At 39.7% G+C, this 240,985-nt stretch overlaps 3 protein-coding genes across 9 annotated transcripts; 1 reads left to right on the top strand and 2 right to left on the bottom strand.

The window, feature by feature from the left end:
- Nucleotides 1-13,581: 13,581 nt before the first annotated feature.
- Nucleotides 13,582-26,654, bottom strand: LOC116965173 (translation initiation factor IF-2-like). The gene is made up of 5 exons (XM_042807851.1): nt 26,634-26,654; nt 22,668-23,400; nt 22,210-22,319; nt 16,033-16,134; nt 13,582-13,686 (listed from the first exon to the last, which is right to left on the bottom strand). The coding sequence occupies exons 1-5, from the start codon at nt 26,652-26,654 to the stop codon at nt 13,582-13,584; spliced, it is 1,071 nt and encodes a 356-aa protein (XP_042663785.1).
- Nucleotides 22,882-122,533, top strand: FHIP1A (FHF complex subunit HOOK interacting protein 1A). Of its 5 annotated transcripts, none has more exons than XR_006166991.1 (15): nt 22,882-22,991; nt 23,292-23,380; nt 24,327-24,385; nt 76,230-76,462; nt 77,850-78,476; nt 83,269-83,427; nt 85,494-85,580; nt 98,177-98,344; nt 102,003-102,082; nt 103,583-103,770; nt 104,280-105,320; nt 108,873-109,051; nt 109,339-109,477; nt 113,281-117,608; nt 121,335-122,533. XR_006166991.1 is itself a non-coding variant. In XM_042807572.1 (14 exons), the coding sequence occupies exons 4-14, from the start codon at nt 76,361-76,363 to the stop codon at nt 113,529-113,531; spliced, it is 3,021 nt and encodes a 1,006-aa protein (XP_042663506.1). In that variant the 5' UTR covers nt 22,882-22,991; nt 23,292-23,380; nt 24,327-24,385; nt 76,230-76,360; the 3' UTR covers nt 113,532-122,533. The 5 variants fall into 5 exon arrangements, 2 of the variants coding, with proteins under 2 accessions (XP_042663506.1, XP_042663507.1); XR_006166990.1 differs by having other exon boundaries at nt 118,971-122,533; XR_006166989.1 differs by having other exon boundaries at nt 113,281-119,094.
- A 3,006-nt stretch (nt 122,534-125,539) lies between these two features.
- On the bottom strand, nt 125,540-168,749 carry GATB (glutamyl-tRNA amidotransferase subunit B). 3 transcript variants are annotated; one of them, XM_042808216.1, is made up of 13 exons: nt 168,661-168,749; nt 166,325-166,475; nt 152,763-152,876; nt 149,333-149,531; nt 148,222-148,344; nt 145,060-145,173; nt 143,896-143,980; nt 143,483-143,527; nt 141,258-141,447; nt 134,629-134,762; nt 134,119-134,197; nt 128,580-128,714; nt 125,540-125,983 (listed from the first exon to the last, which is right to left on the bottom strand). In XM_042808216.1, the coding sequence occupies exons 1-13, from the start codon at nt 168,681-168,683 to the stop codon at nt 125,855-125,857; spliced, it is 1,521 nt and encodes a 506-aa protein (XP_042664150.1). In that variant the 5' UTR covers nt 168,684-168,749; the 3' UTR covers nt 125,540-125,854. The 3 variants fall into 3 exon arrangements, with proteins under 3 accessions (XP_042664150.1, XP_042664148.1, XP_042664149.1); XM_042808214.1 differs by having other exon boundaries at nt 168,538-168,698; XM_042808215.1 differs by having other exon boundaries at nt 149,333-149,510; nt 168,538-168,698.
- Between the last annotated feature and the right edge of the window lie 72,236 nt (nt 168,750-240,985).

The raw sequence follows: 240,985 nt of genomic DNA, 5'->3' as shown, positions 1-240,985 counted from the left end.
GATGTGCTAAGTGAGCTGGCAACAGCATGGTTTAAGAAGTGTTATCACACTGGACACATGTGAGTATAATACCTAAGAATATACAATGCTAGCCCCAGGATGAGAGTCCAGGTTTTCTGCTGCAGTTCGCACTTCAGTGCAAAGAGATGACAAGGGAAGAACTTCTGGAAGATGGCAGAGTCCTAAATAATTTTCAAAAGGCAAAGCAGGGTTTCCAGGGATTGAGTGAGTGGAGGGGGTTTTGGTAGCAGAGAAGGGGGCTACAATGGTGGTCCCCTGTAAGAAGGTTCTCAAAGCTCCCCCAGCTCCAAGTCAGAACCACCTCTGCACAAAGGCTGAGCCAATTAGCTGCACCTCTGTGATAATGTATTTAAGAAGGGACATAGGAGGAGAAGAGGGAGTTGTGACACCTTCATGAACACCAAGGTCAGTGGAGGAACGGAGGAAGAAAGGAGGGGGGAGGTGTGCCGGAGCAGAGACCCCCCTGTATCCTGTGGTGAGACGGCAGGGCGGCCCCCCCTGCCACCCATGAAGATCTGCGGTGGAGCAGACACTGATTTATGGCCTGGGAGGGGCTTCACATGACCGACTAAGGTGACTGTGATCAAAGAAGGCCGGAGCCTTGTGGGAAAAGGTAGTCCCTCCTGTTGTAGTTCAGTGCTGGGAGGATTGCAGCATGCGGGGGGGTCCCACGCTGGAGCGGCTCGGGAAGGGCTGCAGCCGTGGGAGGGAATCCAGTCGGAGAAGGTTGGTGTCCCATGCCAGAGCAGCTAGCGAAACGATGCAGCCTGTGGGAGGGGCTGAAATTGGAGAAGAGTTGTGGAGGACTGTCTCCTGTGAGAGGGGAACCACGCTGGAGCAGGGGGAAAAAGTTCCGCCCCCACCAAAGATGGAAGAAGCGGCAGCACTGACTGCACCGCCCCCCCACCCCCACCCCATTCCCTGCCCCTGCACCACTGGGGGAAAGAGGTAGAGATAATGGGAGCAGAGCTGAGTCCGGGAAGAAGGGAGGGGTGGGGGGAAGGTGTTCTCAAGATATGGTAATGGGTGAGTCATCCCTCCCTGTCCTATCTCAAATCCCAAGCCTTTGCTTATTTTCTCCTTCTCAGTGCTGGCGGGGAAGGGGAAGTGAGCAGCTGCGTGGTGCTCAGTGGCGCTCTGAGCTGAAACCACAACACAGGGTCATAACTTTGTCCACTGCAGTAAATTTAAAAGTTTCTCCCAGTACTGAAAGTGGTTACAGATATGAGTAGCCCTGATTTTGTTTTCTTCTTTTTTTCTGCCATGAAATCCATGTAAACTGCCCTTCACTGAAAATATATATGACATATAGGTGTATAATCTTCACAGTTCGATATAGAAATTTGCAGTCTCCTGGGTTGGTTGGGTTTTTTTGTTTGTTTGTTTTGTTGTATTTTTCTTTTTTTTTTCTGTGATACCACCTGTGAGCAGTCAGGCATTCTGGAATGTTTTTCTCGTGCTGAACACTGACACAGTTCACACTTACCAGAAGTGTTCACAATGGCACATTAATATTCAGCAACAGGATAATTCTGCAATTAAATAATTGTATGATAATTACCAATTTGTGAGTTTGGTGCTGAAAAGTTTAGTATTAATGAGGTTCTAACAGTCTAGTTACATTAATGTTTGTTTGCTAATGGAAAAAAAAAATTCTAATGTGAAAGTTTTTCAAAAATTCAAACCAGTCTATCACAAACAGAATATTATGGGTTTCCAACATAAAAAAAAATAATATTTTGATCTGTTACAGACATTATCTTTCAGTCATACATTCAACAACATACAGCTTCTTAAAGCAATTTGTTTTTTTACAAAAGCTGAAGAATGGAAAAACAGTTTGATAGCTTTGATTGAGAACTTGGCTAGGACCCTTGACAAGTTTTGGATGACACCTACTTATTTTAAGCCAGTAAGCCAAACATAGCACAGGATATAGCAGTGCTTCTCAGACATTTGTTTTTCAATTTATCTGATAAGAAGGAAGGACCTGCATACCTCAGTATCAGTTAAGGGAAAAGTATAAATAATCCCTACATGATAGTATCAATCCTGTCTTTTTCAATATTATACCACAACCCTTACTCTAATCACCAAATGTCAATAGAGGAATAGGTAATGACAACCATCAACATCAGCAGGGCCTCCATACTGGCTTTAAAGAGGCTTAAGCCTTAACATCAACTAGGGGATTTATGTGTTTCACACTCATGCTTGCAAGAATCTAATTTGCTAGGCTTTTAGGAGTCCTGCACTTGACTTATACATACGTATTTAAACAACTGTAGATTTTGAGTTGACAACTTCTGAGTAATCAGGGAGTTACCTACACTATTTAGATAGATGAAAAAGTGAGCTACAGAACTATTCCTTTTTCTGACACCCAGAAATAGTTTCATGTTATTCAAACATCGCTACTACAAAGCAATCTGCAGTTTTTAGTGTCAATGACCTCTTGCCAAACACTTTGATATTCAGTTTTGTTAGCAGTATAGTCAAACAACAGAGGCCTTATCCTATTTTTTTTACCTCCTTATTACTTTTGATATACACACGCAGTCACTGGCTTCAGAATTTTTTTCCATATTCACCAATTATAATCAAAGAACTGCATCATTCAAAAGAAAAGGATTCATGTGATTAAAAAACCACAGTTAAAGTGTATAATGTGATGGCATGACAGTAACCAAATTTCCTCTGTTTTAGTTACATAAGTGAAAACCAAATGTCTGCCAAATGTCTGGAGCTCCCAGAGAGGTCTAGACTGATGAAGGTTAGCAGCATTTTTGCAAGATACTGTTGGCAAAATCCTGAGTTGCATGGACAGTTTCTCATAGAAAACTCACACCTTACATCAGAGCTTTACGCTAGCCAGTTTCTGAGTATCTGTACACAACAGTTCTCAGCTGAAAACTGAAGCAACTCAGCTTTTCCCCAAGGCATGATTTTCAAACCTTTTTAGACTTCCCTCACATCTTCTTTTCTGTAGCATTTTATGTCACCGTAGTCTCTCCTACTCTTCCCCAACATGTATATATTGTTAACTCCTCTAGCCTGCCCCAAACCTCTGCCTTCCTCAGACTGCAGCTACTCATACTTTTTTATTCTTCATAATGTTTACTCCTTTACCCAGAAAGGAACTGTGCTCTTTTCTCACAGAGAAACAGCCAGTTCAGTCAAAATCTTCCAGCTGCTTTTTGCAACTTCATTAGCACAAAGGAAATGCCACATTCTTCAAGGGGCTGCTGAGCAGAAAGCTTTAGGAGTGTGGAAAGCATGAAAAGCGGAGAAAAGACTGAGTAGAATTTCCTGGGGGTTTACAGCATGGGAGGAGGTATGGGCTATTCCTCCTCTCTCCAAAAAGGCCCTCGCTCTGATTTATATGGGTTTTTGTTGTTTCCGAGGACAGGAAGTGGCATCCAGGAATTAGGAGGGCAAAAAGGATTCCAGACACACTCACCTGTGCTTTCTACACTCTTCCTGACTGTTCCCACTGACTAACTAAATTGCCTTTACGGACAAAATCTCCTAAATGCTTATCTCAGGTTAACTTTATCAGTTTGGGAACTGCTTCACAGAAAGACATATTTTATATCTGCTGTGAACTCCCCTCCTCCCAATGATGTCTAAATGCCAGAAGTTGTTTAAAGGATCTCTACAGTGTTCAATTCCCGATCAGTAAGAGTTCAATGGTCTGGAAAATAAGGAAGAGAGTGTCAGAGTCCGTTTCTGGGATGCTTTCACAGAAGCCGTGTGTTCAGCAGTGTGCTGGAGCCAAGAACAACCTATCAGTCCTGAAGCAGCTCTCTTAGAGACGACTTTATTCCACAAAACCTTCAGGGTCGTAACACAGCCTTTATATTCTGAAAATCTATGGATGTGGTCATGCCCCGAATTTGTATCTGGATAACAATTTCACACTTACTTCGAGTTGAGAGAAAACAAGTGATGTGTTCTGATCTAATGGAAAACATTATTAAAACACAGTTTTTGACCTAAAATTCAGCTATGAAATCTACAGTACACGCCCCTTTTGCCCAGCTTGGAGGGGTGCATATAAAGGAGGTAGGTTTGAGTTACTCACTTCTCTGCCTTTCATCTGTGCAGCAATATAGGGAATTTTCTAATGTTGATTGCTCTGGAGTGCACCATTATTATTGGCAAAGCAGTGACTTAAGACTGAGAAAGGAATGCAAAAATTTGCAGAAGAATGTAAAATATGCAGAGAAAACCTTGGTCCCATCTCACACAATTACAGGAAATACAGCCTTCCAAGGGGATTAATATGGGTTTATCATCCAGTCCCAGGGTAAGATATTAGAAACGTTTATAGCAAAAGGAAAACACCTATTGAGAATTTCTGGAGTAAATTGTCTTTTGTTTTATTCTGATGCTTACACTGGCTGAATGTTGATATACTGCTGCAGCAGTAGGGCTCATCCTTCTTTGGGTTAGCACTAAAGAAAATGCAGTAGTTTGACAGTTGTAGTAAATGAGCCTTGAGCTTTTTCTTTTTTTATTCACGGCTGGTTAGGTGTGCAGGTCATGTTCCAGCCTCATTAGTGAATGGTGGAAACTTAAGTCTGGTTATTAATTCTCCAGCTTGCAAGTTGTTAGCAACTGAAGCCCAATAGTATTGACATAATGTTGGCTGAACCAAAGATTTCTTAGTCAAGCAGGGCTTTTATTTTTTTTTCTTGATGAAAAATGTCTTGTTGAAAAAAAAAAAAAAAAAGAAGTCACTGCTTAGTTCTAGACAGGTTCACATGTGCTAACATTACACCTGGTGCGTTAACAACTGGAAAAGTGACATGATTGAATGTTTCCATTCTGATTCTTATTTTGGTATTTGTTCAAGACTTCTGAAAATTCACAGGCCTGATTTTTCTCCATAGAGTTTAAAAACAGATTTAGTGAATGCAAACACTTAAATTACACTTCCTGTTCTCCCCAGGAAGTGAATTTTTGCCTGAGCGCAATGGTTCTTGCTACCTTAAAATACCAAAATATCTTGTATTTCCAAGACGTAATCTCCATCTTATTTAGTCTGAAATACTTTGACATTCTTAGTCTTCTACTAGCAGAAGTATCATATTCATTCTGCATCATTACCAGGACAAAACTTTCAGGGGACTACTGTAAGTTTTCATGATTTCCTAATGTATGACAAAAATTACATTCAAAGGGGGCATGAGAGATGGAGAATCATCATTGTTAAGATATTTCTAATGTGCTCATGATCACAGTATCCTGGCATGTTAATGAAATTAACTGAAGCCTAATTCAATTCATACACTTTTTTCATCTAATTACAACAGCACAACTTTTACTTGTCACACATTTGTGTGCATTTGTGTATACATGATCATTCCTGTTTCTGTCAGTAACAAAGACAATTCACAGAGATAAGCTAAGATTGACTTTTGGCCCTAGTTATACAATTAAAGCGCAGAACTAGGTAAAGTAAAACGTTATGTTGCATGACAGGACAGCATCTGTTGTTTCCTGTGATTACTACTGAAATGTAAAGGGAATTTTAAATGCTATTTTCCAGTCACTTCATTATCTTATGAATGCTACTCATACATCTTTTTTTTTTTTTTTTTTAATCCTAAAATTTAACCTCTCCTTTTCAAAACTCCTGTCAAACTAGCATTGTGGCTTACCTTCCAATTTAAAATTTAATTCTTGGAAAATCCAGTGAAATGAATCTCAGGCTATTCACGGTTTCACATGTTGCTTTTCTTGCTGTGACTGTACTCTGAACTGTTGAGCTGAAGGAATATTGAAATGTCAGCATGCTTCTTGCCTATAAATAAAGAACAGGCATGTAGAGTGAGTGGTGTCAAGAGCGGAATGACAAATCATGTCCACATATAACCCTATATTTCTTGTGTATATCCCCCATATGGCTCTATCCAATATTGACATGTAATTTCTGCAGTTTAATCCAAATCACGTTCAAAGGATGGACAATTTTTATTATCATTCATCCTTGTCAGGATCACTTGAATAGTGTGTGCAGCTGAACTCTTCAAGAGTCAACCTTCTTCTGTGTGAAGTCATATCAGAATACAAACAGTGAGCCAAGAAGAAATAGGAAAAACAGAAGTTCATGGCACTCCTGAGAAAGAGAACCAAACTGATTCTACTGAACCAAGTAAAAACATTTAAAAATTAAGCCCATTGGACTTAATTTTTGATTTCTCTAATGTCTTATTTCCAGAGTCCTATCCAATGAATCTTTTTATATTGAAAATATTCATCAAAGGGCCTCCCAGTTCTCATACTACCCTGTCTTCAGTCAGCCCAGCTAATACACACATGGTACCTGAAAGCTTATTTCAAGCAGGAAATTCTGAGGCTACCAGAAGTATCACTTTTATTAAAGGCTAGTGAGGAATCAGAAGAAATGATAGAATCATAAATCAGGAGAAATGGTAGAACCAGAGATCATCTAGAGGGACTATGTTTTAAGACTTCTCATTGGTGAAGGACTGTGACATGATCACTAATGAGGCTAGGCAATTTTAAGGAACACGAGGTGGAAGCAAGAGAGCCAGGAAGCCTGGGGTAGCAGTAGAAAAGGGACGGTCAGGACAAACTTGCTATACATTCTAGTTTATTTCTGGCTTTTAAACACCCCAAACACCTCCCAGTCATAAATACCTCAATCCAGGAAATAAACAGAATGAAAAGACGCACTGAGATGTTTGCTATTTTACAGAAATTCTGGCCTTACAGTTCTTATGTTTGTGCTATCAACTACACATTTGATTAATTCCTCACTTTTCTCCCAGTTACACTACTCTTTCAATGGCTACAATAAAAAGTTGTGTTTATATATTTATTCTTTGTTTACTAAATACTCTAGCACATTTATGATGACTCCATATGGTCCACACTGATTCAGACTGTGATCACAAGGAAATTTTGCATAGGTTTCACCACAGCCTCAGGTGTCATGTCTTCTTCACCCCTCCTGTTATTTTTGGAAGCAAGTTCAGTGATGAACTGGAACAGTGATGACAGAGCTGTATCAGCACAGCACTTCCTGGTAAGTGAACCTCATAAAAATTACTCAGGGCATCTCACTAAAGTGAAGTAGTTTTTGTGCACTTTAAATGTCTTCAAATGTCCTCTATCCACTCTGTGCCCACTAAGATATTTGGAGTGTTCTGCAATTGGTGGAATGTTTGTTGGTGAGAGTATAAAGGTACAAAGAGTATAAAGGCTGTTTATTCAAAGGCCTCTTGGAAAACCTGGCAAATGGGAGCTGTCAGAGCCAGAATTTCAGCACCAGTCAGAAGCCAGTTCAGATCACTGAACAACTCAGAATCAGAGGAGTACAAAGAGAGTTTAAAGCTAGTCTTGCTTATCTTCCCCTAAGGGTGTGAATTCAGTCCTCCTGCTTCTAGACATGCAGTATAAATATTCTCCAGTAGTCCTGCTGCATTGTTTCTTAATTTGGCAGGCTCCCTTCTACATCAGGATTGGGCTTTCTCGTTTAAAAAACCAGCAGAAATATGAATGCTTTCTCCGTGTTGTAAGCAGGCACAGGAGGTTAGCACAGGTATTTCTGTATGCCTATTTTAATCTGTGTCAGTAGATGAGGCTACATACTCCAAAAAGTTAGCATCAAAACAATGGAGTCTTTCTGCCAACTTCAGCTGGTTTTGGATTGGGCAAGTAAGTCCTTACATTATCCACAAAACACTGTTGAAGAAATCCAATGGAACAACTATGAATTTTCCAGACCTGCAGATTGATTTGATGAGATCATATTTATGGGTCAATAATGCCATTCCATTTCAGTCCTTTTCCTCTCTTCTAACAAACAACAGCACTGCCAATTTCTGCCAGCTGCGGGAAGTTCTGAGATGTGCATATTTATCCATTAGGATGTGAACAGAAAATATTAAAGAGTGAAGTTTCAAAAAGCTGTGTTTTGAAGAGAAAGAAAAGAACGTAATTTCACAGCAATTTGTTAAATATAAGACCGAAGGGAAATCAAGCCAGCTTCCTGGAGCTGGTACTGTGAAAGTGGCTAGCTTTTTGAGCCTTAGATTTAATATACTGCTCACAGAATTTATCACATTCAATTCTTTTATGACAGACAGTATAACTTCATGTTTGTGTGTGATTGAGAGCTATTCCAAAATGTGTTTCTGAAGTGTTGCATTGTATTGAGCAATTTTTCTCTTTACACTTCAATAAATTTACTACCGTGTATATAGTGTCCACAAATATCTTTTATAAATAACAGTATTGGAGATTCACCACTGCCCGAAGGTTGTACTAGATTCCATGCATATTCAGGACTTCTGCAGTCAAGCCAACAAGAAAAGAAATAGTAGCTTAATAGACATAACATGAAAAGAAATAGTACAAACAGTACAGATAATTAAACAAAGCAGGAAAATGAAGACAGGAGATTATTTCAATGCAAAACTTAATCCGAGTTGAGAGAGGACAGAGCAGTTGAAGGGGATACTAATTTTGGTATATCTTAAATTCTTGCTCTTAATTGGATCTGATCATGACTTCCACTGTTTTGCAAGGGTAGTAGTGGGTGTCCTGCTCCTTCTAATCTGCTTGTTCCTACTAAAACAGAGTATTAGATGGGGAAGAAGTGCTGTGAGGAACTATGTCTAGCGAAATAAAATGATAAAGGGAGCTACAGTACCTGGGATAAAGAATTTATTAGCGTGATTATACCAAAACAAAGAGCTTCCAACTCAGATTTGGCCCTATAGATGTACTGTTCCTACACTGAAGAGCTTACTGTCAAAACAAACATGGAAAAAAACCCCAACAAACAACACAACACACACAAAAAAAAAAAAAAGACAAGAGGAAGAAAATACAATGCATCTAGAAACTGAAATACAGAAAAGTGAAATGGCATTTCACCAGGGATGGCAGAAGCAGGTAATTAACTCTGCCTCTTGAGGGCTCTAACCTTGCTAGTTCAATGATGCTACCCAAGATCTTTAGTGGTAAGGGACAGGAAAACTGGGAAAACTATATTTGGGTCCTCTAGGCACTTTCTGTTTTGGCACAGCAGGATTCTGGGTATAAGTAAATTACCTGGGCACTATGAGAAAATAAATACACAGATTTTGTTTGACTAATTTATAGTAAACAGAACAAGAGGAAAGGAAGATAAGGTAAAACCAATTATTTATATTTCTATGTCTGGACACTAAGGTTTATTTGGTTTTATAAGCCTTTTCCCCTTGTGAATAATTTAGATGCACAAGGAAGAAAAGGTCCCTTTCTCGGGATTAGGATCACTCAGTAATATTAAGACATTTTTACATTTCTAAAACATTGAAGGCATGTTATTTTGTTTTAAAAAAACATATCAGTTTTGGACACCTACTGACTCAGAAGCGGAGCCAGACTAGACAGGTGAAAACTATGCAACTAAACAGAGGCCTGTTATGTAATACCACTGTAAAAACAAAGAAACAGTGTCATTTTGAGAATAGCCATGGATCATATTTGGAATTCAGCAGGATAAATAATCTTCTATACAGCCCTGTTGCAGCCATATTGCAGCCATATCTGGAATACAGTGCACTGGTATTTCCAACCATTTAGGAAGAATGCAGGAGAAAAACAATGGTAAATGGCAACAAAGTCATACAAAAGTTTCAGGGAAAAAAATGCAACACTTTGTACAAGATGGACATTTTTATTATCTCCATGTGAAGGAAATCAATTCAGTTTATTACAGCAGCTCAAAAACTGTGTTGACTGTTACAGGATCGGGTTTGGTTGGCAGTTCAATTCACCATCTTAAATCAACAGTTAAATTAATTCTTGTAAACTACAGCTGACCTAGCTTTTGTTAGCTGTGTGCCTCTGCATACATAGTCTGCTTGTGCATACACCTGACACATTGCCACCCAGCAGAAAATTTGTTGATATTTTTTCATCATCTACTGCTCTAAATCTCAGTCTTTGGCCTTGCTGCTAGATTTGAGTGTTTCAGCTGCGTGTGTTAGGTGTCAAAGACTGCTGCACTGCACCACTTGCTAGGTTTGTACACAGCAGCGATCGGTACTCTGGGGACCCTGGTGCTTCTGCTACAACAAATAAGCTACAGAGGAGGATCCAGCGCTGCCGCATCATGCTTCAGGCAACCTCGCTTTCTTTTGCATTCCAGCCTCTAGCTATTTGGTCAGCATCCCTGTTCCTTAAAATTACTTTAATTGTCTTTCAGTATTGTCACTCGCAACTTCAGCGTATGGTTTTAGGCCACACCTATTATGTTACTCTTGCTTGCACTGACTGCTGTAGAAATACTTTAGAAAATGAGGTAATTTTTTATCTAATTTTATACTGGTTTAGTTCCCATACCCAAGCTGCTACTCCTCCAACTTCTTTCTGAGCTCCTGCTTTATGTTGTTTTATGATCTCCCGTTCTTTCTCAATCTCCTGATCATAGTAAATTTTACTTGTAATATTCCTAAATGGGGGAATATAACTGCAGCATTCAGAACCTCCTAATATATATTACAGTTTGGTTTATAGGTCATAGCCACTGTTACCTTCTTGGCAGAACTAATTAGCCCTTTTAACAGCAGGTTCTGTTTAGAAACCAAAGGTGCTTTATGGCCAAGCATCCTGAAAAATACTATTCTTATTATAATATTAATCTACATTAACACAAAATATTAAAAATGCTGTAGATATTATCTGGAACAATGTTATTAACAAGGCCAAAGGTCAGGACCTGTTTTAGTTTAAATCAATGATGACTGTACAATGGATTTTTATTTTAGTAAGAGCAAGCTGTTCAATTTTTAACAATCGTCCTTCCTCCCTGCTCTCCAGCGAACCCAGGAGTGCTTACAGGAGCAAATTCAAAGGAAAAACACATATTAAAAATTTTGAGCTTGTTTTCAAGCTACCGGACTTCTCTGGCCAATAAGACATCTTTTATTCATCTGAATGAATGAATTTCCTTTGCTTTGGACTTTCGTTTTTCAGATTGCTTTCAAACAGCAGGTACTGTTTATACAGAAAATAGTATCATTTTGAAGCCCTTACAATATTTTATGTGGCCATTGACAGGACATCAACCAGGGACTCTGTTCTTTAAAAGTTAACATCTACAAGAAATTAGATCTCCATTGACCTTGGAGTTTTCCTCTTAGCTTGGGTGTCCTAAAAACGAAGGTAGGAGCACATCTCAAGCTTGCTCTTACTCCACTTCCTGAATGGAAACATGCAAAATTGCCTGAGGATGAGGAATAACACTATACATACATACAGTGCCATTCCCACCCTCTTCAACATGAGTTTTTCTGTGAAAGGTCTTCACACTGTAGAACTCGAGCAGAAGTGCTTACAGGCAGACAAATCTACAGCTTGCTCATGGTACTCCAGAAGGCAGATCTGCTAAATTTCAGTCATCTCCATTTTCAGGAGCAGATGTGAAAATAGTGACTTAAATAACAACAATTTACTAGGCAGTGTATTGCAATCTTGCATAAGTGAAAAAATTATTAATGAAAGTTTAGATGCCCCTTTAACCCATTTGTAAACAACTGTGTATGGCTACATATAAGCATCTGCATTTAAAACACAGTTTGATTCACTTCCATGACTTAGTTATTGCACAGATTCAAAAGCATCAAAACTTCATCTTTATGAAGGACACCAGGCATGTATTAGTCTAAGCATCTGCCTGATTTCCTAGCAAAGGTATTTTGAAAGCATATCTTTTGGCTTTCTGGCATAAACGACTGAATATTCTCTCATTTGAAAATCCAGTTCAAAATAGCATTATTTTGGACAGCCAGGGGAAGCAGCATAGTGGTAAATTACATGTGCAGGTACTACAATATGCACAGTATTAATGATCAAAAAGATAGTCTGCAATGTATTTAAGATATCAGGCTGGTAGGTGCCTACAGGGGAAATGCTAGTCCTCTCCTTTGTCCTCTTTAAGGTAATCATACTCTCATTGTAGAACATGAAGCCCAGATGATCTATCACACATCCCCAGAAACTCCAATACAGTTTACTTCAGTGGAACTAAAACTGTAGTTTATGCATACGGCCATAGAGTGGCAGCCTAGTAACAAAAAAAACCAGGTGTATTTGATGTTCCAGGAAGTGGGTATTTCCTAATGGTTTAACATTGCAGCGGGGTTTCTACAGACCAGGGAGAAAAATGAATGAGGCACGACTAGTCCCTGGAGAGAAAAAAAAAAAAAAAAAAATTCTGGCCTTGATAAAAGCTCAATACTATGGGGTTGGAGAGGGAAGAGGTGGAAAATTAGATGGCAAAGGGGGTCAGATTATGTGCCTGCATAAGCAAAGCTGATCAAAGAGTAAGAAACGAAGGACTTGATTTATGTCTTAAAAATCAAATGCTTTTTCTTCCCTTTGATACAGGCAGTTAGTACTTCCATCATCTATGGAAGCTAGTGGACAGGATTACATTAATACAAGCTAATTTTTAGTTAAATGGTTTCACAGACTTTTCATTGATAAAAATACATCTCAAAAAGACTCTGAATGTTCAACCAGTATTGCAAATTCAAATGTCAAAGAACAGTGTATCATTGTTCTGTTGTTTGCCACAGAGGTTTATGTGTGAAATAAGAACAATTAGATCTCTCTAAATTAAGCTTTATTTTTATGTGGAATTATGCGGGTTTAGCAGTTTCAAGCACACTTGAAACAGCATGTAAAAAATCACTGAGGCTGAGCTTTCTTTGCATTTATGTAAATGAAAATCAGGATTAACTCCATTAATGCTGGTGGAGTTTTAACAGCATGAAATTAGTATGAAAAAAGCATTAGCCACAGCAACTTTTAAAAAAGTTAGTTCCCAGTGCTACTATACTATATAGCTAATTCTCCTTAAAACCAGAATTATTTTATATGAACCATTTATAGTTTTACTTCCAATAGCTGCAATTATCAAATTTAGTTATTACACAATAAATAGTTTCATGCTGCAATCCTGATTTCTGTATCTGTGACGTACACATATTACTGATGTTCTTTGCAGACCAGAGGTAATGCAATATTGAGAAAAGTGGAGAGATAAATGCCAACCAATTAGTAATCAAATATAGGCTTTCAAAATATTTCAAATATATACTTTCATGTGAACAAGTTTCACTGCAGCAAGCCTGAAAATTACCTATCAGACTGAAATACAATTTGAAAACTGAAAAGCACCCTCACACAAAGTTGAATAAGCCTTTGCTGGCATACTCATGTTCCTTCAAATTACCACATATCCCTTTTACCCACATATACCCATCTGACTTACTTGGCTGACATCCAGTGCTTAAAGCAGAGAGAACTGGTAAATATAATTCTTCCCAGAGCTGTAACAATTACTCCAAATAGCCCATACTCTGTTCCTTTCTCTTCTGCACCTGCTGCTTGCAATAAATTGTTGTTTCTAGAGGATGAAAAAGTGGGAACTTCCAACCTTCTCAGCCTCCTCCTAGATATCAAAGTCACCTTCTTATTTCCTTCAACTTCTACCTCACTACCACTTAGCTTGTTGATACTTTCATGTTTTTAGTGTGAAGAGACAGAAGTCAAGTATTCTATAATGGCTCGCACAGATGGCTCTGTCCAGCCTGATATCCCATCTTCCACAATAGCTAATAGTACATTGTTACACTAAGAGGATGAAAATAGCTTAATTAACCTCTCTCCAGCAATAAGCAGTTCAGAAACTTTCTCAGCCAAAGAAAGCACCAGGAGTACCTTTTTTTTCCAATATAAATTACCATCAATGGGACTTGTCTTCCATTTGTTTATTCCCCTTTGAACCCATTTTAACTGTTACCTTACAACCACCGTGTTGCAATGACCAGTGATCTAGCAAGGCATTCTGACACCTCTTCCTAGGCTTCAGTTACTACCTCTTACACTACCACTACCTCCTGCTTACTCACCGCTTTAAACCTGCAACAAGATGACTTCACTGACAGCTCTCTAGTGCTTATATTATGAGAATAATAATGCCACAACCATCTTCAGAAGAAGTCCATAAACTTCAGTTGTGTTTTCTTCCAATTTTAGTATGTATTTATTAGTATCTATTTCTGGCTATGGTTGCAACCCCTATAAAGCAACTTCCATTTGAGTTTCTGGATTCCAATAATGGCAGTGAAACATTCTGGTTCATGTTGCAACTATTTCCTACAGCTTTCCCAGATTATTTTAATGGAATTGGCAAATTATATCTGTCTGGTTGATTAAGAATTTGTTTTGCATCTTTCTAAATATTGTAGCAGAGCATTCATTAACTAATCAGGTAGGAATACCAGCATAGGAATACCTACTTTGTGACTACTCTCTCAGGTTTATGGAGGAATTCATGGATTGAATCCTGAGGCACGATTAGATCACCCTGTCTTACTTTCTGTGCATCACAGCTATCCACTAAGTGTATTGCTTAGTTTATCAAAACAAGACAGGGAGGTGGCTTGACTACAGCATACAAGATCATCCATGTGTTGTCCAGTCCCACTCACACACCCAAACACACATGCAGAATTTTGTGTATATTCATAAATATGTATATATACACACACACACATTTATACTATTCAAATATATAGAGGGAGTAAGGTATCCTGAAACCAAGAATAATGAACTAAAAGGAAAAACCTACAGGCTTAGGTTCTCAACTACACCACAGATTTTCTTTTTAATAAGATACATACTGATACCGTATTAGCTCTTTGAATATGAGATTCCTACTCATATGAATAATGCAGAATAGATGCTAGAGGACTTCAGACTTTAATACTAGTTACCATCATCATTTGGCAGGTGAGATATTTCCCACAGGTCACACAGTTCTACATATTTATTCTTAGTGATTCCACTAATCTCTGCAAAGCTGAGCTCCTCTACTAGATCCTCTCCTCCCATCCAATGCAGATAACTCCAGCAATAAACCTCTAGTGACTGGAACAGATGTTGCTGTTTATTTAATTTATTTATTTTACTAATGCACAGCTGCCAGGGCAAACAAATGAAAAACATTGAATTCCATCAGGATTGCAATTTCCTACATACTAAAGGACAGAGTCCCTAAAAATTTTATTTTTTAATCACGAGTGTCAAACTTGAACTTTCTTATTGAACGTAATTTCTTATGATAAAGAATCTCAAGACACTAGTACCTGGTAGCTTATATTCTGTAAATATACAAGTTCTTACGTGTTTATAACTGATTTCTCAGAGATAAGTGTGTACAACTCATGCTGTACAGTTTAGGCTATATTTCTTGAAATGTAACAGTCCAAGTTAAAAATTAATAATGTTTCATTATATAATCCAATCCATTTAGGATACTAACTATGCATTGTTTTCTTTTCCTTTGTATAGGTAGATGGCAACCATATGCAAGTTTCCCCTAACACAAGTAAAATATTACAGAATCTCATTCTGGGGAGATAAATACAAGGTAAAATAGGAAAAGCAAAACAACTCAACAGAAATACACTAAAAAAGGCAGCTGAAAGATAGATTCCCTTGAATTATAATTCTGACTATTTCTGGTTCTCTGTTTTGCCTTCAGGAAGCCAGATAATGGCCAGATTTCCAACAGTGGTAGCACTGCCTGACTTCCAGATGCTAGAGCGAAATTCATACCTGCGTTACAGGTCCTTCATGGAGCACATGGGGAGAACTAATACTCTTATAGAGGCTGTCCAAAAAGTCTCCAATGAGCTGGGAGCTACTGACAGCTAGTTAAAGGGCTATGCAATGCAGAAAAGTATAATTGCAATCATGTCCTCTCTGGAGATTCGGTGTATGAATTAGGTCTACAAATGAAAATTTTTGTAGTTAGCACTCAAAGTCTAGAAACTGCTCTTAGAAAGAACTAAAGGTTGCTGTCTTCAAGAGGAGCTGCTGTTGGCCCTAGAAGTAGTTCATTAATAGATCATTTGCCTACAAAATAAGAGAGCATGAATTAATTTTAACTCAGACGAAGAAATTCAAACTCACCTCGCCTTCCCTGCATCGATGTTTTTTACCCATCAATTTATACGAAGTGGGAAGCCGGAGAGTCTTTTGAAGATGGGGTACTATGCTGCAAAGAGTACAAGCCTGGGAAGAGCAAGTCAGAGAAGCACTGTACCAGCTGGCAGCTAAGAACTAGTTCTCAAAGGGAGACAGTGACTTGAAGCCTGGTCTTTGATCCTAATGCTGTCTATGCATTTTAGCTAATGATTTTTAAATGCAAAGGGTTACGAGCACTTCTCACCTGCCACATGCTTTTCAAAAAATCCCAACAGGATTTTATTTCAAAGAAGTTAGGCACCTACTAATGCTGTTATTTGATGCCAAATCTCCTAAACAGCCACTGACTTCCCATTCAGCAAATTGCTGAGGATTTCAGTAAACTTCCTGTTGAATACCTTGCAGAACAAGGAGGGACCTTAAAATAGGGGGCCTTATGTCTGTCATACTGGAGGATTTGTCTTGACTGTTCTCAGTCTCTGAGAACCTCTCTCCAGCTGCCCACTCTGAGAGTTTTAAATCATTAATCTCACGCAAAGATAGGTGCCCAGCTTTTCTCTTGCATCAAGTATTTATTCGACATGAGTAAAGTCCTTACTGGCAAAAAAATGAAAAACATTTTCTCAAAAGATTAAGTAAAGACTTCTTTCAATTAACTACTTTATACTTATGACTCTTAGCAGTTAGCCATAAACTCTGAAGTTAAGCTGCAATGTAAACCATTAAAACTGAGTTTCCAGAAGAAAAAATAATTTCTCTACATCGGCTGCAAGAAATGCAAAGCAAAGCTCTCCTCCTTTGCAATCCTATTTCTGTCTCTTATTTTCTCTGTAGAAAGTAACACCTACTGACTTCACAAAGTATCTGACAGTGGTGAAGAATCACTTTATCCCAGACCTAAGTAAGCAACAAAAAAGAACATGCAGAGGAACAAAACACCACTAAGAATTACTCTCTGATTCACTATAGATTTTTTTTGCCTAGCAGCAGAATGGTTCATTTCCTGACTAGTACTGGTCCATTCATAGAGGAAATCAGTATTCATATACTCACACAAGAATGGTACTTATTAATATTTCATTGTCTTTTAAGTGGTGTAAGAGACATGCAGACTTACATGAACTTTTGTTGCCTGGTTTGTCTCTATCTTCCCAAGCTGGACAGTACTACTATGCAGAGACCTGTGGGCTGATATGGTATGACATTTTCTTTTTCCTTTCTCAGTAACAATTACCAGCAGGTGTAAATTCATGTTAGTTCAGGAAAAAAAAAAAAATCCAGTATGTCTGATTTCACATCTGAAAGATAGGATTTGTGCAACAAAGACTGCAGGATTTCCCCCTATCTCAGGTAACCTATTTCCCTTTGTCAGTAGCTCGGTGATTAGAGAATCTACCAAAAATGTAGTCTATCAGAAGGAAAAAGTGGAAGGTTTTATGAAAGCAGACAGAAATGTGACTTTATGAGGGCAATATAATGGTGAAAACTACGACCGATATTATGAAAACAGGGAGCATACTGTGTAATTACTAATAAGCGAGTGCTTTGCTAAGAAATTTACATAGATCACACTGTAATTAGCTGGGAGGAAGCCTTGTACCTGAGCCAGTGTTCAATAGTGTTATTGCAGTCCACTAAAATTTTCCCTACTGACAAACTGTCAATGTTCTGGTTTTTTTTTTAAACCTGAGATAATGAAATTATTAAATCCAGATTGTCAGAGGTGACTTTTGAGGGGGGAAGGATAGAAAATATGGATGTTTTACCACTATTGACTATGATGTGACATGTGTGCAGGTTATAGGTTATGGAAGAGCAGCTTTGGCTCTGTTTGCTTAAATACCATGTTCACTATAATCATAGTCTGTATAACCAGAAAAGCAGAATAATGCTGATAACCTAATTTTCATTAAAAAATGTGTTATGTAGTTCTTGGCCAAAGCTCCCACTGGACCTTGGAGTATAACTTGTAATTAGAAAAGGAGGATGAGCCTTTAAAGAGTCTACTGCTTATTGTCCTCTAGGGATATATTTTTGTTAAATATCCTTCAGCTGGATTCTTAAGGTAAGCAATTTGCTAGGGTCCAGACATAAATCTTTGCTGGCAGGGATGGTTTAGCAAATCCAAAAGAAATCTATGGGAGACTGAAAAAATTTTCTACCCCGCAACTATCCTGCAACAGTAACTGCCAGTAGAGAGGGAAGGAGGTTTTGTCTTGTGAGAAGGGAGGCTTTTTTTTTCAGTTTAATTTTTTTTAAAAAAGTATCAGTTGCCCTCCTCTTCCCCAAGTACACAGCTTGAAGGATTTACAGCACAAGTCCAGGGTTCAGCCTTGTGTTTTCAAAGCATAAAAAGGGTATCTGAAGAGGATAAAGGCAAGTTCTCAGATAATGCAGAGGATGTATTATAGCACGTGCTTCAGACACATACTCTCAAGCAAAAGAACTCACAAACAATAGGATAGAGCACAATTGTTTCTAGGTGCCTATCTGTTAAAAGACATTTTTGGAATCATACTTTCAGCTTCACATATTCTTTATGCTAATTTATGGTGCCCCAGTTCATTCCTGCCCTTATGCTGCTCCCTCTCTTGTGCCAGGGTAAGGATTTATGTGGTAGCAGGTGAACCAGATCAAAGAACTGATCCATGTTAAAGTTAACCTTACAAAAGGGGTGGGGGTAATTTTCATCTGGATCAGGGAACTGACCTCATTTATTAAACAGCTGCATAGATTTTCTTTGACTGCATCAGAGAAGATAGAAGTGGAGGGAGAGACAGAATGGGTGGAGGAAGGTAAGATTACTTCTTTTGATAGCAGTGCTGACCTGTGCCATTTTACAGCATATGAGAAATTACAGACTATGAGTGAACTGACTTTTGGAGCAGAGTGAATTAAATTATTCTCAAAATTAGTGTCAGGCCCTTACAATGTATCATAGATAACCAAATCTGGTTTTAAAGAGGAAAAATAATTTTGTTAAAGGGGCAGTGAACTTATTTTGATTTGTCTCGTAAGTTGCTAATTTATAATAGTCAAAGGTGAGTCTTTTTTTGTGTTATATAACTTCTTTAACAAACTTTCTTTTGCTTAAAGATTTGTCTTGAAACAAGTAAATCAACAAATACCAGTTAAAATAGATTACAAATTCTTTTATGTTGTTTGGGTTTGTCAAAGTACAGATATTTCAGAATCCATTATCTTTTTTCTTAGCAATCTTAGATTTCTTGTATTTATTGTATTGCTTAAGCACTCAAAGGAAACATATTAATTTCCAATCTTACAAATTTTTTTATTAGTTACCACTCCAGCCAAGTGTTTGGATTCTATCCACCTAAATATAATATTTATCTTTTGCATACTAATGATTTTAAAATGGTACTACATTGTAAATTGTGTGTTGAAGCAAAAGATCTGCAAAACCGTATCTCAAAAAAGCTTTGGGACATCTTTGTACATTAAGGGATAAGTGTGCTTTACACTGTTCAGATGAAATATGATATATGTAGAAATAATCAATGATTTTTCATAAGCATTTAAAACACTTTTATTTCCTAATATGAAGGTTCTAGAGTATGTACACAGAAAATTCTTAGAGGACCTTTCTGAAGATTTAAAGCAGATTTTCTTTCTTCCTATTGCTCACAGAAGGTATGGAAGAAAGGCTATGACATAGCATATAACATGACTCAGAACACATTCACTTATTTCTCTTCATTCTTAAACAGGACATTTTTATCCTGTGACACCTCTCCTGGAAATCAGATCTCTTGCTAAGGAGCACATGTAGTACAGTTTTGTTTTACTGAGATGATATCTAAATCATATCTAAGAAATATCTGTCTTAAATGGGGTAGCTCAAGGGTCACTTAATTTATAGCGAGCATTCTGGCTTGTTGACAGTGACTTTTTTTTTAAATTAAACTATTTCTATCTTATGGATTTTCTATTTGTAGTTAAATTCTTTGCATAAAGCACACTTCTAAATGGACAAATGCTTATACACTTTTAAAATATGTAACATGAAAAAAGGGTATAGAAATTTACAGTAAAAGAGCTCTTTTAAAAGCTGTTTTACATATGTAGATACACTTAGTCATTTTTATCTGCAACAGTAGTGTTTTTTCTGATGCTGCAGGCACACCCCTGGGTCAGAGAAAGCAGAAGTTTTCTGTGGAATTTCTTTAGAAAGTCTGAGCTTTCTGTGGAGTAAAACTGGTGACCAAAAGTATGAGTATACATGTTGTTATATTTTCTAACTCCTCTAAGTACAAACTTAGTTGTAATGACAGCTTAAACTTCACTAGAGGCACTGCACAATTGTACTGATGATACAACATTCAAGACTGGCAAATGCTGTTTGTTAAATCTCGTGTTACTTTTGCTACTTGCAACTATCCTGTCAGTCAACTGTATTTGGGTTCAGGCATTATGCCTCTTATACCTGGGTGAAGTATTTCTTAGTAGCTAAGAACGCCTTCAGAACAAAGAGGGCCAGTAGGAGGATTAGTGGGAGCTTGTGGTAAGTCATCTTTACACTTCCATCTCTTCTAATTCTGTGTGATAGAACAGCTTATCTAATGATTAAGAGATACTGATGTAAAGGGACAGCTATCTTGGATTCAACCTAATTATCACAGGAAAAATAATTATGGAGTGTTTCTAAAATGCTTAGAGCAGCAATAGAAAGAAGTGAAATAGATTATATCAGCATCTGTAACAGACGCTGTTTCAGAGGCTCACTCCTTAATGATCCTTATGATGAGATGTTTCATACAAAGGGCATCTTTCATCTGTGTGCTAGCTGACAGTTCCCGTGCTTCTGAGGTGAAACAATTTAAACAGAACTATCCTTTTGGCTTCTGCTGAAGTCCTCTAGACAATTTTACTAAATTTCCAAGCTGGCTTCTGCTCTGCCATCCTAGGCAGCCACCAAATGCCACCCACCCTCATACCCAGGCTCTAAAGAAGCACACAGAAGCTGCTTCCTGGACGAATGGTAAGAAATACCAGATCTAATGCAGGAATTCACATCTCTAATAAGAGATGTGCACACCCAGATGTCTAGGCAACAGATTCTGGATTCAGATTATGAGGGAGATGACATTAGTAGCTCTGCTGAGCACTTCGACCACAGCATTTGCAATGAAGAATTATGTTTAGCTAGTATTTTGCCTTGCCATTCTGAAAACCATAAATAGCGTAAGAGGGAGGAATTACAGTCTCTGAGAATGGCAGCTCACCCCCTCCTTGCAACTTAAATTTACATTCAGTGTGTGTCAAGATATTTTACAAGAACCAATGATTCTTCTAGTCTTTCTAAGTGGAGGAACCTGTTATTTCTGACTGGATTTTTGGATGATGGTTTTGTCCTGGGTTGGGAAATCTTAACTCTGGTATACCTAGGTGTAAGTTAGTTTGTGTGGACCTAGTTAGTTAGTATTCTTAGTAAATTATTCTTTAATTACACAAAGCATTTGGAGAGAACACTTCCAGAGCTTCTACAGAACACCAATACACTTGGTAAACTGTATTATTTAAATGAGCTTTTACCCTAATAGGCCAGCATCTATTCCTATTTTGAGTCATTAGCAAAATCAAAATCAGTTCCCTGACAGACTAATTAATTTACCTGAAGGCGTTTTAAAAAAAAAAAAAAAAGACACAATAGCATAGCAAACCATGCTTAACTATTCACTACAGCAATCTATCACAGTTCTAGTGAGGTATTTAAAACTAAGAACTATATCGTTTGTATCATTAGGGAATTATCTCCAATTCTAATTTGTAAGTAATATAGAACGGCTTGGAACTTAAAGACCATCTAGTTCCAACCCCCCTGCCATGAGCAGGGACACCTTCCACTAGATCAGGTTGCTCAAAGCCCCGTCCAACCTGGCCTTGAACCCTTCCAGGGAGGGGGGCAGCCACAGATTCTCTGGGCAGCCTGTTCCTGTGCTATAGGCTCGATTTAAAATGGTACTTCTGGTCTGCAGGTTTTCCCTGCAGGAGAAATTGATAGCAGGAAGCATTCTTAGTTATTCACAGGGGCTATGGGTGTAACCCTCCAACAGGGTCCGAACAAATGGCAGGCAGGTGGTTCCCCCCACCTTTACAGCTTCAGCAAAGCAAACAGGCCACGAAGGCCAGTGCATGGCTCACCAAGGAAAGAGGACTTGAAATTCTCCTGCTTGCAGAGAAACACGCCCCAAGGAGCACTTGGGTGGCATCTTCCGCTGAGAGGGAGCAACGCTCACGTGCCGTGGCATCACCTAAAGAAAAAAAAAAAAATAGTAATAAGAACTAAAAATTAAAAAGGGGGGTGTATAACAGTGCCACCTAGTGACTCGTAATAACAAGGGCCACCTTCCTCTTGTGGCATCGCTTCTAAAATAATACGGGGTTTAAAATTTTTCTTTTTTTTTTTTTTTTTTCCTCTCCAGAACCGTGTTTCTTTTCGGGCCGAGACCTCCTCACCTGCTAACCACAACGTATCACCTCAAACGGCGGCACCGCCCGACGCCCTCCCCTTCCGCGGCCGCTCTCGCCTGGGAGGGGCGGCGAGGCCGAGCGCGGCCCCACCGGGCCCCCTCCGGGGGCCGGGCCGGGCCTCGCCTCACCCCGCTGGGTCGCGGCTCCTCCCCGCTTCTCTGACTCAGCGGCCCGGCACCCGGTTAACCAAACTCCGCGGCCGGTGCCGAGTCGGGGCCGGGGAGATGCCCGCCCTGAAGGGACGGAGCCTCCGGGACGTTCGGTGAGGGCGGGCTTGAGGGGGATCCCTCCCTCCTGAGGGAGTAACGCTGGCCCCGGCTGCCCCGTCGCTGACGGCGACTTACCTGGGCAGTCGCCTCCTTCTCTCCCTCCCTCCCTCCCGGAGCCGGTCGCTTCGGCAGAGAGGGAGCGGAGCTCGCCTTGCCCTTCCCCAGGGAAACTTTCCGTGCCAGGTAGGGGCTGGGCCCCCCGGGGCGGGAGGCGTGAGGGGGGTGGCGGCGGTTGGGGACGGGCCTCAGACCTGGCGGCGGGGCCTCCGCGGCGGGCGCGCAGACGCTCCCGCCCCGGTGTGGGAGCCGTCTTGCCGCCGTTTCGCCTCGGCGGCTGTGTGGGGCGGCGGGCCGGGGTGCCCCGTAGTCCAGCAGCTGCTGTCAGCCTGCGGGCGGCTGCGGGGAATATATAGGTCACTGGAAGTAATGCCTGCCTAATCCCCTTTATCTTTTTGGCTCGGCTTTTCCGTTGCTGGCTTGTAGGGCGACCTGGGCAACGTTGGTCGCAAACTTGTGGGAGAGGACCCAGGCTTCGCGCAGGGCTGTCAGCCGGGGAGCGGGCGAGTGCCAAGGTGAGAGCATGGGACGTGTGCTTTTGTTCCAAAGAAGGCTTTTTCCTCACAAGTGTGACGCTTTACTTAGTGTATTTGTATTTAGCTGTGTGACTCTGTCCGTGGGTTGTCAGTTTGGGTTCGGGCTTCTGGTTTAACAGGCTAGTAACATTGATTTTTTTTTTTTTCATTTTTTTTTCCCCCTCATTAAACTGATTGCGTCACTCACCAAATCACTGAGGGCTATTTTGAAATTTTTTGGGGATGCCAAAGGAAAGTAGAGGCCTCAGCAACTTCAGGGTCCTGATAGTCAGAGAAGACAGTGTGTTCTGATGAAGTGATTGCTCTGTTGCTCTTTCTGATCTTTGAGGCAATGAGGAGCTATTAGCAAGGTCATGTGAACATGTTTTGTCACCCAAGATTGTTGGTAGTAACTCGGCATGATTTTGAGTTACTCCATACAGACAAATCTGTAGGTGCAGGCAGATACACACTGTCTGTTAAGAAGTTGCATGTAGGGCCAGCCTGCCAGTATAGGACAGTTTGCTAGGCTGGGGCACGTGGTTTCTTATAACAGAGAAATGCTGAGGCACAGTTGGATTATTTGGAGATTTTTCCTTCACTCCGATTTCCTCCCTGGGGCGTGCGGCTGATTTTCTGATTAGCATTAACTCATCTCATATGATGATAGGAAGAAAAATGCCTCAAAGTGAGTGTGCTATCTCATATGCCACCATACTACTTCTGGTTGAACTGAGAAAGACTTCAGAATCTGCTAGTGCCTCTCTTTCTGCCTAGGTGTTTTCTGTTGAACAATATGAAACTCTGATGCTGTGCAAGAGTTTGTAGTTGCATTTTTCATCTGCACACATGCTGTTTTTATTCCTCCTCGTAGCTGTAAGAAAGATTCAGGGCCCCATCTCATTAGTGGTGAAGCATGATGCTTTTATCTTGTTTTTGTTTTCAGAGAGAAGAGGGAGTGATAACAAACCGTCCGTTCAAAAAGATTTCTTACACACCAATATGGTAATTAATGTTAGGTCATACAGTACAGACCTGTGTTTGTGTCCTGTGCTGCTGTTATATCAAAATTTCTAGAAGTAAACCTTTTAGAAAAAATGGTAATTGGGAGGGTTTATAATACCCAAAGGAGTAAAGTTGGATTAGGGTTTTCACATTTTGTGTTGCCTTACTTCTGCTGGGCTGTGTATAAAGAGTATACCTGATCTGAAACTAATCTAAGAACTAGGACCTAATGCTGTAGTTTGTTTCTTCCTCTATGGCTCTGCTTTAATGAACATGGAAGGTCAAATGGAGAAGGAAAAGACAGAAAAACTTACAAACTACTCCATAAAGTATAAATAACGGCAAAGGGCAAGACTGTGCCAATGAGATACTGGTGTGAGGATGACAGTTGTGAAGCTGCTGGAACATCCAGATGCCTTTTTCTGTTATCCATATCAATCAACACAAATGTTTTGAATTGATTTCTGATAACAGCTATTTTAATCTATTTATTGAGCCATGGTGATTGATGATATATGCTTTGAAAAAATAAGTGAATTCTTTTAAAATGATGAAGAATGTGTTGCCAGAGTCCATGGAAGAAACGTAACTTTATTTACATCTTTTTTTCTTTGATTTTGTTATTGTTTTTATTTTTAAACTTTACTGTATTCACATTGTGTTGGAACTATATGGTGGTGATGGTAAAACTCGGTCATCTTCTGTGAGGGTTGTTTTGGGGTTTTGTTTTTGTTTTTCTCCACCTCCCACATGGGATACAAAACTTCATAGAATCTAAAACTAAGGTAACTAGATTTGTAGAAGCTGCTGCTGGCATGAAACTGAATTTTAGAAATCTATAGATGTTGTTATTTTTTCAAAAGATTATACTAATGAATTGATGCCTGTTAAATTTCAGTCTTCAGATTTACAGACTCGATACTATCTGAAGCATCAGTTTCTCTGTTAAACTCTTAATTGAAGGGTTATCAAGATTACTTTGATGTACATAAAGTTTTCAGGCTTTTTATAAAAGAACTCACAAATGCTGCTGTTCCACCCTTGCCATATATTTACTTATTAGTATACAAATGCTGCTTTTTGATGCTTGCAGAAGGTTTCATTGCAAGGGCTTTTCAAATTTTAATTGGGCTTATGGAAATCTTGTTTAGTTCCTTAATGTTTGAGTTGCATACTCAAGTTTTTAAAAATGCTGGTCTCCACATTCTGGTATAATCTTATTGTGACTGGTAGTTTCTCTCAGATTTTTGAGTGGTGTTGTCTCTCTCTGTGCTCTACTGTATGTCTAGAGTAGTTGGTATGTTTGTGGTGTTCTTTGTGTGCTACCGAGAACAGGGCTTTTGTGACCTCTTGTTCAAGTCATCCTTTTTTGTAACAGTTTTATAACTGTATTTTGGTTTACAGGCACTTAAACTCTAAGACTTTTGTACGCAGACGTGCTGACTTGGCATTGTTCACTTGCTTATGGTCTCTTAGCGTTATCAAATAGTTATTTAGTGTAAGACTGACCTACAACCCAGGAAAAATCGTATTCTGTATCATCATCAGGGGAAGCCTCCAGAAAAGGGGGCATCAAGGGAGGCTGTTGGCCAACTGGTTCTTTTTTTGTCCTGCTTTTGGGTGTGTTTCAGGTAATGTATTACACAACAGTGGATGCCTATACTTTAGGTATGCTATGGATGCACTTTTAATGCTCTGATTGTGTTGAGTCAAGACAGGCAACCTCAGGGTGCTTCCAAAAGAGGCCACAAAGGCCTGCACTGATCAAAAGCTGGGGCACTAGTGATCTGCAAGTTCTGATTTTTTTTTTTTTTAGTCCTTCTTGCAGTACAGCATAGTGTCCAAATAAAGGCTTGTAAGTAGCTGGTGCTATGGCTGTTCTGTAAGAATTGCTATACCTTTAAAAACTCATGCAAATTGCCTCCAAGAAGCGGACCCTTTTCCTGATGGGATTAATCCATTTGGAAAGTAGAGCTAGGACTTCACTGTGTTACGGGGAGTAGGTCAGTTAGATCTGGATCAAATCTGAAGACCGACTGGGCTGAATTGAAAGAACAGTTTTGAATGTACTTGTGAATGCATACAGCAATAAATGTTTCTGGCTTAATTACTCCTGTGTAATATATATACACACACCAGTACATTTTAAAGTGTCAACTTAAGTTTGGAGGTGCTGTGATGGTAGCAAAGCATTCACAACTAAAGTTAGTGTTATGAAGACTGAGGAGCTTTTGGAAACACCTCTTACCTTACTTTCTGTCTTAGGCATTGATCATAAGACTTCCTATTATTATATGTAGGTATCTTTTAGTAAATGATTCGTGGATGGTATGATAAGAATGCTTTCCATTTTAAACCATGTGGCCAGAAAATTCTTGGCAAAGGTGATCCTGAAGGGCATGTTCAGGTGAGGCAATTCTGTGTGGAATGGAAGCAGAGCAAGTAAGGTAAGAGCTGGTATCAGGGGTGGTAGAGGCTCAAGGTATGTGAAGACACGATCTAAGAACGTGTTACCTCTGATATCTAGTGGGATTACCTTTAAGAAAGGAAAGTTTGGAAATGTGACAGAAATATAGCCATCTGCATGCAGGAGGCCTGAAACCTTAGTTCCATGTATATGCATAACAGTATTTTTTCTCCAGAATTAACTGCCACCTGAAAAGGAGGAAGGAGATCCTGAGCTGGTTTGTGTAAAATGTTCTTGAGGCTTTGACTCATGTTATCTTTGAACTAAATGCAATGCATTTTCATAGCAGTTGCAGAACTTGTCCTGAAATGTACTCTGTTTCAAACTGTGGTGGCTCCCCATGGGTAATAAGTTATTGGGAAATCAACTACTTGTTTTTCTTTTTTACCTTAAAAAAAAAAAAGGTCAAATTTGAGGTAATACTGAAGACCATGACAGTTAATTCTGGTCTAGCCATAATTAGCATTGTAGAGGGCATGTTATCTGCTTCTATGTATTTCCCCACAGAGCTAGATTAGTGCTAAAAGTATTAGGCAAATTATTATTATGTAACTTTTGCCATTTAACTGTAGAAGCATAGTCAAATATCTTCTCCCCTTGTACCTCTAGTGTAGTCACCAAACAGTATGACACTTTTGTCTGTTTAAACGGTTGCATGATTTAGAAGAGCTTGTCTGGTTTGGTAAAAAACAAAAAAGTGAGGGGGAGGGGGCAAGAAATAAAAACACGTGTTAGGTTCTTTGTGTAAATAACTGTCGCTGAAAGACACTTGTGCCCTTTATCCTTCTAATTCTAGCTTATTTTTACAAGTTGCCAGTATTGTATATTGGTGGAAGGTAGGATTTATTTTTGTGAAAATTTTTATATAAGTAGACCTAAGGTAGTGACTATTCTAGTAGTAATTTAGTTTGCCTGGGGAACTGATGAAGTGATGCAAGGAGCTCACAGCTAGAAGGATTTCTTAATGTACATAAAACAAAAAAAAAAAAAAAAACAACAAAACCGTGTATGCTATTGGCAAGACCTAAAGGCCACTAAACTTTTGAATTGTAACTTGAATTTAACAGTTGGCTGCTTCTGTTGCACTGTGCTGATGGTTGAAGAGTTGCACTGCTGAAGAATTAATCCCATTTGCCTTCACAAAATCTTTTGTAAGATCAGGTACCCCTGAGCAGTAGGGAAGATAATCCTGTATTTTTGAGTTAGTCTTACTAACATTTAACAGTTAATATATTTGTAATAACTAAACATTTTTCAGATGTTTGTTTTCTGACACACAAGTCAAAGAGCAATGAATGAAAAATTACTGCTGTGCAGCCAGCTCTGAAAAGTAGTGTGGGTTTTACTAAATTGTGTTAACTCATTTTCATGTGGCAGGCTCCTGCCCTAATGCAGCAGACCTGAGAGGGAGAAATAATTTGGCTTGATACTTCACCACTGTACTGGCATTATATTAAGGGTAGTGTTTCTGCAAGCATGTATCTTGAACATATAAGGGAAGAAGGGAGCCTGAGTAGGGAGGTACTATCTTTGCAATTACAAGTTGAAGTTGAAACATCTGTGGCTTGTTACACTGGACCCATGTGCTTTATTAAACATAGCTGTGCTGTCTCCTTCTTGCACATTTCTGACACTTTTAAACTTTGTCGGTTCCATAAATGTGTTTTCATACAACATCATAAATTCAGTATTCCTGTAAGAAAACCTATGGAGGACAAAAGCTTATCCCCCCTTTTGAGAAACTCCCTTGACTTCCAGTGCCGGACTTTGCAGAAAGTGCATGCTCCCAGCCACAGCGAGATGTGGGTTGTTCCAGAGGTCTGTTCTTCTCTGTGACTTAGAATGATGCTGGGTTCTCTCTTCTCTGTGCCTGACCAAGGTACAGCAATGGCAGGTGCTAAGCAGCCACAGATTTTTCTGCAAACCATTAATGTTTTCAAAAAAGGGTGTGTTGCTCCTTGTTTTGCTCTGATATTGTTATTGAACCACCTATATGTCCTTGGAATGCCTGTGGCATGGATTGGTAATATCAGTCTATTGTGACTTGTCATTTTGACTTTCAGAGAAACAGTGAATTTGGCTAATCTGTTACTTTGAGGTGATTTTGCCTTTTTTCTTTAAATTTGCCATTTTGCCATTCAGTACAGGGAAGCATAGAACACAGAGTCAGCAATAGGTGTAACAGGATAATTTCCTTTCTGAATTGCTGACTTGTGTTAAGATTAATTATGCTTGCCTGCTTGGAGTGGTTTCAGGTAAACAATTAGAAAGTTCTTTATCAGCTCCTTGAAACATTTTCATAGGATAAGGAGCATGTGAAATGGAAGTACATTTTCTTAAAAGCAGAAAAAAAAAAAAAAAGAATAATGGAATAAACATGGAGGGCAAAACCTGCTTTGCCCTCACAATGATTTCCATTCTTAATGTTTTGGTCCTAGCAATGTGAACAACAGTGGGAGACTGTAGTGTGAGCGGGCTGCCACGTAACACGGACATTTTATGAATGTCGGTGGTTACATCTGCCTTTAGCAGTATTTCACTGGCATAATTTTTACAGTGGTGATGCCTGCCCAATGCTTAGGGTCCCTGACTTGCTAGTGTTGGTACAGCAGAACACACATTTGAGTGTATTGGGATGATTTTGCAGAATTTCCTTGGGCTAGATAGAACTAGATTTGTTTTGCTTGGATGCCAGCAGAGTCCTTGGGCTTGGGAAACTTTTTTCTTTTCACTAGAATCTTTATTGCTGAAAAAAAAAATTCAGAGAGAAACAGCTAAGGCAGTTTAGCCAACACTGCCTTTATGATGCATGGTATTTGAAAGTTACATGTTTTGTTAGTAGTGTTGTTTTAGCAACTTACTTGTTAGTGAAATGGTGGGGTGGTGGATGGGACTTACATTAAGCACATAGGGACAAAGATCAAAGGAAGTGATAATGCTCTTCATTAGACTGACTTCTGTAGCCGAGGGAATAGACAATGTTCTGGGCACACAGACCTTGGTTCTGTTGACATTCAAGTCAGCTTGGCGAAAATGACTGAATTACTTGACTTTTGGTATATATAGAAGCTATCTGAAGACTTTTCCAGGTATTTAATGTTTCTTTTAGTCTTTGCCTATAAGGACAAAAGTTGTTAGCAGAATTTGTGGCTTGTATTTGCATGAACTTTTCCCATTGGCCTTCAGTGAAATTCAACAGCATTTGAATTAGTTTGTGAGCAGATACATTTTAAAAAGTTGAATGAATTAAAGATGAATGAAATGTTATCTGATTCTTCCTCTTGACAATTTAAAATTCTAATGTGATAGTAACTCCTCCCACTTCATGGATGTTGTATTAGTTTAGGAATTGATAAACTATGCATAGCTAAAATTCGGTGCTTGCTGTGCGTTATATATAGCATTACCACAGCAGGTACATGTGCAATGTTTCGATAGGTGGAAAGTTACTGTTTGATTTTTAGAGTAGCAGCAAGTGTGGGGGATAAAATTTTGTTGTATTTGCAGCAAGACATATTCCATTACTAGTGGTAATATTTGTACAGTTTTGGCAAACATTTAATGTAACAACAGTTTAGGCTTAAAAGAGGCATCAACTCAACAAACAGCGTTTCAGGAGCACTCGGCATTGGGCTCAGTGACAAGAGATAATGTGATCTAAGCAGTTATCCAAAGTACATTCAAATATTCCAAGATAAAAATATTATTTATTCAGGTACTAGAATGTTGGGGTCTGTGGCATAAAGAGTTGAAAAAGCAGTTGGTGGCAGAATAAATAAACTTTTCCACCCTAAACAATTCTACTAAAAGTCTGTGTGAATAAAAAGGAAAAAATATTGGCGCTGTCTTTCTAGAGGTGACTGAGGGCTGGCAAATCAGGGAGATTTTCTGGATGAGGGTGGTTGTGAACACCTTGCAGAAATCATCCAGATCACAGAATTTTAATTACCTGTAAATGTTGGTTAGAGTGTAAAGTGGAAAGCCTAGCAATTTCTTGGAGGATCTTGGTGAAGCTTTCTCATGCTAAATATAAAGAAAGCAACTAGAGGATAGGCTCTTGCAAGCTTTACTATAACCAGAATATAAGTAATGTGTGTGAGCAAATCAGAGTCTGTGATGGAGGACTTGTGTTAAAATAAAACAATGCATTTTTTTAGAAAGGCAGACTTCAGGTAGGTCTAGTTAACGTGAATTTTATCCACTGGGGCTGTGTGTTAAGAGGAAAAAAAAAAAAAAAAACCCAAACCAAAAAACAAACGGAAAAGGAGAGGTGTTCCTTCAGGAAATTATGTTAATAACAGAAATTGAAACTATTCTTCTGCAGAGGAAAATATGAAAAGTAGTGAGAGGCTAGCTTGGCTGCTAGTGAGCTCTTCAACATCAAAAACAAGGGAAAGGGAATCCAGGCTGGGTTGCCAAGGGTGAGTGTAAAAATAAAGCACAAGCACATATAATTAAAATGCGATGTTCAGAATGGCCAACTCAAAAAGAGTAACAATCATTATAGGAATGTAATGTTAATAAAAAGAAAGAGAAGGTTTGCTGCTGCTTGAAGACTGGAGCTGTGGAGAGCTAATACAAGGCAGACTGGGGTCTCTTTTTTTTTTTTCCTCATATTTAGAGAGACTGGGACTTGGAGGTGAATGTGGTGTTCAAGGTAAGTGCTAAAATCTTAAACTGGTGTGAGGAAGGAACAAGTTATAGAGCATTTAGATAACTTTAAATTTGAAGTGTTTAGAAAACACTATTGAAAGGGGAAGAGCTGGCTGATGTAATCCCTGAGCTGCTGCAGTTACTTAACTCGGGGAGAATGCCTGTAATACTGTGACACTGAGAAGAGTGATTCTGGTGTCTGTCATTACAGGTGTAGGGGGGAAATGGAACTGAGCAGTTGTAGACCCAGTTGTTTAACTTCAGTTATTTGTTCCAGTATTTTTCCTGGGAATTAAACCATCCTAAAGCAGTAGAAGATGACAAAGAAATGAGCAGTAGTCTATATGATTTTATTTTTAAGGTTAAACCACCTTAGGTTAATGCAATTTCTTTCTCCAGAATGCTAGCAGGAGAGGAGCAGCTGATCTCTGAAAGCTTGACTCTATGATGGAAAATGTCAAAACGTCACTCTTGTTAAAGAACATCTGGAGGAACTGACTGTGGGTGAATGCTAAACTGCTTGAAAAACATTGTTTTCTCTAGAAATGGACTCATGAGATAGTGATTTTGTTTGGGGGTGGATTTATTTTTGTTTTTTATATACATGGAGGATTTGCGTATTATAGTGGACGACAAGGGTAATGAATCAACATTGTTATGTAATTGTAAAATTAGAAACTATCATACCAAGATACCGTCACAGAATGATTGATTTCTGCCCTTAGAAAAGGTTTTTTTTGATAGGGCTGGTTCTCAGGTCAGGGCTGAGGTTTGCAAAGCAAAAGCATGAGCCCCACAGCCCAGTTCCTTACTTCAAACACAGTGAGGCTTCTTTAAAGTAATTACTACCTCCTGGTTGATGGGAGCAATCAGAGAAGGTCAGAAGGACTAAATGCTTCTCCCTGAGTCTTGCTTCAGTAAACCTTTAGGACCTTTCTGATTCTTACTGTGAGGTCCTGTGACTGCATCATTCTGCAAGTTAAATGAAGTAATCTTTCTAGCCAGTGCTGAGGTAGTATCCAGTTTTGAATATACAATTTATTAAAAAGGAAAAAGAAGGTAGTATGAATCCTTTGGAGGGAGTCTGGAGAGGAGAAGTAAGAATATCTGGGTATCTGGAGGAATGACTGAATGAATCAGGAGCTGTTATTTTAGCTTTAAAGGAGAGAAAGAGGTAGTGGAGATAGGAGAGAGTGAGGGTTAGTCTAAGCATGTGAAATACATATTTCTCACAATGTTTTCTTCCCTGGGTTGGTAAGACACTGTTGCATTGGAATATATTATCAGGAAGAGTTGTGAATAATTTTAAGAATGGGTGATGCAAGCATCAGTGAGTTGTGACAGAAACAATGGGTATTACGGTGGCACAGGGGGAAGGATTAGATGACTTTGAGGTGATTTTTTTTTTTTTTTTTTTTTTTTTCTCCTTTGTCTGGTAAATAGTAGGTGGTTACTGTGGTGCAGAAAAATCCAGGGAGAACGCAGTACTGAGAATTCGATTTCTTGCTACCTCTTGTGTCTCATTTGATGGGGAGGATGCAGAAGATACTAAAACATAAAATGTTATACCTATTTTTTATTTTTTTTTTTCTTTCACCTGCATAGAGTAGGTGAGCAAGATGTAGAAATTCACATTACTGTGGCTGTTGAAACATAGCTAGAACTCCTTATTATAAGACAAAAACATGAAAAAAGGGCTGAGGGCATGCCTGTACCCACACCAGCTTTGCAGGAGCAAATCCTGGAAGAGGGAGTGCTAGGAAACGTGTGAAGATGCCTAGATTAGCTTCAAAAGCAGTTTTGTCATATTTGTGTGGCGTTGTATCCAAGCCACTGTGGCTTTACTGCTTCCAGACCTGTGCTAATGTCTGCTGTCTGCCATGCAGACTTAATCAGCTTGAGTTAGTGTCAATTTGGCAAACTCCTTCGTGTAATCCACTGTATGTTGTAAACAACCCTCTGTTGAGCTGCCCTCGTAGCCTCTGTTTGTTTGGGTGCCCTAACTCTTTTCCTTTAATTAATTGTACAGTAACAGCACAAAACAGAGATGGCTCTTCGCTGTGTGAGATTTCTTGTCTGAATGCTAGGGATAACAACAATGACATTAAACAAAGGTTTTAATTTCAGTTGGATGCTGCTGGGCAAAGATGTGAATAGCAGAAGAAAAACAAAGATTTGAGGAAGTCCTGCAGTGTCAACTGATCTTTAAATCAAAAGCAAATAGGCACAGTTTTATGTAAAATAAGCATTTTAGGAGACTTTTTTTTTTTTAACTCAGAGGGAATTTTCCCAGGATGTATTGCTTCTACAATATATTCTTTCTCTTTATTATCATCATGCATGTATGAAAGAGAGGTAATTTTTAACATACTTCCCTTTTAATATTTTAAAGTCCATCTGTTGTTTTTGTGATATTTTGAATGGCATGTATTGCAACTGGGAGTGTTTGTATTGATTCATAAATCTGTGGATGGTAGTTTTTGGGGTTATTTTCTTGGGATTTCATGTGAAGGGGAAAGATAAGGAAAGCAATTTAAATTTCCCAAACCACAAGGCTATGCATCTTTCATAATATCTAGGCTGGATAGCGGTATAGGTTATGATACATGGGATGTGATACAGTCTCTAAGGACAACTTTAATCTCAAATAAAATGCAGTATAATCCTGAGCTCAAAATTAATTGTGTAAAAGAGGATGGCTAGTTCTTGGCTATTCACTTACAGATCCTTGAAAAGGCTTTTGCTGTTCTGAGGATGTCATGTAACCTGCCTATTAAACGAAGATTTGACAGGCTGCTCTGCTGTGGGTTAAAGAAACACTGAAAACTGCCTTCTGTTATGATGATGATATCAAAATATAGAGCATCTTAATTCATAAAGGTGACTACTGTGAATTGACTATTTTTATGTTTTAAAACTTTTTAATATACTTATCACACTCATATTAGGACAGAGTTTCAGGCTATCCAAGCAATGTAAGCTGATACATATCTCTCTTATGAATATCAGAAAATATATATATCACTATGTATATAGAGATATATATATATAATATTTCTTTTATCTGGTTTCAATTTTTTTGAGTAGCTTCTCTACCATTTCATCTTTCTCTTCATTTGTCTCCGTTTTCAGAAAAGAGAAGGCAGAAACTTTTTGTGTTCTTTCTATCCTCTCCTCCTGCCTCCTCCCTTATTTGGGATAGAGAATGCAGATATTATTCTTTACCTGGTTTGTGGTGTTGCTTGCTTGATTTTACAAAGATGTGTATTTGACGCAAAAGCAAAATACTTCCAAAAATGTTACATAAAGCAAGACTGTACCTGGCAGTAATGGTTTATCAGCGCCTTGAAAGAGATCCAAGTGTCAGTGTCTCTGGAGATAAGGATGTATTATTTTCTATGTTGCAGTACTGAATTTTGTCTGGAGGTGAATGAGAGCTGGTAGCAAGTACACACTGGCAACACTGTGTGATTAATATGACTCTCCTGGGCCACAAATACAAGAAGCTCTCTGTTTAATTATAACTGCTTTTTTTTTTTTTTTTTTTTTTTGGTCATTAAAAAAGCTGTAATTAAATTAAAAAGCTGATTGAAAATTGGAATTTCTTTAGATTATTCAAATTCCTGTGATGTTCGTGTACTAGACTGAGTTTTCTTTTGCTCTGTAACCTAAGGTGTATGTTTGTTTCATTGTTTTTTTTGTTTTGTGTATTTGTTTTTAAATGAGTTGGGAAGCTAAAGGTACTTAGGTTCTAGAAAGTCACCATAGCTTGATGTTGAGGTTTCAGATCCAGATTTTTTTTTTACACATGTATAATTAGAGAATCTTTCTGTGTTCTGAAAGCCTTCTCTTTAAAACCTGCACATTAACTGTGTATCATAGAAATCATGCTTTTGTAGATGACAAAAGAACAGACCTTTGTGTTTTTCTTTACTGCCTCAGTAGTAGTAACAAAGATTCACTGAGTCAGTCTTGCAGTACTTTGAAGCTGAAACACTGAATATGTTAGGATAATATGACACCACTCTTAAATATGTGTAATTTTTTATTAAGCATAGAAAGGGAAACGTGCACTAGCCAGCTCAGAAATGAGATTGTTCTTCATTGGCTATGGGTTTCAGTTTCTTGTACCAATTTTCAGTTTCAGGCTTCTGATGCTAGATAAATGTTCTTCAGGTTGAAGCATGCTGGAATCTTTAAAACAAAGGTGCTAAGAGGCTAATTCTCCACCCACCCTCACTTAATTCTGATTACTTGAGGCCCTTCCATGGGTTCTTCTTGCATACTTCTTTCCCACATCTGCTGGAAGCAATGATTTCTAGACAGGCTTGGGGTCATCTTCTGTGTTAGACTTTAGTTCTGACTGACTATGAGTGGGGGCTATTTCTCTTCCTTTTTTTTGCTCCTCTTCTGTTCCCTGTGATGGGCTATTTCACGTGTAGCTAAAAGGAAAAAAAAAAAATGCTGGGTTGATGAACTTGTAAACCTCAGTCATGACTATACCTTTTTTTTTATGTGTACAACAGTAGTTTTTAAACTATGCTGTAAATTAAAGAAGATAAATTCAAGGGAGAAAATAATTATTTCAGCTAAAGGACAGCTTGGTCAAGAATACAATTATAGGCTCCACTTACAAATTCACTTATCTAAGTGATACAGCAAAACAAAAATAGGAAGACTGTATTTAACAGATCAAATTTATAATCTTATTTCTATGACCAGACATAACGGATGTATGAAGCAGACAGGTGGGGAGGTAGTGTTAATTACAAATTATGGAGAAATCTCTTTCCTTTAGAGCTCCCACTCAGAATTATTTTAAGTAATAAGAAAATATATTAAACATATCATGGTTTAGTGAGATAGCATTTTGTGAACAGTATTTTACTGTTTCAGTGATGCTGCACACATCCTCAAATCGTGGAAGCCAGCTAGTAGTAACAAAGGCCGTGTGGGATGTCAGCAGATAAAAGCATGCAGAGAAGTTGTTGTGAGTCTCTTAAGGATTTTTATCTCTAGTGAGCTATGCAGAGTAATACCTTTCTGAACTGGGGTCAAAGAAATAAAAACCCAACAAACTTTTTTCCTCATGTAGAATTAAAAAAAAAAAAAGTCCCCACATACTCTTTAAAGAGTAGTGTAACAAAAAACCCCCAACCCTTAACTCATAACATTTTCTGGATTATTCTGGTTCTATGTTTGTGTTAGGCATATATTTTCTGTTATTTAGAGGCACAGGCTGGAGTAGGATTGTGTTAAAGGCACTGGCAGGAAATGTTTTAGAGATGATCTGGAGGATAGAATATTCACCCTGGTATCATTTTACTTCAGAAAATTAGCTAGTTTTTAGGACTACCTCTTTGTTTTAATAGAGGGGAAAAATGATGCTAAAAGACTATTATGAGATTTCTAGTTACCTCTGTGGAGGAACCTGGTATAATCATCCCTAAAATTCAGGAGCATAAGAGGTCTCTTGGATCATTTTGTCTAGGCTGTACTGAAACAATGTTATATTTGTGATATATAAACTGATGGTGTCTTCCCATAAGGTCTTAATTTTGGAGTGTTTTTGTTCATGCTGCTTTGATGGGAAAGCTGTTTAAGAACCCAGTTTAAACTATGACTTTTTGGACAAAAAATATGGTTATGCAAAATAATTATTTTTCCCTTGATGTATATACTATTTTAACTTTTGCATGATTACTTTCAGCATGCTGAAAACTATTTAATAGTTTTACCTCCTTGCTTATAAAACAGAAAATCTGACAGGCTCCCTATTTTGAATTCATTTGTGTAGTCTGGAGGAATTTCTGCTAGACAGGTTAGCAGGATGTCTGTAAAATCAATTTTGAATGCTAAGCACTGTGTAAATGAATAGACACCCTTTTCATACTTGCAATTTTTTGTGTGTGTGCGGCCTTGTTACATGTCAAATATAAATTTAATATAAATTACTCCACTGTTGACAGAAAGGTGTGGATTTCTCCTTTACCTTTGCATGTGTTTAGCTTGTTTAACAAGATGTTGTTATGATGCATTTCCTGGTTGAAAACTGAGGTTTGTAATCAGCTTGTTGGCAGCATAGCCAGCTTTACCATTTAGTGTCACACCAGTTTTTTCTACTTTTGCATTTCCACCCCTCCTCCCAGTGGTTACTTTTTGGCCAGAACAGTTTCTTAATTGCCCTAGACATACTCAGTGTGTGATGTACAAGCGTTTTTTAAGGTGCAACATGAATGCAAATGTTTTGGGGTTGTAGCTGTGAACAGAAGGTAGCAAGGAAGGGAAATGTGGATTGCTTCTGCAGTGGTGTGGGCTCATAGCTGATGATAGTCTTGGTGTTTTCAAGGGCTTCTCATGAAGGTAATGGTGGAAGGCCTGAAAGCGCTGATCTTGTCTGTGCAGACCTGTCTCATGCTTTTGAATACACTTAGTTACTGCTTCTCTTGTATACTTGAGATTTTACTGTTTTGTTCTCTTTAAGGTGATTTGGCTTTTTCCCCCCAGCTGTTAAACTGCCAAATTTCATTCAAGTGTTGGGCAGTTACTTTCTGTTAATGGAGAATTATTTTTACTTTTCTGCCTTTCCTTGTCTGTAGTGGAAAGCTGAATGCTTCTGAAAGGTGTCAACTGAAGAAACTTTAGATATAGATTGTCCACCAAATGGAACATCTGCCAAGAGCAAGTTTTTCCTTGCTGACTTGTTGACATGCTTTAACTGCAGGTAAAGCGAGTGTGTGTGTAATAGATAATTCATAATAGAAGTCTGTTTGCTGAACCATGAGCTCTCTATTTGGAAAGCTGGGTGTCATGATTGGTTTTTGTAGTATGGACAGCTGTCCTCTGAAAAGTGGGTTTGAGACTTCAGTCTTATTTAAAATTTCACATAGAAGCTCTAGTAGCACTGAGCTGCGTTTGGATAGTGTGGGCTTTGGAGCATCTTGTCAATGTTTGGTGTTTCAGTTCTCTTTGTTCGCACCTATACAATATACTCCACAGAGGATGACAGTTGCCTAATATTCTTGTGGCAACCACAGTAACTGCTTACATGTAAAATGAATATATGGCAATAATCAAATGCACGTTAGCTGCCTCTTAGTGCCCTGTGACTTCTGGAGAACAATAGTATGTGACCTACATACCCTGTAACACTCAGTGATAGATTATCAGTGGCACACTGATGAGGACCCAACAGATTGTATGCCAGGATTTTCTTAAATTGGCAAGACTCCTCTTTTTTGTTTCAGAATATCTCCATGTTGTTTGGACTATGGGATATGAAATAGTTGAAGAGCCTGTCGTGTGAAGAATGAAAGTTTTCTTTTTTTCCTCTGACAGGTACATTGTAGGATACAGAAAGAGGTGAAGGAGAAAAGACTCCTTTGTGCTTAAAAATTGGGCCCAGAAACTTCAGAAATCCTTTTACAACAAAAACTGAATAAGGGGTAGAAGCTCCTAGACTTTGGTTTGTCATTGGATTATTTTACTGCATCTTACTCTGCAGTGAAACTAATCAGCTGACAGATGAAAATTCAGATAAATTTCTTCCCTGACCTGATCTACAAGCATGAGTATCATTTGGTTCTTGATGCAACATTGTGCATGTGCCTTTTTTTATTAGATAAGCTGCTTTACAAGGTGAAAAGGGCTGCACACTTAGGAGTTGCCTTCCCAAGAGAAGCGTACTCTCAGGTTGCAAAAGGGGCTGATGAAAGAGCATTAAGGGGGGTGTGGTCTTCATAACTTGAATGTTTCATAGAAGAGTTGGCATTGTTTGGGGAGGAGATGTGGATGTTAATTGCACGATTGACATAAGGAAGTTGTGTCTATAAGAGAAGCCCAAGCTAGCTAGTGGGAGGGAGCCTGATGTGTGGGTGTGAAATGAGACTGGAATTAGTTCAGACAAGTTTGAAATCTGACAGTATGTTTGGTTTCCAGAGTTGTGTTGGTTACATCAGATGAGCCATTTGTACTAGTCAAATAACGTTAGAAAGGGGAACAAATGTGAAATGATACTTTGCAATAATCACTAGTTCCTGTTTTTTATATACCTAGGATTTATTTGAAACTGATAAGAAAAAATATGAATAGCTGGTAGATGTTAACTAAGTGTTAGCTATTTGGTAAACTGCTGTGCCTTGTTTGTTATTGTTAGAACTCCAAACACTTGCTTTATGAAAATGAACACCATCTTTTGGTGGCCTTTCATGTAGCATCTGTCTGGTCTTATCCTCCCCTATAATGCTACATATTCATTCTTCCACATCTTTTTTGATGCGGTTTGTTTCAGTTCTTGATGCTGACCTGTGAATGGGAGACTTCTGTTTTGTTGAGTTGGAAGTGAGGATATTCTATTCATACTAACCTGTGCTGCTCTGTAACGGTTGGGGAGGCATCTGGTTTCTCTGTAATATATTGTACAAGTTCCCATAGTACCATATCAGAGTATCTTTAGGAAACTAAGGGTCTGGAGATAGACTGTACTTGACAAGTTAAGTATTTAATATGTTATTGTTTCCACTGTCTGAAGGAATCAACTGGCAGCTCTAACAGTGTTGTAAACGTGTTTCATTAAATGCAGTTTATTAAAATGTTTCTGAATTCAAGCCTTGTCTGGAAGCTCAGCTAGCAGGGTGTTCATCCAGAAGAACTACCTGTTCCCAAGACAGATGGCACTATATCCCAAACTGAATGAGTATCAGCATTTGCATGTACTGAGCTACAGCTAATCCATGGTTCTGTGGCTGTATGGAAGCAGCTTTGATTGCCAAAGTGACTGTTTCTCAGTTTCTGTAGGTAAGAATTGTTCTTCAGATGATTTGTAGTGTTGGAGATTAATATCTTTTGCAATGAAAGCAAGTGTATTTCTTCCTCCTGATATCAAACTGTAGTCGGGTCTGATTCTTTAACTTTGTTTATAGCAGTGCACAGCTTTCAGTTAGTTGTTTCTTCTGTCCTTGACTCAAAATCTAGTTATGTTAATGGAAAGGTAATACAGGCACTGATGGTGGGAAGTGACATGAGGTAACAGTGATGTGAAGTCTTTCTCTAGTTCCCACTAGTTCCTATTCCCTGTTAGTTCAAGCCATCAATTATACTAGTATGTTAGTTTCCCTTGGTTTAGCTAACAACAGTAATGAAAAAAAATTCAGATTCCTTAATATAAGAGCTTGAGTGTCTAGTTTAAGTTTATTAAGTTTATCTGTGATTGAGGCTTTAATACCAGTTGGGACTAGAGTTGATAATGTTTTTTATCAGAAAATATTAACACATTCAAAACAACTATATTCCCATATGTTTTTGTTTTCAATTAAACTTTTTGAAGGAAAACTTTCCTAGATTCAGGTTGGAATTTCAGAATGAAAAAAGACACAAAATGGATAAAGGTCCTTTTGTTAAGTTACTTAGTTTGTACACAGCGCCTTAGGATCATGCTTCCTTTCAGCCATATTCTTCCTGTGTATGTGGGTTTTTTCTTTTGTTTTTGGTGGGTTTTGTTCTGGGGTTTTGGTTGTTCTTGTCTGTTTGGTTTTGTTTGTTTTTTTCCCTAGTGAAAGGTCTGTAGGGTTTTGGGTTTGTTCTGATTAAAAAAAAAAAAAAAAAGGTAGAAAAATTATGAGGACTCAGACCTGTGGGGAAAGAAGTGTCTTTTTCATTCAGCAGTGAATTTGATCTTAGGAGCAATCCAGTAAAAACTTGGTTACTATCAGTTATCAGAAGTTAATATTACAGAGGAAGATCCTGTTCTACTGAAGGTAATTTTTAAACTGCTTTGAGCTTCACAAAATGTTAATAGAAAAGAGTTTTGATTTTACTCTTTCATAGGCTTGAAAGAATAAAATCTGAACAATTTCCTATTCTAAACTCTCTTCTAAACTAAAATCTGAACCCTTTTCAATAGAAAATGTTTTAGATTCCACTCTTTCATATAATTCTTTGGGTCAGTTGCAGGTACTTGACATGGCCTTCTTTAGGAGCCAACGATGTTCTAGAAATAATTTAAGTAGTTCATCTCTAATCTTCATCAATATATACTCGCATATGAATTTGCTCTCAGTATGATGCTGAGGGAGAGGTCCATAAAGGACACATCTGCCTGGCAGTTTGGAGAAGTGTAAAGGTGTATACACTGCTTTAGTAATGTGTAAATCACCTGCTCTTTCTTGGCTCAAGACAAACAAGGTAAAACTTCTGTATATATTATATAATGTGAGTTATTCATTGCAGAGCTTCAAAGTATGTCATAAAGAATGTTTTGTTCAACCATCTTGACTTATTTGTCACTGCCTGTGTCTTGAGTCTAACTGGATAAGTGTATATTTTTGCCCTGAAGATTTAAGCACAGTTCAGGGAAGTTAGCAGTGTGTAATGGTAGATAGAAGCGGCCACTGGCATGATGAAACAAAAGGAACACTAGTTTTCTGATAATAGTGAGAGCTGCTTTTCTCAACTTTGGTCCCATTGAAATAAAAATAGTAAGTAGCTATCTTTTTAGAATTGGCTTCACCTTGTACTAAGTTAGTGTAAATTGTGCTTCGTAGCAGCCTTATGAAACCTAAAGGAATTTGTGACCATTCTGAATAAAGAAGATTTGGTAAGTTCCGTGTTAGAAATTAAGACGTTTTATGATAGTCTTAAAAAAAAAAGGGGTAAACCAGAAGAAAAAGAACTTTTGGTTTTCACGATGAAAGTGTTACTGCCATGCTAAAAGTGTTACTTTTCATGATAAAAGTGAAAAACTGTCAAGACAGTGCTTTTATGCGTATTTTGGAGGAATAAACACCTTTGTGATGGCAGCGAACTTACAAGGAAAAAGTCTTGGCAATACAAAATAATACTGCAGAACAAAATCTCCTAAGGATCAAATTCTCAGTTGACGGGATATTTTCCTCTGCATCATTGCTCTTTACATACCAATAGTTTTCAAAACAAAGAGGGTTTTCAGGTAAGGCTAACTTAATTTTTCCAAGTGTGGATTCATTAAATTGTTTTAAAGTGTGCATTACTATTTCAAAATATAAACTTGGAATAAATGAAAGAGAGGACCAAGATATACTGTTACTATATAGGCCTGCAAGAACTGATTGAATTGGAAGGCTAAATGTAAAGGCATTCCTTAGATTTTGGTTTTGTTTCTGCAGTCTTAGAATCTGTTGGGCTGAACAGAAGAACACCAGAGAAACCTTTCTGTAGCCATTGCCAGACAAGCTTCTTGTTAATCAAGCAAATAATAGATAATGATGTTTGATTCATTTGTTGTATATGAAGCAGTGGAGACTGGTGAGGATTTGTAAGTTGGACTGTCCTTACAGCAGGAGCTGAGTGTTTTTTTTCTTTCATGAATTTGACTAGTTGCTTTTAAAAATCATGTATACCTTTGGTACCTTCTGTGGCCTGTAACAATGAGTTCCATAATTTGTCACAATTAATACTTGTGTGGGAACAGAGACAGGAAAAGGAGATATCTAAAGGGAGGAGAATGCAGGATCAAATTTGTAGGTGTTTAAATCATGTATCAACCACAACATTTAATTTTTTTAAAGGATTCTGTCTCTGCGTTAGTGTGTATTTCAGGGCTATGAATGCATGATGTCCTTTATGTCCCTGGATTCTGGAGAAATTTTTCAAACTCTGGTTTGCTGGAAATAGAATTGGATTAATGAAAAAGTAATGTCACTTACTTCAAGTGTACTGTTGGGCTTTTTAAAGCAGTGTTTGTGGCCTTAGTTTCATATTAAGTTGAATGTTGTAGAGGTTACACTGAGTATTATTTTTCTTGTAAGTCTTTTAAAACAAAGTTTTGGACACTATAACATTACTGAGAAAGCATTTCAGAGGAAATTTTTTACTACCCAGATTAGATTAATGAGATTTGCTGGCAGTGCTTGAGGTTCAAAGTGAAGACATTGACTGGGTAGTAAATTAATTAATTCCATTGCCACATGTGTGCTCAAGTTTACAAAATGCAAGCTAAGCAGAATACTTCTTTCATCCTACTTTTGTGGGTCTATTAACTAAAATGAACTGTGGCTTATCTTCACCAAGAGAAGGTGGAAGTGATTAGATAAATACAATACATTCCTGGAGGGCATTGGTTGCTGGAACTAGCATGTAGTTTGCATAATGATTTACTGTAATTTTATGTCCATTCAATTTGAAAGATTCCTCTTCCTACCAGTAAAGTGCAACGGTGTATCTTACACACAGGCTGTTTTGTTATAGGCCATTTCCATGTATTAAAGGTGTGCAGCTGACTACTTCAGTTCCATGTTTTGAAGCTTTTTTTTGAAGTTTGCACGGAAACTGTTTTATGAAACATGGAGTTTTTTGCCTCTCATAGTAGGAACATTGTAATCAAGAAGAAGATAAAGTCTTTCACTTCATTCTAGCTGTGGCACAGAGGCAGTGTGTGACAATATGTGAATGTCTGTCTTGGTTGAATCTTTTGCTAATGGGGAAGTCTTTGATTATCCTACCACAGAAGGAGGCTAACCTGAAACACTATTGAGACTTTGGCCCAAAGTCTGTGTTCTTGTAGGTAAAATTACTGTCACTTGTTGACTGGGTTGGTACTACTCTGGGATTTACTCTACCAACATCTGAAGTTAAAGTGTGAGAAATGTATATTTTGTTTCAATGCAGAACAGTTGGAGTTTGTGAGTTTAATCACTGTACAATTAGGATTTGATTGCTTTCTAAAGCTGTTTGGGATCCTTCAGATATAAAAAGGGATACTAGAAAATAACTTGGTAAGTACCACTTAATATTGATTTTCTTCAGTAGCATTTCTCTCGCTCCATAGCTGTTCTTCACTCTTAATGGCTACCCAGTTATACTGAGAAGACATATAACAACATTATTAAAAAACCAAACCCTATAACTCTATCTCAGGATGTTGATATTTAATCATTCCTAGTTTTGCTGGTTGTTTGTCAGTCTTAATGAGCTTTGCTTGAGAGTTTGTTCTCCCTGTGTGCTGAAATTACATTACTGATGTGTAAAATGTTGTAGATTCTCAAGTGGCCTATGCAGAATACACTTTTTACACACCAGCAGCAGAGTATTATTGGTGTAGCATGTGCTGTAGAGGACCCTTCATTTTAGCCTCATAAAATAATTGTTTAGGTATACCCTTGGGCAACCAGCTGCAACTGAAAAAATGAATCTTTTGAAGATGCTGTGGTAATGAAGCTTTTACATGTGGATTCAGTAACTTTAAAATTTATTTTACAGTACAGTCTTTAAAGATCTAATTACTTATCTTCTCATTTAAAAAACAGACTCACAAAACACTCTGACAGTTATGTGATTCTATGGGCGATTCAAGTGAGTAAGTAGGCTACAGTATGATACTGGGAAAAAGATGTGTGGACTGATATTTCACTGCTTTGGAAATGTCATGGTATCTTCATTGAATGTAAGAGAACGTTAAAAAGCTGGAGCTTGAACAATTTATGAAGTATTATAAGTTATGATGGCAGATATGGGGGACTTGATAACCAAGAAAAGCTTTCAGTTCTAAGCCCTACAAAGATCATGACATGGGGAAAAATCTTTCAGAAGCCAAAGTAACTGAAATACTTCTCTTCTTAAAACAGCTTAGAAACTTTAGCATAACTTTTTGCTATTCAAGAACGGTGAGGCAGAAACTTGTATTTTGCTGCAATGAAGGAGGTAATGGTAGGTGTCATCCCAGGAGCAGTTCAAAAAAGTATTCTGCCTGAGAAGAACAACTTACTATCCTGCTTCTCCCGTTATTTTAAGGATGTAATGTTATCAGTCCGTTTCCCTTTTCAAAATGGTGTCAGCTGCACAGCGAAGTGTGTTTTAAGGTGGGAACTAAAGTCTTGTTACTGGAGTCATGGTAGATACATTCTGGAATCGGTTCCCTCCATACCAAGGATCATTGAGAATGGGAGAGAATAGATGAAAAAGTTGCTGTATCCACTATTACTTTTCTTTGGCCAGGTAGGGAGAGGCACAGTCCTACTCTTAGTTGCTGAGGTGGATGAGATGCAAAGGAATCTGATGGCCTCCAAGGGTCATGTTCAGCTTGGAATGGCCGTTGGACAAATATGGATTTGGAAAAATAACATAGGAAAGCAATCTTTGAGAAACCAGAATTCTTGAAGTTCCAGAGGAGCAAAGGATGTGAAAAGCTTATTTTAAGAAAATAAGGATTTTTTAATTAGTTTATTTGCAAAAAGAGATTAATTTCTGGGAATATTTTGACTAGTAAACATGTTCAGTATATCTAATGAGTTTTTGTCCACTTCTGCTAGCGTTTTATGTCATGTTTCCATACATTTCCTTAACCAGTTTGTATCCCTTACGAGGGGCACAGTGGCTGTCAGTCCAGGAAATATTTCTCTTGCATTTGGTCAGTTTGGAATAAGGTGAGACTGGGGATCCAGTGTTTCCTGACATTTTGAACGTTTTGAAATGTTTACTGCTAATAAGTTTGAATTCTTGTACCTTTATTTCAGAAGAACTAACATATCATTAATTACTGGCTCAGTATCAAGGGACTAGCTGTAAATCTTCAGAATTTAACATGCTGGCTCTAAATATACAGCTGTGGTAATAAAAATTGGGGAGTAATTCTGGGAGGGGCAGAGCTGATACAGTCTGTCAAAGATGGAAGCTGTGCAGTGCTCCCCTCTGCCTGCTCCCCTCTGCCCTTGGCTTCTCAGGTCGCAGTGATGTGGGCTTACTCTCCTCTGTTCTGACTCTTGTTAGAGCTGTTGTTAAACTGACTTGCTTTGTGAACAGAGCAGGAAGCACAAAATAAATGTGCTAGGAATGTGAGGCAAGGGACAGGATCTCGTTCTCTTGGGATCTATGAACTGCTCTAATGACTCACCGCATCTTTTGGAGATACGCTTTTAGTAAAAACCATATCAGGAACTCTCTAAATAACTGTCCTAAAACAATAGAACTGAGATAAAGATGAATGGCTTTAAAATTTTAAAATTCATAGCCTAGAAAGGTTTGTTGTGTCTTAAATCTTAAGACTATGCAATTAGATTCCGTTTTCCTTTCATTGGTGTAAATCTACCTTAATTTCACTGGAAGTCAACCTAGCATGCACCTGGAAAGAAAAATTCAGATTGTTTAATGAGACACAGTTGAAGAAACCCAGTAAGACAAACTAAGATGAATGAGCATGTGGGAAGCAGCTACAGTTGAAGAGAATAATGCTGCATTTTGAGAAATATATACAAGTAGGAGGGTAGTAATAAAGTGCTTGCACAGAGTAAGCCAATTGCCTAGAGCTGGGTGCCCAACAATAGTTAATTTGGGAGATGATGCTATTGTCCCATTACATTGCTTTCTTAAAAGAAACAAGAAAAACTGGTCTGGCACTTTTGAAAGGCAAGGCAGCAGCTGAATCAGTATCATGAATGACCTGTTCAGAACTTCTCACTTTTCCTGAAACTGGAAGCAGGGAGAAAAAAAACAATCAGAAAAATAACCTGACAAACTCTGAGCAGAGTTACTGATCCTCTTTTATGAATGCTTTGTTTTTTCTCTTATAATGGAGACTTTTTGTTTGCATGGCTATCTTACAAACATGTAATCTAGAAAAATCACCTGAACTGGTATAGAGTAATATATCTGTGTCTTCCAAAATACAAACTGGGGAGGTCATGTAAGTTCATCTGTTCTACATTTTTAAAAGCATATGTTACTCTTTTTTTTCAGAATGTATTGACTAGCATGTTACTAATAAGACAACTGAGCATGTAGGTACTCTATCAGCATGTTTTATTGACCATGTCACTATTAGCTTCCAGAAAAGTTCTTAAATGTTCTGAAACAATGTGGGCTTTGAATCTAATTGAGACAAGCCCAGTGCTGGATACTTCTGGAGGAGGACATAGCCCCCCAGACCCCTTCTTTGATCAAACTATAGAACGTATGTATTGTATGATCTTTGGTTTACTTTTTTAAAAAACAAACAAAAAACAAACCCAAACCTGTGTGGCATACCCTCTTTCTTGAGCCTCTTAATAAAGAGTGCTATAGTAGCGTACAAAAGCAGTAAGCATTTCATGATGTAGAATCACCGTTTTAAAATTATCTGTGGGGGCTTAGCTGGAACAACTGAGCCCTGTGAGTGGGATTCCTACTTAGCTAAGTCAGGAGTGAGATGAGATCACAATCTCTCAGCAGGCTCACAGACTGAGCCAAGTGTGTAAAGATAGGATGCTGTTTGTGCAAGTGACCAGGTAACAACTTCTGTGCCTCCAAATTGTTGCCCGGGTGAATGTTTAGCATTTTATGCAGAGAGTAGCCCAATTTGTGATCTTCTAATAACCCCCTTTTTACAGAAGATCACTGTGCACATTTCCCATCTCCTAGGCTGTTTAAGCAAGCATCAATTACAGACCTACTGTTAAGAAGTTTTGAAAGACCTCTTCTGTGTGAGTTGGGAGAACAGTGGTTAGGTAAACACACATCTATTGTGGTTAAAATTTTGATTTACCACAAGTTTGACTCAACATCCTTCCCCAACCCTGACTCCTGCACAGTTATTAGCAGGAGGGTGTTCACAGAAAAAGAATGTCTGTGGGGAATGTGCTGTGCTTGTCTGCTGGCATACAGAAAATTATTTTGTTGCTTAAACACTTATGTTCATACTCAAAGTACTCTTTAAGGCTTCTTGTACTCCTAAATGTCACTATTTTTAATCTATCGCCGTTCTATTGCTGTTCATCTATCACCGTCTATCTTCATGATGCATAGCATGGAGACAGAATAAAAAGACTGAAAATATATCTTGGGCTTACAGAAAGAAGAAATTTTGTTTGCAGTATGATAAAAATAACTTCTGACTTACTATGCTTATAGTAACTTCTCTGTATATTTAGGTTTTATTTATTTTTTTTTTTTTTTGTCAGTCATGGTAAGAAAAATCACAGCACATCCCATCTGTATCTGAGATTCAAGGACTTGTGCACTTTTCATTAAACTGCATATATGATTCTGACTTGTGGATGATGTGAAATGAAATGGCTACAGATTTTTTAGAACTGAATAATTCCCCAACCAAGCTATGCAGTTACTTCAAGTGAAAAATTAACAACCTACTGTGCTTGGCATTTTAATAATGCATAGTAAGGTGGGCCCATGTCTGGGTGTGTGGTGTTTTTTTTTTTTTTTTTTTTTTTTTTCATGTTTTGGCACATAAAATATCAAGGAAATAAATGACATAAGGTTTATCTAATGCATATGTAATTGTTCAGATTTCTTTTAGTAACAAGATATCTGCATCTCAAACTGTCATTTTTATGTTCAAGGCATAGATATTGAGGGCTTCATACTCTCTGGGCATGGCACTTGAACATGGATTTAGAAATACCTGTTCAGTAAATATTAAGTAGGCAGCAGCTCGACTGCTAACAGCAACATGTAGTGGCTTGTATATGTACTGGTATGTATGTGCATGGGTGGTAGGGATTTTTAACACTACTGTACAGTACAGAAGAGGCTGATTAGTGTTTTAATCAATAAAAATCATATAAATGTTTTGTTTTCCATTTTTGTTTTTCTTTATTTCTTCCCATCCCCTTTTTTGTCTGGAAGAAAAAAAAAAAAAAAGCTTGGTTTTGTTTCCTTCAGTTCTGCTATTTCCATCTCCCTCCATTTACTCTGTTCTGATAAACCAAATGCTGTTCTGCAGTGATATTAGTGGAACTGGAGGGAGAGATGACAGTCTAGTCTGTTGAGTGGCCATGCTTATCTGCATCTAACCTTTTCTTCTGCACTTCTAATATTTTCTTCCCTCTTACTTTGTTGTCACATTTATTTCTGTAGCTCTTCTTCCTCTGTCAGCTGTGGGAGACTGTGCTTTGTATTTCTAATTCTTTTGAACTGGGCAGTGACAAAAACTAAAAGCAATAGGATGGTAGCAATTGTTTCACTATCTTAATTCTTCACTGCCTGGAGCACCTGTGGGAAAGTATCAGCGAGAGCACAGCAGGCATCCAAACTGAGCAGCTTGACACAGAACAGTAATTACAATTTTTGCTTTTCTGATGTTGGGAGGGAGAGAGAAATTATAACTCTGTGTGATCAGAAGATGGGAGGCTGAAAGCTTAAAACTTTTTTTAATAATTGTAAGTGGTAAAGTCAACTTTACTTTGAACTATGGAATGGCAGCAAAAAGCTTGTCCTGTTTCAGACCTGCCCTGGATATGCATCTTCTTTGGATATTTAAGTTCATTAGAAAATTACTTTACGAGAACAAATAAAGCTTTAAGGACTAGGGTTAGCAAAGAAGGAAGCTGATAGGAGTTGTGCACTATATAAGTACTGACTGAGAAAATGATGTGGTAAACTTGATAAAACTGTGTTTAAAATAGTCATCTTAGTAACCTAGTGTTGAAGAGCAATTTCGTGTGTGTCTGCCTCCCTACTTGGAAAGGCTTGTTCTACTCTTACCTCAGGTTAAGTAGATGAAGCTGAAGGGAGTTTGAGGTGAATGGCACCGATATTTTTTTTTTTATAAGCAGGATTAAGAGGTAGGGTCTAGGTAAAGGCTATGTTAGTCAATCTGTTCAGGTCCTTCTGGATTTGTCTACAGGATTTCTACAGGTTTTTGCAGGAGGATGATGGTGGTGCAGGCAGGAGGAGCTGAAAAAAACTTTGTTTACTTCTGCCTGGTCTGTTCCTTAACACACGTCTTTTGATTTTACTCTTTTTATCACTCACACAATACTTTCAGCACTATGGCAGGTCACTGCTGGGAGATCAGCTGACACCAAATGATTGACCAATTAAAACCATTATTCTAGATAAATGGGAATTACTATAAGAAAATTGCCCTGATCATTGTTGTAGGTAGTTTTGAAAGAGTGGGAGAAATGCATAGATACAAGTAAATCATGACTTAAAAAGAGGATGTCTGCTATGTGCAGAGTATATCTGCATTGATCCTGTTTGAGTCTGGACTGGAAGTTTCTGCTGGTTAGAAAACATAGTAAAGATACTTTTCTGTTGTGGGGGGCAGGATGGAAGGGGGAAAGGGCATACTTCATTGTGCCGGGGAGTTGTTTGAGTTGTTGTGGGATGCCAAGTGGGAAAGACTTTATTCCTTTTAAAGTCCTGGGCTTGAGCTGATAACCTCTCTACCTCTTCAGTCTCCCTGCTATGTATAAAAGCAGCTGCCAGTGTGAGAGAGGCTGCTTGCTGCCTAAGCTAACCCTGACAGAGGGCTCTGTTCCCATCCTGGCTGAGCAGGAGAGCAGAATGTGGAAGGAGATTTTCTGCATTAGTAAAAATAAAAGCAGCTCCCACTCACCAGCTATAACTACAGATTCTTTGCTCTGTTTGTTTCCTGTGGATTTTGATGAGTCATTTGAACACTTAGGATGTTCTTGCAAGTTGCCTTTAGCCAGATACTGCAACACCTCAAAAACAAACAAAAAAGTCAGTATCAGCTCTTAACTCTGTTTTGTCTGAAGTTACTTGGTTCTTAGGCAAAATGCTCGGCAGAGCTAGGATTTTGATACTTCCATTAAAATTAAGTAGCTGGAGAACTAAAATGTAGAAATGAGGATGAGAGATACTTGAATTTTAGAGTCTTACCTGCTCACTGACTCTTCACCTTTTGGATTCTGAACCACTAAGCAAAATGTCTCTGGAGCTCCTCATGTTCAGACACCTTTTTGAGCCTGCTTTGGCTCAAACAAATTACAATTTGACCAAATACAGGCTGACCCTGTGTCGGTTAATGCTCTTTTATACCATATGGGAGGCCTGGGTTTAATTCTTCTTTCCAGACTTTTTGCTCTTTTGGGGCCTAGTTCTGCAAAGGGCTGAGTTGGCCTTGGTCCAGCAAGGCATTTAAACATGTTCACTTCTGCAAGTGTGGAAGTTGTATATCAGTTAGGTGACTCTGTTAACCATGTGGTGGTGGTTTCTTTGTTGGCTTGTGAGGTTGCAGGGCTTTGAAGCAGTTACTGTTAGAGTGTGTCCCTTGGAAAAACTACTTTTAAAGGGGGAGCCTGGAAGGAAGGTCAATAATAATAAAAATTAACCTTTTACAGTTTTTCTGTTTTGCTTGAAGAAAGGGGTATCAAGTTGCCATTAAACTGAACAGGACATGTCACAAGAGACATGAGACCAAGTTTGCCTCGTATCAGAATAATGCATGACGAAGTAACAAAATGCATCACAGGATTTTTTAATACGTTAAAAGTAAAAACACTGATGTAAGATACTCTGTTTGTACAGTCACTGATACTTCAGTGTTAACAAAGCACCCCTGAGATAGTGACTGTAGCAGTGGAAGTTAGATGTGCTGCCGTTGCCTTTAATGCCAATTATGTCCTTGTCAGCTAGCCTACTTGCTGCTTGTTAACCTTAATATGTGAAACTGCAATAGAGCTGCTATTCAGTTCCTATACCTGCTTTAATCTGACTTCTAAATTTAACTGAGCTAGCAAAATAGTGTATTTTGATTTTTTTTTTTTTTTTAATTTATTTTTTTGTTCTTGTTCTCAGGATACTTTCTGTGCTGTCCAAATGTGCTGCAGTTATCATATGTGCGCACAGGCATGCATATACAACTGCACCAGAGGACTACCCAGTCATGTACTGCAGGTTTAAATTTGCCTTGCTGACACAGAACAGAAATTTCTGGTCATCCAGAAATGAAAATTGGGTACGTGTACAAGTTTTTAGTTATCCGGCTTAATTTACCTCTGGATGCGAATGATAGGTCGGTCTATTCACAATCTGGATGCATAACCCTTTATAGTGAGTCAGATTTTGTTGTGTATACAGAGTAAAAAAAGATTCTGATTTGAGTCATCTTTTACACAATAAAAGCATTTTGCTATAAAGTCATCTTTTAAAGGTAAGTGATACTGAAATTTCATACTTTTGCTTTTCTTCTGAACCTGATACTCGGTGTACTGGTTAAGGGAGTTTAAGCAACAGTTACATTTGATCACAGGGATCTAAAAGAAATCTTCACTAAAGAAAACATCACTAAAAGAAAACTTGCTTATTGTGCTTCATGTCTGGTTATATAACTTCATAATTTATAATGTGCAAAATTTTTGTAATCCATATTGACCATACGTTCTTAATGTCAGCTCACAATTACGTGTCACCAGATTATCTGGACTGTGGCCTAACCATGCTGTAGATCCAAAAAGAGTTTAGGTGTGTTGGAGTTGGCATGTCGTGGCACAGCCATACAGAAAATCTGGCTTTAATGTTTCTGAAGTCAGTGTGTCTCTAGTAATGGTGCAACCAGTTTTGCCTGACACGGAACCAAAATTAATAAACAGTTGCTGTACAGAACCAGCTTGGGTGTGTGTTCCTGGAATGGGAAGCACTGTGAGGCTCAGCATAGAGGCGTCCATTCTGCCAGAAGTCAGCTCAGCTTTATCTGCAGTATTATTAGTTCTTGTTCTGCTGTATGTAACTTGGTGTGTAAATCTTGCTCAGTATTAAGTTTTGGGAAGATTTGTTGTAGCATTATATAGCACCATGAAAAAATGTGGACTTGGTTTGGGAATAGTACCACATGTGATGTGTAAAGCACTCCTGTTGGAGCAGTGTTTCGCATTGCTGTTACTTGAGTTGTTCTGCAGGAGGCAGTTTGGATCCAGCAGTAGTGGTGCTGAGCCAAATCTACTAAAATTAAGCCAGTATTCCTGTGGACTGTTGTTACTTTTTGGGTTCATCTACTTACTGTTGGCTTGAAAATAAAATACAGATTTTTGTGTTTACAGTTAATTGTGATTTATATAGCAGGACTGACTTTTCTGGTGCTTTCAGCTTTAAGCTTGGAAGATAAAAGTTGCAGTAGAAAATTCAACCGAAGTAGAATTTAAGGTTAGTGTTTAGATACCTTAATTGCTTAGTATTTCTTATCTAGAATTATCAAAGGCTTATCTCAGCCACTTTAGCTGGGTGCTCAATTGTCATAGAAACATTTCAAGTATTAGTGCGCATTTTAAATTATTCCAGTGAATGGAGCAGATATCCACACTGGCTCCATTGCAAATGTGCTAGAAGATGCTGAGTACTTGAAGGTGATTTCCCATTTCCAGCTTGAACTTTATCAGAAAGTGATTTGTAACATGTAAATGTAATTGATACTTCTGCCTAGAATTTTGGAGGCTTTGCATAATTCTGTTCCTTGCTGCTAATTAGTTCACTAGTCAGTTGCTTCTCATCCAATCAATTTATATTTAGACAGTCCAATGAGCAGTATTCATCTTTCATAGACTAAGATATTTCTCTAAGACCAGCAGACTGTTAAACACATGATCTCAAGTTGGATTCTGAGTGGAAACTCTGTTTAAGAGGTTCACTGCTGAAATACTTTTTGGAAGATGACCTGACCTCTGTAAGTGGTCAACTTCTTGGAATTCTTCACCACACCTGTGCTCTCCAGTACCAGTGTTGGAGGCACCCCTCTAGACTGAATACTAGGAAGCTGTCTGCATAGTCATGGCTAAGTATGGCTTTTTATGGATGCTTTTGTCTTTCTGTAGTTGTGCTGTATGTAGCTATCAGAACTGTTTGGATCCTACATTACATGTCTATAGTACTGCTTCGGAGGAATGGACAGAACATAGTTGAAAAGATCGGCAATTCCTGCGTTGTTTCCATAGCAGAGAACTGTCAGCTCATGCCTGTGGGGTTTTTTTCTTTTTTAAAAAAATACTCAATTTCTCTTACTTAAAATTATTCAACCCCACTGATACCGCTTGTCCAATTATGGCAATCTTGCAAATTAAGTTCCTGCAATAAATTTAGGATAGCAAGAAACTTGGCTAAAACTACTAGTAACAACGATGCTGATGTTCTACTCAGCACTGGAAGGTGTTTTAGTTAATTCAAAGTGCTAAATCTTATGTTCTCAGCTGAAAGAACTGTCACAATGTCAGGAAAGTTGTAAACACAGGTTGGTTCAGTATGATATGCCACTAGCTATAGTTCTCTCTACTTCTTGGATACAACAAACCACTAAATAACTACATTAATTGTTTATATTGCCTATGGAAAAAATGTCCATTTTTAGAAGTGGTTCCTATAGCAGATTCTAGTAGGAGAGGGGATCTTTGAGATGGCAAGCAGAATGAAGCTGATTGTCAACAGCATGTTTCAAAATAATGGTTTTATTAGTGTCACCTTCTAAAGACAATGGATTGAAAATTTTGTGTGGTTGTGTTGTAGTGAGTTTTTCTGGATCCATTATCTGGCAAAGCGGAAGTCTCAGTATTACTTTGGTTTGAGTATCTTTTGTTTTATCTCGGAATTAAGATTCAGCTGGTGAATGGAGGGTAAGGTTGAGGCTGTACAAATGGAGGATTTCATTCATGTGACAGTGAGGTATGCGATATCACTCATTGTTTGAATGAGTTAAAACCAATAATTTATGAATGTCACACTGTCTTCCAGTATGGGGAATACATTCGAAGGATCTAAAATACTTAGTAGGGAGTGGAAAGTAATCTGGATTTTATCACTAGATCCCATGAGATTACCTTCTAAAACTGCTTTCAGACCATGGTGCTATTCTCCATACTTTCCTGACATTCTCCTGTGGAGGATCAAGTCAATTCTTGAATAATTCTTAATTAAAATAACTTGCTTAGGAAAAGCAGACTCTTGTTGTTTAAACAGTATTCTCTGGAGAACAGCATAGCCCAAACGCTTCAATATTTTGAAAAGCTTGTGTATCAAGATCAAATTCTACATGAGTCTCTGTTATGGTAATCTACTGTTTTGAGGTTGGATTTGATTATTGCTAGTACTATAAAAATGTCTTTAAGTAAGACTTTGTGGCATTTCCATGCAAGTGAATAGTAATACAAGCGTGACAGTGAAGAAGAGTATATGCCAGATGTATTTTCCATAGAAATTTAATAGAAGAAATTGTTTAAAACTTTCTCTTGCATTGAAATTCTGTAAATTGAGCCTATAAAGAATTAAAAAGATTAGAGAGAACTGGAGTTGGTTAGAGCTGGGCTGGGTTAGTTTTGTGCCTGGATCTTTGTTCTATGACAGCTAGGTTTCCTCTTCATTGATTGAGTTCAAAGAGAGAAGTTAAAAAACATGATTTGTGCCCAACAACAGAAGGGGATACAGCTGCCAAAAATTAGGAGGAAATCCATCTGGTTGCAAGAGCTGACCTGAGCTGTCCCTTCATTTATTTTTTTTTTTTTTTTTTGACCTGTCATTGATTCTGCTGTTGTACATGATGAGGGGAAAATATCTATAGTGCAGGAAGCGCTTGAGGTTTCCAAACTGCTTTAAGTCAGGTTGAGGATAGCGACTTTACTCAAACCACTCGGATCCCTGCCATCATCTACCACTTGGAGGACGTGACAGTCACCCAGAGTATTGCACCTCTCTCCTAACTGTAAATATGTTGACTGTTGAAGAACTACAGATTTCTGAGAGTGTGTCATAGTTACTTCTGAATATTTCGCATGCACCAGCTCTTACAATCTCACAATGTAAAATACTATTTTGAGAACATAAGATGCATGTTAAACAAATTTAACTACTATCCCAAAAGTGTAACATGGGAAGATAACTAATAGCTTCGTTTGTTCTGGCCACAACAGGTCAACCTTATGTCCTGTGAGTGGGATTCCAGGTTGTGCTGCTTTGCCCAGGGATGGGGATGTAGACATGTTTTTTAAATTAAACTTTTCAAGGTGCATTGTTCTGCTACAGACTATAGCAGTCTTCTGAGCTTCTCTGCTTATTTTTCTATACTGGTGCTGTTTTTTTTCATGGCAATAAATATAGCTGTCTAATGTTCAGTTTTTCAGCACATACTCTGCTCTTAATGAATGTGATCATTTACACAGTGTCACTGTAGTATTGGCATGCTAAATAATTTAGTGAGCTGTGGCAGGTAGATAGCTCTGCGATGTCTATGTTACTATGGCAATACATTTGCTTAATGTAAATATTAGTCATTCTGACCATATGAATCTCAGGGCTTCTGACATTATTAGCTGTGTTTGGGAGGTGGGAATCTGCGTATCTGAAAGAGAAGTTGTTCTGAAAATATTAATAGTTTAAAGATTACTTTATTTGTTCGTAATTCCTTCTGCTTTCTGACTGAGCTACATAATCTATTGATTGTAATGAACAAAGCAGAACATTTCCCCCATTTCTTTATCATGGTTGTAATGCAGCTCTATTATAAAGAAATATATAACTGTATTCTGATCCTCTGCAAATTTAGCTGACTGAAATTAAAGGAAATAGGATCTTGAGGTCCAGCAACTTTGCTCTCAGTTACAGAGTCAAGGCAGTTCTAGAAGCACAATAAATAAAATCACACTTGGAAGAAAAATTCCTGGGGTATTAGATCTAATTTCATGGCTTGAAAATGAAGCAAAGTGTGAGAGGCTCTTCTGTCCTGTTTATGCGTACCACCAGGTATAGAATTACTTAAGAAACCCCTCATTTGTTAGAAAATTAATGCATAAGCAATATGTTAATAAAGTTTGTTTCATAAATGCTAATGCAGATGGTTTTCTAGTCAATTTTTGTGGATCATTTTCAGGAAAAAGCAACCACCTTCTGCAAAGTCTTGTCTCAAAGGCCAGCTTATTGATGATTAGATGAACTATTTTTTGCCTGTTATGATCTACCAGCACTTTTGAGGCAACAAATAGAAGTGGCAAAAGAGTTAGATCATTCTCCTTTTCTAAGTATGATATGGCATCGCAATTCATCAGTTGATAGTCTGTATAAAACTTCAGTCACTTCAAACCACAAATACTTAATGTACACCAGTACTGTTTGTAACATTTTATGTACGATTTTAAACCTTTACTTGTTAAACTGCTAAACTTAAGATCAATGTTGAAAAGAAGATTTTCAGCATAGGGGATGGAATGTGCTCCCCCACCTCGTGTTTAGAATTGTCCCCAACCTTCCTGCTAAACATCTGTAACTCCGGAGAAAAAAAGCATAGTGAGCAGTGAATGATGTCTTTAATTATTTGTAGGGTAGATGATACTGGAGGGCTCTGTGTACTGCACTCTGGCATCAGTGCTTAGCACCTACCTGTGTTTGGCCCATTAACTATCAAAAAGGGAAATAATGAAAAAAATACAGTAGTAGCCAAGCACAGACTTCCAAAGTTTTTGTATTTCACAGAACAGTCTTTGCTGCACTTGTGTAAGTGTTCTTCATTTTTCTTGTCTCTAAGATGATAAAATTTTTTGCTGTCAGTGCTTGCATATAAGGTAAAGCTCCTTACTGAACAGGAATACAAACTAGAGTTGTTAGTTGCCTTTCCATGGCACTGTTGCTCACAAATACTAGTCTGGAATTCAAGTTAACCTAGGAAAATTAATTATTTACCACTTACATCTTTTCCTGACAAGGTTGCCTGTGGGAATACTGTGCTGCTGGCTGTCTCTCTTTAAAATATAATATGCTTTAGAAGCATCTGTTGTTCCTAGATTCAGGGAAGTATTGAAACATTTAGATTCAGAATACCTGCCAAGTATTAGCATAGTTGGAAGAGTAATTGGAGCAGCTTCTCTGATTATTCTTTTAGTAAACAAACCATACTCATAAAATGGCTTGGGAAAAGCCACATCTACTGCAATATATTGAAGGAAAAAGACTGCAGAGCCACCTTCTTCTCTGTGGGAAGAATCTGTGTAGAGAGAGGAGCTCTTGTGGGATCAGACTGGCAGGATGTTCCCTTTGGGGTAAGGGCTTAATGGTTCTGCTTTTTTCCGAAGTCACAAGTATCCATTTTCAAGCCAGATTGTTGGGAGGGATCCTCTGAGCACTCAACAAACACTCCTTTCCAGGTTTGGCTTCAGGATCTGATGTGTGCCACAGGAACTATGTGGAGGGCACAGGAGGTTCTTTTGATATAACTCATGCTACCAGTGGCTGAAAAGGGTCTGGTGGAGTTCAACCAGCTTGGTGGTTTTGTGGCACTAGAACCTACCACTGAAGTGGACTGCTGTCATTTTTGGGGGGCCTGGCTACATTGTGGACTTGGGGATACCCACGGATTCCTACAGCTGGAGATGCAGTGGAATGCTTCACTTCAAGCCATATACCAAGTCTTCTGTTTCTGAGCTCCACTGCATTTCTTTGCTTCTACTGCTGAAATATGGCATGCCTGTATTTTAAAACTGGGCTGAAGAAAGTGGATTGTATTACAAGCTGAATGTTTAAATCGGGTGATAAATTGAAAGGAACAAAAGCACATTCTAAAAAGTGGTTGCATTTAATGCTTCACACATGATTTGCTCAGCTGGTTTCCTTCATTGTCATACTGTAAGTGCCTTTTCACTTTTCCCTACAGAAGAAGAAATTCTGGTACTTTTGCAATGCCTTTTTTATGTGCATAATTAATGTTTGCTTTTGAGTATTTCCTTAGAAATAAGAAGTGGAGTTGTTTTACCTGTAGTGGTTTTATGCTTTTGTTGTCGTTCTTTGTATATGTTTTACATTGAAAATGTGATAATGGCTGCTGTGCAGTCCTGTACCTTCCATGGCTCTCTGCATGGAAGGAGAGCTGGTGCCGCTCTTGTATTGGGGTGGGGAGCTACCAGAGGAGCATCTTAAGCTTGTGCTTACCAGAATATTTTTTTTGGACTGGGACATGTGAGTCGTGACACTGGTTACTGTTGATCCACGGGTAGCTGGCACTTAATTGTCTAGTCTTGCCTTCTTTCCATCACTGTCACAAGACAGATACATTGCAGAGGTTGAAACGGGAAGAATTTTATGGCCCTTGTTCTCTCTTGTTATCCTTAAAAATTATCATTGTCCATTTAAGTGCTCGCAATTAGATACATGTGGCATAAAAATATATAGGATAGGGTAAGTCTGAAATTGTCTTTCAGTGTCCTTCTCAGTAAATGATGTGTGTTTTATAGTAATATGTGTAGCTTTGACAGAGGATGGTGAAAAACATGAGTAAAACCAAACAAATATGGTCTCTAGGCTTTTGTTGTTAATTTTGTCAGTACCTCAGTGCTTTTTTTGCTAGGGATTAGAGAGTATGTGCCAAGTGTAATGTGTTATAAACACAAAAATACTTGTCATTTAATCCTTACTGTTACTGCAATAAGACAGACAGACACTTGCTATCATAATAACAAGCAATGTTTACCTGCCTGTTGCACTGTTAGAACATGGCTTTGGGCTTTCAGAAGGGTCAGGGAAAAGGTGCAGGTGGCTAGTGCTTGAGTGTGAACTTGACAGGTGTTTATTTCCAGGTGCAGAACACTTAACTTCAGAGCTACAGTAACACCAAAGGATGTGATTCTAACATGCTGCTTGGTTATTATAGTTTAATGCTACTCAGCATTATAATTAGCTTTACTAGACATTAATAAGTGGGTTTAATATTCAAACCATGATGTTGGAGTTAAATGTGCCAATGAACCTTATCAGTGGAGCAAAATGTAAATTTTAACTCGTTTATCTCATTAGTCTTTAATAAGGCTGTGCTTAGCAAATCATGGCTGCATCATCTGCTGATTATATCCTCTGATCTGCTAAGCAAAATAGCACTCTAAGCCATACATTGCATTAAATCCTCCCATTGGTGTTCTGAAATGCTTCATGTATTTTTTTTCTTCATTTAGAGGGCCTTGATTACATCTTATCTTTTCTGTGTAATGCCAAAATATAGAAATGAAGGTAAGATGAGACTTCATTACTTGTAGGCCCTGGGTTTAGAAACGTTTTGCCAAGTAGGAGTTTCTGATGGGGGCCATAAGTCTGTTATTTGACTGTAGTGCATAGGGACTGAGTTTTCTGAGCAGTTAAAACAGCCAGACTGTCAACTGAATAATGATGACTTGCTGCTTTAATAATAACCAGAGCTCTCAAAAAGTTTGTTGCGCTCATCATACAGGAGAAACTGAGCCGAGTGTTTTGCCTTAGGCTCACATAAAAGGGAGGAGAATTGGAGGAGAACGTTAAGTCTCCTGGCTTTGAACTATTGCATGTAGGCAGTTACCACTGTGGCTCATGATGACTGTGTCATCAGAGCATTTAAGAGATTCAAGGGAATTCTTCTGACAAGTCCAGCTAATACTTTTTTTCCCAGCAAATTGCTAATACAGTCTTGTCTAAGTCCAAAGAAACTTGTTCAATCCATCTACGACTTTCAAGTTTTGAAGGTTTCCTGGTAAATATTTGTAAGATTCAGTGATTGTGAGTGAACATGGTTCGTTCCAGTGCCTGAAGCAACAAAACTCAATCACTCCCCCTGTAAGCTGATTTGGTTCATGTTTGCTTCCATGTGGTCTTTATTTTGAAAAATTTACACTAATCTTCTCAGGTGGAATTCTTTAATGACTACACCGCTTTCTAGAGCAATGTTAAAATAGTACTTCAGATATCTCTGAAACAGACTATCATGAGAGAACCTGTTGTTTAAATGGTTGCTAGAGGTGCAAGGTAAATCTCTCTTCTCACCATCCTGTGTTAAATTGATACTTAAAACCCTTTGTAGTACTCCGAGTGATGTGAGATGAGACAGCTGCTCTAGCACTGTATTTTAATAGCAGTAGCTACAGCCCTCGTGGGCCCGAAGAGCCCATTGACTGCTTCTGATGGTAGATTTACTATGCTAATAGTCATCCATCACAGTACTGTGTTTTATTTTTCGTATTGATCTTACTGGTGGTCGAGTTGGTAGATAGATACACTGTCACAGGGAAAACTCAGTTTTTTCCTTGTCGGAGAAAACCATGGATCTTGGCTCCCAGTCCTGCTGAGACAGAGGTTGGAGGGGCATTGCCACAACCCCATCTATACATGTTGAATCTAGTGGGTTTGAATTTTCAAGTGTTGGCAACTTTGGGGACTGGTTTTTCCGATTAGGTTGATTGTTATGGTATGTGTAGTTGCAGGTGAGTGTTTTTGGTACTGTCACTCCTGAAGAGAGGTTTTCTACTGTCCTTCATTAACTTGGCATTAGTCATATATGTTTGGTGTAGTGCTGACTTACTAGTAACAGCATTTATTTTCAGTTAGTTTTTCAGCGCAGATTCTTGGTTCTATGCAAATTCTCCCATAAAGTCAGTGAAGGGCCTCCTGAGACATTCTGTGACTCTCAGCACTGGAGGTTAATGTCCTTCAGAGTATAAGTATGCTTGAGAACAGCAGGAATATCTGAACACTGAGTACCAGAGACACGATGTATTCTGAAACAGCATTGAAGTGCTTTATTATTGGAGTGCCCCTAGCCTGAATTATGATGCAAGTAAAATGGTGTCTGTGGGGAGAGGTGGACTTGAAGATAAAACAGAGTAAAATGTGGAAAAGCATTTAACGAAGTACAGAGATGGCCATGTATGTGGTGACAGTAGATACACCGTAAGTTTTGTTTCAGTAGAGGGATAACTGGTAAACGATGCAATAGTTTTGCATGTACTAAAGTACTTTCATACCTGATATAGCAAAACAAAAAATTGATTTGGCATATGTTTTCTAATTCTCATAGCCTATTTCCCCCTTTAATTGAGAGTTTGGAAAAAAATCATCATTTTGTAATTCAGTGTCAAGAGCCATGTCTTCAGGAACAAAGTTGGAGGTCTTACTTCCAACCATGCCATGGTTACAGCTGACTAAAGTTCAAGGCCTGTGCATACAGACAGACTTTCTTGTGCTTCTTCAAGCTGTTCCTGCCTTCGGCTCATGCTTCTCCTTTGGGGCTCTGTGAGGACCGGGTTGTCATATGTGACTGTGTAAGGCTCAGTTTGCTATTTTGGATAGCACATCTGTTGCCAATTTTCAAGAAAATCGTAAAGGTGAATTGAAAAATTTGGGATAAGGGAAATGGGAGAGGAGAAGTTCTGGACTTCAGGCATGGGTGATAAGAGTATGCCCCAACTACTGTTGTTGTGGTTTGGGGTTGGGTTTTTTTGTTTGTTTGTTTTGGTGTTTTGTTTTGTTTTTTTAAGTATTGGTATACTGTAGCTTCTGCAGCTTGGACAGCCTCAAAGAGAAGGACTGAGGTGAGCAGCAGCAGCAGCAGGGTTCCCAAAGACATACACACTCCCCATTTTTAGGGGTGTTCAGGCAGGAATAAGAACAACCTATTGATGGGTGGAACTTGTGCTTTCCCACGCCTGTAGAAGTCTCCTTAGGTGTTAGAAAATTACATGGGAGAGGTTGTGGTTTAACTTTTGGTTATCTGTACTGGGAAGCATTCCTGCTAGGGCTGACATCCAACTGTCTGCTTTACTAGACTTTCAGTATTGATCATTCCAGTGGTGAAACGTTTAAACAGTAATTAAATTTTATTTTTACTAGCTTCTGATATTTACCCCACCTTCTAGTAGATACTGTTCTCCCACAACATTTGTGAGGATCTGTGTTTTTCAGAGCACTCCCTTTATAAGATGAATAGTCTTCATTTGCAATTCAAAAAGGGCTATTATTTACCTTCTTTTACCTTCCAGGGTGTGACAGTTGCTAGTTTATCTTCATTCCTCCCTGGACTAGAAAGACACCTGTATTTCTATTCATGTTTTCCAAAAGGTTCAAAGGCAAGACTGAAAAAAGGTATACAGAATTGTTATGAAAGTGTCAGATTACCTGGATATTTTTTTTTTAATTATTCCCTCGACTCTTTAGCAGTTTTTTTGCATGCTGGAAACATGTCTGAGACAAGTGTTGTATAGACTATATATGTTTCTTTTTTGCTAGTGCACTCATATGTCTTACCATCCACGCACAGGTAGTCACAAGAGTGGAAAATGCTGTAATGTCATTCAGTTTCCAGTTGCAGAAGACTAGGCGGTATAAGAGTGTAACACATTTTCATAGTAGAGTAAACTTGTCTTACGAGATCAGAGATGAAGAATTAATTTCTACCCTGCATAATGGACAACCTAACACTGTTTACATGACAAATAATTTTATTCCTAGAAAAGCTGGAGATGTTTAGAGGGAAAAACATCTATCACCTTTATAAAATGCAATCAAACTAAATAGAAATGGAAATACAACTGTCATGTAGATTTCTCTTTGATTTGGCTTTTTATGCACGAAACATCAAAAAAGTGCCAACAATCCACTTTGGATTTTGCTGTTTACTACCATATGTATTAAAAGCAAAAAATTCAATGTGCATATAGAAAGTCATAATCTGTCAAAGGCCACTCAACTTCCAAATCTGTACTAATAATTTTAAATATGGGTGTCACTGCAGGAGGAGAGGTTGGTTTTTCATGGATCTGTGCTCACAGATTGGGGAAGTGTTATTTTATTAAAATTCTTGACTTTGCAATAGGAATTAAGATAAAATGAATCTTCAACTTCTGCTTGTCTTCTCTGAGTTGGAATAGAAAGGGAGGAGAGCGGCGTTTCTGCACAGTTTCCTGTGAGACCAAATACCTGGGGTTTTGTGCATTATGGGAATGGGCAACTAAAGGGATGGGATAGGATTTTATAAGGAGTGCTTGTTTTGCCTTTTTTCTTTTCTTCTCTCTCATCCTTGTTCTTCAGTGAACAGTGTGCTGTAGAGATTCATGGGTCTCATCTTAAGCAGTTCAGGGGTTTTCCCCAAATTTGGCAGTTGATAGTCGTAAAAAGGAAATGGAAAATGATTTTGCAAGTACTTTTCTCTTTGCCATGCCTGTAACATAATTTAGTTCACTAACTTCTAGAGCTTTCTCCAAGCTAAATTGCAAATGTTTGATGCAAACAGTGTTGGGTCACAGGGTGGTCTGTTCTTTCTGTCCTTCTTTTTATTTTATAAAAGAAGGAAAAAAAGACTGCAAATGTTAATTTATATTCAGAAGTGTCAATCCACTAAATATAACATTTTATCACAACCTCCTACTTAATGTCAAGCAATACATAGTACATAAGGTGAGATATGAAAACGACCTTTTAGGTTTTACTAGCTCATTAAGTTTACTAGATTTGAGAAGTAATTTGTGATGAACTTCTGCCACCCTACAGTGCAATGAAACAGTTGTCCTGAAGCTGTGTAACGATATGCTTTTGCTCATTCCCTTCGTTCATAAGTTCATCACATCACTAACAGATTATCACTTCAGAGTGTAGGGGATAATGGTGACTTACTGGATAAGTATCTTGGGGTGGCGATTCTCTCTAAAATGAGTTGTTTGTTAACTGTGTACAAAAAGATAAATGACAGATTCAAGTCATCTAATCAATTATTATAGTCCATGTACTATAATGAACATATTGAGAAGTATGAGAGGATTTTATTGTGTGATTTAGGTAGCTACCTAAATTTAGATACAGTTATAAAACCATTTTTTTCCCAAGAAAAAAATAACTTTATGAATTAAGCCCTGGAAGGAGAAATAAGTATGCTTCTAGAGTAAGTATTATGTTAACAAATATGCAATATCTGTTTATACCTAACAGTTTTGATTTTACGGCATTTTCTGTCCTTTTCCAGAGATTTTCATTTGAAAGAGACAGATAAAGAGAAGTAAATTAGCACGTGAACAAGAGAGATGAATTCCATCTGCAAAGTGGAATTTCTATTCTCAGTGTAAACTTGGTGACAATCCTCTGGGGAAACTTGCTGGTTGGTTTGTTGGTTTACTGATCAAGTAATCAGGTTAAACTTAATGGTGCTTTACTACTGATTCTTGTGCTTGAACTACGTTTAGAACCTCTAGAATCATCTGAGAGTTTGGAAATAATAAAAAACCATGTTTATGGCTGGTTTATTATGAAACGTAGAATCTTTAGAATGTATGTGTATTAGCATTTTATTGTGGATTAGTGCTGAAAGCATACACGTCATTTTTAATGTCACTTTGTGGACTTGAGAACATTATTCTTGGACTTCTTGGGCTTATTATAATGATTAGTTTGACATGTTATACCAGTCACTTGAAAAACTGTTCTATATATTTTTGCTGTAGCCATAAAATATATAGCTTAATCTTGTATTCTGTAATCTAAATATGATAATTACAGGTATATTGATAACTTTTTTTCTAGACCATCGTTCTCTTGGGAAGGTAGTATTTCCTATTCTGTATGCTACCGTTCTGAAAATAGTTTTAAATCTTCACAGTATAGAGTCTTCTACTGCTTTCCTGGTCTCATTCATCTTCCTGTCAGGAAGGTTTTCTAGGCAGGCAACTTAATAATTTCCTATGAATTTATTTTATACTTTTAGCTATAGACACTGGTTTACCTTTCTCAAAAGAAAGCTTTAAAGAAAAGAAGTTCCATTCACTTCAGCATGACAACTTCAAGAAGATGTAGTTTTCCTAAATTATGAGCATGTTGGGGCCAAGTTTGTATGTCACACAGTTGTCAGAATTATCTTGGAAAGCAAAATTGATGTTGCAGATTGCATGGAACATTTTGATTTCTTACTTCCACTAGCATAACCAGAACATAAAGCAGGTTTTGTTAAATGTATACTGATGATGTGCTACTTCCTCCCACTCCTGGGGAGTGATGAATTTTGAAATAAACCACGTACAAATTCTCAGTAGACATGGGGAGGCTGGCAACAACTATTTTTTCCCAATAATTCACTTCAATTATGACTAAAGAAAATTATTTGTGTAGACACAGCAGCTGACATCTGCAACTTGCCTATAAATCAAGGAATGGAAGGTAACTTTCATTCAGTGACATGTGCTATGCCCTTTCGTGTTGTTCTATTTCTCTCTTGAAACTTAAATGTGAAAGCATATTCATAGACTCACCGAACGGTTTGGGTTGGAAGGGACCTTAAAGACCATCTAGTTCCACCCCCCCTGCCCCGGGCAGGGCCCCCTTCCCCCAGCCCAGGGGGCTCCCAGCCCCGTCCAGCCTGGCCTTGAACCCTTCCAGGGAGGGGGCAGCCACAGCTTCCATGGGCAGCCTGTTCCAGCGCCTCACCCCCCGCACAGGGGAGAATTTCTTCCTTATAGCTAATCTAAATATATCTAATCTGAATCTACCCTCTTTCAGTTTAAAACTGCTACTGCTGCAAGTGCCCATTGCTGGCTCACAGTCAGTTTTCCGTCCACCAACACCCCCAGGTCCCTTCTCCTTGGGGCTGCTCTCCACCCACTCCTCTCCCAGCCTGGATTTGTGCTTGGGATTGCCCCCACCCCCGGGCAGGACTTTGCACTTGGCCTCACGTTGAACTTCATGAGGTTCACACAGGCCTACCGATCAAGCCTGTTAAGGTCCCTCTGGATGCCATCCCTGCCCTCCAGCGTGTTGACTGCACCACACAGCTTGGTGTTGTTGGCAAACTTGCTGAGGGAGCGCCCGATCCCACTGTCCATGTCACCAAGAAAGATGGTAAACAGCATCGGTCCCGATGCCAACCCTTGAGGAACACCGCTCGTCCCTGCTCTCCACTCGGACATCGAGCTGGTGACTGCAACTCTTTGGGTGCAACCACCCAGTCACTTCCTTATCTGCTGAGTGGTCCATCTGTCAAATCCATGTCTTTCCACATTAGAAACAAGGACGTCATGTGGGACAGTGTCAAATGCTTTGCCCAAGTCCAGCTAGATTATGTCAGTTGCTCTTCCCTTTATCCACCAGTGCTGTAGCCCCATCATAGAAGGCCACCAAATTTGTCAGGCCATTAATGAGGCCAAGTTGGCTGTCACCAATCACCTTCTTGTTTTCCATGTGCCCTAGCATCGTTTCCAGGGGGATCTGTTCTATGATCTTGCCAAACACAGAGGTGAGACTGACTGGCCTGCAGTGCCCAAGGTCTTCCTTTTTTCAAAACAGGGGTTATGTTTCCCCTTTTCCAGTCAGTGGGAGCTTCACTGGATTGCCGTGACTTCTCAGATACGATGGATAGTGCCTTAGCCACTTCAGCCGCCAGTTCCCTCAGGACTTATGGATGTATCTCATCTCATATTCACAGTACACTGAGTTTTGTTTTTCTTCTGATGCCTGTCTCACAGTATAACACCGAACACTTTGGTCTCTGGGTCTTCGTTTTCTGCAGAAACATGCTTTCCTTGGGTCAGCAATTTTGGTGGTGATATGGGAATGAACTAGCAGAGTTAAAGCCTTTGGATTGGTTTCAGTTTGATGACATCTGATTTCTTCAGTATATAGGTAGAAATGAACTTTTCTGAGCCACTTTTTTTTTTTTTTTTTTTTTTTCCCAGCTCAGTTTAAAGTTTTAATATCTCTTTTGCAGCAGTTGTCTGCCAGTAGCAGACAAGGTACCTCAGTCATACTGTGCCTGAGTGTTCCTAAGAATAGAGAGATATCTATCTTGGATTTTAAGAACCCTAGTTGCTATTTTGTTCTTAAGTTTTTAACCAATGTGTTCTGTGTTTTGAACTACTAATTGTTACGGAGTTGTTGCCTTTCTGTAGTAGGCCAAATGTGAGGAGATAAAATACAACAGAGAAACAAGTTTATTATATTCTTATCGCTCTAAAAGGAATGAGTCATACCACTAGAATTACAGCCTTATTTTTTCCCTCCCTAGCTTCAGATTTATGACCTAGGGATATGAACGTGTAGTTCATTCCTCTTGGGACTTTGCAAGAGTAACTTCAGTGATTGTATGCTCTTGAGTTCCAGTGAAATTGCCCATGTTCAAATGCATGCAGCAGATGAGCATCCCCTATGGTGTATCAGGTAAATAGAGCCCTCCTTGAGGCAATCAAGGTCTCTGTCAAGTATTCTGCTTTGTTTAATTACTGTTTTCTTGAGCAATCACTGCCATTTCTCTAGCTTTGGTAACATGCTCTTTGAATTGTCTGCTGGTTAGCTGTATGCCTTCCTAGACCCACTGTGTATAATTTTAGCCTAACTCATGAATGCCATTTGGACCATACTGCCTAACTGGTTCTTTCATTTTGGCTGACCCTTGCAGCAGAAGGCTCTGAAGGCTTGGGATTTGGCTCAGCCCGTGTTCCAGTGCGTAGGCTGCCAGTGTGAGTTGATCCCACTGCTTGCCCTTAAAGCATGCACCTTTATGCCATTGCAGCACTGCTGAACCAGGGCTGGCAGGTGGGCCTCTTACCTGTCGTTGGTGCTGTACCCACTGTGGGGGAACTGCCCATTCATGTGTCTGGAGAACCATGTATTTATTTAATGCTGTAACCCGGATCCCCTAACATATGATACCATAGGATTACATAGATCCCATTGAGAGGTTAGTGGTACCCCAATTAGTTGTCTGAGCTAATGAGAATCTACAAGAAATGTGAGTCGTGTAGCTCCCTGGAGATTTGAGAAAAGATGTACTGTGTTTTTTTAACTACAGAAGTCTGACTGTAGATGGGACAGTAAGATTTTTGTCTCATTATAAAACATACTGTGTGTAGTTTCTCTCATGAGATAGATCTTGTTAGGCAGTCTCTGTGGGGACAAGTCACAAGACATTCTTACTTTCATGTTAGCAGGTTGGATTAAATTGTGCTTGATGAGAACAGATTGATACTTTGATTAACTACATTGCTTTACAATTTGTGGTGACTTTTTCCTCTGTTAGGCTTTTAAGCAGATAGCTTTATCAGTGTAAAACATATCTTCTCCCACCCACACACAGAAGGCACAGTGCCTTTGCAGATACTGGGTAGAAAAGATAGATTGGAGAAAACTGACTAAATATGAAATGTTTGCTTGAGGTAGACAAAGGACAGGACAATTGGTGGACTGCAGCATTGAAACATGAAAGAACAATTGAAGGAGGATCACTGCTCGTGTAGTTTAAACTGTTCCTCTGGTAATCTGCTGCAGCTTTCTTGCTAGTAGAGCTTCTGAAAGTGAGTAGTACTTAACGAAAAAGAGGCCTTCCTGACGCAGTGGCTTTTAACCACTGGCATTTTCTCAGTTGCTTACCACAGACCTACTATTCTCCAGGGAGTAAGCTGTAATCCTTCTGCATTCTGGTGGTGAAGTGTATAGGGTCGTTATGGGTGGGGAAGTGGCTGTTCTTTACAGGCTTTGCTTTTGTAGCAAAACATACCACAAGCGGGATGAATCCTTTCCTTTCAAATGATTGATGTCTTCCTTTGAAACGCTCTTGTTAATAAAATTTAAACCCTCTCCCTGATCACAGTCCCTAAAGAAAAGCTGACAAATTTATGCAGAAGGCTTTCTTTTCAGTCAAAAATAAACAAACCCTGAACAAGGTTCCTTTTAAGCTGGAACAAAGTTGAGGCATGCTAAAATTTGCCACTCATTTTTTCTCCAACCCTCCCTCATCCACTTATCAGAGACTGCAGGGACATGATTGCATAGCTATGCATAAGACCATATAATTTCCCTCTGCTTCTTTGAAGTTGTCTAATTTCAAGCCCCTTTATGCTACACTGATCCATGAAAATGTTTTGATATATGCTGTTTTGTTCAGTGCCATCAAGGCTTCTTATCCATCTCTCCGTTGTCTCTTACGTACCTGGACTGACAGGGTGGAAAACTCTGGCCGTCAGAGCAAACACATACAGTATCTGATAACAGAGGTACACTTGTGTTCAAGAACTGTTGGAGAACACAGCATCTTAAAGTTTCTATCATCTGATAATTAAATTTCAGAGCCTTGCAGTCTATTCTGTGTCTGCCTTACTGTATTAGGCAGTGGATCTTTTGCCTGTATGTTGTGCATTGCCTGGAAAGCCCTAATCCTGCAAACTTCTGTACTATTTTTTTAATTCAAAAGTGAAACTTCTGAGAAGAGACACTCCAATGGGAGCAGACTTCACAAGGGATTCTCTGCTAGGCTGTTCTTCCAGTGTACTTTGCAGTAAAATGAGTACTTCTGTTGATTGGGGAGTTCAGCCCTGCAATCACCTGTGTAGAAATGGTTGATGATTTACAGAATTCCGAAGGAAAAGTGAAAGCAGACATCCTCCATGAGTCGGATGACTGGGTCTCAATCTCATCATTTATCTAAAGCTACCCAGCACAGTTGTGGACTGCTGATTTTTTTAAAACTGGAAATAGGCTGAGTTGTGCTGAAGCTTTCTGTGCTCTTCCTCCCATCCTCTTCACTTACCAGAGACTGCACAGACATAGCCTGTGTAGACTTATGTATGTGACTATATAACTTTCTCTGCTGCTGCTTAGAGAGAGACAGGTTCTTGTTAGCACATAATATGCAACGATTGACCAGATTTGCAGGAAAAAACCCCCTAACTAGCTAACCAAGCCCATATTGAAAGGTATTTAATATGAAACCAGCAGAGTTTATGTAGGTGCATATTAATTGCCTGATTTCCAAAGCTGCTGTCCAGTTAGAGAATACAGGAAGATCTTAGGGGAGATAATGACTTGCCTCTTTGAACCTCGGTTCCTCATGTGTACGATGTGTACGTTGGTGATTCTTGTTCCATGTGGGGATTGTTAAATATGTAAACCCTTGGGGGTAGGGGCGGGTACCTCGTGTAGGAGAGGAGGGATTTGAGACAGAAATGTTGTCAGTATAGACAACTGAAATAGCTCTAGAAGGTATATGTAAGTGGACTTGGCCTTGTAACAGGGTTAAATGACTGATAGGTAAGATATAGTTGTATCGTGGAAAGATTTACCTGCTAAGAAGGTTCTGTTATTGTGTAGCAGGATCAAAGTATTAAACTGAGCAATGGTTTTTGGAAGTAGAATTTTGAATGGACTGGAGGAGATGTGTATTTGCGCTTGTCAGGACTATCAAATGGTAGAGTAACACCTTGATCAAGATTTAGCAGACAGGAAAGGCTAAATTATTGTAAAATTTTAACCATGAACTGATTAAAATAAATGGTTACTTTTGTTCTTAGTGTCCCCCGAGTTCACTTCTATGCCTTCCTCCACGAATCAGTGTTTTATAAATTAATTTATTTTCTCACCTTTGGACTCAATATAGTCAGGTTATTTGTCCTGTTTAATTGGAGTTAGTTTTACTTCACAGGGAATAATGTGATGTTGCAATTACTGTGGTACATTTGGTCTTGCAAAACAATCAAGAAAACCTACTAATTAGTAATAAAATCTGCGTACCGCAAATATAATGAATGTATTCTTTGTACTACTGCTATAACTAGAGCACACTAACTTTAGATTGATATGTATCTTAAAAGATAGTAACTCTTCCAATTAAATTACTTTCCTTTTTTAAATAGGTATGCTGTTTTTAGGATCTACTCTGTGACCACTTAAGTTGTCAAAAGCTTTGTATGCTTTTTGATACACTATTACAGAGTTTGAAGTCTTTGAAGCCTACACAGTCTATTAGTGTTTTGTATTACTAAGGAAATCCCAGCATCCCAAGATGCCTTCCAAATTGGAAATTCTTGTTTCCTTAAGGGAATTGATTTGATCTTGGAAATATTATTGCACATTGCAGTCTGCTTGTTGCTGTCTTGTTACTTCTAAATTAGAGATGATTAAAAAGCCATAGTATTGAACACTGTGAGGATAATGTCTGTGTTCTCTGACTACTCTTAGATTTCTGATCCGATAGCTGGACTAGATGCAAGTGAATGTAGCCCTCATCAGCTTAATGTTCGCTACAAGCAAGTTGTTTTCATCTAATAATTTAAATTTGGTATTTTTGCTCTTCATGTGATGATTTGTACAGTGTGTTTATGATGACTTTGCAGTAGGAGTGAACATTCAGAATGAACTGTTAGACTGAATTTTACTGAGATGTTATTGTCTGTCACCAAGGGACAAAAGATCTTTTTTGTGATTGTGATTTGTGTTTTTGGGATGTAAATGGCTTTAATCTTCTCATTGTTTGTATGTGCAGTATACTGTTAGGTGCAGATTTTAGTTAGAGTACGTAAATGCTGGAGATGAATTTCTTATTTCACAGTTTGTCAATCACACACTCCCAAAGATTTTTATCAAGAAATGGGGTTATGTTTGTGCCTGTAATAACAAATATAGTAAATGGACCAGACAGGATGCATGCAGTATCAGCTCGAGGGAACCTTCCCAAAAGTTTTCTGTGGCTGGTAGTGTAGACATTTCTAGAGTTAGCAACGCTGAAAGCCCTTTCTCTTCTGATCTGGTATTACCTAACTCTGAAAAAGATCTGATTTGAATCAAAAAGCTGGCAGTTGGTAATGACGTGTTTATCTGAGAACTCCCAGTGTTGTAATTCGAGTGTGCCCAAATCAGGACTTGGAGAGAACAAGCAGCTCTTAAATATCTTGGATGAATAGAACCTTAGAGGACCTTAAGCAGGAGATGATGGGACACGTTTGTCTTGCAGACTTCTTTCACAGGGGCTGTATCTGTTCTTTGTATATGGTGGCTAGACTGAGGATATCCTTGTGTAGAAAAACATGTCCGCAATACCAGTGCAGCATCTAGCAGTTGTCTGTTCAGGCGGGTGAGATGTTAACAGAGGCAGGGCTTGAGAGTTCAGTAACACTGCTCTTACACAAATGTCAGTAACTAAGTAACACTTCTGTGGAAAGTGAGCTTTCCTACCGGACACACAAACTTAACAATGGCTCTGTCACTGGATCTGTTGGCATCTTGATATATTTTGAATGTGGGCTGAGAGATCTATTTTTGTTCACTTTAGGTCTTCTCATAGCTGCAGAGAAGTAGGGCAATATTTCAGGAATCCATAATGACCGAAGCACCAATATGGAACCTCTAATCCAGAAAAGTATGTTTAGAGAGCTACCAGATAGAAGTAGTTATTTAAAGGAGGGTCTGTCTGATGCAGAGGGCGTGAGTACTGTCTTGAAGTTTGTGGAGCAGAGTCTGAGGCTGGGATAGGAAAGACACATGAGGAAAAAAGGAAATTGCGAAAGCTAAGGAGGACAGAGAATTAGAACAGATTAAAGGAGAAGAGAGGGTAAAGGGTTAAATAGTTTTGGATTGCCTGTGTGTGATACATCCTAGAGTTTTGCATGCATCTCAAGAGTCTTACATCACTGATCTTTGATTTTTTTATCAGCATTATTGAAGAAAGCCGTAATCTTCCTTACTGTTGTTTACTCACTTAAATAGTGGAGGCTGATCTGCAGTTTCTGCTTCTACTCTTGGTATCTTACTGCTGTACTGCTGACAGAATTTGTCATGTGATATCTAGATGTGCAATATCAGTTTCTTTTATTTAAATTCTTAAATAACATGTAAAGTCTACATTGGAACAACCTCTAAGTTGTAAAGTCAAGCAATGTGTGAATTCCAGAATTGAGCTTGCCTCTGCTTTGTGTTAATTAAGTTCTCTTGCTGCACCTTATGATACCATCTTTAATTACACAATCACATTAGTTTTTCCAAAGCTGCTTGCTTCACTTCATGCATAGGACAGATCTGCTCAAAGGGTGAATCAGGGCTGTGCAGTGAAGGACACTTTTGCCTGGAGGAGACTGCTGAACTTTTACTGAAATTGGAAGATTCTTGTTTGAGGGAGAGGGCTGGGAAAGAGGGAACTGGAAGGAAGTAGATGGGTGATCTGAAGAATAGGTCAATTAAATATTCCTTTGGATTATTAGTTATGGTATTAGGCAAACTACTTACAGCAAGCTGCTTCTAAATAGTCTCTAAGCATGTATCTTGTTTTCTGAGTGGTTTTGGGTAGAAATGTTGAGTTCTCAGAAAGCAAACAAAAGTCACCAGACGCTGTGCATTGAACATATACTGGTAACTACTGAAGTCAGTAATGATTAGAAAACCAGATCCTAGGCCTCTGAAGTTGGATTCTTAAATCCACTTGCTACTTTGATCTGTGATATTTTTATTTTTATTTTTTTTTTCTTGTGCAGGAACATCAGTAGTATAGAAATAGTACTATCCATTTTTACAGGACTGTTTAAGTAGCAGCAGTATACCGGTAGGTGCCCTCAAGCACATGAGCGTATGAACTGAATTGCTGGGAGAGAGAGTGCTTGGCAAGTGTAAGGCCAGTGTAAGCACGGAAGAGATAGGCAGGTGAGAAGTGTGGGTGGAGTAGGGAAGCAAGGAATAGGGACTTTGATATTTTATAAGGGATTACTTCTGTTCCCAGCGTCGGCTGGCTCTCCTGAGCTGATTCTCACTGGTTTTGCACAGTGCTCTCCAATGCATCTGATTCAAGGTGGTTTATTATCTGGAGGGTAGTTTGTATGCCAGCTTCATTCTGGAAGTAGTGTTACCCAATCAGATATAAACTGTCCAGGATTTATGCTGGCTTTTCCACCCATGGAATATTTTATCTGCAAAAAGAATGAACTAGATTGTGTTAATTGTATTGCATGAGAGTGTTTAGAAAATGCATCCGAAATGCATCTTATGTGCTGTAAGAAGCAGCGGTTGGGATGGAGGGGGGAAACTCTGATCATGCAGCTGAATCTTGAACATGTGAATATACACATATAGATACAGGGGAATGCATAACTATCTTTTGCTTTTTGCTTACCTCAGATCTCAAAGTTGCATGCTGTATATTTTTGGATATTTTGAAAATGGCAAAAGTTGTTGCTACTTTTGAGACAGGCTGTATGTTTTCCTGTGCTAACAGTTTCAAGAATACAAATGGAGCACGCATGCAGGGAGCAGAGATGTCTACCGTAGAGAAAAGATTTTTATCTTTTAAGATATATGCAAAGAAATACCTACTATACTGGTGAAGAATTGCTGTGTGTGCTGTGGCAACTTATGGTACAAAAATTTCCTTGTGTATTTCACTAAGGCAACGAATGTTCAGAGGCTCTGGGATCCTGATGAAGACTGGAGAGGTGGAGGGCACTTCTAATGCAAATAAAAATCTGCTATGATTTACATGAGCTGTAGGAACTTGTAGTATATTATTTGTCTTCTTAACTCTTTGTATATTGGTGTTGTGGGAGTCTTGGGGGGTTTTTTGCAGGGTGGAGGGGTTTTGTGGTGTTTTGTTTTGGCCCAAAACAAAATGAAATTAAAAGCCTACTTGGTTTGCAAAAGCAAGAATAAAAATGTAAAGGTTGGGAGGGGGTTGGAAGAAGAAAAAAAAAAAAAAAAAAAGAGGGGACTGTGTGATTTACATACTGGTGCTTGAGGGAATCATACGTTCTCTTAAGCCTCTCAACTATCTGGAAGATATCTGCCTTTGTTTCATTTTAACTTTCCCCTGGAGGTGTGCAACTATTTTGATACTCACATATCTAGGATATTAAATAATGGATGAAAAGCATGTTTCAATGTTTGGTTTTATTCTCATAGTCCTTTAATATGACATCTCAATTTATTTGGCTTTGGAAACATGAAGGTTTTATCTGTTACACTCTTTGGTTTTGGTTACTTTGGTATTGATAAAGATGCATCCTTCTCCTTGCATATGGTGTTCTACAGATGTTTTTAACTGTTTATAATATGTTTTCTGACAGAAAACTTTTAAGTATTTGTAATTATATCTATTAATGGAAATATTGCTTTTACAAAAATAGAGATATAACCTGTACTATTTCACCTGTATGGTCTCTACAACTTTAGTTACTAAGCAACTCTGAATAGAGACATGGTCAGGTGGTAAAAATCTCACAATGAAAAACCAAAAATGTAGTGACGTATGCATAAAATGTTTACTGCATTAGCTTCTGTTATGCTTATTTGTTTCAGTAGCACCTTAATTCAGTGACTGATCTCTAAAGTGTGAGCATTAGAAACTGTTATGATGAAAAATTTGAGAAGATGGTCCTATATAACATGCTTTAAAAAATTCTAATCACAAACTGATTTAAAAGAAAAAAGGTTTAAGTGTTCTCTTTAAGGATGTTCTTTTCTGTTATACAATATAATTTGATGTGCATAGGTATATTTAGGTGTCTTTTGTTTTGTCTTGTTTTTAAACAGATTTCTGCGGATACCAAAGCTTAAAGCACAGTATCAATCTCATCATGATGCTTGAACATTTATAGCTAACAACAGGATTTTAAAAAGAAATCCAGCATGGCTTAGTTGGCTTGACCTTTGGAAAATTTATAATGTCCTCTGGAACCAGGATCAGCAGAAATCGGCAGGCTCCGAGCCTGCAGGATGTTGACCCAGAAACATGCATGATAGTGTTTAGAACACACTGGGCACAGGTAATGTTAATTAGTTTTATTGATTTGAAGTACATGGCATTAATAGGAATTTGCTTCATTCCTTCCTTTGAGATAATCCTGAATTGCTCAGGAACAAGTGTCTTTTGTGGAGAATGTAGTAGATGACACTGAAACATTTTTAAAATGCAAAGGTAATTGACCTTTCAAGGTATGGTTAGGCTTTGCTAATCTCACTTTGAACTCCAGATTTGCATCTAAATGGGAAATGGTAGGACTGGTAATATCTTAAGGAAGGCCTAGATCTTTGTAGTGTTGCACTGTGACTATTACTCTGTTGCAAACCTCTGTGCTTCCTTTCCTTGTGCTGGGTCAGGCTTGCCTATCTTTTGTGAAGTATATTAGACACATGGTGCAAAGCTGTGTGCAGTTTGTTTATTGTGGATAGATGTAGATTATGTCCTTCAGTACAAAAATTGTTTGCATGTCATCAGGATTATAATTGCTTTTAGGCAAAGGTGTTTTGCTCTGAGCACCATAATATAAGGTCTTATTTTTTGCAGTAATGTAAATAACTAACGGTTTATGTAAAATTGATTTATGTGCTGCTACTTTTGCTCTTTTTTGGCTACCTTGAGAAGCAAGCCAGATGAATGGTGGTGTTCCTGAGACATTGCCAGGGTCAGAGGAGCCCTTTCTCAAGAGTCAACTTTTCTCACTTAACTCTAGTGATGATGTCATGTTAGGGGAGCCACTGTTCCTTTGTGGTTTTGTGGCAATTATCCTCCACAAAAAGGCTAAAGACAGTGGCTGTTTCACAGACAATGAGCTTCACTGACTGTGTGCAGAACAGAATTCAATCCAGGGGTATAAGGGCTGGGATGACAATTGTTACTCAATCCTAAATCTGTATTGAATTTTGCAAGAGTATGTGGGCATCAGTGGCCATTTGGTGTCATATAAGATGTAGCAAGGGAAGATCAGCTCTGTAGGTTTCTGTTACTCTTACTACTGCAAATAATCTTATGATATTGATACTCCTGAGCACAGTTACTCTGGCTGAAGAGCAGGCCCTTTGATTTCAATCCTCAGTGACAAAGAAATTTACTACAAAGTCATTTAATCTCAATTTCTGAAGATTAAGAGAACCTAGTTTATCCATACTTCAGAGAACCCCAAGTTTTCAGCAGTAGGACAAGTGGCAAATCTAGGTGCTTGTATAAAAAAAAAAAAAAGGTGAACAAAAGCATTATGTTTTGGCCTTGTTCATGCCGAATGTGAAACTTTTTAAATTTAAAAATTTTGACAGACAAAAACTAAAAGCACAAGTGCTTTTTATGTTAAGAATTTTGATGTTTTTTTTCCATATGGGGGTAAATGCATATTTAAAAAAAAAATGCATTCAAATAACTGATCTGCCTTTGTTTAGGTTCTGAAAATCTTAGAGAAGCATGATCCTTTGAAAAACACTCAGGCAAAGTACGGGGCGATTTCACCTGATGAGGCCAGCACTGTTCAGAATTATGTGGAGCACATGCTTTTCTTATTAATTGAGGAGCAAGCAAAGGATGCCTCAATGGGGCCTATTCTGGAGTTCGTGGTCTCCGAAAACATCATGGAGAAGCTTTTTCTTTGGAGCCTACGGCGAGAGTTCACCGATGAGACAAAAATTGAGCAACTCAAAATGTATGAAATGCTAGTTACCCAGTCTCATCAGCCTTTGCTGCATCACAAGCCCATCTTGAAGCCTTTGATGATGTTGCTGAGTTCCTGCTCAGGAACAGCCACTTCAACAGTGGAAACAGAATTGGTTATTCTCTTGAACCAGCTTTGCTCTATAATAGCCAAAGATCCATCCATTTTAGAACTGTTTTTTCACACCAGTGAAGACCAAGGAGCCGCCAATTTCCTCATATTTTCCTTGCTGATTCCCTTCATCCATCGAGAAGGAACCGTAGGCCAACAGGCCCGTGATGCGCTGCTTTTCATAATGTCTCTGTCTGCAGAAAACAACCTTGTTGCAAACCACATAGCAGAAAACACCTATTTTTGCCCAGTAAGTTGTTATTGTTTTGCTTATCTTCAGTGCTAAACTGTCTGCCCTGTATTCTTCTCATCCTTTTCTGTCATTTTGATAAAGGTGTGTTGTAACACATTGGTTTCTGCTAACAGCTATTTCATAAACTGTAATACTGCTTAAATCAGCCCTACTGCCAAATGCAGTCTTGCTTCTTGTTTCCATACCAGTATCTTGTGCTTTTGGGCCAGCAATAGTGTTTTTGCAGTCACACAGTGAATTGAATTGGGAAGCTAATGGAAGTTATAGCAGAACTTGGTGGGAGGGAAACCTCTGCTGTCTCACTGTGAGGCTCCTGTGAGATTCTGGGAGTGACAGGAGTGAGAAATGGGGACAAGGTGTTCCGAGGCTATTGTTTCTGGTGGCAGTGCTAGCTTAAGTAGACTGTGCTTGCCACGGTATAACGTCAGTTCAACAGTTTAAAAAATAAATCTGAAAATAATGTGAGTGTTACAGAAATGTAATATTTTTTGCAATATAAAAGGGAGGCTTGTTCTTTGTCACAGAATTAGATGTTTCTGTGGCCGTCTCAGGCAAATCACCATCTTGCAATGTTGTACTCTGTCACAAAACTTGATAGTAGCGTTGCATTGTTGCATCAGACCAATCAATCTTACTACATGCATCGAAAACCTTTGCTATTGAATAAGTAAATAATCTGATTTAACAAACAAAGCTGCCCTACTGCAGTCTTAAAGCTAAAGCAGAATGGGCATTACAACACCTTCTGCTTCATGCCTTATCACATGAGATAAAATCACACTGAGGTCTAAAATGGATGGGTTCTGCAGAAAAGTTGCTCTTGTGTGCTAGTTTTTGATATTTTTAATCTGTGTGGCTTGCATTTTAGTTTAATAAATGCCGGAACAAATGAAGTGGAGGGGAGCCGTACATAGCTACTAAAGTAGAGAGCTTTAGAGCAGAGAACACTAGAATCCCTGCCTTAATCGTTAGTGCATGCTAGCTATTCCAGCTGTATGTTTCCATTTACTCTAAGATTTCTACGTCCTTTGAGCAGGCTGGAGGAGGCCTACAAGTTCCAAAGCAAAACTTCTAAGTGGTTTCTTTTGTCAGTTGTAAATATTGCATCGAACTTCTTGTGTTGAGAGACTCCACTTGACCTTGTTTAATAGATGCTGCTCAAGAATATGAACTTGATTCTCAAACTGCCCTCGAGACAGATACCATTATTGGATCCATGCTATAACTTCCATAATTACATCTTCCAATTAAAAAAAAAAAAAAAAAACCAAAAACCCTCACCCTTTTTACACTGAAGATAAAAGCCAGCTATATTAACCTTCGAACAGCAGGGAGCCATGATTGACAATCACTCTAATTAGGAAGGCTTCTTGTCAAAATATGCTAAAATCAGACTTTTCTGAACAGTAACGAGACTGACCTAAGTCTATAATAAAACTTTAATGCAGTACCATAGAATTGGCTCACTAGCACAACATCTTTTTGATTTTGAGTGTGATGAGCTGAAGGAGCAGGTTTTGTTCTGGATGAAGACTATAGGTGTCAGTGGCATTGCTGTATATCACTCAAATCACTGCAGATGTGGCCTCAGCTACTCTGCAAAACAGCTAGTGTGGTCCTGTGCTGACAGGAGTGGCATTTGGGTGGCACTGTGTTGATACTATCTCTGGTTTTGGGGCTGAGTTGGTTGGTAACGTATGGGATTTTCTTTATCATGCTTTATTGCATAGTATAGACATGTGCTGGGATGGGGTCTGGCTATAAGTCTCTGCTGCCTCATATACCCAAATCAGTGTTAGATCTGTGCCAAAGTGAACCTGAAGTCTTTCTTTATACTATTTTTTAAGCTGACTTTGGTTAGCAGCTTTTTAAAACTAGATTGTCCATACTATTAAAAACTAGAATAACCTATAAATAAGGGAACAGACTGCAGTACGATACATCACTAACAAATGGTTTTTACACAGACTGTTGGGGACAGTATTCTGATTTACAGAGATTTTTCTGCCATATCATTTTTGTTGTGTTTTGACCTGGAAGTTTTCTGAATCTGATTGAAGATATTGTCTGTTCAGCATTATAATAAGAAAAAAATGTTTCTAAAAAATTTTGAGCAGGGTAACATCTCAAAGTCTCTCCATAAAATGTAGTGTTTGTAAACACTTCACGGTTTAGGAAAGCAAGTATTAAAGCAGGAGGAAGCATGGCTCTGCAGTGTCCCTGAACAGTCGAGGCTGCACAGAGATAGAAAGACTGTGGATGTGGGAGGAAAGGAAATTATTAAAGGGAGTTGATTATATATTAACAACACATTTTAATCATGTAATGAGTCTGGGATTATAAATCACATAGTGTCTTCTGCAAGTCAAGAGAAAGTAAATAAATCAAGGAGACTGGTTTGCAGAGAGACTCATGACTCGATGGTGAGAAACTGCTGAAGATGCTTGTAAAGGTAGATGAGAGCGTAGGGTTGACATGACAAATGTTGGGAGAAGTTTAAAAGAACACTGCTCTGGGTAAAACAAAAATAAAACCAATCTTGCCCTTCCAGGACGTGAACTCACTAATTTTCTTCAGTTCCAGATTTTTTTTTTTTTTTATTAATGATTATCATTTTACTGATTGAAACTCCATAATGTCATATATGTGCATTGTTTTATATGCCTGTTTATAGAATGTAAAGACTCTGTTAGTAATTTCAAATGGTGATCTTGTTTATACCATATATTTTTATGAAAATTTTTAAATGTTTTTTTTCTACAGAGGTGAAATTGCTTCCAGTGGCTACTCTCCGTTTCAGTGCTTTAGAAACATAATTTCATAGAGCCATTTGTGTTGTACTTCATAGCAAAAATAAGAGCTTTTTAAACTTGACAGCCTTTTAGCAGCTACATCTGTCACTTCTTACTTCAGTAAGTCAGACAAACTAAAGAATTCTTCACTTCAAGGCCTTGACTGACTGAGTTCACTGCTCCTTTTAGTGGAGAGTAGTATGTTTTGTTGAAGGTCAGTTCCTTGTACTTAAGGACTAAACTTCCATATGACCAAGAAATGTGGATAGTACACAGGTCTGAAAATCAGATTACTTACTGAGAGGGTAAGTATGTGTTTACGACTAACAGTTACATTTTAAGCAGACAGTGGAAAATCAAGTGTGCTTTAATTAAAAGGTTGCAACAGAAAAGAAACTCAAGTTCTCTCTAAAGAATTTTTTCCTTCCTAGAATCACCTGAAGCCTGAGTTCATGAGTGCAAGTGTGTGTGTGGGTTACGTATAGGTAGTTCTATAGGCCTATGAAGATCTTCCTGACTTTTTGCTTTGTGCTATTCTACCATGAGAAAGAGAAAAAGCAAAAAAGATTATAGTTATAGAAGAACATGATTGTACAAATAAAGCTTTGTTTAATTGCTTTAGCTTCTTAGGTTTTTTGAAATATCTCCAGCATCTTTCTTTATATAGCTGTGTATATATGTGTATAAAAAAAGTAGCTGTGTGCTAAAGCAGTGAACTTTCCATAGTTCAACCCCAGCTTCTTAATATTTGGCTTAATCATGTATGGCAGAATAAATCCATCTTCAAAAATGATGTGATGTAAGAATGGCAAGCATTCAGAAACACAGCCTTTGTCTGACTGGATGTGTTAGCAATTATAATTGGTTACACTTGCATATGATCAAAACCTGAACCCCCTTCTGTGAACCCTTGGTTTTGACCTGCACATTGTCAACTGTTTTCTAATAGATAAAACCATTGTGTTTCATCAGAGCTTTGACTGTCTAGCCCTGTAGGTGCCAAGCAGCCCTTTGCAGAAAGAGGAAGATATCGTACAAGAGTCTGTTGAATGAAAATTAAAAAGATTCCCATCAGGCTGAGTCTTCCCATTAAAATGAGAATCACCTTAAAAATTATCCTGAAGTTTTATAAAAACATGTTAGAAAGATGAATTGTAAAAATATTTAGAAAGTTTCCAGCTTCAAATAATTTTAATAATTAAAAACTTGGTCTGAAACTACCAAAACTCTAGATATATTCAGGGAAATTTAAAAAAAAAAACTTTTGGCAATACACTTTTAAAATACAATCTTGTGTTTTAGTGATATATTCTACATAAAACCTCTGTAAGCCTTAACATCACTGGAAACAATGTCTATACAGTAAATTATTTCAGGCTTTTTTATTTCTTCCTTTCCCCCTTCCAAGTAAGAAATGAAAATGAGAAATTACGAACAGTTTAAATTTTAAGTGGATTCAGCTGAGTTCAACTGTCCAGAAATGAAAGGCAACATATATCTGTGGTCTACATGAGGCTGAACTTCGTTTTTGTTGATGGAGGCACTTCCCCCCTCCATTTCTAATGTTTCATATTTCTGAATGAAATAATTTCATATAGGCATGTGTAAGCAGTAACATTCAAATCGCCAATGAAAGAGAAGCTGTAGATATATGACAGTGATGGCTTCTTCTGGAAGGGACTGAAGGAAAGTAGAAAATTATTTTAGAAGTATTTAAAAAGTAATTGTAAAGATATTAAAAAAAATACAAGACGACCTGATTTTCTCCATCCCTTTCTCCTAAATACCAGTTTTTGAAAGAAGGATTCTTTGAAATTGAAGGCTCTTTAAAATATTCATGTTTTTCTGCCACAGGGCTCTTTCGAAAGGAAATTAAATTACTGTCAACACACTCTTATGTTACTAAAACTAGTAAGAAAAACCATCTGTGGCATTGCCATTCAAGCAGATGGACAGTTGGAAAGTTAACTTAGTTCTCCTATGTTTTTGACATACAGGTGCTTGCAACAGGACTAAGTGGCCTCTATTCATCTTTGCCTACGAAGCTGGAAGAAAAAGGAGAAGAGTGGCACTGCCTGCTGAAAGATGACTGGCTCTTGTCACCAGCTCTTGTACAATTCATGAATTCCCTTGAATTCTGCAATGCTGTGATACAGGTAATGGATCAGGGTTGGCCTGTCTTTTTGAAGTAGTAATTTTTTATATATTCTGCAGAAGTTTATAGAGTTTATTTACTTTTATTAATGGCACGGACTTTTTAAGTTACACTGAAATGGGTTGTTAATAAAACAGATGTTTTGTGCTGTTCGCCCTGGTTATAAGGATGAGTTCATATGTTTTTGGTTTTCAGGTGACATATGTTTCAAGTGAAAGCAGTAGATTTGTGCGAAGGCTTGATATTTCATTATGTAATAGGGAGGATTTTCTGTTTTTAAAAAAAAAGTTTATTGCATTTTAATATCACTGTTGATACTAAAAGTAAATTGAATGCCTTTATGTGTGGGAAAATGTTGTAGTCTTTACGTACTTAAGCAATGAAAAACATTTTGTGTTTGTCTAAGTTCTCATAATAGCATACAAAACAAAATAGTCTGTTTTGCCTGTTGGCGAGTACTGCATGAAGAAAGCTTTCCAAGCAGAATTTAGGTATCTTCATAGAAATATAAATTCATTTTAGATTGGCTTGTTTTGAATCCACTCTCTGTTCTTAATGATTATTTCTTGATTACAATGGGTTTTTTTCTGGCTTGGATGCCTCAAATTCTACAGAAACTATGGATTTATGTGTTACTTGAAGAAATATGCTGAATAGGATTGAAAATTGTCACATTTACTGTTAAATAAAATATATGTTTTAGTGAGACGTATGCAAAATACAGTAAAGCAACTGATTGACTATTAAAGAATTGAACATGCGAAAATAATAGTAGCTGTCATTCTTTCAATGCAATACACAAGATTTTTAACGTGCATGTTTAAACATGGAGACAATATTCATTTGGGTGTCGAAGCAGAATTTTTCTACAGACCTATGCTTGCAGGAGGTCATAGTTGATACCTTTTTAAAAATGGATATAAAGATTACCATAGACAAATTAAAGAAGAACATATTATTTTAAAACCACTTTTCAAATAAACTCAAAATGGATAAGGATCTTTAGCTGACATGCAGAAAGAGCAGTTTCTAACTGCTGTTTGATTGTGTCTTTGTAGTCTTGCTTCATCTGAATTGAAAGCTCAGTTACTGCAGGAATTCTTGCTCTGTGCATGGAACGGTCTTCGTGGTGTGGCTTCTGTGTTGACATGAAAACTTTGGCCAGAGATTAAAAAGGGACAGTGTAGCCAAGACCTCTGAACATTTACTACTTTTTGCCTGGATCGCAGAATAGGAAGGGCAACTTTTTTTTTCTTTCTCTTTCCAAAGTAAGGGTTACAAATTAAAGGAAGTCTGGGAAAAAAATGCATGTGGGGGAATATTTGTGGCCACGTGTAGGCTGTGACATTCCAGTCTCCATGACCTTCAAACAGAATGCTTCTGAATGGAATTTGGGTTTGTATTTATCAAATTTCTTTTAAAAGCATGACTTGATAATATATTTTCTTTGTGAAAACAAAATGAATGCTTCATTATAAAAGTAAATTTTTGGCTTCTAATAATTAATTTTTTAAAGCTCCCAACCAACCTTTTGAATGAATAATGTAAGTTTTGTTTGCATTTTTGTTTGTTTTACAGTGACTGGGAGAAGGGCATGTGAACAGTATGTTCTTGCCCCATAGCCAGAGAGCATGCTTTGATTTACCTACTCTTGAACCATAGGAAAGCAGCTGTTCTGCTTGTAAGAGGACAAGTTAACAATGGCAAATCCACCTTCAGATGACCCTGACCAGGTTTCAGGAGCTAAATGTAGAATCTCCCTTTGATGCATGGGTATACACATTTTTCTGTCTGCCCATTCATCTTTGTCAGCATGCAGGGAGATTGAAAAGCACTGTTCTCTAAAATTTGGCAGGCTTACTGTAATTAAACATAGTTTGTGTATTTATTTGAAGAAGGAAAAATCTTTAAGAACCTGAATCATAGAAAATGCTGGTGAGAATGACAAATTAATATGTCTTGTTAAATGGGAAAGGGTTTTGGTAGTGGATAATAGTAGTCTGTGCCCTGTCTAGTTTTAAATCTCACTGGAACTGTTCTCTGTTTTTCTCTCCTCCACCCTCTTAGGTGGCACATCCCTTGATACGTAACCAGCTTGTGAATTACATTTACAATGGATTTTTGGTGCCAGTAATGGCTCCTGCACTCCATAAGGTCGGTGATGTATGCAAACATGACACAAAATAATAACAGGCAAAAGCATTATGGATGGTCTTTGTGTAAAGATACTATTAAATGTCCTGTCAGCAGTGTCTCTGTATAATTGCGCATGTTTCTAGGCTAACTTTCTATCTGTTCATTCCATACTTTCTATTTACACTATAAAGATTATTAAGCAAGGCATAGGTATTTCTGAAAATTCTTGAGTGAAATGAAGAACCAAAATATTTTTGTTGCGCTAGGCTGACATATCATCAAAAAAGCAGTGACCTTTTAGGCAACGTTTCATCTTGGCAGACGTGTTGCCATGAGGATTTTTTTTTTTTTCCAAATGAACCTTTTTCAGAAGGAAAATGCCCACAGTGAAAATGTTCAGTCCAGAAATATTATGCTAATTTTAGCAAAGTTGGTATTGTTTTGTAGTTCCTTATTAAAGTTGGTAGAACTATTTTCATGAAGTGAAGAAGAAATGGAGTTTGGTATCAATTTTCTAATGTACTAGGGTGCAATTTATGTTGGTTTGAAGAAAAAAATCCATTTTCCTTTGAATTTTAGGGGTTATCCTTTACAAGATATGTCACTGATGCTGGTGAATTTTTTTTTTCGCCTTTTTTTTTTTTCCTTGTTAGGCTGTAGGAGACTACATTTCCAGCTGTTGTAGAATATGTCAATTAACAGTCTTCATTGCCCTGTAAAAAGAACATCTCTTTTCAGGAGGAAAAAGTAGGAATTGCTGAGAATAAAAACCCACCAAGAACTGCCAGGAGAAAACTAATACATTACTTTTTGCGGGTCTACTAATTTTTACTAAGCCTGCCAAGCAGAAAGCACTGCACCTGTTCCATTTTCTGAGAGGCCAGTGAAACACTACTCTGCTTTTTAGTCGAGGACTTGTCTTGGCAGTGCACACAATTGTTCATGGTAAATAGTCACTTACCAAGAAAATAATAAGCTGCATAGAATCTTCTTCAATCATTCAGCAGACCTCAAACATTTGGGAACTTGGCGAGGGCCGAAATAAAATTTGGCTGCAGTCTGTCATGGATTTAGTTCACCTCCTTACCTGGCAGTAATTTTTTTCTATTTCTGTGTCTTGACTCAGTCCCTTACCTTTCTAGTCTTATATGGGTACTGTTGTTACCTCTGAAGTACTTAAGACAAATTTTAGATTGTTTTGAATACCACCATGCTGCTGAATGCCATTCTTATTGGTCAGTTAATCTGCTAAACCCCTATTGGGTTGATTATTTCCCTGTTGTTGGTACTTAAATCATTCAAAGCATGCTGTTCTGATTACATTTTTTTCACGTGATGAAAATTTTGTTGAACCCCATTTATATACTTTGAAGTTGGGTGACATCATATTTCTCTTGAAAATGGAGATGTTGGTTGCTAAGATATGTGAATTTCAAGCCTAGATCTTTTCTGAACCCCAACATTGTCTTAGGTGCCTTGTTCTTCCAATAATAAGCTTTTCCTTGATTAGTGTTAAGTTTGACTTTTTCCTCTTTAAAAATTAACTACTTATGTGTATAAACTTCAAACACATTGAATGGAGAAGATGGATTGCACCATCTAGTGGATCTGATACAAGGCTCTCACATATGTGAGACCAAAAGCCCATAGCAGAAGGAAACAAGTAGGTAGAGGCACATTTGACCTCTTCAGTCTTTCTGTGCTGTACCCCACATTAATTTAACAGAAAATAAATAATTTACGTCTTTGCATTTGGGACAGATGTCTATGTGTTAAGACAGATAATTATGCTCTAAAAGATCTTTCATACATTAAAATAATTTCTAGTTGCCATTGAAAACATTCATGCAAAGTTGAGGAGTAGTCTTTGAAAGCTGTATCACCCATTTAGGGACTTAAGTGTTGTAATTAACCTTTAGGTTAAGAAAGAATAGTGAAGGGTCAAAATGAGAGAAAGGAGTGATACACCGTGATGGTTTTTGAAACAGAAGTTCTTTCACTGAACGTGTTCCTAAATGGATCTTGCTTTTTATTTTAAACTCGGTGAAGTTGGTTTGGTATCCTAAAGTCTGCTTGTGGCTGAAGATTATAGTTTTTATCCAGTCATTCAGTTCAGGTTGTTCTGACTTGTTCTGGCTTATGAGTTCAAATGCAATGAGTAATGGAGCATGGTATAAATACCTGATTAGGAAGACAGGTCTGTGCAAAGTTAAAGGGAGGGATGGTAAAAGGAGATGATAATTATTGGTACACCTTCCTAAGGTGTTCCTATAAATCTTATTTCTGGAATTTAACTTGTATGGAGCAGCTGCTTCTCATAACTCTTGGTGATAGACATGGAAGGAAGGAAGGGAGTCCAGACCTTATGTGGCATTCAAACCTTAACATCCCACATCCAATCTGGCACCCATGGTTCTACCTCAGTGTAAAAATCAGGAGATGAGCTTCTGGCTCTGCTCTTGAGTGATTATCGGGTAAGCATACTACTTCAGGCCTGTTCTCTCTGTATTATATTCTAGTTTTTTTTCAAGAAGTAATGTTTTGAGGAAAAAATTGCTCTGCAGCAAGACACAGACTTGCATTTATTGTTTTTGCAAAGACAGCTCCAGTCATGAATGTAGACGTCTAGGAAAGAAGTCTTCCATCTTTTCTGTTCTCATTGTGACAGAGCTTGCTTTCTTTTTAAAACAGCAGCAGCAACATAAACAAATCATGTTAATGTGACTTACTGTCCAATCACCAAATCAAATTTAGTAGATTCAAGTATCTAAAAATAAAAAAACCCAAACAGCTGTACAAGCACTATTAGATAAATTGTATATAGTCTTACTGGCTTTTAATCCCTCATGGAGTAACAACAACATCGGTTTGCCTTTGCAGCTGATGTATTCAGATATGAGCCAAATGTCTTCTATGAGGAGGGTTACTTACTTTTGTATTAAAGCTAAGCCTGTATTGTAGATGACAGGTGCTGCCCAGACTTTTCCTTCCTCCCATCTCTTCACAGAACCACAGAATGGCTGAGGCTGGCAAGTACCTCTGGAAATCATCTTGTTGAACTCCCCTGCTCAGAGCAGAGTCAGCTGGAGCAGGTTGCTCAGGGACACGTCCAATTGGATGTTGACTGTCTCCAAAGCTGGAGACAGCACATCCTCTCTGGGCAACACTGTTTCAGTGTCTGACCACACATACAGTAAAAAAGTGTGTGGTCTTTGTTTTGCCTTTTTTCTCCCTGATGTCCAGTTGGAATTTCCTGGATTTCAGTTTGTGGCCCGTGGCTTCTTGTTCTTTCACTGGGCACCACTAAGAAGAGTTTGCCTCCATCTTCTTTGCTGCTTCTCAGCAGCTGTTTGCACACATGAATAAGATCCTGCCCGAGCCTCCTCTTCTCTAGGTTGAAGAGTCCTGGCAATCTCAGCCTCTCCTCACATGATAGATGCTCCCATCCCATAATCATCTTTGTGGGCCTTTGCTGGACTTACTCCAGTATGTCAGTGCGCTTCTTGTACTGGGGAGCCCCACACTCTAGATGTGCCTTACCAGTACTGTGTAAAGGAGAAGGATGCCCCCCACCTACCTGCTATCAGTACTGTTCTTAATGCAATCCAGGAGGCTGTGGGTCACCTTTGTCACGAGGGTGCACTGCTGGCTCACGGCCAATTTTTTGTTCTCAAGGACTTGCAGGTTCTTTCCTGCAAAGCTGCTCTTCAGCCAGTCAGTCCCAAGCACGCACTTGTGCCGGGGGTTATTTCTCCCCAGGTGCAGGGTTTTGCATTTGTCATTGAACTTCATGAGGTTCCTGTCTGCCTCTCTTCAGACTGTCAAAATCCCTCTGAATGGCTGCACAGTCTATCAGCTGCTCCTCCCAGCTTTGTAACATCTACAAACTTGCATGAGAGTATGCTCCATCTCATCATCTAGGTCTTAATGAAGATATTAAAGAGTATTGGGCACGCATCACTGGCCTTTGACTGGACTTTGCATTGCTGATCACAATCCTTTGAGCCCAGCAGTTCAACTAGTTTTTGATCCACCTCACTGTCTGCTTATCCGGTGCATTCTTCATAATTTTATCTATGAGGATGTTGTACAAGAGACAGTGTTGAAAGCCTTGCAAGATAAATAGTAACTGCTCTCTGTTGATCCATTCTGCCAGTCATCTTATTGTAGAAGGGTATCAGAGTGGTCAGGCTTGATTTTCCCTTCATAAATCCATGCTGATAACTTGCAGTCGCCACCTTCTCCTTAATATGTTTGGAAATGGCCTCCAGGAGGTTTTACTCCATCCCCTTCCTGGGGATCAGTGTGAGGCTGACCAGCCTGTAGTGCTCTGGATCATCTTTCTTGAAGACTGGAGTGATATGTGCTTACTTCTGGTCCTCAGGAGCCTCTTCTGGTAGCCACAAGCTTTCAAAAAACCAAGAGTGGCCTTGACAGTCAGGGATGCAACCTATCAAGTCCACAAACTCATTTATGTCCAGTTTGTTTAAATGTTCCCTAACCTGATCCCCCTCCTCTAAGGGTAAGTCTTTCTCACTCCAGACTTCCACTTTCATTTTAGGGACCTGGGATTACTGAAGGCAAAGCTTGCCAGTAAAGACCAAGGTGAGGAAGGTCTTGAATACTGTAGCTTTTTCAATGTATTTTGCCACCAGGTCCCCTTCCGCAATCTGCAGCAGGCATGCATTTTTTCATAGTCTTTTGCCATTGAAGCCTTTCTTCAACTCCAGGTTGGCTTTGGCTTTCCTAATCCTTTCCCTGCACACTCAGGTAGTTTTTCCACATTCCTCCTGGGTCACCTGTCTGTGCTTCTGTCTCTTCATGTTTCAGTTTTGTTAGGGGCTCCTAGTTCATCCATACAGACCTTCTGTCTCCTTTCTTTGACTTCCTCTTCTCCCAACTATCAAACAAGAATTTCGGTAAAAGTAGCATCAGAATTTCAGTAAGAATTTTGGTAAAAATAGTTCAGAATTTCAGTATGTGGTCCAAAGCTTTGAGATATGTATATGTGTGATCTTGAAATGTCTATAACATTTATGGAACTATGTAGTAAGCTCTGCCTTTTTTTCATTTTTGCAGATTGTCTCCCTATACATACTTACTATGTACACAGTTCACTGTGTGAATTAAACAGTAAAAGAGTGTTGAGGATAGAGATGTGTTTCTATGAAAATATCAGGGGGTGGGGAGACCAACATATTTTGCTTGGTGTGATTTTTATGGTTTTATCTTAGAAAGCTAAATTGAAAAAAGACTTCGCTAGTTCATTTTTTTTTTTTTTTCCAGTAAAGGGAGTTTCAAATTGATCAGACTAGCTAACTAACAAGCTTGAAATAAACCTGTTTTTCACAGTGAGCTCTGCTAAGGTTATTTATGTAGCAGATTAACTGCAATGTGCTTAAATAACCCAAACATTCCCAAGTTTATGACTCCCTAACTTCACTTCTCAAAGATAAGTATCCTAAATATAGCACGTTCTTGTAGCCTAATTTGTACCTGGCCTGTACTAGTCCTGTCACTGTGTGTGGGTTATCCCACCTACACGTGTAATGAGCAATTGACAAATATGTTGGGATCTCAGAAGCCGCACATTGCTGAATGGGTAGGCAGAGCCCACGTTCGTATTATGTAGCCAGGGATATGCACTAACCAGCTGTGCTGGATAGCCCCGTTGTGTCCTTTGGTTGTTTGGATTTTATCGTGGTTTTGACAAGAGTTGTGTCCCTCACTCCTAACATCTGAGATTCTTGAGATAGTAAAAAAGCGATTCAATTACACTGTTCACGGGGATTTGTCTTTATGCAAGGTCACAAATTCCTCCTTTCTGTACAAACCCAGTTAAAAACAGAAGGAATAAAATATTTTATCCATAAAGGTTCAGAGCTAAAGAAAAGGCTAATTTGGTAGTTTTCTTTTTGTATTTACAATCCATAATTTAAATTTTTTCCCAAACCATCTTTTATTCTTTCTGGTATAAATGTCTGGGATTTAAGAAAACTAAGGCTATCAAGCAGCATCAATTGTCAATTTAAGACTGGTATTTTTTGATGGCACATCAGTTACAACTTGAAATTAGACTTCTGTGCATTCTTCCCTAGGTTTTGGTACTTAGGAAAAAAATACTTGTGAGAAAGTATAATTCTGTTCAGGCACAGAGCCACATCATTAAATTTTCATGACATATTTCATTGGCTATTTCTTGCTTCACTTTCAGAACTAACATTTTGGAGCTCTATCAAAAAATATAAGGTCTTCTGGGGCCAAATTGTACAAGGGTCCAAGTAATCAAATAAGACTAATTTTCTCTTCACTTAAAACCTAATTGAAATCTCAGAGTGAATCCAGAATAACCCTATCACAGTCTGTTTTACTGGTTCTGCTAGAGGCCATATTGCCTTGTTTTTCTATATTTGGAAGTAGAAAGTGCTTATTTACCTTTTTCTTTTAGGTAGTTGCAGCATTATTGTAGAAATCTGAGTAAAGTCCTTTTCAGAAGGTCTTCAATACATATATATTTTGCAGTCAAAACCATGTGCTAGATTATTAGGAGCCACATTGTGTTGTATATAAATATTATGCTACCTTTGATACAACTTCAGATTGGTTATACAAGTGTCTCTATTTTAAGTGCATATGATTTAATTTTAATTCAGCATTCAGAATTTGGGTGACAAAGGTAGCTATTCAGAACATCTTGACTGTTTATGTAATTTGTGTTATTTCAATTTATTGAAAATAATGCTAAAAATTTGACAAATTATATGATAAAAGCAAATTGTTAATGTCTTAGCATTTACTATGTGGCATTTAATTGCTAACTATGTACAATTATTTTTCTACTTGGAAGGCTTGTTTTAATCTGGATAATGGAAAATTGTACCAGCTTTTTAGAATAAAATGTTGCTGTTGGGCCAAATGAACAAAACTGCTCTGCAGAAGCCCTGGCATGGGCCTGTCAAATAAGCTCTGTCAAATGGACCTCAATTCTATTGTGCACTAACCCATCTAAACTAAAACCTCTAACACAGTATGCTACTGTGGTAATTCAGTAATACTTGCTTGATGATTACACAGCCCAGATAGGGGGAAATGACCTGTAAATTATACCGTACAGATTAGAAGGAGCATCTTTATAAATCTCCTACAACACTGTCAGTTCCCATTTAGAAATAATACCATCTTTCACCTTACTGAAAAGTGTTTGGACAGCTGCTGTAAAAAGGTGTAAGCCAAGTGTTACTGGAAAACTCTGAATAGTCTAATGCTTTGGAGAAGCCCATTAATAGCTCCAAAACTCAATTTTGCCGCCTACAGGGTGGATATACGTTGAAGTTACCTTTCACTGTTTGCATCCAACACTGCAGCTGAGTTGAATTTTAACCTGGTATAAACTGGAGCATCTTATAACCGTAAGCTGAGGGAAGTTGAAGCAGTTCTGGTTTTCAGGCTCCCCCAGCGTAGAGGCTTCCTCTGTCCCTGATCCTGCTTGTCCCCCTTCTCTTTTGCCAGGCCAGCTGTTCATACGAGAAACTGATTGAGGTTAAAACACACCTTTATTTCCTGGATAGTTTTAACCTGCATCAATTCCCTGAGCCAATTCACTGTGCGGTGAAGTGAAGCATGAACCCTTCTGCCAGTGTAATCAGGGGCCAGGAAGTTGAAAATCAATAGGGAGGAGAAGAGAGTGGGGGAGATGGTTGGAGTTTTTTTATCGGTGAGGTGGCTTATTCAGGTTTAAACTGCTTGTGGATCTAGAGGGTAAGTTCTAATGAGAATATTCATGGTCTCTTCATGAGTAATGTGAAATCCTTGTAGGAAAGAAAATGCAAAGGAAAGGAGGAATCGTGATAGCCATATTCCTGTAAGAGGGCATGAAGCTGTAAATTAGAAAATATACTGTGTGGATCCCAAGGGAAAATAGACAGTAATAAAGAATCAGTGCAATTGGTCTAACGCAGTGAGTGTAATATATTAAACTGAACTCGCAATGACAGTAATTTCTGGCTCTTTGCTATTATTTGGCACAGTGACTTGTAAAAGCTGGATCTCTTTATGGTGTTCTGCCTCACCATCTAATCAGTCATCAGAGGAGGCAAGAAAAGATTTGCTAAAAATTATGACATAATTAGGGAAGGATATTACAAGGCTAAAAGTGGCTTTTGCGTTTCAATAATCTCTAATCAAATATCTGTCTGGCTATGAAGACTTGGGTGGTCCCTTCTGTAGCAGATTACAACTTAAAAAATAACTGTAACAACTGATTGTTGTGTAGAAAACCACGTGGATGCTTTTTTAAAATGGTATCTTTAGATAGACACTTTTAAATTTATATGTATATTGAAGAAAAAAAAAAAAATCCAGCAACTTTCAATTGTTACAGCTGTGGATAATGAAAGTAAAAATGGTAGAATGCCGGTCTGATTAATGGAATGGATATGGATATGGATTTTTCTCATTTTTCATTTTCAATCCTACAATTTTATTTTAGGAGCAAAGATATCCCTGGTCTTTACCATTAGTAGAAAGGATTTAATGCAGGGGATGCTGCTGGTAGGTTTTTATTTTTGCTGTCGTGGCAGTGGTGGATTTTAATATTGTTGAAATACCTTTATCAAAAACATAGCTTGAAATTTACTTACTTAACAAAGGGCTTTTCTAGAAAACAACCATGTCTTAATTTTATTCATCTCCCTTTGTTACGGTATTTTTCTTTATATTTGAATTATCGGAGGTGAAAAATTTTCAGATTAAATATCAAATTTGTGGATGTGTGTAAGTTTTGACTTGTTTTTTATCGTTCTTTCAAAGAAGTTCAATTCTGAGAGCTAGCTAAAAGCTTACTTGGACAAATTATACTGTAATCAATGTTTACAATGATATGAAGTTTTTTTAAGCTGCCTCAGGATTTGACTGTAGTGGACATGCTTGACATGAGTAGGAAATGTTTTGTTCTCTGGGAACATTTGTTCTTTTGTTGTTTACCTAAGTCCTAATTTGAATTGATGAGAAAGGATTTCCCTGTTTTCCCCAAACTGGTCTCATGAGATGTTAGCTTAAGAAGAAACAACCAGCAGGTAGTCGGAATGAAGCTTAATAGTGTGGCTTTGGTATCTTAGAAAACAGAGATCTTCAATAATAACTGCACAAATGGAATGAGTTTCACTTTCAACAGTCAATGTATTATGTGTAATGTGATCTGTAGAAGAGGTGTAGAGTTAAAGGGTGGTTGCCAAGGCTGGGTAGTAACTGATTTCTCCAACGTCCTTCTCTAGTTAATTGCAAAAAAAAGTGAGTTCTCTAGAGGCTCATTCAGAGCAGGCTAATATATCCTATCGAGTAAAAGGAAAATTAGCCTCATGGAGCTAAAATTAGCCTTTTTGAATACTTCTCTAGGTGCCTCAAATCTTCAGAGGTTACACTTACCATCACGAACGATAAAAGGGAGAAGCAAACCCAGAATGCAAGTTAGCAAAATAAGATATAATTGTAAAAGCACAGATGCCTGCTTGCCGGGTTAATTGGTCTTGTTCCTAAGCTGCATATGTGACTTTCGTTTCAAATGCTGAAAAGCAGTATCTTTGGTTGATTTGCTCATGTGAGGAAGCAGAAGGATGGTCTCTGTACTGGTTTGTGCAGACGAGTTGCACAGACAGGCGCGCTGAGAGGACACTGGAACTTCTAGAGCACGATATAGCATAATACCGCTTGTGCGCTGCTAACTTGCCTGCTTTGAGTGTTGCACAGTGAGATGAGAAATGGATCCTTGCTTTATTTATTGTGAAAGTTTGAAGGAGTGTTGTAGATGAGGCAGTGCATTTTCACTGAAAAATAAAAATTCTTACAAAGCTATTTAAATCTTGATAAAACTTAGACTTCTTCCCTCTTTCTCAGAAAATGTTTAAGCAGATTCAGCAACTTTTTTCCCAAGAAGAACTAAAAATTAAGTGTAAAGTGGCACCCTGCACAAAATCCTTAATTCACACAATTAGAATTTAACAGGGCTATAAGCAATTCCTTTGTGAACTCTTTGGGCTTCATTAATCATTGGTTAGTTCCAGCTCTCTTCTGTGGTATCAGTGAAGTGTTGGCTACGGTAAACATGATTTCTTTTTTTGTCTAGTCCCCAAGCTGTTAGGAGCACTGAACATCCTCTCAGAATTGAATATTTCTAAAGTACTCTCTAGCTGGCTTTCTCCGGCTCTTTGTTTCATTCATGACGCGCACTCTGAAGAGCACATGGGTTTCTCTCACTGATGGGAATGCAGGATGAGTTGTCCAAAGAGCATCGGTTTCAGAAAAGGTCACTGCCCTTGTGAATCTGCTGGCTTTTCTTGCTTTCATTTACAGTTTTTGGTATTTTATACATATACATAGGCCCGTTCCTCAGCTGTCAGCAAACATCTGTGAAACCTGCAGGCCAAGAACGTGCCTCTTTTTCCTCATAAAGGATGAGGGAGAAGTGACACAGAGACATAACGATGTATTACTTCTGTCTGCCCTTTCCTTGGCAGAGGGTTTAAACTCTTCGATGAACTGTATGCTATCATAATGATGTCACATGATGGATTTCTTGGGCTTTGCTTTCTACATCTTGCTGCTATAAAACAACAAAACAAAAAAGCCAGTTCTCAGGGCAACAGTCAACAGCTTTCATCAGAAAGCCATTATTTTATATCCCACAAGTTCCCGTACCTTTTGGCTATTGCAAAATAAAAAGAAGAATGTCTGCTCCAACCGGAAACAATTTTCTTTGTTTCACAACCCTGGCTCATTTTCTGAGCAGGTTTTTTAGTGGTTGGAATGTGGCAGTAGTCCTATGGAAAAGTGTATGTATGTGCATAACCACATTTGTTTTATCATATTTACAGTAATACAGAATTTGAGTTAGGGCTGTAGCCACAGTGCTAATTCTGGCAATTTGTAACTTTGGGGTGCTTAACCCACTAACTTATTATTTTTTTTTTTTTTTCGGTTGATGCTTGTGGGGGAAGGAGGAACTAATTAATAAACTGTATTCTGAGTTCAAGTATAAGTTAATAGATATTATTTCTGTGAAAGAACCGTATTCTCATTTGTGGTTTTGATAGCACTGAACATACAACTACAGATCAAGAAAATATGTCTAGCTGTTCCTTATTTAGCCTTACAAAGTTCACAGCTCGTGTGAAAGTGTGCCTCATTCCTTTGCTTTCCTTGTTATATTGTAACGCTTGGTTTTGACCAACCTTACTGCAATAAACCAAGAAGGTGAACTTATTTTCCCATCCTGGTGAAAAATTTGACTGTTGTTACTTCACTGGTGCTTTGTTTCTAATGCCAAAGCATTAGCCCACTGCTTTCAGGGTGGTGTAGCTGAGTATTAGAATAAAGCCTCAGAACGAGAGTGAATCAGTGACCTTAACCTAGAGCTTCTCTCTGCTCTCCTCATTGGTGCCCCCTCTCCATAAGGTCTGCAGGCTGCATACAGCATTCCTATGTTCTTTGTAACCAGCCAGAAGAAGCTTGTGATCTTAAATGCTTTAAAGAGAACATTTGCAGCATGACGTTACTGTGTACATGGCTAACATGCAGCATAATGGAACAGGGATTTTAATATTTACGGTATGTTACGTAAATGTTGCCCTTCTGAGTACTTCCTAAATCCTCTTAGCTCTTAAGTGGCAGCTTTGATTCTTTTTTTTTTTTTTTTTTAATAAAATCAGTATTTTCATTTATCCAGCTACGTTTGGTAAACAAAAGATGTTTAATACTTTCTTTCATATAGGCAGATTCTTGTATTTAAGGGTTTATCTTTGTGCACTTAAGCTTCTTAAGTTCCTGGGTAACTGTTTTTAAAAAGCTGACTTTGCAACAGCAGTACGTGGTGCAGAAGTGGCCTTTGGAATTTTCTATGCCTTGCCAGTGTATACTGTGAATACATAAGCTCCACAGGATTGCAATATGCAGAGCAGTGTGGGTTATGGTATGCAAATGTAGCACGAATATTTGAATTGTATTTTGATATCCAAATGGTAGCGAAGATTTTGGGGTTTGGTTTATCTGTGTGTGTATGTATGTATATACATACTCCTTTTAAAAACCGAATAAGATGAAGAATTGTGCTTTGGAAAGGTAAGGAGAAGGGAAATTGTGGCAAAATTCTGGATCACTATGGGGATTTTTTCTTTAAGTCTCTGGAGCCATGAGTTTGTATTGTGCTTTGGTTGCGCTCTGACATTTATTTTTAATAAAGTGGTAGATGCAGGTATTCACAACATCTGAAAACACTTCTGAAGGATGACAAGTGTGATGCAAAACAGCTGCCATGGGTGGAAAGGTGGTGGGGAGCTTCTAGTACGATTTGGCTCTTTGTATTTCAGTATGTGTGAGATTTGGGGTGTCAGTTTGGGGCAGGGTTTCGTTTCGTGGGGAAGCAAGGCAGATAAGAAATGGGTTCAAAATGCTTATGAGTCATTCAGAAGCACACTCTGCAAACTGAAAAGCAAAGACTCTGTGTTTTTGTGGCAGTGTTCTATATGGAGAGCTTAGAGTGCTTGCCAGGTCTACGGTTGCAGAGGGCGGATGGATATTTTGTGTGTGCAGTATGTTTGCATTTACATTGGTTTTGCTTTCAGGTGACTGTGGAAGAAGTGATGACTACTACTGCATACCTGGATCTCTTTTTGCGTAGTGTTTCAGAGCCAGCCCTCCTCAAGATTTTCCTCCGTTTCATTTTGTTGCACCGACATGAGAATGTGCATATCCTAGATACGCTTACCAGCCGAATCAACACACCATTCCGGGTAAGACAAGCAGGAAGGAAGTTCAGGTACTCAGGATGGATGTAAGTTAAATATTTAAATGGGAGATTCCATATATTCAGCGCGTATCTGTTTAACTAGGAATTTTATCCCCCCACCCAAATGTGTGATTTTTTTTCTGCCTTCTCAATCTCTGTGTGTGTGTGTGTGTGTGTGATGACATTTAGCTACCAGTAGACTAAGTTGATAAATGTGTGAGGTGGTTTCACACATACAGGAAATGGGATAGAGGGGGATGAGGGCTTCTGGAAGTCTGGATTCTGTTAGAAGATTAAACGTAAATTTGGAAGCATTTTTATTGTGGATACTGCTGAATTAGTGCTGCCATGGATAACTCACCCTGGGATTTATAAATATACTTGCGGTGAGGAACATTTTTGATCTCTGGAGTTTTGCCAAACAACAGACATTTTTAAATAGTCCTTCTGGGAGCCCTATAAGAATATCTCCAAATAGATCCAAGTTGTGAATTGCAGTATTGCCAATAGATTTCTCAGGAATTAAGTCTGTATTCTTGTAGCATGTTTACTTAACTGTGATGTTGCCTGCTTTGTTCTTGGATTAAAAGAAGGCGCTTTCTTGCTCAAATGATCAGATTGCTGCTTCCTTTTCTTTGCCTTCACTCCCTTGTGTAGTAAGGATTATCTCCAATTTGCAATGAGCCTCTTCTCAGCCTAGGCACAATGCACTGCAGTGGCTCGAGAGCTAGCTGACAGACATAGTTACCTTTACTAACAGTTGGATCTTCTGGCAGAAAAAATGATTACTTATACTGGTCTACTCTTCCAAGCCTTGCTTGGCTGGCAGTCTTGGCTGAATCTTGTGTGATGCACAGCTTCATGGATGAAATAAAGAATAACGTTTTACTGCGGGTACAAGAGAAGCCAGAACCCCAGCCTGTGCATTAAATTTGTGTATTAGGGACAGTAGCTTCGTCTGAAATCTGTTTTGAAATGAGAGTGCATACAAATCCGGATATATTCTGCCGTTACTGCATCTCTAAGATGGTTTAACTCTGAAAACTGAAACAGCTTCTGTCAACAAAAATGCAAATGCTGTTTTCTCTGCTAATCATTAATTACTGTTCCATAGGCAAACGAGATGGGAATTGTAAAGAATTCTGCAGCCCTGAGCAACTCAGGATCTTAGCCAGAATAGTTCTGTGATGCTAAATGAGTTTTCTGCAGTATAGCTTGGCCAAGTGCAAAAGCCAGAATTGCAGCCTTCTGTGTGTTTCCGTAGCACAAAAGCTGTGTACATTATTATTGATGAAAATACTTACTAATAATTCACAGGGCTAAGCTTATGCACAGACAGGGGGCCAAAAGGACTTGTAAAAATAGCATTCTCTTTGTCCCCTGAGCGTATTTTAAATATTTCTTTTTACAAAATACAGAAATAGACTGGCTTGCTTTATTCAGATGATTCCTGATTTGCAACGTGGTTGCAAAGACAAATAATTAATGTTTCCCTATAAACTGAAATTTCTTAAATACAGGAAAATGTAAGGCAGTAGCAATTCTTTTGAACTTTCACAGTATGAAGAACAGTTAGATCTGGCTCTCAGTAAATTTCACAGAGGAAATGAGATTTCCTGTTTTCTCCCCATGTCCCCCAGCTAAAGCACACCTTTCATGCAAGGATCTGACTTCTTCCAAAAGCTTGTTGTGAAGCTCTTCAACTCTGCTCCCCCATTCCTATGGAGAACTGCAGTTCTGATTATTTCTTCCTCTCTTGCCCTTTCACTTTCTCCATCTGTTTCTGTAGACATGAGTTCTTGGACTAACTGTTGGCTCCTAGTACAAGCAGCGGACAGTGGTGGCAGGCCAACAAGTTTGAGCTCTGCTTTGCCTCACAGCAGGCCAGTTCATGAGCATTTCCCCTCTCTCTTCTCTCTGCTTATTTCCTCTCTTTTGTTCTTCTGTGGATGTTAGCTGAATGACCAAACTAGGGAAGGTGGTCAAAGAAACCTTGACTTTTCAGAGGCTATCAAGTGAGGTTCACTTAAAACTTTGCTCTTATTTCACAGAGATACCTACCAAGTAAGGGAAAATGCATGCATGTATTTTTCAGGAAATCTGTGCATTCATCTGGCCTTGGTCGCCACGGAGAACCAATCATATTGTAGGGGGAGCTTAGTCACTCATCCGAAAGAGAGAACTGGAAATGGTGAAACAAAGCCTTTAAGTTGACATTCCTGAGAGAGGAACATAGCAATGTGCTGTTGCAGAGCTAGAACAGAGCATTTTAATAGTTGAAGTAAGGGGAGTGACTGCAGAGAAGAGGAGGAAATTCCATAGTGTGGAGGAGAAGCCATGCCCAGGCAGGATGCTGGATTTAATCCTGAATGAATTACCAAGGATGTTCAGTGACTGAAAAAATGAGGTAGAGAAATGTCTGTAGCTCTTTCCTTATTGTGTTCTGATCTGCTTGCTAGCTACTGAAAAGGGCAATTAATTTCATCTATTAATTATTTGAATTTACATCATTAATACAGGGAGAGGCAAGATTTAAACACCAACTTGAAATTTGGGGAAAGGGTCAATTTACGCTAAATGCTTCTCACGAGAGTCAGTCTGGTCCTGGAGTCTTAAGCCAGCTGTGAGACACTGTTTCCATGAGAGAGCAGCACGGGAGAACGTGCCCAAGGAAATATGCATTAAGAGGCAGGGAGATAATGGCACTGTGGTCTGTGAAAACCAGTGAAAGCTTACAGCTCATGCCTCTACCAGTTTGGGCACAACTGCAGTCTCACAGGCATTTGGCAGGTAGAAACGTACTGTATGATAGCTTTGGAAGTGTTGTGTGTCTAATTAGTGACCAAAAAAGCCTGTAGAAATCCATGTTTCTGGGCTGTCCTAAAGCCACTGTGAAAGCGGGGTGCCTATCACAGAATGGGGATGATTTAGTCGCTGCTGTGTGTGACTACTGAAATATCTAGTTACGGGTATATTTGAGCCAACCTTTGCCAAAAAGGCAAGCGTGCAATTCCGATGAGAGAGCTTATTTTTCTTTCCTTTCTCCGGGTCTCACAGAAAGGATCTTCGTGCCTTGCCATAGTTTCCAGCTATTCAAGTGACCTGTAATGGGGGGATTGTGAACACTCCATATGGAGTAGATGCGGACAAAAATTACTTGTTTAGTCCTGGTCTGTGTCAGTACATTGAGCTATATTTATAGAAGCATTCAGGTTCTTAATGTGCAGAACGCTAATTATTCCTTCTACTTAAAGCAACAGAAACTTGAGGTGGTTTATAACTTCTCGTTCAGAAAAAGACCTTTAGTTGGCTCAAATTCTGTGTCAGGGGTAAGTAGTAACACTAGCTTGGAAGTTACAGGGTTCAGCTCATGCTGAGTTAAATTAATAAATCTGAATAAAGACTGGTTAATTACTGCTTTTTTAATAGCTTATTTAAAGGAAAATTCAGGACTGTATTTTGTTTATATGTAACATGTTACGTGTATAGCTCTAGACAACTTTAACAAAAAAACATGGGGTGATGACAAAATGAAATCTCATACTAACAGTGTCCTATAAAGCATGATGTTCTGGCAGGGCCATTTTGTAATGTAGTATGCAGGCAAGATTGGAAAGGTACAATTTCCAGATCAAAACCTGACAACATTTATCGTTTTCCAGCTCTGTGTGGTCTCCTTGGCATTGTTCAGAACGCTCATTGGCTTGCATTGTGAAGATGTGATGTTACAGCTAGTTTTAAGGTAAAGCCCAAGCTCCTTTTTCTGCTCTTCATCCTAATTCTGGGACATACAGTTTCTGCCTATGGATGCAGAGCTGGATGAGAGTTCTCCAAGAGACCAGAAATACAAGCAGCTACAGAGATAAGAATATTTATGATCCTGACAGAAGTCTCCCAGACCTGAAGAAGTGTGATTTACGTCTTGTGATCTTCAGGAGCAAGAGATTTTTTTCTTGTGATTTATTTCTATAAAAGTGAGAGAAGAGAAGCTAAGAATATATTTATCACCTCCAAACTGCTTATTCCCTGCTTCTAAATGTATAATTCTTCTCTCCTGCATATTTTCTCTAGTGTATTATATACTGTGTTACAGAGCTATATACTTGTTCGCAGCTTTCACCTTCATTCTTGTTACTTTCCACCTCTTTGATTCCTTTCTCACTGAGAATACTTCAGGTTCCTGAACTGTTGTAGGTAGATTGTTATGCAGTGTACTAAATGCATTAACTTTTGTTTTAACTGGTGGTTCTTTGCATTGCTTCAGAATGCTCACTTTATAATTTTGGTCTGTGTATCAGATGAGAATTGATTATTTATTTGGAAATATTGGAGTTACTGAATTGGGCTTTTAGCACTGTAGATCACATAAACGTTTCAGATTCTGTATGTCCCTCCACCTGCAGGCTTTAAGGTGAAATACCCTATAGCTCCAGCTGTTGTGCCTGGGAATGCTGTTAGGACTTAGGTCATCTCACATATATTGCCACTCCTAACATGAGTAGGATGCTGTATTTAATCTTCTGTTTATTTAGGGAATCCTTCAGAATTTCTTTGCATTTTAAATGGCACAGTATCAGTCCAGTTAAGACTGGGGCTTTTAATAAAGCTGACACTCAGTTTACACCAAGGCTTTTAAGGAAGGCTCTTAAAAAGTTGAACAGAAGTGCTCTAAAGAAGCTCAGCATGAGGCTGTGCTTCCTCTATTCCTTGTAGTCCCTATAGCTTATTCCCTTCTCTGCCTGAGAGCTCTGTCTTGATCTACTGCAGTAAAACACCTTGATGACCCTTCCCTCCTTTTTGCTGGCTGGCCTGGAAAATATAAACTGGCTTTCTCTGGATTTCACAGGAGAAGAAAGAAATTAAGGATTCTGAGACAGAACTCATTCACAGTGGGAGCAAACCACCCTGCTGGCCTTTGACATCTGCCCATCACACACTTCCTCAGTCCCTTCTTACAGCAAGTTTGCTCTGGCCTGCAAAGGATTGTTCATGTCCCTGTTCTGAGGCAACTGATCTCCTGTCTCTACTCATCTTGGCAGTTCCTCATCAAACCATAGGTTAACGATATAAAGAGTCAGGATTTCATGCTCTTGAGAGTTTTAGAATATGGATCACTGTCAAGATTGTTATTACTGTTTCTTCTAATGTGGACAGGGCAGGCAGGTGGGAAGGGAATTCTGTATGTTGTTGCTTTCTCTAGCATGAAAGGATGATGAAGTAATGCTAGGTGCTGCTGTTTCAGGTATCTGATTCCATGTAACCACATGATGTTGAGCCAGCGCTGGGCTGTGAAAGAGAGAGACTGTTACTCTGTATCTGCTGCAAAACTACTGGCCCTGACACCAGTCTGCTGCTCCACTGGGATCACACTGACACTTGAAAGCCAAGGAAAAGATTTTATTCTATGGACAAAAGGAGCACAGACAAAAGGTAATTGGTGCTCGGGGGAAGAACAGATCATGATCAGAGTTTGATTTGGTAGCAGCTCCTGGGAGGAGGTGAGGAAGGTTTGGGGGGGGGAAGGTAATGTGATGGGCAGCAATAACGTGGGCAAGCCTGGACTGGAAAGCTTATTTAATTCCTTCCATGTATCCAGGTCTATTGAAACCTTATTTTAACAGCTATCCAACTTGAATATGCGTTCATGAAAATAATGTTCAGATACATGACAGCACCGCTTGCTGCTTCAGAGTGGTCACTCGTGTTTTAAGGTTCGAATGCAGGTTGGTCTCTCCAGAGACCTTGAGTTACATTTCTGTCTTGTCAATAGGAACAAGTCGTGTATGTTTATGAGCAAGCCTCTTAATCTTTATGCTTTGATCTGCCTGCCTTACTGGATGGTTGGCGCTAAAGACTCTACCTCCCATGGCTTAGTGGGTGCCTTGCTGGAGAACTCTTAGCGATTACTCATAGCATGAGTAATATTTCTTTACTTTCAGATTCTACTAGATGCTCTTCTGAATCTGCTTGCATTGTGGAATATGGAAGAGCTGTGGACATCAGCTACTTGCAGTACCTGGGAGAAGCTCAAGAAGCCATCCTCCAGTGCCTGAAAGATTGTAAGGTCTGGTCTGCCTTGTATGATGGAGTGAACCCTGATCCAGACACCTTTATCCAAACGCTTGCCGAGGAGAACAGTACAGATGTGGAACACCCCATGTTTCAGCTCCAGCAAAGGACACCTAGCATGTGTAGCTCCTCTCAAGTAACTCCATTTGGTGAGAAGATGCAGTTGGAGCTAGAATGGGATGATAGCTATGACACAGGGATTTCTCCTGGTTCTGATGTGAGCTCACCACAACCATATGATGATAAGGGAAGCACAGAGATGCAGCCACCTGCAGAGCCACCAAAACACATTCAAGAATTGAAAAGAAGTGCCATCATGCTTGTCAAAGGATCTTACATAGAGGAATCAGACTTTCAGGATGATGTTATAGTTTACAGGTTATGTGCCCAGAAGGATACTCAAGATGATAACAGCTCTAAGGAGAAAACTTCAAATGCAGCCAGAGAACGTGAGATTCAAAGCCAGACTGTAGTCAATGGGCCTCTTGCAAAGTGCCAGCTGGAAATGGACTTGGATGAGCACAGTAAGAGAAATTCAAGCTTGACTCAAGGTGTAATGAAAGAGCAAATAAACCAGAAAATGATTGAGATTGATCCACAGCCAGACTTGGAGTTGAAACTTTCTCCCCAGGAGGCAGATCGTAACTTAAGTGTAAGACTGCTGAGCACAGATGGTGAGGATTTCATTGCACAGTATGACAAAATTATTAAGGAACTGGATCCAAACAGTGCAAGCTTGGAGGAGCAGAAGTTGGATACTCCTGACCCTGTCTCTCCTGTAGAAGAGGAGGAGGACTTTGAGAATTTCTCAGCAGACACCCCTTCTACAGAGAGCATGTCATCCCCCTTTGGACCAAAGGAGAATGGCTCTCCCAAGCATGCTGCGAGGAGCCAGAGCGCTCCATTTACAGGTGGAATGTTCTGTTAATTACATACATAATAAATACAGGAAGGCATGGTGATTAAAGGTGGCCAAATGAGATCACACTGTGCGGTGCACAGCACAAGCACAGAGCAAGGAACAGTCCTGGCACTAAAGAGGACATAGCCCAGATAGCTGAGACTGCTCCAAGGAGAGCGAGAGATCCAGCTTGAAAGTAGAGCAGAGCAATCAGTGTGGTGACAGCGAATGGTGGTTGCTCAGGGGTTTTTCAGCTTGGTTTTTTTGGTTATGTTTTTTGTATGTGAGAGGTCCATCATTCTAGAGTAAGCTTTTGCAGTTGAAAGGGAATAACTGTTTTAATATACAGAGCTCAGGTAAATAGTTTGTTTTTCTGGTGCCTTACATCGCTGATGCTGTGGATGTGGTATCAACGTTGCCCTTTCTTTCCTCTCTGCTATTTCACGATTTAGCACGAGGTGGCAGCACCGGTGCCATGGCTGTACGTGCCTGTCTCCATGCTCTGCCCTGGCATCTTGTTCCTCTGATATCAGGCCTGCCCTCGGTTGGTATGCTTTTCTATCTTGTGCCAGGCAGCAATTTAAGCTTGGTCTCCGCCGACTTTCCAAACTGTTCAGGAATGACAGTGCTACTGGAGGTTAGAGTGGGCTTTTGATCTGTATTTGTACAGCTCCTTGCACTGCGGTCTGCTGGTCTTTAATTAGGTAAACTAGATATCACAGTAATGCAAATAATAAATAATAATGTATCTAGGTTTTCTCATCCAAAACAAATCCTCTATAAGATGGCTTCTTGTTCGTTTGAAAGGAGGGGAAAACATTTGTGTCCATCGAAATGCAGCCCTTTTTGGTCAGCTGTGGCTGACCAGCACACCTGGCACAGTTTCTTAATTGAAAAATTCAGCCTGTTTTTCAGTCAATTTGCTGGTTTTGCTGTGGTGGCAATTTCCTTGTAGCAGAAGCTAATCACATTCAAACCTTTCTGTTTTCCGTTATCTGCTGTCAAATGTAGCTCAAATATGTTGTCCTTGTCTCCCATTCTTCATCTAGTCCCTTCTTCCACTTGTTCCTTTTCAAAAAACCCACACCAAAACCAACCCCCTTCATCCCCCAAACCCACAGAAAAAAACACAACTGAGCAAAACAGAGAGGAAAAAAAAACAAACAAACAAACAAAAAAAAACCCATACAAAAATCCTTGAGAAGCTTTGTTGTTTGCTCTCCATCCACAACATGTTTTACTCAGGCTGTTTACCTTGCTTTAATGGAGATGTTAGTGATTGCAAGTAAGGAGGTGCTCGTAACAATACCTCAGAAATGTTGAGATTGCAGAATCTTGCAATTATTTAGTTTGGAGTGCTATATTATGATTGTAGATGTATGTAATGAGGATTTTTGGTTGCTTTCACTGTTTCGGGATGCTGTCATGGGATGGGGCTTCTCTCTGCGGAATCGAATAACCAGACAGAGGTTCCCACACCCAGGCAGTGTCAGCAGTGCAAGGACGTTCCCTTCAGGCCTATGGATCTATGAAGAAAATGCCCTACTGGTGTCTGTGTCCAATTTAAAAGTATTAAACACTATCATGCCTACTTTCCCCTCAACAAGAATGAATGTGGTGTTCTGGAACAGCAATTTGTATTATGCCTCCCTTACCACCCCCACCCCCAATCAGTGCTTGACTTCATGGCCACACAGAGATGCATAGTCAGGAAAGGAATAATTTTTTTACTTACTATCTGGTTACCCTATTTTTTACAAGGCTTGCAAGCTCTGCTTAGTTCCTCTGATTCTCATTCCAGTGGTGTCTTTGGGGAGAAAGTCACTTTACCACTGAGAAAGTTTTTAATGTATCTTGGTAACTTCTCTTACAGTGGCAAACAGCACTTGGTACAAGTATGTAGCTTCAGCTTTGAAGTCTGCCCTAGAGGAGAAAAATAGTGGTATATCTCAACTCTTTCTCCTGCCACCCCTTTTGATACAGTAGAGCTTCTACTTCACTGTGGTCCTCTGGAGCTCTGTGAAAATGTCTTTATGACTGTGAGAGAGGAAGCAACAGGTTGTGTTGGGACAGGAGAAACTCTGCCTCCACAGGAGGTTTTGGGGCTGCTCCCTTGGGTGCCCTGCCAGGGGGATTCCTGCAGGACATGATACCAACTTTCACTCTGGTGGCTGATGTGGCGGTTGAAACGTAGCAGCCACACGAAGCCGTGTCAACACTGTCCCCCCTTCCTTTCCTCTTGGGAGGCATTAGCCATGATAGGTGAGCCTTGAGGGAGTGCTTGCTTTGTACTCAACAGTTGCTCTAAAACGTGATAGACTTCAGCCTTTAGTGGGCTCTGTAGGTGAAGTGACAGCGTAGGCACTTCTGATTTGATCCTTACTGTCCTGCTGGCCCAGAATTGCTTTAACCTCTGCTGTAGGTATATTAAACTGGGCTAAACTGGGTCCGGGTAGCTCGCACAGCAGCTCTTTGCTAGCTGAGGGGAGCTGGGGTGCGCTCGGATTACGGCTGCCTGCCTGACCCTGGAGATGCCCGTGGCACGCGTCTTGCGCCAGGGACTAGGGTGGGATATTCAGAGTTAGCGGTGCTGAAACTACATCACCCAGGGATACTTCTGCGTGGCTTCCCTAGCTTTTGCACAGCCAGAACAGCGTGGTGGGGCTGCGTGTGGGACAAAGGACATGTCTGAGACTTTGTGATTAGGTCACTTAGTACAGACTGCCTCAAGCATCTCTCCATCCGTATCATCTAATGACATGTAGTAGTTTGTTCAAGTCACGCTCAGCCTTGCAGAGGTTCCTTAAGCTTGAGAACTAAAGGTTTATGTACTTTCCTGGGAAATGCTTCTGCAGTTCACTGGTTATCCTGCAGCATGAATACACAAACCAAAGCTATTATTTATTGGTGACATTTATATGATAAAGCCTAGGTCTACCAATAATTTTGCTTATAAATCTATTTTAATGTCTTCCCTGCTTTGTGTGACAGTTTGCAGAACCGAAAATGCTTTTGCTTGCGATGTGATATCACAGATCTTGGGTTTTGTTCAGAATAGCATTTTCATATTGCCTTTCGAACACCGCATTTTTTTGATAAGACAAGAAACCTAGCTATAATTTACTTTGTCCAGTCCTTACGTGGAAATAAGGCCCAACAAGAGTAAAAAGGGCAGATTCTGTTGGCACTGAAACTATTGGTACAGTTCTGATTAACTTCAAGGGGAATAGAACAGCAGACCATAACATATTAGGCTAAATCCTTATCGGCACATGTGAAGTAGAATAGTTAGGCATCATGTTAAATATGCCATTAATGTAAACTGATTGGCTAGCTAGCAACAGTGCTTCTAATCAGGAAAGCTTTTAACACCTCTGTTAAGTCTAATTTGTCTGTTCAGATAGAGTTTGGGGTTTTTTCCCTGCTGGCTTTAATTAGCATGTGGGAGGTCTAATTTGGTTGGTTATGATGATCAAAATTCCTTTTAAATGCCTGTTTCCTGGATCTGAGGATTTTCCTTCTGAGAAAACAAAAGCATTGGTTCCTCCTTCTTTTCTTGCAGGACCATTCATCAGCGTAGTGTTGTCGAAGCTGGAGAACATGCTGGAGAATTCCTTGCATGTAAATTTGATGCTTATTGGGGTTATTACTCAGCTGGCAAGTTACCCGCAGCCTCTTCTTCGCTCCTTTCTCCTCAACACCAACATGGTGTTTCAGCCTAGCGTGCGGTCACTTTATCAGGTATTTTACCACAAGTGTTAGTCATGCCTATTGGAACAGGATTTTTGGTGTCTTGTTGAACCTTATGTTAACTCTCTTCAGTTTCAGCTGTTGCTTTCCCACCTGTCTGAGAGCCTCTCATCTCGTTTTGATGTTTTAATTGCATTTGTGCAAAGAACTGGAAATTCTAGAGGACCATAACCTTTGTCATAACTATTTTAATGCAGCTGGAGAAAGCCTGAGTATTCAGTCTGTGGTTGCACTGAGAACAAGGGACGAAGAGGTAATTGTCACTGTTGTTTTGGCAGGTGCTGGCATCTGTGAAAAACAAAATTGAACATTTTGCTTCCATTGAAAAAGACTTCCCAGGTCTTCTCCTGGAGGCCCAGCAGTACTTGCTGTTTCGTGTGGACACGTCTGATGCTGCAGAAGAATTGCTAACCAAAGGTAAATGTTGACCACACTCGGAGGAGTGCAGGGTGGAATGACTCACCGGCTACCTCTCTCCTTTTCTACAGAATGATTAAAAGTAGGTGTGGTGTGGTGTGAATATCATTAACCAGATGTATCTTTCTGACTTCAGACGGATGATGCTCAGTAGGCCACAGTATATGGATCTATGTGGATATTCTTTGCTCTTTAGAAGCTTTTATTTGCTCTTTTATTTGCTATAGGAAATGTCTGTTTAAAGGAGTAACGAAATCAGCTCTTGGCTCACTGTCAGTTTGGCCGTAAACAAACTTGCTTTCAAGGCATGAGGTGAGATGGCATATGTGCATGATTTCATTTTATTTTTAGCCTGACCTTCAGCTAGTCATTGGTTCTTTTTTGATAAATGTTAGGGAGGACAGAAATTCAGAATGAATTGGTTTCTGCAACAATTGAATAAGGCTTCATATCATGGTTGGGCTACTACTGAAGCAAACAGGTATTAGCCAGAAAACTTTGAATGTGCTTTCCTGAGTGAAAAACAAAACAAAACACACACAGAAAAAGGGCTGGGTGCAGGTTTCCCTTAAAAGCCAACTTCCCATGTGATGGGAACGTGTCAGATTTGGCGAGAGCAGGGACCGCAGTGATTGAGAGCTGACTCAGCAGCAGGGTCCAAGAGATGGCTGCATTTATGGGGGTGTGTTTACTCATCATTGGGAGGCATTCCTAATCACCCACTCTGCCTACACCTCTGTGAAGATGTTGCAACTTCTCTTGGATTTCCAGAAAGCAGGACTTCTCACGCACCACTTTAATCATGTTTTCATTTTCTGGGGCTCTGAATAGTAATTTGCCTAGTTTCTAGTCAGTGTGGTATGTGCTTATAAGGTTTGCAGTACATCTAGTCTGTAAAACCATGATCTTGCTAAGACTGCTTCTTGAAGAATTAGTCTGTGGAAGGTGCCTGCTGTAAAGGGAGCTGTGGATTGCAACCATCAGTAGCATTTTAGGCTCTACATTCTGGTGCCATAGATTAGAAAGCCTTACAATTAGATGGTATTGTAGCTAGCGTGTGGGAGGTGAGATTAGGAGGCAACATTCAGGGTCCTTTTTTTCAGGTGCTGGCAATAAGAACTTTTATATTATGCATTCCCAGTGGCATTTATTTATACTTCCTATATTACGTCAGTTCTGTTCTGTGGGCTTCAGATTTGCCAGGTTGACTCATGCTGATCGTTATTTAGGGGTTTGAAACAAGGCTGCTTAGTCACCCTGTTGGTACATTTTCTTCTGTGTTGTGGGAACTCCTGCAAAGGCAGCACCTCCTGACAAATAGGTGCAGAGTAAATAAATGTCTGGCTAACCGCAGACTTGGTTCCCAACAAGACTGGTAATGCAAGTAATCAAACTGTAATTCTTGGGGCAAGTTGGCTCAGTAGTCCATCAACCCACAGTAGTTCATTATATCGATTAAGAAGTGCAAGGTAGGAACTTCTACGCTAATGGTAAATGAAAAAAAAAAAAAAAAAAAAAAAAAAGGAACTCCTGCAGGATTTCTTTGCATTAGCTTGAATGCCACCTTTGAACATCCTGCAAATCAGCTGTTCTCTGAGGGCTTTTTTCCCAAAGGGGGATAACTCCGAAGTTTTCTCTACAGATCTGAGCATAACTGGCATCCTGCAGAATTCACATCTGAAAAACAGAAGCCAGACAACACAAATGTAAAACCAAAGTATTCCAGAGCGTTTCCTTTCTCTTTCTCTTGATGGTGATGGTCTCTGAAGGTGTTGAAGCAGAAATAGGTGATTTGTTATTTTCTGCTTGCAGTAGTATGTGGTTTCCTTACGCAGTAGCTTGGGTTCTGGTTAGATATGTAGAGCTGTCATGATGTAGAGTCCGTATGAGAAGCTGCCCTCCTTTCAGTGCATTGGTAGCAATATCTCCAGAGTACTAATTTTCTCAATTTCTCAATTGTATGATTCAGTTTGCGTCCTGACTCTATAAAGCAGTAGACAATCCTGGTCAAAGAAAAAAAATCAAATCTCTGGTCCCTAGACCAGCTTTCTGTGATTGTTTCTCTTCTTTTTTTTCTTCCCTCCCCCCAATAAGCAGTTAAATCTAAATCAAAATTATATTTAGGGAAATGTGTCAAGTTCAATGCTTTTTGAAGGAAAGAGTTTTGATTTTTTTTTTTTGTTTGTTTGTTTTTAAAAAAAAAGAAAACCTTTGACAGTATAGTAGCATTCTGGTTATATTGGCAGAACTATTTAAAAACCTTAAAATATTAATTATGAAACATTTTAACTTTGAGAAAATAATAAAAAAAAAAATCTTCAAAGCAGCTCAAAACTTTATCTTTTCATTGCAATTCATAATTTAAGTTGTTTTTCCTCCCGGTCAGAATTTTCCACAGAACTGAAATTCCTGTACTCTGTCTCTTGTAGAGAGAAATTTGTAGAATAACAGTATGAATGATTGATAAGTCTGGAGTTGGAAAGGTTTTTGAAACTCAAGAAAAGTACGACTCTGTGAGATGATTCAGATGAAAATGTCTTTCGAGTGTTTGGAAGTGTACAGTAATTCCCCAGTGCCTTAGGAGAGCTGCAGGAAAGGAACAGAAGTGCAGAGCTGCAGCGGGTGAGGCGTTCACCTGCGGGTCCCCGTGTCAGCTGCTGGGTGCGTGGCCTAACCCGGGACTGTGCTGCTCTAACAAAAACTGCACGCACTTTAAGGGAAGCTGCTGCTTAATGCAGCGGTATAGCATCTGCCTTGTCTGCAGTAGGTGAGTTAATACGACAGTTCTTTGTTTTTCTGTAACGGTACACAGCTCATGAGAACATCCACTTCTAAGTTAGACAGGATTTTACCTGTCTCTGCTTCTGGCCTCAATGACATCTTGTGGCAGTGAGTTCTGCAGGTTAATTTTTCTTGGTAAAGTATTTATTGCCATCAGTGTTAAGTTTTGACACCTTTTTAGTTTTCACTAAATGAATTACCATCTAATTAAACTGCAGTTCTGCTTCAGGTTGAAACAAGGAGCAATTGATTGAAATTTAAGTGCTGCTGTCACTGTAATTCCGTGCGTTCTGATGCTTGAGCCCTGATCCTCTGAACTCTGGCAGCAGAGATCGTATAGCAGAGCACGCGACAGTTTTCACGTGCTCTTCTTTTAATGTTTAGCTGCTTTACAGGCAGTTAAAGGTAAGTGTAGCTAGTGGGGCCTACAGCTGCAGAAAAATCAAATTTTCAAACATTTTTCCCCCTTGTTTCTTGCTTGCTTCAAACTCCCACGGTGATGTGCTAGCTTGGCCTCAAACCCATTTACACAATGATTCACGGGGAGAGGACAGAGAGAGAGGGAGAGAAGTCAAGTCGGAATGGTATTTTGATCTGGGGGAGGGCTAGAGCACAATATCATTTAAATTGAGACAACTATGCTGGGACTAGATGGGTGGATATTAACTGCTATTTCATAAGGTAAATCCATATTACTCTTTCCCTTGATTCCTCTTCTGCCCACATATTCCTCTCATCAGCGCTGGAACTGAATAATACATAACCCGGGAAAAGATCGCTAATAAAAAATGCAATAGAATCAGGCCACGTAGAACTTAAAAATGTTGGATTAGTGGAGCATCTCCCTGCACGGTCTGGGTCCTGCGAATTACAGCTCTGAACACCGTCCTTGTAAACTGGGGTTGGACACTGTACAGATACTGAGTGTGCTTAATATACTGAGTCATTTTGGTTTCTTCTTTTTTTTTTTTTTTTTTTTTTCTCCCCCCCTATCCTCTCCCCTCCTTCCTTCCTGGCTTTAGGTAACGTCCAGTACAGCAGCAACACAGGGAAAGGAAGGAACCTCTCTGAAGCTTACCCGGCTGTGCTCCAGCCTTTCCTGGGACAGAAAGGAAGGAGAGGCCTGGCTCATCCCGGCCTTCCCGCGCACGTGAGGAATGCCGTGCTCGCAGCTGCCCTTTTCCCGGAGTTCCTGAAGGAGCTGGCAGCTCTTGCCCAGGAACATTCCATTTTATGTTACAAAATACTGGGGGATTTTGAGGATTATTATTAGTGGGGTTTTAAAATGTGTTTTAAGAAAGCTTTTGGAGTTTAACCAGGTTTTTAATGCAAAGCTGCTTACAAGAGAAGGTTGTACTTCAATATTTCCTGAACATACTTGATTTGGAGGGGGGAGGAGGCGGCAAAATGTTATTCCACATTACCTTGCATTAGGCCTTATAATTTCCCTCTGTGCTACATAACTTATTTGAGAGATTTCTGATACTGCTCTTACTGCAGCTTCCTACTTCATCTCCTCCTCTTTACACAGCCACCTTTCTGTAGCGTCACTGACGCCGGTTGAATTTCTGCACTAGACACTTGTGGGGTGGCTCGGAGAGACAAACGTTTTAACTTTTTCTGCTCTGGTGAACTTGTTAGAAGACAGTTTGCTTAGAAAAACACTGCCCCGTGGGGACGGTTCAGAGTATAAAAATACACACAAAATCTGCACAAACCCCCTTTTCTGTGGTGGGTTGTGCTTCCACCTTTCCCTTCCTTTTCCCTGAAATGTGGTTCTTCCCAATCCACATCCGAAACCCTCTTTTTAACTAGCAGCTCAGGTTTTTTGAATTCAAGTGATCTTATGTGTATTAAGCCCACGACTAGCCGAAAGCAGGTGCTGGACCCTACACATACCATATTGCCTTATGTCGCAGACAGATCCGCAGCGATCAGCTGTTGGCCTTTGAAGTCAAATGGGCTGTGTAAGTGGATGGGGATTGCAGACTGCCTGGAATTTTCCTTGCGGTTTCTCAGCATTCTTTGATAACTACTGCATTGCTACCTAAACTTGCAAGCATGCCTTATGTAGTAAGATTTGCACAAAGTACAAAAGAAAGTGTTTCTATGCAAGCTGTAATTTGTATGTAGTTCGTTTTTATGCTTATTTTAAATAAGCTAAAGAAAGGTATTTGATATCTTTCCGTAGTATTAAAAGGACAGCAGGCTGTTTTTGTCGTTTGTTTGTTTGTTTTTAATGAAAAAGGTTGGCTTGTTCCTGAAAGCTGTTCTGTTTTATTGTTAATATTTTTGGTTAAGGGAAAGTTAAATACTGTTCGTTTACTTTTAATTTAGGTGTTGACTTTTCCTAATATTGCACTTTGGGAAGGGTGAGGGAAGGACCAGACTATCCACCAGCTGTAGCAAAGGAAGGAGTAACAGGGAAAGCTGTCTGCTGGTGACTAACTGCTTGAGAAAATTCTCTTCTGTGAGTAATGGGCTTCATTAGAAGAACCCAAACATGATGAATTGGTGCATCACCACTGCATTTTGTCTTATCTTAGTAGCATAATTGTGCTTCCCGTGTGCTGTACGTGGCTACATAAAGAGGGGCTTACTTCAGGAAAGCATTAAACCCCTTTGTCCAGGAAAGAAACTAACAGTGACTCCAGGAAATCTGAAGAAACAGAAGTCAGAAGGAACGCTTGCATACATTAGTTCTCCCCCTCATTGTAATTCGGCAACGTGGGATGCTCCAGTTAATCGCATCCTGATTTTGAAATACACTTCCTTGGAGGTTGCAAGGGAAAAGAACACTTTAAAAACAGAAAACAGAGACGCTCCAGAAGAGTCTGATTAATTACATGGCAAGTTCCCGTGGAATTTGCAGTGCAAATTTCAGCTCCTAAATCCTTTGGATGCTTCTGGAAAAGTTGTACCTTTAATCTACAAGCTGTGAGACTCATTCGTTGTGTCAGACTGCTGTAGGCTATTCCAAGGGAAAAAAAAAATCCCAGGTGTACTGCTAACAGAATCACCTGAAGAACTTCTCTGGGCCCGTCTTCACTTGTTTGCTGTGGAGTCTTCACTTCCACGATGGCTGGGGGTCGTGTTGCTTCCTAGCTGACTCGGGTTTGCTTTCACTTCTAACTTGTTTATTCTTTTAGGCACCATTGCTTTGCCATCCTGTAAATCACCTATTGACCTCCACATGCTCCTGCTTCCTTGCAGCTGAAGCCAAGGCTGTGGGTTTTCTCTTAAATCTCAGTTGTCCAGGTTTGAGAGCTCTTTTTCTATTTTTCCACTGCACTGTTGTTGTAAATGGGTGATGAGCGAATTAAGGTGATTTTTTTTTTTTTTTTTTTAAAAAAAAACAACTCTTCCTAGAACATGGTGGGTCCTTTCCCCACTCCCCTGTTCCCACTCCCACTATTACCGGTAGTGCTGTCTTTCATGCTGTGCTCACAGGCCTGGCCTGAAGGGGTTCAGCAGCGTGTGCGTGGAAAGTGTTTTATCACTGTGGATGCAGGGTCATCCTCCTGCTTGCTCTGCTTCTCATCTCTTCAGGTGGGAACTTTGTGGGAGCAAAAGAAGTACCACCAAGTGAGTGTGATGAGCTAACGTTTAGGGGTTCAGAAACAAGTGCTAAAAAGCAGAAGTAAGCTGATCCTTTTTCTGAAGGGCTTCTTTTAAAAAGGAATGACAAATAATACTTATTTTCTTTTAAATAAAGAATTCTGCAGACCAGTGCTCAAGGCAGTAAAGTTACTTTGCAAACACTCCCTTCCCATGTTTTTATTCTAAAATAAGAATCCTTGTTTGCTGGATAGAGAAGGGATTTCTTTTGAGATTGTTAACGTGAACTGGTGCTTTCAACAAATGCACAAAGTCACGGCAATTTCATCTCAGCAGGCCTGTTAAGCTACACGGGGGATTTTCAAATGTGGACTGCTCAAAAAAAGCATCTGTAAATTTGGGGAAGGGGAGGATTTTTCTCATAAGCTGTAGTAGAGCTTATGCTCTACATCCAGTTGGATAAATTCAACCTTTGAAATCTGGAGTCGGGTGGAAAACTTCTTGCTGAAAGGTCAGAACTGGGTGCGTGCTCAGTGTCCCCTTGTAAACGGGAAATCTGTCAGTCAGTGCCCCGAAAGGAAGAGGTGGACGAGTGCAGGGACCCTGGCTCAGGACTCTCAAACTGGCGATCGCACCTGTACCTTTACTGCTTGGTTCCTGAGTGGGATCAGACTTGCAGTTATATCTTAACTGTGATGGTAGCATAACGCCCAGCGCCCTGCCCAGGGGAAAAAAAAAAAAAAAAAATATATATATATATATTGGCAGGAATTGCATCTTCCTGTCTGCAAAATGCAGAACCTGTGATGTAGCTTGAAAATGTCACTCTTTTGAGATCAGTCACCTCTGCGTGCGTAAGTTCTTCAGCCAAATGTGTCTTAAATTAAGCTTCTTCCCTCCAGTCAGCTGACGTGTTAGCCCGTCTCTCGCCAGTGATGCATCTTTTTCCGAAACACGCCAGCCAGCTGTGGTCCAAGCTGTGATGCAGCTGGTAGCCCCCAGAGGCCACGACTTTATGCCGCCCTTTCCAAGAGTAAGGAAGTGCTCTGTGGTCTGGGTTCTCCCCACGCTCACGTGTGGGTGTGACTAGAGCTGTCCCCTCTTTGGCGCGTTGTCTCAGCATCAGTCACGACTGAAGTGTCCTGGGCTTGGCAGATCTATCCTGAAACCTGCAGGTGGTGGCTGAGTGATACCAAAGTTAATTTCCAGTCTCCTGCTAGATGTTTCAAACTGTGACTGCCACATTGCCAGTGACATAGCCGTTGAGTGTGTTTTTAAGCTGTTCTGCTGTAGCAAGGAATCTTTCTGGCAATTTCAACCTGCTATTTTTTCCTTGCAACTTACCTATAAGGTGAATACTTGGTCTTAGAACAATTGTAGTTCTTTTTTTACCACTGACCATTTTTGGATGCCCTGTGGGTTAGTCTCAGCACACACACACACGCACATGGTTTGTATTAATTGGGCTCACACACTCGGCAACTTTCAGGCAAAACAGCATCACCCTTTGCACACGCTGGTCTTTCACCACGGACAGTCAGTCGCAATGCACGTGCTGTGCTGTTGGCCCTACTCGCTGCCTTTTTTATTACTGTATTCTAGGCATTTTTCTTGAGTTTGACCTTTTCTGTGCGTGCTCTAAAGAAAAACACGGAATTTCAAAAGAGATCAAGTTGTTGGTGTTGCAGTTTCGGATGGGAAAGACGCGCTGCCGCCTTTGTCCTGGTAACTCCTGACCTTGGTTCGGACGAACAGGGATGAGAGCTGCCCTTCTCAGCTGTATTCCGCAGAGGTGAGAAAATTCCCAGTAGCGGGCCCGGGCCGTCCCTGCCACCAGCACACCCAGCTAGATCCTTCAGAAGGTCCAGTTCATACATCGCTTATTTCCCCTCCCACCGGGGTTTGTCACTTTGTCAAAAGCCGGATGAATTCGGTGGTGTCGTGCTGCCGTACCCGCTGGGCACATCGGCCTTTCAGGTGGGATTTGAGCTTTTGGGGAGAATCGGTCCCTTTCCCGGGATGGGACAACCCACGGTGTGACCGGGGCAGCCCTCGGCCACGGGCAGGGCCCGAGCGTGGGGCTGGGGACAGGCCTGGAGAGACAGGCAGCCCGCGCAGCGTTCTTGCCACCAGCGCCGCTCTAATTGCTCTTTGGCCCGGGGCACAGTGCCTAAGCGGTCTGTTCGCTCCTTCAGAGAAAAACATTTGCACACAAACTTATTGCATCCCGCAGAGTCCAAGGGTTTGAGTTCAAGAGGTTAAGTTCTATTTACCAAGAGCAGTATTCCACCTAGCACAGCGCGTACGCGTTCTCTACCCGCCTGTGCACTCCGCTCCTGCCTCACAGAAGGTTTCGTGCTTCAGGAGGGTTTTTTAGCTCCTCTAAAAAGCTCTGAAATCTCGGGAAGAAAAGGATGAGTGCGGTGTGATTTGGCGCAGTTAAATTATGTCGTCGTATCATCTGAATTTGTAGCCACAGCTCCCGTTTGAGGGCAGCTTGATTTAATAAGCAATTTACTGTGCTGTATTTACCGAAATTGCTGTGTCACGCCTGCAGTTTTTACGGCGGCTGCTATTACATTTGTAACATTTAAACTGCATCTGCGGTTACGAGTGCAATACTGGGATTTTCCTCTTTCTTTTCTTTTAACTCCGGCTAGATTTGGCACAGTAATGTTGTTGCTGTGTGCAGATCTGACTTCGGTAAGTACAGAACGTTCTTCCTTGCACCTTTTGAGCATTATCAGCAGAAAGGGAGGCTACGTGACACTCTGGCTCCTTAGGTTAATGAGCAAACCAGAGGTAAGACACCGCAGATTAGCAGGGGGCACTTGCCTGTGCGTGAAATGCAGAAAGAATTTACGCTTGCGTCGTTCTGATTTACGGGGGACCAGAAAGAAAAAGTTCATAGCAAACTTGAAAAATTAGTGCGTGTCCTCTGGTAACTGTCTGAGTGGATAGCACTGCTACGTAATGTTTTGGGCCAGAAGTGTGCGAAGGAGGGGAAAAATTGCTCCTTGTTAACGTGGTGTCTGACTTGCATAAATAGGTATTCAGCTATTCCGAGCGCAGCCAGCCACAGAATGCAACACTATTTTAGTGACTTGGTTGGCGGTGAAAGCCTAGCTCTGACTAAATGTACTTTATTTTTTAGGGGGCCCCCAGCTTTCCTAAACATGTTGTGGCCCAGCATCAACGTACTCCATTTGTTGTTCTATGCCTAGTTGGAAGCCTTTGAGTTATGGACAGGAGCATTACTTGGATTCTCAAATGTATAGGTACTTAAAGTGGTGTTTTGTTGCTGACTCTGCAGATCTTCTTTTTGTTCATTGATTATAATGGTCCCTGTGTGGCAGCTGGATTAAATTAAGACTGAAGTCTCTGGGCTAAAAGCCCTGATGGAACTTTTGTGCAAAGGCTGCATTTCTCAACCGAATAACTTTCTCTGGAGCTTCACCAGGCTGCCCGCCTACAAGCACGTATTAGGGACTAGATGCCTGCAAACTTACTTTTCTGATGAAGCCGATACCGCAGCAGCTGTGTTTTATTGCCATCTTTAAAAACAACTAGCTTGGATTTAAACCAAAAAATAACACGTATGAGTCAAATCCAAGGCAGCTAAACTCTGTCCAGCCCAGTGCTGCTGTGTCAGTTTGCCCAGAGCTCGGACGAAATGCCGTCTCGTCCGCGAAGGAGGTGCCCACGGCTGTGGGCCTCCCTATCCCTTGTGGCAGCTTGAGCCAAGGACCTGTGTCTCTCGAGGTGCTTCTCGGTGTCCAAATGCAGCTTGGGTGCTGGAAGCTCTGACTAGTGTCTGTCGTAAAATTCCAGAGTCATAACATCGGGTTTTGAGCTTCAGTGTAAAAAAAATCTAGCAGCCTCTAAAACCAGTCTGAAAATGTGGCGCCTCAAGCTCTAGAAGCGAGAAGGTAAAATACAACTTCCTGATGGTTATGCCTGCTTGGTGGGTGTAAATGCTTTAGATGATTAAAGCTGTGGCTGTTGCGACCGGGTGTCAGGAGAACTTTTGCTTTGGGCTTACACAAAATGCCTGTGCACGGAGGAAGCGTTCCCTTCGGTCAAACTGCTGGCCTTCAAGCGCCCGTGTGAGGATTAGCTCATGGTGGTACAACCTCTGCAGCTCTAGTACTGAACCCGGCTCCAGGCCTTTCTCCGCAGGCTGCGATGACAAAGCACTGGATGTGGTGTGAAATAATTGGCTGCCTCTGTGCGTGTTGGGGTAACGTGGGGTCTGGCACAGCTGTCACCAGTCTTCTTTTTTTTTTTGGGGGGGTGGGGGTGGGTAGAAGAGCCGGTAGGTGAGCTGGAGTCATTTGCAAGTTGGACCTCACACACAGCTAAAGGGGAGGGAAAGCGAAGGCGGGGGGCCTTCTCCACCTGTAGGTACAACTGGGCAGCAAACGCTGCAGCCTGGGAAATGCCTGTGCACCCTGTGGCAGATCTTAAGGGTCTGGGGCTAGGGGAGGAGGAGGAGTCGGCCAGTGCTCGTTAGCACCATGCCCAGCTGTGTTGCTCACTAAACTCGACCTTCTTTTGCGTATTTGTTGCCTCATAGCAGCAGCACGGGAGCATTTCTGTAGGCTTGCTTTATTGCATTTAAAATTCAGGCTGTACAGCCTGACGTGGGGTGAGTGGTGGGAGCAGCATTCCTGGTGGGTTTGCGTTCCTGCTCCGGTTGTTCCTGATTACTGACCTCGGCCCAGGGGCTCTCCTAGATGGAGTTTAAATTTGCCATCGCAATGGGCAGAAAAAGGTGCAGCAAATTACAGGGCATGACAACCTAGGAGTTTCTATTTTATTGCCTACTTCACACTGTTTAGCAATAGAATTCTCTCTCGATAGATACATACACATATATGTTACCTGAAAGTTTGCAGCTTCGGAGGGGACAGGGACAACTTGCATTCAACAGCCAACTCGGTGCAGGTCAGTAAATCTTGACCTCCTGTCTGCTATAACTTGGTTTTCTATGGCCATTATGTGAAGCAGAAGCCAATGAACTTTGGAGTATTTGTAAACAGCACTTGCAAGGAAGATGCAGGCAGAAAGGGCAGAAAGACCAGCAGCATGCTATTCCATCTTCTCCCTCACCGGGTTTGAGAAGAGAGTTGAGTGAAAACTCAATGTGTTTTTCTTTACGTGAAAAAAACCAAACACTCTCCAGTTTGAGCGTACACACAAAGCCATAAATCACTGAGAAGGTGCTGCCGAGGTCAGTGGTTGTGAAAGTGTGTAGGTAGAGGGGGGCTCAGAACAGAAACGAGAACGTGACACTACACTGACACCACGCCGCAGAAGTGGAGTGGAAAGGGGCCGCAGTGAAATTGCAGTGTGAATACTCTAGCTGTCAATTTTTTAGTTAAGGTTCCTATCATATGCTTCTATTTTTAACACAGTTAAAATTAAACTCTGCAGCCAAGGCTGAGCGCGAGAGATTCTTTCTTCGTTACTTCAGCATTGCCAGCATCTTTTTAGACAACTTTCTTCTCTTCTGCAGCCTCAGACACGGGACACTTCAGCTCTACAGGACAGTCAGTATCATCTCTCCACCCTCAGGAGGGCCCTCCTAAAGGACTTCAGCGACAAGTAGATGAGATTGTCGTGACAGGGTCTGGTGTCAGCTTTTAATTTGTGAGCATTTTCCTTGGCCCTCCGTTCGTGGATGGTTACTGCTGAAAATCTGCATGAAACTGTCCTTAATTCACCCCGCCTAATGCTGTTGCACAGATGGCATCTGCAAGCAGTAGAGCAGGGAGCACGGCTGTAGCTAAATAAGACTCGCAAGCTGGGGTCAAAGCCTCAGTCTTAATTCTGGAGTTCCTAGCCTCAATGCAACCACACTTAAAAACAGCCTCCTGGGCTGCAGCATGCTCCGACGTGGATCACTACAGAGCCAGGCTCTGCCTTCTACCTCGCAGCCCCACCCGTCCCATGGGGGTTTTTTGCCTTTACAATAGCAGATACTAAATTCCTTGAGGCTGCTGCTTCTGTCTTTTAATACGCTCCGTCGACTGCTGCTATGCAAATATAGACCAAAGCTTTTCTGCGTGGTAGGGAGTCCACTTGTGGCGTATTTAGAATTTGCCTTTAGCTCCACTTAGGACAGAGAAAGGTGGTGGCTGTACTCAGGCTGCTGTATCAGGGCAAAAAAGATCTGGTGTTTTGGTTGTGTTGGTTCCATCTAAATGCTGGAAGGTGACTGGTGAGCTCCCTAACGCGGCTGCCGGAGCGGGGTTAGCTGGCCCTGCTGAGCCTTCTCGGCGCTGCCAGTGCCGGCCTAGCACGGGCCCTGCCACTGCCAGCTGCTGCTGCTGCTGCTGCTGTGAAGCTGGTAGCAGGTATGTTAAAATGTTAAATTTTAACATTTAACCTGTTAAATGTTAAACATCCACAAATGTTAAAAACATTTATCGTCTTGTTCTCATTTGAGTCAAACCACTTTTCTCTGTCAGAAAGAAATTTACATTTTGTGTGTGTCTGCAAAAGATTTCTTTGAAAATTTTAGAAGTGACTCTTTTGTACTATATTACAAAATTATAGACTATAGCTGCTCTTTCCCCTCCCTACAAGGGGAATAATATTACAATTATCCCATTTTAGTCTTCCTTGTTACCCGTTATGTCTGGCAGGTGAAGGTAAAAATAAATTGAGATTTATAGTATATCACAGAACGGTTTGGGTTGGAAGGGGCCTTAAAGACCATCTAGTTCCACCCCCCCTGCCCCGGGCAGGGCCCCCTTCCCCCAGCCCAGGGGGCTCCCAGCCCCGTCCAACCTGGCCTTGAACCCTTCCAGGGGGGGGGCAGCCACAGCTGCTCTGGGCACCCTGGGCCAGTGTCTCACCACCCTCACAGGAGAGAATTTCTTCCTTATAGCTCATCTAAGTCTACCCTCTTTCAGTTTAAAACTGCTACCCCTTGTCCTATCCCTGCACTCCCTGATCAAGAGTCCCTCCCCACCTTTCCTGTCCCCCCTTTAGGTACTGGAAGGCCACTCTAATATCTCCCCGGAGCCTTCTCTTCTCCAGGCTGAACCCCCCCAACTCTCTCAGCCCGGCCTCCCAGCGGAGCTGCTCCAGCCCCCTGAGCATCTTTGTGTCCCTCCTCTGGACCCACTCGAGCAGCTCCATGTCTTTCTGCTGTTGGGGGCCCCAGAGCTGGCCCCAGCACTGCAGGGGGGTCTCCTGAGAGCAGAGCAGAGGGGGAGAACCCCCTCCCTGGCCCTGCTGCCCACGCTGCTCTTGATGCAGCCCAGGACACGGGTGGGTTCTGGGCTGCGAGCGCACATTGCTGGCTCACAGTCAGTTTTCCACTGACCAACACCCCCAAGTCCCTTCTCCTCGGGGCTGCTCTCCACCCACCCCTCTCCCAGCCTGGATTTGTGCTGGGGATTGCCCCCACCCCCGGGCAGGACCTCGCCCTTGGCCTTGTTGAACTCCATGAGGTTCGCACAGCCCCCCCTCTCCAGCCTGTCCCGGCCCCTCTGGATGCCATCCCTGCCCTCCCGCCTGTCGGCCGCACCGCACAGCTCGGGCTCGTCGGCAAACTGGCTGAGGGAGCGCTCCGTCCCGCTGTCCGTGTCGCTGACAAAGATGTGAAACAGCACCAGTCCCAACACCGACCCCTGCGGAACGCCGCTCGGCACTGCTCTCTGCTCAGACGTGGAGCTGGTGATCTCAACTCTTCGAGTGCAGCCACCCAGCCAGTTCTTTACCCACCGAGTGGTCCAGCTGTCAAACCCAGGTCGCTCCAGTTCAGAGACAGGGACGTCATGCGGGATGATGTCAAATGCTTTGCCCAAGTCCAAGTAGACAATGTCAGTTGCTCCTCCCTTATCCATTTAAAGATCTAATGCTGCACTCGTGGACTCAACTCATACAGAGCTTGGTTTCTGATTTTTAAACAGATTTTGTACTGTATTAGCAAAATGTAACTACATAGGAAGAGTGGCTAAGAAGGAGCCATTAAAAAAACCATTTACCAACAGTAGCCATGCTACAGTAGTGGAGATCCTTCCTCCTTTTAAATACAGACTCTTCCAAACACATGGGTGTTCCGCTTTCTCTTTTTTGAGAGGCGCCCACAACAGCAGTGGGGAAACTCAGCACAGCAGCATCAACCTTCCAGGACCACCTTTTGGAAACAACTGAGTTTCACCAAACTGAGGAAGTACCTTTAAAAATTAAGATTCAAGATTGCATGCAGAATCCCTTGTGCCTTTTTCTTTCTTGCTGCCATGGCAAGAGTTGAACAGAATCCAAAATTTAAAGTTTGCTGTAAAATCTAAACCTTTATTGACTGAACACTTACCTGAAAATTCACACCGGTGTCAGTAAGAAGGGTACGTTTTGCTCATGATGTGAAAAGTGACAAAAGCCTCTGTGTGAAGGTCAGGTTACGTGAAAATCTTGGGGGGGCTGGTTTAGGCTTTGGGGGAGGCTTTGGAGGTTTGGGTTCGGGTTTTTTGAAGGGAAGTAGTTTTTGATTGCAACCATGTTACTGCTTTTTGTCAGCTGCATGACTTTTGAATTATGAAGTTATTTTTATGTGAATAATGGGTATACATTTTATTCATTAAATACGATTTGAAAAGGAGGGTTGTTTTTTTTTTTTCCTTCTAATTAAGAGTTCACACTTGGACCGTGAGCCAGTTCCTACAGAAATGTCCTCCTCAAGACATACATTAGCACTCTTACTCATGAGAATGAACTGCCATCAACCTAGTTTGAACGAGTGCTGCGAGCACCACATTTGCAAAAGGTGACTGAATTCCCAGGGCCGTACCTGCTGTGCCTGTGACAATGTCTGCCCTGCAGGCACATCCTAAAGAACAATTCTGAAGAAGTATCTCTGGGGTCTGAGAGAAATGTGATCTTTAAAATGTACAGCTTAGCAACCTCCAGAAGGGATTTAAGAACTTCAAACCCCTGGTACTAAATGGGATTTCTTTCCCTAATAAACCTAAGTGTGATAGGCTGCCTCTGTTAAGGGCTTGATCAGCCGAAGTGGGTTGGGACTGGGAAGTTAACCCTGGATTTCAGGGGATACTTCAAGCTGGAGCTGAAAAAGGGAAGGCATAAAAAGAAAAAAAAAAAAAACAAAAACCCAAGCCACGGTATAAAACACTCTTCAGGATGATACTGAGCTCAGTTTTGGTAAGGCAGCTGCACGGTCAGTTCCTGCCACAGCACGGAGCAGGTCCCGGTGCAGGCAGGAAGCCCCAGCCCCGGGCTCCGGGCACGTCTGACCCCGCCGGGTCAAGTTCTCACCCCGCTGAGAGAACAAACTGGAGCAGGAGGTCCCTCTCCTGAGCTGGTGGCTGAGAGAGAGGCAGAAGGCAGTGCTTGCCCTGGGCAGAGCCCCGGCGGGTGCTGCAGCACCCAGCGCCAGAGCTGCGAGCGGGCGCAGAGCGCGGCGCTGGCTCTGGGGTGCCGGTGCCTCCCGCTGTTGGTGGCAGGAGCCTCAGGGGGGCTGCTCCTCTCCCCCGCCCTCGGGCACCAGGAGCAGCGGGCTTTTTTTTTTTTTCCCCCCCTTTTGCCAGGCACAGAAGCACAGGGGGTTTGTCTCAATTACTGCTGGGTGTTTTAATCACGGTCACTGGTGTGCTCACGCTAACGGACAGGGAGCCGTTGGTGTGCACCCCCCAGATCTTGCATCCAAGATCTGTGCGTTTGCCGTCCCCCCAAAAAGGCAGCTGGAGAAGCTGAGTTTACCCGTGCTTTATTAGAGCCAGCCCTCTGCGTACTCACACAAACCCCGGGGAACCCGTTCCCCGTGGCTGGGTGGGAGTCACGTTTCCAAAATGCCCCACCAAAGCGAGGGAGATGCGAGTACCTGTATCACCTCCTGCTGTTCTCTGGCTCATCCACCCCTGGCTGATGCATCCGGGGAGGGCTTGGACGTGATGCTGCTTGAAGTATAACCAGGAATCCGGGGGAGGCACTGAAGTTCAGCTGCACTGAACCAGGCAGAATGAAGCGTGTGTTTTCTGTGGACACTCGGGCAGTTTTCTCTTGTGGCTACTCTGACAGCTTCTTCTCTAGTAATTGCTTCACCAGAACAGGGTTGGAACGTCCTTGTGTTTCTCTTTGCACCAGGCCAATTAACTTATTCAGAACTTTTCGATTCCCCGCTTTTATTGCCATAACCTTTAAAGAAAAAAAACCCAACAGACACCACTGTTACAGTAAACCTGGACACTGGCACTCATGCACAGCCAAGGTAGGAATATTTTTGTCTTTTGGACCACTGTGGTAGAATACTGTATTTTTGGGCTAAGATGTTATTTATAAAACCTGCCTTCAGCTTTGCAATAAGCTCCTGCTCTGCTCCCATGAGACAACAGCAAGTCCCTGCAGCAGCAGGGCCTTACAACTAATAGAAAGATCTTCTCTTATTGAAAAAGTCAGAAAAAACACTTTGGATTTTAACAGTGTCTGCAACCTGAACAGTGACTTCCTGGAATGGAGCCAAAAAAATGAGACTGACTTTTTGCTAATAGGATCTACCTTTTTACTCAATCTAACGTGCCGTTATAACAAGTGATTTGCATTGAATCATAATCTGTTCGATAATATTTGTGAGGTCCTGCAAGCACAGACGTAGGTGTTTCTGTGGCAGCACGTTCTTTCCTTTAAGCAAGGAATCCTTTGCCACGTAGCAATTAATTGACTGATCAGAAATACCACCTCCTATCAGACACCTAGTGTTTGATGCACAAGCACCTGCGAAACAGCCAGGGCCACGTTTAAATTAAAGCTAAAGTAAAGACACTGAAAAAAAAAGCGTTGGAAATTTCCCTTTAGGGCATTCCTAAAGGAGAGGCTGCTGCTGAAAGACAAGCGTCCGGCCTTCAGGTCGTTTGTGTGGCAGGGCAGACATTCCCTACCTTGTCAGAGTTACTGGGTAAAACACGACAGCTTCAATTAAACAGGATGTCGTATTTACAGATATTATGGGAAGGATTGCGAACGTGTGAACCGCCAACTGTGCCAAAAGCAACCACAAATGCAAATATTGCTCCTCATTACAGTATCCGGGTTACTGGCAGTCTGAAAATCTTCTCTGTAATGCCACAATGTGGGAAGGGCTCACTGCTCCTGATCTGCTAGAAATTACCTATATGCAGAGCGCGGTACGGTCCAGAAGCTGCATTTTCATGAAGTGCTCAGTGTCGGTTTGAACAACTGGAAGGTAGTTCGTTTTCAAGTAAGTTTTACTCTCAAAAAGCACGACGTGCTTTTCCCCTCGCCCCCCTCCTGTCAAGTACCCAGCTAATGCTGTTTTGCAAGGTAAGCTCTCGCAGCGATTTCAAGCAGTGAATTACAGGCCTTCAAGGCAGGCTTTGCCTCGGCAAAAGATCACCTGGAAGAAGTAGGGAAGTGAGGCCGTTCCACTGCATTTGGCTTGACCGAAACAGAGGCAAACAGAGAGGAATTACATTCTCAGAGAAAGCGTTATTATTGAAATGGGAGCACAGGTACGGACCTTCGGCTTCTGCGCTTCCCAGTCAGTTGTAATGTTCTTTCTATCCACACTTGTGCTTCCATACCGGCCTGAAAATGCAGCAGCACTTTTATCAGGCTCTGCAAATGAGTCAGGCTGATGGAGGTCACGCCGACCTACTGCAAGCTCATTTTATCAAAAGCTCTTGCAGAGCTGTTAGCATCCCCCAATGAGATCTGGGGTGGGTGGTATTGTTCTCAAAAGATGTTAATGGTTTTTTCCAAATGGCAAATGTATCTAGACAGTGTTTGTATTAGAAGTGAGCTATTCACTTCTGCTTTTACATTTTCACTCCGGAGAACGTAAGCGCACTTGTTTTCATTTTGCTTTTTATAAAGCAGATTTTAGATTCTCGAGATCCCTTCCCATTCCTCCCCTCTCATGATCAACAAGGTTTTGTTTCGTTTTTTTTTTTTTTTTTTTTTTTTTTTTTTTCCCCCGGCTCAGACCTTTCTAGACCGATGAGCCAGGCAGGCTGCTGCGTGTCCTTCCAAGGAGATGGGGAAGAGCCAAACCCCATCCTTCCTGCTGCAGCGTTCGCGCTGCTGCGGCAGCCCAGCAGCAGAGCGGGCAGGGCTCTGGGCTCTGGAGCCACGGCTGCCCCGGGGAGGGGGCCGGCTCCCCCCCACCCCACAGCTGCCCTCGGGCAGGGTGGCCACCCAGCCTCCGTGCTTTGGCAGTGGAGGCAGACGGGGACATGACTGGAGGGCAAAGAGATGGATGCGAGTGAAATTTTTGCCTTGCCACCTCCAATACAGTCTCTAATTCCATAACTAACATGCACCGTGCTGGCAGGTAACTTCAATCTCCAGCTTCAGAACAGGTTAACAGCGATGCCCTAATATCACAACAGATGACATAAAGATCAGAGTTATGTGGCTGGGTGGCCAGGTCGGGTTAATGGCAGTATAGCTGAAGAGGGACGGGGCCCCGCAGTTTTCCTTTCCTGCATTAAATTTTTATGGCCTCTCAGAATGACTTAGCACATTAGGCAGACTGGTAATTTCTTCTGCTGATCATTTCGTGTAAGCTTCAGTTTCAAAAAAAAAAAAAATCACTTAGTAAAATAAGAAAGGAGAAGAAAAGCCTGATAATATCTCAGCAGCAGCTTTAATGCTCTATACTGGCTCGAGAGCTCAGATGCCAATCAAAAGGAAAAGAAAGAGAGGCCATTTTAACGCCCTTTTTAGTGCCACGGGCTGCCACAGTGCACAAGCTTCCCAGCACCATCGTAATCACCTCATTTTCTTGTCCATCAATCACCGCCTGGCAGATCTGTTCAAGCTCTTTTTGATCCTGTATCAGTTCAAGTTTCTTTTCTTTAACAATTTCAAGAGGACTCTTCTTTTCTCCCTTCCACAATTCCGCAAGCACCTGAAAAATCACAACCAGTAGCAAAAGGTCAAGCGTCTTGACATACCAGTGTTGTTCACGTGCAGCATTTCAGTTACCGATCCAAGAAGCCAGATTTTAGTTAAAGCAAAAGCAGATTGTCTAAACGTGAACAAACCCAAGGTTTAATTCCACGCCTCGCCGAAAGAGCTCTTGTACCCCCGGCTCCTTCTCCGCATCCTGGAGTAAGACGAAGCATTTTGCACTTGAGGCACGAGCACCAGCTTCACGGTTCGCAACCAGAGCTCTGCAGCCTCCGGCGGTCCCGGGGGCCGCCCCGGTGATGGCACCTCTTGGTGAGGAGCTCGCCCAGCGCGGCCCCCACAGCTCTGAGAGGGGGGGGGGGGGCACCACGGCGGAGAAGGCAGCACGTGTGCTCCTCTCGTGTCATTCACAGGAACTGCCTGGGAGCCGTAAGAACTCGCGTTCCCGCGGGCCGACGTCTCTGCCCGGGAACCGAGGAGCAGCTGGCTGTCGGACCACGGCCAAGCCCAGGTAACTCCTCCCGCTGCCGGGCCGCAGCAGCGGGCTGGAAGGAGGAGAGCTGCGAGGAAGCAGAAGACAGATAGTGCCAAGCAGGATGAACGCAGCAGCTCCGGCCCAGCTGTGCATCACCTCCAAGCACCGGGCTGCGGGGCCAGCCCAGGCCCCCGGAATAATCGCTTGCTAATGCCAGTGTGTTATCCTACACTGTGGCAGGCTATCGCCCTGGAATAAACTGGAGAGGAGAGAACATTTATAAAAAACCAATTTCCTTGGGCAGCCGTTTTCTGTATTCCCTTTGCTCTTATTTCAGAGCTGTGGGAGGAGAGAAAGCAGGCCCTTATTAAAACAGCTGCTCGTGCTCCATCCTGAACTGAAGATCTAATTGTATGTTTGGGCCGTCGCTGTGCACCAGTATGGAAATGGCTGTCGCATCAAAACTTCGGCATTACATACTCGCTGTAGAATGAAGAGGAGGCTGGGACGGGGAGACGAGAAGGGGCAGTCAAAGTGCATGTTAAATAATTAGCAGGGCAGCAAGGCAACTTAGGGAAAATGAAGCACGCGGGATGGTATCTCAACTAACCCAGCAATTTTCTTCAGCATGAAGAATTTTCTGGTACAAAAGACCTCCGAGTTAAACAATTTCGTAGCCACAACAGGTATTTAAGAACCGCGCACTGACACAATTCCTGCAAGGGGAGATTTGCTTGCCAGAAGTACCCCAAAGCTTTTTATGGGATCTTATCACTCTGCTGGAGGCACCTTGAGAGAGGGTAATGACACGCAGCTGTATTGTGGCAGCTACAGCTTGGTTTTTTCCCTGTAAGAGGGTTAAAGGCAGATCGCAATATTAAAGTTACCGATAAGCAGCCGGAGTTACAACCGCTGTAAGCTGTTTATATCTAAATAAATCAGTGAAGTGTATGTCTTCAAGATCTTCCTTCGAGTGCAGTACTTAAAAACCATCATGCCAGTGCTACCTGGAATACCCCTAGAAAGAAACGCATCCAACGGAGATTCAGCCCCTCTGCAGCCACTTGCCTTTTTCTTCCGTTGCGCTCCATTGCTACCCCCCCCCCAGGCTGCCCCCTCCTGCTCCTTCCCTGAGGGCAGGAAGCTTTCTGTCCCCCGACGCCACCCCTCAGGAGGAGCCCTGTCCTCTTCCCACAGCACAGCCCACAGCCAGACGCCCTGAAGAGTCTGTAGCGCTGCAGAGATCAGGGGCTGGGCAGGGAGTACGCCGTATCGCTCTCCTGGAAGAAGGCAAATGTGATTTTTTTTGCGACTGGTGTGTATTCGAGCAGGATGGCGTGGGCTACAGGGAGGGGAAATCCGAAACAAGCAAAATCTACGCAGCCGATGGCAGAGTTACCCAGGAGGAACTCGTGCATCAGGCTGACTTAGATCAGGGGCAGGCCGGCTTGGCAGTCAGAGATCCAGCTCTGATTCCCTGCTATGCCCGTGCCAAACGTCTCCTGGCACTGAGGAGAGCTTGCCCATTAGAAACCTTCAAGGCACCAGATTTTCCCTGTGACATCTGTATCCTGTGTACTTTTAGTCTCCGCTTGGCTAGTAGAGCAACGACGTTATCAAGGCCCTTGCTTGTTTACAGGTATGTAGGAAAGCAGAAAGAGATGTGGCCAAGACCTGTCAAGGATGCACTTTTAAAAATGTGTTTCTCCACTTGGCAAGGAGCACGAATCTAAAGAAAGCAGTTTAAAAAATGATTTCAACTCATTTACACAAACTGCCTGCACCAGAACAGGAGGATCAAATTATGAAGCCTCCAGAGCCAAAACGAGAATCTCAGGCCTCATTTCCATTACTGAAATCTCAGTAGTTTCTACTATTGATTCGTGCCTGAGCGTGATTAGATTTTAATGATGTTCTGCAGTCTCTACCTACACCGGCATAGCAGCAAACCATTGGTCAAGATGAATTAATCAGGACTTACACGTCTGGCTGCCACGGGCATCACATCAGACGTTTTGCAACTGGTGAACGTGCCAGCTGACTGCTGTGCCTGAGAAGGCTCCAACTGGAAACCCTATCTGCAGTGATTTGCTGCCAAGGGTGGGAGGGAAGCGGCAGGCAGTACCACTCGAGTCGATCCCCTGGGCATCTCTCCTTTCCAGTGATGGAAGCCTCCGTGTCTGGCAGTTGTCCCTCAGCCTCTGAGAAAAGCGAGGGGCAGGCTGGGTCCAGTCTTCCAGATGGCATAGCCGTAATTGTCAAAGCAGATGCTTCTGTTTAGGTTTGTGTACTGTACTCATTTTCCCGCTAGCTACTTTGAAGTGACCTATGCGACTGCAGAAGCGAACGAGACCCCGGGGTCTGCTCTGCTCCACGCCCCACCACGGACCCCCGACAAAGGGCGTCCACGCAGAACTCGCTGCGGCGTGGCCCTCGGCGGCAGGGCCAACTTTCCATCCCCCCCCGGCCCAGGAACCAGCCTCCCCCCAACCACGTCGCGACCCAAAGGCGGGCCCCTTACGCCAGCCCGGCAAACGGGGCCTGTGGCCTCACCCCGGGCACCCTCCCCACACCAGGTCGGTTTCAGCCCCGGGCGAGGGGCACCGGCACCTCCCGCTGTGGGTGCCCCCCCCGGGCTGGCCCACAGCTCCTGCCCGTGTGGCTCCCCCCATCCAGGGCAGGCTCACCCCCCCCCCGCCCCACGCGCCGGCAGAGCGGGGAGCTGCTCCCCTTTGCACGGGCGGAAACCGCTTCGGAGACCTCTGGAGCAGGATGCTGGATTTGATGGCAAGTTGGGCACGAGCTCTGTAATTACCTAAGTGGTAATTACGGAAGCAGTCAGTGCCCTTCCCTTGGCATATGCGTCCTGCCATACGATGTTCCGTGTCTACAGTCAGCGCTCACAGCTTTTATCTGCCTGTGTTTTAGTGCCTGATACAGCAGAGACCCAACACAAAACCTTTTAAAAAATTTAAACTGTTAGCAGCTTCCCACAGCAAGCACGTATGTGTACGCAGGTCTGTGTGCTCACCCCGTCGAACCCTTCCATCCTTTCACGTTCGATCTGGCTCCACCACTGCAGTTCATTCTCCCCCACCCCAAGTGCTGCAATTCATCTGCTGTTGTGTGTGTATATATATAGCCTTTTCTGCCCTCGGGCCATCCAGTATCTCTGCCTACTGCTGAGAATTGTTATAAACATTTGTTATTCTTCCGACATCCAGGCAACCAAAATACTTTTCTAAATGTGGCAAGGTTTCTGCAGTTTGATAGCATCACTCAGGGATGGCAAACAGCGCTGTTATTTCTCTGTGTCCAATTTCAGAACACCGAGGACAACATGCACATTACAAGGAGTTGGTAATTAAACAAGAAAAGCATCTCTGAAATTCTTGACATTTCATAACCTGTCAGAAGTGCTGGCGCACGAATATATCACAAGGCAAGAAACTCCCGTAGAAGAGCACGGGTACCCTGCATCCACCTCCACAAGGAACCCCAGAGTTAAGGCTGGAGCTCTGCAGCTTCCCTTTCGAATGCAGACGCCAAACTGACGGGTGTGCCATAACCCCGCAGGCACAGAACCGCTCTGCATTCCAATGCTTTTCCTATTAATACTTTATCTCCTCTGTGAAGCTTTTACTTTTCCAATACAAAATTTCCCAATGCACACGCCTTAAGTCAGGCACTTAAATCCTTATTTATGACGCCTGTCACACGCAGCTGGCTATTCACAGAAGCAGACCAACAAGAAGACCAACTTAATGAAGACCCACAAGCATCTCCAAAAAAGAGAACAACAAACCAGGAAGCTTCGGTGTCTCCAAGTAGGGTGAAGAGCCACCTCTGCAACAGTTCCGCCTGGTTTATAACCATGCACAAAACAGTGAACTGACTTCAATACTACTCCCAAGTTGTGCTGGCATTAAATCAGTATGTGCTAGAAAGATGGAAAAAGATGGAGACCCGCTCTGTGTATTTCAGAGCGTTAAAAACTTCAAAGCAGACAAGGCAAGTTAAATTTCTTAATGAAGATATTTAAATTGCAATTAACAGTTTCACTGATGAACAACTGAGAAGAAGCAGTCATCTAATGTGCTTATCGAAAGGATAATAGCTAATCTGAAAAGACAATGCGTTCCGCGTAAATGAGTGGGCATCAATTTAAGGTGAATGACAGATTATTCCCTGTCGCACAAAGACTCCAGATTTTGCCCACAGCCACAGCAGTCACCATACCCATCATGAACTATACAATTTGAGATACAAATCATCAAGAGCTGATTTTGCAGACTGTCACAAGCAAGATGATACTTAAAAAGAGGGAGAAACGAGCTTTACCATCCGTACTTGCTTGAGACGTCCATGATGGCACTTGCTCAAAGAAGGACAAAAGGAAGGGCAGACCTCTCCACTTTTGACACAGGAATACACCAAAGCAGAACTCTTTTTGTGACTACACTCAGGTGAATTATATCCTTTTCCACACGCTAATGCCTGGGAATGAGGACCCTGCCGTCCTTAGGACCTACTAACTGATACTCTCAGCTTAACTCCAAGTCACGGATTAGCTCCCCCTGACCCTTCACTCAGGTCTGACTCGGCCTGTGAAACTGAGATCTAGTGTCCAGTCTGCTCAGAAGCAGGATTTAACTGACCTCAGTTCACACTGCTTCCATCTACTGCTTGGCTTCTGCCCCCTTCTAACACCGACTATGCAGACGTATCTGTAAGATTATATACACACAAGGCATTTTCATCTCTTGTATGTATGTGGTATAGAAACAAAATTAATACTTCATCAACACAATAAATAATTTCCTTTTAAAGCAAGCGATGTACTGGTACACACCGATTATAAACTCGCTACGTGGATGGAGTAAGCAGCCCCAGCTTCAAAGTACAGTAAAATCAAACAGGTACTTACCTGCTTTGCTGCTGTAGAAGAAATTTCTTTTTTTTCTAGAAGGTTCAGAAGGTCAGCCAGGACCAAAGAACTGACTGGGCTAGGGAAAAAGGAGCCAGAAGTTACCTCAGAGAATAAAGTGGAGGTTTCTAGGCTATTTGTTGCTTGCCTAAAGATCACACAGTTTAGCAGGACAAGCTAGCATTTTTCCTCATGACACACTGTATTCAACTTTGGTATTGATAGCCTGACTGTGCCTTTACTGTTGTCGTATTCCAGAGGAGGAAGACTCTGATTACTACTCTTAACTACACAGTCCTACTGACTCCGATTACTCCTCTTAACTACATGCAAGGTGTTTGGTTAACTCGGTTCAGCATGACAGCATCAAGGCCGACCTAGTACTGCCTCGTAACAAACTTCACAGATACTAAGTAAAGCAGAAGCGGGCAACAGAGTGACATGATACTAGTCGTGGTACATGCGAAAGATCACTTTTGTTTCACCACTGTAGTAATCAAGAAGCCTGACCTTTCATTTACTGTAAGGGAATGTTGTTTCAAATAACCGAGCAGGTCTTTCAAAATCCAGCCAATCACTTTCTTTGGCTTCATTTGGGTGTGTTTTACCACATTTTCAAAGAATTCTGTTAATCCATCTTCATTCTGTTTAGGAAAAGTGAAATGCATCAAAAAGATACCAGAGTGCAAACATGATTAATTATACAATTACATTTGGAGTATAAATACTCAGTCCTAAAGTAAACTTGGTTTTGTGAATCCACTGCAAATTCACAAGACTTTGGAGTAATTTTATTACCCTAACAGCAAACAAACTATATTATGTCTAGAATACATACATACAGCTTATCTGCCAGCCTGTCTGTTTCAACGGGACTTCCAATAAATGAGCAATCTTTTATCTCTCGACTCCACCCTTAAATTTGCATTTGGGAAGAGGTTTTCTCATCTCCTCATGGGGTTTAAGGACGTACAAGGCTAGAAAATGTAATGCTGCCATCTAACAGGCTGTCATGCTACCTTTGACCGAGAAGGGATTTTTCCCAAAACTGTCTACTGGTATTTCACTCCTGATCTTGCAATCACTTCTATTTATTTTGGTTTGAAAGAATAAGTTTAGCTTGCATTCACCCTTCAGTGATACGGAAGGGTCACACTGTAAGAAGCAGGGTTGTATTTTTCTAGTTTTTTCAGAGAAGCTATGTAAGCTTTTCCACAGCACCCTAAATGCTCAGAAGCTAAGATGGTAGGGGATTCAATTTATAGTCTAAGAGAAATCTGAGATTGTTTTTGGAAGAACAGATACAGCACGGTCTGCTGAATGCCGTGCTGTTTGTCATCAAGGCATTGATGGATCTTTAACTGTGGCACAGAACTCATTAGGCCTAGTGAAGGCTGAAGAGATAGTAAGCAGCAGCTCCTACCTTTCAAAGGAGGACTCCAAATGCAGTGTGCCACTGGGCTTCTGCAGTGTGTGGCACAAACACACAGGAGGACAAGCCAGCCCTCAGAAGCTGAGAGGCCACAGTTTAGAGCCAGACAAGGAGCTATTCTAAGCATACTGTCATCACAGCAAAAACATCTCCCGAGCACGTACTGACTGCAGCCAGATCTCTGGACAGTTCTGAGCAAAGAGTGCAGGGTAGACACTAAACCACAGCCTGACTTTTCCACTCAAACATATCCCATCAAAACAGTCTCATTCGCCCTTGGTTTTGAGGATAATTTATCACCACAGCAATACAGAACTTTAGACTTTCCTCCTCCAAACTTTCAGAACACAAATTTCCAACAGCTCTAGATACCACATTTTTCATTGGTAATGAGGTATGGCTTTTGAGAAGACTGTAGACTACTGCTCTCTGTTCTGTGAAACAGAACCAAATGCACTTAGATTAATGGTTGATAGGCTGTAAAATTGGTGTGACAAAAAATCAAGACCCATCCCATTTACCTTGAGACCGTGAGCAAAGAAACCAAGTTCTCAGCCTAGAAAAGCCACTGAGGTCCTTTTGTGAACCAAGGTAAACCTCGTAACTCCCCCTAGTTATCTATCTAATACACACAGGCATAATTCCCTTCTTTTCCAGTCTTCTTACAGATTTAACTAGCAGTTACTTTATAATCAAATTATGTAAAATTGAAGGCTAAATAAACTAGAGGAGCAAATTTGGCTTAAAAAAAAACAGTAAAGGAATGACATGATTACCAAAGTGCAGCAAACTCGATTAAAAACTCTGTGTGTGTGTGCTAAGTGGAAATACTAAAATGATGCATTACTGAATACTGTACTCTTTCTAATTCACCTCGGGATTCAATAGCACAAACACACACTGATTATTTAAACAGTGGGTTCCCTTCCACAAAAAAAAACACCTGTCCAATTTAGGTAGGAAAAAGTGAGCACGTATAAATGCTGGTTTCTTTACGCGTGCTGCAGAAGGTTTTACAACCACTCCAGGCAGAGTAGGTCTAGCTCCAACATTAGGCACACGCAAACAATGTCTGTGAATGGCACATGTCTGAGTGCAGGCTGCTCAGGCGCGGCACGTTCACCACGTATAGGCGAGAGAGCACATCTCTAGCAGCGGGCTCGTTCAGATTTCTGGATAGCAGCAGCCCGGCTGGAGCTACAGCTCTGGCCCTGCTGCCAGACCTTTGGAAATCAAGGACCAACGTATACCCAGCCTTCACATTTCATTCAGATGACTTCCAGGCAGCAAGAGCAGAAAAGCCCAGGGATACTCCAACAGACTTACATATGCTACCAGGTGCTCAACCCCACACTCACTACTTGTGCAGATGAAACCAGACATACTTCCCCAAGTTCCTTTGCATTTCATTTTAGATTTCTTTAAGTGACTGTCATTTTCTGTAGCCAAAGAGTAGGAAAACCCAGCAATGCTAGACTGAAATGAATAAGGCAGAATGTCAAAACATCAAAATGAATGACAGAAATGAAACATTTTCCTCATTTTCTTGCCATATTAGAAAAATGTAGGCATAACTTGATTAGCTTCAATTTCTAGATACTGTACTACTTGAACCTGACTTTAATTTGTTCTGCATTTTGGCCAGCTTTCTCCATGCCACATTCACTCCAGCTATCAACACACACAGACCTGTCCCTTGCAATAGATGTGAGCGGAAAAACCACTGCATGCTCTATCATACTGGTTTACAGGAATGCTAACAGACTGTTCTCACTTAATTCTGAATAGCGTATTTTAATCTTCATAGAAAGAAAACCAGAAATCTGGACTCGTAGCACCCTGATTCTGATCCAGGCCCACTCGGCGCTCCCATTACACTCCAAATATGCTGTAACTTATTCATTAGTCTCACTGGCATGAAATCTGACATACCAATACTTCAACCAGATGCAAATTTCTTTCTTAAACATGGTTTAAAAACGATCATTTAATAGTACTGAGATGTCAAAAAAACCCTAGTGGTGGAGTGATTTCAGATGCTTTTTAAACGAGTTTAAAACAGCACATTATTTTACAGAATACCGTAGGTACAACCTTTAGGGACACTGGGTCTGCAACGCAAACTTACGCTTTTAAAGACCCATAATGTTTCCCAAAGAACTGAAGAAGAAAACTACATTAATGTTCACCAAAAGAAATGTCATTTCCTGCCTTCTTATTCCCATTTTCACCATCACAACTCCCACAATAACCAACTGTGAAGTAACAACTGCTGCAAAAATGTGCAAGATTGTCAGGGGAAAAAAACAGAAAATCTAGCCTATTAGAGAAGCAGAGCAGTCAAAGTTCAAATTTTTTCTTACAGCTTCTCATAAAATGATTTAAGTTCTAAAAATAAGCATAAATTCACCTGCACACCAACGTGTATGAGGATGGCATGTCATAAACAAAACGGTCAAAACCAACTTCTGTGGCATCCCACTTTTGTTTGAAAGATTCACCAATGTAATTGTTCCACCAGAGCAATAAGCCAAAGCCCAAGTGAAACGGCCGCTTTTATCTGAGTCAGCCGAGGAACCGTATATACACAGGAAAACTTGGGAATTCAGATGAGAAGGGAAGTGATCAGACTGGGGTTTTTTTTCCAATGCTGTACTGTGACAAGTCATCTATTTTTTTGGATGGACCTCCCCGGACTTCAGCATGCTTTTTGAAAACATAATGTCACATTAATGTCTATGCCAATACATCTTTCTTTTTTTTTTTACTCAGTAGGAAGCAAGACAAAAAGATTATAATACCATAACTGGCAAAGTTATCAGAGATCCTTCTCAACTGCAGTATTTGCCAGCCTACCAGTGTGCACAGCAAAGTAGAAATTGCATGCAGAAACCGAGTACCCAAATACCATGCAGTCTACGTGGCTCAGAGAACTGCATCTTTCTGAATAAGAATGGTTCTGCATGAAGAAAATCAGAAACTTCATTTATTTTCACAATTTATACAAAACTGTCAAAAATGTAGCAGTTTACACTTAAGAAACTTCAGGTATGAAGATATTAATAGGTAATGCTCTCCCCTTCCATTGCATGAGTCTCAGATTCTCAGTACTGCAGCACGTACAGGCAGCGACTGTACACAAGAATAAAGCTCACAAAGCAAGCTCGGAAACTAACTTGCATGCTGAAGTATGGTATTGTTTTATTATAACTTTGGCACATAATGTTTTCTCTAACAAGTTGGCACAGAGCAGAGATTTTTGCATTTTAGAGTCATCCCTCTACCATTGCCATTTATTTAATGAGCACTCCTGGGTGCTCTAACTTGAAAGAATGCTCATTAGATTTGTGCATCTGGCCCTATCAGCAATCTTCTGCAACTTTTGATATAAGCTTAACACAGCAACGGACATACCGTTTTCAGAAGAATTAAGGTTAACTGGTCTCCCAGTGAACAGGCAAGCAACTTTTATGGAGAGTATACACGCTGACATTCTAATGCACAATAAAAGACGACCCACAATGAAGAACATGTTCACTTCATGCATTCAAATGGATGCATTATCTTATTACAAGCTGAATCCCAAATTTCAGCTTGGAGCTCATTAATTGTCTTCTACGTTGCAGAATGGAAAAAAAAAAAAAAAAGTTAAAAGGGAAGAAGCAAAGACAATAGTGGATTTCAGAGAACAGCTGGAAAGAAAGGGCAGTTGATGAGGTAAATATGTAGGGCTAGTTGGTAGAGACAACAGAAGCCACACAGCAGAAGCCATCAATACTAGTAAAATCGAAACGCGCGAGAAGTGGGTTGATGCCAAGTGAAAAGAGTGGGTGTACTGGGTCTGGCTGGGATGGAGTTTATTTTCTCAAGAGGGTGCTGGTTTGGATTTGTGACTAAAGCAGTGCTGACAACACACCAGTGTTCTGGCTACTGCTGAGCAGTACCTCCACCTCCTCTTTTCCCCACTCTGGCCCCCACAGTGAGTAGGCCAAGGGTGGGCACAAAGCTGGGTGAGGACAGAACCTGGACAGCTAACCCAGAGTGACCCAGGGGATATTCCGTGCCACAGAACACCCTGCTCAACAAGAGTAAGTGAGGGAAGGGGATTATGGGGGAGGTAGTTTTGGTCAGAGACTGATTGGGCATGAGTCTACTTGTGGGAGGTGGTGATTGCATTTGCATCACTTTTGGGGTTTTCCCCTTCCTCCTTCCTTCACTTATTTAAGTGTCTTTATCTCAAACCATGAATTTTCTCACTTTTGCTCTTCCTATTCTCTTCCCTGTTGCACTGGTGGGGGGAATGAGCAAGCAGCTGTGCTACTTAGCAGCTGGCCAGGGTCAACCCACCACAGAGGAGGAGAAGGAAAGAAGTCAAAAAAGGGGTTCAAGACCTATCTACCCTTCTCAGCTCTGTTTATTTTCATATGTGAGAAGTTGATGTGAAAAAAATGCATATAAAGACAGGAATACTGACTGTGAAGTCACATTTTGGAGCTTAGTCACTGAAAGAGAAATCTAAGAACTACTGACATATCTTGATGCTATCACTGCAGCCTCATGACTTAGATGAGACTTATGACTCACCTGCCCACCAAACAGGAGATCTACAACTCACTAAAATGGCACACCATCACAAAAGCAGTTTTCCTAACAGCTTTCTTCAGAAGAAAGAACCATTTTTTTTTCTGTAGAACCAGCTTCTGTACAAGTGTATTAAATTACACACACTCAAAGGAGGGATATTAGGTAGGTAAGTTATGTGGACTGCTCTCCCTCCATTTATATTCAAAGGAAAGGAACTCCTCCAGAGGACAATTTAAAGTACTTACGGTTCTGCTCTGAATCTTACTCTAAGTAAGTCCTTTTCCTTCTGTCTCCACTAATCACAGAGGTAACTAAAGCAGGACAGGACACTGTCCTAGCTTAGCTGGCTAGATGAAATGTCTAATCTTAGGTGAGTATGCTACCCCCTCTCTTCCACCCCCCCCCCACCCCGAGTTATCATTGACATCATGCAGTTTGTAGCTAAGAAGCTCAAAGTCCTTCACAATAACTTTGGAAGTTATGAGATTTTTCTGTCATTTCCTTATTTATATCCACATTTGCCACACCCTCTTCTTTTTCATCCCCTCTCCTGAACTCATCCCTGGGAAACTGCACTGTGAGGTCAAAGTTGATGTTGTACAGCCATTTTGTGTATTTACCTAAGATTAAGTCTGGGGTTTTTTTCCAAATAATATGGAAGCCAGATCAACAGGTATGTGAAGCTGAAAGATTTAAATTTTGGGGTTTGCTTCTGCAGTCAGTATTTAACACATTAATAGACGTGTTTTTCTGACAGTGTGCCCAGCCTTGTACCAGACCCAAAGAGCAGGCACTTGCAGACAAGGACCTGTCAGCAGGAAGTCGCACATTTGTTCCAGTCAGTCACGGGTGCATCCATGTGTAGACAGACAAGATCAATATTAAATAACAGTTATTTGACTGCACCTTGCATGAGAAACACTTCTAGGCACGTTGTATATGGTTTCTTTTCCCTATCATTCTACGTATATGGCTCCAAGATACAAAGTATGCATTGGACATATTTCCAACTATAGTTCCATGAGCACTGACAGCTGGTTAGTATGACATTTGTAAATCTTTTCAAGAACCATGCAACTTTCAAGTTTCTAGGCTTATTTTAGCACTTGATCAATAGACCTACCAATAAGGTGAAGCTGTGTTCAGGAAGAATCCCATACCGTTCAACAAGCTTTGCTCTCTTCACACTGGGGAGGTCAGGAAGTCTCTCATGAATCCAGTCAATATTTACCACTTGCTGATGGTTCATATTAGCTGGCAAAGATTTCGCATCGTACAGAATCAATGGAGGAAGGTTTGGCTCTGGCATAAATCTAGTAAAAATGAAAAAAACCTCCTTCATAATTATTTTCAGTCAGAAGATAAACAACAAAGAATAAAATTTATATCACAAGTTTATACTTACCTGGAAGTTGCGTTACTATGTCAACTGAACAAAATATTAAAAATTCATGACTTGGTGTATCACCATTAAGTAGTAAGAGATCAGCCTCTGAACCGCTGCAAAGCCTCTATTTTCTTTGAGTATTTGCCACTGATTGTCAGAGAGTCAACGATAGAAAAGGGGTAATTAATGCTTCTGCACCCAAAATTATAATTAAAAAAATAATAAACCCAATAAGAATATATATGGAAACAACCCACTCCCTTTGGCATCAAGCATGAACTTGTGGATCTGGACAAAACCAGGAGTGGATGGCAGGGAAAAACCCAGATTGACAGCCAACTGCCAGGACTGATCTGGGCAGGTTGCAACCTTTTCCAGACTAACTTCAAAAATCTTGATGAAATCTCATGCTGTGCTAAAAGCAAAGTTACTGTGCTCAGCAGGGTGCCATCACAGAACAAAAGGCTCCCTTAAAGAGAAGGCCAATTCAAACCACTTGAATAACTGCGATTGAAGCAGAAACCTCTCTCTTGCATGATCAAATGAGGGGTTCAAAAGCATCAGAATAAAGGACATTGGGCACCCTCTACATTTACTGTAGTAATTTCTATTTCCAATCTGCCTAAACATAGATTTTAAGTTTAATGTATAATGTGCAGTAGTAAATTACAAAAAATCTGAAAAGCACAGTTTAAAACTGCTCTTATCTTAGGAATAATCTGCCTGGTGTCTTTATTTGAAGTATCTTAGACTCACCAGTTTTGCCTACATCTTCATGAATTTTCTTTTGCATTTGTTCAAATTAGTCTTGTTAAATAAGCCCCATGCTCGCCCTTACCATAACAAGGAATTTACAAAATGATCACTGCCTTTTCTGCTGCAGTTCTACAAACAATAACTTAAAAAGCAGATTTAGAGTTTGCGGGATGGTTTCAAAATCCTTGCTCTGCTCCAGGTAAGATCAGCAGTAGAGTATATCTAGATCTAACAGGAACACAGATACGGCAAAGCTAAGAGGCTCTGAAAGTTCTCCAGCTGGGAAGTGAACAGTGGGAGTAACAGGAAGACTCTCTAGGATGCAAAGCTAGGGAACTACTGGGAGGGCCAGCACGAAGATGGCCTTAACCAGGGGAGGAGACAGGCATGCACAGAGCAGGAGAAGGGGTGCTCAGAGCAATCAGCAATCACTGAGCTTCCCCAGCCCATCCAGACACCACTGTGATTCCCTCTCGTGCTAGGGCACTAAGTGGCTGTGCTGCTGCTCTGCAGCGCTGCCTCAGCACTTGTTCCCAGCAGCACTGCTTCCCAACAAGACCTGTGCTTTGTCCCCTCACCCTCTGGCTAAGTCCCTCCTGGGTGGCTGATTATGGTTTGATGGCTGTCGTCTTGCACTAGTGGAAGGCAAGAAGTACTTCGCAAGGTAACATCTTCATTAGGCCTACACAAACGTTATGGTAGAAACCTGCCTATGAGAATGCGGACACTTCTCAAAAGTAGTTAGGATTTTCAAACAGCGATTGTGATCTGTGATCACAGATTTGAAGTATGGAAAGGCAGAGACTGCTATCTGAAAATCATTTCCCTCAGGATTGTCTTAAAGCGGGAACAATGCTTAACTCAGAATATTCTTATGGTTTATGTCTGGCCTTCTTAAGAATACACGTCCACGTGCCACAAAGTAAACCTTCAACTTACCCACTTTGAGTTAAAGTAGTCCAGCTTAGTTTTTCAGAAAGGTCTATGGGTTTTAGCAGAGATGAGACACGGTTCTAGATCTGAACTGCTCAGGTTAGCACTGATTCCGATAGGTCTCTTACCCTTCCAGTGGAAGGTAACCTTCCAATACATACTCACTATGCTGACTAACTTCATATGCTCATTTCACTGACTACACTTAAGAAATTAAATAAATTCTCAATTATCGAAATGTTAACTTTGTTTAAAAAAAAAAAAAAAGATACCGATAATCCTGCTTTCCTTCTTTGTCTCTCATGGGTACAGTGCACCTAAAATAAAAACAAAACAAGATGTGGTAAGTGGTACACCACAGAATTAGTTTTATGGCAAAAACACAAAACAAAAACTTTGTCTTATGAAGATCAGGAGAGCTTCCTCAGTCTGCTTCAAAGAATGCGCGTATGTAAGAGGGCAGTTGTTTTCCACACAGACACCGCTTGATGTAGCACACAATCTGCTGTGGAAAAGCCTCGACACTAAGAATAAATTACCACCTGTGAAGAGACTATGTTTATGGACTTTAGCTTGAGAAGACAGAAGTTGAGCAATACTACGTTACCTCTCCTGATCATGCCACTAGGTATCCCTGGCACTCTAAAGCTGCTATTCCTGATATTTTTCCAAAATAAAAACTCACCCAAGCTTGGAATCAAAGGCTCTTGTTTCATTCAGAATTGTTCCTCCATTTTCAAGTTCTTCAATTTGCCTCTTTATTTCATAGTCTGACAGAAACAAAAGAAAAAAGAATAAGCTTGTTATACTGCACTATTAGCTTTTGTACACTGCACCATTTCATTTTTCACTGCTATGTAATAATGGAATACTTTGTTGTTTTAACCGTAATGAAATAAACAGCACTAGTTACAGGCAGAATTATCAGTCACTGTCTCTCTCTCCAGCATGGTTTCTTTCTCTGCATGTTTTCCTTATCTTCTTTCATTCCCTTTAAACAGAAAACATTTCCTCCCAGGCACTACAGCCAAACCATACGTTCCTAGTGACCTTCCTATCAGTCGAGTTTTCTTTTAGAGAGGTCATAGTCATCCTTTCTTGCTCATACCCAAGCTGCATCTGAACTTCATACACACCACCGGCCAGATTCAGTGGAAAGCCATCATCTACACTGGGGGACACAGCTACTGCTAACATATTTCAGTACTAAACATGCTAGGCATTGAATCATATGAGCTTTATTCTTCCTGCACCCAGAGGGTTACCTCTGCAAGAAAAATGCAGACTAACACAGCTGCTATCCCCACTGTACCCCATACTAAGTTTTATTCTGTCAGGGAGCAGGAAGAGTGGGGCTGCTCCACAACGGGGGACAAGCCAGGAGCCGAGGGTGACCACAGCAGAGGCAGAGCCCTCACTGCCCAGTGCAGCCCCACTGGTCCAACCAGCATGGGCAGAGGCTCGTGCTATTGACAGGGTGCACTGACAGTCTCGCTCAAAGTGAGGGCGTGAGCTGGGCCCAGGGTCCGTCCAGGGAGCTCAGTCCAATGCAGCAGGAGGTAAATCCAGAGACAGGACTGGGAACAAGACTACAGAACAGGTCCAAGGTCCACCAAGAGACAGGACTGAAAACTGGCACACTTGTGACGTAGCTCAGGCACAGTGTGAAGGTCCCAGCCTGAGCTTAAATGGGACTTCGGGACCCATGGGCAAGGTGTATGGCTGGGACACCCAGATGAAGCCAGTCAGGGCATTTAAGGCCAGTTACTGCACTCAGGAGCCTGACATATTTCATATCAGACCACATAAAATATCTAGAATGCTCCTGTAATGAAGCAACCATCATTACCTACTGCTTTTGCCAGGAATCGTATGCTATTGATATTCTTCACCTCGGTCCTCACTCCATATGGCTCTCCAGGGTGATGCACAGAAATGTTGGCATCCACTCTCAGCTGACCCTCTGTAAAAGGAAACTTCATCAACAGAATAGTCTTCCCTGTAAACTAAAAACCTTGTCATGCATTAATAAACTGCATGTTATGTGCAGAGCATTAATAGCAGACCTCTCCATATGTTCAGAAAGGAGTAACAACCACCTCATCATAGCATTCTGTTTGTGATTCCATCTAAAACTCTGCCTCCAATCATTCAAAATTTTCTGAGAATACTAATTTTTAAAAAAAATTACTGCTCATAATTTGTCTGAGAGAAAACTGCATGGTGCAGTGCAGCACAGATCCTCTAAGCCATAGTGAAAAAAGCTTCTGATTCACAGCTCTTAAATAACGGGCTGAATTAGACAAGCAATTTACAGTGGTGGATTGTGAGCTTCCATTCCTCTAAAAACAGCATAAAAATACCTTTTGGAATTACAATTTGATGGATATATACTACCCTAGCATAGAACACAAGAACTTACAGTTATGTTGAACAGATTTACTAAGATGTTCTTGGAAATTTACAGCTCAAGGACAAAATGTGAGAAGTAGTGGATTTTTTTTTTTTGGTAATTTTCTTCCTCTCCTTCAAGAAACTGCAGTCTCTGCCCCACCCCCACCTCCCCCCAAAATTTCTCTGACTGCCAAAAACTGAAACTGAATACAAAGTTACATATAAAAGCATCCTGCACTTTTAGTCCAAATGGAATAATGCCCTTAGAGATCTCTAATGACTCAACCACAAGTAATTGTATCTTTCTAAGTTTTGTCCCTCTAAAGACATCCCTTCTGAGAAGAAAAGGCTTGCCACAGTTATTCAACTGGTGGGAACAAACAAATAGGAGAGGTTGTACTAAAAAGAAACATAATTTCTCCCATATTGAACAGTGAACATCTGTAGCCTTCCTCCTTTTTTTTTTTTTTTAATTTAAAATACAGACAAAAAGAAACAAATACTGTTTAGATACAGCAGTGTTATCAAAGAGAGCACAAAATAGCTCAGAATTAAACCTGTGAAGACATCCACAGCTTCAGAATCTGTTCCAGTCAATAAATGTAAATTGACTAGAGGGGCCTTGGTATGCTTTGTAAAAGTAGACTGGTTGATAGCACACTGATTTCCTCTGTCTTCATAGAGTCTTGCCAGACATGCAAATGAAGGACAAAGGTGCCGGAATGAGCCAACATCTCTTTCAAGGGAAGGGTTTTGCATGTGCTCCCTCTTTGGGGTGAAATGACTACTTGTTCCAAAAGAGAAATAGTCTTGTCCCACCCTCGCTTCACGTTGAGACATGACCTGCTTCTACTTGGATGTAGGTGTCAATGTGACAAGACAATGAAGTTAATCGGGCATAAGTGAAAGGAGAGCCAGGCCCCAAATGTTCTCAGAAAAGCTTTTTTCCTTTAAGCCCACTTTAAGTCCAGCTTCTTTTCCTTTCATTTTGCAATGAAATCATCTTTTCATCTGTTTGTTGTTAATGAAATAATACCTGATAAAACTGGGCACTTGTCTCCATTGAACACACAAGTAGAATGAAGGTAAAATATGAAAATGTAAAGCCCTCATTTGAAAGAAAGTAATTATGATGAGTATGTCCATGAAGACCTTTGAAGAAGCCTGCAAACTGGCTGCTTAATATTAACAACTGTGCCCCATCTGACATGTGGAAAACTAGTGTGAGAAAAGATTCAGAGGCATATATAATGTCTAGCAATTATTATTTCCCCTTACATTAAATTAGATTTGCATCACTAGCTAACATTTATTGGATCCCATTTATTGGGTGATACATGGACCACTCTGACTCAGTTCTCTGGGAGATGCATCCACTTACACTGTGGACTGAATGTGTTGCCAGAACAGCGGAGCCAACTGCCACAGGCAGAAGTACAGCTTACATTGTGAACACTAATAGGCAGCTGATAATTTGGGGTATGCGTGGAGGAGATGAATGCCCAAAACTGTACTTTTAAACTCTCAAGCAGCCGCCTGCTATTTGCTAGCTGTAACCATGAGCTGGTTGTAAATTTTTATAACATTAGGACTGAGCAAAAATGGCATGACCTGAATCCTCTACTTAATAAGAGAGGCATGAGACAGAATCACCAGTTAGGAGGCTGGTCACGCACCGTGTTTCTGCGCATCACCTACTGCAAAAACTGGGGCCTCAGGGTTCCAGAAAGAAGCACTGGTGCCAATATCAGAGGCTCCCCAATGAGGAATTGGTCTCAGAAAGACAGGAGTCATCTTGGCTAGAGAGATCCTAGAGGTAGGGGAGAATCCCGAAGATCAGAGAGATGCATGGAGACAAATGCCAGTGGATGCTTAGGGACGGTGGCCTCTAACACCTGAGACCAGTACCTGCAAACCTGCTGCACAGCACGAACCAGCACAAATTTCTGGCCCACCTCCCCAGACCACCAGTGATCTCCCTAGTGGGAAGAGACATTGAAAACTAGTGAGCATAACGCTGGAGGGGAGGGAGAGAGAGACTGAGTGTGTGAAACAATCAAGTAGGGTAAAAGCTGTTTTCTCTCTGGCTCTTAACTCCAGCACCCATGTCTGCTATGTGCTGTCATTTACTCCATCTCACCCATGACACCAGCACAAGTTTACTGCCTACAGCCATTTTATGACTAGCTGAGACCTGACACACAACATACAAGGCGACCCATGCTCCCACTACTTTGTCCCATAACTTCCATATTCTACAACTAATCTTTACTACCGGTCTTCTGGGCTGCAGCACTGTGCCAAGCAAGATGAGGACAGACAGGGAGAAACACCACAAGAACCCTGGGGACGTTTCTCCCTGCCGAGGTTTATCCTGTAAAACTGTTGTGTGAGGCAATATAAAACCTAACACTGCAAAGCTCTGCAGATGAAGGCAGGCCCGTAAGGACACCTCGAGCATGTCAGACGTTAGGACAGGCTCTGAGGATTGTAAAAACAGCTAGAAAAGGCTATGCGTTATAAGCAACCACAGAGCAAAATAACCAGAAGCTGCAAAACTCCTGCAAATGCAGAGAATTACTGGTGACAAGGGAACATGCCCTTCCCCCTTCTGTACCTGCCATGACTGCCTGGCTGCTCCCAAGTGTTTGAAGAATGAGCTGAAGCTCTCTGACTGCTGCAGCTGCTTCTTCCCCACAGCACATATCAGGCTCCATGACAACCTCCATGAGGCCGACTCCTATCAGGGAAAGAGACGGGAGATTTTCAACAATAGCTTTTGATCTTGGCGTATTAGAGTGAAACTGGCTAAACACATGAAAGCACTTGGGCTTTTTTTGAAAAAAATAAACCCCCATGTATTATTTAGTAACTGTCACTATGAGCCTAGCTGCAGATCGCTATAAAAACTTTTCTTCTTATTTTTTTTAAAGGAACAGACAAACAGCAGACAATCCTCCACCCTTTGATGACATGGAGATCAGAAGGACACGTTCCTCTTCTGCCTCTCTAGGACAACTCTCATTTAAAGCCAATTCGATTCCAGATGCAAATCTGTTTATCTTAAACTCATTTTGGAACAGACAGAACTGTAAACAGATACAGTCCAGTTTTTAGCTTCGGGTTCCAGCTTTCAAAGAATATGAGCAGTCACAGCCCTTAAGTTCAGTGGACATCAGAGCACCGTGTCCCAGTTAGGATAGGACATCCAGGCTGCTGCACGTGTTGTGTGCTAATTTGGTTCATTCCGTTTACAAGTTTGATGAGAAAATCTGCATTTTTTTCAAAGCTAGTAATTAAAAGGAATGTCTGACTCATGCATTAGACAAATTCTAACAGCTGCTCCTTCTATACACAAACTTGATTCATTAAGTCTGTGATTTTTTTTTTTTTTTAACAACAATGCACACAGTGGCATGAGCTTAGATAGCTGAGTGGCTGTTTGTGACTGACACGTACAGTTTTGAGCAAACTGGAGCCAACAGACTTCTAACTTGCTGTTGCCAGTTGCCATCAACCAACAAAAATGGGAAAGGTTCACTGGCCATTAAAAAAATTCAAGTATTCGCCTGCTTCAAGAGTAATGGTAATTTTAATGAATTTTTATTTTCAAGGAGAAAGACATCAGGCTGTTTTCATTTTTCACCTGTTCCCTGTCACCCATTTACCTTTAAAGACTCATCTTACACAGAAAGGAAGAGAAAAATAGGAAAATAATCCAAGCCTACCAGCCCTATTCAAGTCAACGAGCGTCTGGCTCCTTGTGTCATCATGGAGACTCTTTCCACTATCTTGCTCCAACTGAATTTGTTTAATCCTCACGGTTTTGGTCACCATCTGGCTCATTTTGTTGTCTATGCAGAGACTGTATGACAGACTTCCATTCACCGCAATAGGAACTCTTTCCTGAGTGATTTGATAGCCAGCCTGTCAACAAAATGAGCTTTATACTCAAATAAAACATTCACTTTTCAGAAAGCAGCACCATGGCCAAGTGCAAATATTACAGGCTAAGAACAAAACTGAACATGCAACATCTTTCACAGTGACCTATGTAAGAGGATAGAACACACACGCATGTAAATTCAGAAGTTATTTTGCTTAGCTGGAAAGGAAACAAGCTAGAAGATGGGTCTAGAATTCAACCTAACTGCGAGAAGCTGGAGGTCTGGAAAAAAATTAGAACACTTCTCAATACAGGCAAGTATAAGATACTACACTAATGCAAAAATAATCAATAATCAACTGCACAACCACTTGCCAAGGATGACATAAATTTCACTGATACCGCCTTGGGGCAGGAAATGGACTGGAAGAGGTTCTTCCACGCCTGTGGTTCCTCAGCCATGATAAATCTGGTCTGAAACCAGCTACTGTACCTCCACCCCCAAGCTGGGACTATTTCTCATCCTCCCATCAGGCTGAATATCCTTCTCTGCCTCTTCATAACTTTACACATTAGAAGGAAGGAGAGGGAGAGGGAAGTGGGGAGGGGGGGGGGATGGTGTGTGGAAATCAAGGAAATGAGAAGCTCAATTTTATTAATGTAGCAATTTAAAAGACAGGCGCTGCAACCCCACATAAGGTGCACAGCTGATAAATGCCACTTCATGCCTGGAACTCCACTCAGAGAGGAAACTGCAAGCCATAAAAGGGGCTGCCAGTCACAAGGTATTGGAATAACTGCAATGATGTGAGAATATAGAAGTGAATCAAATACTCTGTTGAGGTAGGGTGCCCATCTCTTCCACCTTCCTAGCCTGCTCATGCCCCCAGTAGTGAGAACTTTTAAAAAAAAAATAAGCCTGCCAGGTTTTAATGAATTGGGAGGAGCATCTTCATATTTTGCAGGGAGGACGAGCTCACTCTAAAATGGAGAGATGATGACAGTGCATTGGAATGGAGAACAATGGTCTGGCCCTGTGAACAGCTCAATTTATATATGCAGTAAAGTGCATGACCTTCTAGCCATAATCACTATAAGAAAAATAAAATGACTGACTCTATGCAGCCTATGCTAATCACAGAGCTCTTCCCATCTCCTAAAACTTCTCATTAAAATATTTTTTTTAAAGCCTGAAATAGTGAGTGACAATAAATAACAAGAATCCCATTTCCCATCCAAAGCCCCATTTTCAGGAGTAGCAATAATCCCATTGTCAAACGACCCTAAGAGCTGGATTTATTTTATCTGTTCTATACAGCTCATTAGCCTAAACTCTGCATCTTATTACAGGGTTCCTGACGAGACTGTTTCACTATGAAATGCAGGTTGGGCAGTTTATTGTCAGTGCTTAAACTGCAGAAGTCAGCCAACAGAAAGCAAGAATTACGCGTTTCAAACTAATAAAATGTGTCACCATCTCCTTGACCAAATTTCCACGCTTATCTGTCCAGAGGATCCTGTAACTCATGTCTTCAGACAAGAGCCCGCTTTGTGCTGTCCACACCTTCCTCCACCTCACTCTTCTCTAAACACATGGATTCGGTTTCTTTCCTATGACAACATTCTTCCATATGGCTTCTATGCAGTAGACTGATAGCAGCAGACATCACAAGAATATGAGAGATTGTTTTCAATTTAACAGCAGGAGACCCAAAGGTGGCTTGCAAACAAGTCTGTGATGTTTTTGGTTTTTCTTTATGATGGGTAAAGGAATTTTTGAAGTCATGTTTATTTCCTGCTATTTCACTTCCTTCTCTTTCAGGTCTGGAAACACGCTTTAAGATAATTTTACAAATTAAAAAAAAGCATTGGCAACTCAAACTGGTAAGTTTGCATTTCACATTTCCAGTAGCTCACCACAGAGCCCCCAACAAAAGGGCCTCTTAATGGCTCACAAATATTAACAAAGTTACCCCCAGAAACCAAATCAGTAATTACATCAACTTCACAGAAGAGCCACAAGTCCTCAGCCTGGAAGAAAATGGAACATAAATCTCTTCTGAGATACAGGTCTCCAGTAGACAACTACAACATAATTCTCCTCCTAAGGTGGGAAGCAATTATATTTATTCTGTGTAACTTCAAAAGATTTCCAATGTCTGAACAAAAGAGTGGGAGAGAAAGTAGTTGAGTTAATAATACAGCACCTCTGCACATTAATTTGAGACCTGAAAGATCTCCCACTCTGCTTCTCTGGATGTCCAGAGCACCTCAACTAAAAAGAAGATAAGCTAACATGCCTGACCTTTCTCAGATAAAATAGGAATAGATTTGTTTGGGTTTTTTTTTAATATGCGGAGTCATCATATCTCCACCCCACAATCAGAGGAAGTAAAACTAGTATCCTCATTTTGACAAATGAGTGTTAAACTGAACATTCAGTACAAATAATCTGACAGAAAAAAAAAATGTTTAAAAGCAGGAAGGTTAATTTCATTAAAATAGGAAAAAAAGACTCAAACATTGCTGGATCCTCAAACACTGCTGCATCCTTTTGCAATGACAGAAATCAGTTTCTTAAATCACTTTAGTATTTCTACGCCCATACCAAGTGTGGTAAAATGCACTTGACTTCCAGTGACACCTTCTACCAAATACAAAAACTATCAACAAACCATACTGCAAAGACTCAGTTTCTTAGGCTGGTTTTTGGGTTGTGTTTTTTTTTTTGTTTGTTTGTTTGTTTGTTTTGTTTTGTTTTGTTTTTTGTTGTTGTTGTTGTTTTTGGTTTTTATTTATTGCAACTACTGACTGGAAAAGTTTTAAAGGCAAATTAAATATTTTTAGGTCCCTAAGCACACACAAAAATGACACTATTATGTTTATACCACTGGAACCTGTGTTTGTTATACATTCACTTTAAATGAAGGACTATTATCAGACTGCTTTTACCCTAACAGACAATTAGTACTAAACACCAGGAATGGAGAACTTAAGGGGCAAAGCAGCTCCAGCTCCCAATTCAATTACATTAAGCTACTGGAATCGTGCAGCTAAGCAAGGAGTCAGCAATCAGAGCAATCATATTCAATCAGTGAGCACCAGGGTACAGCTCTCTATTCATCAGGGCACAGCGCAACATCCTGTTGGGGAGAGCAGAACACTGACTGAAAACAGAAAAAGCAACTCCTCACTCATCCCCTCATGCCAACCATACTCCAGACTCGTCCTTTCCTGCAGCTGTAAAGGTACCAGCTATACTGCATACTTACAGGCAGATCTGCATAGAAATAGTGTTTTCTGTCAAACAAGGACTTCTTGTTTATACTGCAGTTGAGAGCCAGGCCTGTCATCACTGCTGCTTCTACACATCTCCTGTTGAGAACCTAAGGAAACATGACACACAGTTTTGCTCAGATACTCGGTATGTAACAAATGTGTCTCCCACACATTGCCTTATATGGAGCATATATTCAATGTTGCTTGCCTTCAGCCACCACTAGATCTCTTTCCCTGTGTGGGTTGTTCTTATTCATCATTAAATTCATGGTAGCTACAAATCTGCAAAGCATTAAGAGGAAAACACAAGCCATTCAGTCATTTTGTCATGCCACATAAGGGAATGCACACTGTTCTGGCTTGCTACTTTTGCAAATATTCCAGTACTTTTGAATCTTCAAGGGTGCAAGAAACAAACCATGCCAGATTATAATTGATTTGTAACCAGCTGTCAACTCATACTGAGAACTGGAAACACAGGGGATTTGCATTAGGGACTGCAGTGCCATTTCAGTAAAGCACTTCAGAACACCTCTACCCACAGAACCACAGTGAATTAATCAGTATCTACACCTAGATTTCAATGCTTTGCTTAACCAGGATGAAATTAAGCACACTTACATGCTTTGCCAAAACAGAACCAAAGAGACATCAGTTGATCCCATGGGTAGAAGTATACACACATTTCCAGAAACCAGGTAACCCACGGGATTAAGGCTCTTGCGGAATGCCATGTAATCTGAAGGCCCAGCAAGGCCTTAATGAAGAAATAAAGGAGTTAAATGTGGTTTCTTACCATGGACTCATCACTCTCAGTGACTCTCCTCAGCAGTCAGGATCCAGAGGAGAAAGAAAATTCCAAAAAGTACTAACAAGCAATGTTTCAAAGTTATGTTTTTTTTCAGATGTACTCCCATTAATTTAACAGTTGGTTTAACTAACATAAAACGAATAAAACTGAAAAGAAAAAGAAGATTGAATTTGTCTTCGGACAACTCTGACATGCTCACACTTACAAGATTTTGAAACAAGAACAGAACTTTATCCATCTTAGTCTGCACTGTACAGCTGCCAAGAAGTCAATTTCCAGCAGGACCATTAAAGGGACACATTATGTAAAAGAATCTACATGATTTCATCTGCATTGACCAGAACATAAAAGGCTTAAATAATGTTTTCTTCAATGTTTCTGACAGTATTTACTTTTTATATTCTCCAGCCTGATTTCTGAAAACAGATTAGGCAGCTGTATATTTCCCATCATCCTGTGTCTTCAGCTGGAATAGGAATCTCTCTGCTTTCCTCATGTAGTTTTTCAAAAATCAAAATAATAAGAGAAAATATGAGAAATTCTTCATGTAACCGAAACTTAAAAATTACTTATAGAGACAAGAAATTAAATATTTAAGACATTTAATGAGGGAATTTTCAGATCTTTAGTGTGGCTATATATTGCTAACTATAACGCATCATCTGTTCAAGCATATTTTATTTATTAAAAAAATTAAAAGATACATAAAGCAAATTGTAAATGAGAAAAAAGGAGGAAGAATTTCCCTTTGAAAAACTGATCTGCAGCAAAATGAAAGCAATTATTCCTGACTGTAATCTAAAGCAAAATTGTCAACTACAAAATATTAATTTATTTTCGTATCATAGCTGCAGTTCATTATATAGTAGATACTCCTGTGTTCAACAATTAAATGGCTTCAGACAGTACTTTTTTTTTTTTTTTTACTGGTTAAAGAACCTTGTAACAGTGCTAGTTAAATTGTTCAATGCTTAAAATATCATAATATTTCTAAATACACGGGAAAAATGTTTTCCTACTAAAGCCATATGGCATGATCTGTTAATTTTTACAAATTGGGGAGGACCGTGACCAGTCAGCTGGTCACCAGAAACCATTAAGTCTCCAGAAGGACTGGGTAGACTCAAAACACCACTGCATCAAAGTAGTGAACTGGTGTTTTGCTACATTTCCTGATGGTACAGGGGTTGGGACTGATTGTAAACTGAGAAGGAGACAAAATCCAACTCCCAAGTCCCAATCATTTAGAGCCTCGCAGCACATTCTTCAAACACAGGTGGAGTTTAGCTAAAGATTACATTGCAACTGCTGCTTTTGACCACTTGCTCTTCAATTTTTACTTTAAACAAGGTAGAGTGTATCTTACTCATCGCCCTAAAGGATAACACTGCTTTGAGATGAAGGAAATGATTCCCATATACATACTACTTACATCAGTGAGAAGCTTTTGTCTCACTGCTGATTAAACATTTTGATGAGCCTGGCATCAAAACACAAAGTAATATTTTCTATGTAGTATTACTAAGCATTTAGATGACTGTAATATGTATGTGTCCCCCATGTACTGGGTCATACTAGCTAAACTATTTCAATTTCCCACTATGGTATACTGAGATGTCTACCATGCCAATCTCTTTCCTCTGCCCTGTTTGACCCAAAAAAACAAACAAAAAACAAACAAACAAACAAAAAAACCACAAACCACCAAAAAACCCAAAGAAACCAAAATAAAACCCAACACCACCCCCCCCCCCCGAAACTAGATGACCCTCTTCTTTCCCCAAAATCAAAACTTATCTGTTTAATATTGCTCCATTGCTGAAGTGACTACTACTATACTACTACCCATTCCAGTGCTCAAGGCTGTGCACATAAAGCAGAGTTGGTTAAGCAAACTATCACTTTCCCTTCAAACAAGCCTAGTTTTTCAAATAATCTGCAGTGATAAACATCAATTCAGTTTGTGAAGCTTTCCATACTAATGACCTAGAATAAGTCCTCCAAACTTGTTTATGTAATAAGCTGTTATTAAGTTGACTGTTTTGACTAGCAAAGGTTTAAATTACTGGCTTGAACTAACAAGCTGCCAGTCTGGTATGTTAGAAGATTGGTAGCCTTGAAAGAAAGCTATGTAGCTCCTATGTAGCGATAACTATGGACAAAACACAAGAGCCTATAAAAGCCTTCTTAAATATTTCTGGTCTTCCAAAATGGAAGCATCTCTCCTAGGTATTTAAGGAAAATCTTAGAGAGGTATCACAAAAGAAAATGTAAATTGTTTGTACTGGAAACTCATGAAAAACGTTAACAATGGCAGCACAACACCAGCAACATTTCCCTTGTAGCTACACTCTCCTGTTAGAGCACCATGGTAACTGAGTGCTAAAGGAATGAAAGAACAATCCAAGATCTCTCTTTTTCTGATACTCGTCTATTCTTTATATCTAGTTCACAAGTGTAAAGACTCCTTTTAAAATTTATCATCTTTATTTGCAAGGTCAGTTTTGCCAAGACCTTGGTTTTAAATACAAGACTATTCAATAGCTATACAAAACTATACACAATACCTTCAACAGCATCAATTCCCACCAAAAGCAATTTTTAAACAGTTTTTTCTTTAACAGCAGGTTTACTCCTTATATTAATACACTAAAGAAAGCTGGCCCCCTTCTAGTTTGATATATCTTTCTATACTTAGTAAATGATCATCTTTACATTTTAAAGAGAGTAGTCATGCAGCTTCTTGTTTTGCTGAGTATTATATAGAGTAAGGGGGGGGGGGAAAGAAACATCTAGATCTCTCTCCTGGAAAAAAGTTTATTTTTGCCACCTTTAAAAAAAAAAAGAAAGAAGTAATCTTTGCCACAACAGTAGCACCCAGGATGCCTAAGTTACAGAACAAGGTATTTCCTGTACTAAACAGTAAAATCACAATAATTCCCTGGAAATTTTATAAGTTTTTGATTCCAGGTCACACATTTTAATAAAAGTAGATTTCATATGATTTGCTATCTTAAGACCTTCATTCCTAATTATAATCATGAAGAAATCAGCATTAATCAGATTAGCTACAGGACCATTTATCTAAGAAACATTTAATTTTAGCTCCTTTTCATTCAAAATAACTGCTGGAAGAAGGAAGTAGTGCAATGTACTTAGCCAGATCTCTGTAGACCAGGCAGTAATCTGTAGAAACCTCAACAGATACATCTGATCATATTTCCCAGTACTCCCATTTCATATCACTCTGATTTTTATTTGCTTACACTAAAGGATATGTTCAGTCTTCCTATTCTTGCTGTGTTAAAAGTACCAACTTGCTCCAATACATGGTTCTTTGAAGTGCCATCGTAAGTTAAAATTCAAAATAAACTACTCTTATATCTACTTAGTGTAAACGTAATTGCGACTGTTCAGTCTGACACTGCAGATGAATACTTCAACGTGGCATTCTGCCTTGGCATCCTCACACACACACAGAAGGGCATAACTGTCTCGTAGCTACGCATGTACAGAATGTACATTACAATAAACGAAGAGCTAGCCATTTCCCAAATGACCCACTTGTATCAATAGGTCTAGAATCAGACCCCACCCCTCTAAGCATACAGTAAAAACTTAAAAACCAATCCAACCTAAGTCTTGTAATTTCTCTGGTCTGCAAGAGCCCACATGTTCCAAAAACTGAAGTCTCTAACTGCAAGGGAAGTTTAAAAAGGCAGCCAGCTTCAGTTCAGGGTCTTCTGCATTTCAGTCCAGAATCTGCTTCACAGCATATTTCCTGCCCTAATATGAGCATTATGTTCTTATCCCTAAGGAAAGTGGCAAGAGAGTAGAGGAAGAAGCACCAGACACTGTAAATTAAGATCTTAAGATTAATATAGACAGATCCCAGTTTAAGAGAACTAAATGGCAACTGAGAGGCTGAAGCAGCAAAGGAAGACTGAGGAGAGGGGGCAGGGGCATTAAATATACACCTTAATACATTCTGTAACTTTATCTTTCTGCAGTCTAGTACCAAATATATATTCTGCTATACAAAATGTATCATTATTCCTAACCTTGTCCAGTGGCAAAGGTTGCTTGCAGTGATGCAGCACACACTCATTCAAGTCATATCTTAAAACTAGGCAACTCTGACATTTCAAGAAGTACCCTGATCCCAAAGCTGTTACTTTATGTGTACTCAAAGAATAAGAAGGCACACTCTCTTGAAGCTGAAGAGCTAGTCTGAAAGCTTATATCACAAGGCTTAGAATTGGAGGAAGCATCTTCCAGTATCAGTGATGACCAGAAAAATTCCGCAGCAGTAGGGAGAAATGCTGACCCCTGGGAATGAGAAAAATGGGAAGGTATCACCAGATAGAAACCTATTTAAACACTAACCAGCTTCAGGTTTTCTCAGTCCTTTGAGGCAGTGGTTGCTAAAAGAAAAAAAAAAAACACAGAAGGAAAAATCCATTCATACCACTGTGTAGGCAAAGGGCTCAATGGTCTCAGTGGAATAAATCTTATTTTTCTGAGGTGGTAGAGAAGCAGCCAATCCAGTGACATTAGTCCAGACTAGTGATCTTTGTGTCTCAGATCCCATCATCAGTGGCTAAAACCAAATAAACTTCTACCATGCAGAACTGGTTCAAAGCATGAGAACCCACGGGGAAGACAGAACAATGCAATGGAGATACAATGGTTCATGATATCCATAATCAAACACTGTGTTTCTGTGGTGTTCCCATCAAGAAGTCCAGTACCTCTCCAACACCCATGCCCTCCCTTTTGACAACAGGGTCTTCTGTCTCTGCCACACAGCTTTTTTTGACCTGTCAAAAGGATGCTCCCCCTCTTGCACCAGTTGAAATTTAAGCCATCGCTAATGCTATCTGATCCAGGACAAGCTAAATACAGGAAAATACAGTGAAAACACTTCACTGCTTCTGAAGGTAGGGGACTGAGCCATGTCTAAAACTTATGCTGCAGAATGTGATCGGATCCAAAGTCAACGAGAGCTTTGAGGTGGACCTTCTCAGACCTTTTTTCCTACACTGAGCTCCACATAAAAGGCTAAAAAAGGCTTTTAATCATTAAAAGCATCTGCCTTCTTCAATATAACCTAGATTGTTTAACTTCTTAATAGAGAAAATCCAGAGCACTTAAGGCAGAAAAGAGTCCATAACCCCTGCTCTGTTTATCCTTGCGGATGGTCCTTTGTTTGTAGGCTTGGTGAGGGCCAGCTCTGTGGTTTTCTGAGTCGTTACGAATTCTGACCTTTGATACACATTGCCAGTCATTTTATATAATTTCTAAGTCCTGGCTATCTGCCCCCTGCTCCTTCTTGAAATCTTTATGTGCCTGGTGGCCCACACTAAACACACTAAAAACTCATTGTCCTTTGCTCTGACTCCCTCATCCCTTTTCCTCCATTTGTCATCTCCTGAAACGTGCTTATTTACTCCCCCAAGAGGTAGCCATCTTTCCTTCCAGGCTGATCCAGATCCCTTAAGAGAGCAAAACATATAAATTGAGAGTAAACCAGAAGTGGTCTACCACACATAGAGACAAGAATATACTAATTCAGGAAAATAATAGGCAACATAATGCAACAAATCTTGCAAAAATCTACTAAGAGAGCAAACTAAAAATCTTTGTTTTTAACAATGTTGCTCCGGAACAGTAGAACCAACAAAGACTAACTTCCTATAAACAATTGCTATAGTTTGTTTTACCTAAGCAGTGACCCTCAACACTCTCTCCTCCATGGTTCCCCCTCTCTGTTCCCCATTTGATCAAATATCCCAAACTGAGTATAAAGTGTCACAAACACCTGAATAGCAGCAGCCCAAATGAGGCAGAGAGCAGTAAAGAGAAAAGAGGCTCAACTGCTACTTTTCTCTTCATGTGCTTGTTAATATAGTCATCACAAAAACCTCTACAAAAGTAAAAATTTTTGAGGCAAATTTGTCTGAACTTGGCAGTGAAATTGCAGAACTAGCATTTTTGTATAGAAAATAACGGTTGCAGTGGCAAAATCTGCACATGTAACTAATAAACACCAGTTACAGCAGCTTACATAATCCTCTCAAAATCAAATACATAGTCATAATATATTTAAGGTGGAAAGATGGCTGATAACCAGAGAACACAGAGAAATTAATTTTATCCCAGGAACCAATTACAATCTAATTGCACCAAGATAAGTTTCAAGCAAAGCACAGAAACCTGACAGTTATGCAATATTACACACAAGACACCTAACTGTGAAGAGAACAAAGACCCAGCCTACAATTATCCGTCATTACTGTTGGACAATGTTTCCTAAATACCTTTCAATGAAAAAACTCTTCAAAGAAATAATTAAGAAGAAAAATGAAGCAGCAAGATGTCAGTTTGCAAAGTTAAAATGCTAGCAAATTCATAGAACCATGATTGTTACAGAAACTTTTGCTCAATAGAGCACTGCTTTCATACACACATACACAATATACTACCTTGGATTTCCTCAAAGGGAGTCACCTGGAACCAGACTGTTTGTCCACATACTGAGAGAAAATTAAATCAAACACTTAATGATACCAGATTGTATATAGTGACTGATAACAGCAGTAACAGAAATTTGCCCCCAAAAATCCACTCACTGTTCAAATAAAGAAATTTCCAGCCCTCTAAGAAAAACTACTGCAAAAAGCTAATATATGTTTCAGCAGCAATTTTAGACTGAATACAGAAAGAGGGAACAACGGTCTGTCCAGTTGTCATGTGATGGTCATGCTTTCCAAAAGTATCAAAGATGGCACAGTAACTGCAGTAACAGAACTGTGTGAAAGAAAGGAATCAAGATACTGCAAACTCCTGCTCCCCACTAAGAATGAGAAAAATATCTGTATTAAAGCAAAGATAAAGCAAAAAAAAAAAGATAAAGAGAAAATACATAGATAACATCACTGATGCATTGAAGGATCTACTGAAACAGGTGATAGCAAGATGTTTTATCAACTCAATGCTGTTCTAACTGGCAAGTTTACATCAGCCAGAGGGACCTGTTAAGGACAACGGCGAGCCAACAGGAACAGCAAAAGGAAAGAGAGCTCAATAGGTAGCACAGTTACTGTGGTGCTAAGGAGACAAAGCCCTACAGGAATTGTTAGCCTTGACAAAAAGATTAAAACACCCAGAATGAGTGTCATAACTTCCCCACAAATAAACAAGACATAGCAAGAAGCAAGGGAAAACCTTACAGGGGACTCCTTCGGAGCTTGAGAGAAGAGCAACAAATGTCACCAAACATTTCAAAGCACAAAAGCAGAGGCGTTGCCAGAAAAATGGCATTTACAGTTGAGTATGAAATAAAGCTGAACTAAGCAACTGCAGTAAGTGAGGAAGTGTAACACTTCTCAGACCCCAGTGAAGGAGATTAGTTCCACAGGCAACCCAGGAGCTGAGAACGATCCTGTGAAAGAAATAGAATGAGGAACGACCCCCATCATAACCCAGCCCCAAAAGTTGTCTGAAGCAGGCCTCCCTCATCTTTTAAAGACACCATAACAGTGCTGAACTGATTAACATCTTGAAATTATGTAGGCAGGCTTTAATCCATCATGCACTCAGAAATGTGAGGGTCTATGAACTGCAAAGGCATTCTCAGGGAGCAATGGTTTGAAAGCCATTTGACCCCCCTGGGTTTTTTTCTACATTATGTCAGAGTTTCATTAGAGGTTTACTGAGACTGCAAGTCTAGCAAGCTGGGACTGTGTGAGCAACAAAAGACTGTTAACCAACTGATGATACAATGCATGTTGCAAACTAAAATATTATCAGGAAAGAAAGGACTGCAACAGAAAGGTACCATCAATTTCTAAGAAAGTATCCGCTTTTTGCCCCTAAGTACAATTATTACAGTTTTACTGAAAGAAGTAACAAGCAGTTAAAGTGAACCTAGACATAGGTAAATGGTATAAAACAAGCATGAACACACTTTTTCCTTCAAGCACTGCCACTAATTTATTTCGAGGAGAGCTCATGCATACAACCATCCAGGCATCAATGTGGTTTCAAATAAAATAAGAAAATTTATATAATGTGAGCTAGGTCAACATGCATACAAAGATAAGAAGATTGCCCAGTTCCCCAAGAAAGGTACATGCAATTAAAAATGTAGTTATCAAAAGTCAAGCTGAGAAGCAGGTTTTTTTCAAAGCAAGTAGTACAAGAAGGGAGTAAATTCATATGCATGCCATCAGGAATGTCAAAACAAAACTAAAATCACAAGTTGGTAAAGCAGCTGTTGCAATCATCAGATTTAACAGGCATAGGATATCAAAAAATCTAGTTTCAAGGTGTAAAGTATAAATTCTGGTCTGAAATTCTGTTTCTGTTCCAATATGTATAGCTGACAGACAGATCCACCAAAATCTCACACAAACTTCTCCGTGCCTTTGAAAGCAAATGCATCAGTTAAATTCTGTATATTAACAGCATCCAAAATTCATCATAAAGTCTGATAATCTATTACCCAAGACATCTGGAAGAACACTGGGCATCTACCACTGCCAAGGATGGATGCAGCATCAATATGGGAAGGGAAACTAAAGCACCCTCTACATCCCTAAACTGGGTATTAACCCTCTCATGTCCCTGAGCAGCTACCATAAGAGTGCAGCACTCCAGGGTGGGGAAGGCAACACCATGATACACGTGCTCTCTGCTACTGCGCAGTGTTGCAGTGACATCTCACATGATATTCTACGGCAGTGTTCAACACAGATCTTATTCTGTTTCTTGAGGTCAGAAGGTATTTACCTATTCTTCTTTACAAAGAGAGCTTGATCATTACCAAGTGTTTCCGAAAACTCTATCTTAAAAAAAGATAAAACAGATGCTGTTCACACTAGGAAGAGAATGAAATTCAAACGCATGAGAAGGTGTCAAAAATTTCAAAATACTTAAGACTCTAGGGCTAACATTCATTCAAATCTTATTAATTTAAACATTGGTTATGTAAATCCTAGATTATTTCTTGCCTACAAAGAAATAGGATCAGGCTTTCACTTTAGTCATGCAGGAGACAAATGTAAAATGTGCATCTTTTCGTGTGATTAACAACAAAGACTGTAAGCACAGACAGCCTTTAGCTACTAGATCTACCATCTTATTTCTGTGGCTGAGCTATAATTAACCTTTAGTCAGCCACCTCAATCATGAGAATAGATAATCATGGATTCTCTTTCTGCGGGCCCAGTCTTATCTTTATAATGTTATAAACCTTTATAAAGACACTCAGAATTTTCAAAGAGGATAAATCAGACTGGGAGTACAACCATCTTTATGGATCCTCAGAAGAATTTAGGTCCATCTGCAGATATGAGGCAGTGTATATCACCACGTATAGTGTAAAACTTGCAACAGGTCCTCTAAAGACACCAAGCTAGGATCATTGCCAAGTTCATTCACCAGGTAAAAACCCCAGGCCTTTGCACATTTCATTACATGAAATTTAATGTATGTAGTCACATGTAGACCCAAAGAAAGTAGCTCCTTAGAGAAATTTGAGTAAGATGCTATCTGGTCTAGTGGTGAGGGCCTCCAACACCAGGGGGCACAAGAAGCGGGGAGAGCAGCACAGGATATGCCATCCAGTCTCACTACTTCTAAATCTACTTTTTAAATTGCAGCTTTGCCACATCATTTTTTCTGTCTTATGCCAAACAAGAGTGCACCTGCATAGTTGTTCTTGACTGTAGCTGTCTCTCAGAGGCATATTATGAGAGCAGCATAGTGAAATGGCCATGACAGTAACACTGTGATGGTTCTCCTAAGGCTTACTTGCAGCAGAAGCATAAAATAAGCTGTATCACAGTACAGGAAGAAAATATAACGAGGAAAGATGGAGGAGGGCCAAACACATTCTTCTAGTTTCCCCTCTCCTGTGCAAAGCACAGCAAAGGCTCACACCCACACTCATTAGTGACCCAGAGATGTACAGCAACCAGAAAAGCTCCCTTTAGCACCATTCTTTCTGGTCCTGTTGTGAAGCAGGAAATACTAGCATGGTTGTCTATCACAACCATCTCATGGTCCCACAGTAAATTTAAAGCCCTGTGACACGGAACACTGCCCCTATAGTTCTCAGTTTATAACAGCAGTTATTCTCTGCTACAGACAGCAAAACTATCATTTTAAAACTCTGCTCCTATTTTTTTCGTTTCTCAGCAAAACAGTCAAAAGTAAAGGCCAAATATTTACCTTCTAGAGAAACTTACTAGGCAATAATCCTAACATTTGTTAAATTGTTTTGTTTTGCTTTTTACAAATGCTTGGAAATTTTCAAAAAGTACCCTCCATCCTTCAAAATCCAATTCTACTTCAGATACTATTCCGCATACAAACACATATAGTTATTTCAAGAAAATAAGCCCAACTGTTTGATTCCAGAACAAACATTGGCCTCTAATTCCTGTGCAGAAGTACAACAGGAAAATAAAGCTGTAACTACTGATTGGATTTTGTAACTACTGATTGGATTTTGTAACATGTTCTAACACGCAAGCACATGTGTTTTGTACCATTCACTTTCAACTCTATTTTCACCAGTACTACAGTGAGAAAATTTTTTCTTCTCTTTGTATAGATAAAAGCAGCTGGCAGAAGCTAACATAGCATCACTACTATTAAATTAACCTAACCATTCTGCTTTTTGCTTCTCAGGTGCAGTTATATTCTCTGCCAAAGCCCACATGTACTGGGGTTTTCTCACAAAGGTCATACCAAGCCTCATTTGTAAAGCACTTTAACAGAGGAAAAAGCAAAAAAACCCTCACAGTAACATACATAAAAATGAAACTCTTCATAAATACTCATTTTTGTGCATTCAAGAACAGTTTTTCTACTTGACTGAAGATAAGCATTAGACAATTTACGAGGATTTCTGTGCATTAACAGAACATTAAGTAGGTCTAAAAGCAGAATCTTGAACCCTTTTACATTTTGTGACTATTAACTCCCTAACCTAGCCCTGTGTCCAAATGAAAGGAACTAATTTTCCGTGTTTAAGTCTAACCAGATTCTTCTAAAATCAAACCATTGTGTAAGATTCCCATTCTCTCTGGGAAGTTTTAAAAATATCCATATAGTTAGATCTGAAACTCAGCCCTGAATTGCCACTGAGACCAGAGTGAAGTCCAAATTTTATCAGCATCTAAACTTCACTTGCTTAGGTTTCAATACCTTCACAAATACAGAATGAATATATCAATTCATTTATCTTTTTAAGGATCACATGGCATATATCGAGATCCTAGAAGTCCAGCTATAATTCTCAATTTCAGCATATTATTTAAGGCTGTATTATGGTGATGAAAAGCTTCTGATAGATTAAAAAAAAAATGTATCTGCAACTGGAATTCAAACCTCCACTCTAATAAACATACTCAAGCGAAACACTTTTGCATTAAATACTTTGACCCCATTTGTCCAAGTTTCAGCTAGAATAAAGTTAATTTTCTTCCTAGTAGCTAGTATAGTGCTGTGGTTTGGATTCAGGATGAAAATAATGTTGATAACACACTAATGCTTTAGTTGTTGCTAAGGAGTGTTGATACTCAATCAAGGACTTTTCAGCTTCTCATACTGCCCTTCCATACCATGTGACATCATGCCCAGTATATAAACTGGGGGGAGTTGGCCGGGGGACCCAGTGACTTGGGGATTGTCTGGGCATTGGTTAGCATGTGGTGAGCAACTGTATTGTGCACCATTTATTTTGTATATTCTATTATTACTTTTTCTTCCTCTTCTGCCTTATTAAACTGTTTTTATCTCAAATCATGAGTTTTACTCCCTCCGATTCTCTCCCCCATTCCACTAGGGCAGAATGAGCGAATGGCTCTGCAGTGCTTAACTGTCAGCTGGGGTTAAACCACACCACCATTATAGTCTCTGCATGCTTGTCGCATGAGGCAATGCTAAGTCCATTCAATAGTTATTTTCACTGTATAGTAAATGCTTAGGTTATACTTTTTAATTATTATTTTTATATTGAACTTGTTAGATTCCCAGAGAATTCTACAGCAGTACTGTCACAGCCATCACAAAGTTATAACTAACCTGTGACTTCAAAAATTTATTACAGTGTCACGAATAAATCTCATTGCTCAGTGATAGCTGGCTATTCTGACTTAGTAGTCTACAATGTCTCACGCGGATTACTTTTTTTTTTTTTTTTTAAATAACTGTTTTGCTCTGGAAATAGGAATGGTTGGCATTTTCCCAAATCAGAGACTTTCTACTTAGGAAGAAAAGTACCTCTATAGTGAGATATTTCAAATGGCAAATTACAGCTACATAAACAAATATACGGCAAAGTAACATCAAATGGCCACTTGGAAATCTAAGATATTATTCTTTCATAGGATTTTAAGTATCTCTCATATTTAGGGAATTTCCTGTGTGACACACTAACCAAATACACCCTCTTTGGCCTCAGAGAAATACTGTGATTCACTAAATATGTTGAAGAGATATTCCTTATTTTTTAACTTTGCAGAGGATATAAAGTATCTGTAGTGATAACCAGGGAGTGAATAAACTGAAAAGAAACAGTACTAGGCATCTCATGTTGTCAAACAACCAGAAAATTAAAAAATACATAGAAGTAGTTCTATAGTCAAATGTCGGGAAGAACAAAATATTAGAAACATACTCAAAGTTGTCTGACATTAATCCTGATATAAATTAAGTTGATGCATAACTTACTGGTAAAGTTCCTGGTAAAGAAGCATCAAAGAAAGACACCAAAGAGTTAGGAGGTGCTGCAAATTGGACTTGGGAACCAGAGAAAAGTTTTGAACTGGAACTGATCTGTGCGTGAACTTCCAGGCCTACCACTGGTACCCATGGAGCAAGACTGAAAAGGAAAGAGAAGGGAAATACAATTTAAATTCAGATTATGTTAAAACCCATAAACATCTAAAAATACAAGAACTAAGAACTTTTCATTTATTAACAAAAATTAAATTGTAATTGTAAAAAAAAAAGGTGATATTATAAATATATCTACAGTGTAATAGCAAAAGTTGTGCCGCAATATTGGAGAACAGAGACTAACTAACAATATATATGAAAGGGACTGTACGGCAAAGTCTCTTCATTATATACAGAAAAGAATGCTGTAAAAAAGAAATGTAATGGGCTGGAACTTTTAACTTTTCCTTACATGAGAAATCTTAAGAGAAATTAATGAGGCAAACTCGCATGCTGGATGAACCCTAATTTGGTACCTCATGAAAATCACAAAATCATCATAAATATCAATTACTTCTCAGGTAGTTTGATAAATCTCCAACAGACAGGTGGCATAATAAATTATGTATTCTTAGTCAGCTAGTCACTTGCATGCTGGGAAAGGTGGCTCTCCAGAGCAGTGTTAGTAGCATATTAGCATAAACATTAGTAATCTGGTAATAGAGAAATCATCATTTCAACTAGAGAGTGACTGCTCTCTGAACATATTCCACAGAAAAAAGCTTCTCCATATCATCTAAAAAGTAATTGCAATTCTCACATCCATAACCTTTATATGGACAAGAGAAAAAGGTCACCTTTACAGTATGAATTGCTTGACAGTTTCTGTAAGTAATTATCTGGCCTTGTACAAATGAAGTGGCACAAATAATATTTCAGTGATGAAATCACATTTCTACAGCAGAATACTTCAGCAGTGTAAGTACCCAGATAGCTATAGGAGATAAGCAAGCTATTGAAAAACATCAAATATATCAAGTACAGTGTTCCTTCCAAAGGTGAACATAATACACTGCCAAGATCTTAGTTCTCTGTCTGCCCTCCAGCAGCTGAGGACATCTCTGCAAACACCAAACTAGTGATGCAGATGCTGCTTATATCACTGCTTTAGGAATATTATCATCAAGGATTAGGGTTTAGATGTCTAAAGGAGCTAATAAATTTTCTTCTACTGAAACGTGGTATTTTCTTTGGTATTTTCAACTACTCCTAAAAATACCTCAAGGTTTAGAGAAAAAACAGGGGATGATTTGGTTGGTTGGTTTTAATTTTTGAGACCAATGTATTTCAGTGTTTCCTGCATTCTTTAGAAATGCATCCCCGTTACATCACGGCATTAAAAATTACATCCAGCTTTGCTTAATCAGTGTGTTGGCTTACACTCAGATGAAAAGGTGTGTGCATCAGTCAGTCCTCCAGTCCTACTAACACCACCAATAAGAAATCTTGGGTTTCCTGCCATGTTTGTTCAAGGTTTATGTTTATTTGTGGCTCTAAAGAATCAGCAGTATACTTTTGCTGGTGTCTGCACAACTTCACTTAGGTGATGAGCTGTGCACTGAGAAACCTGAATCTCACCAGAGAACATGAAAACTTGTACAGGCTGTAACTTTCAGCTGCAGCAGGAATAAAATGCTCCATTCTAGACCCACTGTTAAAGTTTCACAATCCTCCACTGGAAGAGAAAGCTTCCTTTGGACCAGAATAACCCTTCGAAAAACACTTACGAAAATCGGTGCGGCCCTTGCTGTTTAAACTCCGCACGCGTGAACGCAAACGCTTTCCAATTCGCTTGCACTTGCGTCTGGCTCTCGTCCCAGCCAAACGTGTCAAAGGGACAAGCCCTGCTGCTAAGGCAAATACTGCCCGGTTTTTTTTTTTTTTTTTGGGGGGGGGGGGGGAGGGCTGTGAGATAAACGCCCGCTGAGAAGGTGCTGACAGCCACCAGCAGACTGCAGGTGCCTCACATCGCTCAGCAGACGGCACTTAACACGGGCCCCGCTGCTACCACCACGCCGCCGCCCAGCTCCCGCAGCCGCTGCGCCGGTGCCCAAACCCGGCGGCCCGAAACGGGCCCCGGGCCCCGGCCCCCACCCTGAGGGCGGGACGCCCCAGCGAAGAGCCACCCCACCGGCCCCTCTCCCCGCACCGCCCCGGCACCCTACCCGCTCTGCCCCGCCGGCACCGCCCCGCCTCCCGCGTTACAGCCGGCAGCCCGCTGCCCCGGGGGGGCCGGGGCGGGACTCCCGGCGCCGCGCTGCCACACCCGGCGCCAGACCCCACCGCACCCCCGCGCCGCCGCCGCCGCCATTTTGCCTTGCTGGCTGCTGAAGGGCTCCCGCAGCGCCCCCTGGGAAACGTAGTCCGGCGGGCGGGAGGCACGGACTACAACTCCCGCGAGGCACCTCCCGGTGGCCCCGCCCCTCGGCACTTGGCGGGAGGGGCGGGCCGCGTGGCGTGGGAGGCTCTGCTGCTCCTCAGGGCAGAGGTGAGGAGCCAGGGACTGGCCCACGCCTACCCGCCTTCAGCAGGGGCTGGGTGAAGACCGGTTTCACTCAGCCCGTGGCGAACGTGGAGCTTTCGTCCCTCACCCTTGCTGTGGAAGGGCCTCCCTTGCTTTTATGGCCCGGTGTAAAGGCGCCATGTTACCAGGCAGGTGCAAGTCTTCCTCACGCACTCCTCTCCTCCTTAGTTCCTCCCATAGATGTGTTTCCCCAGGCACCCAAAAATGTGGTAGCATTAGTGTGGGAAGGAGCTGTGCTACAATCCAAGAGGGTCTCAAGAAGCCTTGATACTTGGGTCTGCAGGTTCTCTGCCTACCCTGAGAAAATTAACACTTATTCTAGAATTGCTGGGGCGAGAGATAGCAATTACATTTCTGTCTATCTTTTAGCTGTTGTTTGAAGCGTCTTAGGCTCAGGTCTTCAAAGGGGTTGTGCTGATAAAGAACCAGCTGCTATTTTATAGATGGTATTTTGCAAATCTTGGGCATCAAAAGATATGGTACCATGCAGTTGAAATAATTGGATCTTAACTCCATGTGTATATGTAGAGCAGCAAGATCCAGTCTCTGCAGGGCCTGGGCATGTTGTTTCTGTACAAATACATGGTAATAAAGAACACTGTCCAGGGCATATGCAAGCATCTTAAATGCTGTTTACGCAGCTACATTGCCCAGACAATAGAATTAACAACCTTCTGTCCTAAGCCACAGGCCTGTGGAGCTTAAATGGGAATGTACGTTTGCAGTTGCTTATGTCATCTTTGCTCTATGTAAGCTACTGCTAATAGAAGCTAATCAGTCACAAGCATATGAGTAAGACTGATTTATTCCAGCAGAGGACAGTGGTGCACATAAGCACTTGACAGTATCTTGCAACCTTTATACCCTCCAAGCTCAAACATGAGATGCTGCGTGTTTCAGAGTCATGTGGAAGATAATTTATCCAACTAAGAAAATGTTTTGTAATGGTTGTTCCATAGCACTAATTTTCTAATACATTTCTATTTTAAATGAGTTATGTTAACAAGAGGGCTTTTTATAAGAAGAATCAGTTGAGAGATACCTCCAGCAGACACTGATCTACAGTTACTTGTACAATAAAGCTTAGTTTAATTAGTTTGTTGCATTCCTTTTCTTGGGGAATATCCCTCCCTTGTATGTCAAAGTGTGACCAAGAAAAAATTCCTTTCCAGTAAAGAACTGGCCACAGGCCATCTTGGACATGTGGAGAATGAAGGAACATCGAAGTGACCCTTTTCCTTTTCTCCTGTTGTGAACCTCTTCACATGTGAGAGAACCTGATGTAAAGCCCGTATAGCAGTCTTTCAGCCGAGGTAAGAGTTTGATAATTTTAATATGAGGAAAACCCCATTGTCTTTTGGACTTAGCGGGGGCCTATGCAATGTATTGTAATGAAGAATACATTTCAGGCTGAAGCTTTAGTGTATAATTGTTATTTCTGCAAGAAATTAATTCCTTTAACAATTGTCCTCCATGAACTTTGGATTTAATGATTATTTGATACTTTGTCGGGATTGGGAGGTCATTTCAACCCAGCTATGAGGATAGGTTCAGAATATAGCTGTAAAATTATTTTACTGGTATAAAAATAGTAAGTTTCAGATTATTTTACTTTCTTTTAAACCTGTTATCCTGATGTAATAGAAGATTTCATAAATAATCACTAAGAAGTTAAATCCTTATGAATATTAAAATCATGTTACTCAAAGCCTTATTCTGCCTTGATTGCACAGACTTCTGCCCTTTGTGCATATTATTTAAAAGGGAGTAGACAACACAGAGGGGTTGAAATCCATTTTCTGCATCCCAAACAATTCCCCTGGAACTTTTAGCTGTATGGGTGCTATCTTACGTAGAGAGGAGGATTGGAAAGTGCCATTGTTTGTGATTTAAATTGTCTCAATGCTATTTTAATTCCTTTCCCAGAAAAAAATCCTATTAGAAAGACCTTTTTCTTTGCAGCCCCGTGCCAGTGACCAAGTAGGTAATAAATGAAAGCTCACACATCCATATACAGGAAGCTGATCAATCACAGACAAGCAGAGAGTAATTGCCTTTCCCAGCAGCTTACTTTGAGGTACGAAAGGCTACATATTTGTTCCTTATATACCCTGGGCAGCAGCCTGTACTTTGCAGTGTGTTTATAGATCATGCTGTAGCTTGGAATAGGAAAATATCTCCAGCACTGCATAAAGATTTGTACAATGGTAGTTCAGTGCTAACTATGTAGACTTCTGTCTTGGAGAGGGTAGACTCAGGCAACAGTTTGCTCTGAGTTTCTTATTACTGTAGGAATTTAACCAATGCCTGAGAGGAAATTGGAATTTTGTAGAGGACAAAAACCCAACAGCATATCATTTAAACCATAAACATGCAGTCTGTCCCATTTATTTGTAAGAAGATCCCTCTGAATTTCAGTTTATAGTGTCTAAGCTCTAAATTCTGCCTTCTTGCAAGCCATGTTGAGCATGCATACTTAGTCCTTTTGTGGACTGTGAGATCTCCTTTTGGTATAGCAGGGAATGGGGTATTCAGACTGGGGTGTTTGTTAGATACCTCACAGGCTGCCTGCAGTGTCTTATTTCAGCATGTGAAATAAGGCACAGGCAGGAACCTCTGTTAGATTTTGAAGCGGAGCGTGTGACTTTTGGAGGAGTAGATCCATAGTCTGTCAAATAATTAGACATTGCCCTACAGGGAAGAATAATGAAGATAGTTGTTAAGTTTGGAAGCAAACTATGGTAAGGGATGTTTTCAAAGTTTTAGGTCCCTAAGATCACCTCTGTACCTTGAAAGCCTTTTTTTCTCTACAGGTATAAAGAGGGATATTTTCTTCTTTTTCTGCAACTTTCAACTAATAAGGGCAATGATTTTTGGCCTGGACTATTGATTCAAATTGTGTATCTACCAATAATGGGAGATGGCAAGTACAAAAAGGTATACCTGATCTTGCAGATTGGAAAAGGCTATTTCTCTTGACCATAGGAGGCAGTATTTAGGGAGCTACCGGAGCTGCCTTGTGTGATCTGCTGACCATGTGTGCATGCATGCATGCAGTGATAGACTGGGTAATCTGAAGGGCCTCATGGTTTGAGGGGCCTTATATCAAAGTGTGTTAATATACAAAATGGCATTAATTTCTACTGACAGACAGGTAGTGTCATTTTATTCTATTACATAAAAATGTTACTGAGTTGAAAATATGGGCCAGACTCAGCTAGAAAAAACTACCACGATAAATATGTATGCACAAGCAATTTCTAGAAACAGTAATGGAAATATAAAAGTAACATGTAGATACTGATATTAGGGTAGAGGGTGGATTCACTGTTCCTCAGAGGTTGTGTTGTGGGAGAGAACTTGTATCTTTGGTTCACCCATGAGAAGCCCTTATACTATGTATCTTCTGTACTGTTTTTCACCTGGTATGTCTTGCTTTCAAGTGCTGCAATGAGCAAATGACTGCACCTGTGGTTTGAATCAGGTGTTGGCAATTTTGAAAACTAGCACCTTGGTACACAGTACGCTCCCTGTGTCTCAGGACACCGAGTTAGTTGGAAGCAAAGTAGTTGCTGGGCTTATTGTAGCTGGGGAGCATTATAGCCTGTTCCCTGAAGATAAAGGCAGTGTTTGTTTGGGGGAGTTGAGCACCAGTAACCTTGTTTTATGGTGAGTACTACTGCTAATCCTATTATTTAATAAAGTAAACTCTTATTTTTCCAGTGTGAAGGTCAGCTATTATAGGCATAAGAGCTTTCCTAGTATATCACTGTCATATTGGTGTATCTTGACCAAGTTATTAGAAAATTCATGTTATGAGCCTATGCTGCCTATGCTACCTTTGGTATGATTTCCAGCTGCCTAGAGATTAATTTCTTTTAGTTGGAAATCATTATGATTTACTTCCAGGGTGATCACTCCTTTAGGTTTGGACCTGATATAATATACAGTGTTTTCTAAATGCTTGAGTTGTAATTCAGGAATCATGTTTGGTTTATATTTAGATACAGTTCAGTCTATAAGGAATATGTTTTGGTAGTGGTGGTTTTCTCTTACAGTATGTTTTTCAAGTGTTGGGAACTACATCTGGAAACAGCAGAGACTAGGCGAAAGTGTCTAGATTAGAGAGGAGTCCATAAACTTGTATGAGTCTCATGTGTGTACTGTCTGTGATGGAGCATGCAGAAGAAAGTGATTGATAATACTTCATCTGACTAGCATAGTCTCTCTAATTGTATTGGCACTTGGAAGAAAGCCTTTGGTTTTCACTTTACTCCCTATAGTAAAGAATGAGGAGGGATAGAGAAAAAGCATGTGGAAGTGAGACTAATTCGTTCTTGTGATTTTTACTTTTTGCATTGCATTTTTGTGTATTCTTTTTCTTCTACTTACAATTTTCAACTGAAATTTCGAAGAGCTGTGTTATGTCTGAGGCCTGTTACTTCATAAATTAAGAGCCACAACTCTTGTTACAGGCTATCTATGACTTACATATAAAGTCAGGGATATAACATTTCAGTAGCATATGGTTTCACATAACCAGTACCCAAACAAGAACTTTCTCCCTTGACCTCAGAATAAGGGAAGGAACTAAATGCTACTGTACACAGTACAAGACTAAATCCTAATCTGTTTCTGAAGGAAGCCTGACATAGTCTTGATATTTGTCAAAGTATCTAATTTTAGACAAATGATACCTTCCAAACCGCCCTTGAGGCATATTGTCTGTCCTGGTATCCTTTAAAATTGTTTACAGCTTCAGTTTCATATACTCATTTATAAGATTCCAGCTGACAACCCCACCCCAGGAAAAAATAGACACAAAGATTTAGGCTAAATTTGTTAAAGAAGAAAAATTTTAGTTGAACAGTCAAATTAGGGATACACATCAAATTGTTTTCCCTGACTAAGAGATGGCATTAATAATCAACAAAACTTTCAATTATTATTGACTTCTATGTCATGAATAAAGTGAAGAAATTGTTTGAAAGAGTTGTCAAGCAACATAATGCTCGGAGTAAGCCAGTTACAATAATGATGTTAGTTTCGTCTAAAATTATTTTTTTAATCAAAAACAATCTAAAGGTAATCTCAAGTGTTAAATCCTGTCAAGGTGCTGCTTTTCAGAGGGGCATTTCTTTAAAATGTGAGATTACTTGTAGGTTGAAGCCAATTTGAAGAGGTTGTATTTGAAACGAAAATTACATTCCAGAGCCTTAGCACAGTGCTTCTAGACGCTGCCTTTATTGTTCTTAGCACTAAAGATTGTTTTTAATTGTCTGAAGCAATAAGGATGTGAACTAAAACTGTTGACCAGATGGAACTTTCTGATTAATTACTGCACTAAAACCACAGCAGAAATGTAAATGAAGGAAAAGAAGGAAAATACTGCAGATAAATGCTGAAAAGCTTTGAATAAGGTTCCAGATCCTAAAGTGACACAGCCCTTTCTCACCTCTTTTATATGCAACAACACAGAGCTTTGTTTTGATTGTTTAGGATTGATTTGTAAGGGGTTATTTATTTTCAAGACTGTTTGTTTATTCCTCGCCTTGAAATGTATATACCTATACCTTGCATTATGCATCGTGCAAGTGGGTTTGAAGAACACAGGTTGAAACCATTACACTGCTGGATATAAAGTCTTTACTTTGGGACAGTGGGGTTTCTTTTACTTACATAGTTGCACTGCTGTCCTCATCTTCCCACAGTACCCTGTGGCATTTGAAGCAACATTTGATTTCTGTTCTGCCTTTTTTTTAATAAGTGATAAGAATGTGGTGTGTGTGTTTTTGTTTTGTTTTTTTTTTTTTTTTCTCCTCTGTACGTATTTATGGCATACCTGTGTGTTGGGTAACTTTTCTTATATTGAAATAAAAAATGTAAACTTTGCTCCTTCCTGAGAATGAAAAGAGAATGGCAATGCCTTTGAAATTATTCATCCATCTCATAGTTTAAATAATAGTTACTCCTGTATAAATTCCAAATACTCGCATACCGGAGTGACAAGTGAAATACAGAAGAAAGCAAGTACCACTATTTAGGAGATTAGATGGAGGGCTGCTGTTCATTATGTTTTGGGTTTTGTTTGTTTGTTTGTTTTCGGCAGACTTAGAAAGGGTCATTGCTTTTTGAATCCTGGTTATGATTTCTTCATGGACCTGGTAAAGATAGTTAGTGTGCTAGTCACAGTCATTAACTGAGAGCTTGTAAACAGAGCTGCACTGTGACAACCTGGAGAAATGAGTGCTTTTGGGTACAAAACAGGGCAGAACACAGAGAAGCAGCACAGAGGTATTTCCTGTTTTGTTACTTGTGTACCTAGTGTCCTAATGGAAAGGACTGCTAACAAAGTTGAATCAAGTGTTTAATCTTGTGTCATTCATTCTGTCCTTGGGCTTTCTGTGACACTGTCAGTTTGTGCAGACTGGTGTGAACTCCTGCCCACCAGCAACGTTTTTAACTAACCGGAATATTTTTTTATTGTTTTGAACTTGTGTCCTGGTTCCTCGTGGGATAACTTAGTCCCATTGAAGATTGCTGTGGTGGTGTTTTGTACATATTATATCACAGAGCTTCTGTTTTCCAATTTATTCCTTAGAAAAAATATGAATAATTGTGCAGTCTTGTGAACAACAGCCATATTAAAGCCATATACTAGTGTATAAAATACACTGATAGTAGAATACCTCTTTTACTATTAAAGATAAGGAGAAGAATTAAGTGATGTTTTTTGGGGGGCTTGGGTTTAGTTTTGTTCTTGGCTTTTTTACATCATAGAAGATTTTCCCCTTAAACTTCCAATTATGGAAGTAAAATTCTCTCTGTGGAAACTTTTATTAACTGATCAATCAGTAACTGCTTTGGGACTGAGGTGCTTCAGCTTCAGTAACTGATTAGTAAATTGCAGTCTGAAGCCAGAATATAAGAGGTGTTGTGTGCTTTGCACGTATTGGGGCAATGGCTCATTAAATTTTAATAAATTTGATAATCTTTGAAGTTTTTATTTCCTCCTTGCCTTGTCCAGTATTGCAGCGTGTCCAAGTAATTCAGTATAAGCCAGCAGCAGCACAGTGTACTTTGACTGTCTCAGGAGGCTGCTTCCACAGGCCTTGTGCAAACAAAACTCTTGGGGACCTCAGTAAGAGTTTGGGATTGATCCCAAAACTACTGCTAAAGCAAGACCAAAAGAGTTAGTATGTGTTAGATAACTGCAATAATGCCTTTGCCTAAGGGACTTTACAGACCGACCTTTCTAGTTTTGTGATGTGCGCTTCTCTTTCCAAAGAATTAGCATTTATAGTACGATAGCACAGCTTTCTATCTACTCTAGTAGTATTTTCTCTCTCCTGACACTCACTGTAGTGGCCTAAGTAGTGGTAATGGCACATGAATGCATTGCTGGCTTTTGTTCTGACAATACTTTTCATCTCTTTTTCTGCTACTGTGTAGATTAAGGCAATACATAAGTGATTGCATAGGAAGCCTTTTTTCATCAGGGTAGTATCAGTATGAGGAGAAATGATACTCTACCGAGTCACTAGACAATCTGTGTGTTTTTAATGAATGTACAGGAAAACCTCTCTGCTAGCCTAGGCACGCAGTAGTAGTGACTGCGTATTGGAAGGCTATGTGATCTACCTGTCCTCAACGGCACACTTTGGATTACTGCTTCCCGTGTTACTGAGATGGAAATTCAGTGAGGCACTACTTGGAATAGATATGTGGCTGCCTTGTGCATGGATGAAAGAAATACATCTGTGTATCAGGAGATTTTATTTTTCCAATTATGATCTGCTATCTCACGGTACTAGATAGGAACAGTCTAGTTCAGGGAGCATTTTATACGAGTCATGAAAAACTTACTTTTTCTTTTAGATCCTGAGAAAGAGAGATTTAACTTCCTCTTCCCCAGAGCATGTCTGTTGTTTTCTTAAAATGTTCTAAATGTGGAATTAAGCATTAAAACCAAGATTACTACTGGTACTCTTTCAGTGATTGGAAAACACAAAGGACAAGAGCAGTACAACAAACCGTGCTCTGAAATACACAGGTCTGGACATACTGTATTGTAAGTATATGTCTATAGTGTTTGGTAATGCAAAGTAGCTTATACCCTTAATGAAAAGCGGTAAACTACCTTCCATGGTAGTTTCTGTTTGAATTCCAATGTCTCGCTTGTGGTCATGTTTAATTGGTGTTTCCCAATCACTAAATGCCTCCTAGTCTCCAGCTGTTTTGTTTTAAAATGCATTTTTATTGTTACACACAGAAAGCAAAGACATGTATTTAGTCAAGATGATTTTACTCTAACTTAAGGAGAAGAAAGAATGAGAATTTCCATGAAAAATATAATCAGTATATCTGCTAACCTCTTCAGAACTGAACACAAAATGAATTTGATGTCTCTTTGTACCAGAGTGCTTGAAAGATTTGCAAATGCATGGTAAATAAGCAGCACATTGTGAATATATCTTTCAAAGGCCAAGGAATAGCTGTAATGCTATTTTAAATTGTGGCTGATAGAAAACATTTCCAGTTGGATCGTGTATAGAGTAATTACTTTTGACAAGTTAATTTTGCAAGTGTCCAATTAGGCTTTTCATTCATAGCTTATTTCTTCACAGTGTGGCTGTACTCACTTACATGTTCAAGCTTGAATTTCTATTATTCATTTAAGTATGGATCCAAATCCACGCAATGTGAATTCATTGAAAGGGCAGTTCTTAGCATTGAGAGTTTGAAACACGCCCCCCGCCCAGATCACAAAACTGGTTTAAATCAGGAGCAGTGTGAGGTTATTGTTCTTCTTTTTCTTTTTTAAGTAGTACTAAGTGTTTGTTTCTTAGTTACTTCGCTTCTGTTTTTTTAAAACTGTTAAAGAAAACCTGAGAATATGAATCTTAAATTCACTTTAATTAGCAATACAAAATCAATTCTAGGGGTATGGTTTCTCATGGACCCACCAGACTCCCAAAGTTGGGACTTTAAATGTAATACCACATATCAAAATGTACATTAAAAGTAGAAAATACAGAACTATTAACTGTATAAACGTTATAAAGTAAATATGGAGAGAGTAAGGAGTGTCAAATCTTTGAGATCCCAGGATGGCGGGAGGTATTTTCTGTTGATAATAGAAGCTGTTGATTCACTGCTGTTGATGGAAGTGATAATAAACCAAGTCAGGAGCATGCTGTGATTATTCAGAAGGTTCAAGGGCATCTGTAACCTGCTTCAGTCATTCAGATGTTTGGTTTTTAGGAATGAACTAATCATATGCATTAAAGATGGACTTTGGCCTCTAGAAGCTTTTAAAAAAGAACTTTAAAAAATTAGTATCCAGTGCTTATCCTCTGAGTGAGCAGAGCAGGATTAGGGAACTGCCACACAATTAATCAACCTAGTGATTATACCAAACTGAAAACTCAAGGGACCAAACTCACTAGGCCCCGGGCAGGTAATTTACATGATCTGCCCTGGTATTAGTGAGGTGAATTCAAGAAGATGTATGATAGTGATGGTAGCTAGTGTTTCCTCTCTGTCATCTATCCTGTTTTTCACTTGCACAGAAATGTCTCTAGTGGTAATGGGACCAGGTCAGAGCATAGCTGAACCTTTATGGTTCTTTGCTGCTGACACAGAAGGTTTTAGGTTGCTGTTCTAAATCCCTCTGAGGAGAAGGGGAGAGAAGCTTGTTCATCACAGACATGACAGAAAGCCTAGATTAATGCTTTTGGAATTTTTTTTTTCTTTTTCCTTCTTGCAAGCCTACTGCCTCAACTTGAGAGAGACATTGATTTAGCCACTCCCCCACCTTCCTTCTGCTTAAATTCATGTGGACGCTCTCAAAAACTCTGGTACTTACATGGCTCTTTCCAGTCAAGACTTAAGTACTTCTGAGTTCTTTCAATTCATTTGTCTGTTTTGAAACTTAAACTTGACAGCAGGTTTCACACAGGGATCTAGATATCGGGCTGTACCGTCCCACGCACGCATTGGGATTAATTTAATTTCTCTTCTGCAACTCTCACACTGACACCTGTTTGAACACAGCAAAAGCCTAGCTTTCCCTTGCATGGCTGGAAGTCACTAACATGAGAGGAGGGCCAGGCCAGGGGGCCACCTGTGGGAGGTAATAGGAAGTTTTGAACCCCCCACGCGCCCGCACACAGGCAGGGCACGCAGAGCTGGAGAGTCCCTGAAATCTCAGTGTGCATCAGCACTCCTCCAGCTACCAAAACAAACATGAACTCTATTCCAGCCCAAACCAGGACACATGATTGTCTGAGATTGATGGGTGAGACCAGCAGGTTTATCACCAAATTTCATTAGTGCCAGCAATGCAGGCTGTAAGAAGCAGGGATTTTTTTTTCCCCAGACTCTGTGTAGCTCGACTTTTTCAGAATCTCTGCACTGTGGAGAAGACCATCCACTATAACGTACCAAGTGGCTCAGGATGCCAAGAAACAGTGTCTCTCCTAAGGCTTCTGGGTTTATATTCATCCCACACACAGCTATTTAAGTACCGTTGACCTAGGCTTCCTAAACGTGGCTTATCTAATGCTATTTATCTACTTACTTATTAAACCAAAAAAATCTGACCTTCAGGATTTGTCCACTGGGCTGTTTCTCTGAGATTAATTTTGTAAGATAGCTGAAAATCACGTTATATATTGGGTTTCATATCCAACTGTGGAATTATCTAGAGAATAATAGTAATATAAATCTTCCACCCAGGTTTTACAGCATTGTTTCTCCTTTTTTTCAACACAATTACAGTAGGTGTGGGTTCAGGTTCACATTGTTCCCCTTTGCATCATTGCTTGTATGTAAGAAAATAACTGCAAAAAGCAAAGTGTTCCAGGGTACACTTCCACTCATGTCCGTTTTAGTGCAGATGTGATAATTGCTGACCAGTAATACAAATGAATACCTGTTTTAGTATAATTGTCCTCAGCTGAGGCAAGAAAGAATCCCTAAACTCCATTCCAAGGACAGCAAAGCAGCAAACAAATGGAACTCCCACAGCCTGAATTTCAGTGACAACAGCATTAATGATGTAAAAGAAATATGTTTTAGGGGGCCTTGGAAAGGACATTAAACCTGTGAGGATTTTCCAGGTAGAAAAGCATGTTCAGCTAGTGCAGTCTTAAGTAGGTTGTCCCAAAGTTGGTGTGAGAAAGCTGAAGAGACGGGAAGGTTTTGGCTGAAGAAATAAAGCAGCATTAGTGTTCTTCCGCGTATTGGTGGTGCAGGACTTCAGAAGAACTGGTTAAGTACCATTGGATTAAAATGTGATTCAGAACCAAAGTGATGCTCTTCTAAGTTATAATGGAAGTCAAATTGCTTCTCGGCAGTCCTGAATGTTAGCAAAACACTGACATGGCTGTTTTCTTCCCATAATCAGTGGCAGCAAACAGAATTGTGGTGCGGTTGAAGCTTGGGTTTCATCAATGCTAGTTTAACTCAAACCTTGGTGTGATGAGGGCAGTGTCATTACAGCCATATGAAATGGATGGAGGCTAGGCTGTTACCCTGTCCAGAAAGTCTGCTCACTGGGTAGAGGATTTTATGAACGGGCTGCACCTGCTCTGCTGCCTGGTAGTAAACTGGTGAATGCAGTGCCTGATGTCTTATGGCTTGGGCTGCATCCTGCTTGGACTACTGATTTGCTGCAGCAATTAGTACAGACATAATACAGTAATTGTGTATTGCATGCTGGCAGTGTGTTGCATGTTTGTTTTTGATGTCTAGATTCAAAGGTGTTTTCACCCTCAATTTCAGAGCTTCTTCACATGTTTTATAAATATGTCATTAGTAAAATTTAGTACTCTTGTACTTTCCATCTCATGTCACTGCACTAGTATTTAATTAATCCTCATTTCATTAGTTATATATTCATTAGCATAGAGAAACATTTGGGGCTGGATTCATTGTCCATATAATGGGTGGTACAATGATTTAAATGTAGGAAAAATTAGCCTCTAGAGTATTTAAGTAAGGGGGGAGTCTAATTTACATATTAGGACAATTCAGGGCCAGCCAAACAGTGGCTGACAACTCATTCAACTAGGTTGGAATGGAAATGGAGGGAAAATACAGTCAGCAGAGGAAATGTGGTGAATTGAAATGTGTATATATATGGGCCTTTAGGGAAGGTTCTTAGGAAAGGGGAAGTGCCCTACCTGTTCTCCCTTTCTTATGCAAGTGGGAAGTAAATGCCCTCTTACAGTCCCACCCAGTCTGAATTTAGTCACCAAGTGAGTCTCTACCAGAGTGACAGAGGCATTGTCACCTCTGCTGCCAGGTCTTGGGGGGCAGGCAACTTTAACCATATCTGCTGTTTTCTCCACCTGTGTGCCAGACATAAGTGCCATCTCTCCTGCAGCAGAGAATGAGGCATGTGTCCGTGCTTTGGTGTATTGGCACAAGCCACGAGAGAGTGTGGGCTTGTGCTAATGTGCTGGACTATGAGGAGGGCTGGCTGAAATACAGTCGTGGTATTGCCATCCTGTCTAGGATTCCAGTTGTGCTGCTTCTGCATATGCTCCAGCAGCAGAACAAGCTATTTACTTATTCTGTGCATTGAGATAGGCACGTGAAACCAGCGGCACACTCATCCTTTCAGTTCAGTGAGACTGAGGTGTAAATTGCTACTACTTACGAATATGTTGTTTGATTCTGTCCTTCACAAAAGTAGATAAAATTCCAGATGCTGATAATAGTGTTTGCGTTGAATTGTTTCCTCATTCCACAGTTAATCTCAAGGATGGAGGAAAAAGTATTTTGGGTCCCTTCAGTCTTTTCTAACCTGGGTAATTCCTTGACTGTACAAATAGCCCCATCAGATTTCATACTAATAGAGACTGTTCACTCAAATGGATGCATATCTTAAAATATTTTTTTAAAAAGCTTATATTATATCAAGATTTTAAGATAAAATAAGCATAAGTAACAATCCAACTATAATATTGATTAACTTGTTTAGCCATGTTTGTCCTGTATAGTTTCATGAAATTTTGTAATGTTCATTCTGCTGGAGCCTGTAGGCATCCTCTTGGCTGTCAGTTCTTACTGGAAGATAAATAACATAACCAGGCTAAGAGGTTAATCAGTGCAGTGGTGCTATTTTTATAAAGAGAAAGACCACCCCCCAAGACATCTTGCCAGTGTGCAACGCTTCACATACTTTAGTAATAAATAATAGAATTACTTGCCCCATCTGCCCCCATGCTTATTAATGCTACTGTGCTACTCATTAATAACGCTTTTAATTAACTCACTCTTATCTACCACCTCCTTCTTCCATAAATAAATAGTAGAGTTGCTAAGTCATGTGTAAGGGATGAAAAAATGCTTAAACACTTGGAGAAGGCATTTGGGTTGTTTATTTGGTGTGATTTATTTATTTATTTAGTGTGTGATTTGACTAATGAATACAGAGAAGGATAGGGCATGCAAATATTGCAGTGTTCTTACTTTGTCACAAAATTTCTCTTTCTTGATTTCCTTTATTTTAGTTCCTAAACACAATTAATATGTGCATGATGATGTGTATGTCTTCCTAGAATTTACATAGCTTTTCAAATTTTTTGAAAGTGAGAAATGAAGCACAGTACCCTGGATGAGTTGACAACTCTGATGTATTGCCTCTCAGCCACAGTAATGTATAGCTTTGGTTTAGCAAGAATATTCTCAGGTCTTTACCAGCCCTCAAGAAGTCTTACAGTGGATTGTACTTCCTAAGTTATTACTTTATTCTTTAGACTACTTTTTTTTTTTCCCTAACAAATTCAGGTATTTTCTATAGGATTTTTATCCAATAGAAATTTTTTTCAGCTAATACTAGGCATTGTTTTTGAGTCCTCAAATCTGGCAGTTCTGCTTGCAATAGCTTTCACTGACTGAATGAACACTAACGCTATCCGAGGCCACAAAGTGGGGATGGGCTAAAACGGGTAGTGGTTACATGCTACAAAACACTTTGAAAAGGAGGAAAGTATGCAGAGAATCAGGAAATACTCTTGGATCACAACAAGGCATCTGCCTGGGCCTGCACTCCAGTGGGGTTCCTGACAGGTGTTTGTCTAGCCTATTCTCAGGGACCGCTGGCAGTAGATATTTCCTACCTCACAGGCAACTTTTATTTCAGTCCTTTATCATCTTTACTACTGCAAAACTTTCCCTAATATTTACCACAGATCTCTCTTCTGCTGCAATTAAAACTACTACTTTGTGTCCTGTCCACAGTGGATGAGCAGAACAAATGAATCCCTTACTCTTGCAGCAGACCTTTATAATCCAGTCAGACTCTTAGTAGTATGTTTCCATTTGATCTCCTAAAGCTAAATAGTTCTGTATCTGCCTTTCCTCATATCTGATCTCTCTTTTAGATCCCTGATCTCTTTTTCTCTGAATTCTTTCCATGTGGTCTATGTTTTTCTTGAAATGCCATACCCAGATGTGAATCCATGGCTTAGCTGATGTATTACTTGTGCTGAATAGTTATTTCACTTATCTTTCAGCTTATATTTATGTCTACAAATTGAACATCTGCTTTTCTTATTGTAGGGTACTAAAACAAAGAAACGTAAAATTATTTAATTCATATTTGTGATCCAGTGTAACCACCATATTCTTCCAACAGAACTGATACCTGGGAAGCTGTTTTCCAGTGTGTGCTTTGAGCAGTTGATTATTCCTGCCTAAGTGTAGGAATTTGTGATATGAACACTTGCCAATTACTATTAAAAGTTATGCAGTTTTTCTTAACAGACTAATTGTTCTGCTTGAGAAAAGGCAGGTTCTACCTCTTTCCCTATAAGAGAAATGATTGCAATACAGAAATAATTTTCATGATGGTAACTGAAAAAAATTAGATGGTGAATGAGTCTCCTCTAGGGGATTTTTCTGGGATTTAATGCTATTTTAGTCCATTTGACTTCTCAGTAGCACATTTAGATTTCTCTTTTGAGAAGTGTGCTTTTTCAATTATTTTTTTTTTTTTTTTTACCTTCCCTTACTTTGATATAGTTGGGAGACTTGTTTTGAAAATCTGGCTTTGTGAACTTACAATGTTCTTGCAGTCAGAGGTGATGATCACAAAATTTCCACAATATAGAGCAATCATAATATGGTTTTTCCTGTCAGATGCAAAATTGTCTATTAGAATTTCAGAAGTCTATAGAATTTTAGAGAAGGGATGATCTTTTTAGGTAATTTTTCTGCCATTTCATAATGTTCCCTTATAGGATTGAAATACAAATGTAGATTTGAATGTGAGAATATGCAGGTGTTTAAAGAGTTGCTTTTAGAGAGAATCAATCCTTTTTATGGAAAACAATAAAGAAATTAAAATGATTAGCGAAGAGGACTCTAATGGACTGGTTTTTGTGCAGGAAAGCAAGCTCTGCCCATCTTTCTGGGGCACTCAAACTGCATATGATAAATAGATTTTAAGACCTTGTCTGGCCTAAGTTCTTGAGAAACCATCACAGTGCAGCCTAGTGAGCACAGTTGACTAGATGGAAAGAATATGATGTCCTCCCAGATCATAGCATACATAGACTTTGCTCAGAGGATCAACTTCAGAAAGAGAAATAAGAACAGCAAGTCTTTAATCCCTGAAGCAGGGAATTATTAAAAAAACCAAACCAAAACAAAAAAACAAAAAACAAAACCCAAAAAACAACACAAACACACACCACCCCTCCCCAAACCTAAAGGGGGAAGACTGAGGTGGTGCCAGTTGTCACAGTAGTCTGGGAACTGTCCAAAACCTAAAATACTTTCTCCTTTCACAGTAACTTGGGTATTTACATCCTTATCCTTGGTCACTAAAAACCTGTTGAGACGTCCATAGGGACCAAGATGTGCAACATCTTGACTTTCACTGTCAAGCTGATTCCCAGAGCAGAGGTGGTGATGAAGGCTTATTAGACTGTGATGTGGATTATTAATGTTTACTTTTACTATTATTACTGTGATCCCGTGGATTCCGTTAAAAAGAACGATAGCTGTTGTGAAATTCAGGGACTGATTTGCATATATTGTTGCATAATTGCAACAATAAAGATTGAGGTGAGATGCAATAAATTGCCCTAGTGATGATTTTTAAAGCACCATCTGTAGCCTCATACTTCTGGGTCTTTAAAAGTGGTATTGTTCAGAAATCTGTTGTGTGGCATACAGGTGGCTCATTCTGTATTTGCCTGCTAATCAGCAGTAGCCCGTGTTGGTTGGGATACCTCCACACTGAAAGAAAATGGTACTTATCATTGTTTTTGGAACAGAAGCACTCCCCACAGGCTATAACATAGTGTTTTATTTTGATTGTCAATTTCCCACAAGACCGAGTTTCCTGAAAAGGGCGAACAATAAACCAAATGCTCATTATTGGGCTTCATGTATTTGAACACAACACAGCAATCTGATATAATTGATTCAATTCCACTAAGTAGCATATGATGATGTTGTTATTTTAGGTGCACTGTACAGGGAAAACAGTAGGAAGAAAAACACTCTAGTGTCGTGTCCTTATCTAGTGACCTTCAAAGCTGACTGATCAGTATTACTGAATATTAACCAAAAACCCCAACAATAGAACAAACAAACAAAAAGAACGCTCGTTCCACCCAACACCTTAAAACAAACGAACAAAAAAACCTAAGCCTCAATCCCTTAAGAGTAGATCCTGGATCCCCTGAAGACATTAGTCAAAGTTGATGTCAAGGAATCCATATTTAATTTGTATACCTTTTACCCCTCAGCTCCTTCTGTTAGCTTTTATTCCTTTATTGGGCCAAAATCAGCATAAATCATATTGCCTATGCCATGTCAGTTTTACAAGCACCCTTACAGAGTGGTGGCAGAGTAGAGGGAGAAATAAGTTCCTGTTCCAGGGAATTTGAAAAGGATGTTAGAATTTGACCGATTATCTCTAAAGGGGGCAGTTTAGAATGAGTTTTGAAATTGGTAGTTGTCCCTGCTATGGTGGTGAGAAATATATGTTATGCCATCAGCTAAACCTTCAGGCATCTTAAATTAGCAGGTGCCCCCACGAAAAGCCTACCCCTAGGAAGGTAGAGAATACCTCATAGGGAAAGCAAACTTAAAATGTTAATTTTAATGCACTGCTGTGCAGTGGCAGTACTTGTCAGTCAAGCTGGCATCCTGTTGTACTTGCATCTGTGTGAAATAAGGCATTGAAGTGCCAGGCTGAAAAGCATAGTTAAAAAATAAGGGCACAGTGTGGCCAGAGCAGAATTTGCAAGTAGTGTGTGTTACAGTGTGTTACGGTACGACTATATTATACCTGGTAATCTCAGATCACACTATTTTGCAATTTTGACATTTGCCATGACTTTCATTTAGAAGAGAAATGCTTCTTTCTATTGATATCTTACCCATCACTGCTGGCCACTTACTAGTCAGTAATATCAGTAACATTAATGTATTTCTATCATGTTAATAAGATGCAATTTTATAGCATTAAACAAAAGATGAGTATTGATACAAACTTTGAAAAGGTTTCTTCCAGTTTGGCTAGGTTTTCTTATTTACAAGGAAAAGAAAAACAAAACAAAAGCTCACATAGTATTTGCCCAGAACCTATCACTGACCTATCAGAAACTGTACTTTCAAGATGCTTCGTTAACAATAGTTAGAATTCATTTTGTATAGTGCTGGTCTGTTAGAACTTGATTACTGAATGAAGCAGAGCCTTCCCTCACCCTCCATATGTGCCTTAAAGTAGTGAATGAGATAAATGTATGATGGATCCAGATAGCACAGTAAATTCTGAGACTTATAAAAGGAAGAATTTTAGTAGCAGGTATTTGTGCACCTATATAATTTGAAACCCATTGTACTATCTGCAGTGCCCTTGCTCTAGCCACAAAAGCTAACTCCGTATCACTCTTATTTGGAAAATATTTCAGATTTCACTGCTTTCTGCCCTCAAGTTATGTTTTGATTTGTTTATGCTAAAGCTTGATTCAGTAGTTTCTGAAATTAGTATTCTGTTACAAAGCATGGCTGAGATTGAAGTCTATAACAAAAACTGGTGGAAAAGATTAAGGATTTGGAAAAGCAGGGTGTAATGTCTTACAGAAATCTTTATTGCAGATAACCTTCGTTCATTGCAGAATAGGAACTATGGAAAATAGCATTAAATCCTACAATGATAAGCAGTAAATGCTGAAGATTCTGTATTGTATAATAATTTGTCTTTAATCTTAAGAAGTGTTTTAGCTTATTTCAAGTGTTTTTTGCAATGCTTCATTTTGTGTCTTTTGCTATAGGCTTGAGCCAAAACCCTTTAAAGTCAATGAGAAGGTAATATTTCACCTTTACATCAGTCGGCTTTAGATCCAATACTATGACTCATGAGGCTCTGTGGAGTTCTTATTATTGCACTTGACTAATAATACAGTGGCCATTCAGGTAGCCAGGAATTTAAACAGATTTTGAAAAATGAAACTCTTCTCAGCTTGCACACAGTAGAAAAAAAAATTTGGATTATTTGAATATTTTGCCTTTCTTTATAAAGATGTTTTTTGGCTGTGTTTGTACCATTGTGGATAATGCAAATGTAGTATCAGGCAACACTTAAACTTCAGTATCTATCTGTATTATGTTCTGTGAAGATTAAACCCTTAGCTCACTCGCCCATGCTTGGTTTTGATTGTAGCCTTTTTGGTAGTCTATAATTCAAGTAAAATAAAAAGAAGTGGGGGAAGGAGAAGCAGAAGACTTGCAGATACTCAAATGTAAAAGGCCTCTCTCTGAACTGATGCAGCCTTTCCTGAACATGACAGTGTTTTGTGAATCAGTTCTTCCTTGGACACCTTCATAGTGCTTGGTTCCTGTGCCTCAGAGTGTTCTGACATCTCAGACATTCATGAGGAAAAAAAGCAATTATTTTATTGAAGGAATGTCACTCGCCATCAGATTAAGCTGCAGGACACTAATGACCTGTTTTTATATGCAAAGGGAATATGAATGAAATCCAGGCTGTGGCAACATGTCTACTAACTTCAGCAAGAACGGGTTGTTCTTGTTTTCCACAGCAGGGCGTGTTACTTTCCTGGATTGCTGTTTTGTTCACATTTTCTCTTGTACTATCAGTGGTGATAAATGCTGGTGAGATATGTGCCACCAGATAATATCTGCTGTCTGGGGGGTTTTTGTTTGGTTTGGTTTGTCTTTTTTTTTTTTTTTTTGCCATTTATTAAATTTAGTGTTCAGTAGACGGTCTGGTAGATGGGATCTCAGGCTTATATTCTTAAATCAATCCTTTTACTTCTAGGTTAGTGTTTCAAGCTCACATCAGCTGTGATAAAGCACTAATATAATCTCATTCTTCAGTAGTCAATGTGAAATACATTACTGATTGCAGTGATGTTTATAAAGGGTATGTTGAGTCACTGACTATCACTGCAGCTGGCGCATGGGGTAAGCCTGAAGAGGATGGAGAGTGGAAGCTCCTCTATTTTCTTTCATCAGAGGGCTGATGGGAACTGACTTCATACAGTGTTTTGTCTACACCCTAACTCTATTCATAAATTCAGTTTTCACAGTTTTTAATCTATCCCCCTCAAGTTCAATACAAATTACACTGGAACTACTGGTTTTGGAATGCAAAAAGCTTATGCTCTGTAAGGTTTTTCATCTTCTGTGTTCTTGTATCTACTTTAGTAGAAACCCAACAAAACCTGAGGAAAACAGAAAACCCACACACACATATGATATAGTCCAACAGCTATAGTGTGATTATATCCATTCCATGTAATGTATGTCTCTGCTTGTACATGCTACACACCCTGCATGTGTTTACAGTCCTGGCTGTTCACCTTCTAAGCCACTGTATAATGCTTCCACAAACCTATTCCTTGGTGCTTTGAAGAATAAAGACAATGTAGCTTGCTTACTTGAAGGAGAAAGTGGTCTTTGAACCTTACTTAGGACTTTTTGCTATGTGGTGCAATGGTTTAATTTGACCACATCCCCAGAAATAATCAAAGGAGGTGTTTTGGACAGGTAGGTATTAAGATGAGTTTACAGTAGTAATCACAAAACCATTTCTAAACTGCACCATACCAGCTGCCTAGAAGAACAGAGTGTCTTGATCTGAATGCTGTATTAATTTGAGTGAAAGCACTGGACTTTATTTATTTGTTCCTTTGCTTGACACAGAGAAGGAACCTGTTGTTCCAAAAGTTGCTTTGTTTTACTAGGAGGAGAGTTGGGCGAGAGATATGCTGAAGTTTCTGCCTGTATTAAAATTTCATGACAGTATGTAAGCAGTTATATCTCTCCTGAGCTGTCAGTAGCTCAGAGTCTTCTACTTTGATTAGACGCGTGACTAAAAAAATTACCATAATCCACTGACAGGCATGAAGAAAGCCATAATAAGACTGATAACAATGTGTCAGTTAAGAGGCTATTATATTTTACTGCCTTACTACAGCAGACTAAGAATCCATTCAAACTTACCATTGATATAACTAAAGCCTTTTAAAAATCTGCCGCCTGCCCTAGTCTTAATAATACTTATTATGCTGATGGGAGAAAGAACTAAAATATGCACCTGTTTACATGAGTGTTTAGATGTCGACAGTTTTACTGCAGGCACACAGAGTAGCTACATATAGAGGGCCTTGGGTTTTTCCTTTTGTAAGCCTGAAACTTACAGATCTGGGCTAGAAGGAAAGCACAGAACAAAGAGTATGGCTTTGAAACATTATGCAATGACAGCTCAGGCCTGCAGAGCCCTTTTTGTGGCAACTTCACAGGATACTAGGTATCTAGAAAGGGAGACATGCTCTCTACTTAAATCTCTACTCCTTTTTCCTGTCATCCCCTGAACAAAAAAGGCTCTGGGTTAAGTCAGTACAGGGTTTTGGAGGCCTTATCCAGATGGTGCTTATACTGTTGTGGTTTTTTTTTTTTAATATCTTGGAGATACTTTACCTGGCTATTAGATTCAACAGGCCAAAGTTCAGACCAAAAATGTTGGTGGCGTTAGCTGTCTGCACTTTGGATGCAAGTTGGGTTGACCGGGGAATATGTTGATCCTGTCATAAATTAGGCAGCTCTACAACACCAATTTGCAATGTGCTTTTCCTGATGTCCAGCTGGAACCTTCAAATCTGCAGACTGTGGTCAAGACAGCTTGTTATATCATTTGCTACTGCCAAGAAGAACGTGGCTCCATTAGCACTGTATCCCTTCTAGCAACACTTAGCTTCATTCAACTAAAAGTCCGGCTCCCTCAGTTGCTCCTTACAAATCATATTCTCTAAGCCATGACCATCTCGGTGACCCTCCTGGATGTCCTCAAACTCTCCATATCCACCTGGAACTGGGCACAGATTCCCGATGCTTTATCAGCACGCTGTAGAGGGGGATTAGTAACTCCCCTTGATTTGCCAGACGTGCTTCTGATACAGTCAAGTGTTATGTTTACCTGGGTCATTGAATGAACATTTGTAGTTCATGTTCAGCTTGATGTCTGCTGTATCTCAGATTCTTTTCAACATGGCTGAAACTTATCCAGCTGCTTCGCAGCATGTGTGGTTTATGGGTTTATTCCACCCCAGGCACACAATTTTTGCATTATTCTGGATTCTCATTGTTATTGCTTGACTGTTATTGAGCAATATGGACCTCAGTGTCAATCCCCGGCATATGTTTCTCACTTCTGACTGCAAACCACTGAACAGTTGGTACTCAGCAGTATTCTTTGAACCCGGCAGTCCAGCCTATTTTCAGACTACCTAACAGTCTGTTCTCCCAGCCCATACTTTGTCAGCTTCCAAAAACCTGATTAAAATCTAGACAGATTATATCCACCACTCTCTCCTTCTCCAGATAGCTAGTCTATAGGTTGGCTAAGTATGGCTTACTCTTAATAATTCAATGCTCACTTTTCCTGATTACCTTCTTGTTTTGTGTGTGTTTGGAAATGTATTCAAAGAGGATGTGCTACATGATTTCCAGGACCTCAGGTGAGATTGTTCTTTGGGTGGTTCTTACTTTTCTTAAGGACCCAGCATAACCCACTATTCCCACCCCCCCCCTGCTCCAAACCATGAGTTTCCATAAATTATAATAATGATGTTACTATCAGATTGGCTGACACGTTCAGCCCCTTCAGGGCTCCAGGTTCTGTCTGATCCTGTGGACTTGAAAAAGTCCTGTTCCTATGAGTAGTCATAACTTGTCACTCTTTGATTGTTGGCTACACCTCTCCTTCCGAGACTATTCTGATACATGCAAAGATCTGGGAGCCAAGTAAGCCTGCAAAGATGAAAGGAGGGGGAAGATACCATGTCTTCAGCAGCTTCTGTACTCCATTGGTACGTTCTGTAAGGTTTGTGATGCAAAGCCCACAAAATTGCCTGAGATCTTAATTATCTGACGACCAATGCATGCAGCAGTTTTGGAACTTCTAAAAAGAACACATTTTTTCATTATTTTTGTATCTTGCTTTTTTCCCCCCTTCTCTTCATCTGTGTGATGAATTTAATCATTCATATACAAAAACTGAAAACATTCAAAAATACTGAACCTGTCTGCAGGTTGGTTAAACCTTTAAATTATGTTTCTAGTCTTTAGCATAAAAGATGATTTTTTGGGGAGGGTTTAAGACAGTTCTTCAACAAGGTGTGGGAAAGCAGTAACTTTTGTGATACTCTTCAAGTGAGCACATCAGAGGTAGAGGAGTGCTTGTCAGGGTTTGTGTGGATCAAAAGATCTCAGGATACTTCTGGAATTGCCATTCAATCCTTCAGTTTTCAGGAAGATTTGAGAGAAGTAATGATGGATGGTAGTAAATATAAGTGAGGTCCTCTAAAGTAAGCATAAATTTATTTCTTTTGACTAGAGAAATCAATCCACCAGAAACTGTCTTAGCCCAGAGAGGTGGTAGATGTCCCATCTCTGGAAATGTTCAATGTCAGTCTTCTTGAGGATCTGAGCAACCTGATCTAGCTGAAGTTGGACTAGATGACCTCTAAAGGTCCCTTCCAGTCCAAACTGTCCTGTGATTATGTAAAGCCCATATAAGAGATCTAGGATGTAGAAAACTGGCAAGTGAGACTTGAGACTTTTTTCTTTGTGTTTTTTTACTAATCTATTTAGAAAACAGTTTTAATATTGACAGAGCGCATTATCTGTAGTCTTTGGTTTGGTCTGGTGAGGTCCCTGCACTTTCCCTGCAGTGGTTACTAGATTCCCTTGTCAGTCAAGAGTTAGTCTGTTGAGTTTCTACTTTCTCTCTGGTTTTTAATGCACACACATGTGTGCACGTGGAGTAATAGTGAGGCTCACACAGACAAAAAAATAATAAGGATCAACAACTGCTCTTGCAAAGTGTGTTGTCATGGCATTTATATAGTATGTAGAGAGAGCAGAATTATTTTCATGTACTTCCTGAATCTTCATCCTGTCTTCCATAAAACCATCCAAATTCCTATCCATAATCTCTAAAAGCTTCACTCTTTTTCGTCCTTTGTATTTCAGAATCTCCTCTTTCAAAGATCTGGTTTCTGAATAGACATGCATACACCTTCTGGATGCCAACAAGATACAGAAGTATGCTACAGCTTACTAAACTAAAACCTTGGCCTATCGGCTTGGGCCTGACTGCATCTCCTGAAGTTCAATATAGCCGAAACAGAAGCCTTAGCCTTCCCTCCCAGCCATCCTCATACCTTTGTTTTGTGTCCCTTGATGATGCTAGCAACCTTTCTCCTAGCCTTGGCAGTGCAGTTTTGACCCACTTGTGTCAATGATAATTGCTGCTCTAAGGATAATTTCCTTAGCTCTCACTTTGACCTCTGTCACTTCTTTCCTTGACTTCATCAACTAGCTCCATCTAATCTGTCACATTAAATCTAAGATGTTTGTGGGTTTTGTGGGTTTGTTTTCAAGGCTTTTTATTCTCTCCCACCTAGCACATCTCCTGCATTATTGTAACATTTATTTCTGCCTTCAGTTGCCAATCACCATAATCTGCCTAAAAACTTTTAACACTTTTTTTTTTTTTTTTAATGCAATGATTTTTCATCAGCAGGCGCAGAGCTGCAAACTATCCTTCTTCAAAGCCCTTCTAAAAAGTTTATTTATGGTGCCTACAAAAGTTTTTACTAGGTAAGCAGCTGTGTTATGCCAAGACCACTGTTCTTCATAATGACCAATGTTATCCCTTTGTTTCCTTGTGTTTTCCCCTTTTGCCATCTGCTGTCTCTTATTCAACTTGTGGTAGTGGACTATTTTTTCCTTCTTCATTTTTGTTCATACAGTGCTTAAGAGGATGGCCTGAGTTGCACAGGCACCATGGTAACACTAACTATAAGGGACAATATTTATGACTGTGGCTTGCTTTCTTTGCATCCTGTGTTTGCAAACCTCCCAGAGAATAGAGTCTGCAGAAGAGAAGTTGAGTCCATCTGACTGATGTTTTTTTTCTTGCTTAGCATTCCAGCTGTAAATTCACAGATATAGTGGAGAAGCATCATGTGCACAATTTGAGCTCCCTGGTCTCATTAAGAACTTTGCTACAATGCTGTCTTCAAGCAGGTCACATTGTTGGAAAGACATAGCGCATGCTTTTCAGATGGTGTGCACTGAAAGAAACACTTTTACAATTTACTTGCACCCATCACATTTTGGGCTTTCTCTTTTAATTGCAAGGCAGCATTTTAACATCTCTGCTTCTGTATGAGCCCAAAGACCAGAAACAGCTAGTTAATTTTATTGCTGTCAGCCAGTGCTATCCCATTTTGCAGACTACAAGAGAAAGTGCAAGTGTGTGTCGAATCTGCAGATGTGCCACTTAATGGAACCCTATGAAATGGAGAACATCTGGAAAGCATATTCCTCAGTTGCTGACTAGTCTCATGCTCTCCTTTAAGCTCAGAACATTAGATGTATGCCTATCAGATGCTTCAGTTTCATGACCATGCATGAGGAGAGTGCAAAGCTACTCAGTAGAGCCTTATTAGAATTTGAGTCAGTTCTCATTTCCCCCATATGCAGTTCTTTAAAGGAGGGCATTTATGAATAGATGATAGGTTTTTGCCAAGCCTGGGATAATGCAAGTCTTGTACTAGATAGGTCTTATTTTTTGGCTAGATAGATTGCTGGTGGAAGAAGCAGACACTTGCTGTTTGAAAGGGTATGTTTAATATTCTTCCATTTCCTCCTGTGTATGATGCTTGCTGGTTTAGATTCTGAATCCTCTGAAGCACTGATGGAATCTCTGGAAATTATTCCCTGGTCTAGGGGTGCAATTGTAATTCAAATGAAATAATGGTAATAATAAAAAGAGTTGATATATTCTGACCGTATGTAATGCAAAAGGCAATAGCTTGATATGTTTGCTGTATTTGGACTTTTCTCTGTGGAAATTAAAGATTTCCATTTTTTCATAGCAGACTGCATTCTGCTGTAGTTGTGTTCAGAATTTCACATGTATCAAGGCCTAATATGAACACATTACAATGTTGTCATTTCAGTGCAAATTGCAAGCATCTTCCTGCTTTGGGGATTGCTTTTCTCCCGCTCCTCTTTTTCCATTCTCTTTTTTTCTCCAAGGTCTTTTCCCTCATGCCTTGCAGTGGGTGTGTTTTTTTTTCATCTCTCAGTGATTGCTTTTGGATCAAATCACCAAAATAGATTTTTTTTTTCTTTTTTTAATAAAAATACTTGAATTTATCTGGGTTTTTTGTACTCAGTCTGTAGCTTTCAGTGAATGTATTAATCTACTGAAATGAAAATAAAAATCAGATGTTTTGGCTGGAATGCACGATGTCATTATTAGATTCTAATTTTCATACTTACTAACCTGTGATTTTTAGGGACAGTGACAAGCTGCATATTAGCCACAGGAAATGTATACTGCCATCATTATAACTTTTCTCTGCTTTAAGCTACTACTTTATTCTTCAGACTTTTTCTTGTACCATATGTGTTCTTGGAACAGCTTTTCTTTGAGCTTCTCTGTATCACAGTAACAGAAAGCTTCCCCACATCTTATCATATTTGACTCTGCTATTAGCTAGATCTCAGAAAAGCAGTGGAAATATCTTTACCTGTCCCTAACCCTACCAAAATCACAAGTCTAAACTGATTGGAGTCTTGTGTTTCAACTGCACTAGATAATTCAAGATAGATGGGAGGAGGGAAGAGGTCCTACAAGCAAAAAACAACCTTGAGGAAAAATATTATCTGTGTGTTTACAGATTAGGTTTTGTTGTTCTGAGGCATTAGTAAATCACAGCCCAGGAGGAGCATGTATGTGAGCTACAGAGCATGGATTTTTCAAAACAAGATGGGAAATCTGCTTCTGAATCTGAATCCTTTTTGTGCCATCCAATGACCTTTGGGGTATCAGCTGGACTCAGCAGTCCCTGTGTATGTTCTGCCACTGTTTGGACATCCTTTGTTGTTAACAGACGGAAAACTTATGGGACTTCATTTCTTTGATTCCTCGAGCCAGCCCTTTCAGTTTCTTCCAGCTGCCCAATAACATGCTTGCCACAGCAGATGCTCTGGCTTCATTCTTTAACACATATCCCAGATACTTCCATCTCCTTCTTTGGATAGCTTTGGAGATAAAAGTTGTCAGACACTCTACTAAACTTAAACATTTGTTGTCAGTTAATTCAATTTGACTGAATAGCTAGTATTTTCCAGAGGCACTTGCTTTCAAAGGATACTTACATGTCATTTTGTCCCTCTGTTGAATTTCTTTATCTTGCGTTCATATGTGAGATGAATGTTTGCAGTTCACTTTGTAGATAATGGCCAAATTAGGAATGACTATGAATTCAGCTGTCTGTGACTTCATTACATTATTTCCTCTGGCTGTTTCCAGTGGCTTCCATTATACTTCCAGAGTACAGGGATAACTGGTCTTTTATATTACTTTGCCTCCTAATAAAGTACTTACTGAGAGACAGTAGTACACCATAGTTCCTGGCATTAGCTCCATGCTGTTACACTGGGCAGGGGGCTGTGTGTGAATTTGACTCTTTACTTAAGATTTTGGTTTATTTTTTCATTTCCTTATTTATTTTTGAGATGTTAACAGGCAGACTTGCTGCTAACCGGGGGCACTGAGTGTGATAAATAAGTCTCTGGAACGTGTTTCTGCTGCATTAGCTTGGCTGCCTTCACGATGGTCTGCCTGTCAGTACGCCATCACTTTGCAATTGCATGTAGCTTCTCTGGGTGTTGCAAGCAGGCAAATCAAAGCTCACTGGCATGTTTTAGTCTCTGAGCCGTATCTGCAGTGCTCTTGTATAACGGTTACTCTCCTTCAGTGTTTGGCGAACGGTGCATGTTACTGCAAATGGGAATGACATTCTGTACATGTGCAGTAGCAGCTGGAGCATGCCACAGCTTTACAGAGGTAAGGCAGCCTGGCACACACCCCGGGGAAAAAGTTCCAAATCCAAGTGCGTTTTGAGGTCATTAACGTGTCACTGGCAGTGCTATAGTTGGAAGGGGCCATTTAATTAACATTAATTGCTCACAGCTCATTGTGTGGCTCATGAAGGATTTACTGAAAAGCACCTCATAAGATACATGCAGCTTTGAGGGAAGTGCATCTTCTCTCATGTACTCAAGCTCCATTTATGTACATTTTTCCACGCATGAGGCAGTGCTATCAATATTATTTTTATTTGCATAATATTTGTGGAATGTTTGAGGTATTTTAAGTACAAGGCGTGGCAGAAGAAAGGAGAGTCATGGGCAGAAGCCAGCTCCAGCATGCATTCTGTGTTAGTGTTGTGGGTTTCAATTTTTTTTTTTTTTTTTAAATAGCAGAGGGTGTAATGTCCTTTGCAGAGAGAGAATGTGTAGATTTATCAAGTCTCTTATCTCTTCCTTTCTTCACCCCCCCTTTTCCCCTTCTCCTTTGTTCACATGCTCCTTTCAGCTCATTTTTGTATAGGTGGTTTTATTCTCTGACAGATACTGCATTTTTCCCCTTCTTACAGCTTGTTGGCTACAAAGAGGAAGAACTGACAGGTTTGAAATAAAGGTAATGATAGGTAATGGTTCATATAACTCTGCTAGTGCAATCAGAGAAAAGCACTCAAAGCACTTTCATATGATAGCTCCAGCACAAAATAAAGTTAGCGGGTTAAGATGAAAAAGGAAATTAATGGTGTAAGAGAAGAACTTTGCTGTTTTATTACAAGAACTAATGATATTGAGGATTAGGAATGTGCTTTTTAATATGTATTGATCTCTTAATCCCACCTGTCTGCTTTTATTACGTACCTTCTGCTGTTTGCCTATTTTGATTCCTATACTGTAACTTCTAAGTTTTGGATTTGAATCCTGCTCCAGTTGTGTGGGCCTCTGAATAGGTCTGATGGCACAGACAGGATTGACTTTTTTTTTTTAATTGCAGAGTTTGTCTTTTACTAGTGTGAAAAATAACTAACAACAGACAGTAGTTATGAAAAATCTCTATTTTGTCACATCCCCATGTCATCTTTTTCAGTGAAAATGGGCCATGACTGCCTGTACTTTTCCTCATAACTTTCATTGTCCTAAAATGTCAGTGGTCATATGTAATAACATCTTTTAAGTGTAGCAGTGCCTATTTGTCAGTGTTCCACAAATCTTTCTTTTTAGCTTAGCCTTTCATCTTCGCATTTATATTGTATTAATTTTTAAGAGGACCAGTTTGTATCAAACTGACAACCCTGCAATGCTTTTACAAAGCTGTGTCCCAGACCTGACTGCTCTTTGTTGCTGTCATTGTTTGTTATATATTTTTTGAACAACACAGTGCTTAGAACCAAGGTTTTATTTCTATACTAATTACTTTTGTGCCATGGTGATCCATGATGTATATAAACAGTGCAGCTAGTTGTGAATTTTCCAAATTTTAAAAAAAAATTATATTTTCAACCTTTTTTAAAGGAAATTTGTATTAGGAAAGGGACCTTTGTCTTAGAACTGAATTGGGAAACTCATTCTAGAACTGCTGATAGTGTTGTGTCATTAAAATTTTGTTTAGTGTCCTTGGTCTTCTAGTTTAGAAGAGGAACTTGCGTTTTTGGTGTCATACGCAAACCCCCAACCACTCCAATGGAGAGACCGAGAACTCTTCCCAAGTTGCTTCTTCATTGAGATACTAATTATTAATCAGGTAGGTTAGTGTTTCTTGCTTCATCTAGGCTTGTTCTCGTTTGTGACTTGAACCTTCAAAAGGCCTTGGTTATATCCTAATGTACTTGATCTTCCGAGAACTTTACTAACTTTGGATTTGATCCTGTGTGATGCCAAACACATCCTGTAAGGTGTTGGCTGCTTCTGCTTATACTTGCACTTTTACGCTAGTTGGTCCTGTTACCTGATTAAATCACTTCCCGGCTGGATCACTTGATTGTAAAAATATTTCACATACGTTAAAGCTCATAGGTTCTAGTAAATGCCTTTTACTATTTCCTTTTTAAATACTTTTTTATTTGCTAATATGTTGTCATAGCCTCTTTCTCTCTGAATGGTTTAATTTTTTCCCCACAAGTAACGCTTTTTCTTAATCATCATGCTATATGATTGTTCCATTTAGCACATATTCCCAGACCAATTATCTTACATTTTTCTACACTGCACTGCATTTGCCATCTGCTGGCCTAATTACCTAAATGATCCAAATCCTTTGGAATCTGATTGTATTACTCTTCATTATTTGCTCTGACTCTAATTTTAGTATCATTTTAAAATCTGGAGATCTTAATCCTGATTGCTATTCTGTAAACCAGTGGCATAGGTGATGATTTGACTAATATTAATAAGTGTATGTAACACTTCCCTTTTAAGTTTTAAAGGTAAATTTTGCCCTCAAGTAGACTACATTTGGTTGCTGTGTATTTGATCTTCAAAGAGCTGTACAGTTAGGTTTGATCCTGCAAGGCACTACCACATTTTGCAAGGTGCTGAATGTCTTCCATTTGCATTGATACTGTCCAGATGATATGAATTTTATAAACTGATTAAGTTTCACAGTACTTTGTGAGATGAGTGGGTATTTTCCTTCAGGGGACACTGAGGCAGGAAGATGTGACGTGCCACACGATGTGGTAGAAAGGAGGTAGAAAAACAGGTAGATCTCATGCCTAGAACTTCATTTATCAGTCAAAATCATCTGTCATAGTATTAACCATAAAATCTGGTAACAGTGTTTTCTCTCTGACTTGTCAATATTCATAGGAAAGGTGCATGCCAACTATCTGTTTAAGAAATATGAATGTCAAGTAGGTTAACTCCATACTGATGAATCTGTGATTTTATCCATAGTTCATTATTGATTTGATTTTTGAAAATTAATTTTGTGATAGGCCTAACTGCACTTGGCAGTTTTGCAGTTTAAATTAACTGAAGACACCTTATGTAGCATTACGATACCTCACAAGTAATTAATATCCTAATACACCCAGAATATTTGCTGCAAATCAAAACCTGTGCTTACACACAAAAAACCCCAACCCAAACCTTCCTACGCCATAACCCGAATACTGAATTGAGGCTCTTTTAAAAAGTCAAATCCCATATTATATATCTTCAACTTACTTTTATGATTTTTTTTCAGTTCTGTTTTTTCAGATTCCACACTAAATACTGTGTATTGCACTCATAAGGAGCCTTTCTGGCTTGTGCAGTGCTCTGCATGGAATGTGCTTTTCAGCCTGGCATTTCACTGGTGGGAACATAGTTGCCTCTCGTCTTAGCATCACAGCTGAAATGCACTAGTATTGGCAAGCGTTCATATAGATATAGCTTATCCAGATTCTCCAGGGATCAGAAGCAATTCTGCCAAAATGTTCTTTTCTGGTAAAACTGAGTAATTTTAGAAGTTTTTGTGTTTAAAAAAAAAAAGTCACACTGCAACTGGTTGATAATCTTCAACATGGTAGTCTCCATGTCATAGTGAATGACTGAATTAAGTTTCCCCTATAGATTCCTCGTGGTTTTCTTGTATATAGTGTGTGTGTGTATGTATGTTTGAGAGAGTTTGTGAATCTGTGTCAACATGCATACACACAGTTCAAAGTTGGCATGCATAGCTAGGTGTATGTGTATTGTGCTGGCATCAACTGTGGCAATGAGCTTCAGGTCTAGTCAAGAGTAGCACAAAATATCTGTCAAACTTCATGATAACATTTCTAAGTGTGTTACTTTTCTTTTGTGATAATACAGTCTTTGGTGAGGTGTATGTACCATCAATGATAACCACCTGCTAGTGCAAAAAATGGTGTGCTTTTTTTTTCCTTTTTTTTAAATCCACACATTTATATCATGAGGAAGGGAAAGCGTATTTATCATGCTTACCCTTCTGAAGACTTTTGAGAAGAGTAGCTGTAAATTGCAGGTGAAGCTCAACTGAAATTTTGAGTTGATATGTCTGACTAGAATAACTCACCCCGCCCCGCACCCCTCTGCTCCAGTGTTCACTCTTGACTGGTACTACCCATTTTTGAGGAGGTTCTGACCGAGGGAATTCCCTTGGCAAAGTTCACTTCATCCCCTGGAGTAATAAATCATGGATTTACAGGGCAGAAGCCATTGTCACATAGACCTAAATATAGCTTTTGGCTTTTAAATGTTGCCTAGGCAGGTTTGAGGAGGTTGAATGATGCCTGGCATTTTGTATTGTCATGTTAGTTGTTTGCTTTTTCCTTTTATTTACCATGAAAAACAGTTTAAAATCTCTACCCACTATATTGCAGTTTTTCACATAATGGCACCATCAAGTTGAACATCAGAAAAGTGAGCTGTTCTTTCCAGGTACTAATTTCAAAAGGATGGCTGTGGGGTTTTGGAGACTGTAAACAGGATGACCAGACAAGTCCCAGTTTTCTCATGTAAACAGAAAGCAGTAGTGTGCAATAGAAGCGCCTGACATTCCTGTTAATACAGCGAGTTTCTGAAGTTTTAGCATCTTATCCAGGTTGAGTTCCTTATGATTAGCGATGAGTATGTGAAGTGGATTCTGGCTTCTAGGTTGACTGACAGCCAAAGAAAGTATTTCCAGTCCCAAATCAAAAAGAGCTCACACTCTGCAGTTCCACTGTGTACTGAAGTATAGGGAAACATTTATGTATGGGAGAACTAGGGATCAGGGCTCTTGATCTGGATGTGCACCTCCTCTTAAAAGCAGTGTGGTACTCCATACCCTTTCATATCTGCCTTGTTCTATAAAAGAGCAATTTGTAGTTTCTGGGGTGACTTGTAGGCACATAATTGCAGTTTTATGGGACAAAGAATGAAAACACAGGCTAGATTGGGCTGCACAGGTGTCTTTCAGTTAAGAGCTAAAATGGCTTAATTAAAGAAATGCTTCAACTTTATTTGAAACTTGAGTGTGTTGAAATATGGTAACTTTTAAAAAATAATGAAAGCTTGCAGTGAAGCACTCACCAAGTCTTCTCCTCATCATTTTCTAAAATTCAATAATCTGATATATATCAGCAAATAAGAAATGAGAAGGGGGTCATGACGAAGAGAATTTACATTATGTTTTCTTCATTCCTTGATGTGAGTCATTGAGAAGATAAATGGCCTTTATTAGATTGAAATTTAATTTAAGATTCCTCTGAATGAACACTTTTGTCATGTTTTATCTGTTGATATATGGCAGATTGAAGAATTCTTGAACTTTTTTTTTTTAAAAGCAATTTTGCATATAGTTAGTCATTACAGGGTATCAAGTCGTCTTTCATTGTTTTGAGTTGTGTTGTTTTTCTAAATCCTTCCCACTGCATAGAATAAGAATAAAGGAAAGAAGCCATTAAACATGCATAGGAGTTTATTTTCAGAACCGTTTTCCCCATAAATAATAAAGTTCCTGTTAAACAGCGTTTGTTATGAATGTCAGCTCTGATGCATCATAGGTTTTGTTACAATCTTAAATTTCATTTAACTGCTCGAGTACAAACCACTACTCACCCAAATGAGCCCTATTACAGTTATAAAAAGAAGAGTTAAAGCAAATGAGATGTTGTAGAACAGTGGTGTGACAGGCAGTTTCAGGTGCTGTAGTGGCTGTACAGAATGAGGTGAGCGGAGGGACGCTCCATGCTTGAATATCAGGTGGACTAAAGAACATGGACTTATTTTACAAGATGCTAAGTGTCTGCATCTTTGAGTGATGCCAGTTATGGAGAGGTGAAAATTTTATTGTTTCCTGTTGGGAGCTAAAAGCAGTGATTGTTTCACAGGAATAGCTTCCTCTCCTTCTTAAAGGCATTCTTTTCCTTGTCTCTCAACTGGAACACTTTAACTCTTTAAAGAGTCATTATGCGCTGTATGTATTTGAACCACTGGCTGTAGGCAAATTGAAGTTGGCATTTCAGAAAGAGGACAATGCATTATAAACTCTTTTTTTACTGCTCATAGCTGTTGTAGCTGAGGTCATCTAGCCAGTCAAGCAGCAAGTGCACATCACAACTGAGGCTAACAGACAAACAAAGCCAACAGATGAAGCAGCTGATAAGAGACAAGCACTGAAGAAAAGAATTGCTCTTCTCAAGGCTCTGCCACAATTACATTAAGGAAGTAAACAGTGGTTTTAATTATTTTTAACTTTTTTTGTTTTTGTTTTTTCTTCACGCATCACTTTTACAAAGAATTCTGCTGTTTCATCATCTCGGCAACAACACTGCCAAAAATATTCAGATACATTCAATGGATATTATACCTATAATTTCTCTTTACTGGATCAAAAGGCAAACAATGGCATGGACACGGTATTATTCCCTCTGAGCTTAAAGGAAAGGTCTCAGTCTCTTGTACAGGAATTCATTTAATAAAGAGATATATTCTTCTTGATGACATACACTTCCTCCTGACAAAGCCAGATCATTCCCCTCAGAAAAGGGGTTGAATAGGATTTGACTGTATAGGTACAGGACTGTGGAAAAGCTCCATGTTTGCTGCTGCTCCGAGTTAACAACTTCTACCTATTAGTTCTCAATAAATGCTGACCCAATTGCTTCTTTCCTGTCCTGCTTCTATGGGTCTCTTCCCCCACAAGTCACTACAGTATTCAGCTCCATTGCAAACAATGCAGAACTGTGTCTCCATGGCTAGAATTTCTAAAAATTTCTTCCTGAAAGAACAGAACTTTTTGTGAGGACTCCTTGAGCCGTGTGTGATTGTCATATGTGCCCTCACAAGGTGGGGTTGATCTTATCCATATGTAGTGTTGCCTGATCTTATGAATATTATTGGTGATGGTTGGTGCAAGTTTTATAACAGGAGAAGAGGTGTCAGTTATAGTGAGAATAAATGTTTCAGTTTGTCTGCCTGTCCCATTTGCACTGTCTGAAATAGAGCCAGTGATCAAAGTTGCTATGGAAGAAGCATGACCTCATAGTTTAACAACATAGTAATTTTTCCTCAGATGCAGGTATGGGCAAGTATCTGAGTAGTAGTTCAGTTTCCTGCCCTTGTTAATCTCACTGATCCCTTGGAAGCAACAGGTTGGTCACTTTGCTGCTCTGTGCTTCACTTGCTCAAGGAAGTTGAGTCGGAGGGGTGCAAAGGAAACATCAGTACCATGGTCAGTCTAGAAAAAGAGAAAAAAATCTGTAATCCCATCCCCCCTTTTCCAGGATGGAAGGAACAGCAAAACCTCATTGAAGGTTTCGCAATGATTGAAGAAACCAGGTTGCTATAGAGTTAAGGGGTTGTTTTGTGGACTGCAAGTTGATTAAAGACCAAGAAGCAAATGGTGGAGTCTAAGTGTACTGGTAGTCAGTCACTGTTTGGGTTGAAAATGAGTTGAGAGGGATCTTCAGAAATTCCCATCAGTGACTCAGAGGAGGAGATAAACATGGAAATCTCCAAGAATGTAGCAGCTAAGTTTGTTTCAGAAGTCAAACATGGTGTACTAATGGTGAGAAACTCCAGGAGGAGCTTATGAAGCTTTGGGGAGAGAAGTGGCAGATCAAGGTTCAGAATAGATAAAAGTGATGGAATGCATCTAAGTAAAAATAATCTAAATGATACCCATACAACACTAAGCTCAGAACAAGCAATTGCAACACGAGGAATGTCCCAGAATCAGTTGAGAGATTTCTGAAATTGTTGGCTGAATGTGCAGTAGCAGCAGCCAAAAGAACCAGAAAAATGGGAGTATTATAACAAGACAGAGAGTAGAATCTTGGCACTATAAGAAGCCCTGGTATTTTACACAGCAAGTAGTGAACTTCTGGAACATGCTGTAAGGAGCTTGTAGAAGTAGGCAATTTCAGCAGGTTCGAAAGGGATTAGATTAAACCACATACAACAAGTCAATAAATGGATACTAAAGGATTAGGCAGGGATGTATCCTGTAGCATCTCTAATGCAATGCTTTCTGATGCCAGGGGAATATTAGAGGAATGGATTGCTGGCAGTGCCAGGCTTGCTTGTTTTTTCAAAATAGCATCCCCTAATGTCACTTTTGAGGAAAGGATCGTGGGCTAAATGGTCTGATGCATCAGGGCAAGGGCAAATAAGGCAGCTAGAACAAGTTGGGGACTTGATCAGATGTGCCACTGAGATGGAAAGGAGGGTACTAATTAGGGGGCTGGAAGGCACAAATATCATGGTGGGCAGACTAGTAGGTAGTGAGACAGGACTGTTTTGTGAGTTTGGAGGGTGGAAGGAGAGGGAGAAGAGGTGGTCCAAAGATGGGAATGTGTGCAGTAGAAAATGTGCTGGTAGCAAATTTACCTTCCTCAATAAGCTGTGCATAGTGAGCAAGGCAGATTGTCCCTCTGACTCATGGAATGGGTCCAGTGAGGTCCAAAATGAGAGAAAGAACAAAGATGCAACATAGTAAATCTATAAGCTATTATACAATTTTTGATACATCGGCATGATAATACCTTGGTTTGCCTGGAAATGAAAAAAAGTAATTTTTAAAGTTGGATTGCTACTGCTAAGATATTAGGACTCATAAATTATTCAGACAGTTACTATAGCTTAAAATGTACTTTTTGTAAGCTGCAGTAACTGACAGTTGCTGTGCCATCTGACTGACATAAAGGTGAGGAAATACATTAGAGGCTTAAGCTTCCATATAAGTAGTATAAAAGCTATCATGGCCGAAGATTTGTGAGAAACCTACTAAATGCTACTAAGTGAAGGGGAAAAAAAAAAAAAAAAACCAAAAACATAACCACCAAAAAATAGTAGTTTGAGCTTGTTAGAGCTGTCTTTTCTATATCTAGTCCAACTTGAGATGTGAGAGAAGTACTACAGCATTCAGAAAGCAGGTCCGTGAAACAGAGGATCAGATTCTCCAGAAGCGTGTGATGTTAGTAAGTAAATAGTCTCTAACAGGGGCCCCAAGCAGATATACTGAACTTACCTGCGCTAGAGCACACCTGCCATGTTACAAATCCCACATTAAGTGATGTTCAGTACTACTCCACTCTGAAAGACTCACAAGTACATGTTAATGATAGCACTGTTGGTGCCCCACATTCAAAGGCAGAACATTTATTGGATTGGTGCCTAAGTTGTTGTGTATGCTAACAATATAAAATGAAGCTTCCTCCATTTTTGAACTCCCAGCTTCTCCTAAGTGAGCTAGCTAGTGTGTTTTTATATTAGCTAGTGTTACTGACTTTCTCAGATTTACACTGAAGTGCTTTTGACATTTATTATAGGAGCCCTCTCTGGACCATATAACTAAGTGATAGGACAGACACTCATATGGCATGCTGCCTTGCCATATGCCTCTTGCAGCTTCATTCAGGTTTTGAAGTTGCAATTCTCTTTTCCTGACTCTCTTGACTAACTTTATTTTCACAGTCCTCCCTCAATTTAACTGGTTTTCCTTGATCTTGTATGTTCCTTGTACAATTGTAAATTGAACATGCAGCTACAGGCCACCACTTCTCTTGGAGGCCAGGGAGAGAAAGAAGCAAGACCACTAAAGCATTGTATATTTTCCTGTGAGTCAGATCTATTCCTTGTGGAAATGGTGTGAGCAGCTTCCCAGTCAACACCTCCTTGACTGGACAAGCAGAAAGGGGAGCATCATTAAGATTTTTACCAGTTCTACCTTGCCCTATCAACACCTCTGGCTGATTTCTCTGCCTCCTTAGTAAAACCAGCTGTCAGAAAAGGAATTTGTACTCTAGGTGAGCAGAAGACCCCTGTGGGGGCCCTGGGCTATGGGCACAGTTGGTGTCCATCAGTTGAAGTTGGCAGCTCTGAAACTGGTGTCTTCCTGGCCCGCCTCTGCAAATAAAGTGTGAGAATTTTTGACAGAAACTGTTGCCAGTTATGTTCAACAGAACAAATCTGATGTTTTTTAAGGTGTAAAGCAAACAAGAAAATCTTGTGTCTTTTTCTTAAAGAGTGGATAAAGAATAATAAAAACCCACAATCATCTGTACATGACATTTTCTGTTAGGGCTTTAAATTCACGAGAGCCTTCAGTAGATTTGTCTTTCTCTTCTGAGTCATATCAGAGCTCTTTATGATCAGTAGTATTTTCTAGATGTTTTAGTCTCAGTTCTCTGCTGAGCATCAGCACTGGGGATGAAATTTGTGTTGAGGTCTTGGACCAGATCCCCGATATATGTTGGAGAATTTTAAAGTTTGCTCTTAGACTCTTTAGGCCACCTGAAACAGCACTAGAGAAGATCTAGAACATGCTTGAGCTTTGGACGTGTCTCCGGTATCAAATGCAGTATGCCATGCCATGCCAGTGTTATGCCATGAGATGCCTTGACAATAGAAGTCTTTTGTTGTTTCCCAGTGGGTTTAAAACTCCTGTGTGTTGTTGCAACCAGGGACTGCTAAGCAATGTAGCTGTTATTATTCTAACCACTAGTATTGTTGAGCTGAAATTTGGTTGAATCTGGGTGGTGCAGTGGCTAAAATCCTAAAACTCTGTCCTTCGCTTCTGCCAATATTTCTGCGCAAGGAGCTTTGTTGGGGCTAGTAATGCAGTGGGAGATTAAAAAATGAAATGCTAATGTATGAAGTTGTAAACAAAACTACAAACTAAGGTTATGCATGAAGAAGGGACCAGAACATTCTCTACTTGTGCCTTGTGTATGGATTTTGATAATCACAGAAGTATATGAGATGCTAATAAATGTAAGTGAATTCTATTCAAAACAAAAAAAAATGTTTTTGCTCTACAAGACAGTATTTTTCAGCCCTATTTTGTGGAAGCCTTGAAGAATTAAATTTCTTATCTCCCCTTTATCTAGATTCCTAAACATGCTATGGAAAAGATGGCGATGGCCTACGCATGTCTTCTGTACAGCATGGGGCCCATACGCTCCCTTTGGAGCAGGAGAGGGAGCAGGGAACAGCTCCTGCAAGGGCAAAGACAGTTAGAGCTGCTAAAAGTAGGAGGTTGTGTACAAGGGATTTATTTTTTTTCTTGGCCTTTTTTAACTGCTAATAGTATATTCTGTGGGTGTACAACTGCTGACAGCCACATATAAACAGTGCTGCAGAATTCCACTATCCCTGCTGCAAATTTTGGGCCTGTTATGCTGTAATTTCAGAGCTTCTGTTTTTGTCTATCCAATTATAGATCTTATTTTTGGTGTTGAAATTTCAGCAGGTGGCTATAGTAGGCACAGATCTAGCTATTTTTTATATATGGAATCATAAACGTAAGCAGCAGAGACGAAGCTTGGTTGTAAACTGATTGTGATTTAGTCCCTTTTCTCCTATTAAAAAAGAAAAGGCATACAAATCCTTATAGATTTTTGGACCCCTCTGAACAGAAAAGTTAAAATGATATGCAAGCTATCTGTGGTCCACACATACACTAACATTGCAGATATGTAAGAAATTATAAACAAGACTTAATTGTGTTGTAAATGTACATAATCTCACGCACTGTTCTCCACTGAAGTCATAATTAACTGTCGGCATGCATAGAGCTGCCCAATAATGTTTCCTAGCAGCACTTATCATCAAGGACTTGGCATTAGGTTAGAATGGTTTACATAGAGCCAGTTAGAAATTGTAATTTTCATCAAACAGTGCAGTACTTTTGTCTGTTCTGATTAAGAACCACACTAATTTTCTAGCTTAAGATGTAGTGACAAGTGTCAAAGCAATTTTTTCATTTAACAATACTGAAGCATCAGTGCTACTGGTTACAGAGGAAAATCATAGTCCTAATGCAACAAGAAAAGAATGGATGTAATTGTCATGTCTATAACCTGGGATTTTTGGACAATAAATTTAGAATCTATGTAGTTTGAATAGTTGAATGATCTTTTTTCCTGTCTCTGTCTCCACTCCTATTAGAAGGGAAAATGATCTCTACTGTTTAATTGCATCTTACTTTAGCTAACTAGTCAAGGGAAGTAAATGGAAAAAAATCATATTAATTTTTCCAATACTATATGCCAATTCAGAGACAGAACAAAGAAATTAAACATTTTTGTAACAAGTTCAAAGGTAATCTCTCTTGTGATCATGTAAAACTTAGACTTCAGCATGAGTATTTTCATGAAATGCCTTCAGATATCAGCCTACATTACAATCTGCTATTTTGTTTTGAATGAATGTGTCGTGACTAGAAGTTTAAGTGGTAACTACAGATAAGATTGAATGTAGCACTTTAATGATATCCTTTTTCAAGTTAGCTGCTGGAAATATTTTCATTTAATTTGCTGAAGTCTATTGAGAATATAATTTTATTTTGCTTTACATGAAATTAACAAACTTGTGATGTTCAAAAGCCAGGGCTAAAATCTTAATTGAAATGGGCATTTTTTCCTTTTCTTTTTTTTCTTTTTTTTTTTTTTTTTTTTACAGTCTTAAGCATGTTGTTTTGAAAAGAAGCATCCTGTCTGAAATAATTTTATCTTTGATCTTTAAATACTGAGACAAATTCAGTTGGAATGTTTTGCATGTGTTTCAGTTGTGTAGAGTATTTGGTTTTCTGTGCTACTCTTTTTTAATATGTTGTACCATGACACCATTAGTTTAGAAGGGTGCCCTTGCTGGGTTTTGTCCCAGAGCATTCATTCTCATTTTTCATAGTGGAGTGGAGCTGGTTTTTGTTAATTCTCAAAAATTTTAGTACATCTGATTTGGAATACTGTATTTGTGTTAGTGGTAGTAAGATCACTTCAGCTCAAATATTTTAACCTTTATGAAGTGTGTGTCTAGCTTCTGGTCTGTGGGAGTGCAAAGGTCTTCTGCAGTGGAACTGACGTGGTTTCACCATGCAGAAATGGGATGTGTGGGAGGACAGGAACTGAAAGTTAAAATCCAAAGAGATCAAAAGAAGGATATACATATCTTTTGTTAATAAGAACTCAAATCTGAAATAGCATCTTTTTGATCCTGTAAAGGACAGGAGAAAAGCAGTGAATTGAGACGTGAGGCGCTGGCTAGGGCAGCTGGCACAGCATTTCTTCTAATCATTTCTCTGCCGTCCTCTGGGATAGATGTAAGGTACAGACAGACTCAGGTTTGCTCTGCTCATTCTCCGAGCTGGCCACACGTGAGCTTGGTTTGGTGTTAAATTAATGTGCCCTGTCTCTCAAACAGCCTTTTGAGCACATTGTGGAAGAGTTCACATGGATCTATACATGTTCTTGTAAACAGGTCCAAAAAGGGAACCTGCACCTCAATATTTCTCCACGAACAGAGCTACCTCTGTTTGGTGGAGCTGGGAAGGGGAGCTGAAGCTGTGAGACAGATCTTGTAGTTTTCATTCTTAATATAGAAATGCCACTGCAACTGAAATAAGTGCTAAGGATTTTTGTGTATGGTTTTCAGATCAAATGCTTTAAAGAAGACTATCTGTTAAATCTAAGTAGGTGCTACATGGATCCCAGCCTGTATAGCTGTGGTGTTTCCCAAATTCTATTTCATTTGATCCTTCATTATGTACTTTAGAGTATTTTTGAAATGAGGAATAAGGATCCACTAATTTGAAGACCTTACTAGGACAGCTTCTTTGGGCTGTTGCTTCCAAATAATCTGAGTAGCAGTTGACATATGAACCTAGTTGGCAAGGATGCCAGTGTAACTATTTCTTGACTGTGATGCTAAGTAAAACAGTGAAAACATTTTCTTACTGGCCAGCTTTTCATTGTTATTTGCCCTAAGGTCACATTTAGATTGCTTTAAAAGAACATGGAAAGTAAATCAATGGAGTTTGAAGGCAACTAATTATTTCATATGTAGATAGGATTTGATTATATATCATTAATATCTTTATTTGCCTTCAGTATGCTATATAAAATAAAGAAGTTTACTGTTAAGAAAACTAAAGAAAAAAAAAACACCAAAACCAAACCCACCCCCAAAAATCCACCTCAACCCCCTACATGTTTTCCAAATCAAATTTTATCCCAAGATCACTAGCAGATTAAAATACCACTCAGATCTGTTACAGTCAGGGCAAAGCAGTTCTAAAGACTGGACACAGCTTTCCAAGTTATTATTCAAATGCAGGTTCCAGATATGTTTTTATGTCACAAAGATGTTTTGTGACTGAAGATGGCTCTCCATATGCCTTCTCCCTTTTCTGCCTTGTTATAGATGTGTTCAAGGCGTTAGACACTGAATGCTGAATGTTGCCTGGTGATAAACTGCAGAGCCTTTGTTTGTGACCCTGTATGAGGAGGGGTCTGAATTTGGAATAATGAAGCTCTGACCTTCAGTGTGGAGCAACACTCGTACTGCCTGCATGCCTGTGTACATCTCTTTCTGAATGAAGTGTTCAGTGTTGGCTCTTTGAGGAAGTGCGTGGCCTCAGAAACAAAACAAAACAAAACAATCTCAGTAAAAAAGCCAACTGGTTTATTAGGTTGAAGTTATATTCTCTCACCCTTATGATATGTCTTAAAAAGGGGCATTAAAGTTTAGATGTTCTTAAACTTGTGCCTGCTAGAGCTATTCTGAGCAAGTAGGTTGATCAGTCTTTATAATTTTGGATCTTAGTTTGCCAAGTTGGCTATTGATCTTCTTGTTTTGAAAGGGAGCTTGGTGAGGTGTCCCAGTTCATTAATGTGATTACAGCCTTCGAGGTAGTATTTTTGCAGGGTCCTGAGGAGATTACATTCCTTACCCGGCTGCCCACTGGGAAAGAGAAGTGGTTCATCCAAGCTACTTGCCACTGTTCTTTGACTTTCTTCTCTGAAAATTCCAGAACTTCTGTCATGCTAGAGCAGGAACCTTTCAGCAAGTCCAAAAATTTGAGTTTTCCTCTCCCCATCCTTTCTGGGTTAGAAACAGGTCTGTCCCTCAGATCCTTACTCCTTCCCAGACTTCTCTTCTAGAGATGTAATAGTAAACTCTGAAAAAGGAAGTACCTTGATGAAGTTCCGCCCCCCCCCCCCCCATGAAAACCCTAGGAGAATAAAAGATCCCTTGAAATTCCCTTTTGCCAGACTTGGAAAGTAAGATGAGTATGTGAAAAGCCTCTATGGGGCAGGACGCAAGGGGGAAGCATGAATTCACACCAGGGACAGTGAAAGGCAGGGGAGGTGGCAGTGGTGATGTTGCCTGGCTGACTGAAATGGAGATGATGGCTGAGGATACAAAACTTTAGAGATACGAGTGCAGAATTTATATGGGTTTGGTGTAAGCATATGTTATTGTTCAACTGGGACTATCACATATATTACACTATGACAGAGAGGCTGCAGTTAAGATTTTGGGGGAAAAACTATGAATGGATGTATACACTTCATAGAAATGCTTGTGCTGACGTCTGTTGGGATTTGTGTCGAGATGGCTGCAACGAGGGTCAAAAATTGCATTACTCGGTTTATAGCTGTGAGGGTTCCAGTACCATAATTGTTACACATGCTATGGATGAGGAGGGGGCATTAAAAAATAACTCTAGACAAACCACAAATAGAAGATATTCTAAAACTAGAAGGTATTGTATTTTGTAACAGTCTGGTAATTTTGGAGAGAGTACAGTTTAAAAATAAAACCAGTCTGTCCCCTTCACACTACTCTCTGTTAAGGTAGGAAAACCTCCTAATCTACATGCTGTGAGTTCATTACCGAGATGAGCGTTTTCCTCATTGCTTCAGCCTGAGATGCTCTCACTCAGCACAGAGTAGCGAGAGGTAGCTGTCTATGCTGGAATTGTGGAAACAGTGAGAAAGGCCTTTCAGCACAGACTGGAGGTGGTACGTGGGTGAATTTTGTGGGTTCCCTGATACATTGCACATTGAATTTTAAGAAGAGCTCATCATATTGATAGTATAGACTAAAGAAAAGAGTATCTTTTCTAAAGATAAACTAACTAAAACCAATAGCTTTATACCACTGTGATACTCTTCTTTCTGACAAACCCTTTTGTGCAGAAGCTGGCTTTGATCAGTGTCATCTTTTATATATAATGTATATAGTTCTCTTTCTAGCTGTGCTATTTTCCAGCAATACTTCTTCAAGAACTGCACCATACAATACTGGGTTTGCCTTTAAAATTATGAATATTCCTATTTTAAATTGTAGAACTGTGATTCATTTTAATAAGCTATGACATCTTTGCTAACTGATACTCAAGTGCATATTCAAGTTGCTGAAGAATATCTTGTTTGCTGCACAGGAAATTGAACTCCTGTCTTTCTATCAAGTACATGCAATCAAGCATTTGACTGGGTTGACATTTTAGCCTGCTGTACAGCATGTTCTGTGCTGCAACTCTAGGCGAGACATTCTCCATTCGGGTAGTATATCTTTGTGTTAAGCTAGGTACATGGGGGCAGGAGTAGAAGCAGCACTTGTCTTGCAAAATACACTATTGAGCTGTATTGATTTCTCATTTAGCTGTATTGGGTGTTCACCCTGGAAATCCAGCTAGGTTTCTAGTTGCTCATGAGAAGGCTGATTAGTATTATGTTATCTAATGAATGCATATAGGCACCAAGGGCTTATGCATCTTTTATGCACTCTGAACAAACCAGAAAAGACATCTATATGAAATAATGACCCGCCCAGCAAGTAAATCACGAAGCTTGTTAGACTGTACAGTTAAGTTAGTTTTCAGTTTTTGGAAGGCAGAAATAAACAATGGCTTAGTAGTTTGATTATTTGTCTGTGTGTTTTAAACCAGCTGTGTACTTTGAGATTCTGCAGTGTAAGATGAAATAGAAGAAAGATATGGCTTGGAAACCTAATGGATCAGGTTAACCATATGTGGCCAGAACCTTCAGCTCTGCTCAGTTTGGTCTCTGATTCAGGTTTTGTCATTGTATGGCCATCCAGGAGTTCCAGATTTCTGCTAAGGATTTTCTGCCTTTGGTAGAGCCTTTCCATATATTTCTGGAAGACAGTGTTGGCACATCTGAGGAATGCTCTATTGTGCTAGCTGCTCTGGCTCTAAGCCTGGGTCTGTAGGCCATACCCTTGCTTGTCTCCATTTCAGATGATGTAGATATCAATGGTGGGTGTGTAGTGACTACTTTTTAAGGAAGGTCAAACAGCTAGTGATGAGTTCAAGCTAGACAAAGCATTTTTCAAAAACCAGTCATTACTGTTCTGGATCACAGAAGGTCAAAGTGGTTTGTTCTGAGTGAGTAAAGTGCTTTCAGAAAGAGGGTGATGGAACCCCCATGCTTCTCTCTGAAATCCATGAAGGATATCTTCCATTCCATCTCTTGCATTTTTCTTCACACGGTTCCTTTGATCCTTGTTGCAGTGCGTGTTCCTGATTTTCAGAGTTAATGTCCAGTTGTGTATGTGCATGTGTGGGAAGAGGGGAATGTTTCATTCACTGCCAAGGTATGCTTTTATGAGTGGGAGAGTTTTGTTCTATTCCTAAGGACTGGTTGCATTTCACATCAAATAGGACATGCAAATTTCCCCGTTAGCCTAATTGCAATATAAAAACTTTGACTCAGTCGTTTGTCTTAGAAATGTTACCAAGAAAAGTAGGAAAACAGAAGCATGTGCTATAATCCTAACAGCATTGCAAAATGTTCTCACGTTCTTCGTTAAGTATGCTGAGGAGTTTTTGACAAAGAATAGCAGCAGTCTAGCCTACCATTGTGGTATTAGTCATGTAATGGCTATAAAATTAAATCCTGCAGTGGTAGTCTCTTATAGATTGGACATTATCCAGTTTCTATAGTTTCAGGTTTGTGTTAATGTCTACTAATTTATAATTTCTTGGTCTTTCTTGGCATTTCAGGAGTGGGCTTGGACTTTACCCTGTCCATGTTACAATGAAAATGCTTTTCTCTTTGTGAGAGCTTTGCTGCTATTTATTAAATGAGAGCTGTGCTTAAGAATACTTCCTGGAAGTACTGTATTGTCACACCTTCATCTTCAAGCAACCCAGAGAGAAAGTATCGGGCAGATACTGTTGGAGCAGAGGGAGTGATTCAGGGGGAGCTAAGGGAGTTATTTACAGGGGCAGGGAAGAGAGAGGGAGACAACAGGCAATTGGAGTGATGGGTGCTGTTAAGAGGGAGATTTTTGGGGTAAGCTTCCATGTAAAGAACTGCTGATTTCAGAAGGTTATGTTTGGTTTTACATAGGTTTGACGATCTGTTGCTTATAAATTCCACACACTTTGTATTCACAGAACTTCAAATAATTTCACTGACAATTGTGCTTCCTCTTTAATATAGAGAAGAAGGGTTAGAGTGCAAACAGGGTAAGTTTGAGTTTTACTTTTAAATGACAATTGTTGTTTATGAAAGTGATGATTTTTACATGGAGTTAAGTACAGCTTAGTCAAAAGCAATATGTAATATGCTGCATGCCTTTAGAGCTATGGACTGACTTCCATTCCTCTCACTTGATCAAACTGTACTGTCCAATAAGGAAGCTCTTCTGTTGATTTCACTCTTACATGAAAGTTTGTATATTATACCTGCTCCAGGCATGATGACATTACTGGCAGTAGATTACAGAAATAATTGCACAGTGAAGCTTTATACAAGCGTGGTGCTGGTACAGAACAAAGTTGGTCTTGTAAAATGGGGCCTTTATAAGGTACTGCAATGGAAATAAAAGGACAAGAATGAACATCCAAGCCTATCACTTACAAAGCAAATAAACGGCAAAAGGAAAAGCAGTATCTTGAAGAAATGAAGGGGTTATAGGATACTGTTGAGAATTTTAGACAGGCAGAATTGCTATCATATATTCATTAAGTCCAGCAGTGAAATGATTCCCCAGCATTAGTTGTTTTGATTTCATTTCACACAATCAAACCGAATTTCACTAGCCACTAATGGTGTGGCTTCAGTAGCTGGACAGATGACTCTTTGTCCTGCCAAATGTGTTCTCATCTATGGTATGACCATCTGCTACTTTAAATGGGAGAAGCATTGTTAGTGTCTTTTGCCAGATGTGTTTTAAATCTCCCACTTATTCTGTGGTAACAAAAGTGCTTTTATAGGCAAGTGAAGGTGTGTCAGACTTGGTTTGTATAGGTGAGATAAAGGTTGCTACTGCTGAAAAGGAGCTGAAAAAGGGGATACCTGGACATAGTGTATACCGTATAGTCATAGTGAAGCTATGCCCGCCTGTCAGTATCAAAATGTTTGCAAAAAATTACTCTTTAATGTAGAAAGTTTTTCAGATAATTGAATGGAGCTTGTTGCATTTCAAAACTTAATTCTTAACTTTTATTGTTTAATGTGCAGAGCACTCTTAAGCTAATATGTATATTTGAAAGTCAAACAGTAGTGTCACTTTCTTCATAACAACTTGTAAAAAATTAAATGAATTCTGCATTTTTATGTTACTAGATGGAGTAATTTTCAGATTGAAGAGCTCTTAAATTTGACTGGCACTGCATTCATCATCTCTAGAACAAATTCTATTCTTCCTGGGTTGTCAGCTTTGTTTTGTTTTGTGGGGCTTTTTGTGGTTTGGTGTTTGTTGGTGTTTTTTCTTTTTTTTTTTTTTTTTCTTTTTTTTTCCCCCCCCTTCCCTTCCATCTTTCTGAATTTCAGATTGACACGGGGTAGTATTGGTTTTATTTTTTTGTTTGTTTTCACCACTGTGACTTGGGGTAGTTGCTGAAAGCCCTGAACTGAGGAAGAAGTTTAAAGTTTAGATGATTTAGGACTGTTATTTTAGCTATATGATTACATCACAGTTTGGGTGCATATCCCACCTGTGATCTCTCCCCTCCGTTCCCCAAGAGAACTCTTTCTAACACTGAGCTGTGTTTTTTCTTGAAAAGTAGCCTTCTATTTCTGTGTACTCTAGGTTGGATCAGCAGGCTAACATAGGTTGTGGTCACAGTGGCAGTGCCCTTCCCTTTTCACCTTCTCTTAATTGCAGCCTTCAGGTGGCAGGTTAGCTAACATCATGTCTCTAGGTGAAACAATGCAATTCCACTTGGGCTAAATTTAGGCATAGAAAACAGTCGTCCAGTTTGGCCTTTTGTGCTAATGAAAGTAGCAGGTGCTTCTACACCCTTCTCCTGTGGGAGCCTGAGACTGGGAGCTAATTACAGTGGCTGAAATGTTCAAAGCAAGTATTATTTATTCACTTGAGGGTATATGGGCTATTATTGTTTAGCCCCTATTTATGATTACTATCAGCTTGTTTTGACTTACCCTTGCCTCAATCTTTCTCTTAATCCTTAGCAGTAACCTTCACCTATGGATGTGGGAGAAACCCAAAGGGTCTGTTGGGGCTTTTAGTCATCACTCCGTAAAGACCCGTGTGCTATCAGCAGCAATGGCATTTGAAAGGTTTATGTTCTGGCTGGTAAAGGAATTATTATGTCTGATGTCAAAACACTGGAAAAATGGTGTTGTGCAATGTCTATTGCCTAGGCAGTTGATGGGACCTAGCCTAACCAAAAGCTGTAGTAATGGAGTTGGAAAGTATTTTGGAGGTTGCCCAATCCTTTAACCATGTCTTTCACTGCTGTGTACTGAAGGTAAATGTAGCTCTGATGGATTCTAGCCAGCTCATTTCTCCTCGTGCGAGAGAGCTACCCTGCTGTCTTTGCAAGGTGCATGTTCATTCTTTTCAATATTGAGAAGGCATATGGAAGGGCTTAATGTGATTTAAAAAAGAAATAGGATTATCTAAACCACAAAAACTTAAAGGATTTGAATAACACTAGAAAAGGGCACTGTCAGCAATGGAAAATAGTTTAACTGTCTGTAGCCACAAGTATACTCAAAGAGCATCCTAACTTTGTATGATACTAGTTTTTCTTTTAACCCTTTTTCACTCTTGATTGGTTAGAGAAGGCATTCCAGGGACCTGGAGTTACTTCTTTGCTATGTTCTTGTTCTTCTGTACCTCCCATTAATGACTGGGAGGAGCTGCTATTTCTGACAAGAGCAACAAAGTCAGTTTTGCTTTTTATCTACTTGATAAAGAGGCGGCCATGTTGCAAAGGGCTATTTTGCATTTCAGGTACTACTGAATCTCTAAGGACAATATTTCAATTAAGATGTTGGGCTGAGATTCAGGAGAGTTGTACCTGACTGACAGAATTCTTATGAATTCTACTGTGATTTTTCTTGGCATAAAGGCTGTGAAGGAGAGGAGAGTTGCTCATTTTGCTGACACGCCAGTTCCTTGGGAAGCATGCTGAAATATTAGTTAATATTTTTAAGAATTCTTACATGCTACAGAAAAAGAGGTCCTGTAGATATCTTCTGAAACCCTGACTCCTGTGATCATGAAAGTCATCCTTTTTTGCCTGTGATGTGATATCCATTTTTGTGTCTAGTAAACATGTAAGGGTTGTACAGCACTGGCAGGGCAAATCCTACATGCTGTAAATGTTGGTATAAGGAATGATGTTTTACGGACTGTACCTGTCACATCAGTATGTTTCCTGCACTCAGCAACCTTACTAGTGGTGGGGAGGCTTCAGGCAGAATGCTCAGATTGAGTTATTTTGCAGATGGTCTCTTGAACTCCACCCTTTGGTTCCTTCATGGAGCAGTCACTTCCAGGAAGGGTTTATCTTCACGGACATTTTAGCAGTGAATGTTGGCATTCATAGCATTGAAATATATGTGCCTCAGATATTGCAGGCAGAGATGATTCCTTTAGCTCCAAGATTAAAAGGGTTAGGCTCAGAAACAAATAACAAACATGGTCATAAACACTATTGGTTAGGCAGTATATTGCAGAGGGAGTGCAGAGTACTTATGTGCAGGACCAGATCCCAAGAATTAACCTTGTCTGTTTTGCCCATTGGAGAATGACAAATCTCAAACTTCACATCCACTGAACACTAATGTCATTTGTGCTGCCAAATTATTGGTCTGTAGGGAAAACTTCTGAGGACCGTTGTCTTTATTTCATCTAACCTTGTGTTTATATTGTGATGAAGTACTCGGAACACACACTGCATGTAGCTTATTTTTCCAGATATTTCAGTTCACTCTTCTTTGTGCATTGATTTCTGACTTGTCTGTATTTATATTATACAGTATTGTCAAAAAAAGTCCTGCAGTGAGAGCCATTGTCACTATTTAGTTTTAAACCAAGTCAGTGAGACACTAGCCTTATAGATTTTATTTTGTGAGCTGCTTATGCTTTTCCTTTTGCTAAAAAGCTTAACTATACAATATGAAGAGTTGTTCAGAATTGACTTTTAATATCTGACTTGTTGGAGAAAGGGGAGGGAAGACCTTCTCTCTGCACATACACAGGAAAAAAACTCCTGATCAGCAAGAAGCATCATGGAGTTCAAACAGAGGTGTAGTGTTGAGGATTTATTTCAGTTTCTGAGAAGAGAAAGAAAATATTTTATCCCCTGAGGCTGAGGCACACCTACAACTCTGGAAGAGCAGAGTTAGCTATGCTTCTCAACCAAAAAGGACCAGGGATATATAAATTTCTACTCTCCTTCTGGCTGTCCTGTTGCTGTGAGCTCATGATAGGTGCAGTGATCAGAGTCCAGTATTTATAGCTAGTACAGCAAAATTAGTTTAGGGTGCTGATTTGACAGAAAGCTCAAAATTAGAAAAGTCAAACTAGAAAAGCCACAGACGTTTATTGTTTTATTTTTTTTTTCTTTTAATAAAGAAAAAAAATATAAAATCAGTCCTAAACTTGAGCATAAATACATAAGGAACAATTTAAAAGGATGTTTATAAGCAAAAGTCTTTAATAAACTGATCTTATACAGCATTCAACACTTCAATTCCTGTTGTTACTAGTGGAAAAACTTGCTTTTGCCACAATGGGACATGGATCTGTCCTGTTACCTATTGCCATAATAAAATCTAGGAGGAAAAAAAAATTAACTGCAGAGAGTCTTTGACAATAATAAAAGTAATTCATGTTCACTCCCCCTTTTTCACTTCTACCTCTGATAAAACTCCTGCAGAAATATCATGTGCTACTGTATTTATAATCCTCCTTAAGATGCATATAAAAATTCAGTACTCACAGTAAGGAAAGTGTGTTAAAATATAGTTGAGGTACAAAGAATGCTAATGATGTTGATCTCTATTTTTCAATTTGTGAGCACTAGAAGGCAAGTCAACTGAAAAGAACAAAAGATTATCTAGTCTCAAAACAAGCAAATAAAAATGTTGGAAATTTAATTAATCCCCTGCCAATTTATCTGAAAAATACCTAAACTTGGTTACCTCTGACTCCAGAATTTTGAGAGATCATTCAACAGCTGATGCAATTGAATTTAAGCAATTGCATTTTAAATTACAACTTTTTTTGGTTCATCTAATGGGCAGAATTAGAAAATATAAACAGTAATGGAAAAAAATAGGAACACAGATACAAGTTTTAATGCAGCAATTCAGAAATTTGTAGAACAACCTCTGTTGAATGCTGACATTAATTTCAGATGTGCCTTAATAGAACTTCTAGCAAAGGATTTTGCTCCTAGTGACCAGTCTATGCAAAGGCAGCAGCTGAGTGTTTATGTGGAGGTCTGCGTAGTAGATGTATAACTGCAGTCATTTAAAAGGAGTATTGAAATAATTACGCTCTGAGGGCACAGTACTCTGCTAGTACTATTTGCAGTGCAAAAGATTGGAGGAAGAAGAAAGTATCCTATACACTTCATAGGTTATCCTTACCTTCTTGCCACAACCGAAATTCTGGTCTCAGGAGGAAGAACACCTGCAACTACTCTTGGGTATATAACTTATTTATATAGGTCATTCAAGAATTAGGTTCTATGTAAGACCACCTTCCCTCCTTATCCTTGATTCTGTGCAAAACAGAATGAATTGTAACTGAAATCTTCAGATGTGTAATGGCTGAAGTGTGACAGTGGTGCAGGAATTCCATCTTAGTTGTACATAGCTCTATCAACCTGATGATGCAGAGCTTCAGTCAAGTACATTTTTGAACGCTGACCCATGGTGAGTAATCTATAGAGTTGAATGTGACTTTAGCTATAGGATTAAGCAGAAGTATTTTGATTTTTAAAGTAATACCCAGATTATTTTTTATGTATGGATGGATAGATAGGCTATGAGGTCATTCTGGCCTTTTGATTTTAAAGGTGTGACTATCATGTTAATGCAAAGATGAATTTCTTAGAATATGTAATGTTTGGAATTCATTGTATGACCATGTTTTGGTTTTATTTTGTTGTTGTTTTTTGTTGTATTTTTGTTTGTTTGTTTGTTTCTTTTGTCTAATATATTTTAGTGCTACTACACTTTGGTCTTCATTATACCAATGAAAATATAGAGAAACTTCTCTGGAGCTAATATGATACTGAAACTACACAATGATAACTGACGACAGAAGACGTGGTTACATTATTCTTGTAATTTTGGTTGACTCATAGTTATATGATATACTGTCTGTAAAACACAACAAAAAACACAACAAAAAACCCAACAACAACAAAAAACACACCAAAAAAGACATACACTAAAACCTCAAAACCCAGCAACACCCACCGCTCCTCCCACCCCCAAAAAACACCCCCAAAACCAACCAACCAAAAAAACAACAAACCAACCCAAACCTGTCCATGCCCAAAAAGTCCTACAGAAGATCTAAGTACTCTGGTATTTGGATCAAAGAGAACAAACTGCAAACCAGTAGTAGGATGCTGAAGTGTAGTCTGTTTTAATCGAAGATACAGCATGATGTTATTTTCATTCCAGTGACTAGCCAAGTTGAGATGCATTACCATTAATTTCCATGGTCAGGACAGGATAGGTATGTTCTCACCGTGAAATGTATGTTTACAGGAGGCAGGTCTGAGGAACTACTCTTCTTGAGAGAGATTTCAGCAGTAATGTATATTTTTAGTAATTAAAAAAAAGGTAAAATTAATGTTTACAGATCTCAAGGGTGAAAGCTATCCACTCAAGAGTTTTAAGAGATCTCTTAGTTATGAAATTACTGAGCCAAGAGGTGAAATCTGTTACTCACAGTGGCCTCAGAATTTAGAAATTTATGCACATTTTTTAAAAGTCTGTAGGAAAAAACAAACCAGAAAGTCTGACCTCTACTTTGGGCATATTAAAAAAAATAATTTCAATTCTGTTTTATAAACATGGATTAAACATTCTTATAAAAGGGATTTTTACCCCCTCCACCAAAGAAAAACTATACCTCACCAATCTACTAGATTCTTTTTTTTTTTTTCCTAGCTTTTGGATTGTGTCAATGAGCATGAGTGTATGTGATCTACTTAGTTACAGTATGCTGAGATTCTTCAAATGTCTTTTGAAAAGAGCCCTTATAAACAGCTCTTGAAGAAATTAAGCTTGATGAAAAGCAGGAAGGTCTTCCTGTGGATGAATAGTTATTTAAAGACAGGAAATGAAGTTGAGGTAAAAATAGTCAGCGTTCACAATGGAGAGAGGTAAATGTTAGCATCTTCCTTCTAGCACTTTGAATCTGGGATTTTGCCATGTAACATATTTATGAATGAGCTGGAAAGGGGATGAAATAAAACATGCTTAACTATACTTAACTCTTAAAAACATGCAGTAGAACTAGAGTAGATGAAGGGGTATATGGAATAGTTTTTACACGAGCAGAGACTAAAGGGACTAAGGCTGTTCTGCCTAGAAGGAGTCAACCTAAGATAGCAGGATACAGACCTGTAAAATTATGAAAAGAGAAAAAATTACTAGGGACAGATCACTCACTGTTTCCTATAGCACACAAATTAGAAAATTGTCGGATTGAACACTTAAATAAAAGGAAGTTATTTTTTCACACAGTGTGTAGTTAAATTTTTAGACTTCATCATTTGTCAGAGGATGTTTTAAAATTCAAAGAAGCTATACAAGAGTTAAAAAAGGTTGAGACAATTTTAGGAAGGACTGCCTCTTGGGTGCTATTAAACATGATGATCTGGAGGAAATACACTATTGAGAAAAGTTCCATCACTAACCGCTAATGATAATAAATATTCCAGGGTAGCTGTTCTTAGCCCGCTTATGTGCCTTTTATACTCTGCCTCTGCATATATTTCTCTCTTCAAGAGAACTTCAGAGTCTCAATACAGCTCTGCTGCAGTTTACAGAAATTGTTGAGTTACCTTAGCTTTCCATTGTTTGGAACTACTACACAATGCAAAAAGGGGTTTTAAAAATTGTTTAAGCGTATGTAAGTAGTCGTCACTGTCATTATTACTGTATACTATTGTTGATATTTTCTGTTGCATAGTACTTTAGTCCCTACTTACTACATGGATGCCAGACTCCACAGAAGGAACATACATTTAAGGAACTAACAAAATTGTAGATGGGAATAATATCAACTACTATACATTGATTTTTACAGTTGGCTTTTACAGACCCTGAAATATGTAACATTTTTCAGAGGATTCAAATGGCAGTATTAAATACCAGAGGACAAACTCATATTGGCTAAGCTGAGTCCTGTATATATTTTTTTTTCCTATGTCCTTTAGATACAGTCTTAAGACCTAAACAAAAATCCCAGACTTTCAGTAATACAGCTATGGATATGAACTTTTTAGGGTTGAGTCTAACCTTAGTGGGGAAAAAGCAGGAGCTACTGCATTGAACAGAATGGGAATTTTGGATAGATTCATTGAGAAAAAGAGTCTTCATTGGTTATGGGCAATCTCCATGCAACAAGACAATATGAAAAATTACTCTTCTTGATCACCAGTGATTTATAAGAATATGCTTCCACTGTGCCAGCCTTCACACAGTGCAGAATAATTTCTGCTGCTCTGTGGTTTGTGCATTGGCCTATAAGGGAGACACTGCTACAGTCGCATCTCAGGGGTGTTTGTAAGAAGAAAGAATTCCATTAGGTTGTACTGAAATTTAATCTATATCCTGCTACGGAGCAAGGGTGGTAAGAGAAATGGTATACCCACCCCAGCTCCTTTTTTGCATTCATATAGTTGTTAGGAGCTCTTATTGGGTAAGAACATTTGCAAAAAGGGGAGTTTTACAAAATTTGGTTTTAGTGGTACAGTCTTGTGACTAGAATTCTGACAGAATGCTCTTATATCCAAGGACTCTGTGGTTTTGGATGATTGTGGATAAATACCAATCTGGAAGTTAGTTCTTCTGGATTAAGATTATGTTCTGATCTATAGTAACAGACTAGTGCTGGGACTCTCTGTTAATGAGTTTCATCAAATGAAAATCAATTGTTATATTTTATTTTCCTTGCCCAGGCAAAAGGTGAGGGCAATAAGTTTCATTGCCCACAAAAACCGGTACTATTTTAAAACAAAACATACAAAGAAACAGAAGAAACTCCAAACCAAAACCTTAGGAGAATGTGCTCCAGATAAGAATGTTGTATTATGTGTTTAGCAGTACTACTCATAAAATACCTCTCATGCATCTTTACAACAGTGTAAAGTTGCCTATGGTATTCCTGATGTTTTTGCGGTCATGCCTGTAGTTTCTGGACATGAGCTTAACTGCTGTGTTTAAAGAAAAGATGCAACTATGGATTTCTTACAATAATTGCTGGATGTCATAATGTTTCCTTAGAAGGCTCCTGAAATTTGTCATGAGCTGGGCTAATGCTAGTGTAGATGCCAAGCTCTGACAGTCAGGTGAGAGGCAGCTTAAACACACACCCACCAGGCTGTCCCGAGAGCTTTTGGGTTTTCAGAATAGTCCGTAATTTGGGATAAGTCATGTTTGCAAAATTTCTCTAATATAGTAGGGTAAAACAGGGTAGGTGAATGCTATTGAAAGCCTTCATTTTCTTGGCATGAAGGATACAAAAGAAGTGGAAATATGGGGTGTAGTTTACTCCCTTCAAATACTCCAGTTTTTATGCTCTACATATGAGCTCAGTTTTGTGTGTCATTAGAATTAAGGATTACAAGGTTGGGGATTATTTTATGTTGCTACTTGCAAAAATATTGGAAATTAAATCCTATGTTATTGCTTTCGTATTGTCTCATTTTTCTAGGTAAATTAAAGTAAAAGTAGTAAACCCTTACTTCAGTAAAGGCTGAATAGAGAAAGGGAACAGATTGAAGCACACAGAAGTAATACCTTCTTACTGAATCACTTGATTTTGAGAGTAGAATGACTGTTTAAAATAAGGAATACTGTATTCCTACTTTAACAGGGTTCATTCATTTGAAAATGATTACTGCATTCTAAAATATCTCTAATGGAAGCTTAAACCTGTCATTTTTTTTTTTTTTTTTTTGGATGGCATTGTATTCATGTTAAAACATCTGTGTTAAAACATCTGTCATCCTGTCATGTGTATGAATGCTTTTTCCTAATGGTCAGCTTGTCACAGTTAATTAGTCTTTAGACATATGAACAGTCATAAAGCAAAGTCACTTTGAAAATTATGTTTCTAAACACCCATAACTTTGAACTCTAAAGAGACAATGTGTACTCACTACATATTTGTGCTACAAAGCAGGCTGTAAACTACTGTCATTCACAGGGGCCGAGGGAACATGCAGTTTTCTGTGTGGAACACTTCTTGCATTTACTTTTAAGCTAGCTGCATGCATGTATCCAGTTTCGAATTCTTCACTGCTTTTTAATAATGATGTACAATTGCACAGCTCAATTTCTGGGTTTTGAAGTTCTTTCCCGAGCTCCAGAAAATAATAGTCAACACTGACTAGTGATTTTTTGCATGTCTTAGTTTTGCATGTTCTATTTGTCATCAGAAAGCCATGACTGTCCCCTGGAAACAAAAAGTGCATTATATGCACATCAGGTTGCCCCCTCAATCACTGACCATCTATAACAATTTAGAAATACCATTCATTTACTGTAGGATTTGTTTAGGTTAATTAGAAGAGTATGACAATTGAAAAAATTTGGACTTGTGTCCAGCCAAGAGAAATCTGACATTAGTTTTTTTGTTTTATCTCTTGTTTTTAGCCTCTTGATGTTCCATACAATCATCAGTATAATGCTGACAATATATATGGGACTCATCTTGCGAGAATACAAATGATACAGAAGATATACTAGAGCTCCTTGATCCTTGCTCGTTTTAAGGGAAGCTGAAGGACATTCATAATCCTGCAGGAGATATGTCATTTCCCTACTGGATTGGGGTCAGTGCTATAAAAGAAAATGGGGGAAAAGAAAATGAACCCAATAGAATAGGTCCATTCATAGAAAAAATAATAGCACATGCTATAGCAGACATCTTAGTTGCCTGATATTTTTGCAAGAGGCTTTTTCTACCAAAGGTAGTTCATGATGTCCTACACTTTGTTCATCCTCTTTTAGATAAGGTGATTTCCATTTCATAAGAATTAATACTTCAGCATATAGAAACCAGTTTTTATTAAAACTCTCATTATGGTGTTCTGAAGAATAGGTAATTGCAGAAAGATCAGAAACTAGTGGTAAGTGTATGTCTTCAACGAATTCTATTCAGTTTCCAAAACATAGCAACTTATATGTCTTAAATTATAAGATGATTCTCATTTTTTTCAGTATAATAGTCTCAATAGACTTATAAAAATATTAATAGGAATGGAAGAATTATACAAGGGGAGAAGGCATGAATAGCTGATGTAAGAAGCTGACAAAATAGGCTATGGGTGCATAGGTAGCATTTTCTGTAAGAGTATTCTAAATTCCAGTAGACAACGAATACCACATTGATCCTCATATGCTTGGGAAGAATGAGTAGCTAGTGCCTCCTAAACCCCCTTCCCTCACTTTATAACATAGTTAGCTGTCTCCTGAGTTTGGGATTGTCTATGGACACCTGACAAAGAGTATGGGATTACAGATACCATTCATTAGATGCTGGTAAATGCTTAGGAAGAGCAAGATAATCTCTAGAATCTTCCCCCAGAGATGAGGGAGAGTAGCGACAAACTAAGGAAGTCACTAGGAGAATAGGTAAAGTAGGCCTGTATGACGTGGGAGGTAGTATGGAATCAAAGAGCGTCCATGCTGACAGTCCTTTGTCTAGCAGGTTTGGGCATTAGAGGGTTTGGGAAAGTTCTGGTTTAAGGGCTGACCTTTTGGCCTTTTGCAGGAGGGTCCTTTCAGTCTTAACAAGTTTAAAGAAAAATCAGTTAGGGCAGATATTTGGAGGAAAAAGAGGTAATCAGAGACAATGTGATTAAATCTGTCAGTGACCAAATAGGGGTGTTTTCCCAAGGCCATAACTCTGTGTGGAGTTGCAGTTTCCCAGCACCTGTCCAGCATTTTATAATCTTTTAATGTAATACAGCGATTCCTTTCTTTGAATCAAGCATTCAGCCTGCAGCATGAGTGCTGTATAAGAGATCCATGACAAAATTACAGAACACACATAACTAGTTTTATGAATCAAGCTCTAAACTCTCTTTCTGCTCCTTGTGCACCCTAATAAGCAATACCACTAAATGTCTCGGACATGAAAACAGTTTGCCAAATGCTGGGGTAACAGAATAAAGAAGCATTAACAAAATAGAGTCCTGCTCTGATAAATATATGGTACATTATGTTTTGAAGGTGAGACTCTCAGAACCAGATTCTCCTCATCTGATTTAGACCAGCTCAGCCTACTAACTGACATGAATTTACAGAAGTTCTATAAAAATCCGAATCTAAAGTTATAGATTTCTTCTCTCCTTAGGGATTATTTGCAAACCAGGTTTCTTTTAATTCATAGGGTGTCTGGAATTATGGTGCAGAATTTAGTTTTGGTCTTGAGAAAATCAAAGAATCTGCAGCTTGCCCAGACCAGATTTGGTCCACAGTCAGGGAAGATCTGCTTCAACAGTGTGATGAACCAGGAAAAGGTAGCTAGCTGGTAAATAGCTAGGATGTCCTTAGGGTGTCTTTTGAATGCAGATTTGAATGGATAAATCATCCGTGCAGTTTTTCCTGTAGGCACTGAAGGTTCTTCTCTGAAATCAGGGTTAACAATAAGCATTCTAAAATATTCTGACTCTGCAGAGGTAAAGTATTAGTAAGGCTAATACAATCACTATTAGATGTAGTTATAGGTTATCCTGTAACTTCCTCAATCTCAAAAAGTTTCTTTCTATGTTGTGGCTTGTTGCTAGCTGCCAAATACAGAGTACCTGGGAAGGCTCTTACCACACAAAAGCATCACAGCGAATAGAACTGGTGTATGTGTAAATGCATTTCTAGTCATCCAGCACTATCCCAGTTTGCACATGTACTTAATGGAGGTTTGTGCATTGATCAGTATGTATCATCGAAACAGTCAGACTGGAAGGCACCCCTGGAGGTCTAATGGTCAAACCTCCAACTCAGTGTAGGGCCAATGCAAAGGCTAGATCAGGTGGCTGAGCACCTTGATCAGTGGAGTTTTGAGTATATCCAAGAATGGATGTTCCTCATGTCCCTGTGCAACATGATCTAGGACTTTACTTTCTGTGAGTTATGCTTTCTTGAGCTGGTGATAGTCATCATCTTCAATTTAAACCTAAATGTTGTAGGACATCTTGCTGCCTCTGTCTGTACTGACATAAACTGATCTCTGGCTTCAGAGGTTTTGTAGGTCAGATCTTAAAACAATTTATTCCAAGATTCAGTAAGGAATTTGCAAGACTGACATCTTTTATTTATTTTTTTGGTTGGCACGCAGAGGTTGAGTTAAAACCCAATTATTTGGCAGAAATTTCAAACTAACTAAATCAAAGGTGACTTCAGGACAGATATCCATGTTCTCAGTCCTCTTGAACTTAAGAAAGCCCAGCTGAGGAGCAAGACTTTGAAAATTATTTTGCTCAAGCCTATGTCTGCAAAAAATAGGGGAGGAGGGAAGTAAATCTAGTGTGATATATGCTATTTCAGGTTGTGTTGGTGTTACATCAGCTTTTGGGTGTTTAAATGATTTTGTGCTGCAAATATGTTGTGCAGTATATTGTGTACTGCAATATATTGTGAGATCTTAAAAGCAGGTGATGCAGCTAAGAGAAAAAACTCAATTGCAGTCCTCATGGTTTTGTCTTTGCATCTGATTAGAGGAAGCAGACCTATTATTTAATCAGCTGCTGATCTGAACATTTGGAAAAGACAAATTCATGCAAAAATAGTGCTCTCTCTTGCTAAAATAATGTTTTCCTGTTAAAATGCATAATGCATTTTACATGCTATGGATCTAACTCAGTATGTTGAATATTTCTCTCCAAGAAAAGTGGAGAAGTGCTTGTGTTGCACCATTTTTATTTTTACTTGTTTCCCAGGGATGTTGAAGCTGCCAGGTTCATCCTGCAGTGTAATTCAGAGGCTCTTCTTGACTTGATTAACTAACCATAGTCTCCTGGGCACATTCTGCAGGTTCATCTTGCTTTTGATTCTGGAAATTCCTTTGAGATATTGATGTAGTAACGTGCTCTGTTCTTGTATACTACCAACTGTCACCATATTTTCTTACAGTAGCGAACAGTTGCCTTTTGTGCAAGTAAGTCTTCCTTATATTGGCTGCAATTCAGCACAAATCCAGATTCTGGCAGAATTTTCCATGCTTGCTGTTGAAGGACATAATTATCTCCTATGCAGAAGTAAAAGAACTTCACTAGTTGTCTTTGTATGCAAAACTGCGTAGAAATACTTACAACACAGAGGCCTTTTACCCCTTTCCTCCTTCCTTCAGAAAGATCAAGCACTGTGCTCCCTGAAAGTGATCTCTCGAGGTCTATGTGAATCTGAGGAAATTTCATGAAAGAGAATGATGTGCAGGAAGTGCTACATTAGCCATGTCCCTCCTTCTGACCTTCTCTCTTGTTCTCCAGACAGTACATCCTATTGAAACGAATGTGATTGAATAACTCAAGTCTGTACTAGAAAACAACACTGTCGTAGGAAATTAACACAGAGCAGCTGATCTAGTGGAAACTGGTACATCCTCAGATGAGTTCTCCGTACTTCTGTTAATCTTTGGAAAACAGCTAGAAACAGCAAAGATAAAACTTTTCTCCATTGTTTCATAAGCACTTAGAATTTTGAGTTATGAAAGAACTCCACTAAAAAAATGCTTTTGTTCATGTGTTGTTTCTGTAATAGGTTCAAATAATCAGAGGAAATTCCCCAAAATGCAACCTTTGAATGTACCATAAGTTGCTGGTTTTGCTTCTAGATTCCTGTTATGAATTCTCTGGCATATTTAAAGCATTTATAACTTTTTAAGAATCATATATATTGAATTTGGAGTTCAACTCTAACTTTAAAAAAACCCAAAACAAAACAAACAGCTTATGTTTTTAAAAAAGCATAGATTCTCTCACAATTGGGTTAAAAAAATGTTGACAAGCCAAGCTGGGATTCAAGGTTATTGTAAAATCTGAAGCTGTGCAAGCTTTGACAAGGTTTGATGGCTTGATAAGAACATTCCAAGCGCTTCTAAAGATGCCGACACTTCACATATTTGACATAAAGGATTTCCTCTATAAGCAGCATTTTCCAAGTCTCAACTATGTGTTGAGGGATTAATGAGAATTTTCACCTTTGTTGCTGGCATATTTGTTTGCCAGAAGCAAATTGGTTTTTCTTATTAGCTGAACATTGCTGATACTCTTATTGAAACAAAACAAACAAAAAAAAATAACTAGGTGAAAATACAGAAGACTAACTGTTGGTAGCAGCATGATGATACTATCCTTTTGTCTTCATCCTAGTTGCATGTGGAAGGAATATTCCATGTTATTTAGCCTGAAAGAGCTCCCTTTCTCTGCAGTCTTTTCTTTGTATCTGTGAGGAAATAAGAGTATTGTTAATACAGTGAAAGCCCTATAGCATGTACACATTCTGAGTAGTGGAGGTGTTTCCTGGGTGCCACAAGTGGCTGAAAACTAAGCAGCTGTGACAACCTCTTCAGTTCTTCCCAGGCCAAGCTTTTGCTTTCCATGTGGGAGGGACTACGAACAACTTCAATTCTGAGAGGCAAACTTCGGCGAAGATTTTTACTGTTAATTTACCAATTCATTCAAGAGTGTTGTGGTTACAAATCCTTACCCCCAGAAAACCATCTCTGCAATGCTGCTTGTTGCTGGGCAAGCTTGGATTGCTTGGCAGTAACATTAGCCCTTGGCTAACAGCGCTGGATCAAGAGCTCCAGCCTCAAGGGTTTCTGTGTGTGAGAGCTGGTGAGTAGGAGGACATGGAAGTGGACACTGCTGCTGGGTAACTGAAGTGGCTCACCTTCATCGCTGTAGAAATGAGGCAGGCTCCAGCTCTGGTAAGGAGTGGACGTGTAGCCCTTCAGCGCTGAATCTGGAGCAGGTTTCCCCTGTGATGTGGTGGGCTCCCTTCTTGTCGTGGTTTAGGCCCAGCCTGCAATGAAGCACCAGGTGGCTGCTCACTCATTCCTCCCCCTGCCCCCCATGGGATGGGGAGAAGAATTGGAATTAAAAAAACACAGTGAAACCCCATGGGTTGAGATAAGGACAGTTTAATAAAACAACACAAGAAGACAAGAAAACAATAACAGTACTAATAAAACTAATACATAAAGCAAGTGATGCACAATGCAATTGATCGCCACCCAGTACCACACACTCAGCCTTTTTCTGAGCCATGATCACCCTCACCCCTGAGCCATGATGTGCAGAAAGACGACTTTACAACCAGTAAGGTTATAAAGTAGGTATGTTTATTCAGCGCTGGGCGCACGGGGATCGATCCTCCACAGCGTGCGTGCCCTGGAGCCAAAAGTGGCCCCCTTTTATGATGCCAAAGTTACATATTCACCAGTCCTAATACATATGCATTATAATTCCGGGAATAGGGAGGGAATATTACAATTAATTCTGAGAAATCATTAACATATTCCCCGCCCCAAGTCCCTCCCCATCACGCCTGCGCAATATCTCTTGTTGGTCGTGGGCAGGGGTCTTCTGATGAAGGCTCATAGTCTTCACTGTGTTTGCTAGCTGACCCTTGCTTTTGCGCAGACTCACTTCTGTAGTTACGCACATCTCGTCCTTCAGGCCCTGTTGGGTACGGTTTGTTGCTAACTTGCAGCTCCTTTATCTTGGTGGCTCAGTAGTTCCTTCCTTATCTCAAGGACGATGGTGGGCTCATCCTGTTTTTCTCTCATTCATTCGCAAGGTAGTTATCTAGTTAATGTTTTCTTGAGAAACCATCTGGTTAATGCCTCTTCATTCATACATCAGCCAGCTCCTCTAGTTATATACTGAACACAATGTCAGCGTGATGTCGAATATCCCCTTGGCTGGTTAGGGTCACCTGTCTTGGCTGTGCCCCCTCCCAGCTTCTTATGAAAATGAGACCTATCCTAGCCAAACCCAGGACACTTGTCACTTTGTTCCTGGTGGGACAACATCAGGTCAGCTAAACCTGTGTATTCAAAGAGGGGTACCACATATGAGGGTGATGGGACAGTGAGGCACAAGGATAAGGGGAAGTGCATGTTAAGGAATCCAGGTTGCTTGAGAGTGCATACTGGAGGGTCCTGAGTTTTCTTCTCTTCTCTGCAATAGTTCAACAGGGCAACTTTTATGATGCCCTGAGTGAGGTTCAAGGCCAGCACAGCATGGGCGAGCAGCAGATTTGGGCTTTGAAAGACATACCTGGGCACTGTAACAGGATAGCGTAGGCATAACTTGTTAAAATCCTCCAAGGTTCCTGTGTGTGCAGCAGGAAGAGGGAAGGAAGAGTACCTAACAGGAGAGAACTTTGAATCTGGAAGCTTTTGAGAAGTCATCTTAAGCCTCATAGAGTAGTCTTAGTGTAATTTACCTGCCAATAAAACTTTTGAAGTATGTCTCTCCCAGTCTTGTTGTTAGTCCAGATCTCTACAACTTCATTAAATGTTTCAAGAAAGCTTTACTAGGGATTTGATGGAGAGGTCATTTTTGAGATAAGATGGAAAATTCTTGTTTGAACGAACCTTAATAGAAGAAGGTTTTCTTCCCAAGCCTCCTATTTTAAAAAAAATCCTATCAGAATCATCTACAATTTGTATAGACAATAGTCTTCAGGATGGCCACGTTGCTGCTGTTATAACATCCAAACTTGCTATAGAAAGGGGAGATTGACTACAGAAAATACTCTTAATTTTCCAGTTTGGTCCTTCTGTATAGCTTGTTTGACTATTTCTGATAATTTTTTTTTTTATTAGTCCATTCATGTTTTAGGATCTTTCTGATGGATAGCATTACAAGAAAGAAATTATTTTGAGGAAAACTGAGGTGAGTAGTAGGCGCTGAGATTGAAAGGGAAAAGATTGTGACTGCAAAAGTCAAATAAATTAGCTGAAGGACTCTGGGAGCTGTCACAATAATTTCAAGGCATGGTTTGACTAGGTAACAAATTTGATTGTGTTCCTTTTTAACTCTGGAGGCATTAGAAGTTCCATGTAATGAACCCTAAGGGAAGTTTGCCTCGGAGTATATTTCTCTCCACTGTAACACTTCCGTGACGCAAATTATGGATGCATGATTTCAATCTCCAATTCTGACAGGATTCCTATGTTTTATCTTTAATGAAGCTACATGATAGTTATTTGGCAATATTAGGGCTCATTTAAAAAACTGTATTGATGATTAAGTGGCAAATACTGCTATATCATTGGGAAATCTGTCAGCAGTAGTTACTGTTTCCACTGCCTCTAGCACATTCATCAAAGGGATAGCAAACAGATACTTTTTTGAATTTTAATGGAAAAATTGTAGTGCAGTCACGTGGCTTTAAAATTCAAAGGTCTATAAATAATGAATTATTTCAGTGATGGTTACTGTTTCCCTATCTCTAAGAAAAATAGCATCTATATGTTGTACTTTGTTGCTAACAACATACTTTAATATTTATGAACTGCCAGTTTTCTATAAACATAGAAGTTCGGTAGTTGTCACTGTAATAGTTTGTTATTTATACGCTTCTAAATTTTACGGAAGCAGGATACTATTAGTATATTAAATTTGAACTAACTAGGAACATCCTCTTTTACTGTTACATTGAGCACAGTAACTCTAAAGCTACGGAAGTGCTGTCATATGTCCTGTCACCAGAAAATGGTCCACAAGCCTTTGCTTACAAGAGGTCAGTGGGACTGTGTGTGTGTGCAGGACCTCATCCTGCAGGCAGGAAACAAATGAAAGAAGCAAGGCTTTCTGTTCCACTATGATTTTTTTTTATCTCAGGATGAATGGAGTCATTGTGGCAATAACTAGATTACTTGATTAGGAGATGGATCTTGCTGCAGTTGCATAGCCCCATTTTCTAAGAGGAGCTAGTCATTTGAATTTTATCTATCCTGCTGGTGTTTTGAGAGGCCTCTGAACTTTCTGTAAAAAGCCTGTGATTCACTTCCTCTCAAGCTCAGTTTGTTTGGACACTGCAACAATAACACATACAAGCATTTGTGATTTTCTAAATCATTTTAAAACATTTTCAATCCAAGAGTGTCCCAGGCATGTGCACTTGTTCTGAAATTTCAGCTCACCTCTGAGACTTAAGATTTATTTGATTCCACAAAAACAGCATCTCAGAGGTGTAAAGTGAACCTTCAACATTTATTGAGAGAGTATTTTAGCTGTCTCAAGGTGTTTTTGTTTTGTTTTGTTGAATGACCAAAGGACTTCTAGAAGTTCTTCATTGTTTGACAATGGTAGCTGTGTATGTTTTGCTACATGCCCTTTTTGGAACTTGTCTGAGTTGTAATAAATATATATGCTCTCTACATGGACTGTTCCATCGCTTTACTCAAGAAGTGTCCAGTTCAATGTTTTAATCATTTTTGCCTCTGGACAAACAGCTAAATCATTGACTCTCTTCTTTTTGTAGATGAAGAAAGATGTAGCGTTGCTTCTAATGTACAAAACATTGACATGTACTGTCTGGTTTTTTATTGAATAGCTTTCCTCTCTTCCTCTCCATCTTTCTAAATGTAGCTCTTCTGCTGCCACTTAAAAGGATGTTTTTACAAAATATGAATTGTTTGAATAAGAGCTTATGAATTATGTTCTGCAGGGCCTAATTTTTAGACATCTGGCATGAAACAGAACCTGGAATTTAGGAGTTGCTTAAGTCATCTAGAAGGGGTGCAGGGAACAGGGCGGACAGAAGCAATGCAAAGAATCTTACATGCTGCCTAAAGAGCCATCTCAAGCAAACAGAAACCACTGTGGTGGCTTCTGTCTTTACCTCCACTCTATCTTAATCTCCATTCTCCTCTAGAGCCTAGCTGCCTGCCAGCAGCTTCAAGAAAGGTGCTTTGCTGTCTGTTATCTACAAACTGTAATAATTTTTTCTGAACAGGTTCCTGCCAGTCACTTGTTTTTGTTTTATTCCAAAGAGCTGAGAAAAAGTGTAATTTTTACTTTTTAAGACAGGAATTGAAAATCTGCACATAGGCACCTGTTTGTATTTTCAGATACCTAAAAAACTTTGTGATTCTGGCACTGAATACCCCATTAAAAAAAAAAAAAAAAAAGCCATTTCTGAACATGATGCTATTGGCTTAACTATAGACAGGTACGTAATAGTTCAAAAAGTCTGAAAGGTAGATATTAAAAAATAAAACTATTTACAGCTGATAAGACAGTAGGTTTGATTTTAATTTTTTGCTGTATTTACCGGTTTGATAAAAATATATTTACCTTAATCTCTGAAGAACAGTCCACATTATGCAAACAGTTTTATTCTATTTGAGAACGAATGGAATGTCCATTTGCTTCTATTTCTCTGTAGTTGCATGACCTTTATCAATTCTACAAATTAGTTTTCATACTAGTTTACAATGCATTAGAATTTGAATTATTTTGAATTATAATACACAGAGTCCATTCCAGTGTACTTTGATATTCTATAATTCATGCTGAAATTTGATTTCCAAGGCTTTGGCCATAAAGACAGTATCTGGCTCCAGTGCGGATTTTGCAGAGCAGTTTTTTAAATGTAGGTTCCCATATGTGCTCAGTGACTCTTCTTCTGAATACTGCTCTAGACTAGAGGTAAAAAGAAAACCAAGAATGGGACAGATGGAAAAAACCCCACACAAAACAACTAAAAAGAGCAAGGGAAGAAATTCAGAGAATTACATAGCCTCTCCATGATAAATATATATGCAATGAAAATTCAGATCATCACTAGCTGAACCAGTGAAGATTGCATCTGTGTAAAGCATAATGTTGCTGTGTGGTTTGTACTTGCTACTTGATTTTGGTGCAGTTCTGCTCTTTATTTGTATGCAAGCTCCTACTCAGATGTGCGTACCTCATCCACAGCTCCCAGTACATTCAGTCTGAAACTGTCATTCAGTGGCTTTTAGGAAATTTTGAATGAGCTTCAGTGAGTCAAAGGCAGAGACAATAGTTGTTCAGATGCCAGAGTTTCTTGTAATATATAGTCATTCCTATGATACACTTCCAAAAAAAGAAGCCGCGGTGAATGACAGGCATTCAGTGTACTTTGAGACACAATTCCTACTAGAGGTGCTAAAACAGAGGAAACATCTGAAGTGAGAGGCAGTGGTAGATGTTTTGGTAATACTAGCAGTAAATGCTGCCATCAGCTTTAATGGCATTAATTAATGGAATTAAATTTTCTCCTCCCCTAGCATGCAATAATCAGGTTTGTGCATATCTTTGCTGTGCTGAGGACCACCGCTGATCACAGCTTTGATAGTCACTAGTTCACAGAGTGGTTCTTAATCCTTTTGTTAAGCAGCAGTGACTATAATGCTTTCAAATGAAGGTGACTTTTCCTGTGTTGGTATGAAGAATTGTTCAAATGTAGTTATGTGGAGAACTGTATTTTGTGCGTGTCTCTGTATTAAGAAATTAGGTCTGGCTGAAATTGCACTCTGCATTTTCAGTAGAGTAAAAACAATGAAGTAAGATATTTCACAAGAATTTCTGGATACTGATGGATTTTATTTTTTTTTCTCCCCCTTAAAAATGTGCATTGAAGTATTGAAATCTTAGATCTGAGGTGCACTCCTTGGGGTCTTGTTAGGATTGGAAGTTCTCATCCTTCCACCCTCCTCAGTGGGCCACAGCTACATTTCTTAAGAGGCAGCAAATCCTGGAATTCCCACACACATCCCCTAAGAGATGAGGAACGGGCAAAAATACTGTGTTAGTTTATGGACGATGTAGTCACAGGGGAAGAAATAAAGGTTTTCCTTAAAATACACTTTTTTTCTCTGTCCTAAAAAGGAAAAGGAACTAAAAAGAAACTTAAAAAATTCTTTCCGGTGAATGCAATTCTTAAACTGCCTTTTGGAGTTCATAAAAATGTTTTATTCTTAAATGCTTCAGGTATAATTCTCTTGTTTTCTATGTTAAAACAAAGCCTAAAACAAAACCCTTTCCCTTTTTCTTGTTTAGCTTTTTTTTTTTTTCTTTTTTCTTGTTAGGAAAAAATATTTGCAATTACAACCTATTTCACTTTTCACTAATCACATTTTCTGACAGCAAAATGTTCAGCTGGATAGCATCTAATCAGTCTGGCATTGTCATCTGTTAAGGCATCCCAGACTATAATGGAGAGTCCCCGAACTGCAGTCTCTAGAGATGTTTCTGTAGTATTTCTTTTCTAGTGTAATCCAAATATTCAGTAGAAATTGAAGTAGACGGGCTTTGTTTCCCCGTGATCAACTCTTTTCTTTATGTTCAGTTTATCCATATCCATAGAGCTGGATTCATACATCAACTCTTAAACACCTTGGAACTATGAATCTGAATTTTGATCAATCTGGAAACATAAGCAGGCAGACAGAAGTGTAAATTATTTCATTCAGTTGTCTGTGGCTTTTGTTGCTGGTTTGTGTTTTTTTTTTTTTTTTTTAAATAACAGGAACACAAAGTTTCAGAGTAGCAGTATTGTTACTAACGTCAGCTAGTAGTCTACTACTGAACAGCCATTACAGATGTTTTAACTCAGAGAAAGGAAAAAACAGAAGCTACCATAGGCAAGAAGAACAGGTACTGAACTTCATGGATCTTAAAGGGAATTAATTCAAACTTTAAAAACACTGTGTTTTGTAATAGCAGTAAGGGCTTCTGTATCCATCCTTTTTAAAACTGCATGGGGACAGACTGCACCATCAGCTTTGCCAGAGGCCCTTAACTGTCCTTGATCTTTATTTGCCAGGGGCTCTTAATCATCCTTGATCTTTATTTGACAGATAAATGGCTCATACCTTGATTCTTAATGCTTTGTTTCAAACTTTGAGAGAAGGGGGGAAAAAGTACAGCATGCTCTCTACTTTGCCTAACATACATATAAGACGCTTTGATCTGGTGAAAATATATAGTGTCAAACAAATCTCTGGAAGGACCTTAATAAAGAGAGCTGACACGACTATATGCATTGTCCTAAATTTCAGAGCTCAAATAAAAAAGGTCTCTGCAATGGCACTGAGCAAACACGCTGTCAGCTGTGCTGAGCCCAGCCTCCCTGCAGTGGCAGCACTCTGAACCTGGGGAAAATGGCTCTTCTCTATTTATTTCTGCATCTGCAGGATGCCTGAATTTTGGCTAGATCTAATCAGCTGCCTTTTTATGTGATTTACATCAAACAAGTAGTTAGAATTACTGGTTATCTTATCTCTACTTAGCTGCTGGGACCGAAGATGGGTTCTTGTTCTTTTCTGGGCAGGTTCTTAAAGCGCCTTTCCCTGCTTAGCTTCTAAGAGGTGTAGCCGGCACGCATCCTGACACTTGCTCGTTTCTGTGTACGTGTAACCTGTTCTCTTGTGCTTGTGTTTGTTGTTTAAAGGGCAAGTAAATATGATAGCTCACTATCCATGATTAGGTCTTTAAAATATTCCTTCCAGCTCAGTGTGAGGGACCTGGGAGTGCCTTGCTGAGAAGGCTGGAGCTGGCAGTGAGGCTCCCACAATGAACAATGACTTCTGTGAGTTTACTGGTACTGGAATTCTTGCAGGTTCCTTTTTACTCTCCTTGTATAGCTGTAACAGAGTTTAAATATTAGTTACGGAAACAATGCTATCTAGTTTGTGATTTGTTTTCTGCCAGCTCCTGTTTCTTCTTTATTTTTTTTTTCTTTTCCTTACTGTGTGTCTTAGTTGATCTTTTTCTTAAAGGCTCAGCTCCATCTGGAAGCTGCTGCTATGAGAATATTATTTTTCCACTTTAAAACACAGGGAAACAAAGGGGTGGGAGAGGAAGAATACTTACAGCTTAATGACTGCAGGGCTTCCCAAATGCCAAAGCCTAAGATTTCCTGTTTGGAGGAAACAAGTCTGAGTCATGGCTGACATTCTTCAGTAGAACATCTACTGGCGCTAATAAAAAGCTGCAGCATTTGCTCTGAGTGGGAGACAGTTTTCTTCCTTTAGGTTTGTACCCAGAAATAAATTCTAAAGACCAGTTAAAAACTGTATTTGGTTGAAAATAGATATTTAATAACTACTTTTGGCCAGAAGTTAGACATTGCACTGTTCTAATGCACAATGTCATTGTTGCCTTAAGAGATGATGCCTTACTAAAGGTTACTGTGAAGAAACTTTTTCCTTGTGTACAAAGTAGCATCTGTTTCTGTACAGTTAGTTTGTTGTAAAAATTCAGTTGAATAAGCTTTGTTTTAATTGTAGTATAGCAGTACAGAAACAATATTGTATTTTAGGGATTTGTGTATTTATAATGTTACCTTAAGGAGTCATATAATTGAGCCTTTGCTGATGTAGTGGTAGAGCATCAAAATGCCTGGGTTTGTGTATTTTGGACAGTGGTAAGAGAAGCTACTCTTCTGAGTATGCTGGAGTCAGCCATGGATCAGGACTACTAAAATGCGTAAGATTAAGACCATCCCAAATTCTCCCTCAGGACTTGACTGGAACATTTCACTTCCTTCCCTTTACATCCTTGATTAATCATCCTCTTCATTTTAAGTCTTTGCTCAGTTGGCATCTCCTTCTCTGAGCAATGTTCCCATTATTTCTGTTTGGGAGACACAGACCTTTTTTTCCTCTCTGAGAAAGAAGCCATGAAAGAAGCCCAATGATTTCCTTTTAGAATAAGTGTTCTTATATATGATATCTAGCAACTGAAAGAGGAAAGAACCCAAGGATCCATGTAGCACATTCAACAAATATGTAACAGCTGTATAAAGGTGAGAGTGTTTGCAGGTTTGCTGTGATTTATGGCAAGAGCTGCACAAAGCCTGGCTGGATCTGGGAACTTTCCCCCACAGGTTTGGAAAGAGATTTATCAAATTGCTTGTGCAAACTGAATTAAACTTTATTAATTTTTTGCCTACCATTAAGACACATAGATCAGATAAGGAAGCACTTTTTCCAGAGAGAAGTGTTATGGGAGATTCTTGTGCGTGTTCTCAGTATGTCCTCACAGAAATCCCAATGGCAAGGCCTTCAGTTTCTCTGTGGTAAGTTAAAACAGAGTTTATCTGTGGCTTTTGCAACAAGTTTGTATAAACTGAAATCTGCCACTTACGGCTTCTCCATCTGATAACTCTTTGTGATACAGTGGAAAATATAAAAGCATTTATGAACTCTGGGGTTTTATTCTACTGTGCCAATTTATTTTTTGTGTTTGGCTTTGTACGCTATATGGTTAAGTTATATGAAATATAGGACCAGGTTATATGTTAAAATTTCCTTGTCTTTGCTGAGAAGGTGCTTAGCCTCTGGTTTCACTGTAACCAAACCTGTATCTTTTGAAATTTTAAATGTAGTGGTATTAAAAAGTATTCCTAAATGAGAGTGTTATGCTTGAGGTGTAACTTACATCTCTAGAAAAAAAAATCGAGTTTCCAAGAATCGGTTTTCTCCTCTGAAGTCTGTTCACCTTTTCCCTGTAAAATTGTGTCAAACCTTTGAAAATCATGTCTTAAAGATCCCTAGATGCGATAAAAATAGAAATGCCTGGAAAGCCCTTGATTTACAGAGAAAACAAATTGCAGTTGAAGTTTAAGTGTACGTCTTGAACTTCACTTTACTCGGGCTTTGGTGTTTGGTATAGCTGTACTAACACAAAGCCATTGGTAATAGCTATGCTAATGCAAACCTTTAAGGTAGGCAAGGAGAGTTTCTGTTTGTCCTAGTTACGATTATTGCAGCCTTAAAGTAGAGTACATTAAACTAATTTAATACAAAGTTATTAAAAATTGATGCAAACTGACCATTGCTGTCTTCTTGATAATTCACACCCAAAAAAGGCTTTTAGAATGAAGAGGTAATTGCAGACTAAGCAGTTCAATATTTTGTTCAAGTGTCACTAGTCCAAACCTATTTAATCTATAGAAGTAGGTTTCATATCTCTTAAGAATAATTCTGTTTTTTAGGTGGGTGAGTGGTGGGTTTTATCTCTAGTTGGTTTGTTGGTTGATTGGTTGTTTTTAAAATGTGTCTTGCAGTTAGGGCAGTTCTTGATTCTTGGCTTCTCATATACTAAAAGTTGATGTAAACTGGCACTGCTCTTGAAGGAGCCCCATTCAGCCCCTTCTGTGTGCATAACCAAATATTTGTGGGGCTATGCAATGGATGAGATCTGGGAGTTGATCTGGATTTAAAAACTAACCTGAGAAATGTCCGAAGTTGTTTACATTACTTCAGGACAGCTCCCAGATCCTGCTCACTGAATGCATGTGCCGGAGGAGAGGCAACTGCACAGGGACAGGACGCAGAAGGCTGTGGGTGGTCCTTTTGTTGGTAGCGTTTACTCAGGCTCATGTAAGCTTTAAAGTGCCTAAAGTGTGCATCGAACTGGAAATTACCTTCCTGGAAGAAAATGGAAGAATTAAAGTTATCTA

The sequence above is a fragment of the Tyto alba genome, unplaced genomic scaffold, assembly GCF_018691265.1.
Source record: "Tyto alba isolate M040663 unplaced genomic scaffold, T.alba_DEE_v4.0 Super-Scaffold_6, whole genome shotgun sequence".
Taxonomy (NCBI): Eukaryota; Metazoa; Chordata; class Aves; order Strigiformes; family Tytonidae; genus Tyto; species Tyto alba.
This window is presented reverse-complemented; position numbering and strand designations above follow the sequence as displayed.

Coding starts and splice junctions, on each gene's coding strand:
- LOC116965173 (XM_042807851.1), bottom strand. CDS start 26,654: ATGCCTAAGACAGAAAGTAAG. Junction 22,320..22,667: donor AGGAGCCGCGACCCAGCGGG/GTGAGGCGAGGC, acceptor TTTTTTCTTTAG/GTGATGCCACGGCACGTGAG. Junction 16,135..22,209: donor TTTCAAGTCCTCTTTCCTTG/GTGAGCCATGCA, acceptor TGCTCTTCCCAG/GCTTGTACTCTTTGCAGCAT.
- FHIP1A (XM_042807573.1), top strand. CDS start 76,361: ATGTCCTCTGGAACCAGGATCAGCAGAAATCGGCAGGCTCCGAGCCTG. Junction 78,477..83,268: donor AAAACACCTATTTTTGCCCA/GTAAGTTGTTAT, acceptor TTTGACATACAG/GTGCTTGCAACAGGACTAAG. Junction 83,428..85,493: donor TCTGCAATGCTGTGATACAG/GTAATGGATCAG, acceptor CCACCCTCTTAG/GTGGCACATCCCTTGATACG.
- GATB (XM_042808214.1), bottom strand. CDS start 168,683: ATGGCGGCGGCGGCGGCGCGGGGGTGCGGTGGGGTCTGGCGCCGGGTG. Junction 143,528..143,895: donor GCCTTTGATTCCAAGCTTGG/GTGAGTTTTTAT, acceptor TTTTTATTTTAG/GTGCACTGTACCCATGAGAG. Junction 141,448..143,482: donor GAAGGAAAGCAGGATTATCG/GTATCTTTTTTT, acceptor CATTTTTACTAG/ATTTATGCCAGAGCCAAACC.